General features: G+C 42.4%; 2 protein-coding genes across 7 annotated transcripts; both read left to right on the top strand.

Annotated features, from left to right (window-relative positions):
• Nucleotides 1-72,734: 72,734 nt before the first annotated feature.
• On the top strand, nt 72,735-207,188 carry brwd3 (bromodomain and WD repeat domain containing 3). Of its 6 annotated transcripts, none has more exons than XM_052021145.1 (40): nt 72,735-72,954; nt 73,100-73,158; nt 73,249-73,278; nt 73,375-73,434; nt 76,954-77,104; nt 82,068-82,166; nt 93,284-93,444; nt 94,406-94,627; nt 100,139-100,239; nt 100,937-101,007; nt 102,550-102,650; nt 105,810-105,850; nt 111,898-112,002; nt 112,909-113,062; nt 113,395-113,500; nt 114,389-114,468; nt 115,727-115,952; nt 117,586-117,771; nt 119,895-120,057; nt 122,993-123,086; nt 135,788-135,925; nt 138,564-138,643; nt 142,729-142,900; nt 144,159-144,275; nt 153,519-153,626; nt 154,574-154,698; nt 158,004-158,086; nt 160,488-160,599; nt 176,020-176,081; nt 179,532-179,687; nt 179,823-179,943; nt 182,512-182,637; nt 182,746-182,824; nt 185,509-185,556; nt 186,045-186,194; nt 190,653-190,805; nt 191,507-191,853; nt 192,964-193,055; nt 197,154-197,312; nt 204,102-207,188. In XM_052021145.1, the coding sequence occupies exons 1-40, from the start codon at nt 72,825-72,827 to the stop codon at nt 204,698-204,700; spliced, it is 5,367 nt and encodes a 1,788-aa protein (XP_051877105.1). In that variant the 5' UTR covers nt 72,735-72,824; the 3' UTR covers nt 204,701-207,188. The 6 variants fall into 6 exon arrangements, with proteins under 6 accessions (XP_051877105.1, XP_051877104.1, XP_051877103.1 ...); XM_052021144.1 differs by having other exon boundaries at nt 113,395-113,529; nt 114,340-114,468; nt 138,567-138,643; XM_052021143.1 differs by having other exon boundaries at nt 113,395-113,529; nt 114,340-114,468.
• Nucleotides 207,189-253,682: 46,494 nt separating this feature from the next.
• LOC127573549 (syntaxin-3-like) lies at nt 253,683-256,616 on the top strand. Its single transcript, XM_052021882.1, has one exon. It carries the CDS (start codon nt 253,719-253,721, stop codon nt 254,673-254,675), a length of 957 nt encoding a protein of 318 aa, XP_051877842.1. The 5' UTR covers nt 253,683-253,718; the 3' UTR covers nt 254,676-256,616.
• The last annotated feature ends 31,742 nt before the right edge of the window (nt 256,617-288,358 follow it).

Raw genomic sequence — 288,358 nt, 5'->3', positions numbered from 1 at the left:
CACACGTCACGCATGGACTTAACAGACAGCAGCTGATTCCAATCAACGCCCCTTAGCTCCTGTTTATCCTGTCATAATTTGCTCTCCCCCAATTTCCCGCAAGATCCAATTTTATCCTTACTCATAACTATCTTACAACATAATGAGTTGTGGTCACTTTTCCCAAAATGTTCACCCACTATCAGGTCTGTAACCTAGCCTGGCTCATTTCCCAAAACTGGTTCTCTCCTCTGCCTGGCTTCTCCACTGCTTCAAGAACCCCTCTTGGATGCACAGGAACATGAACATTTATTTATCCCATGAACAAATATTAAAATAAACACAGAGAAGTTCCAGAAGGAATACCAGAGGTTAAGGTCCATGACCACCAACAGTGTAGTGATGCACAGAAGGCCAGAATAACAGGAGAACAGATTTCAGCAGCTTATACAGCTCATAGAGATGAGGCAGAGGAAATTTTTGAAAACAATGTGAAGAAATTTAAAATTATTGTCTTACTGGATCAGGCTCCAATGTAGAACAATGAGCACAGATATGATTGATGAAAGGTGAAAATTCAGAAACAGGCAGTAGACTTTTGGATGCGCATAAAGTGGAAGATAGCCGGGAGGAGAGGATGTAATGTTACAAAGCATGTAGGCCACGTTTGTAATGGAGAGAACTAGAGATGGAAATTTAGCTTATTAACGTCCTTTGAAGCTAAGCAGAAATCCCAGATAGACTCATAAACAACATTCTGACATTAGCTCCTTCCTCCCTGTTGGGGTGTATTTGGGTTGGAGATTGAGCTGGCAAGATGCCTGATGTACTTGGTAAATTATTTTGTTATTGTCGTATTGGTAGTGGTATTGGTATTGGTTTATTATTGTCACTTGTACCGAGGTACAGTGAAAAATTGTCTTGCATACTGATCGTACAGGTCAATTCATTACACAGTGCAGTTACATTGAATTAGTACAGAGTGCATTGATACAGTACAGGTAAAAACAATAATAGTACAGAGTAAAGTGTCACAGCTACAGAGAAAGTGCAGTGCAATACGGTGCAAGGTCACAACAAGGTAGATCGTGAGGTCAGAGTCCATCTCATCGTATAAGGGAACCGTTCAATAGTCTTATCACAGTGGGATAGAAGCTGTCCTTAAGTCTGGTGGTATGTGCCCTCAGGCTCCTGTATCTTCTACCTGATGGAAGAGGAGAGAAGAGAGAATGACCCGGGTGGGTGAGGTCTTTGATTATGCTGGCTGCTTCACCAAGGCAGCGAGTCCAAGAAGGGGAGGCTGGTTTCCGTGATGCGCTGGTCTGTGTCCACAACTCTCTGCAGTTTCTTGCGGTCCTGGGCAGAGCAGTTGCCGTACCAAGCCGTGATGCATCCAGATAGGATACTTTCTATGGTGCATCGATAAAAGTTGGTGAGTGTCAAAGGGGACATACTGAATTTCTTTAGCCTCCTGAGGAAGTAGAGGTGCTGGTGAGCTTTCTTGGCCATGGCATCTACGTGATTTGACCAGGACAGGTTATTGGTGATGTTCACTCCCAGGAACTTGAAGCTCTCAACCCTCTTGACCTCAGCACTGTTGATGTAGATGGGTGCATGTACACCGCCCCCTTTCCTGAAGTCAATGACCAGCTCTTTTGTTGACATTGAGGGAAAGGTTGTTGTCATGACACCATGCCACTAAGCTCTCTATCTCCTTCTTGTACTCTGACTCATCGTTGCCTGAGATACGGGCTACAACGGTGGTATCATCTACAAATTTGTAGATGGAGTTAGAGCAGAATCTGGCCACACAGTCATGAGTGTATAGGGAGTAGAGTAGAGGGCTAAGGACACAGCCTTGTGGGGCACCAGTGTCAAGAATAATCGTGCCGGAGGCGTTGCTGCCTATCCTCACTGATTGCGGTCTGTTGGTCAGAAAGTCAAGGATCCAGTTACAGAGGGAGGTGTTGAGTCCCAGGTCTCAGAGTTTGGTGACAAGTTGGGTTGGGATTATAGTATTGAAGGCAGAGCTGTAGTCAATAAACAATAGTCTAACGTAGGTGTCTTTACTGTCCAGATGCTCCAGATCTGAGTGTAGGGCCAGGGAGATGGCGCCCGCTGTAGACCTGTTTCGGCAATAGGCGTATTACAGTGGGTCGAGGTTGTCTGGGGGGCTGGAGTTGATGCGTGCCATGACCAGCCTCTCAAAGCACTTCATGATGGTGGATGTCAGAGCCACTGGTCGGTAGTCATTGAGGTATGTTACCTTGCTTTTCTACGGTACTGGGATGATAGTGGTCTTCTTAAAACAGGTGGGAACCTGAGATTGAAGCAGGGAGAGGTTGAATATGTCTGAAAATACTTCAGCCAGCTGATCAGCACAAGATCTGAGCACATGGCCAGGGACACCATCTGGGTCAGATGCTTTCCTTATGTTCACTCTCTGGAAACTGACCTTACGTCCTCAATGGTGACCACGGGTTCAGTTGCATTGGAGGCTATCAGGGTGAGTGGTGACAATCCACTTCCCTTCTGTTCAGAGGTACACTGTATGTACTGAGGTACAGTGAAAAACTTTGTTTTGCTTGCCATTTATATTGATCATTTCATTACAACAGTGCATTGAGGTAGTACAAGGGAAAATAACAGAATGCAGAATACAGTGTTACAGTTACAGAGAAGGTGCGATGCAGGCAGACAATAAAGTGCAAGGCCATGATGAGGTAGATTGTGAGGTCAAGAGTCCATCTTATCGTAAGGACTTGGTAAGGAAGTGGCAACACTTAACACTCTAATTCCAGTGACCATGGTCCCCATGTTTCAGTAGGCACCCCTAACATGTGAAATATCTTCTTTGGTGGTGAAGAAGTAGCATGGAGTGCAAGGCATTGCTACTTTGCCTCCAATTTCACCTTTGAATATTGGTTTTCCTGTCTGCCTGCCATCTGCTTTCTGTAATATTTTCTTTTCCCGTGTCCTCTGCAATGAGTTACAACCAGTCTTCCCTTCATCATACGATGATGACAAGCAGATCTGTGTTCCCTCTTCAAATGAAATGTCCTTGCAGACCAGCTGCAGCTCTTGTGTCAGGCAAACTGAATGTGCAGCATGATTTGGAGTAACGAAGGTACTGGAGTGTTTGCAGACTTTCTGTCTTTAGAACTGAGCCCATTTGGCACCAGGTGTAGGGAAAGACTTTGAAAGTTAGTAAATTTTACTTAAACAGTGCAACATACATTTAGTAATTGTGGTTAGACTTAACTTGGCTACATATGGGTTATTGAACTGTCCTGTAATTCCTGAGGTTGGTTGTAATCCAGACTGTATCTGCCACCTTTGCATCAGTCTTTCTGTCCTAAGTGTACAACAGTCCTGTTCTTTTGTACCTGATGTCTGCCAAAGGTTATGAAGTTGTATCTGGGACCTCCTTCAATACCTGGCGTTCCCAGTGATACAGCTGCATGGGTCATTCCTTCAGCACCTTGTTGAAGACTACTCTGAGTTATATTTCCCACTCATATAGTGGCGGCATCCTTTACAGGAGCTATTTCAGCGTTCCAAGTTCCTACCTCCTCCACCTCCATTACCCCTTCCTTCTCTCCTACCTTTTCTCTCCCCAGCCATATCTCCAAGTCCCTTACCTTCCTTTCCCACTTCCTTTCCCTCTCTCACACATTTCCTCTTCCCTGCTCCTCCTCCATTCCCCACACCTTTCCTTCCACCTCCCTTCCCCCCTTCTCCCTCACCTCCCCTCCTCTCCTTGCTCCCTTTCCCCCTCACCTCCCTCCTCTTCTTGCCCCCTTTCTCTCCCTCCAGCCCATGGTTTCCCCTCAATTGCCCCCTCCATGGTTTCCTCCCTTCTCTGCAGGAGAAGTGCAGCATGCTTATACAACACACCCCTGAAAAATGTAGGAATGTAACCTGATGGGATAATAAGGGTGTCTGCTCAAACGTTCCTCCCCGGCTTCCTCCCCACTGCCATTGCATGGTGTCCCGTGCAGCCATTGCTGCTGTCTCTGCCCTTTCTCTCATTGAAAGGGTTCATGTTGTTGAGTTGCTGTTGAGTCTATCACATGCAAGTTGTCATATTTCAAATGCATTTTCTTGGCTTTTTTTAAAAGAAGGCGATGGCTGATTCAAGCTGATTTCCTTTAACCTGCGGCGAAGTATTCACAGGGAGTGCTGGTAAGGGTAATGTTCTCGAGGTTGTAGATATCAAGAGAGAGGAGGTGTTGAAGTTGTTAAAAAATATGAAGACAGATAAATCTCCGGGGCCTGACGGGATATTCCCCAGGCCGCTTCGAGAGGCGAGGGAGGAGATTGTTGAAACGCTGGTAAGGATCTTTGAGTCCTCGTTGTCCACGGGGATGGTGCCGGAGGATGGGAGGGTGGTGAATGTTGTCCCCTTGTTCAAAAAATGTAGTAGGGATAGTCCAGGGAATTACAGACCAGTGAGTCTCACGTCTGTGGTGGGTAAGCTGTTAGAAAGGATCTATGAACACCTAGAGAACCATGGACTGATTAAGGACAGCTAGCATGGCTTTGTGAAGGGAAGATCTTGCCTCACAAGCCTGATAGAGTTCTTTGAGGAAGTGACGAGGAAGATTGATGAGGGTATTGCAGTGGATGTAGTCTATATGGATTTTAGTAAGGCGTTTGATAAGGTTCCTCATGGTAGGCTTCTTCAGAAGGTCAGAGGCCAAGGGATCCAGGGAAGCTTGGCTGTGTGGATTAGGAATTGGCTTGCCTGTAGAAAGCAGAGGGTTGTGGTGGAGGGAGTGCCCTCGGATTGGAGGGCAGTGACTAGTGGTGTCCCGCAGGGATCGGTTCTGGGACCTCTACTTTTTGTGATATTTATAGATGACTTAGATGAGGGGGTGGAAGGCTGGGTTAGTAAGTTTGTGGACAACACTAAGATCAGCGGTGTTGTGGATAGTGTGGAGGGCTGTTGGAGCTTACAGAGGGATATTGATAGGATACAGAGTTGGGCTGACAAGTGGCAGATGGAGTTCAATCCGGAGAAGTGTGAGGTGGTACACTTTGGAAGGACAAACTCCAGGTCAGAGTACTGGGTAATTGGCAAGGTACTTGGCAGTGTGGAGGAGCAGAGGGATCTGGAGGTTCATATTCACAGTTCATTGAAAGTTGCCTCACAGGTGGATAGAGCAGTTAAGAAGGCCTATGGGATGTTAGCTTTCATAAATCACGGGATTGAGTTTAAGAGCCGCAAAGTGATGATGCAGCTTTACAAAACTCTAGTTAGACCACACTTAGAGTACTGTGTTCAGTTCTGGTCACCGCATTATAGGAAGGATGTGGAGGCGTTAGAGAGGGTGCAGAGGAGATTTACCAGGATGCTGCCTGGATTAGAGTGTATGGAATATGAGGAGAGGCTTAAGGTGCTAGGGCTTTATTCACTGGAAAGGAGGAGGATGAGAGGAGGCATGATAGAGGTATATAAAATATTGAGAGGAATAGATAGAGTAGACAGTCAGCGCCTCCTTCCCAGGGCACCAATGCTCAAGACGAGAGGGCATGGCTTTAAGGTTATGGGTGAGAGGTTCAGGGGAGATGTCAGGGGGAAGTTTTTCACCCAGAGAATGGTTGGTGCATGGAATGCACTGCCTGGGGTGGTGGTGGAGGCAGATACATTGGACAGATTCCAGAGCTTGTTGGATAGGCATATGGAGGAATGTGAGATAGAGGGATATGCGGGAGGAAAGGGTTAGATAGTGTGAGGGTGGTTTGATGGATGGCACAACATGGTGGGCCGAAGGGCCTGTTTTGTGCTGTATGGTTCTATGGTTCTCTTTAGTGACAATGTGAAATCAAACTTCATTATGGACCTGTAGCAGGTGACAAAATCTTCAAACGTGCATTTGTACTCATGAATCTCAGTCCTATACTTGTTTCACTGGGATACCCTGACACTACATAAATAAATGACTGCTCTTTAACTATTTCCTTCACAATTGAGGCCTGTCCCGTTATGGTACATGGCGTGTGTAAGGATCACTCTGGTACGTGACTGGTGGGGCCCAGCTACCTCAGGAAAATGAGAAATGGGAGCAGGGCTGGTTGGTCTGTGTTGAAAGTGAGGGTGATCAATAGGGATGATTGGGGGTGTAGTGAGAAAACACATGGCTGTCACGTGACAGTAACGACACTGACCCCCACTGGTCGGAGGACAGCATTGCTCCTTGGATCGGAAGTGATACCACTGTCAATCAAGGTGCGGCTCCACCCACCCCTCGGGTGTGGGGGCACCTTTTGTCTCTGAACTTGCCTGACCATTGGCTGTGGCAGGCACCTTTGTCCTTGACCCCCAAGCCACTGGCCCGTTTAAATCACTCAGTGAGGCTCCACCCAGCCTCCTAGCACCATAAAAAAGGTTGCAATCCCCTAGCCTCTTTGATGACCCCAGGAGTAGTGAGAAAATGCTGCAGAGATCACTGGTAAGAGTGTCACCACGTGGTTTGGGAGCATTTCACTCAGATTCCAGGCAGTGTTAGAGCCAATGCTAGTGTGGGTCAAGCACTGAAGTATTATATCCTGAAGTTGTACCTTGTTATTATGTGCTTGTGTGTATCAGTGTGTGTGTGTCCTAGTTGCGATTCCCCCTCACGTTCGTGGTCTCCTGCGTGTGTGTGAGTGTGTATCTGTTCCCATCCATTCTGTCCCTGTGTTTGCCTTTGTGACTAAACGGTCTTCCCATTAGCTGGTCCCATGAGGGGCAGGACTACTGATTAACCAGCGGCCGGGCGAGCACCTGGATACATGGCTGCTCTGACAGTGGGATGAGGGGGCTCCCAAAATAAGCCTCTCTCATCAGGAAGCGAGCACCCTAGGGAGTTTGTCTGACCAACAGAGCACTAACAATGCCCTGCGGGTGCCACATGGAGGGACTGGGAACAACATTCCCTGTGGGATCGGGTAGTGACCGCAGTGAGGGTCCGGTACCCTACCCTCCTCGAATGGGACTTATATGGGTGACCGCAGTAGAGCACGGTCAGTGAGGGCACCGGGTTCGTCAGGGAATAGGTGCTGGTGACTGGCATCTATGAGAGGCCTGGCGATCGCGGGTTGTTAGAAAACACCAGGGTGACCAGAGCGCTAACGGGATACCTGGTCACAACCGCGTGCCCCGATTTGAGGCCAGTGGTCCTGCCCCTCATGGGACCGGCTAATGGGAAGACTGTGCATGATGCCATCACCCTCCTGGAAGGGCTGAAGTTCTTACAGCGGGGAAAGCCCACCCAGGTCTGCAGATCGGAGATGAGGGCTGGGGACACGACCCCCACCATCCCACACGCAAGCAGCTATACCTAAACCTGTTGCGCGCAGGGGTGGACTGCGCCAGCATAGGCGGGGTCCTGACCTCTGCTGCCCACGCACGGTGGAAAGAGCTCTGTGGGAGGAAGCCTGGTTGCAGGAAGATCCACAGCCACCCTGGGTCCAAGCCAGACACAGAGGGCGCCCCCAACCGCCAGACCACGTGGGCTGCCCCTGCATATTGCCTCCGCCCCTCCCCCACCTGAAACAGTCTCCCTTGCACTCATGGCTCAGCTCCGGGACCTGCTGAAACAAGAAATAGCCCATCTCTGCCAGCAGGAACCTTCACCCGCAGGGTGGCAGGCCCCCGCCCCCACCTCCCTCCCACAGGATGAAGGCCAGGGGTCCCGGCACACTTGTTCCACCGCCCTCTCCTGCCTGGGAGACCTGAGGCCACATATACCCGTAGCGATACACTGGGGAAAGGGGAATGTGCAGAGGTGGATGGCACTCATCGATACAGGTGCCCAACACACCATCATCCCAGGTAACCCCACTGCATGGAAGGAACCACAGATGCAGATAGAGGGGTTGGGGGGTTCCCTTTTGCTCACGAGGGAAGTCAAGGTCCACATGGCTGTTGGGAACCAACCTCCTCCGACTGTAGCTGTCTTAATTGCAGATTTGCCTGAATGCAAACTGGGGATGAATGTCTTAAAGGGACAGTCCCTACACACCAACTGAGGCAAGTTCACTTTTGGAGTCGCCCGGGCTACGGTGGTGGTTGGTGCAGCCAAATGGGAACAGGTTGTTGTCCCCCCCTCCCTCTAAGTTTGTCTGCAGTCAGCAGTATGGGGTGCCTGGGGGACATCAAGATAGTACAGAGGCCATTCAAGCCTTGCTGCAGGAGGGAGTCATTAGGCACGCAGCCTCCCCTTTTAATAGCCCCATCTGGCCCGTTCACAAAAAGAACAGGACATGGCGCATGATGGTGGACTTGGACAAGGCTGCCCCCACCTTGCTTCATCTCCCCCTAGGGGTGGCAGCCACCCATTACATTAGACCCCCTCAGAAGGGAGAAGTTGTTGCGCACGGTCCTGGGGACACTCGTTGGGTTGCGATTCCAGGTCGAACTAACCTGTCCTGTCTTCGTACCCGACACCTGACCCGCTGGGAATGAGTTTGTTTCCCCCACAGCAGGATGATGGCCCTGCTCCGCCCCCCCTCTGTCTCCTCCTGCTGACTGCGATGATTGACGAGATGTCTGCTCAACCTTCCCTTGAAATTACTCACGGATCCGCCAGCACATCCAAAGACGGAACCATGGAGCATCTGGAATGGTTGAATCTACCCCTGAATCCCGGCACACGCCATTGAAGCCTTGCCATCGATGATGATTCCCTTGGCTAGTTGTCAGAATGGACTGTTTACATGGACTCTTTTTTTTCAGTTTTCCTTTTATCTCTGTTGCATCTGTTGGGTTCGGTCTCTCGGTGTTGAGCAGTTCGGTCTCCTTGTTGCGCCTGTCGGGCTCGTTATATCCATGCTCTGGGTGGCTGGATGGCAGTTCCTCATCATTTCCCCCACCACTGCACATTCCTTCCAGAGATTCCGAATGGGGTGGGTGTTTCAGGAGCTGGTATTTCCCTTCATACAATTTGACCTCCATGCGAGTCCCAACCCTCAGAGCATTCCACAGCTACTGAGCACGCCAAGAAAATGCTGCTGTAGACTCCAGGATGAGTACAGTTCCACCTTTTCAGTTGGCTGTTGTGAGTTTGAGTGAGCCTGGTGTCCAGGTGCCCCCAGGACCTCTGCTGACGGTGCCACTAAGCTGGGGCTCCCTAAACTCCGAATGGGACCCACTGGATCTCCGGCTCCAGTACCTACCCGTGGCTCCCCACGGGCTGGTACAGTTGCTGACTTTCAGTGTTTGACAGTGCCCTGAATCCACATTCGATGAACAGGGGGAGCACCCAGCACACAGTGGGTACAGGGACAGCAGGGCCATCGTGGAGGGGGAGATGCTCGAGAGGATAGCCTGCCCCCCGTATTGCATGGCCAGACTGTCCCATGAGAAACGACGATGGCAGCGGAGCTGACTGCAGTCAGTCTGGTAACTTGGTGGAATCAGATGGCCCTGGATGGTCCACTCGCTGCGGATGGTGGTACATGTGCGGTGGTTACAAAGCAGTGCTGCACCTTTATCTCTGATAAACCCAGCAACCCCTCCAACCTGGCTGCTCACTTCGGGGATTCGGTGGCCAAAACTCAGAACCAAGGGACCAGCTCCTCCAGCACAACACCTTATGGGAAACAAGTGGCCGTTTGTGTCACTGGGGGACGTTGGGCTACTGTCACCCACTGGCCATTGCCTCCTTTCGTTGATTATGGTTTCTGTGTACCCTGATAGCTCCCCCCTTGATAGACAAAAGTCGTCTAACTTCTGAGGAGTGGAATGTTGACAGAAAACACGTCTGTCATTTGACAGTAACGACACTGACCCCCGCTGACCGGAGGACAGCATTGCTCCTCGGATCAGAAGTGATACCACTGTCAATCAAGGTGCAGCTCCACCCACCCCTCAGGTGTGAGACTATCTTTTGTCTCTGAACTTGCCTGACCATTGGCTGTGGCAGGCACCTTTGTCCTTGACCCCCAAACCATTGGCCCATTTAAATCACTCAGTGAGGCTCCACTCAGCCTCCTAGCACCATAAAAAAGGTTGCAATCCCCTAGTCCTTCCTCTTTGATGACCCCAGGAGTAGTGAGACAATGCTGCAGAGATCACTGGTAAGAGTACGTCACCACGTGGTTTGGGAGCGTTTCACTCAGATTCCAGGCAGTGTTAGAGCCAATGCTAGTGTGGGTCAAGCACTGAAGTATTATATCCTGAAGTTGTACATTGTTATTACATGCTTGTGTGTATCTGTGTGTGTGTGTATGAGTGTATCTTATCCTAGTTGCGATTCCCCCCTCATGTTCATGGTCTCCTGTGTGTGTGTGAGTGTGTATCAGTTCCCATCCATTCTGTCCCCGCGTTTGCCTTTGTGATTAAACTAGTTTTGATATCCAAAGCTCATGTCCAGAGTCCTTCATCCTTAAGGCCGAAAAGAACCATTTCACACAACGGGGTCAGGGAGGATGGGTGGGTTGGGGGTAGTGGTCATGGTGGAAGGAAACAATTGTGATTTGAGGGAAGAGTAGCGATGGTCATCAGAGTAGGAAGGTAGACGATGAGTGCAGGACTAATTCTGATTGTGAGGGACAGGGAGTAGAGATCATCAAGTAATGAACACTGGCTCAGATCAGATCAGATCAGATTAGTTTATTGTCATATACACCAGGGTGCAATGAAATTCCTTGCTCGTGTGCAGTTCACAGAGTACACAGTATACATGGTAATAATAAATACAACAATACATGCAGCAATGAGCTCAACACATGCATGCAAAGGTTGGTACAAAGATTGTAGTGCAATCTGAAGTAGTGCAAAGAGAAATGCTAAAGTGACAATAAAGGAATAACTGAGAGAGGAAGAGTTAAGAGTCTGAGAACATGGCAGCACCACCAGGAAGGGGGTGTGAAAGAGGTGATTGGTTCAGAAGTCTGACAACAATGGGGAAGAAGCTGTTCTTAAGTCTGCTTGTCCTGGCTTTCACAATCCTGTATCTTCTCCCAGAAGATAGAAAAGGTAATGACCAGGGTGTTTCCTTTTTTGGCCTTTCCCAGTATGACTAACTCCTTCACCTCCATGTCAGAGTCTTTGGTTGTGCTGGGCCCAACAATAGATGCTACATTCCCACTTTGTAGGAAATATTACTTTATTAAAATGAAGGAATATTCTTTTCCAGGTGTGTTGCATCTGTCCTGTTAACTACTAACTGAAAAATTTCAGTTAAACATCTTATCTTCTTTTAATTGGATCCTTGTGAAGGTAACTCCACCAACAATATGAGAATACCGTAATTCGTATATCCAAAAAGTGCTGGAGAAACTCAGCAGGTCAGGCAGCAACTATGGAGGGAAATAAACAGTCGATGTTACGGGCCGAGACCCTTCATCAGGACTGGAAAGGAATAGGGCAGAAGCCAGGATAAGAAGGTGGGGGGAGGGGGAGTAGCACACGCAGGTGAGTTCAGGTGATAGGCGAGTCCAGGTGAGAGGGGGATGGTAGCTGGCTGTCCCCCTCTCACCTGGACTCACCTATCACCTGCCTGCTTGTGCTCCTCTTCCTCCCCCCACCTTCTTATTCTGGTTTCTGGCCTCTTCCTTTCCAGTCCCGCTGAAGGGTTTTGGCCCGTAACATCGACTGTCTATTTCCTTCCATGGATGCTGCCTGACCTGCTGAGTTCCTCCAGCACTTTTTGTGTATTGGTCCATATCTCAGCATCTGCAGAATTTTTTGTGCCTCTGTGATTCATATATCATGGTGTGCACAAATCTTGTCAAAATTAAGCCAGCTGTTTTTATCCTTAATCTGAGAATTCACTCACTGAACATATCTCCGATACCACACAGCTGCTTAAAGCCAGCTATATAGAAGACATGCTGTCAATGTTTGATTGCATCTTCCAGAATCCAAATAAATTAAATATCCTCTTATTTTTTCTGCTATTCAAAATTCCCTTTCTCCAAAAGTTCTGAATTGTAATAATTCTTTGTGCTTGTCTTTTGAGCATTTCTTTCATATTATGTCAGATTGGCAACCTTCTGAATTCTAAACAAAATGTGTGCCTGTCCATTGTGCAGATGTGAAAGCCTTGCTGCAGTGTTGTTTGGTGGGGGTGCAAAGGTTCTCTTTGCGTGATTTGCCTTCAACAAGCAGCTTCTGATTTCACAGACTTCATCATTGAGACTTTTTTCTGAATATAGAGATGGGGGTGATTTTCACTGAAGCGATCTCTACATGCAATTCTGAAAACCAAACCCTGGTAGAATCTGAGTTCTAATCTCCAAATATATAGAGCTAAACATTTGCACAAAGAACCAGTGACTCCGTTAGAGCTCGGCTGCAACAATCTGCCCTGCAGCCAACAGGTCTTCATAGGTGGTTCAAAATATGCTGGGGTCTGACGCAAAACCTCAGTCTTTATAAATATTCCCAGAATTTTGCACATTTTCAAAGAGGAGGGTTAGTTGAAGCAAAAACAATATAAAATATACCAACAGATGTGGAAGCTGCAGATAAATGGCAGAGATTCTTGCACCTTGTGATTACAGCTTTCCTGTACAAAGCCCTAAAATTCCCTTTTCATGCCTAGCCGTTGAAACTAGTGAGGCGTGAAGAGGAAGCATAGTGTGATGTTAATGGCAGGCAGTTCAGGGAAAGCAGGAAGATTCAGTCTATAGTGATGTTATTCATTTTTCGATGGGAAGAACCACCTGCCAAGGGAAGATCTAATTCGTAAATTGTTTGAACATGTACAAAGAATAGATAAGGCTAGAAAACACTTCTTTTTTGAGGAAGTAAGTGAGATGCATCTGAAATGAAATCTGAAGGCAGGAGCCCAAGGCAGTTGAGACATTGCTTACTGAAGCCTGATTAATGTTTTCCCAACAATAGTTCCCATGTGGTGCAGTCCAAAGGGTGCCTGTGATTTTTGTTAATAATGTGTTGACAATACTTGATGCTTAACTATGGAAAGCTATAATATTTAATCTGATGCCTGCTCCCTCAAATAAAAACCTTAAGCTTGTTTATTTTGTTTCTCTCCCGAGGCATGATACTGCAGAGCATGTCGAATGTTGTTGTCTGTTCTGTTATTTATGACAGCCTTCAGATGGAAGTTCTCCATGAAAGAGAATCAGCCTGTATGACACTGCCACATCCCCATTCAGCACTGTTTTATTAATGACGATCAAACATTAACAGAAAGTCTGTCAACTACATGGTTTTAATTTAACCACAAAAAAATCCCCCCACACCAAAATAAAAGAAGGCTTTTTGCCTGCAATGAACAGGTCATATAATATATTACATCATGCATTGCAACACTAATTAAAATAGTATTGTTTGTGTTTCCCTGTTGTGCTAATTATTTCCCCTTGATTCCAAACTCCATTCTCCAAATACTTACTTTATTTATTTCTTACTTACAAAGCAGAATTGAGATCTGCAAAAACAGGAGACACTGAGGCAGGGAAGTAATCTAATATCTGTGCCTAAATCACTGCAAGACAGTTCAGGTGAGGCAGCTGAACAAAATAAAATGCAAAATAGAAAATTCCCGTCAGAAGGATGGAAATGTATGTGTGAGAGTTGCATTCATCCTTGTTGTCAGATAGCATTGTGGTGGAATATGAATGCAGGCAGTCTGTAAGAGCAGCAATCAGTTTTAGAACATAAAACACAGAACAGTACAGTACAGGAACAGGGCCTTTGGCCCACAGTGTTGTGCTGAACTAATTAAAATAGTAATTAACTGCCTAACTAAACTAATCCCTTCTGCCTACACAATGTCCACATCCCTCCATTCCCTGCACATCCACGTGCCTATCTAAGAGACTCTTAAAAATCTCTTTCGTATTTGCTCCACTATCAACTCTGGCAAACAGCCCAAGTTTGTCTAACCTCTCCTTATAGCACATGCCCTCTAATCCAGGCAGTCTCCTGGTAAACCTCTTCTGCACCCTCTCCAAAGCCTTCACATCCTTCCCATAATGGGGCCACCAGAATTAAATGCAATACTCCAGATGTGGCCTAACTAGAGATTTATAAAGCTGCAACATAACTTCCTGACTCTTGAACTCAATGTCTCGACCAAGCATGCCATATGCCTTCTTTACCATCCTATCAACCTGTGCAGCCACTTCCAGGGATGTATGGACTTGGACCTCAAGATCCCTCTGTACATCAACACTGTTAAGGGTCTTGCCATTAACAATGTACTGTTCCTTTACATTTGATCTCCCAAAGTGCAACACCTCACATTTGGCCAGATTAAACTCCATCTGCCATTTTCCCGCACATATCTGCGACTGACCTATGTCCTGTTGTATCCTATTTTGTTCCTGAGATTGAGCTCCATGGAGCTTGGTATGAGACGGGATGTGGAGCGAGAGCAAAAAGGACAAAAATGCAAGCATAATATTTGTGATCAGGGAATCAGGAGGCATGAACTAATTTTCACTTTTTCGTTCTACTTGCTTTATTTGTTATGGTCAAAGCAAGAACAATCTAAATATATGAAAGTAATATGAGTTTTACAATTCTTTCTTTCGACTCCTTGCCCTCCATTTTGGTGCTCGTGTATTGTTCTTGAATCTCTTTAAAATAGATAAATCAAATAAATAATGCTGGAAATAACAATCAACTCTCTGTAATATAGAGCTCATTTAAAACATGTTGTAGTTGGTGTGACTTTGGTAAACACCAGAATTATCAACTGTTGAGACCCCCAAGTGATATCACGAGTGGGGCAGAAGGTGTGCGACAGGGTGGAGGCATGTGTAGTTAGGAGGTGTGTTCCTCTTGCTGTGTGTGCTCCTCTTGATGGGAATGGACTGGAGTTGAGTGCTCCTTTTCCATTTTCAGTAAGTAGGGATTCTCAGGAACGAGGGAAGATATTTCACTTTTTCAAGGAGGATTTGGGAATATCCTTTTCTCTTCTGTTCATCTGATAATCTCCTATCATGATGGAGGTAGGAAAAGGAATAATTTTGGGAGTCCACTGTTGGGATGGGGTCTTCCCAACAGAGTTGACTGAGTGTCATAGGGCCTCAGTGCTGGGGATGTTAACTTGTGAAAGCACTGGTTCACTTATCCTGCTTGTGAACTTGGAAGAGTCAGCACTGATGTTACCTCTCCAGTTCTTTGAGGCACCTGCTGTAGGCAGTCCATATCTGAAAAGTGTACAGGAGGGCAGAGATCACTGCCATCTGGTAGGAGGTTAAGGGGTTTATTTTTCCAAGACCTCGAAAATTATGAGGGGCATAGATAGGATAGATAGTCAGAGTCTCTTTCCTAGGGCAGGCGAGTGTAGAACTAGTGGACAAAGGTTTAAAGTGATTGAGGAGAAATTTAAAGGAGATGTGAGGGGGAAGTTTTACACACATGGGGTGGTGAATATCCAGAATGAGCTGCCAGAGGAGGTGGTGGAGGCAGATACAATTACAACATTTAAAAGACATTTGGACATATACTTGGATAGGAAAAGCATAGAGTGATACAGGTCTAATGCATGCAAATTGGATTAGCATAGATAAGCATCATGGTCAGCACAGATGATGTGGGCCAAAGGCCCATTTCTTTGTTGTAGGATTCTATGGTTCTATGCAAGTATATTTCTTTTAAAGTTGTGCTTTGCTACTTAACATTTGCCAATGGTGCATCTGGACTATTAGCTTGCTTTCTTAAAATGGTTTAAATCTGAATTATTTCCTCTGCTTTGCAGTCTGTTAGAATATTTTGGATTGATAGATCAGTCTGTCTGCCCTGTTACTGGAGGCCATCCACAAGTTCAAAATGATGTCAGGAAATCGACCCTCTGCCTCTTAGTGAACTTTGCTCGTGATGTTGTGTAATCTGGTCTATTGGGTTAATGTATTATTCTCTTTTTGTTGACACCTGAGATCAAACTGGATATCATTAATATCTCCTGTTGCTAACGGTGTAAAAATCATTTGAGAAATAATCTGAAGAATCTCAGTCCAGTTTCTCTTGAGCAAGCAAGCAACACTGTAATGTTGATGTTGTTAATAAATACTAAACTTGCATTTCAGTTAGCAAAACCACAAATGATAAGTAAAATAAATCATCCCAGTGCAAAAAAGAGGGGTGTCCTCTTAAGGACATAGAAGAAACCATTATATAAGTATTATTTTTGTTACCTTTCTTGAGCAAAGGTTGCAAAACAGTTCCAGTTTCCAACAGGGGTCCCTCAACAAGAAGGGTAACAAACTCAATATGCAACACTCCAAGTTGTTGCTATTATAATTAATCCTAACTGGGCTCAACTGACACCATGCAGAGTAAGTTGTACAATTATTGCCGTGGGACTGGCTAAGTGAGTATCTTGGTTCTGCAGGAAACTGCAATAGACAATGGTCCAACTTGATACTTAAAAGGAACCAGTTACTTCCCCTGTTTATGAGCTCAGGGAACCTTCACTGCATTGAAATGTTGAAGGCTTGTGACACATTCTTTGAGAAAAAAAATTAGCCTGGAATTTTGCAATCAATAGTGAAGCAACAGTGCTGACCTCTGACCTTGTGAAAACTTCCCACAGAGCCTCATGGGACCCTAGAGGTTCGATTTCCTGACATCAGTTTGAATTTGGCGCCTTCTCTATGACTTCCAGTGACAGGGCGGACAGCAAGCAGACTGATCTATCAATCTGAATCATTCTCACAGAATGCAAAGCAGAGGGTATAATTCATATTTAAACCATTTTATAGGAAACAAAGTAATAATTGAGATGTACCATGAGCATATGTTAAGTAGCAAAGCACAACTTTAAAAGAAATCTACTTTCTTTTTTTGTATTGCAAAATTTACACTTAATTTTTCAAGTTCAAACAGGTTGACCTAATACATCATGAAATAACTCATTTACACGTAAATGAACCATACTTAGTTTCTAAATCAGTCCATAGAGCAAGAATAGTGGGTATTGCAGATAATCAATGTACGTTTATAGTGCATCAGTGAGTTCTAAGTTGATTCCATTTGTGGATTTTGATATTAGTTCCCACATAGACACTAATAACGCCCACTACACATAACCACCATCCTGTCAGGCTGTTTATCATATCTCCAATGCCAAATAACTAGAAGTTTCCTCCAATTAAATATTGGGAAGACCAAAGCCATTGTCTTCAGACCCTGTCACAAATTCCATTCTCTGGTCATCAGGTCCATCCCTGATCCTGGTAATTGTCTGTCACTAAACCAGACATGGTTTTACATTTGACACAAGGTGGCGTTTCAAACAACATTTCCACGCTTTCCCTGGATATTTTCATCTCCATGGCATTACCTGACACCAATCCTACCTCGTCTTGTCTGCAGTTAAAACCGTCATTAATGCCCTAATGAGTATCTAGACTTGATTGATCAAACCCACCTGGCTGACATTCCTGTCCTGCTGTCAAGACTTGTGATCATTCTAAACTCTGTCCTACAATACACCATGCTCCAGTTATCTCTCCCGCTATGTTGACTGATGTAGATTGACTCTTAGTTTAGCAATGGCTTGATTTTAAAAGCCTCATTTTTTGTTGTTAAATGCATCAATTGTCTTGTCCCTCCATATTTCTGTAATCTCCTTCATAATCCTCTGAGATAACTGTATCCTCAAATTCCGGTCTCCAGATCCTCCTAGAATTAAACTGATCCACCTCTGGCACTTGTGACTTTAGCTGGCACAGCTCTTCAATTCTGGAATTCCATCTCCAACTCACAGAGTAATAGAATCAGGGAAATTGATGAGAGAGAAGGCATCCATTTGGCCCATTGTGTCTGTGGCAGCAAAAATGGGTTAATTAGATTAATACTATTTTCCAGCCAAGTTGTTTGGGCCATGGTTCTTCAAGAGGTCATCCTGGTACTTTTTATATGCAGTGAGGGACTCTGCCTCCACCATCCTTTCAGGCAGTGAGTTTGTACCCAATATATGTTGAGAGAAAAGAAAAAATACACAATTCCCCACAATTCCTTCTCTCAATTAGTTTAAACCCATGGCTATTGTCTTCCCTGCTAAGGGAAAAATGATCCTTCCTTTTCACCCTGACTGGACCTCCCATAACTTTGCATGTCTCAGTTAAATCTCCTTTCAATTTTCTTTGATCCAAAGAAAACAACCCCAGCAGACAATGAAAATTAAAAGTAAATTGTAGGTGCTGGAGATCTGAAATAAAAACAGAAAATGCAGTTAATGTTTTGAGCCATTTTCTCTCCTTCCCAGTTCTGATGAAGGGACATGAACATGAAATGTTAACAGTTTCTCTCTCCACAGATGCCTCCTGACCTGAAAATGTTTCCAGCATTTTCTGTTTTTATTCCAACCCGGACAATGTCTCTTATAATCACAATTCTCCAACCTCCCCACCTCTTTTTCCTCCTTCAGATCTACCTCTGTGATCATCTGCTTGATATCTCAGGTGTTCTGTGTCAAATTTTGTTCAGTAATGCTCCTGTGAAACATCATTGGACATATGGCTATGTTAAAGGCTCTAAATACATGGAGGTTGTTATTGTTGAGGTGGCTGGAAAAGGGCATCCTTGTGAAGGAGAAGTGTACCTTTTTTATTTATTCATGGGATGTAAACAACACTGGCAATGCTGGCATTTATTGTCCATCACTAATTGTGACTGACGTGAAGAGACACCTAAGAAGCAAAAGCTTACAGATTTCCATGTTTGGACCTCAGAAGATGCTGTGGTTGTTGCCAGTCTCATCATCATGACTACCATAAACCTTGGACAATTTAACCCGACTGACTCATCCGGAGCTGACAAGATCACATGCAATGCTGGATTTAGAACCTCTAAATTTTACTTCCCACTAAATACAAAGACACCATGTAAAATAAGCATTCCGCCTGATCCCTTGAGTTCCCCACTTTGAAGGTTAGCCTTAAGGACTGTGTTCATTCCACTGCCCTGTCATAGATTATCTCTATATGGCTGTGAAATTAATAGCAGGAAATCTTCTAACCAGGGGCAAAGCTTCAGCACCTCAGGAAATAATTTATGGAACATAATATTGTTGTAGGCCTCCATGAATATCATCAAATAGTCAGCAAAAATCAATTTTTGTGCATAAAAGAACTAAGCCATAGTTAGGCTAAAAAGTAACACTCATGCATCTGACAACCAGACCATGCTTGTGACCAGAGTGGATTGTGTGAGACCAGTAAATTAAAACTCTGAATTGAATATCTCTGAACAGTACCATTTTCTGGTGGGAGTAATGATAGAGGGGGTACACAACACAGACATTCTCATGAATCTTGTGGGATTAGTGGTTCATTGTTGATTACAAGGAGGCCCAGTCACCTGACCCTGCACCTAACCCTGGTGAGACCACTGTAAAACCAGCCCTATTTTTTCAGTGAATATATAAGCTTCAACATGGTTTTGTGAAGGGGAGGTCCTGTCTGACCAACCTATTGGAGTTTTTTGAAGAAATCACAGGTAGGGTGGATAAGGGAGAGGCGGTAGATGTTGTGTATTTAGACTTTCAAAAGGCCTTTGATAAGGTGCCTCACAAGAGACTGATTAATAAGATGAGAGGTCATGGAATTATGGGCAGGGTAGCAAAATGGGTGGAGAATTGGCTGGTTGGCAGGAAGCAAAGGGTGGAAATAAAAGGATCTCGTTCTGGTTGGTTACCGGTTACTAGTGGTGTGCCGCAAGGGTCGGTGTTGGGGCCTCTCCTTTTTACCTTGTACATCAATGATTTGGATGATGGAATAAATGGTTGTGTGGCTAAGTTTGCGGATGACACCAAGATAAGTGGAGGAGTAGGGAGCATAGAGGAAATAGAAAGAATGCAGAGGGACCTAGACAGTTTAGGAGAATGGGCAAGAAAATGGCAGATGAGATTCAATGTTGAGAAATGTGCAGTTGTACACTTTGGAAGTAGAAATAAGCGGGTAGATTATTATCTAGAAGGAGAGAAGATTGATAGTGCGGTAGTACAAAGGGACTTGGGGGTACTTATACAAGATACCTTAAAAGTTAACCACCAGGTTGGATCGGTGGTTAAGAAAGCGAATGCTATGTTGGCATTCATCTCGAGAGGTATAGTGTATAAAAGTAAGGAAGTGTTGATGAGGCTCTACGGGGCGCTAGTGAGGCCTCATTTGGAATACTGTGCGCAGTTTTGGGCCCCGCATCTTAGGAAGGATGTGCTGACGTTGGAGAGGGTTCAGAGGAGATTTACGAGAATGATTCCAGGAATGAAAGGGCTTAAGTACGATGAGCGTTTGTCGGCTCTTGGACTGTACTCGCTGGAGTACAGAAGGATGAGAGGGGACCTCGTAGCGACATTTAAAATGTTGACAGGTAAGGATAGAGTAGATGTGGCTAGGCTGTTTCCCTTGGTGGGCGTGTCCAGGACCAGAGGGCACAATCTTAGAATTAGAGGGTACAGTTTCAAGACAGAGATGAGGAGAAGTTTCTTTACCCAGAGGGTGGTGAAATTGTGGAACTCCTTGCCACGCACAGCAGTGGAGGCCAGATCAGTGGGGGTGTTCAAGGAGGAGATAGACAGATATCTAAATAGTCAGGGTATCAAGGGATATGGGGATAAGGCTGGCAAATGGGATTAGAATAGTTTTTTTTTTCTCTCTCTTTTTTTCCCACCCCATTTCTTTTTCCCTTTTCCTTGGAGCAGACTCGATGGGCCGAATGGCCTGCTTCTGCTCCCTTATCTTGTGATCTTGTGATCTTGTGAACAATGGAGTTTTGAGTCCATGCAAAAGCTGGTGGCTTGGTGCTAGGGCTTGTCTTCCTCTTATAGAAGATAATAAAGGCTGAGGTAAGGTTCTGTGTTATGGAAATGCACTGCATCAGGCTGGGATACAACTTCTGCCTGTGTATGATGGGAACAGTGAATGAATAAACAAAGAGATACAAGGAGACAAACAAGAGGACTCTAACCCTGAGCTTGGGTGCTGCTCTGATCTCACTCTTTCTCATCTGTCTATTGCCTCCAAGGGCAGAAACCCTTGGGCATTTATTTTCTAAGGGTGGATAGAAGTGATAGGACCTGTTTGTTCATTTAGCTGGTAAAGCAGAAGAGCGATGCTTGCACAGACTAGTTCAGGTGAATGCCTTGTCTCCATGTCATGAAAGACATCTGTGTCCATGAATCGATTGTCAATCTACCCCAGTACCCCACTGCCCATACATTCCTATATATCCTCCTATATTCCTATATTCCTATATATCTCTCCTGCTTCTAAAAATGGAAGAGATGAATATTGAGATGTGTGCTACTGACATGTCCAGCCACCAGAGAATGTGAGAGTGAAGCACTGAGGCCTTGGTGTGGAAATATGATTTGCACTTATTGTTGTCACATTTAATGGCCAGAATGGTTCTGTAAAGTAACACTGCACAGCACAGCACAGCACTCCTTCCTGCTTAGCCAATGAACAACTGGCAAAATTTTGTGCATTATGTCATGGTGATAATTCAAAGGTAAGATGCATTGTTAGCCAACATTTCAGAGTCATAGAATAATACAGCATGTAAATAGGCCCTTTGTCCCAACTCGTCCATGCCAACCAAGTTGCCCATCTAAGCTAATCCCATTTTGCCTGCATTTGGCTCATATCCCTCTAAACATTTCCTATCCATGTACCTGTCCAAATGACTTTTAAATATTGTTAATGTACCTGCCTCCACCAGTTCCTCTGGCAGCTCGTACCATATACATGAGCATGATTATGAGGACACGTTTTTTTGATACCTGACCTGAACCCAGTATGTACAGCCAGGGACACAAGAGACTGCAGGCACTGGAATCTGGAATGACAAACATTCTGCTGGAGGAAATCAGTGGATCAAGCAACATCTATGGAGGGAAAGGAATTGCCGATATGTTGGGGTTGAACCCCTGCATCAGGACATGTATGGTATGGTACAGATATGTACAGCCGGGTCTCACAGGGTTCAGTCTGGGTAGCTGGACTCTACTGTATCTTCTCCAAATCCTCAGGCAGTCCCTCGGGATTGAGGATGCTTTGCTTCCACTGCAGGTTTGTGAGTCCTGAGACAATGAATGATGCCAAATTGGGAAGTACAGACTCTTCCCCAGATGAAGCAGGGTTTGCCTGAGAGAGCAGGTTGGTTGTTTGTGAGGTGGTGCGCTCCTTATGCCATTTATACAGGGCTTTTGTGTGCATCTAATGCATGGACTTGAGGTTCCCAAGACCATTCCAAATGTTCCTTCTCCACTTTAGCAATTCTTATGTCAGATGTTCCAGTGTTAGAGATATTGGCACACACTAAGTTGGATAAATCCCCAGGGCTTGACACAATCTATTGCAGGATGCTATGGGAAGCAAGGGAGGAGGCTGCTGGACTCCACTGGAGGCTCAGATGAGGTATCAGAAGGCTGGAGGATAGCTAATGTTGTTCCGTTATTCCAAAACGGCAGTAGGGATCAATCTGGAAATGACAGACCAGTGAGCCTTCCATCAGTAGTAGAAGGGATTGATTGGAGGCTTCAATATAGTTTTGTTCAGGGAAAATACTGTCTCCCAAGTCTGACTGAGCTTTTTGAGGAGGTAACCAAGAAAATTGATGAAGGCAGCATGGTAGATGTGGTTTACTGGACTTCAGTATGGTAGGCTGGTCTAGAAAGTTAAAGCACAAGGGATCTAAGGTGTGTTGGCAAAGTGAATCCAAAATTGGCTTCGGTAGTAGAAGGAAGAAGTTAGCGGTGGAAGGTTACTTTTCTGACCAGAAAATTATAACCAGTGGTGTGTCGCAGGGAATGTGCAAGGAGCTTTATAATTTGTAAGATATACAAATGACTTGTAAGAGAATGTAAGGGGTATGATTAGAAAGTTTGCTGAAGATCACAAAAATTGGTGGAGTCGTAGATAGCAAAGAAGATTGTCTAAGGATACAGAGGGACAAAGATCAGCCGGAAAGTTGGGCGGAGCAGTGGCAAATGGAACTTAATCTGGACAAGTGTGAGGTAATGCATTTCAGGAGGTCAAAGGCTGGCAGGACATACACAGTAAATGGCAGGGACCTTGGGAGTGTTGATCTACAGAGAGACCTTGAGGTGCAAATTCAGAGTTCCCTAAAAATTGCGACACAGGTGAATAGGATAGTGGAGAAGGTATTTGGTATGTTTGCCTTCACAGTCTGAGGCATTGACTATAAGAGTTGGGATGGCATGTTGTAGATGTTGCAATGTTGGTTAGGCTGCACTTGGAGTATTGTGTTTGCCACATGACAGGAAGGATGTGGTAGCATTAGAGAGAGTGCAGAAGAAATTCACCAGGACATTGCCTGGAATTCAGGGGGCATTAGTGACAAGGAGAGATTGGATAGGCTGGGATTGATCTCACTGGAGCACAGGACACTGAGGGTATACTTATAAAGAATATGAGGCACATGGATTGGGTAGATAGAGTCTTTTTCCCAGGATAGGGGTCTAGGGTAGGAGATCTGAGGGGCATGTTTTTCACACAAATGGTGATAGTTATATGGAATAAGCTGCCAGAGGAGGTGGTAGAAGCAGAAACAATTATAATGTTTAAAAAGTATTTGAATAGGTAATTGGATAGGAAAAGACTAGAGAGATACAGGCCTAAAGCAGGCAGATGTGATTCGCATAGAAAGGCTTCACGGTCGGTATGGAGGAGTTGGGATGAAGGGTCCATTTCTGTGCTGTATGATTCTATGACTCAATGACACTATGAGTAAGTAGGAAGGCTTCAAAAAGGCTTTGAATACATTCCTGAATTATTTTCACTCACATCCTGATAATCTCTTCCTATGATTCCCCATTAAATTCTCCAGTATTGACTGGGCCACACCAAGTGTCAAGGGCCTGGACAAGGTGGAATTGGTGAAATGTGTCCAGGAATGTTTTCTGAGTCGATATATAGAGGGTCTTACTCAGGAGGGTGCAATACTGGACCTCTGCTTGGGGAATGAGGCAGGTAAGTAACTGAGGTGGCAGTCAGGGAACATTTTGGCTCTAGGGATGATAATTCTATTGGTTTCAAGATAGCGATGGAAAAAGATAGGACAGGTCCACAGGTTAGGGTCCTAAACTGGAACAGGGCTCATTTTGAGGGAATTAGGCAGGATCTAGCAGAGGTTGATTGGGTGAGCCTGTTTGAAGGGAAAGAAATGAATGGCAAGTGGGAGGCTTTTAAGAGTGTGATATCAAGAGCCCAGGAGCAGCAAGTTCCTGTTAGGGTGAAGGGTAAACCTGGCAAGTTTAGGGCACCCTGGCTAACGAGGGATATTGAGGCTCTGGTCAAGAAAAAGAAGGAAGCATACATTGGGTTTAGGAGGTTGGGGATGCGAGAATCCCTTGATGACCATAAAAAAAGATTAATACACTTAAGAGGGAAATCAGGAGGGCAAAGAGAGGGTAAGAGAGATTTTGTTTTACTCAGAGAGTGGTGAGTGTGTGGAATGGGCTGCCAGTGACGGTGGCGGAGGCAGATACAATAGGGTCTTTTAAGAGACTTTTGGATAGGTACATGGAGCTTAGAAAAATAGAGGGCTATGGATAAGCCTAGTAATTTCTAAGGTAGGGACATGTTCAGCACAGCTTTGTGGGTTGAAGGTCCTGAATTGTGCTGTAGGTTTTCTATGTTCTATTCAAAGAGAGGGTAAGAGATGGATCTGGCTGGTAAAGGAAAATTCCAAGAGGTCCTATAGCTATATTAAGAGTAAAAGTGTGACTAGGGAGAGAGTAGGTCCCCTTAGAGATCAGCAGAGCTGCCTCTGTCTTCAGCCGCAGGAGATGAATGAGATTTTTAATGAGCATTTCTCCTCGGTGTTCACTGAGGAGGAAATCATGGTTGTTCAAGAGACAAGGGAAACAAGTAGAGATGTTTTGGAAAACATTCACATTATGAGGGAGGAGGTATTTGCAGCCTTACAGCGTGTTAAGATGGATAAATCCCCAGGGCCTGACCAAGTGCATCCTTGGACATTGTGGGAGGTTAGCGAAGAAATTGCAGAGGCCCTTGCAGAGATATTTGCTTCATCATTAGCCACAGGTGAAGTTCCCAAAGACTGGAAGATGGCTAATGTTTTTCTGATGTTTAAGAAGGGCAGCAAGGACAAGCCAGGGAACTACAGGCTTGTCAACCTGACATCAGTGGTGGGGAAGTTACTGGAGGGAATTCTGAGGGACAGGATCTACCAGCATTTGGATAGACAGAATCTGATTAGGAGGAGTCAGCATGGCTTTGTGGATGGGATGTCATGTTTGACAAATCTTTTAGAGTTCTTTGAACTGGTAACCAAAAAGAGTAGATAATGGTAGGGGTAGTGGATGTTGTTTTATTTGGACTTTAGCAAAGCCTTCGACGTTGTCCCACATGGCAGGCTGGTCTGGAAGGTTAGGAAGCAGAGGGTGGTGGTTGAAGGTTTTTTTGCAGAATTGAGGCTGGTTACTAACAGTGTGCTGCAAGGGTTGGTGTTGGGACCCTTGTTATTCATTATTTATATAATTGATTTGGATGTGAATGCACAAGGCTTAATCATCAAGTTTGCAGATGACACGAAATTAGGAGGTGTTGTTGATAGTGAAGAAGGTTATCATAGATTACAGGGGGATCTTGATCAGTTGGGGAAGTGGGCCGAGGAATGGCAAATTGATTTCACTATGGAAAAGTGTGAGGTGATGCACTTTGGAAAGTCAAACCAGTGTAGACTTATATAATTAATGGTAGGGCACTAAGGAGTGCAATTGAACACAAGGACCTAGGAGTAGAAGTGCATAATTCGCTGAAAGTGGCATCATGGGTAGACAGGGTGCTGAAAAGGCATTTAGTACGCTGACCATCCTCAGTCAGGGCATTGCGTGTAGGAGTTGGGACATTATGTTGCAGTTGTATAAGTTGTTGGAGTCCAGGTACTCCCCACCTGGAGTACTGTGTACAGTTTTGGTCACCCTGTTATAGGAAAGACATGGCTAAACAGAAAAGAGCGTAAAAAAAATTTATGAGGATGTTGCCAGGACTAGAGTGCCTGAGTTATAGGGAGATGTTGGGCAGGCTAGGTTATTCCTTAGAATGTAGGAGCATGAGGGGTGATCTTATATAAGTGTTTAGAATTCTGTGAGGCATAGATAAGGTGGATAGTAGCAGTCGCTTCCACAGGGTAGGTCAGTCCAAAACTAGGCAGCATAGATTTAGGGTGAGAGGGCAGAGATTTAAAAAGGACCCGAGGGGGAACTTTTTCATGCAGAGGATGGTGAGTATACGAAATGAGCTGCCAGAGGAAGTGGTTGAGGCAGGTACAATATTATCATTTAAGAAGCACTTGGATAAATACATGGAGGGGAGGGGCCTGGAGGGATATGGACCAAACCTATGACATTAGAAATAGCTGGGTGGACAATGTAGTCGGCATGGACTTGTTGGGCCAAAGGGCCTGTGTCTGTGCTGTGTTGCTCTATGACTAAGACAAAGCTCAGATTAAAGAATATGCCTCTGGGGTCTAGTGACTTGGACTACCTATATCTCTTCATAAATTCCTCCAAATTTACTGTAATGGCAAAGAAACCAATGTCAGTGTGCTCTACTAAGCTCAATATTGAGGCCCTAGTTAGTTATATACTGTAGGCAACCTTGGGCAGCTCACATTGTTCGCACCTGCTGCTAGCTTTGATATTGGTCAAAGAAAGGTATCCTACGATGTACTTAGTTAAGGTGGCTGTCTTGTTGAAGCTGGTAGTGTGTGCTAGTGGCAAGAAGTCAGTGTGAAGCTTGTATCATATGTGAGGTTGCAATGGAGCTTATGTGAACCCTGATTTGTAGAGTTTGTTGTCAGTAGGTTTTAACACACTGTGGCAGTGAGAAGTTTGTGAAGCAGCTCATACAATCAAAGGAACACTCTCTGACCTCCACCACATGTATAATATGATTGAACTGGAGGAGGACCAATATTATTGTGGACAGGTTTGCTAGAACTATTGGGGAGGGTTTAAACTATTTTGGCAGGGGGATGGGAATCAGAGTGATAGGTCAGAGGTTGGTGCATTTAGTGTACAAGTAGATGCAGAGTGTAGAAAGACTGTGAGGAAGGATTTGCAGTTGAAAGGGCAAAATTGCAGTCAGTTGGATGGGCTGAATTGTGTCTACTTCAATACGGGAAGTATCGGGAACAAAGTTGATGAAATTAGAGCATGAGTAAGTACATGGAATTATGATGTGGTGGCCATTACAGAGACTTGGCTGACACAAGGGCAGGAATAGCTGCTGGATATTCCAGGGTTTAGATGTTTCAAAAGGGACAGGGATGGAGATAAAAAAGTGGGGGAGTGGCTTTGATGATCAGGGACAGTGTCACAGCTGTAGAAAGGGAGGACGTCCTGGAGGGATTGTCTACTGAGTCAGTGTGGGTGGAAGTTAGAAACAGGAAGGGAGTGATCACTCTATTGGGAGTATTCTACAGACCCCCCAAAAGCAGCAGAGACACTGAGGAGCAGATCAGGAGGCAGATTTGAGAGGTACAAAAATAACATGGTTGTTGTCATGGGTGATTTCAGCTTCCCTAATATTGATTGGCACCTCCTTAGTGTAAAGAGGATAGATGGGGCAGAGTTTGTTAGGTGTGTCCAGGAAGGATTCCTGACACAATATGTGGACAGGCCAACGAGAGGAGAGGCCATTCTGGACCTGGTACTAGGCAATGAGCCTGATCAGATTTCAGATCTCGGAGACTCTTTTGGGGGCGCTAGATGGAGTAAGTCGCATCTTGGCTCTGCTTCACTCACCTTTTAATTTCTTGTACACCACCCTTTAATAAGACTTTTATAACACTTTTACAAGACTGAATTTGACTTTTAATTGCCGGAAATGAGCATCAGAGCTAAAGCTGCAGCTGATGGTAAGGGTAATGGAGACCCTCAACTTACTTTGGAAGCTATTTCTAAATTGGATAAAAAGCTTGACCAGAGACTTGCTACTTTGGAAACATTGTTAAAGGACATTGAAGACAGACAAAATTTACTCATACAGGAGAATGCTCGACAACAGCAATTAATTGCTCAACTGGATGAAGCTGGCAAAGAGAGGGATCACGGACTGAGCTTACTGGAAAAAGATTTGACTGCAACTATCCAGAGGCTGGTACAGCAAAGACAGAGAATTACTGATTTAGAAAATTGCAATCAGAGGAATAATTTGAGGGTCGTTGGTTTTCCCAAAGACGCTGAAGCTGGTAATCCTACTGAATTCTTTTCTAAACTTCTGATGGATGTGTTTGGCTCTGAAGTTTTTTCTGTATGTCCCATACTTGATCGTGGTCATCGAGCATTAAGACCAAAACCCCCGGCAGAGTAAAAACCATGGGCAGTAATACTGAGATTTCACTATGTGAGTACCAAAGAGCATTTGATTTGAATCGCTCATCATCGAGGAATGATCCAATATAAAGATTGGAAGTTTCGTCTGGTTGAATATCAAAGCCCAGAAGTTATGAAAGAGAGACTGCATAATAAACTGATTATGTCGCGACTCTATCAAGGGAACTATCAACCTGCATTAGTGTTTCCTCCACGTTTGAGGATTGTACTCCCAGACAAATCACGCCGATGGTTTAATTCCCTCGAGGATGCCGAAGAATTCCTTCAACAATAACTCTTGGCTTCAGATGGTTAAGAAACATGCTATTCTTTGATTTTTATATCTATTTGGTTTATTAGGTAATAATTAACTCACAGACTTGAGAGCTTTTTAAGTTCGGAGATATTTTTCTTGCCTTCTGTTAACACTTTCGTGCTTGGTTCTGGAACATGGGCACTTATCATATCTCTGCTTAACATTTTTTTTTCTTTTTATTATTTTACTTTAATTTTTTTAATGGTTTGTTTTGGTAATAATTAAGAATCTGAGTGACTGATCGCTTTTTTTTACCTTTTGAAATAATAGTAAGATTGTATTCTTTAAATGTCGATTGTCGGTATTTTTGTTTGTGTAGAACTCTGTTAGCAGTCTGTTTACATTTCAAAATTTGTGTTTTGGGTACTTGTAATCTTTTGTTTTGATTAATGGTGGTGTTTGGCATTCCTTTTAACTTGGAGATTTGCCACCAAAAGAGGTGGGGTTAAATTACATAGTGGGTAGTATTCTGGCTGTCTATTGGCCAGTTTTCGGGCTTTTGTGGGTGGGAGGGGTGGGGCTGTTTTTAGTTAGTTGTTTTTTTCCTCTGGACTGATAAACTACAGATATGCCTGAATTGTCGCCATATCCAGCTCCCCTTTGAACTTTTTTTTTCCTCTTCCTGTTTAGGAGTCTCCTCAGCAATAAGGTTAACCCTTTACATGCCATATGTTTTTAGTCTGTTAAAATGGATAAGGTGATTAATTTTGTTTCATGGAATACGAACGGTTTAAATAATCCAATTAAGCATAAGAAGATCTTTAAAGTTTTTCATAGACTGAACGCTCAGATTATTTTTGTGCAGGAGACTCATATTAGGAGAGAGGATAATCAGCGCTTTTTTAGATTTTGGAGGGGTCAACAGTTTCATTCTAATTCATAAGCAAAGGTGAAAGGAGTCTCTATTTGTATAGACTCCTCAATTTCATTTGTTCATCATGAAACAATTTCAGACCCGAATGGTAGATTTTTATTGATTACTGGCTTACTTCATAATAAAGAAGTGTTTATGGTTAATGTCTATGCACCTAATGTTGATCATTTATTTGCATCTTTTCCTAATTTAAACGAATATACGTTGATTATGGGTGGAGATTTCAATTGCTGTTTAAACCCTTCGATGTCGAATCACGTACTTCCAAAGAAATCTGCTGTTTTTATTAATTCCTTCTTAATTGATTCTGGAATTTTAGAAGTTTGGAGATTTCTACACCCATATGATAAAGAGTTTTCATTCTTTTCTCATGTTTATCACAACTACTCTAAGATTGATTACTTTTTTTATTGACTCGCGATTAGCTCCATCTGTTATTGACTGTAAGTATGATGCAATTGCCATTTCTGATCATGCGCCATTGAAACTAACAATTAAATTAGCAGACGTACTTTCTGGTGTCAGACAATGGCGACTCAATTCTTCTCTATTGCAGGATTTAGACTTTGTTCTGTTTATTAAAGAACAGATTTCCTTTTTCTTTTCAACTAATTCTACGGAAGAAATTTGCCGTGGGATATTATGGGATACCTTTAAAGCTTATATCTGGGGTCAAATTATTTCATACTTTGCTGGATTGAAAAAACGAACTAATAATGAAAGACATGTATTGGCTGATAAGATCAAAGATATCAATAAAAAAATACTCTGAAGCTCCTAATTTGGAGCTTTATAAAAAGAGAACTGAACTTCAATTACAACATAGTTTATTATTAACATCTCCAATTGAAAATCTATTACTCAAAACTAGGAGTTAGTTTTATATACATGGTGATAAATCCGGTAAATTGTTGGCCAACCAACTAAAAGCTGCTTCAACTGAACGTCAGGTTATTAAAGTTCATAAACGGGATGGTAATTACACAGTGGACCATGATCAAATTAATAAATCTTTTCAAGAATTTTATTCTTCATTATATCAATCAGAATTTCCTGAGGACTTTACATCAATGCATGAATTTTTAAGGAATTTGAAGACTCCGAAATTATCACTTAATGAATGTTCTGTAGCGACTCACCTTCCGAGCAAGCGAACGGGCTCGGCGGTCGGGTTGTACGTCGTCGGAGCGGCGAGGCCCAAGATGGAATTGGGCCTTTGAATTCCCCGAGCAATGGGGAGAACCCGTGCGCGGGAAAAGTTTGATGACGTAGTGCATACGTCATTTCCGTTTTCAGTGGACGGGAACCGCTCCTCTTAAAAGGCCCGCGCAAGGCGGGAAAATAAATCAGTTTTGTTCTGCAACTCATCGACTAGTGTCTTACTTTCGCATCGCGGTAGCAGCCGCTACATTGGTGACCCCGATGGTCCAAACGGATTTTGGACCCACACAATGGACGACAACGTAGCAGCCAATGCAGTGGCACTCAAGCTGCCCACCTTTTGGATGCTTTGGCCTCGCATGTGGTTCGACCAGGCCGAAGCACAATTCAAACTTTGGTAGATCATCTCTAACTCCACATGGTACTACCACATGGTCAGCTCCCTGGAGCAGGAGACAGCCGCCCAGGTCGGAGACTTCATCCAGTCTCCTCCGGAGGAAGGCAAGTACCCGGCTTTCAAAGACCTTCTTATTCGGACCTTCGGTCTCTCCCGTCGCGAGCACACTGCCTGCCTGCTTCATCTCGACGGCCTGGGGGACAGATCCCCATTGGCCTTGATGAACGAGATGCTGGCCTTGGCTGAGGGACACAAGCCCTGCCTGATGTTCAAACAGGCCTTCCTTGAACAACTACCCGACGACATTCACCTGCTGTTGGCCGACGCCGATTTCAGCAACTCACGTGAGGTAGCCACCCGGGTGGATATCCTGTGGAAGGCCAATCACGAGAGTGGGTCATCCATCGGCCAAATTGCCAGACCGTGGGCCCAACACCTACCTAAAACCAGTCCCGGCAACTGAGCGACCACACCCCAGAAACACAGACGATGACACTGGCGACCAGCGATGTTTCTACCATCAGAGGTGGGGCGCGGAGGCCCGTGGATGCCGCCCACCTTGCAAGTTTCAGGGAAACACCAGGACCAGCCGCCACTGTTGACTATGGTGGCTGGCCACCAACACAGCCTCCTATTCGTTTGGGACAAGCAGTCCAGGCGTCGTTTCCTCGTCGATACTGGAGCAGAGGTCAGTGTTTTGCCTCCGACTGGCCACGACACTTGTAACAGGCAACAGGGTCCTGCACTCACAGCCGCAAACGACACAACGATACGGACTTTCGGTACCCGTACAGTTCAATTACAATTCAGCGACAGCTGTTTTACCTGGAACTTTACCCTTGCCACCGTCACCCAGCCACTCCGGGAGCCGATTTCCTTCAGGCCCACAGCCTGTTAGTTGGCCTGCTAGGGAAGCGGCTAGTGCACTCCAGAACTTTCCAAACCTACTCCCTGGGAGAAGCCAGCCTACCAGCCCTGCACCTGGACTCCGTTTCCCTGTCTGGCAATGAGTTCACGAAGCTCCTAGCCGAGTTCCCGTCAGTTTTGGCACCTCAGTTTACAAATTCGATGCCCAAACATGGGGTGCGACATCACATCGTTACCATAGGGCCACCCCTTCATGCCCGAGTATGACAACTACCTCCAGACAAGCTCCACCTGGCAAAGGAAGAGTTCCGCCGCATGGAGGAGCTGGGGATCGTTCACAGGTCAGACAGCCCCTGGGCCTCCCCCCTGCACATGGTCCCCAAAGCCACCGGCGGGTGGAGGCCCTGCAGCAACTACCGCAGGCTGAATGACGCCACCACCCCAGACTGCTACCCCATCCCTCACATCCAGGACTTGGCGGCAAACCTACACAGGGCCCACATCTTCTCAAAGGTGGACCTTGTCCGGGGATACCACCAAATCCTGGTCCACCCTGATGACGTCCCCAAAACTGTGCTCATCACTCCATTCAGCCTCTTCGAATTCCTTCGAATGCCAGACTTGGTAGGCCGCGACCTGGACTTCGTGTTCATTTATTTAGATAACATACTAATCGTCAGCCATGACCACCAAGAACACCTTTCCCACCTCCGCCAACTGTACTCCCGTCTCAGTGATTTTGCCCTCACTATCAACCCGGCCAAGTGCCAATTCAGACTCGACTATCAATTCCTCGGCCACAGAATCACCAGCGAAGGAACAACACCCCTACCCGCCAAGGTAGACGCTCTCCGCCATTTTGCCCATCCCAACACGGTCAAAGGCCTGCAAGAATTCTTGGGGATGGTCAACTTTCACCATCGGTTCATCCCTGCAGCAGCCTGTATCATGCGTCCTTTGTTCTCATTGATGTCTGGCAAGGGCAAGGACATCGCCTGGAACGACGAGGCCGCGGCTGCCTTCGTTAAGGCCAAGGATGCCTTGGCAGATGCCGCGATGCTGGTACACCCCAGGACAGACGTCCCAACCGCCCTTACGGTGGACGCATCCAACACCACGGTCAGTGGGGTACTGGAACAACTAATCGAAGGCCATTGGCAACCCTTGGCATTTTTCAGCAGGCACCTTAGACCATCCGAACTGAAATACAGCGCTTTTGATCGGGAACTTCTAGTGCCGGACCTGGCGGTCCGGCATTTCTGGTACTTCTTAGAAGGCAGGCCTTTCACCACTTTCACTGACCATAAGCCTTTGTCCTTTGCCTTCTCCAAGGTCTCCGATCCCTGGTCAGCTCGTCAACAGCGACATTTGTCCTACATTTCCGAATTCACAACAGATATCCAACATGTCTCCAGAAAGGACAATGTCGTTGCTGAGGCACTTTCCAGACCGACCATCCACAGCTTGTCCCTGGGTGTCGACTACACGGCCCTGGCTGATGCACAGCAAGCCAACAACGAGCTGCCCAGCTACAGAATCGCAGTCTCGGGCCTGCAGTTCCAAGATTTCTTAGTCGGTCCAGGTCAGCAGACCCTCCTTTGCGACGTCGCAATAGGTCAGCCCTGCCCTATAGTTCCTGCAGCCTGGCAGAAATGCGTTTTCGACTCAGTACACGGGTTGGTGCACCCGTCCATCAGATCAACTGTCCACCAGCAAGTTCATCTGGCACGGCCTGCGCAAACAGGCCAGTGAGTGGGCCAGGACTTGTCCGCACTGCCAGACATCAAAAATCTAATGACACACCAAGGTCCCACCACAGCAGTTCGAACCTACCCGTAGAAGGTTCGACCACATCCACGTCGACCTCATTGGTCCTCTGCCAGTTTCAACAGGAGCCCGGTACCTCCTTACCATCGTGGACCGGTTCACAAGGTGGCCAGAGGAATCACGACTGATTCCTGCACCCGGGTGCTGCTCACAGCTTAGGTCTCACGTTTTGGTGTTCCGGCCCACATCACTTCAGACAGGGACGCCCAGTTTACCTCCAGCCTCTGGTCTGCATTAGCGAACATGCTAGGGATGCAGCTGCACACCACCACGGCCTACCACCCTCAATCAAGCGGGTTGGTGGACGTTTCCACTGCCATCTGAAAGCAGCCCTGATGGCCCGCCTGAAAGGTCCTAACTGGGTCAATGAACTGCCTTGGGTCCTGCTCGGCATATGCACTGCCCCCTAGGAAGATATCCACGCTTTGTCAGCTGAACTCGTGTACGGTGCACCGTTGGTCGTCCCAGGGGAGTTCATACCCCCCCCAACCCCCTTCAGGGCCAAGAGGAACAACCCGCAGCAGTCCTGGAAAGACTGCGCGAGAGGCTCGGCAGCTTGGCACCGATTCCCACTTCGTGGCATGGTCAAGCGCCATCCTGTGAGCCCAAGGAACTACGAGACTGTAAGTTCATTTTTGTTCACAGGGGCACACCCCGGGCACTGTTGCAATGACCATACGAGGGGCCATTCCGGGTCGTCAGGAATAATGGGTCCACCTTTATTTTGGACATTGGGGGCAAGGAAGAGGTCTTCATGGCGGACCGCCTCAAACCGGCACATTTAGATCTACAACAACCGGTCAAGGTCCCAACACTGCAACGCAGAGGCCGACCTCCTAAGCAATGGCTAGCACAGCCCGCGAACCTTGGGAACCGCATCGCTGGTTCTGTGGGGGGGGTTGTGTAGCGACTCACCGTCCGAGCAAGAGAACCGGCTTGGCAGTCGGGTCGCGCGTCATCGGAGCAGCGAAGCCCAAGATGGCGCTGGGCCTTCGTCTTCCCTGAGTGACGGGGAGAACCCACGCGCAGGAAAAGTTTGATGACGTAACGCATATGTCATTTCCATTTTCAGTGGGCGGGAACCGTTCCTCTTAAAAGGCCCGCACGAGGCAGGAAAATAAATCAGTTTTGTTCTGCAACTCATCGACTAGTATCTTACTTTTGCATCGCGGTAGCAGCCGCTACAGTTCAATATTAGATGCACCCATTTCGGAGGAAGAAATAAAGAAAACAATTTTTTTCAATGAATTCGGGTAAAACACCTGGTCCCAATGGGTATACAGTTGAATTTTTAAAATCCTTTCCTGATCTTCTCTCTCCCTGGTTAGGTAAAATTTTTAAAGATGCCCTATTAGTAGGTAAATTACCACAATCCTTTTATGAAGCAACTCTCTCTTTAATTTTGAAAAAGGATAAAGAACCTATTGAATGTGCATCTTACAGACCTATTTCTTTATTGAATGTGGATTCCAAAATTTTTTCCAAAATATTAGCTTCTAGACTGGAAAAGGTACTCCCATAAATTATTTCTGATGACCAGACAGGATTTATTAAGAATTGTTATTTGCATTTTAATATTAGGAGATTAATGAATATTGTATATACCCCTTCATCAACATCCCAGAATGTGTTATCTCCCGAGATGCTGAGAAGGCGTTTGATAGAGTTGAATGGGAATATTTATTTAACACGCTTGAGAAATTTAATTTTAGTCCAAATTTTATATCTGCAATTAAATTGATATATCATACACCTTTGGCTTCAATACTTACTAATAATCAGAGATCCCCCTATTTTAGGCTTTGTCGAGGCAGTAGGCAGGGCTGCCCTTTAAGTCCTTTATTATTTGCCATTGCCTTTTGGGACTCCTCTAACATATTTGGTGTTACTCGTGGAAAGGGGATCCATAAGATATCACTATATGCAGATGACCTGTTACTCTATATCTCTAACCCGGAGAAATCTATCCCTGCAGCATTATCATTGCTTGCTCAGTTCAGTGTTTTCTCTGGTTATAGAGTAAATCTTGATAAGAGTGAACTTTTCCCATTAAATATGCAAGTCCCAATTTATAGGCAATTACCATTTAGATTAGTGACTGATTATTTTATGTATCTGGGTGTTAAAATTACCAAGAAGCATAAGGACTTATTCAAAGTTAACTTTTTACCTTTAATTGATCATGTTAAACAATTGTTTACTAAATGGCCCCATTGTCTCTATCATTGATTGGTCGAATTAACGCAGTTAAGACGAATATTTTACCAAAATTTTTGTATTTATTTCAGGCAGTTCCAACTTTCATTTCGAAATCCTTTTTCGATTCTATTGATTCTAAAATTCTTTCATATATATGGCAGAATAAAAATCCAAGGTTAAGTAAGAAATATTTACAAGAGTTAAAAAAGGATGGTGGTATGGCTTTGCCTAACTTTAGATTTTATTATTGGGCAATTAATATTAGATACTTAATTTTCTGGGCACAAGATTTAGATGTAATTCAATGTCCTCGATGGGTGTATCTTGAATATGAATCAGTGCAAGGATTTTCATTAGCTTCTATTTTAGGAGCCTCACTCCCTTTTGCACTTACTAAATTGACTAAAATGATTAACCCAATTGTTAAACATACAATATGAATATGGTTTCAATTTCATAAATTTTTTGGATTGAATAAATTCATTTTATCAAGTCCTATCCAATCTAATTTTTTCATTCAACCATCTAGAATTGACTTAGCTTTTCCTTTATGGAAAATGAAGGGAATCGCATGTTTTCATGATTTGTTCATTGATAACTGTTTTATGTCTTTTGAACAGTTGTCTAATAAATACAATTTGCCTAGATCACATTTTTTTCGATATTTACAGATTAGAAACTTTTTAAAAGTCACTTTACCTTCTTTTCCGATACTATATAAAACTGAAATTATGGGAAAAATCTTAGGTTTTAATCCTTATCAGAAGGGCTTGATAGCAATAATTTATGATCTGATTATGAAAATACGTCTAGAGACACTTGATAAAATTAGGAATGAATGGGAAAGAGAACTCCAGATATTCTTACCTGCAGAGACATGGAAGAAAATTCTCCAATTAGTTAATACTTCTTCAATGCGTGCCAGACGCTCTTTGATACAGTTCAAGGTGGTCCACAGGACCCATACGTCAAAGGACAAGTTAGCCCGTTTTTATCACCATATAAACCCTATATGTGACAGATGTAATTCGGAGGTGGCTACCCTGACACATATGTTTTGGTCCTGTCCTCTTTTGGAAAAATATTGGAAAGACATTTTTAATATTATTTCAACTGTATTGAATATTGATTTACAACCCCGTCCTATTACTGCAATTTTTGGGTTACCAATGATGGATTCTGGCCACTTATCTGCTTCTGCTTGTCGTATGATTGCTTTTGTTACGTTAATGGCCAAGAGATCCATTCTATTTAAATGGATGGACCCTATACCCCCTGCTACATTTCAATGGTTTTCTCAAACTATAACATGTTTAAACTTAGAAAAAATTAGGAGTGGTACTGTTGATCCTTCGCTTAAATTTGAGGAAATTTGGAATCCATTTATTCAATATTTCCATACAATATGAACAGACCTTTTTTGAATCCCCTTCAATAACCTTTGAATACAGAGGAGCGGAGCTGACGACATAAGAATATGCTTTTTTCCAATCGAAGAAATAGCAGTCCAGTTTTTTTTTCTTTGAAGTTTTTGGTTTGCTTTTGTTTAATATTATATATTTTTTTGATTTGGGGTTTTCTCTTCATATAATTAAATTTCTTCTCAATTATTTTTTTTCCCATCATGTACACTTAGCAAGAGTGCGGGAGGTCTAGATTACATATTTTACTCCTTGTGAGTATAAATATTAACTGTCATTATTGTTATCCCGATCTCTTTGTATCATATGTATAATTATTAATATTATGTACATCAATTTGAATTAATTTGAAATTCAATAAAAAGATTGAAAAAGAAAGATAGATTTCAGATCTCTCAGTGGGAGAGCATTTTGGAGATAGTGACCATAACTCCTTGACCTTTACCATAGCCTTGGAAAGGGATAGGAGCAGACGATATGGGAAATTATTTAATTTAATTGGGGAGGGGGAATTATGATGCTATTAGGCAGGAACTTGGGAGTGTAAATTGGGAACAGATGTTCTTGTGGAAGTGCACAGCAGAAATGTAGAGATTGTTTAGGGAGTACTTGCATGGATTTCTGGATAGGTTTGTCCCATTGAGGTAGGGTAAGGATGGCAGAGTGAAGGAACCATGGTTGACAAGAGATATAGAATATCTTGTCAAGAGGAAGAAAGAAGCTTACCTAAAGTTTAGAAAGCATGGATCAGACAGGGCCCTGGAGAGTTACAATTTAGCCAGGAGGGAGCTTGAGAATGGACTTCAGAGAGCTAGAAGGGGGCATAAGAAGGCGAGTAGGATTAAGGAAAACCCCAAGGCATTCTACACATATGCGAAGAATAGGAGGAAAACTACAGTGAGGGTAGGACCGATCAGGGATAAAAGCGGAAACATGTGCCTGGATTTGGAAGAGGTAGGGGAGGTCCTTAATGAATACTTTGCTTCAGTATTCACAAGTGAGAGAGACCTTAATGTTTGTGAGGATGGTGTATGGCAGGCTGATATGCTAGGTCATGTTGACGTGAGGAAAGAGGATGTGCTGGAACTACTGAAAAACATTAGGATGGATAAGTCACAGGGGCCGGATGGGATCTATCCAAGGTTATTACTGGAAACAAGGGAAGAGATTACTGCGCCGTTGGCGACGATCTTTGCATCTTCACTGGCCACAGAAGTAGTGCCAGATGATTGGAGGGTGGCAAATGTTGTTCCTTCGTTTAAGAAATGGAGTAGGGATAACCCTGGGAATTATAGACCAGCGAGTCTTACTTCAGTGGTGGGCAAATTACTGGAGAAGATTCTTAGAGACAGGATTTATGGGCATTTAGAGAAGCATAGGCTGATTAGGGACAGTCAGAATGGCTTTGTGAGGGGCAGATCATGCCTCACAAGCCTGATTGAATTCTTTGAGGATGTGACAAAGCACATTGATGAAGGTAGAGCAGTAGATGTAGTGTACATGGATTTTAGTAAGGCATTTGATGAAGTTCCTCATGGAAGGCTCATTCAGAAAGTCAGGAGGCATGGGATTCAAGGAAGCTTGGCTGTGTGGATTCAGAATTGGCTCACCCATAGAAGACAGAGGGTGGTGGTAGATAGAGCGTATTCTGCCTGGAGGTCACAGGGATCCACAGGGATCTGTTCTGGGACCCCTGCTTGTTGTGATTTTTATAAAGGACTTGGATGAGGATGTGGAAGGGGGGGGGGTTCGTAGGTTTTCTGATGACACAAAGGTTTGTGGTGTTGTGGGTAGTGTAGAAGGTTGCTGTAGATTACAACAGGACATTGATAGGATGCAGAGCTGGGCTGAGAAACGGCAGATGGAGTTCAAGCCGGAAAAGTGTGAAGTAATACTCTTTGGAAGATCGAATTTGAAGGCAGAATACAAGGTTAATGGCAGGACTCTTAGCAGTGTGGAGGAAGAGAGGGATCTTGGGGACCACATCCAAGATTGCTGTGCAGGTCGATAGGGTTGTTAGGAAGGCGTATGGAGTGTTGGCCTTCATTAGTTGGGGTACTGAGTTCAAGAGCTGCGAGATGATGTTGCAGCTCTATAGAACTCTGGTTAAACCACACTTAGAGTATTGTGTTCAGTTCTGGTCGCCTCATTATAGGAAGGATGTGGATGCTTTAGAGAGGGTGCAGAGATTTACCAGGATGCTTCTTGGATTGGAGAGCACATCTTTGAGGATAGGTTGAGCGAGCTCGGGCTTTCCCCTTTGGAGTGAAGGAGGAAGAGAGGTGACTTGATAGAGGTGTACAAGATGATAAGAGGCGTAGATTGAGTGGACAGTCAGAGACTTTTTTCCAAGGTGTCAATGGCTAACACAAAGGACCATAATTTTAAGGTGATTGGCAGAAGATATAAGGGGGATGTCAGAGGTAGGAGTTTTTTTTTTTTACACAGAGAGTGGTGGGTGCATGGAACACATTGCCGGCAAATGTTGTGGGGGCAGATACATTTGGGACATTTAAGAGACTCTTAGATAGCCACATGAATGATAGAGAAATGGGAGGGAAGGGTTAACATTTGGGAGGGAAGGATTAGGTACATATTAGAGCAGGAAAAAATGTTGGCACAACATTGTGGGCCAAAGGGCTTGTACTGTGTTGTAGTGTTCTATGAACATTTTGCAGCACCATTTGAAGATCCTCATAGCTTAGCTCCTGGCATTGTCCATTACAGCTCCCAAAGCCTCCAAAGCCTTTGTCTATCCTTTTGCTCTTAATAAAGCGATAGAAACCCTTGGGATTCTCTTTCATCCTGTCTGCCAGAGCAACCTCATATCCTCCTTTTGCCCTCCTGATTTCTGTCTCGTGTTCTTTTGCATTTCTTATACTCCTTAAGCATCTCATTTTAACCTAACTGCCTATACCTGATATGCGCTACATTCTTTTTCTTTACTAGGGCCTCAATAGCCCTCAATAACCAAGGTTCCTTAAACCTGACAGGAACATACAAATTCTGTACTCCCAGTATTTCACTTTTGAAAGCCTTCCACTTACCAAGCATCTCTTTGCCAGAAAACAGCCTATCCCAATCCACACCTGCTAGATCCCTTCTGATGCCATCAAAATTGGCCTTCCTCCAATTTAGAATCTCAACCCAAGGAATATGAAACTAATGGAATTATGATCACTAGATCCAGGGTGTTCCCCTACACACACTTTTGTCACCTGCCTTGTCTTGTTCCCAAAGAGGAGATCCAGTATCGCACTCTATCTAGTTGGGACATCTACATATTGATTGAGGAAACTTTCCTGAACACATTTGACAAACTCTATTCCATCCAATCCCTGTCTATCGTCTCTTCAGTTTCCCGAATGATCTGGAGATCATCCAGCTCCAGCTCCAGTTCCCCAATGCGATCAGTAAGGAACTGCAGCCAGATGCACTTCTCACAGGAGTAGTCATCAAGGACCCTGATTTCCCACATCCTACAAGAGGAGCATACCACTGCCCTGACTGCCATTTCACTGCTCTACCGTGGAATAAGAGAAAAACAAAGACATTACCTGAACCTCACCTTAACCTCTGCTCACTCTAGCCTCCTGAACCAAAGCCGAGTCAATGATAACAACAAAATAAAATAAAAACCTTACCTGTTCTTACCTATTCTGAAACTTGCATGCCGGCACCTGGTACCTTGGCACTTAAGAGGCTCACGTGTCAGATAATGCAGGCAGGAGTTATATGGTGCCAGCCTTGCATGACATTGGTCCCTTGCTGAGGAGCAGGCAATGAACAATGTGCAGTGCTTATGCAAATGATTTGGCAGCCCACATGCTGCCTGCAATGGAAGCAAATGGCACAGGAACAATTGCACATAATAATCTTCTTCCAATTTTTGGAGGCTCCCAACCGGGCCTTCAATATTTGTGTTCCAAATTCTAAATTATTCAAAAAAATTCCATATTACTGCTTAATGTTATTTAAGGATAATGACTGGACTGACGCCTATTAGCAGACCCCTGACTAAACGCAAAACACATACTGTGAACTGGATTTAAAATGTTTATTATAATCTTTGGAAAATTATATGCATTAATTCTGTAATGCAACTGTGATTTCAGCTGTAGCTTACCACTCTTTGTTATAGAATGACACCATGTGATGTGTAAGCCAATTCACTGGGCTTCAAGCAATCATTATTTGTAATTACAGAAGCTTCATTTACGAATTATTCCCAATGAGAGGCAGTTTAGTGCAAAGGAACATAGAAATATAGAAAACCTACAGCACAATACAGGACTTTCAGCCCACAAAGTTGTGCCGAACATGTCCCTACCTTAGAAATTACTAGGCTTACTCATAGCCCTCTATTTTTCTATGTACTTATCCAAAAATCTCTTAAACGACCCTAATGTATCCGCCTCCACCACCGTTGCCGGCGGCCCATTTCACACACTCACCACTCTCTGAGTAAAAAACTTACCCCTGACCTCTCCTCTGTACCTACTCACCAGCACCTTAAACCTGTGTCCTCTTGTGGCAACCATTTCAGCCCTGGGAAAAAGCCTCTAACTATCCACATGTTCAATGCCTCTTATCATCTTATACACCTCTATCAGGTCACCTCTCATCCTCTGTCACTCCAAAGAGAAAAGGCCGAGTTCACTCAACCCGTTTTCATAGGGCATGCTCCCCAATCCAGGCAACATCCTTGAGGATCTCCTCTGCATCCTTTCTATGGCTTCCACATCCTTCCTGTAGTGAGGCAACCAGAACTGAGCACAGTACTCCAAGTGGGATCTGACTAGGGTCCTATATAGCTGCAACATTACCTCTTGGCTCCTAAATTCAATCCCACAATTGATGAAGGACAATACACTGTATGCCTTCTGAACCACAGAGTCAACCTGTGCAGCTGCTTTGAGCGTCCTATGGACTCGGACCCCAGGATCCCTCTGATCCTCCATACTGCCAAGAGTCTTACCATTAATACTATACTCTGCCGTCATATTTAACCTACCAAAATGAACCACTTCACACTCATCTGGGTTGAACGCCATCTGTCACTTCTCAGCCCAGTTTTGCATCCTATCTATGTCCCACTGTAACCTCTGACTGCCCTCCAACTATCCACAACACCTCCAACCTTTGTGTCATCAGAAAACTTACTAACCCATTCCTCCACTTCCTCATCCAGGTCATTTATAAAAATCACGAGGAGTAAGGGTCCCAGAACAGATCCCTGAGGCACACCACTGGTCACCGACCTCCATGCAGAATATGACCCATCAACAACCACACTTTGCCTTCTGTGGGCAAGCCAGTTCTGGATCCACAAAACAATGTCCCCTTGGATCCCATGCCTCCTTACTTTCTCAATAAGCCTTGCATTGAGTACCTTATCAAATGCCTTGTTGAAATCCATATACACTACATCTACTGCAAAGAAGAAGGAATGATGTGACAGCTTCATGCATAATAGAAGAATTGAGATCATGGAGAGTCTTGATTGAGTTAAAAACAACCCCACAAGAGTGATGAAGAATTAATGGCCACCTCTTGCTGTGATCCTCCAGGATGAAGCATTGTCCTTTGACACTGTGATCTGTAGTACAAATAATGCTTAAATCTCACACTGTCATTACATGTCTTCTGACATAGTTAAATACATTGTTATCAAAGTTCCTCATAAGAGATCATGAGTTAAACTCAGTAACTTTAAGAATAAATAACTTTAAAAATAAATTATGACAATTGCGTATATGAAAAGAAAAATAGACATTTCTGAAGCAGAAATGTGATTGGTATTTTTGAAGAATTTTCCATTTGATTTGCTTCTCTATTTTGTCCCCAGGGCAATTACTTGGACATTTGTCTTCATTGTTGAAATATTTGCATAATGTGGAAAATACTGTTTAGAATTTTATCCCCAGTTGGTATTGCTAAACTTCCCAAAAGAACATAACAAATAGGAACCAGAATAAGCCATGTGTCCCATCAGTTCAGTCTTACCAAGACAGATTGATCATGGCCTCCATGTTATCTGCCTAATTCCCCTATATCTCAGCACCGAACACATTTAATGATTAAACATTCTGGCTTCTGCCCTCTTTCTTTCAAGTCCTGATGAAAGGGCTCAGCCTGAAATATCAACTGTTCATTTCCATCCATAGATGCTGCCTGGCCTGCTGAGTTCCTCCAGCAGTTTGAGTGTGTTGCTGATGACTAAACATCCACAGCTCTTTGGAGTGGAGAATTCCAAAGATTTACACCATGCTGAGAGAAGAAATTTGTCCTTGTATCGCTCATAAATGGGTAGCCCTCCATTCTGAGGCTATGTGGCTTACTTCTAGATTTGCCCTCTGGAGAAATATCCTCCTGGCATCCCCTCTGTCAAGCCCACTTATGTTTCAATGGATCATTTCTCTGAACTCCTAGACCTAGGACTTGGCACCCCGCTTTGCAACTGGATCCTTGACTTCCTGACCAACAGATAATAATCAGTAAGGATAGGCAGCAACACCTCCATGATTATCCTCAGCCCCTTACTTTCTCCCTATACACTTACAACTGTGTTGCCAGTTTCTGCTCTAATTCCATTTACAAATTTGTACATGACACCACCATAGTGGCTGAATCTCAAATAATGATGATTTGGAATATAGGAAGGAGATAGAGAGCCTAGTGACATGATGTCAAGACAACAACCTCTCCCCCAGTGTCAGCAAAACAAAAGGGCTGGTCATTGACTTCAGGAAGTGGGGTGGAGTACACATTCCTGTCTGTATCCATGGTGCTGAGGTGGAGATAGTTGACAGCTTCAAGTTCCTAGGTGTAAATATCACCAACAATTTGTCCTGCTCCAGCCACGTGGATGCTATGTCTAAGAAAGCACACCAACGCCTCTACTTCCTCAGGAGGCTAAGTTCGTTGACCCTCACCAGCTTTTACAGATGCACCATAGAAAGCATCCTATCTGAATGCATCTCAGCTTGGTATGGCAACTGCTCTGCCTAAGACTACAAGAAATTGCAGAAAGTTGCGAACACAGCCCAGTCTATCATGAAAACCGGCCTGCCCCTCCATAGACTCACTTCCCGCTGCCTTAGGAAAGTAGCCAACGTAATCAAAGACCCCACCCACCCCAGTCATTCCCTCTTCTCCCCCCTTCCAGTGGGCAGAAGATACAAAAGCTTGAGAATATGTACCACCAGGTTCAAGGACAGCTTTTATCCCACTGTTATCAGACTCTTAAACAGACCTCTTATACGATGAAGATAACCTCTCAATCTACCTTGTTGTGGCTCTTGTGCTTTATTTATCTACCTTCACTGCACTTTCTCTGTAACTGTAACACTATATTCTGCATTCTGTTTTCTTTTTGTACTACCTTGATGTACTTATGTGTGGTATGATCTGTCTGGATGGCATGCAAACAGAAGCTTTTCACTGTATCTCCATACTTGTGATAATAATGAACTAATTACCAATTAATTTATAAGGCAATTACATGATATTTCTGTTCCTATATTCTGCATTTTTGGATTTCATTTTAATGTTATTTAAAATGCTACATTTCCTGTAGAAATCAGCCAGTAGGGACTAGTAGAGCTTAAAGTAGCCTGTATTATGCTTGTGATATGATCATACTAGTAAGAAATTTACTTTTACCACTGTCTCTATCACATACTCTTGAACCCCAGAAGAGCAGGTGACATTCTCAGATGACTGGTAAGAACAATTGGCCTATTTGCTAAAAGATGCACAAAGGATCCAAATGTAACCAGTTAACCAGAAGTTCATTCTGTTGCAGTGTGGAAAATTCTAGCCTCTGTGTTTTGAACCTTCCATTTTCTTTCTTAAACAGTAGAAGAAATACAAGACAAGTTTTGAGTAAGAGTGCTACTCCAAAACACTCATGTTTCTATACCCACCACAGATACAACTTGAATCATTGAAAGTGTCCAGTACTTTTGCTATGTTTGTCTTATTGCATGAGGAATTGTGTAGATTTACCTCCATCCTTAAGTCAAATCACTGAGGTATATTAATAAAGGATATACAATTAGGAAGAACATGGCAAACGGGAAAAAACTCACAGATTTTCAGCTTGTGCCTGAGACAATGATCAGGCAACAACTGAAAATTGGGGAGATAGCCCAACTACCATTTGACCCACAATCCTCATGTGAACTTTGAAGTATAAAATATACACCCAAATGGGCAGATCTTCAATTGCGGAAGCTCCTTTTGGTTTAACTAGGTCCTCGGAGGGAGCGTTATTTCCAATGTTCCCTTTAAACTTCACTAGAAAATTTATTCTATTACCGAGTAACATCTAAAAAAAAAGTGGAAGTGTGTTCGGATATCAATAGATGTCATATCCAATAGTCTGGAAAATTTGCCAGTCCAACATCATGTCCCAAGGGTGTCAGATTATCAGAGTTTTATAAATAAAATCTCACCAGAGTTCTACATAAGTGGAGCAATATGTTCCTACTCCTGTATATAAATCATCTTGCTACAAAGGTTACCAAACTCTTTCCCTTCCTAATTGCTTGCCGAATCTGTATGTTAGCTTTCAGTCATTTGTGTACAGGGACACCTAGGTCACTCTGAACACCAAAACCTTTCAATCTATCACTATTTAAAAAAAAGTTGGCTTTTTGAACTTTTTTCTGCCACAATGGATTACCTCACATTTTCCACCTTCTATTTCATCTGCTATACCCTTGTCTATTCACTGGTCTACATAGCCCTGAGGTCTCTGCATTCTCCACAGAGGTGACATTGCCTCGAGTTTTGTATCATCTAAAACATCAATGTATTACTCCTGACCCCCTCTTGATATGGATTGTGAACAGCCGGAGCCCCAGCACAAATCCCTGTGACAGTCAACTGCAAACAGCCTCCCAAACAAAGGGAGACGCATTTATTCCTACTCTCGATTTTGTGTCCATTAATAAATGCTAGTATATTTCTCCCAATACTGTGTGGTCTAATTTTGTTCCATAACTTTGTATGTGACATCTTGTCAAAGGCTTTCTGAAATTCCAAATACACAGCATCAACTGTTTTACCCTCATCTATTCTGCTAGTCACAACCCCAAAAACTTTAACTAATTTGCTAAACGTATGATTTGCCTTTCATAAAAATATGTTGACTCCGCCCAATTCTATTTTTGTTTTTACAAGTGCTCTAATACTACTTCCTTAATAATAGATTCCATCATTTTCCATACTCCTAATGTTCAGCTCATTTCTCCGTAGTTCCCCATTTTCTACCACCCTTCCTTCTTAAATGGTGGTTACATTTGCTACCTTCCAATCGATGGGGAATGTTTTAGAATTGATGGAATTTTAGAAGATGACAACATCTACTATCGCCATAGCTGATACCTTCAAAATCCCAGGGTTACAGACCTGAGGGTCCTTGGTATTTAGTTATTAGATTTCAGGCTTATTACCTTCCCTGGAAGCATTCTGTAACTAATACCAATTTCCTTATTTGCAGTGGATCCTTGATTCTCCAGTATTTCTGGAAGTTTTTTGTGTCTTCTTCTAAGGAGACAGTCCCAAAGAATTTATTTAATACCTCTGCTACTTCCTTATTCTCCATTATAAATTCTCCCACTTTATTATGTAATCATTTCCTTTTTGCATATCTACAGAAGCTCTTATAATTATTTTCAATTTTCTCACTAGCCTGTTCTTGTATTCTACTTTCCCTTTTAAGTCTTCTCTGGTCTTAGTCGTCCTCCATTGGTTTCTTTTATGAAGTGGTAGAGGATAAAGTGGCCTACTCCTGCTCCTCACTTGTATGCTCATACTTTCAAACTGGCTTCAGTGTGCTCCTGATGAATATTCTCAAGTTTCTCAGAGCCACTCTAAATGCCTTTCTCCACTTTGAGCAGTCATAGGAAGGGATTCCCAAGAGTTAGCCTGACGTCAGTAGTGGGGAAGTTACTGGAGGGAATTCTGAGGGACAGGATCTACCAGCATTTGGATAAAAAGAATCTGATTAGGAGGAGTCAGCATGGCTTTGAGTGTAAAAAGTCGTGTTTGACAAATCTTTGAAGAAGTAACCAAAAGGGTAGATGAGGGTAGGGCAGTGGATGTTGTCTATTTGGACTTTAGCAAGGTCTTTGACAAGGTCTCACATGGCAGGCTGGTTTGAAAGGTTAGGTCCAATGGAATCCAGGGAGAGCTAGTTAGGTAGATTCAAAATTGGCTCAGAGGTAGGAAACAGAGGATGGTGGTTGAAGGTTGTTTTTCAGAATTGAGGTCGGTGACTAGGGGTCAGTGTTGGGACCCTTATTATTCATTATTTATATAAATTATTTGGATGTGAATGCACAAGGCTTGATCAGTAAGTTTGCAGATGACATGAAATTAGGAGGTGTTGTTGATAGTGAAGAAGGTTATCGTAGATTACAGGGGGATCTCGATCAGTTGGGAAAGTGGGCCGAAGAGTGGCAAATGGATTTCAATACAGGTAAGTGTAAGGTGATGCATTTTGGAAAGTCAAACCAGTATGGGACTTATACTATGAATGGTAGGGCACTAGGGAGTGTAATGGAACAGAGGAACCGAGGAGGACAAGAGCATAGTTCAATGAAAGTGGCATCATGGGTAGACAGGGTGGTGAAAAAGGCATTTAGCATTCTGGCCTTCATCAATCAGGACATTGAGTATAGGAGTTGGGATATTATGTTGCAGATGTATAAGTTGTTGGAGTGCTGTGTACGTATTTGGTCACCCCATTATAGGAAAGACCTGGTTAAACTGGAAAGAGATCAGAGATGATTTACAAGGATATTGCCAGGACTAGAGGGCCTGAGTTACAGGGAGAGGTTGACTAGGCTAGGTCTCTTTTCCTTGGAGTGTAGGAGAATGCAGGGTGATCTTACAGAAGTTCATAAAATCATGAGGGTCATAGGTAAGGTGGATGGTAGTAGTCTATTCTCCAAGGTAGGGGAGTCCAAAACTAGGGGGCATAGATTTAGGGTGAGGAGGAAAGATTTGAAAGGGAGTTGAGGGGCAATTTTTTCCACGTAGAGGGTGGAGAGTATATGGAATGAGCTGCCAGAGGAAGCGGTTGAGGCAAGTACAATTGTATCATTTAAGAAGCACTTGGATAGGCACATGCAGGGGCAGGGCTTAGAGGGATATGGGCCAAATGCAGAAAATTGGAACTAGCTGGGAGGGCACCATGGTCGGAATCAACTACTTGGGCTGAAGGGCCCATATCCATGCTGAATGACTCTAGTCAGAGGGGAATGGGATACTTTTTTCCTAAGACACTTAGAGAACATCCTTGAATCTTTTCCTCTGTCTACCTGGCACTCTCTTCTCTTACAGAGCTTGGAATAGTGTGTCAGTTTCCATGGACTGATGAAAAGGATGTGCCCATCAGTGCCAACTGAGTGTACTTAGGACATCAATACTGAGGATGTTGGCCTGGGAAAGAACATTGACATTGGTTTAATTATCCTTCCAGTGGATTCTGAGGATTTTGTGGAGACAGCCTTAAAGTCATGGAGCATAGAAACAGGCCCTTCAGCCCAACAATTCAATGCCAGCCATTAAGTACCCATCTATATTAATTCCATCTACCAACAATGGGTCCAGAGCTGTCTATGCCTTGGTGATTCAAGTGCTCATCAAGATAGATCTTAAATGTTGTGAGAGTACCTGCCTCCACCACCTTCTTAATCAGTGTGTTCCAGATTACAACTATCCTCCGGCTGAAAAAAAATCCACAGATCCCCTCTAAATCTTTTACTCTTCATCTTAACCTACGTCCTTTGTTGTGGACACATTGGTAGGATCATATCTTGAATACCATCCTGCAGCAAATGCAAGACGGAGATGAATTTCTGTGGATGATCAAATTCGAGAGAGTGCTCCATGGTGCCTCCAGGTAGATATTAAAAATGGCCACGTATAGGTGCTGCTGTCTACATTCCTCTTGAAATTGTTGCATGGTGATGTCCATTATGCTTTTAGATGGACAGAATCCACACTGAGATTCCAGGCAGCAGCTCCTCAGCTATTGTGATGAGAAGGGCCCTGGCAATGACACCCCCTGTGGCAGAGCAGGGAGATCCATCTGTAATCGCTTCTTCATACAGTATCATGAAATTTCCAGCCTGTTAAGACTTGGTCAAAGTTGCAGAACTGACATGGTAGACTTTCCTCCAGCAGTCTGTTTTAAGCTCAACTCACCGAGTTCCTCTAGCAGCTTGGTTTAAGCTTAGTCCACCTGTCACCTGCTGTCCCCATCTCACCCCTCCCCCTCTCTTTACACTGGCCACCTTCCTTCTCCACTCTCAGTCCTAGAACAGAATCTCGACCCAAAACATCGACAATTCCTTTCCTCCACACAAATGCTGCTGAACCCACCAAGTTTCTCCAGAAGTTTGTTTTAAGCTGATAGATTTTCATTAGTCAAGAGTCTTAAAGATTGCAGAATCAAGATACAGATCAAACATGATCCAACTGAGTGTGATGACTTAATCTAATTGGCACCTCATCCACAACCCCAAACATTCACTCCCCTCATCATCAGTGCACCACCTACAAAATACACAACTGGGACACTCTGACAGCTCCCAAACCTGCAACTTCTATCACCAAGCAGGGGCGTCACTTGTATGTTCCCCTAATGTTGAAACATTGTCATACCTATATTGTGGGAGTGTTATCACCAGAAGGTCTCTCTCACCAGGACCAAATGGGCGTAAGAAGTAAAAGTTGACTTTTGACAGTAACACCACATCTCATGAATGAATTTAAGTAATAGGCTTGAGAGGCAAAATGACTTGTTTCAATATACCCATATTCCCTTGGAAGTTACTCTCCGAGCCACACACCATCCTGACTTGGAAATATATTGCCGTTCTTTCACCATCACTGGGTCAAAATCTTAGAACTCCTCCCACCAGCATTGTGGGTGTACCCACACCTCCAAGAATTGCAGCGGTTCAAGGCAGCAGCGAACCACCAGCATCAGTGTTTTTCATCTAGATTCCAGCATCTGCAGTCCTTTGTTTATCTAATTAAAAAAAATGTCTGATAGGTAAAATATCAAACTAACTCAGGCCTGGTTGGTAGGAGATAGATGTAACTTAAGAGGTGGAGATGACCTGGTGATATGGTTTATCCGCAAGCTATAACTCTCAAAAATTCAAAGGGTATTGCCCAGGGACTGGCTGTTAAATGTTCTGCACAGTGCTATCAATGTCCTACACATGGCGACTGGTGGTCTTCAATGCTCAGCATTGTGGAAAATGAATACTTTATTGATAAGAGTTGCTTTGAAACTGATCAATTCTGCATCATGTAAAGTGATCTCCAGCCCCTGATCAGAGCATTCCACAGTGACCTGGAGGTGCTCATGACAGAGCAATTGATTGGAGTAGACAATCACATGGAGATTACCCACATACACACGAGAGCACCGAGTCCCTCCTCCCCTCCACTTACCCTCATCTTCATGGGAGCCCATTCTGCTGCTGGATTGTGACTGCCATGGAGCTATGAGCACCCCTCTCCCTTGTAACTCCTGACAAAACCAATATAGGTCCCATTTTGGTACATCATTCTGTGTGTACAAACACCATAGAAATGTGTAACTGGCAAAGATAAGGTAAAAACAATACTCAGGAGGAGAGTAGAGTGGATGTTAGTACTATAGGCAATTAATTCCAAATCCTGGCCATTCAACAGTACAAAATATATTGAGCTGAAAATCATAAACATTGATAAAGTGGATTAAATCTGCAAAAAAACTGGTGTTATATATAATAATACAAATATTCTCGTTTGTTGAAGGGTTATTATTATGCAACAGGATCTCCATTAATATCCTTGTGCAAAGGATTGTCTCAGTCTACAGTTGCCTTCCCTCTAACGGTTATTGATCTCATGTTCATAGTAAATTGAATATTTTCTTAGGTAGGTCCTTCAGATCAAGGATGATTTGAACATCTGAGTTCCTGAATGCAAAGCAGCATTCAGTTTTTCACTGCTGGGATTTTCCATGGCAGCTCTGACATTCCAGGCCCTGAACTTCACATTGAGGAATGAAAGTTGCCCGAGTGTGACTTGTTTTAGCGCCCAAACGCTTCTGCACACCAGTTACCACAGGAACTTATCAGAGCAGAAGCATTCATGTGTGCGTGCACACGTGCACGCATCGCCTCCTTCCTGACCCCCCTTCATCATCCAACCCCCTTAGACCCTCAACCTTACCCATCCCTGCTCCTCCTCTCCCATAAATCCTGCCCATCCCTGAACCTCTTCACAACCTTACTCCCACTGCCCTCTTTCTTTCATCCTACAATTCAGCATCCTCCTTCCTTCCCTTCTCCAGGCTCCTTTACCCTTTCTCCTTCCCTCTGATACACTGATCTCTATCCCCAGCATCTTCTTTCCCCTCACCCCACATACAACCACTGCAATATATAATTTGTATTAATCACAGTGTGTGTGTCTTTGTTCTTGTGCTGGGGTATTTCTGTGGCAAATGGGTAAGACCATAATGAGGGTATTTCCTGTAGCCCATCAGTGTCCACAGTGGACCAGTTCCATGACAAAGAATCAAAGTTTCCATTAAGTGCAGGAGACACATGGGATTTAGGGTGAGCTAGGCAATCAGATACAAAATAGCCTTGGTGGTAGTGGAGGGCTGTTCATTACACTGGAGGCCTGTGACCACAGGGATCAGTGCTGGGTCATAGATATTAATGAGTTAGATAAGAATGTAGTTGGCATGATTAGCAAGTTTGCAGATCACACCAAAATTGGTGTAGTGGACAGTGAAGAAGGTTGTCTGAGGTTACAATGGGGTTTAGATCAACAGGGAAAGTGGGAAAAGGAATGGCAGTGGAACTTAACAGACAAATGCAAAGTGATGCACTTTGGGAAGTTAACCCAGGCCAGGACATACACAGTGAATAGCAGGGCCCTGGCGAGTATTGTTGAACAGACCCGAAAGTAGCAGCGCAGATAGTCAAGGTTTGAAGAAGGCATTTGGCATGCTTGCCTTCATTGTGTACAAGAATTTGGATGTCATGTTACTGTTGTACAAAATGTTGGTTAGGCCACATTTAAGTAATGAGTGTAGTTCTGGTCACCACATTAAGGGAGAGTGTGATTCAGCTAGAGATGGTTGAGAAAAGATTCACAAGGACGTTGCCTGGACTGGAGGGCTTGAGTTATAAGGGGAGATTGGACAGGCTGGGACTGTTTTCCCTGGAGCAAAGGAGGCTGAGGGGTGACCTTATAGAGGTTTATAAAATCATGATGGGCACAGATATGGTGAATGGTCACAGTCTTTTTCCCCATGTAGTCTAAAACTAGAGGGCATAAGTTTAAGGTGAGAGGGGAAAGATTTCAAGGAGATAGATTTCAAGGGAATCTGAGAGACAAGTTTTTCCACACAGAGGTGGTGGTCAGAAGAAGTGGGTACAATTACATTGTTTAAACACAGACAAATATTACCAGCTTAGGTTGGCATATGGGTTGGTATGGATGAGTTGTGCTAAAAAGCCTGTTTTCATGCTGTATGACACAAAATCTGAATAATAATCAATTAATCATGGGATTATCTTGTTTCTATTGGAGCAAATTCAATGGAGGACTTGCAGATTTCTGCCTAAAAAAATCTATAACAGTGAGACACAACGAAGATCGTAAATTTTATCCTTTAACTGCTTAACCTGAGCTTGTGTTTGGCATGAGGGAAGGTATTTTTGAGATGTATGTTCACAAAGCAACTTGCATATCTGAGCTGTGTCTTAACATCACTGTGTGAAACATTACTCTACACAACAATAGGTTGCATCTGCTTCGGGCCTACTTTACAACTCATTGAATCGATCTAGAGCTACATGACCTATTTAAAAAATAGATTATGCACATTGGAGTGTATTCCAAGTTAAATGCATATCTAAACCCAGGAAATGGACCCATAAACATACTATTTATGAGCCAATTGTGCATTAAGGAGGTTTCTGATGACTAGGCCGTGCTAACGATTACTTCTGGCTTTCCATGTGCAATTTGTCTTCACACAGCTGACATTTGCTTAGTGTTCTGTCGCCACCTATTGATGTCATGGGTTGGCCGGTGCACGTCTCTCCCACTGCTGCCAGGGATTGGAGCTTTGTGGATTACTGACAACTTTCCTCGTCCACTTGCTAAAAACTAGAAGCACTTCACTCTGGGTTCAGAAATGCAATGGCAATTAAACTCTGACATCGAGGTATTGCATGCACTTTTAAAAGATCAGCATTACAGCAATTTTATTACTGTTTGTTCCTTCACAGCCTTTTTATACAATTCACCTCTCAGTTACATGTGGAGACCATTGCTCACTCCATCAGTGCACACCTCACAGTGACTTGGGGGTAGTCATAGCATTGTACTCACAGCCTTTTCTGTTGTTATACTGTGGCTGCCATGGGGAGAGCTCATTAACCACTGTCTTGTTTCCCAGTCGACAGTGCTAATGCTGCATTCAGCATACAACCCATATGAGCATACAAATTAGGAGAGGGCACTTGGACCCACAAGCCTGCTCTGTTATTAAGTGAAATAGTGGCTGACTCAATTATAACCTCAGTCCCAAATATTTAACCCCATGCTTATCAATAAGCAACTTACCTTAAAAATATTCAAGTCAAGTCATTGTAATGTGCACAGGTACAGTGAGGTACAGGTACAATGAAAAAACTTGCTTGCAGCAGCATCACAGGCACGTAGGTACAGACAACATACTGAACACAAGTTATACATAAATTATACAAGACAGTGAAGAGAAAAAAGACTGTGCAAAACAAGACATTGGTGCAAAAAGCAAAGACAAGTCCATGGCAGTGCAAGAGGTGGTCTGTAGTGTTCCATTGTTGAGGTAGGATTGGGGTTGTGTAGGTCAGTTAGAGAACCTGATGGTTGTAAGAAAGTAGCTGTTCTTGAACTTGGTGGTGTGGGACTTCAGGCTCCTGTACCTCCAGCCTGACATTAGCAGGGAGAAGAGAGCATGTCCCGGATGGTGGGGATCCTTGAAGACTCTGCTTCCATGCATTTTGAGGAAATCCAAAGATTCGCAACCCTCACAAAAAAAACTACCCCAACTCTATCTGAAACAGGAAACCCTTTTTGTTGAACTACTTCCAGATTCTTCCACAAAAAGGAAATGCCCTTTCCGTACCTACCCTATCAAGATCCCCGAGAATCTTATATATTTTAATAAAGACCCCATGCATTCTTCTAAATTCCAGCGAATACAAGCCTAGCCTGTCCAACACTTCCTCATATGACAACCTGTCCATTCCAGTCTTGTAAACCTTCTCTGAACTGCTTCCAACACATTAATATCCTTCCTTAAGGACATCAATACTAGTCACAGTACTCCAGATATAACCTGACCAGTGCTCTATATAGCTAACATCCCAGGTCCCAAAGTTCACACTGTGAGGTGGAAGATGTCTGTGCCCAGCTCCTTCTGATGTATGGTGGCTGTGGCATGGACTTTACAGAATGCAACCACAGTCTTGGCAGGGTGAGTCTTTCTACTGATGCATTGTGGTTGCTATGGGGATTGAGTGGAGTTCATTAAACCATGACTTGTATCCCAGCCATCAGAAAGACAATGTGGTGAATTCTACACATAGCTCCTGCCAGGAACTCCACAAATCCTGCTTTAGTGCATGGATGCACACTATATTCCATGATGCTGCCTTGCCTTGTACCGTGAATTTTTCTTTTGGAAAATACAAGTGGGCATGGCATTGTAGATGGCACATGTTTAACTCATTAAAAGGCTTTAGCACTTATCCACAGCAGGGGAGTAGGTTTGACATCAGGTAGATGGCAATAAATTAGCAGTCCATTTCACATCATTCCCTATTTTCATTTCTATTGAGTTCAAAGCTAGAAGTTATAAAAAGTATCAGTGACTATCCACCACCAGGGAGCAAGATTAACAGCTTGGACTTCAGTGGAGTTCCTTAGGGGTACTGACACCCCATTTGCTAAGAAACACAATGATCTGCTTATTAGAGTTATTGAACAACCAGGTGAGCTGAGCCATACACTAAAGAACAATTTTAACTGGAACTGGATTTGTTATCTGTGCTCCAATGTTATTATTTTATAAATATAGAGCATTTTATATTGGTACCTTAAATGTATAAAACAAAAGTGACAACACAACCTACTCTTTCAATATAATTAGTAATCACCATACTAACTGGTACAAAGCAACAGCCAAGTCCCCTTGAGAGCAGGTCCACCCAGATGATCTTTCTAGCTAGATGGTGCTTGTACTGTTAACGATTTCAAGTCAAGTTTATTGTCATGTGGACAAGTACAGCGAGGTACAGATGCAATAAAAAAAAACTTGCTTGCAGCAGCGTCATAGGTACGTAGTTCAGACAACACACAGAATGTAAATTATACAAGACGCTGAGTTCCTCTCCATTATGATGCTTTCAACCTATATAATGCAAGACTTTGCATTTACATTTATCTTAAAGCAAAAAATACAGTATTGAACAGGAAGTAATTTTTCTTTTTGTATTGATGCTCAACAAAACCAGTTAGAAAAAGAGCTTGCTGGTGTTTGTCTGCCCCCTGCAGGAAGAGCATGATTTCTGCACCTTGCACTTCCTACTTGAAGACAAATTGTGAGAGTGTGATTATCACTCAATTTTTCAAAGGAAAAAAAAATTCTTGGGGTAGCATTAACATTACTTTATAGATGTTGCTTCATTTGATTAAAAAAACCTGTATTCTGTATCAAATAATTGAAAAAGGTTTCAGTTGTTAAAGGGACATAGTGACTATAATTCTGCTGCAGTACAGTGGCACATGCAATGTTAAAATGCTACTGTGGAGGTTCAGGCAGATTTGTCATGTCCATATGTGATTTAGCTCTACTCCTAGAGGAAATGTCAAAGTATTGTTAGCCACAATTTTAAATGTGAGTAGGAATCCGATCAATGAGAAGAGACAAGGAGGAACCTTGTTCTCTGAATCTCCTGTCAATAACAGTGTGCATATTTAAAGCAGCACCTTCACTGGTTTCAAAGGTGCATTTTAAAATTAAAGGTGGTGGAATCCATGTGGGATGTCTGCAGGCAAGTCAACTGGATAATTTCAACTGAGAAAAAGAGGGTTAAAGTCATGGAAATCAAAAAAAAACTGCAGGTGCTGAAAATCCAAGACAAAAACATGAAATGCTGGAAATAACAAGTATTATTGACATTCCTAGCCTAGCCAGGGAATTCGTAATTTTTCTTACATTGACAGAACAAAGAATAAATCCTCTTGCATCGCTGCCCATTTTTGCATATTATTGTTTCTGATAAGCTTCCCCTGTGCACCCTAAACCAAAGATCAAAACACAGTTGGCATTGCCCAGAGGCTGGTTTCCAGAAGTTTGTGAATGCAGGTTGATAAATGTCAAGTAACACTGACAAATGAAAGACAATTAGGCACCAAGAGCATATTTGGCTGGTGGTGAGAAGGGTCTGCCTTGTCAGATCCTTAATTCACAGCTGGAGTCTCAATCCTACAGCACACTGCCCTTGAACTGGCTGTAGTGCAAGTCAGACCATCATCCCTATCCTTGTGGAATGCGAGTTTGCCAACATCAGGAAATGGATGCAGTGGTCATCTTGAGTAGCTGCACAGAAGGACTCTGTGCTTTATGTACTGTGCTGAGGGACACACACTGAGACAAACATCACCTGCTGCTACAAAATCATCAACTGGGAAAAAGATGCACTTTGGTCAGGCCAAAACCTCTTGGTTTTCCAGTGCGAGGAGTTGTCCACAACCAAATGCTGCTGCCAAGCACATTGCAAGGTGCAGAACTATGTGCTTGGTGCAGCTGCCACAAAGGCTGTATGGAGAAAGCCAAAACCATAGGGTTCTCCCACCACTGGACCCGATAGGACTGGGTACTGGGTTAATAGCCTCCCAGACTGAGTACTTGAAATGTTTGGTACTGAAAAATTGATGACATGTTCACGTTGAAAATATTGGATGTGAATGCAATGATATATGATACACTGAATGAAGGCAATGCAATGCCTCATGGAGTATGACTGTATATATTTTTGGATAAAATGTATTTATGAAAAACTCAATTAATGTAAATCATGGGAGAGGTATAACATTTCAATTTTTGTAGAGAGAAACATGACATTTCAGGTCCAAGACCCTTCATCAGAACTGGAGCAAGAGAGAAAGCAGTTATTTTCTAGCAGCACACATGATGGAAGAGGGATGGATGGAACAAATTGAGTATCTCTGATAGAGCGAGACCACAAGTAAAAGTAGCAGTTATGTAGCAGAAAGGATCAGAATATGCTTCTTTGTCCATGTAATGTATGCTAATAGCAAGGCCAGACTATACAAACTGAGCCAAAATGACAGCTGGCAGTAAAGGCCACATGTGATACAGATAGAAGGAAACAAAAAGGGAAAGGAGGGAGGGAAGGAATAATTACCTAATGCTTGGAAGCTGCGGTAGGAAGATCTCCCATGGAAATGAGGTCCACAACTGATTGGAAGACAATGGCCTGATGTTCGATGATGGGATTTTGGTCCAGCAGAATTATGAAGATGTGTCAAAGAGCCTAGGATTGGTGTCTGCGAGAACAGTTCACCAGGCTACATCCTGTAGGCAGGGTTTTTGTATTTTAGATCTCCATAATGTCCAGTATTTTGATTTTCAAATTTCCATTTTGCTCAATTTACACTATGACCATTTTGTAGCTCAGGGCCAATATAAAGCAATGATGTTTCATGCTGACAAGAAAAAAAGTTCCTTACACATTTCTCTGGTGTGAGAACTCCCCCTTTTCTGAAACCTGCTGTCAGGCATGAGCTTAAGGGATCCCTGGGATCCAGAGCTGTGATGTCATCAAGCTGGCTGAACAATGAAAGAATTTTCACAAACAGGATTTCTTTTGTAAAAACAACATGCGAATTGAAGATTGGAACACACACAAAATGCTGGAGGAACTCAGCACGTCAGGCAGTATCTATGGAGGGAAATGAATAGTCGATGTTTTGGGCGAAGACCCTTCATCAGGACTGGAAAGAAAGAGGGCAGAAGCCAGAATAAAAGAGTGGGGGACAAGGAGGAGAATGAGCAGGCGGGTGATAGGTGAATCTAGGTGAGAGGGTGAAGGGACTTGGGAATGATGTGAGAAGCTGGGAGTTGATAGGTGGAAGAGGCAAAGGGATGAACAAGATAGAATCCGATAGGAGAGGACAGTAGACCATGGAATAAAGGGAAGGAGGCGGTGAACCAGAGGGAGGAAGCTGTGGGTGATGGGCAGGTCAGGAGGGCAGGGGAGGTGAAAGAAGGGGTAAAGGGGTCAGAGGTATAAGGAAAAACCAAAGTTTGGTTGGGGGGGGGAAGAGACTGAGGATAGTGGTTACCCATAGTTAGAGAAATCGATGTTGATGCTGTCAGGTTGGAGGCTACCAAGACGGAATACGAGGTGTTGTTCTTCTAATCTGGGTTCAGCCTCAACTTGGCAGTACAGGAGGCCATGGACAGATATGTCAGTGTGAGAATAGCAAGTGGAATTAAAGTGGTTGGCCACCAGGAGATCCTGGCTGTTACGGCAGATGGAACAAAGGTGCTCGGTGAAGCAATCTCCCAGTCTGTGTCAGGTTTCATCAATGTCGAGGAGGCCACAGCGGGAGCACTGGATGCTACAAATGACACCCTCAGATCAACAGGTGAAGCACTGCCTCACCTGGAAGGACTGTCTAGGGTGCTGAATGGTGGTGAGGGAGGAGGTGTAGGGTCAGGTGCAACACTGAGCACAGTTGCAGGGATATGTGCCTGGAGGGGGATTGGTGGGGAAGGATGAGTGGACAAGGGAGTTGAAGAGAGATTTATTCCTGCAGAAAGTGGAGAGGGGAGGGGAAAACGTGCTTTGCGGTGGGATCCCGCTGGAGATGGTGGAAGTTGTGAAGAATGATATGTTGGATCTTGGAGGCTCATGGTGAGGAAAAGGGGAATCCTTTCCGTTATGTGGGGGGGGAGACATGCGGGAAATGGAGATGCAGGTGAGAGCTGCATTAATATCAGTGGAGGGGAAACCCTGTTTTCTGAAAAAGAAAAGAGGACATCTTGGATGTCCTGGAATGGAAAATCTCATTGTGAGAACACATGTGGCAGAGACAGAGGAACTGAGAGAAGCATCCTTACAAGTAACAGGGTGGGAGGAGGTGAATCCCACCACCAGGCACATCTTCCTCTTATTTTCCCTCATCACTCTGGCCCCTTTACCCCTTCTTTTCCCCCTACCCCACCATCACAACTTGCCCATCACCCACACCTTCCTCCCTCTGGTTCCCCACCTCCTTCCCTTTATTCCATGGTCTACTGTCCTCCTATCAGATTCCATCCTGTTCAGCCCTTTGCCTCTTTAGTGCTAGGGCTTTATTCACTGGAAAGGAGGAGGATGAGAGGAGACATGATAGAGGTATATAACATATTGAGAGGAATAGATAGAGTAGACAGCCAGCACCTTGTTCCCAGGGCACCAATGCTCAAGGCAAGAGGGCATGGCTTTAAGGTTATGGGTGGGAGGTTCAGGGGAGATGTCAGGGGGGAGGTTTTTCACCCAGAGAGTGGTTGGTGCATGGAATGCACTGCCTGGGGTGGTGGTGGAGGTAGATACATTGGACAGGTTCAAGAGTTTGTTGGATAGGCATATGGAGAAATGTGAGATAGAGGGATATGCGGGAGGAAAGGGTTAGATAGTGTGATAGTGGTTCGATGGACGCCACAACATGGTGGGCTGAAGGGCCTGTTTTGTGCTGTATGGTTCTATGGTTCTTCCACCTATCAACTCCCAGCTTCTCACATCATTTCTATCTCCCTTCCCCCTCTCACTTGGACTCATCTATCATCTGCCTGCTCATGCTCCTTCTCCTTCCCCCACCCTTTTATTCTGGCTTCTGCACTTTCTTTCCAGTCCTAATGAAGGGTCTCAGTCTGAAACATCGACTGTTCATTTCCTTCCATAGATGCTGAATTCCTCCAGCATTTTGTGTGTATTGCTCCGGATCTCCAGCATCTGCAGTCTCTCGTGTCTGAAGATTGGAACATATACACAAGATTGAAATAGAAGCTGCAATAACATTTATAAAATTCCATTATGTTTTGAAAAGTTTAAGTATGGAAATTACACTGCACACAAAGAGGTAGGTTTTGGATTCAGATAGTTTTTAAAAGTTAATTTTGCCTTAGCTGCCATTAAACACTTGACTTCACACAACCAAGTTTAACATTTTCAGGGCATTTTGCAGAGGAACTAGTTCATCAAAAGCCTAAATTCGCACTAATTTAGATGAAATATGAGGGTATTTTGTTTTAGCCAATAATATAAGACTCCAAAAGTTTTTTTTTAAAAATCAGATACATAAAGGGTAAGAGAAGCAAGAGTGGACATTGGACTGCTTGAAAATGATGTTGAAGTAGTAGTAATGGGGAACAGGGAAATGGCAGAGGAGGTAAATAAGTTCTTTGAATCAGTTTTCACAGTGAAAGACATCAGTAACATGCCAGAAATTCAAGAGAGTCAGAGGGCAGAGATGAGTATAGTGACCATTACTAAGGAGAAGGTGCTGAGGAAGCTGAAAGGCCTGAAGGTGGATAAATCGCTTGGACCAGATGGACTACACACCAGAGTTCTGAAAGAGGTAGCTGAAGAGATTGTGGCAGCATTAGTAGTGATCTTTCAAGAATCGCTGGAGTCAGAGAGGGTACCAGAAGACTGGAAAATTGCAAATGTGACACCGTTCTAAGGGAGGGAGGCAAAAGACAGGAAGTTATAGGATGGTTAGCCTAACCTTGGTGGTTGGTAAGATTTTATAGTCCATTATTAAGGATGAGATTTTGGAAGTATATGATAAAATAGGATGAAGTCAGCATGGTTTCATTAAGAGAAGATCTTGCCTGACAAATCAGTTAGAATTCTTTGAGAAGGTAACAACCAGGTTAGACAAAGGAAAGTCTGTGGATGTTATTTACTTGGATTTTCAGAAGGCCTTTGACAATGTGCCGCACACAAGGCTGCTAGAGACAAGGTACCAGCATGGCTAGAAGATTGGCTGACTGGCAGAAGTCATACACTGGGCATAAAGGGGCCCTTTACAGGATGGCTGCTGGTGACCAGTGGCATTCGCAGGGGTCAGTGTTGGGACTGCAAATTTTCACTTTATACGTTAATGATCTAGATGAAAGAACCGATGACATTGTGGTCAAGTTTGCAGACGATACCAAGATAGGTGGAGGAACAGATAGTGTTGCAGAGGCAGGGAGTCTGCAGAAGGACTTGGACTGGTTGGGAGGGTTGGCAAATAACTGACAGATGGAATACAGCGTAGGGAAGTGTGAGAATAAAGGTGTACACTATTTTCTAAATGGAGATAAAATTCAGAAATCAAAGATGCAAAGAGACTTGGGATCCTGGTTCACGATTGCTTTTAGTTTAACTTACAGGTTGAGTTGATAGTAAGGAAGGCAAATGCAATGTTAGCATTCATTTTGAGATGACTAGAATATAAAAGGACGTACCACTGAGGCTTTATAAGGCATTGGTCCGACTGCATTTGGAATATTGAGAGCAATTTTGGGCCCCATATCTAAGGATGGATGTGTGGCCCTAGTGAAGGTCCAGAGGAGGTTCACAAGAATGATCCCAGGAATGAAAGGCTTAACATCTTAAGATATGAGGAGCATTTGATGTTTCTGACCTGTACTCGATGGAGTTCAAAAGGGTGGGGGTGGGTGGGAATCTCATTGAAACCTACCAAATATTGAAAGGCCTGGATGGAGTGGACATGGAGAGGATGTTTCCATTAGTAGGAGAGCCTAGAATCAGAGGGCACGGGCTCAGAATAAAGGGACATCCCTTTAAAACTGACGTGAGGAGGAATTTCTTCAGCCAGAGGGTGGTGAATCTGTGGAATTCATTGTCAGAAAGGGCTGTGGAGGCTGTCATTAGGTGTATTTAAGGCAGAGATCGATAGGTTCTTGATTGGTAAAGGGGTTAAGGGTTACAGGGAAGTGGGACAATGGGGTTGAAAAATATCAGCTATGATTGAGTGGCAGAGCAGACTCAATGGGCTGAATAGCCTAATTCTGCTGCTATATCTTGTGGTTTTATGGATCCTTTCTCTGGTTTCTTTAGGATCCTAATTCTGCTGCTATATCTTGTGGTTTTATGGATTCTTTCTCTGGTTTCTTTAGGATCCCCCTTTCCTGCTTTCATGCAAATATTGTTGGAAAGAGAGAGAGCCTTAATTCCAGTAGATTTTACTCCCTTCCAAACTGCTGGTCGTCCTCACAATTTTTGGTGAAAGGTGGCAGTAGGCCCAGGGTAGTAATACATAACCTGTGCCAATATCACTTCCATTGTGTGGAAAGATCCCAGGCCCCAGTCTTTCTGAACAAGGTATTCTTAGACTGTAATAGATGGTTCTCCTGATAGAGAGAACCACAGCGGAGGGCTCATCTTCCTCTAAATGAGCTAAGAAAACAGGGCAATTTTCTTTTCTTCTTCATTAAAGATCTTCTGGTGTATTATTAACATTCAACTTCACAGCAAGTTCCCCCGCATTCAGTGGCTTCTCTGGAACTCCCACTGGGATCCAGCTCTGCATGCCCAGCAAAGGAAAATGGATCCAGACTACAACCACCATTGGAAAGGCCAGCAAAAATTCTGCCTCAATGAATGCCCCCCAAAATTTGACCTAGTTCACTTATATTAGCTGGGAAAACAAATTAATGTAGGGAGAAGAGTTTCTACAAATTGCACAGGCACTGTTAGTCACTGCCCAGAAGTCCAACAAGATTCCACTCTTGGGAGAATGAGAGATGCATCAGGTCTATGGCCTCACATGCTATTGAAACATGTAGGAGAAGCACACGATTGAAGACTGACAAGTCCAATCTGGGGCTGGGTCACCACATGGTAGGACAGATATCATATTAGCATGAATTTGAGCAGGTATAAGTTAGTAGGTGGGTCAGGAGGAGGGTAGTTGAGAGAAGCTAACAGCTGGTAGGGCATGTAGGATCAATGATTGGGTGAGGTGTTCTGGTAGATCAGCAGATTAAGGAAAAAGTTTGGGTGGGTGGATGAGCATGGTAGGGCAGCATTGTTATAATTGGGATAAAGCAACTGATCTGTGGGGTGGCCGACAAGTGAAAAGTCCAATCTAAATCAGATTTCCAACACCAGCTCAGGGATCTCTTTTAAGCTGCACACCAGTGGATGCCATAGGTATAGTGAAAACCTGCTTTTGCATATGTGGCCCAGAGAAAGCATGAACCATCCTGGGCATTTCAAGATCAAGTCTAATACAAACTGAATGATTACCAAGCTTTTTCTGCCCCAATAATGTATCAAAACTATGCTCAGACTTTTTCCTTGATATTCACTTGATATTTTTTCAGCAACACACAAAGCACTGAAGGAACTCAGGTCAGGCAGCACCTACGGAAGGAAATAAGACAGTGGACGTTTAGGGTCACGACCCTTCATCTGGATTGGATTTTTCTTCCCCAATTGCCAACAGCCTTCATTGCAGTAAGTCTTGATCAAAAGGACCTTCTAGAAGGTTGTGCTACAGCATGTCTTTTTAAATTATGTTCACTTTGCATGGGACTCATCTGGACATTTCAGTGATTTAGTCCTGATGCAGGGTTTCAATCCGAAACACTGACGACTCTTTTCCCCCAGAGATGCTGCTCAACCTTCTGAGTTCCTCCAGCAGATTGCTTTTTGCTTCAGAGATTTATCTGTTTCACCTAGACTATCTCAATCCCAGCTATTTGATAGGCCTTTAACTCAAGTACAAAATAGATCAACTGAACTATTTTTAATTCTTTTCATTCTTAACATTCTGGATCAAACATTGTTATGCTAATGAAACTCAATTTTGTTTCAATTACAGGCATTTTGATAATGATTTGAGTCTGTCAATATTTTATCATAATTTTCCTTCATTGGAATGCAATTAGCTCATGTTAATGCTAGTATAGTTTTGAATCTCAATAAGTAGATAGCATGGGAATCTAAGTAATAAGTTTAAAGAAATTCATTAATATAGCTAAAGGGATTTTGTACAAATAAACTGCATACAATTATGGTGACAAAGAGACTGTATATATTTAAAAGGAAACATGCATCATTTGTTAATTTAAATTTACAAAGATTCATTCAATTACTGTGGGTTTAGGTTGATTCAATGAATTCAAAGGCCATCATTGTGTGCCCTCTAATGGACAAACTCAGGTAAAAATCCAGCAATAATCTGCAACATATCTGGTGCATAAAAATCCTTGTTATGTGTAAGTTCTTGCAAGAAGGAAAGGCCCATACATTAGAACAAATTCTAAACTTGCACGTGATCCAAGTTTATTCTTCAGTAACAATTTTCAACGCGTCACTGGAATAAAATCAGAAAAACAGTGGGGCCTTGTTTATACAAATAGGCCAGTGTAGTTTCCGAATATATACCTGCACCCCAACATAGGCTGATCAAATTTTGCAACATTTCAGGAGGCATTTGCACACTCAGAGGAAGATATTCAGACACAGTGGGCAATGTTGGGAAAGGCCATGAAGCAGATCCCTTGAGATAAATGCAAAAGGTAAACCTGGCTTGACAAATCTGTTGGAACTTCAAGGTTATAACCAGCAGCACACATGGGATCAGGCTATTTAATGAATGGAGACAGGCCTTATCCCTGCAATCAATATTCAGTTTCAGATGTGCAATGCAATTTTGCACAGGTAATGTTGAAACATGCATTCAGATATGGTTGTTGCGAGTGGAGAAGACTCACAACATCAGAATTCATTTCCTTAAGAGCCAAAATTACTCCTGATGTCTTTGTAAATGTATTACAAAAAAAGTGTTGATTTTGATTTCATTTGCTAGTTTCTCACTGACGGCCTGACAGGATCCATCCCAAGATGCTATGGGAAGCAAGGGAGGAGATTGCTGAAGCCTTAATGGCAACTTCTGCATTTTCATTAGACACAGGAGAGGAACCAGAAGACTGAAGGATAGCTAACATTGTTCCCTCATTCAAAAATGGCAGTAGAGATAAGCCTGGAAACTACAGGCAAGTGAGCTTTACATCAACTGTAGAAAAATGATTGGAAAAAAATTCTAAGGGACAGGATTTATGTTCACTTGTAAAGGTAGGGACTGATTCAGAGTCAACATAGTTTTATGCAGGGGAAATCCTGTCTCATAAATCAGATTGAGTTTATTTTGAGAAGTTAACCAAGAAAGTAATGAAGACAGCATAGTAGATGTGGTTTACATAGGCTTCAGCAAGGCTTTGGACAAAGTCCCACACTACAGGCTGGTCCAGAAGGTCAGGGCACATGGGATTCAAGGTATGTTGGCAATCCAAATTCAAAAGTGGCTTGGTGATAAGAGAAGGTACTGGCAGAGGATTGCTTTTCTGACTGGAAGTCTGTAACCGACGGTGTAACACAGGGGTCAGTGCTGGGACCTTTGTTGTTTGTCATTTATTTAAGTGACTTGGACGAAAATATAGTTGGACTGATTAGTAAGTTTGCTGATGACATGAAAATTGAAGTTGTAGATTGTGAAGAGTTGTGAAAGCATATAGAGAAGCACAAATATGTTGGAAAGCTGGGTAGGGTGTGGCAGATAAAATTTAACACAGACAAGTGTGAGGTAATACACTTTGGGATGTCAAATACTAACAGGACATATAGAGTAAATGGCAGGGACCACAGTGATGATGTACAGATGGACATTGGGTGCAAGTTTATAGCTCCCTGAAAATGGTGACACAGGTGGGGAAGGCATTTGGGATGCTTGTCTTCATGAGCCAAGACATTAAGTATAAGAGTTGGGATGTTGTAGCTGTACAAAACATTAGTCAAGACACACTTGGACTATTGTGTACAATTCTGGTTGCCACACTACAGGAAGGATATGGTGGCATTAGAGAGCGCAGAAGAGATTCACCAGGTTGTTGCCTGGAATGAAGGGCTTTACTTTTAATCAGAGATTGGATAAAATGGGTTTATTCTCAATGGAACACAAGAGGCTAAGGGGTGACCTTGTAGATGTTTATAAAATTATGATGAGCATTCACAAGATAGATAATCAGAGTCTTTTCCCTACAGTGGGGGAGTCCAACACTAGAGGGGATAGTTTAAGATGAGAGGTAAGAAATTTAAAGGAGATCTAAGAAGCAAGTCTATCCCCCCCCCCCCCCAGAGGGTAACGGTTATATAGAACCAGTTGCTGGAGAAACTGGTAGAGGCAGATACAATTACATGTTTAAAATGCATAAGAAAGTACAGGGATAAAAGGCCTAATATGCAGGCAAATGGGATTAGAGTAGATAGGCATCACAGTCAACATGGATAAATTGGGCTGAAGGGCCCTTTTCTGTGCTATACAGCTCCATAACTTCTATTGTTACCTTTCAAAATGTAGAACACCTACTACCATAGAGTCAAATTTAAGGAAGTAACTTTCCCAGAGAGCAAAACATTCTTCTTCTGTGTCTAGCCAACGGAAACCCAACCATGACTCACAGCTCAGTTCTTTTACAGCTAAGCCCTTTGAGTGAGCAAAGATCTCTCAAATGGAGCATAATGTGGGAAAACGGTAAATTGTCCTTTACAGCAGGAAAAATAAAAAAACATTTATCTAGATGGTAAGAGATTGCAGAGCTCAGATGCAGAAGGATCTGGGTACCACTGCATGATTTAGTGGTATGCAGATGTAGCAAGCAATTAGAAAAGCTGACAGAACAATATCTTTTATGGCTAAGGGAAATCAAATTCAAAAGCAAGGAGGTATTTCTTAAGTTAGAAAATGGGTGAGCCCACATCTGGACTACCGTTTACAGTATTGGCTTCCTTGTTTAAAGGGTGTTAAGGATTGGAAACATTTCTCAGGTTTTCTAGGCTTAAACCTGGGAATGGGCAAGTTGTCTAATGAGGAAAGGTTGGACAGCTGAGGTTTGTATCCACTGGTCTTTAGAAATGTGAGAGGCAACATTTGAAACATTCAAGATCCTGTGTGGTCTTAAAAGGGTGGAAGTGCAGAGGATTCTCCTCATGAAAAAAAACATAATTTGTGCAAGGGCTAACTGAGACTAGTGGTAGAGTTAGCTGTTGATGCACAATGTCACTGAGTGACATCATGTAGATGAGAAATAGAAAGACAAATCTGGGGACAGTTCATGAAAATGTGGGGAGAATGGTTATCTAGGATTGGTGCAAGTGAGTAGCTAATGGTCAGCATAGAGCATCATGGTGGGCCAAAGGACCAGTTTCCCATGCTGTATCTCTGAGTTTACGGGATACAGCAAATGTTATGGGAACAGACAAAATGCCAGTAATGAAGATCCCTGCTCCAAAACTTGCTGCACTTCTAGTGAAGCTGTTCTAATACTGTTACAATATTCACATGCTTAATTGGTACCCCATCCATCATCCTTCACATTCATTTCATCCATTACCACGTTGCAGTGTATACCATCTACAAAATGTACTGCTGTTCCTTGCCAAGGCTGCTTGAACAGCACCTTCAAAGTGCAAACTTTGACCACCAACAGGAACAACAGATGCACAACACTACTACAGGTCTCTTCCAAATGGCACATGATCCCAACTTAGAAAAATATTACTGTTCTTTAATCGTTGCTGGCTCCAAGTGCTGAAATTCCCTACCCTACAGCATCATGGGAGTACCTTCACCAGAAGGACAAGAGTATCAAACCTGCACCTTCTCAAGAGCCTTGAAGATCTCCCCCACCCCAAAAATAAAGTGAATAAAAACAAATCAGCAAGTAAAACCAAACCATAGTGAAATGGTAACAAGTGGAAATACCAAAACAAGATACTTCCAGCATTTGCACTCTGAACAAAAGTGCTGCACATTTTCAAGTCAGACAATTGTAAAGCCAGAAACAAAGTTACAGGCCTAAAGCCAAGTTTTGAAGGGAACTGCCAGCATTCAAGCACTGGTCAGCCCTGTTGTACAATCAGAGACTATTGATCTCAACAGGGATTCCAGGTCTGCAGATTAGGAGGCATTTTTACTTAAATTTTTTTTTAAATGTTCAAAGACACTAGGGTATTTAAAAAAATGCTATACAATGCAAGAGTTGCCCAATTTAAAATTAACCAATATTCACATTGGGTTTCCTTGATATCAAACAGGAATCAAACAGTGCAAGTACCCTCAAACTGCAGAAGTCAAGATCCCATTCAGAGTCACACTACACAGCCAACATTTGCATAAATACATAGGAGACCAAGCTCCAAACCACCATCAATTCCTTCAATGAAATGTAGGAAAGAATGGGGCACAAACCATTATCTGCAAGACCAAGGTCCTTTAACCACTCCTGTCACACCTGGCCAACCCTCACAATCAAGGTCCCTGTTGGTTGGTTAAACAGCTGAATTACCCCCAGTGTGGATGGGTATCAGGGCAATTGTTGGGGTGGGGGAAAGGGGGAGAGAAGTGATGGGCATGTGACAGTTACAGGGAAATGAGTGGAGGGATGTTCCAAGAACCAGCACAGACTTGATAAGCCAAATGGCCCACTTCATAAGAGAACGAGAAAAGTCTGATCAGTATGGATCACTTCCCAAATCTCAAATGCTTCCTCTCAGCAAGGAGCAGAAACTTTAGAACACTTTTCTGTAGATGGTCAAGATCTGAAATGTAGCAACAAGCTCGTGGTCTACAGGCAGCAGTAATCTCTGCCCTCCAATATGCATCAGTGGCACAAGCAACTTGTAATTGGCAGTTCAAAGACTTAAGTATGAGAACATTACTTTTGCAAAATCCTACACACCTACTGGCAAGATTACTGAATGTCTGCACCCAGCCACAGGCCCACAGAGGACGTTCAGACTCTGTTTCAATAGGTGGATGACATTGCTCACATGCCTCCCAAAGCAAACTCCTTACCTAGAAAGCAAAAACATTTTAAGGACACCCTTAAAGCTTCCTAGAAAAATGTAACATTCTCACTTATAGGATTCTCTAGCCCAAAAAAACTTTTCAAAGTGGACGAGAAGCACCAAGGCAGGCCAGAAGCATTTCAGAGAAACAAAGGACTGCAGATGCTGGAATTTAGATGAAAAACATGATGATGCTGGAGGAACTCAGCAGGCCAGGCAGCATCTGTAGAGAAAAGCAGGCAGTCAACATGTTAGGTCAGGACCCTTCTTTAGGACTGAAGATAGGAAAAGGGGAAGCCCAATATATAGGAGGGGAAAAGCACAGCAGTGATTGGTGGACAAAGGAGGGGAGGCAGCGTGGGCACAGGGTAGTGATAGGTAGATGAAGGTAATTGGCAGGTGCAGGGGAGGAGGGAAGAGCAATGGGTAAAGAGCTGGGTTAAAGGTAATAAGAGGGGAAAAAAAAAGGAGGCTAGGAAAGGGAAGAAGAGAAGCATGGTGGGGGGAAGCATTTCAGTCTTTCCCAGTAAGATGTGGAAGCCCTGCAGGAGTGTGCAAGAAGCCAATTAAACCACCCACCTATTCCAACCTGTCCCTTCCAGGACAGCCCAGATATCCCACATAGAATTAAATCACCTCAGAACTGTAGTAGAAACAAGTAATTCTCGATACTAATTGGCTGAATTTTAGCCTGAAGTCTCAAAATAATGAAATTGTGCTTGCTAAAAGCTTTAAGTTACAAGGATTATTACAGAGAATGAGGAAATACAATTTCATCTGGTTGATGTCAGTGATAAGGAGCCATTAATTAGAAAATGCATACATTATGAATTTCTACTTAAATAACAATGTCCAAAAGCAGTTTAAGGCCAATGAAGTTTCTTTGAGCCATAGCATCATAGATGTTTGCTCAAACTTCCTTAATCAGAAATTACACCACAGAATAAATTTCTTTATGAAGCATGGATTTTTTTCTCTGCAGGGAATTGGAGGCACTTGTTTTAAAAGTGCTTTAAAACTTTATTTATACAGCACAGTAACAGGCCTTTCAAGGATTGTTTTCTATTTTGAAACAAATGCAGGGGGTGGTTTTAAAGATTGCTCCAATGGCAAGAACAATAATGGTCCAATTCTTCGCGTGTTCAGCCTATACAGTACATATAACTAGAGTGAACATAATCTTTAAAGAGGGTAGCTTAGCTTAATGGGATCCTGGACATGAAAGAGTTCTATAGTATTCATCTCAAGACTGAAATGTAGTGCAGAACACATACACTCTGCATTGTAACAAAGGGAAAATTAAGAACCAAGACAAGCAAATTTTAAATGCTTATTCTCTCATTAGGGTTTTGTATTTGAGCATAAAAGGATAGCAAAAGGTGGTTAAAAAAAAGTCAAGCACTAAAAAACAAGTAAAACCAGTTATAGGGACAAACAAAAATGTTGTAAGCGTTGAAGAGGATGTTGCCAATTTAAGGTCATAGTAGCAATAGTTTAGATATAAAAATAAAGAACTTATTAAAAAGCTGGCAGCTTCAAAATCAAAGTCACAGACAGGATGTGGTACATCTTTGGTTATTAAGGGCAATAATGGAAGAAATTGCAGAGCCTTTGGCCACAATCTTCCAATCATCCTTGGAAATAGGAGCTGATACCACAAAACTAGAAGACTGCAAATATTATACATTTAAAACAAAAACAGGCAAGGGGGATAGTTTCAACAGCTACAGGTCAACCAGGCTAATGATTCTGGGGAAATTCGAGGACAATGATGGATAAAGTTAATTGGTTGAAAATCAGATGACAGCAAAGCATTTACATTTAGGCTAGAGGCAAGTCTAAAGTGGTGTTTTTCTTGCTTTCTTGACAGATGTGATCTAGACATGTGTAAACAGGACATAATTTGAAAGATTGCACTGTAATAGGAATCAAGGAGGAAAAAGCCAGACTGGCAAGATAAGATATCTTTATTAGTCACATGTACATCAAAACACACAGTGAAACGCATCTTTTGCATAGAGTGTTCTGGGGGCAGCCTGCAAGTATCACCATGCTTCCAGCGTTAACATAGCACACGCTCAACTTCCTAACCCATATGTCTTTGGAATGTGGGAAAAGACCAGAGCACCCAGAAGAAACCCACGCAGACACGGGGAGAATGTACAAACTCCTTACAGGCAGTGGCCGGAATTGAACCCAGATCACTAGCGCTGTAATAGTGTTACGCTAACCACACTACCGTGCCTGAGAAAAGTCATGAACTGTTTTCATAGCAGCAGATAATGAACTTTTTCACCAGCAGAAGCATAACAAACATAGGACACAGATTTAAGCTGACTGAAAAAAAATTAAGTTTTTTTTAAATTGGGCGTTGCAATAATCTGGAATGTACTTCCTAGCAATGATGAAATCAAATTCAATAGTAGCTATCAAAAATGAATTGGACAAATAGTTGTTTAAAAACATGGTAACAGGTAATGGTGCGTTTCGATACCCTCTAAACAGTAATCACAAACATAAATCAAAATGATCACTTTATGCACGTTGTTTAATGATACAACCGAAATCTCAAATTTAAAACATTTGCCATTTAAAAAAATAAAATTAAAGCAAACTTGCTCTTATTAACTCATTAGATTAATTCATTTACAAACAAGCTTGTTTAAAAAAAATTACAACGATTAATCCTGCAGTATCTTTCTGGGAAGACGTTCATTAGTGAAATGGCTGACCGAGCTCAACCCACTCGGGATCTCTAACTGACGGTCGACCTCCAGGTTAGGTTAGATTAGATTTTGGAGATGCGGGCTCACGATGCGGGGAGTTGCCGGTGCGCACTGGCGGTCCTCAGGCCCCCACCACACAGACCCCCAGTCACCACACTCAAGGTGCACACTGGAGCAGGACCGCGGGGTTGCGGCAGGCCACAGCTCACGGCCACACCACGACACTCCTCATTTATCCGGCTGATAATGCCTCACATCTAATACTGAAATTATTACTGAATAACGGGATTAACTCGGTCACTACAACTCTAACTCAAAATACATTCTACCGTAACCGACCACTCGCCGGGTTCGATGGAGATACCGCGCCGCCATCTTGCACCAACACTCAAACCCCGCCCCCAGACTGGCTCTTTAAAACGGTTGAAAAACAGCTGCGACGCTCGCCATTGGTTGGTTCCAATGTCAATCAGTCAGCTGCTTCCGCCATCACGTTCCGTTGACTCAAGCCGTGTTATATAAAAAGAATGTATCCTTCCGCCAGCGAGTTCCTGTCCTTCTTTTCGAGAAGTAACGTCAGGTGTCAAGCCCCCTTTATTACGAATGTTACCCTACCGTGGCGACTGAGGCCAAGGAGGTTGAGCCCCTACCAATGGCGGGTTGAGGAGAGGGGGGGAGAGAGAGAGTGGGGAGGATTAGTTATGTGCGGCGGAGGACGGTGCGGCGGGCGGTGAGGCGGCCGTGCCCTGGATGGCGATTGAAGCGTGTGGCGTACGGGCCGCAGGCAGGGGAGCGAGTCAGCGTCAGCCCGGGTTCGGGCCCGGCCTCGACATGTCAGACAGGCGGCCCGACTGCAGCCGGGTGTCACAGCTGGAGTGCGGTGGGTGTCGGCTGCCGGTTGATATTTGGGGTGGGAGGGCGGCGGCGAGATAGAGGGCCATTTTCAGGCAGAGCCGGCTCCCTGTTGACTTGCTCCTTTCTTTCTTCCTTCCTCCACCCCCCCCCCCCCCCCCCTCACCCGGCAGAGCTCTACTACCTGATCGCCCGCTTCCTCCTTTCTGGACCCTGTCAGAAGTCAGCGCGGGTAAGTGCAGCCGGTCCCGGGGCGAGCCGCAGCCTTCCTTTTTGCCCTTGTGCCCGAAAGCCCTGACTCACTCTGCTTCCTTCCGCGCAGGTCCTGATCCAGGAGCTGGAGGAGTACCAGGTAAGAGCAACCGCTGCCCCCGCATCGGGCGCCAGTGTTCACTCTCTCCTCCCCGGTCTCTCTGCTTCATTCTCTCCCTTTCGTTTCCTCCCTCAGCTGATCCCCAGGCGTCTGGACTGGGAAGGGAAGGAGCATCGCAGGAGCTTCGACAGCCTGGTGAGAGTTTCCAAACCACTCGGCCTCATAAAATAAAACGAAAAATTTTGACTTTTTATTTTGGGAGTTGAATCTCCCGCAAAAAGTTGACCCGTTATATATATAAAATGTAATGTAATAACACCTCTTTAATCGCACGACTTCCGTTCTCATTAAAGTTGCTGTTTACTCCAAAACCCATTTTGACTCTGTCGCAGATGCACAAAAATGACGTGAAATCGTGGGTAAAGTGAAATGAAAGGAAGTGATTTTAATTTTTAAAAAAAATTGTGCGTTTATTGTGGGCGATAGTTTAGGGTAAGATAAGCGGTTACGTAGGGATACTGCGATTTCGCCCAATCGCAGAGCGCCTCTGATCTGCGGCCGCGGTTGGGTGAAATGTGACGTTTCCTCCCATTGGATGCTTGGCAAGTAGGCTCTGGTACAGGAAACTGATGTCGATCACGTCTGCCAATTCATTAGCATTGCCTTATACTGACTGCACATAATGGACAGCTGGAATATCTTAGAGCACTGACTAGTCCATTGTTTGCCATCTTTTTTCCCTATTGGTTACCTTTTGGAATTGTGTTCAATGATTTAAAATATTTACTAACTCTAATGAAGTGGTGTTTTGGTGATTACAAACCCTCCTCTCGTTATTTTGTAGTAAAATGAAGAAAACGATGGTTTAAAAATGGTGCAAATAAGAATGTAGAGCCACTTGGAAGTGAAAGAGATTATTTCTCTGCTCTGAATCTGCCCTATTTCTAATATTGAAATTTCTAGCTGAATATTTGTTTCTTGTTCTTGCATTAATTGTGTTCACATTCATTGGATTAAAAAGTAATTTTATTCAGTAATTATATGCTTGTATGTTTGGATTTTAATTCACATGTGCTTCAAGGAATATTTTGTATTGCCTTGTAGATTAATTCTTAAAAAGCCATTTAATTATTTATACAGAATCTTAAGGTATTATTTAAAAGTAATAGATTTTCTGAAAGAATTTGGACAAACTAGAAACGTTAAAGAATTTTTCAATGCCATAGTTGAATTTTTAGTAAGGTATAAAATTTAGATGCTGGTGGCAAGTATTAAATGATCAATTACATGCCACTACAGTTAATATTCTTAATTAGTAATATAAATATTTCAAAGATACAAGAAAATGTAACATTTTAATATATTACCGACCAAGTGTGAGCACCTACCGGAGATTTCTAGGTATTTCCTTAAATAGTGTATTATTGGTCATTTACTCCATTTTGGTGAATGGCCTTGCATCCCCCTTGAAGATATGATCCTGTAGTTTTTGAAACTATGTCCCCCTCCTTCCCCTAGTTAACAGCTGTTTCTGTTACTAGTCTGATTTAAGCAGCATTTCTTCAATTTGGATTTGTAGATCTGAGAGGGAATTGGGCCTTTATTGTGCCATGTCACGTGCCACAGCTAGATCCTGTCCTTGATGTGCCATTGTGGAGCTGGCTTTAAAATTTAAAGTTTGTTTAGTTGTTGTAAGTTAATTATATATTATCAAAGTTAAGCAAATGCTGTTTAATTCTGAGGCCCATTCCTGGCAATTTAAAACTTGATAAAATTGTTATTGTGCAAGTTTCAGTCTATAATTGGTGGAATATTTAAGATGAATTTTAGGCTAGCGTGATTTATTATTTATTTTTAAAATGTAGGCTAGCGGACAATGTGTTTGAATTGGATTCTTCTCAATTAATTTTATGACTTGTCTCAACTACAGCTGTGGAAATCCATGGTAGGTGATACTCTCTCTATGTATCAGCTCTAGAGAGAAATGCAGTAAGTAGCAAATGCTACATTTCCTTTTGTGGATTTGACCAGAGTGTTTAGTACTGTGAGTGGTACGCACTCTACCTGATACAGGTTGTTCCCCCAAATCTCTTTTGTATCTTTCATAGTGCACGTGACACTATACATTTGGTGGCTTTTGATAGTTTTGAGGTGAAGAATGGGGCAAATGGTCTCTGTTTTGGTCCCTACTCTGAGCGTCTCGTTTTGGCACTCCTTACTGTTCACCCATGTCCACAGGGAAAATGTACACAATCAGACGGAAAGCCTTTTGGTCTCTTTAGATTGAAAGTTCAGATGAATGTGCAGCAACCTCTGATTAGAGAACTCCTAAGCCAATATGCTGCATTCATTACTTAGGTAGAAGGTAAACCAAAGCTGCTCAGCTTTTATAATCAAGTTTTTCCATGTTTGCACAATGTACCACAATCCATGTAGGGTGATCAATAATTGTGCAAGGACACAATTATTGATCACCCTACATGGGTTGTGGTACATTTGGCTGTGTCAAGAAACTGCAGTAATGGGATAAGGCACTGTATCTTCACCTGCAATCAGACTCAACAACATTTTGCTGGAAATGGTCAAGGAATTTTTTGATCTTGGGTCCATTGAAGGCCTCAATATGTAGATGGGAAAAGCAGTCATCGCCTTTGGCTGGATCAACCAAACTGGTTTGTAAGATTAACAAAATCGCCGAACTCTCAGGACTGAGATGCTGATCTGTAAAATCTGCATTCTTAGCATATTGCTGTATGGCAGTTAAGTACGGACCATGTACAGCTGAAGAAAGAAGACTTCACAGCTTTTACTTAATGTCAGCAGTGTATTCTTGGTATCGCGGAGAAGGAAGAAAGGCTTTCGACATAATAGTCTTGTCAGGAGCAAAGATGCCATGCATCCCAGCATTCAGCAAGCAAGGAAGCCTTTGCTGGCAGGACATATACCTTTCATCCTGTGTATCTGCAACTCTAAGGACATACTATATGATGCAGTGATTCATGTCAAAAGATCACTGAAGTAGTGTGCCAAGCTCCATTTTAAAGATATAAAAGCGTTATGAAAGCTGCAAACGTGGATAATGATACGTGGGAAGTGGTAGCTGTTGACAGTGATTGTTGGTAAGGATGTGCTACCATGGAGCTGAGTAGTTTCAGCTCCATGGTAGATTCTAAAGCTATAAGCAAGGACACAATTATTGATCACCCTACATGGGTTGTGGTACATTTGGCAGACTTTCTTTCCAGAATTGACTTGGTTAGTCACCATTGGAAATGCAGCATTTTAAGGCTTCATCAGAGCTTGACAGCTGTATATCCATCCCTTACAGATGGGAGGATGCCAAGTTAGTGGATGTTCATAGTAAATTGGGAAATAAATATCTTTTGCCATGGCTTTTAATACATCTTGTAGTTATTCATGTGATTTCGTAATATAGTCGAACTTTAGCTTGTGAGCTCATACCAAATTATATTAGAGAAAAGAACAATAAAAGTAAGCTAATATATTGAGAACTAATTCTGAAAATGTTATGTAACAGGAGAGCTGCACATTATTTTTGTTTGTAGTTTGCATGTGTTTTAAATTTTTTAACCTAAATTTGTACTTGAATTATATGTTTATATATAGAATAGCACCTCTTGAACAATGTTATTGTGCAACTATTAGAAACCATTTAACAACCTAATGCAAAGATGTTTTCAATGTTGACTTTAGGTTTTAGCAAACAAACATGTGTCTTCAGATCACTTGCTGCAAATTTGTAAACGAATTGGCCCCCTTTTGGATAAGGAAATCCCACCCAGTGTTCCTGGAGTGCAAACCTTGCTGGGAGTTGGGCGGCAGTCATTGTTAAGGACTATGAAAGGTAAATAAAATGGATGATGCATTATTTGTTTCTATTATTTATTTTTGGCAATGCTGTTGGTGAAGAACTAAATAACTTGTTTAATTGCTTTGGTTATTTAATAGAAATATTTCCAGTCTGTTGTATTTTGAATATATTTTAGCTTTAGGAAATATATTGAAGGTATTACTAAAATGAGATTCTAATTGACAGAAGCGCTGCCTGCATATCATTATTGTACCCAATTTGGACAAATATTTGAGTACAAGTTAGTGATTTTTTTATAGAACTGGAAACTGGCATTGCTCCATATGGTGTTAGCATTATGTCAGATTTATAGTTCAAATTTTCTTTCCTGCATTTAAAGAAGCTGCAGATTATCCAGTCTTATCTGAACATTGGTACTGTATATTCATGTACTTCATGGGTTTGTCTTGGTCTTTTGCTGTAAGGTGTAGCCTCTGTTTTCTTAAAGTTGATGAACTGAAAAGCAACATGATCAAATTTGTACAAAATTGTTTTATATTGAAAAGATTTTATTGCAGTTCAATTTGGATTCATATTGGTTGATGCTATATTCAGAACATTGAACGGTACAGCACGGGAACAGGCCCTTCAGCTCACGATGTTGTTCTGAACTAATTAAACTAGTAACTAAACACCTAACTAAGCTAATTCCTGCCACTGACACAAGGTCCATATCCCTCCACTTTCTGCACATTCGTGTCCCTATTTAAGAGCCTCTTAAGTGCCTCTATTGTATTTGCCTCCACTACCACCCCTGGCAGTGCATTCCAGGCACCCACCACTCTGTGTTTATACAAAAAAAAACTTGCATGCTCTCTAGTATTGACCCTGGGGAATACTGGCTGTCTACTGTATCTATGTCTCTCAAGATTAAACTTCTATCAGGCCTCCCCTCAGCCTCTGCTGCTCCAGAGAAAGCAACCCAAGTTTGTCCAACCTCGCCTTATAGCACATGCCCTCTAATCTAGGCACCATTCTGATCAACCTCTTCTGCACCCTCTCCAAAGCCTCCACATACTTTGTATAATGGGGTGACCAGAATTGAATGTAGTGCAACCAGAGTTTTATAAAGCTGCAACATAACGTCTTGAACTCAATGCTTTGACGAATAAAAGCAAGCATACCATCTGCTTTCTTTATTACCATATCTAGCTATGGACTTTGACCCCAAGATCCTTCTGTATAGCAACACTGTTAAGGGTCCTGTCATTAACTGTGTACTTTCCCTTTACATTTGATCTTCCAAAGTGCAACACCTCACACTTCCCTGGACTACAGTCCATCTGCCATTTCTCTGCCCATATTTGCAAATGATCTGTATCCTGTTGTATCCTTTGGCAATTTTCTACACTATCCAGAATGTCACCAATTTTTGTATTGTCTGTGAACTTACTATTCCATCCATCCACGTTTACATTCCAAGTCGTTCATATATATCTCAAACACCAGAGGTCCCAGTACAGATCCCTGAGGAACCCCACCAATCATGGACGTCCAGCCTGAATAAGTCCTGTTGAGCACTACCCTCTATCTTCTATGGGCAAGCCAGTTCTGAATCCAAACGACCAAGTCACTGTGGATCCCATACATCTTAATCTTCTGGATGAGCCTACTATGAGGGACTTTGTCAAAAGACTTAGTAAAATCACTGTAGACAACATCCACAGCTGTACTTTCATTGATCACCTTCATCACTTCCTTGGAAAAACTCAATCAAATTAGCAAGATGTGAATTGCACCATACAAACCCACGCTGACTGTCTGTAAATAGGCCGTGGTTTTCCGAATGCTTATAAATCCCATCCCTAAGAATCCTCTTCAATAGCTTCTGTACGACTGATGTGAGACTCACTGGTCTACAGTTTCCAGGGTTATCCCTATTTCCCTCCTTGAACTGTGGAACAACATTAGCTACTCACCAGTCATTTGGGACCTTGCTTGTGGCTCGAGAGGATCTTAGTCAAGGCCCCAGCAATCTTCTCTCTTGCCTCTTTCGATAATCTGGGGTATATCCCATCAGGCTCTGGGGACTTTTCAGCATGCTTCAAGAGATCCAACACTGTCTCCTTCCTTACCTCGTCCTAGTTATCCTTTTGCTCTTGATGTGTATATATAGAATGCTTTGGGATTCTCTTTAATCCAACTTGCCAAGGTCTTTTCATGGTCCTCTTGGATCTCCTAATTCCCTTGTTCTTTTCTGGCTTCTTTATAATCCTCAAGGGCTCTGTTTGATTTTTAGCTTCCTAAACCTTACAAATGCTTTCTTCACTAACTTCACCACCTCACTCATAATCCAAGGTTCCCTAACTTTGCCATCCTTGGCCTTCATTCTTACTGGAACATGCATTTGGTCTTTAAGCACCCTCCACATGTCAGATGTGGATTTGCCCAAGAACAGCTGTTCACAATTAAGTCTCCCTAGCTCCTGCCTAATACACTCATAATTTGCCCTGTCCCAATTTAATACTCTCCTACAAGGTCCATACTTATCCTTATTCATAGCTATCTTAAAACTTAAGGAGTTGTGATCACCATTTCCTAAGTATTCACCCACTGAAATTTCAGTCACCCGGCCAGACTCATTTCCCAGCACGAAGTCCAGTATGGCCCCCTCCTCTAGTTGGACTATCTACGTACTGATTTAAGAAATGCTCTTGGATGCGTCTTAACAAATTATGCCCCATCTAATCTTAAAGAGGTCCCAGTTTATATTGGGGAGGTTGATGTTACCCACTCAACAGCCCTGTTTTTTGTACCTTTTCCTAATCTACCTGCACATCTGCTCCTCAATCTCCTGGTGGCTACAAGGGGGTCTGTAGTATAATCGCATTGGAGAGATTGTACCTTCCTTATTTTTGAGTTCTACCCATATAGACTCAGTGGATGAGCCCTCCATTTTGTCCCCTCTGAGTGTAGCTGTGATATTGTCCCTGATTAATAGTGCAACTACTCCCCCTCTCTGTCTTTTATAAAACATTGAAACACCGGAACATTAAGTATCCAGTTATGTCCTTCTCGCACCCAAGTCTCTGTAATGGCCACAGCTTCATAGTTCCATGTACTAAGACCATGGTCTAAGTTCATTCACCCTTGCCCTTGATATTCCTAGCATTAAAATGAACACACTTCAACCCATCCACCCCATCGTGATTGTGTCTATTACCTTGTTCCTGCCTGTCCTTTCTTACAGACTTGTCATGACATCACCTTCCCCTCAATCTCTCCACCCTCTAACCTGGTGGTCTGGTTCCCATTCCCCTGCCAAACTAGTTTAACCCCTCCCGAGTTGCACCAACAAACTGCTATTGGTTCCCCTCCAGTTAAGGTGCAACCTGTTCCTCTTGTTCAAGTTATCCCTGTCCCAGAAGAGGTTCCAATGATCTAAGAACCTGAAACCCTGCCCCCTGCACCAAATCCTCAGCCATGTATTCATCTCTTTTATCTTTCTATTCCTGTCCTGACAAGCACGGGGCACTGGGACTAGTTCAGAAATAACTATCTTTGAGGTCCTGCATTTCAGCCTCTATTCTAAATCTCGATACTCGCTATGCTGGACCTCATCTCTCTTAGAACCAGAGAACAATACAGGCAGAATATAGGCCCTTCGGCCCACCATGTTGTGCCAACCTTTAAACCACGCCTAAGACTATCTAGCCCCTTCCTCCCACATATCCCCCTATTTTAAATTCCTCTATATGCTTACCTAACCATCTCTTGAACTTGACCAACGTACCTGCCTCCACCACTACCCCAGGCAGCGCATTCCATGCACCCACCACTCTGGGTTAAAAAAACCTCCCTCTGATATCTCCCTTGAACTTCCCACCCATTACTTTAAAGCCATGCCCTCTTGTATTGAGCATTGGTGCCCTGGGAAAGAGGCACCGATTGTCTACTATATCTATTCCTCTTAATATTTTGTATACCTCTATCATGTCTCCGCTTATCATCCTTCTCTCCAAAGAGTAAAGCCCCAGCTCCTTTAGTCTCTCCTCATAATCCATACTCTCCAAACCAGGCAGCATCCTGGTAAATCTCCTCTGCACTCTTTCCAACGCTTCCACATCTTTCCTATAATGAGGTGACCAGAACTGGACACAGTACTCCAAGTGTGGTCTAACCAGAGTTTTGTAGAGCTGCATCGTTACCTCGCGGCTCTTAAACTAGATCACACGACTTATGAAAGCTAACATCCCATAAGCTTTCTTAACTACCCTATCCACCTGTGAGGCAACTTTCAGTGATCTGTGGATATGAACCCCCAGATCCCTCTGCTCCTCCACACTACCCAGAATCCTGCCATTAACCTTGTACTCTGCCTTGGAGTTTGTCCTTCCAAAGTGTACCACCTCACACTTCTCCAGATTGAACTCCATCTGTCACTTCTCAGCCCAGCTCTTCATCGTGTCAATATCCCTCTGCAATCTTTGGCAGTCCTCCACACTATCCACAACACTACCAACCGTTGTGTCATCTGCAAACTTGCTAACCCACCCTTCTACCTCCTCATCCAAGTCATTAATAAATTCTACCTACGTCGTTGGTGCCAATGTGCACCATGATGTCTGGCTGCTCTTCCTCCCCCTTGAGAATGTTCTGTAGCCACTCTGAGACCTTCTGGTGTTGTTGTTCTAGTAGTGGTATGCCAGTGTGGTTAAGAATTTGATTTGGCACTTTCCAATGATTTAGAATGCTGGTTTTACTATAGTTCAATTACTATGCAAGTTGCATAGCACGCTGATTTGAAAATGTACCAGTGTTCCTTGATTATTGCTTAGTAAAAATTCTGGAATTCTCAGTCTAACAGCACTGGGAGTACTTTGCTTGTACAGATTTTAGCAGTTTAAGAAATTTGCTCCCTATCATCTTCTCAAGTGCATAAGTGCAAGCCTTGTCATTAACACTTGCATATTAGTGATTGAATTAAAAACAATGTTTCTCTTTCTTTCACCAACAGATTGTAAACATGTAGTGTGGAAAGGTTCAGCCTTTGCTGCCCTTCATCGTGGAAGACCACCAGAACCTCCTATCAACTATGGAAAATGTCCAAATGTTGGTAAGTTGGAAAGATATTGAAAATTTGTTACAAAAACCTCTCTGTTTGGTACATCCATATCTATTTTTGTATTACAAAATTGAAAGTTGGGTGGAATAGAGTGCAAACGACAGTGAGGCTCATGATGGAATGAAGACTACAGTGTCTCCCATTCATAAGTCCTTACAAAGAAACAGTCAATGGGCATATGTGGCAAGACCTGTTCAACTGTTCAAGCATAGGCTCATAAGTGGAGAATAAAATTCATACCACAAGTACGAGGCAGTGACCAACTCCAGAAAGATAGTATATAATCACCTTCCTATGAAGCCTATGATATTAATTTACTTTGCTTTATTTCGTGAGGTGGGTGGAATTTAACTAGTCCTACTAGAGCAGGTCAGGGGATGGGCATTCCCTGGTGGGTGTTTGTGAATCCTTTAGTTCCAGACTCCCCCATGAAGAATCTACCTCATAATGTCCCTTTAGAATCTGATAGAATTGTACAGCACAGAAATTGGTCCTTCAGCCCACACCCATGCTGACCCTTTTGCCCATCTACATTAGTCCCATTTGCCCATATCCTTCCTTACTAATCATAACTCCTACATTCACATCCAAGCCATTAATATAGAAACATAGAACATAGAAAAACTACAGCACAATTCAGGCCCTTTAGCCCACAAAGCTGTGATGAACATGTCCCTACCCTAGAAATTACTAGGCTTACCCGTAGCCCTCTATTTTTCTCAGTTCCATGTATCTATCCAACAGTCTCTTAAAAGACCCTATTGTATCCGCCTCCACCACTGTTGCCGGCAGCCCATTCCACGCACTCACCACTCTCTGAGTAAAAAAACTTACCCCTGACATCTCCTCTCTATCTACTCCCCAGCACCTTAAACCTATGTCCTCTTGTGGCCACCAATGCAGCCCTGGGGAAAAGCCTCCGACTATCCACCCTATCAATACCTCTCATCATCTTATACACCTCTATCAGGTCCCCCCTCATCCTCTGTCGCTCCAAGGAGAAAAGGCCGAGTTCCCTCAACCTGCTTTCATAAGGCATGCTCTGCATTCCAGGCAGCATCCTTGTAAATCTGCTCTGCACCCTTTCTATGGCTTCCACATCCTTGTAGTGAAGTGACCAGAACTGAGCACAATACGCCTAGTGGGATCTGACCAGGGACCTATATAGCTGCAACAATACCTCTCGGCTCCTAAATTCAATTCCCCGACCTTAACACAGTCAACCTGCGCAGCCGCTTTGAGCGTCCTATGGACTCGGACCCCAAGATCCCTCTGATCCTCCACACTGCCAAGAGTCCTACCATTAAGACTATATTCTGCCATCATATCTGACCTGCCAAAATGAACCACTTTACACTTACCGGGGTTGAACTGCATCTGCCACTTCTCAGCCCAACTTTGCATCCTATCTATATCCCTCTGTAACCTCTGACAGCCCTCCAAACTATCCACAACACCCCCAACCTTTGTCATCCGCAAACTTACTCACCCATCCTTCCACTTCCTCATCCAGGTCGTTTATAAAAATCACACAGAGCAAGGGTCCCAGTACAGATCCCTCGGGTACATCACTGGTCACGGACCTCCACGCAGAATACAACCCTTCAACAACCACTCTTTGCCTTCTGTGGGCCAGCCAGTTCTGGATCCACACTGCAATGCCCCCTTGGATCCCATGCCTCCTTACTTTCTCAATAAGCCTTGCATGGGGTACCTTATCAAACGTTTTGCTAAAATCCATATACACTACATCTACTGCTCTCCCTTCATCGATGTGTTTATCACGTCCTCAAAAAATTCAATCAGGCTCGTAAGGCAGGACCTGCCCTTGACAAAGCCATGCTGACTATTCCTAATTATATTATACCTCTCCAAATGTTCATAAATCCTGCCTCTCAGGATCTTCTCCATTAGCTTACCAACCACTGAGGTAAGACTCACTGGTCTATAATTTCCTGGGCTATCCCTACTCCCTTTCTTGAATAAGGGAACAACATCCGCAACCCTTCAATCTTCCAGAACCTCTCCCGTCTCCATCGACGATGCAAAGATCATCGTCAGAGGCTTCGTAATCTCTTCCCTCACCTCCCATGGCAGCCTGGGGTACATCTCATCCAGTCCCGGCAACTTATCCAACTTGATGCTTTCCAAAAGTTTCAGCACCTCCTCTTTCCTAAAATCTACACGCTCAAGATTTTCAGCCCGCTGCAAGTCCCCACTACAATCCCCCAGCTCTTTTTCCGTAGTGAATACTGATGTAAAGTATTTATTAAGTACCTCTGCCATTTCTTCCAGATCCATACACACTTTCCCACTACTGCACTTGATAGGTCCTATTCTTTCGCATCTTATCCTCTTGCTCTTCACATACTTGTAGAATGCCTTGGGGTTTTCCTTAATCCTGCCCGCCAAGGCCTTCTCATGCCCCCTTCTGGCTCTCCTAATCTCCTCCTTAAACTCCTTCCTATTAGCCTTATACTCTTCCAGATCTCTAACATTACCTAGCTCTCTGTACCTTTTGTAAGCTTTTCTTTTCAAATAGATTTATTATAGCCTTTGTACACCACGGTTCCTGTATCCTCTCGTGACTCCCCTCTCTCATTGGAAAATGCCTATGCAGAACTCCACACAAATATCCCCTGAATATTTGCCACATTTCTTCTGTACTTTTCCCTGAGAACATCTGTTCCCATTTTAATCTTCCAATTTCCTGCCTGAGAGCCTCATAATTCCCTTTACTCCAAGTAAATGCCTTTCTAGTCTGTCTGTTCCTATCTCTCTCCAGTGCTAACGTAAAGGAGATAGAATTATGATTACTACCACCAAAATGTTCACCCACTGAGAGATCTGACACCTGACCAGGTTCATTTCCCAATACCAAATCAAGCACAGCCTCTCCTCTTGTAGGCCTATCTACATATTGTGCCAAGAATCCTTCCTGAACACACTTAACAAACTCCTCCCCATCTAAACCCCTCACTGTCTGGAGATGCCAGTCGATGTTTGGGAAAGTAAAATCCCCCATCACAACAACTCTGTTATTCTCACACCTTTCTAGGATCTGCTTCCCTATCTGCTGCTCAATATCTCTGTTACTATTGGGTGGCCTATAAAAAATACCCAGTAAAGTTATTGACCCCTTCCTGTTCCTAACCTCCACCCACAGAGACTCCGTAGACAGTCCCTCCACGACGTCCACCTTTTCCGCAAATATATATCACAAGTAATGAGTCTCAGCACTGATCCTTGTGGTATACCGTTGTTCAGATTTCCAATCAGAAAATCACATTACAATCACCAGCCTCTTCACCAAACCAGTTTTGGATCCACATTAGCCAGCTCATCTTGATTTTTCTATAGAAACATAGAAAACCTACAGCACGATTTAGGTTGAACATGTCCCTACCTTAGAGGCCCATAGCCCTCTATTTTTCTCAGCTCCATGTACCTATCCAAAAGTCTCTTAAAAGACCCTATCGTATCCTCCACCACCGTTGCCAGTAGCCCATTCCACGCACTCACCACTCTCTGAGTAAAAAAAACTTACCCCTGACATCTCCCCTATACCTACTCCCCAGTACCTTAAACCTATGTCCTCTTGTGGCAACCATTTCAGCCCTTGGGAAAAGCCTCTGACTATCTACCCGATCAATACCTCTCATCATCTTTATATACCTCCTATCAGGTCCTCCCTCATCCTCCGTCTCTCCAAGGAGAAAAGGCTGAGTTCCCTCAACCTGCTTTCATAAGGCATGCTCCGCATTCCAGGCAGCATCCTTGTAAATCTCCTCTGCACCCTTTCTATAGCTTCCACATCCTTCCTGTAGTACTCCAAGTGGGGTCTGACCAGGGACCTATATAGCTGCAACAATACCTCTCGGCTCCTAAATTCAATTCCACGGTTGATGAAGGACAATACACCCTATGCCTTCTTCACCACAGATTCAACCTGTGCAGCTGCTTTGAGTGTCCTATGGAGTCAGACCCCAAGATCCCTCTGATCCTCCATATTTTTCTATGAAGAGCATTTTTTAGTTTGTCTCTCTTTCTGTAAACAATATCTTCCTCTTCTAATTAAAGGCATCATTTTACATTTCCCCACATTGTATTTCATCTGTTAAATTTATCAATTTGTGGACTGATTGCAACCTTCTCACAGCTTGCATTCCCACCCTGTAATGAAAGTGAAAAATGCTGGAAACACTCAGCAGGTCAGACTGCATCTTTGAAAAGAGAAACAGAGTTAAAGTTTTAGATCAAAGACTCTTCATAAGAATTTTTTCCCCACAGATGCTGCCTGACCTGTTTAATATTCACAGTATTTTCTGTTTTTTATTTCTGATTTCTAGTATCTACAGTGATTTTTCTTTTAACACACAGTGTATTGTTTTGTACAGCTGGTACATTTGGCTATAATCCACTCAATTCCTTCACCTAATTCATTACATCATAATTAATCAGGGCCCAAGATTGGATATCTCTACTACCCCACGAGTTGCAGTTTAGCAGCTTGTTTCCTGTAGATTTGTCATTCCTCAATCCATGCTACTATGTTGCCATCAATGCAATGAACAGAATCTTAAGTGGCACCTTATCAAGTGCCTTTTGGACATTCAGATACACTACATCTAATAGCATTCCCTTATCCAAGCTGCTTATATTGTCAAAAAACTCAAATTTGTCGTGCACAATTTCGTTTTCATCAATTGAAGTAAAAGTGCTTTTCTGTATGTATTTTGATTTTCTGTATCTGCGTTTACTTAATGGATTCTAGCATTTTCTTTTCCCAATGGTAAATGTTAAGATAACTTGCCTGTAATTTTTTGTTTTCTGTCTCCCACCTTTCTGGAATTGGATTAGGGTCCAGATTGTTTTTATTGTGTCTTTCCTTGTAGTTTTAGCTTTTTTTTACACTCGCTTATCTGTTCGTGTGATCACCAGTTTGTCTGTAAACTTCTAGTAACTTATAGTACTTGGTTCTATACTTCTGTGGTTCCTTTGTCTGCAAAGCTAAGTGTGACTCAGTCAGTACCAGTAAACAGGTTTCTTATCAGAGGGGTTTGTAGTATAAAAGGAAAGCATGTACTCAAGTTCTTTGTTACTTCTCTACTTGCCTTGCCTGCTGGTACAGGCTGACCCTGTCTGACTTGTACTATGACGAACACCTAATAAAATGGCTGTAACCGTAAGGTTTTTGCCTCTTTCTGAACTTCTAAAGAGCCTTCTGGACAATATCATCTCCAGATGTAACAGGTGTTACATTTGCAGTTTTCTAATCGATGTAGACAGAATATAGATAATTCTACAAACATTCAACCAATGTATTCACTATCCACACAGCTACTTCTTTTAAGTCTGTGGAATAGAAGCCATCAAGTTCAGGGGACTTGTCAGCCTTTAACTGCAATAGTTTGCTTAAAGCAATTATAACTAAAGAAAGTGTTGTCCGCCTCTTCCATTTGCCCCTTGTCTTTATTGGGTTGTTTTATTGACCACTTTTATACTTGTTTAGTTTCAATTATTTTCTGGCTCATTTATTTTCCGTCATCCTTTGTTACTTTCTAAAATTTTCCCAATATTTTGGCTGATATTACAATATTATTTTCTTTAACTTTCAATTTGATACCACCCTTATTGAGTTCTCTGGGTGTTTTCTCTGCAGCAGTGGAGGCTGATAGAAGTTTATACAAGTTTGCGGGGCACAGATAGAGTTGATAGCTATTATTTTTTTCCCCAGGGTTGAAATGTCTAATACTATAAAGGGCATACGCTTAAGTTGAGAGGAAGTAAGTTCAAAGGAGCTGTGTGGGGCAACTTTTTTTTTAACAGAGTGATGGGTGCCTGGAATGTGCTGCCAGGAGTGGTAAGTGGAGGCAAATGCAATAGAGGCATTTAAGAAGATCTTGGATAGGCACATGAATATGCAGAGAATGGAGGGACATGGACTTGCATAGGCAGAAGAGGCTAGTTTAGTAGGATTTTAATTCCTAGTTTAATTAGTTTAGCACAACATCGTGGGCTGAGAGGCCTGCTCCTGTGCTGTACTGTTCTGTGTTAGAAACATAGAAAACCTACAGCACAATACAGGCCTTTTGGCCCACAAAGTTGTACCGAACATGTCCCTACCTTAGAAGTTACTAGGCTTACCCATAGCCCTCTATTTTTCTAAGCTCCATGTACCTATCCAAAAGTCTCTTAAAAGACCCTATCGTTTCTGCCTCCACCACCATTGCAGGCAGCCCATTCCACACACTCACCACTTTCTGAGTAAAAAAAAACTAACCCCTGATATCTCCTCTATACCTACTCCCCAGCACCTTGTGGCAACCATTTCAGCCCTGGGAAAAAGCCTCTGACTATCCACACGATCAATGCCGCTTATCATCTTATACACCTCTATCAGGTCACCTCTCATCCTCCGTCGCTCCAAGGAGAAAAGTCCGAGTTCACTCAACCTGTTTTCATAAGGCATGCTCCCCAATCCAAGCAACATCCTTGTAAATCTCTTCTGCACCCTTTCTATGGCTTCCACATTCTTCCTGTAGTGAGGTGACCAGAACTGAGCACAGTACTCCAAGTGGGGTCTGACCAAGGTCCTATGTAGCTGCAGCATTACTTCTCGGCTACTAAATTCAGTTCCACGATTGATGAAGGACAATACACCATATGCCGCCTTCACCACAGAGTCAACCTATGCAGCTGCTTTGAGCGTCCCATGGACTTGGACCCCAAGATCCCTCTGATCATCCACACTGCCAAGAGTCTTACTGTTAATACTATATTCTGCCATTATATTTGACCTACCAAGGTGAACCACTTCACACTTATCTGGGTTGAACTCCATCTGCCACTTCTCAGCCCAGTTTTGCATCCCGTGTCCAGCTGTAACCTCTGACAGCCTTCCACACTATCCACAACACCTCCAAGCTTTTGTGTTCTAGAGTTCCCATGGATAGATCACCCCTCTCACAGAATGTCTTAATAGCACATATTGTTTTTGGAACTGTGAAATATATCTGGAATTATCTGCTCCTGCTCATCTCCTGTCTTACCTCCTAATCTATTTTCTCAGTTAACTTTAGCCAGCTATACCTTCATTTTTGTGTTAATTATAGTCCCTACGTGCTAAGTAAGTGTTACATGAGCACCCAGATTCCTCTCTGCAGCAATATTCTTTAGTCTCTATTTAAACAATAAAATGTACTTTGACATTTAAGTTTCTCACACTCAAGCTAGTTGTGAAATTTCATACTCAAGTTTGTCGCTTTCAAAGTGAATGTGAAATTCTGCCATGTTAGCACTTTTTACTGAAAGATCATAAATTGTCTCATTTCACATGAACAAATCAAAAATAGCCCAGTGCCATATGGTTTCATAATGTATTGTTTGAAGAAATTCACAAATGCTCTTTGAACTTGTCCTCCAGAGTATCTTTACCAATTTGATTTGTCCAATGTACATGAAGATTAAAATCTCCCATGAATATACAGTACCTTCCCTATATTTTTTAAATTTGTACTTTGTACAGCATAGTCACCATTAGGAAGCTTGTAGTCTGTTCTCACCAACTTTTTGTTTTTTTTTTGAATCTATACAACCTGATTTTGCATCTTGATCTTCTAAGCTAACATCATTTCTGACTGTTATATGGACTCCATTAATAGGACTGTCCTAATTCCTTTTCCTTTCTGCCTATTGTTATCAGGTACCCTGAATTAATCAGTTCTCACCCTTGATCACTTTGCAAAAATGTCTCTCTTATTGCCATTGACTCATGTCCATTTATTTTCATTGGTCATCTTGTTACAAATGCTGAGTAGATTTGGGTCAAGAGCCTTTTTTGTATTTTTTCCATTTTTCTGACTCGGCACATTTATTTGTATGCACTGTCCCTTACTCTCACAATCTACATTTTTGTATATTGTAATTACCATACTATTGAAAGCATATGCTAATGAGGGTTCGGATTCACAAGGAATTTTAGCTCGAAGGAGTGATTGGCTAGGCTGGGGATTTCTTCCTTGGAAAATGGGAGATTTAATCAAGATGTGTAAAATTGGGAAACCTGGAAGGACCTGATTTTTTTTTTCCCCTGGTATCAATAACTGGGAGACATGTATTTTCAGGTAGTTGGTAGAAGGATTGTAGAAGAGCTGAGGAAATGTCCTTTCATGTAAGGAATGGATGGGGCCTGGAATGTGCTGACTAATAGTGTGGTGGAGGCAGAAATTCTCAATATAAACAAATCTGGTGAGCAATTTGGAACCAATATGAGGCTATGGTCTGAGCATTGGGAAAGGAAAATAACCTAAAGGCCATTCTGGAGCAGATGAGATGGGCCTATTGGCAGCCACTGGTGTTGTACATTTTTATGATTCTAAATCAGGAATGTGATGGAATACCCTCCGCTTGCTTTAATGAGTGCATGTGTAATAAAATGCTATGCTCGTTACCATTTGAAGCAACCGGCTTGATTGTTTCCACTTTTTAGGCTACTACCAGTGCACCATGGCTATCAATGTACAATCAACAAAATGTGCTCGTACAATTCATCAATGCAGTTTCAATGCCTTTACAACCTATATAACTTGGAAGGACAAGGGCAGTAGGAATAATTGAATGTTGCCACCTGCTATTTCCCCTCGAGTGATCATTGTGCTGGCTTGGAAATATTTCATTAATTTTTCTTCATTACTCAGTCAAAGTCCTGGATCTCTCAACTTAACAGCACTATTGAGAGTTCAATGGTTCAGAAAGTGTACATCTCCAGCCTTTCCAAAGCACTTGAGCTTGGTCACTAAATGACAACCTTGCCACCTTTGCCCATATCTATATTCCTTGAGAATTTAAGAATAAAGTAACAGTAAGCTTGCTGGATCTGATGGTGGTGAAGAGCAAATCTGTGCTGCCAGCAGTAAGAAAATTGAAACCAGATTATAAAATTCATATTGAAAATTAAAGGAAATTGATTGAGAGGCCACATTAGAAATAGCATAAATTAAAGCGTCAATTTTCTGTTCTCTTTGTTTATAATGTTTACTCATCAAAGTAAGTGTTTTTAAGTATTTAGGAATTTTGAAATGCCAATTCTTTCAAGCAGCTTCCAAACTGTATTTCAGATTTTTGGTCCAGGTTATTAAGTTCACACTTCTGGGTTAAAGGGCTGTAATAAATTATTTTTGAGCATGATTACTGGAGTTAGAGCTTGCTACTGGACCCAAGCACAACAGATTGGTGGGGGTTGGATGTATGTTCTGATGAAACATTTGAGTTTAGGTCAGGACTGTTTAGTCTAATATTACTGACACATGGACAGATGTTTGAGATGGTCAGCTATGGAAAAAAATTCGGAGTACTTGGGTTTTGTTCAGGTTTAATTTGTAAGTTGGAGCAGACCACAGTATGGCAACAGAAAAGATTGCAGGGACTCTGGCTGAGATTTTGAAATCTTTGCTGGACACAAGTGAGGTAGCAGATGACTGGAGGACAGCAAATATGGTTGCCCCCCTTTTTCAAGAAAGACAACGGGGGAAAGCCTGGTAACTGTAGATCTGTGAGTCTAACATCAGTGGTAGGAAAGATGCTGGAAAAACTCTGAAGGAGAGGATTAATGACCACTTGGTAAGGTAGGGACTAATCAGAGACAGCCAACGTGGCTTTGTCAAGGGTAGATCCTGTCTGACCAATTTGATTGAGTTCTTTGAAGGAGTAACAAAGTGTATTGATGAGGATGGGGTGGTAGATGTGATTTTTAATATACTTTAATAAAGCCTTTGACAAAGTCCCACATGGGAGACTGGTCCAAAAAGTCATGGCCTATGGGATCTAGGTCAAGTTGGCAAACTGGGTCCAAAATTGGCTTGGCAATAGCAGATAGAGTGATGGTAGAGGGTTATTTTTGCTATTGGATGCCTGTGACTAGTATTGTTCCACAGGATTGGTGCTTGGACCCTTGCTGTTTGTTATATACATGAATAATATGGATGTGGGGGGGCAAGATCAGCAAGTTTGCACATGACATGAAGATTGGCAGAGTTGATAATATGGAAGGTAGTCATCGGCTGCAGAGAGATATTGATGTTTTGGTGAAATGTGCTGAAAAATAGCAGATGGAACTTAATCCAGACAAATGTGAGGTGATACATTTTTGGAGCACCAACAAAGCTTGGATCTGTTGGAGTACTGAGGAACAGAGACCTTGGATACAAGTCCATAGATCCTTGACGGTGGCAGCGCAGGTAGACAGTGTGGTTAGGAAGGCATATAGGGTACTGGCCTTAGTTGGGGAATTGAATACAGAAGTAGGGGAGTTATGCTCCAACTTCATAAAACTTTGGTCAGACCTCAGCTGGACTACTACTTGCCATCTGGTCACCACACTACAGGAAGGATGTGATGGGACTAGAGAGGGTGCAGAAGAGATTCACTAGGATGTTGCCTAGGATGGAACAGTTCAGCTATGAGGAATGACTGGAGAAACTGGATCTTTTCTCCCTGAAGCAGAAGAGGTTAAGAGGAGATATCATCGAGTATATAAAATTGAGGATTATAGATAGGGTAGACTGCCAGAAAGATTTCCACATATCAGGGGTAGATAAAACTAGAGCACATAGGTTTAGGATAAGGGAAGAGAGATTCAGAGAGGATATGAGGGGGACTTCTTCATCCAGAGACAAGTAAGTACCTGGAATGCACTGCCTGAGAGAGTGGTTGAAGCTGGGTTGCAGACAGCATTGAAGAGTGTCTGGAGGAACACTTAATCTGCTTAGGCACAGAGGCCTCTGGACCAAGTGCTGGGTGATGGGGTTAATATGGAAAGGTGCCCACTGCTTGGCACAAGTTGGGCTGAATGGCCTGTTTCCGTGCTGTACATTTCTGATTCCATGAGAGGGTCCAGTGCAATAGAGAACAGTAACTTAGTTTTGATGCACGCGGAATGGGTAAGGCAAGTTAAGAGGTGTGTGCCATTTTACAGACTCATTATATATTTAAAAGAAAATAAATTGCATGCAGAGAATATTTAATTTTATCTTGCCTTTGTTATTAAGTTGACTTTGGTATTTTGATCACATGAGACTCAGTAGAATTTTGTCATTTATTGATTTCAGTGAATATCACCACTGCTAAACAACTAACAGGATGTGGACGACACAGCCAAGTTTTTCCTATTGTGGCTTATCAGCATGTGAAAATGTACAAGAGGATACTTGGGCATCTTTCCTCGGTGTACTGTATAGCTTTTGACCGTACAGGGAGGAGAATTTTCACGGTGAGAATACCATTGAGCATTCAGTGTGGGCAATTCCATGGTGAGAGGACCAATGAGGATACAGCAATAAAGAAAGAGCATTGAAAGTACATAAAAATAGATTTGGATGATAATCATGTTGCTTAGTGATGAGGTGAAATTATTCAATTTCAAGACCATTAAAACTGATAAATTATTAAAAGTATTCTTGGGAATTATCTTTCAATACAATATGCATTATGTGGTTTGTATATTATATAACAGTATCAGTCTGTTGCTAAATTTCATGTTCTTTTCAGAACTTAAGTTGTGATTTCCTGTGCCTTTACAATAGAGATAAATTTTGCAGATCTTCTGATCAAATTAGGATGTTTAAAATTTCAGTAATGCTTGTGTTGAACTTTAAATAATTTAGAACTAAAATGTGTACTTGTAGTGTGAGTGTGCGCTACATGGAAAGGTTGAGATGAATTGCACAGGTGCATTAAAATGGACTAGTGAGAGAAAGGGGCAAAAGGGTTGGTTCACATGGAGAGATGAAGTAAGAGGTTTTTGGAGTACAAAAGCTGATGTGTGTTTTTAGGTGTCAAGAGGTGTGTTTCTGTGCTATAAAATTCCATATACTTGCAAATTGCAACTCAACAGATGGATTTCTACCAATAATTTACTTAATGTTCCAACAAGTTTCACAAGGGAAGAAACTGGGACTTTGAAAATCTTACAGTATTTACTTAAGGAATGGCAGTTCCAATCGATCTTGGGTTTTAACATTTTACACTACCATAAACATAATGTGATTTGAAAGCATTTTGATATATGTGTGTGTTTTTAAATATATAATGTAATGTCTAATGAAAATTTAGTTTCATGGCATTTGTGTTATAACCGGGGATTGCATTATTGAAGCTGGAGTGATGTGATTAGCTAAATAATGGGTAATATGCTTAATTATAGGTATCTAAATTTATTGTCTTATTTCTAGGGTTCAGATGATTGCTTGGTGAAGATTTGGGCCACTGATGATGGACGACTTCTGTCTACTCTGCGTGGGCACTCAGCTGAGATTTCTGATATGGCTGTTAACTATGAGAACACATTGATTGCTGCAGGCAGCTGTGATAAAGTGATCCGTGTTTGGTGCTTACGGACATGTGCTCCTGTCGCAGTGTTGCAAGGACATACTGGATCTATAACTTCTTTACTGGTAAAGGAATTGTGCCTATTTGTGTCTTGTTGTTTTATGGAAATAATGCAAATTTTAAATTGCATTTAACCATTTCTCCATTTGTAAAATGAGTTTTAAATCGTCTTCAAATTATTGATGCAATCTTGAAACCATCGAGGCCATAAGAATCGGAGTACAGAAACAAGCCCTTGGTCTACCATCAAATACCCATCTACACTAACTCATTTACAAGCACTTGACCCATACCCTTCTATGCCTTAACATTAGGAGTGCTCGGCCAAATGTTTCTTAAATCTTAGAGAGTCTCCATCTCCACCGCCCACTCAAGCCATGCAATTTAGATTCCAACCACCCACTGGGTGAAAATGTTCTTCCTTAGATCCACTCTATGCCTTCTAGTTTTAGACACTGTGATGGGGAATAATTTCCTACTATCTAACCTATCTATGCCCCTCACAATGTTGCATATCTCAGCCTTGTCCACTCAAAGGAAAACCTGGCTTATCCAGTCTTGCATTCGTATCCAAATAGTTAATGTATGAAACAAACAGTAAGGGTCTCAGCACATTCCTGAGTTATACCACTGGTCACAGGCTTCCAATCACAAAAAACAACCCTCTGCCTGTTATTACCAAGACAATGTTGAATATATTTTGTCAACTTACCATGAATCCCATGGGCTGTAATTTTTTTCGTATTAGTTTCCCTTGTGGAATCTTATCAACAATTTTTCTGAAGTTGACGTAGATTACATCAACCACACTGCCCTTATTAACACATTTTGTTACTTTTTCGAAAAAGTCAATCAGATTGGCCAGACAGAATCTCTCCTTAAATATATGCTGACTATTTTTGATTAATCCCTGCCTTTCCAAGTATGCACTTTTCTTGTCGGGTTATATTTTTCCCTCAATAACTACTGCCACCAAAGTTAGACTCTAAGCCCTATAATTACCTTGGTTTATTTCTTGAATGAAGTTACTGCATCTGGCATCTCAGCTATGGCCACAAAGATTGAAAAATTTCTGACAGGGCCTTGGCAGTCTCCTCCTTAGCAACTGGGGATGCATCTCATTAGGATCTGGGGATTTATTCATCTTTAAGCCCATTAAGATGGCTAACACATTCTTTAATGATAAACTGTTTTAGAATTTCACTGTTTTTTATCCCCCCCACCCCTCATCAATTCTCCAACTTCAGTGTCTTTCTCCTTTAGAATATTCACTTCAGATCTCACCTGTGTCCTCGGGCTCTGTGCATAAAAAAAAATTGAGGGCAAAATAGCAATTGAAGTGCCCTTCCACACTTTCTGCATACATGGAAGGTCTTTCCCATTTCCATTTTCTATACTTGCCATATACTTTATCTACCCACTTTGCTATCCATAACTTTCACATTGGCCCTGATCTATCTATCATTCATTCATTTTAAATGATGTTGATGTACCTGCAAGTAGCTTCTCCTAGTTGAGTTTTGCTTGGGTTCTTAATTTAAAATTGGCCTTTAGCCGGTTCAGCTTAACTCCTGAACTATCCTTATTCCTTTCTATAGCTTCCTAGAAGTTTACAGAGTTATGATCACTCTCTCCAAAATGCTCTCTGAATGGCTCTCTGAATGACTCTCTAACCACTTGCCTGGCTACATTCCATAAGATTAGGTCCCGTTCTGCTCCTTTTCTAGTAGGACTATCTACATACTGACTCAACTCTCCTCCTGCACTTTAAAAATTCCACCCCTTCTAAGCCTTTCACATTATAACAATCCCAGATAATACTGCGAAAGTTGAAATTCCTTATTACTCTTGCCCCTCTGTGATTTGTCTATATATCTGCTCTTCTATCTCCTGCTGACTGTTAAGATACCTGTAATCACTATCCATAAGGTCTTATTCGAAGAACCTACTAGAATATCCTCCTTCATTACGAAATTAATGGACTCCATTAATATTGCAGTGCTACTTCTTCCTTTACATTCATTTGTCACATCTGAAGGTTCTATGTATTGGAATGTTGAGTTACCAGTCCTCCCCTTCTTTTAACCATGTCTATATGATACGTTCCCACCTGTTTGTTAATCAGTGTTTTGTTCATCTGTATTGCAGGTCAGAATCCTTGCATTAAAATAAATCAATTTAGCCTTGTATTCCTCCCATGTTCCTTTAAGCCCATGTCTGCTTTGCCTACTGGACTGACTTAAATTTTCTTACGATATTTGACTGCACCTCTCTCCATACCCCAACTGCTAGCTGTATATCTACTGTCTCATTGCCCTACAAAGTTGGTTTAAGCCCTCCTCAACAGCACAAGGAACCTTGCAAGGATATTGGACCCTTTCTGGTTTGGGTGCAATCTGTCTAGTTTATATTTGTCATCCTGTTCCTATGTTCATTAGCACGTGGCACTGGAAGTAATCCAGAGATTAGGAGATCCTGCTCTTTAATCTGTGACACAGGTCCCCAAATTCATATTGCAGAACCCCACCTCTCTTTTTACCTGTTATTAGAACCATCACCAATGGCTGTTTACCCTCTTCCTTTGCAATGCCTCAAAACCATTCAGTGATATCTCTCACCCAAGCACCAGGGAGGCAACACACCATTCATTTACATCCACAGAAGTACCTCTCTATTCACCTCGCTATCGAATCTTCTACCAATATTGCCCTTGAATTATTGCTCTTCTTTTGTGCAGCTGAGCCAAATATGGTGCCATGATCTTGGCTTTGACTGGATTCCTCAGAGATGCATTCACCTTCTTCTAGTGAGATGCACTCCTGAGGTTTTCCTGATGACCTGCTCACCTCCCTCCCTCTGCCTGCTGGTCACCTGTCCCTTCTCTGAATGCCCTTCTTTGAGCTGCAGGGTAACCACCTCTTGAAAAACATGCTATCCACATAACTTTCAGCCTTGCAGATGTACATAATGCTCCCAGTCAGCACTCAAGGTATAAAACCTGGCATTGAAGCTGACAAAACCAGAGGCACTTCCCACAGATGTCATCCAGACCACAAGGAGCATCTCAGAATTCGACTAAGCTCATCAAAATCCAATCTGGTCTCCTATATTACAGGAACTATTAAAAAAAAATTGAAAGTACTCACTAGTCACCAGCTGACTGGCACCATTGTTGCCCAACCAAGGCCATAGACCCTTCTCACCATTAGTGCAGCCTTGGTTAAAGAACCTGTTTCTGTGTTGTATTACTCTATGGATCTAACTTCTAACCTGTCATCCCACCATTGCCCACAATAGCATCCTGTCTGTATAACCTTTGTGTTGCCTACCTTTCAAATTCTGTCTCCTTTATCTATTTTATTACATGCAACCTTTGTACTGCCATCTCCTTTGGGTAGCATCCTCTTTAACAATTAAACTTGCAAAGTATTCTAAATGGTATCTCAACCATACTTAATGGTACCTTTTATTAGAAATTTTGTTATTATTCAATAGAAACCTGGTAATTGACTATTCATTGATTTTTGTTTTATAATATATATTATTATATATTTAAAATTCATGTGAGTGTTCCCTTTTATGTTAACTCTGTTATTGCACTTGGTTAACTGTTCAGTCTGATTTGCTACTAAATTATGAATCAACATTTATATAGGCTGACATTTTTCAATTGTACTTTTGTCATCAATGAACCTTAGCTTTGAATCTCCTTCTTTCCACAATCTTGTGGATTTGTCTAATGTATCCAAATTATTCACCTGGCACTTGCCTCTCTCCCCCACCCCATCTACCATTCATTGCTTTTCCTGTTGATGTGTGGTTCACAAATTCTTTTTCAGTTTACTAAATTGGCTTTTCTTTGGTTGAACTTCAGATGTTTTGTTTTTTTTTCCCTTTTCCAAGGTCAATTGAAACAAGCCTGAGCTGAATATTTATTGTTTTATCATTCCCAGCTGAACCTAACATGTAGTTGGGCTGAGGGTGGGTAGCCAAGCAGCACTTTAGGAACACATTCCAAAAGGGAAAAGACATATAATTTACTGCCTGTTTACATATTGTCCATGTTCACATCAGACCTTCTGCTGAATAGTTAGTCCTTTCTATCTCCCCTTGGCCTTCCCAACAAACAGATAACATTCCCATGTACTTTTAAAAGAAGAATTGTTGTTTCTGGTATCTAGGACAATATCAATAAGTATTGTTCAGGTTGATAGGTTATTTGGCCACTAAATTGCCCTGAGTGTGCAGGTGCCTGGTAGAATCTGTGGGGAATTGATGGGAATATAGGAAGGATTAAATAGGATTAGTGTCGGATTGGTTTAAAATAAGTTTTTGATAGTCAGGTGGGCCAAAGGGCCTGTATCCATGCTGTGTGACTCCATCCCTGTGACACCCACATTATAGATTGCAAGCCTGAAAGTGATTCATTCATCTGAAATGTCTTTGTTTTGTGTTAACCAATCCCCTACTTGTGCCAATATGCTAGCTCCAGTGTCATTAACTCTCAGCTTGTTAGTAACCCTCATTTTTATTTCCTTGAACTCAATAAATATGTTGTACTGTTTCCTTTAAAAACTTGTTTATTCAATTTGTTTGTACAAAAAGGATTCTGGCATTTTCTCATTTACAGATATTAGCTAACTAGCTAATGGTTTCCAGCTTTTTGTTTCCCTAGTTTCTTAAATGGTAGCTTTACAATTGTAGTTTTCTAATCATCTGGGATCTTTGTAGAATCAGAGTAATTTTGCAGGACCACAACCAATGCATCCATTATTTCTGCAGGCTTTTTCTTTTAACACACCATTTGGTCCAGGAGGCTTGTTGGACTTTAGTTCCATTATTGTGATTTGTACTTTATGCAGTGATAATTTTAAGTTCCTTCTTCTCCACAGTGTTTCTACTATTATTGGGATGCCTTTAAGATGGATACAAAAGATTTGTTCAGAGTGCCTGCCATTTTCTTACTTCCCATTATTAAAGACCCAGTCTCATTCTTGATGGACCAACACTTAGCTGCTCTTTATTTGGTGATTGTAGAAATAAGAGATTTTAAAATAGTGAGGAATTTAAACTGGATGTTGCATAACTAGAAGACGATGCAAATTGGCAAGTGCAATGATTATGTGTGAACACTGGGAGAAGAGCAGAAGAGTTTGGATTACCTTAAATTAAGGAAAGGTGGAATAAGAGAAGCTGGTCAAAAGCTATTTGAAATAGTGATATTAAGTGATAACAAAACCATAAATGAAGGTTTAAGCAGCAGGTGAGCTGAAGCAGGCACAGAGTCCAGGTGAACTTGCTGAATCATTGGGTAAAGGGCTGGCAACTTCAGTTAACTTTGCTGAATGAGATGGGTGATGTTGGTGCAACATGCATTCCTAATCTGTTTGGCTGAAGGTATAAAAATGAATGCTCATGAGCCATATTTGGCTGAACTTCCTAGTGCCTGCAGGAGGAGAAATTTGCAATCACTGAAACTCAATCCTGTCAATTTTAGAAATAAACTTTATAGATTAAAATAATTTTAAATCCAGTTTGTACTTTCCAATGTATTGATTCCATCTTCTGTACTTCAGTTTTGCCCTAGCACCAGGGGAAAAACACGATACTTGACGTCCACCGGTGCTGACGGGACTATCTGCTTTTGGCAATGGAATACGGAGACTATAAAATTTAAGTAAGTTATTTGAAAAATATTCAGTCCTGCTTTGTGGATGTGAGCCTCTTGACTTTCATTTACATTCCTATGGTTTCTAATAATGTTTTTGGTGAAGATGTGTGATCAATTTTATTCATACAATCTCTAAGCATTTCTTAGCAGAGTTGACTGTAAAAAGTGTTTGATTAAATATGATACTGCCAGAAAGGGTAGTGATTTCCTGTGGTCAGAAACAAATTTTCATTTAGTTTGTTGTTGAGCAGTAAAGTGATCTAAAGTATAAGCTTTCCCTGCCATGCCTTCCCCAGTTTGAGCTATACTTTGTGACAATTCCTGATGTTCAGTATTTATTTAATTTTTCATTGCAGGAAGTTGCTATATCTGAGCCTAGTAGATGTATCTTAGACACTCAGCTTCGCATTCAATAAACTTCATTTTGAGTTACTGTTATAAAGACAATACACAGCTGCTAATCTTGTGAAAGCTAAATTATACAAACAGCAAGTGGAATGAGGGAGGAATGTTGGTCAGGAAGATGGTGGAAAGGATTAGTTGCTGTCAATTAAGTAAACATGAATCTTTTATGTCCTCCAGTAAAGGCAATTGGAGATGTGGCATAATACCTATCTGGAAGAATGTACATTGGTAGTAATAGGAATTTAGTTTCCAATTCTTGTGGATGTTTTGTATTGAAACAAATGCTCCTATTTTACAGTGAATTTCCAATGAAATTTACAGATCGATCCAGGCCAGCAAGTCAGATCTCCTGCTGTTCTTTCAGTTCTGGTAAGTTTTTCTTCACAAAACAAAATATCTTTTTATTTGAGTGCCCCCTCTGCACCTTGACTCATCCCAAGATATCACATTTAATCCTCAGGATTTCCTTTGACAAGGGTGTTTTAGTACAGTAAGGAGGAAAATGCTCTTTTCTGAGCAAAAAGGGAAGAGGACCCATCTGACCAAATTAACAACAGCATTAATTAGCTACACATTCCAAGAAACAACCAGGCTCCCCATGACTTCAGTGGGAATGGTCAGGCCAAGAACTAGAATAACCACTTTTTAATTGAAGACAGGGTGGCACATTTTACATTAATATGAACTTTATTGGAGTCATAGAATCATGCAGCTGAGAAACAGACCCTTCCCATGTCCATGTCAACCATCAAATACCCATCTACAATAATCCCATTTACCAGCGTTCAGTCTGTAGCTTCTGTACCTTGGTGATTCAAGTGCTTGTCTCGATACTACTTAAATGTTATGAGAGTACCTGCTTCCACCCAGTTCAGTCCAACTCTCCCTTCACACTCCACACCCTTAAACATCCCACCATCTAATCCTAGTCTCTACTCACTCCCTGTGCCCATTAATACCTCCCCCAGTCTAATCCCATACCTCATTCATTCTCCACACCCTTAAAGTCATAGAGTTATTCAGCACAGAAAATGGCGTTTCAGTCCACCATTTCCTGCCGACCATCAATTATCCATCTGCATTAATGGCACTTCCCAGTACTTGGCTGTAGCCATCGATGCCTCACAATCCAATTCAAGTGTTAGTCTAAATATATATTAAATGTTGTGAGAGTACCAGCTTCCATTCACTCGGGCAGTGCACTCCAGATTCCAACCACAAAAAAAATTTTTCCTTTGCTTCCCTTTAAATCCCTTTCCCGTTATCCTAAACCTATTTTCTTGATTTTTGATATCTCTGCTCTGGGCAAAAGTTTCATGCCATCTGCTCTGTCTGTGTCCCTCATAATTTTGCACATCTCAATAAGGTCCTCCCTCTGCTCCAAGGAAAACTCAGCCATTCCAATCTCTCTCCACAACTATAGTCCTCCAATCCAGTTAATGTGCTGGTGAATCTCTTCTGCACTCTAACACAATCACATCCTTCCTACAAAGTGGCAAACAGAACTGCACACAGTATTCTAGCTGTGGCCCAACCAATGTTTTATAATGCTGTATTATAACTTTCCTGCTCTTATATTCTATACCCCTGCTAATGATGGCTGGTTTCCCATATGCTACCTTCACCATCTAATCTACCTGTGTTGCCGCCTTCAGGGATTTATGTACAGAGATCCCGATGTTTCTCAATATTCCCTGGGTTCTACCATTCATTATGCGTATCCTACTATTAATCCTGCCAAAGTGCATCACCTCACACTTTTCAGGATTAAATTCCATGCATCATTGCTGTCCCTGTTGTACTATCCTCCTTACTATCAACAACAACATTTATTATTGGATTTTAATGAGAATCTACTTGATTTTTAAGTACATTTCCTTTAGTTAAACTTATTTTAATTGTATTTCACAGGGGGAATGTTTATAGCAACCGGCAGTACAGATCATGTGATTAGGGTTTATTACTTGGGTTCTGGTTCACCAGAAAGAATTTCTGAGCTGGCATCACATACGGTAAGATGTAAATTTGTATATGTTAAGCTTGCATATCATGCATTATGTTAGTTTTCCTTTACCAAGGAGGGAATCTTACTTTTAATCATGATTCCCCCTTTTATTCAGAAACTGCATAAACTTTGATTTAGCAAGCATATTCCTTTAAAACATAATTTTGGAAATAATTTAACTCCTTTCCAAATAATATCACCTGTGAGTAATCTTCCTTATGGAGCTGGAAGAAAAGATTATTGCTTATTCCATTAGGTTCTTCCAAGGCTGAAATTGCATTACATCTCTGCTTTGTTGTCAAGCGTTAGCATTTACTTTTATTGTAAATACAGAAGGGATAGCTTAACTTTGAAGCAGAGTGCTTCCTGCTCGAAGGAGACTTGTCGTCTTCTGTATGGGCTGGAACCTGACTGATTCCCAAAAAAAGCTTCGACGCCATTTGAGAACGCTTCACTCAAATGCAGTGTAAACACAATCTTATTGGCACAAAGATGTTTTTGTTTACTTATGAATGTCACATTGTTAGAGAGGAAGTATTATATAAATTCTCCATTTCATTCTTAATTTGGGGGAGGGAAGGTTGATGCGTATTGCTAATTTTTTGAGTTCATTGACATTTTCAGATCTGTAAGTAAAACCAATTAAAGAATGAAAGTAATAACGTGATTATATGTCAAAAAGTAGCTCAGAAACATTAAAAAGAGACGTGAGATTCTGCAGATGCTGGAATCTGGAGCAATACACACAAAATGCTGGAGGAACTCAGCAGGTCAGGCAGCATCTATGGAGGGAAATAAACAGTTGACGTTTTGTGTTGAGACCCTTCATCAGGACTGGGAAGAAGCTGGAATAAGGTCAGGTGAGGGAATGGGAAGAGCACAGGCTGGCAGGTGAGTCCAGGTGGGTGGGGGAGCAGGGATGAAAGGGAGTGATGCAAGAATATGAGAGGTGATAGGTAGAAGAGGCAAAGGGCTGAAGAAGAAGGAATCCAGTAGGAGAAAGTAGTAGACCATTGGGGGGAGAAAAGGGAAGGTGAGGAATAGATGGGCAGGTCGTGAGGGCGGGGGAGGGGAAAGAGAAGGGTGAGGGGACCACAGGAATGAGGAAAGACGCAGGGTGGGGGAGAAATAAGGGAGGGGTTACTGAAAGTTAGAGAAATCAATGTTGAGGCCATCAAGTTGGAGACTACCAAGGTGGAAAATGAGGTGTTGCTCCTCCAACCCGCGTCCAGAAATCTGACACCTCTATCCCCTTTCTGGATCTGTTTCCATCTCCAGAGACAGATTAACCACCAACATCTTTTACAAATCCACTGACTCCCACAGTTACCGTGACTACTCCACTTCCCACCCTGTCACTTGCAAGGATGCTATCCCCTTCTCCCAGTTTCTCTGCATCTGTTCCCATGATGAGGCTTTCCATTCAGTAAACAGGATGCAGTCCATGCAGCCCTCACCTGCATCTCCTCCATTTCCCCTCACCTCATTCCGTGCACCTCACCACCTCCCCCCCCCCCCCCGACATAACAGGGACAGGGTTCCCCTTGTTCTCACCTACCTCCCACAAGTCTTCGCATCCAACTCATCATTCTTCGCAACTTCTGTCACCTCCAACGGGATCCCATCACCAGGCACATCTTCCCCTCCCTCCCTCTCTCCACTTTCCTCAGGGATTCCTCTCTCCACAACTCCCTTGTCCACTCGTCCCTCCCCACTGATGACCCTCCCGGCACTTATCCCTGCAACCGTGCAAGGTGTTATACCTGTCCCTACACCTCCTCCCTCTCCACCATTCAGAGCCCGAGATAGTCCTTCCAGGTGAGGCGGCGCATTACCTGTGAATCCGAGGGTGTAATGTATTGCATCCAGTGCTCCTGGTGTGGCCTCCTCTACATCGGTAAGACCCGACGCAAATTGGGTGACCGCTTTGTTGAGCACCTTTACTCTGTCCACCGAAAAGCAAGGATCTCCCGGTGGCCAGCCACTTCAATTCCATATCTCATTCCCATACTGACATGTCTATCCACAGCCTCCTCTACTGCCATGTTGAGACCAGATGCAGGTTGGAGAAACAACACCTCGTTCCATCTTGGTAGTCTCCAACCTGATGGCCTCAACATCGATTTCTCTAACTTCAGGTAAACCCACCCCCCTGACCCCCTCTTATTCCCCCTTTTCTTTTCTTCCCCCCCCCCCTTGTCTTCCCTCATTCCTGTGGCCCTTCCACCCCTTCTGTTTTCCTCCCCCACCCTCATGACCTGCCCATATATTCCCAATCTTCCCTTTTTTCCAATGGTCCACTGTTCACTCCTACTGGACTCCTCCTCCTTCAGCCCTTTACCTCTTCTACCTATCACTTCTCGGCTTCTTGCATCACTCCCTTTCATTTCACCCCTCCTCTACCTACTTGCCTTACCCCCTCACCTGGACTCACTTATCACCTGCCAGCCTGTACTCCTCCCCCGACCTTCTTATTCTTGTTCCTGCCCTCTTCCTTTCCAGTCCTGATGAAGGGTCTCGATCTGAAACGTCGACCGTTTATTTCCCTCCATAGATGCTGCCTGATCTGCTGAATTCCTCCAGCATTTTGTGTGTACAAAATCATTAAAGTTAGGTATACAATAATTGATTAATGAAATGTGTGGTGTAATTGTTTTGAAAACAATACAGTAGGAAAGTACTTATTTTGATATCTTTTCAGTTCTCATTTTTACCTTTTCAAAGTTGGTTCATACATCCTGCATTAAAACAAAGAAACTTGTGAATTAAAAACTGTGGTAATGACTGTAGTTGGCCATATTTGGGCCTGTGCTTTTGCATAGTATTTCATCATCTGCTCTCTTAACCTCCTGAGGTATTTTAAATGGATTAACACTTCTTATTAAAGTAAACAGAATATTAAGCATTTATCTGTGATTGTTGATACCTTTTAAATATGGTAGTATCTCTGATTTGACTTTTAACCACTGGGCTACCCTTGGCAGAAGCAAATATTGGAATGAATGCAAGTGTGTGTAATTGGTAAAAAGGCTGGGAATGCATAATTTCTAAATGTTTGGGGTAGCGGCACACAACCTACAAGATTTAGATTAGAGCTGACTGATGGATATTAATTCTTTGTCAAACCGGACCAGCGTCTTTTATGGTTTCTCTCATTCTTATTTAGGATAAAGTTGTCGCTATTCAATTCTGCAACAGTAGCCACAGGTAAGTTAATGCTTTAGTCCTTGTAGAGTGCACTTTTTACCACAGTTGATTATTTTGTGGAAATTAGAAATAAGATAACTTGAAAATGTTCTTCTGTATTAGTAAATGTTATCTAACATTGAACTAAATTGAAGCTTCCTGTATTTTTTATTTGTTGGTTCCCCTTTCCTCCCAGATTCCTCTTCTGTTGTTATGCATTCCTTCATTTGAACCCTATCTGGTTCTTGACGACTTGGGCCCCTACCCTGACCATTCCACGACCTTCTCGAACATAGAACACAAGATAAAGCAGAAGCAGGCCATTCTGTTCATTATTTCTGATCTTTAATCTCCATGCTACTTTCCTGGATTAACCCCATATCCCTTGATTCCCTTTGTATCTAAAAATCTGTCAATCTCGGTTTGGAATATATGGACTGACTAAGACTGACTTTGGTTGCAGAGATTCGCCACCCTTTGGATTCTGAAATTTCTCAACATCTCTAACCTGAAAGGCTGGTCTCTTATTTTGAGACTGTGACACTTGTTTTTGACTGAACTCTGCATCTGATTGAATGAGTGGGCTAGAAGTTGGCAGATAGAACATAATGTGGGAAAATTTGAGCTTATCCACTTTAGAAGGAAGAATGAAAAAGTAAATTATTGTTTAAATGTAGCGGCACGACAAAATGTTGCAGTAAAGAGAGACCTGAGGCTCCTTGTACTTGGAAAAACAAAGGGTTAACCTACAGGTACAGCAAGTAATTTGGAATGCTTATGGAATATTGGCCTTAGCTTCAAGGGATATGAAGCACAAAAATAGGGTAGTTCTAATGCAATTTTACAGGCAGCTGGTAAGCCTGCACCTGGAATACTGTGTACAGTTTGGCCTCCTATAGAGACCATACAGAAAAGATCCACTTGGTTGATTCTTGGGATGACATAGAGGTTGAGGAGGTTGGACCTGTGATCGTCAGACTTTGGATGAGTGAGAGATGATCCTTTTGAAACATAGAATTCTGAGGAGGATTGGTGGGGGTGGATGTGGAGAGGATCGCTTGTTAGTATCTAGAACTATAGTTCATAGCTTCAGAAAAGTGGATTACCCATTTGAGGGGGAATTTAAAATGGAGAGGGACTTCTTGATGAGCATCATGACTCTTTTGAATTCTCTGCAACAAAGAGCTTTGGACGTGGAGTCATTGAATATATTCAAAGCAGTGATTGACAGACATTGAACTATGAGTGAGTCAAGGGATCTTATTGAATGGTAGAGCAGACTCTGTCTGCCTAAGAAATTCTGCAGATGCTGGAATCTGGAGCAATACACAAAAAGGTGCTGGAGGAACACAGCAGGTCAGGCAGCATTCATGGAGGGAAATAAACAGTCGGCGTTTCGGACCAAGACCCTTCATCAGGACTGGACAGCAAGAGGGCAGAAGCCAGAATAAAAAGGTGGGGAGGAGCACACGCAAGCAGGTGATGGGTGAGTTCAGGTGATGGGCGAGTCCAGGTGAGAGGGGAAAGGTAGTGGGAGGGAGATGAGATGTAATAAGCTGAGAAGTGATAGGTAGAAGAGGCCCAAGGCTGAAGGAGGAGGAATCTGGTAAGAGAGGGCAGTGGACCATGGAATAAAGGATGGGGGAGGAGAGGAGATGGGCAGGTCATCAAGGCAGGGGAAGGGAGCCATATGAATAAGGGTGGACAAAGGAGTGGGTGGGGGGGGAAGAAAAAGAAGGGGTGGAGTTACTGGCAGTAGAAAAATCTATGTTAAGGCCATCAGGTTGGAGACTCTCAAGGCAGAATGTAAAGCGTTGTTCCTCCAACATGTGCCTGGCCTCAATGAAGCAGTAGAGGGGGCCATGGATAGATGTGTCAGTATGGGAATGGGATATGGAATTGAAGTGGCTGGCCATCAGGAGGTCCTGGCTCTTGCAGCGGACAAAGCCGACAAAGAGGCAGGCATAGCTGGGGCCCATGCAACTGCCCGTGGCTACACCTTTAGTTTGGAGAAAGTGGGTGGAGCCGAAAGAAAAGTTGTTGAGGGAAAAGTTAAAAGTTGTTTTCTTTCGGCTCCTCCCACTTTCTCCAAACTAAAGGTGTAGCCATGGGCACTTGCGTGAGCCCCAGCTATGCCTGCGTCTTTGTTGGCAATGTTGAACAGTCCACATTTCCAAGCCTACACCGTTAACGTCCCCCAACTCTTTCTCCGCTACACTGACGACTGCATCGGGGCTGCTTCCTGCAACTGTGCTGAGCTCGTCAATTCCATCAACTTTGCCTCCAGTTTCCATCCTGCTCTCAGATTCATTTGGTCCATCTTTGACACCTCTCTCCCCTTTCTGGATCTCTCTGTCTCCATCTCCAGAGACAGATTAACCACAAACATCTTCTACAAACCCACTGACTCCCATAGTTACCTTGACTACACCTCTTTCCACTCTGTCACTTGTAAGGATGCCATCCCCTTCTCCCAGTTCCTCTGCTGCATCTGTTCCCATGACGAGGCTTTCCATTCTAGGACATGAGAGATGTCCTTTTTCAGTAACCGGGGTTTCCCTTCCATCACCTTCAATGCTGCCCTTACCCTTATCTCCACTTCTCACACGTCTGCCCTCACCCCCTCCCCCCGCCAACATAACAGGGACAGGGGTCCCCTTGTCCTCACCTACCACCCAAGGAGCGTCCATATCCAATACGTCATTTTCTGCAACTTCCGCCATCTCCAACAGGATCCCATCACCAGGCCCATCTTCTCACCCCCTCTCCCCGCTCTCCAAAAGGACCGCTTGCTCCGTGACTCCCTTGTCCACTTGTGCTTTCCCACTGGTAACTACCCTGGCACTTATGCCTGCAACCACACCTAGTGCTACACCTGTCCCTACACCTCCTCCCTCACCACTATTCAGGGTTACAAACAATCCTTCCAGGTGAGGTGGTGCTTCACCTGTGAGTCTGAGGGTGTCATTTATTACATCTGGTGCTCCCGGTGTAGCCCCCTGTGCATAGGGGAGACCCGATGCAGATTGGGTGTCCACTTTGTCAAGCACCTTCGCTCCTTCTACTGCAACAGCCAGGACCTCCCGGTGGCCACCCACTTCAATTCTACATCCCACTCCCATACTGGCACGTCTATCCATGGCCTCCTCTACTGCCACGTTGAGGCCAGCTGCAGGTTGGAGGAACAGCACCTCTTATTCCGCCTTGGAAGTCTCCAACTTGATGGCTTTCTTCCCCCACCTTGACCTGCCCATCTCCTCTCTTCTCCTCCCCCATCCTTTATTCTATGATCTACTGCCCTCTCCTACTGGATTCCTCTTCCTTCAGCACTTGGCCTCTTCTACCTATCACCTCTTAGCTCATTACACCTTCTCCCCCTTCCCCCTCTCACTTGGACTCGCCAATCACCTGAAATCGCCTATCCCCTGCCTGCGTGTACTCCTCCACCTCTCCCTCTCCCACCTTCTTATTCTGGCTTCTGCCCTTTCCAGTCCTGATGAAGGATCTCAGCCTGAAACGTCGACTATTTATTTCCCTCCATGATGCTGCCTTACCTGCTGAGTTCCTCCAGCACTTTTCGTGTATTGCTCTGGTGCTATTCCTGTTTCTTGTGTTCTTATGAATGTAAAATTCACTCATATTTTGATTGCTGCTACCTGGAGTCACCCTCACTGTGTGGTCCTGATTTAATGCTATCTCATTGCACTTTAGCATTTCTAGTACAATCTACTGGTTGTTTGACTCCAGAAACATGTCATTCTCAGAGACTATCCTGAATACCGTCTACCATCTCCTCACCTTGATTTCCTTTTTTCTCTCCAATCTACAAGCAGATCCCCTATGGTTATGCCAATGTTTTCTAACAAGCTCCCAATTTTCCTTCCTTTTTACTCTCTCCTATAGTGTGGTTACTGTTAGAGTGGCTCTACCACTCCTGTAAGTGATTTCTTGAATATTGCCCATCTTCATCCAATTTCTACATCCAGGTTTCCTGAACTGGTGTCATCCCCTCTATGCCAAGACCATAAATAATTAACAGAGCCAATCTTCTACCTTTGCCTCGCTTCCTGCCCCTGCAAAATGTCATATGCCCTTCAAAATTCAGGTCCCAGTCTGGAACTATATCTCTGTAATCATTATTTATTTTTTCTATTTGCACTCTGTTCATCTATTTTGATTCAATTAGTCTCTTTATTTTTGTATACATCTGTTGATTTATATTAGATTTGTACTTTATTCCTTCCTTATTACAGTCTGTTTATCATTTCACATATTATTACCTTTGTCTTTAGCCTTATTGCCATTGTTTAATATACTGTGTCTTCCCAAATTTGATCCCTTGTCCCACTATTTAATTTAAAATCCTCTCCACTTCCCAGCTATGTGTTTTGCAAGAATACTGGGATGGGCCATCCCAAAGATTCAGCTCTTTCCCAGTACTGGTGCCAATGGACCATGGACCAGAACCCTCTTCGATCAGTCCTAGGGAAGTGCAGCACAGAGATGAACCCTTACAGCCATGCCAACCGTGATGCCCATCCACGCTAATCCCATTTGCCCTCATTAGGTGCATTACCCTCTAGTCTGTTCAATCCAAGTATCTATCCAAATGCCTTTTAGCCATGCTCTTTGAACCATGCATTAATTTCTCATACTTGCCCAATGCCAGGGGCCCAGGTAATAATCCAGAGATTATATTTGAGGTTCTGCTTAATTTGGTGCTTAGCTACTCATACTGACTATGCCAAACCTCTTTTTTTGTCCTGCCAACCTTCTTGTATCAGTCCCCCCTCACTTTGCCATTCCTTGCTACCTCAACCTCTCTTGTTTGCTCATCTGGCTTGAAATCAATTAGATTAATAGAGTTGTACAGCACTGAAACAGGCCCTTCAGCCCAACCAACTTGTCCATGTTGACCCAGATGTCCATCTAGACTAATACTATTTGCCTCTAAACCTTTTCTATCCATGTACCTGTCCAACTGTTTTTTAAACAATGTAATTGTTCCAGCCTCTATCACTTCCTCCAGCAGCTTGTTGTATATACCCACCACCCTCTGTGTGGGGAAAATCTTGCTCCTCAGATCCTCTTTAAATCTTTCCCCTCTCATTGTAAGCCTATTCTTCCCCCACATCCCATTCCACCCCCCCCCCCAAGTTTTAGACTCTCCTACTCCGGGGAAAACAACTGTGACTATGCCCATCATGATTTTATAAATCACTACAAGGTCACCCTTCAGCTTCCTTTGCTCCAGGGAAAACAGTCCCAGCCCATCCAACTCGATCTCTCCAGTCCAGTCCAGGCAACATCCTTGTGAATTTCTTCTGCACCCCTTCTAGCTTAATCATATCCTTCCTATAACGTCACAACCAGGACTGCACACAATATTCCATGTGTGATCTAACCAATATTTTGTAGTTGGTTGATCCACCTGTGGTTTCTAGTTCCATGCAGATAAGCTGACAGAATACCAAGCCTGTTGGACAATTACAAAGGCTAAAGTTCCTGCACTCCTGCTTTCTTGATCCCCTTACTTGCCTCACAAGCAGTCACAATTCCCCTGACCAATGACCTCCGCCTGGTTCAAAATATCCAGGTAGATTTCCCCTTCTCTAATGCATTGCAATGAATGTAGCTCGACTTGAAGCTACACTCCAGCAGGATGTTCATCACTATCTCCTATAAATCCAACTGTCCCTATTTGTATCTTTGTAGTTTGCTGCACCCCTCTAAGACCTCTGCATCTAACCAATTCTGGCAATTGGTTATCCCTGGATGTAATTGTTATACCTTGGGTGGTCTTAAGCTCTGGAATTATCCAATAAACACTCTGCCTTCCCTCCTCTTTTCTTTATAAAGATACCCCTTAAAATTTATCTCTTTGACCAGACCTTTGGTCATCTGGCATAATATTCTCTTAGATTGTATTTGGTGATGTTTCTATGAGGTACCATTGGGACATATTGCAGTATTAATTATTTTCTGTCAATGTGACATTGTTCACAATAGCTTAGCAATTTCAAATTTATTTAAAATATTTCTCTTCATTTTCTCCCAATTTTGGCTAGTTTAAGATTTCTTAGTGGTAGCCGTGATGGAACAGCTAGAATCTGGCAATATCAACACCAAGAGTGGAAGAGTATAGTCCTGGATATGTTTACAAAGTTACCAGGGTAAGTTGTTATAGCATCATTTTGCAGCATTTTATGCCAATAAATAATATACAGGTTTTCCCCAACCTATGCACATTGATGTTCTCTAAATTGCATTTCAAACACAGTAAGTTTCTCCAGTATGCGTTGTTCCAATAAATTTCCAGCATTTGCTGTTTGTGAATTACTGGTTTGAAAGGCTTATTTGTGTTTATCTCTTTGATAAATTACTGAAGGCAAATTTGTTGTAAATTAACTTTGGATCACCCTTGAAACATGCCTTAACTTGTCATTGTCATCTCAGGTTAGAAAATCATGTGCAGTACAAAGGAAGTACTACCTTCTAGGTGGTGATGATGCTTAGATAAGGAATGGGCTTTTTCGTTGAGTGTAAAAAGTCTCATTACAGTGTTTGAAGAAAAACTTGGGAGTTTTATTGGATTTCTGGCTCATGGTTATCCTTTGATCAATGCTATTATAAAAACAAAATTTTGTTGGACATGAGATATTTGTTGTGTAAGTATTCATTTACTGTTGATTTTGTCCTGAGGTTTTGTGAAATGCACTATACAAATGTAGATTTGTTCTTATTTCATCAGTGTTTTATCACACTTGATTTTTCACCTATGTGGTAAAAAGAAACTTGACAACAAGTTCATCTCGAAGATGTATTCATTTATGAAGCTTTAAACATGATCAAATTTAGGTAATATTGATTTGCCAATTCTTCTAAATAGCAGATCAAAAGGTCCTTTATTCAGAAATGTCTGTTCATAGATCATAACATTGAGATCAATTCTGCAGTATAAAGTAGATTTTAAAATGTATACAATACAAAACATCAGATCTTTGCCATTTGTTTAGAACAAATGTGCACAAGAGGAAAAAGTACAATTATTTGTGACTGATCATTGCTTTTATTCACAGGAACAATTCAGTTCCCGTGGAAGACAAAGTCAGTAAGTTGAAAGTAACCATGGTAGCCTGGGATCGTTGTGATAGCACAGTAATCACAGCAGTGAATAATTTTCATTTGAAAGTGTGGAACTCCTACACTGGCCAGCTGCTTCATGTCCTCTCGGTAGGTAAACCAGGTTAATACAGTGAATTCACTGGATTTTGGTTGAATTAAATGTAAATTATGTTGGTTGTAAGTTTTTGCTGTTGGGGGGGCTGTTGTACTCTGTCCAATGCTGAGTTTTGCACCAGACGCTTTGATGCCCAAAGAGAAGAGGGCAAAATAAAACGTAGGAGAGTGCTTAGGTTGTCTACAAATATAAGGCTGAAAGTTCTAGTTAACTTTAGTATGGTGCTTGTGGCTATTAGAGCCATATTTTGGCTGTATGTATAACAAAATCAGTTTAAATAAAGTGATTTATAAGAATAATAATGTTTATGAAACTAATTTTACAGGGTCATGATGATGAAGTTTTTGTACTGGAGGCTCATCCATTTGACTCCAGGATTATGTTGTCTGCAGGGCACGATGGCAACATATTCATCTGGGACCTTTCAAAAGGTACCAAACTCCGGAACTTTTTTAACATGGTGAGCATTTTCTGTAGTCAGTGGGCTAAACATAATCTAAATATCTTCAATTGTGCTGTTCTGTACATGGGCATCAAGTGACCTGAGAAAATTAAAAATTCATAACTGGCTTCTTGTAGCCAATGAGCAAAACTTAAGTCAAATTGCAGTTGAAAAACCAGTGTCGCATCGTCAAAGTCGAGTTTATTTTCATGCACAAGTACATGTATGCACAGGTGCAATGGAAAAACTTGCAGCACTATCACAGGCACATGGCATCATATAAGCAGCATTCACAAGGAAAACATAAACATAAAATATACACAATTAGAATGAAAAAAAAATGAAGTCTATTTTAGTGTAAAGTGGTCATAGTGTTGCTAAACTGTAGCGATTAGGGTTTTGTTGGTTGGTGTAAGAACCAAATGGTTGAAGGGAAATAGCTGTTCTTGAACCTGGTGATGTGGGACTTCAGGCTTCTGTACCTCCTGCCTAATAGTAGCTGCAAGAAAGTGGCATGGCCTGGATGGTGGAGATCTTTGATAGATGTTGCCTTGTTGAGGCAGTGCCTCATGTAGGTACTACTAATGATGGGGGCGGATGAGTCCACTATTCTCTGCAGCTTCTTGCACTCCTGCACATTAGAATTGGAACCTTTATTTTAATATTTAATACTTATTTTTTACAATTTTACTATCTGTTTCATTGTTGTATAATTCTGCTAATTTGAATAGATAATCTGGGATTGTTTACCCTAAGTGGGTATTTAAAATGCAAAGCATTGTTCAATCCATCAATATAACCAAAAGAGATTTTATTTATTTTCTACAGATTGAAGGTCAGGGTCATGGTGCTGTGTTTGATTGTAAATTCTCTGCAGATGGACAGCATTTTGCATGCACAGACTCTCATGGACATTTACTGATCTTTGGATTTGGCTGCAGTAAACCATATGAAAAGGTAGGTTGTGAAGTGCTTGCATTCTGGAAATGCCATAGTGATCACAATTCATAGCTCGGCTGCTGTGTGGAAGTAAGCTGTCCACAGCATGCTTGTTCGACTCGTGTGTGTTGCAGGAATAAATATGGACATTGAAGTAATCAGCCTACTGCACTGTTGGAAATATTTTTATACTTATCACATTTTAACTTTTAATTTAGAAAAAAAAAATGTTGGAACTATTTTCCGCTAAACTTTAAAGTACATCGTTACTCTATCTTTGCCCTGCAAGTCTCTCTCCATTTTATCTTTGTCCTATCTTGCTTTTTTAAATCTGAAACTCTTGCCTGATGGAAATGTTGAAATCTTTTTTTCTTAACCACTTTGTCCTTGTCAGCTTCTATATAACTTTCTTGGATGGGAAACAAGCCTGATTTTGCTCCGTTAAATATTTTGCATGTGATGGACCAGATTGGAAAAACTAAATGGTGCACAAGAAACAGAAGAATATGACTTTTAATTCTCATTTCTATTCCCTTTCTGGGTTAAGTGGTAACATTATTAGGTTTAGTATGGTAAGGAAGTGTTAAATCGTGTGTGGAGAAGGCAGAACTGGTACTGTGTAGAACTTAATTGGCATTGTTATGTTTGGAAACTGATTCAAGTGTATCACATTGAGAACCAAGACAACTATTTTAAATGAAGTGATGCTGGGAGAAGATTCTTCTCCTATTTTTACACAATACTGTAAACATTTTCAAATGGTGTAACAGTAGAGCATGACTCCCTTAAGGTCTTAATGGATAAGACTAAATATTGGTATCACATAGGCGAAGAAGTACTGAGGCTATTATTAGCTGATCTGAGCTGGACATGGGACGTAAATTTCTGATCTTGATCTCTCAAAGTAATCAGGATTTGTGTTTTTAATCACAATTCATTTGGAATTTGGAATCACAATAGGAAATGTGTGAAGTGAGGATATGATCAGGTTTCACCCCTTGCAGATTAAACCTGTGGATGAGCACACTAGTTTTTGTTGAAATGGATCTTGTCACTGTGGTGTGGCTATGTGACTGGGCATTAAAACTGCGCTCCTGTAACACACCTGTGCTTTCAGGAAAGGAAGACATGGAAAACACAAAAGGAAAGAGTAGAATAAAACTGCAAACTGTTGTTTCTGTGATCTTTTTCAGAGAAGCAAAAGCTTAATTTATGAATTGGTCCTTGTGTTGCTAATTGTTGAATTCAAATGTAAACTTTTTTCTCCTTGCAATAGATTCCAGATCAAATGTTTTTTCACACTGATTACCGTCCTCTTATCCGTGATTCAAATAATTATGTCCTGGATGAGCAGACACAGCAGGCACCCCATCTCATGCCTCCCCCATTTCTGGTTGATGTGGATGGAAACCCCCACCCAACACAATATCAACGGCTGGTGCCCGGTCGGGAAAATTGCATGGATGAACAGCTTGTTCCACAGTTGGGGTACATGGCAAATGGTGAGCATGGACTTTTGGCCACCTGATGACTTTTTAGAAGAGAGTTTGTGTGGATGATAGGTTTTAAATGGATTTTCCTAAATAAAATAGAATAGTTCCCTATTGAGTACTTGACATATACTCTCACTCTTAGAAATGATATTAGTAATATTTGTGAATGCTGGATATACTCATGAGTGAAAGATCCCCTTTGCCTCTGAATTATCATTATATGAGTAGTATAGTTTCTCATCCTGGTGTATGTTGTCATAATGCAAGACCATATGAGATATTTGAGATTATTGAAGTTAGATGAGGTCCAGTGTCATTGGGGACAAGTGCAGTAAGGTTATCCACTTGGGGGCAAGAAGTAAGTATTACACCTTCCCTGTGTGTATAGGATTTGTAGGTCTTGTCCATTTGTAAATTCTGTATTTTGCAGACACTATTGCTTTTTAAAGGCGAAAGGAATTAAAGATTCTAAGCCAATTTTGTTTAATATAAATGTATTATTGTTAAAAATAAGAGTTAGACATTTAGCTCCTCAAGCCTGTTCTGCCATTCAGTTAGGTTATGGCTGATTGACACTACTTTTCTACTTTTGGTCCATGTCCTTAACACCAATAACTTTCAATTTCAGTCGTGAAAGCTCCAAATATCTGAATATCCAGTTCAATGAAAAGAATTGTAAATTTCCATGATACTCTGTTTGATAAAAATGAAATCTTCTCCTGGATGGTCTAGCTTTTCATAAAATAGTTTTTTGGTATCTTTTCAGTATTTTAAATGCTTTGACCCATCAGCCTTCTATACTCAGGTAATACGTGCTGAGTTTTAGAGGCAGTTTAGTGAATCTGTGCAGGAATCCTTCCAGTAAAGGTTTCTGACATATATGGACCAAAATTGATTGTGCCTCACTCCAGTTGTGTACATCTAAAGCATAGTTTCCTCCCCTTAGTCATCAGGGCCCCTTGAGATTGATTACAGTATTTGCTTGTATATCTGTTTGCTAGCTTTTGATGTTGTATAAACTTAGATTTCCAAATATCTTCGCTACTCTGCAATCTTTTGTTTTCCCATATTTATTAAATATTCCTGTTTATCTCTTTGCATTCAAAGGAGGTGACTTTGTACTTTTCCCATGTAAATAAAAAAAAGACCAACATTTCCCATATGCCCATAATTTTGCCTGCTCATTGACAGCCTGTCCTATTGTAACTTCCTGTTCCCATCTGCATTCCTGAACCTTCCAAATGAATGTCATCTTACAAACTTTTTGTTGAAACAATTGAGTTATTAGTAAATATGGTGAACTTCAGGCCCAGAACAGAACCTTGGGAAATGCCACTCATTGCTTCTTGATGATAAGAGTAAACCATTTTCCTCTTCTCTCACTCGTAACGCCTAACCAGTTTCCAGCCCGAGTCAGAAGGCTACCTACGATGTGTGCTTTCACCTTTGCTAAAAATTCTGAGATCACTGAAAATATCTAAAATCTCATTTATCTTTTTTCCAGTTCTAGTGTTGAATATTTTGTATCTTCAGTAAACTATTACCTTGTTGATTCTTTAGTAACTAAATATTTGGAGGAAAGAGGATATTTACTTGTATCTGAAATGTAAATGAAATTGATAAAGACCAATTTCTCTTTCAGGTAACGGTGAAGTAGTGGAACAGGTCATAAGCCAACAGACAGATAATCAGTACGAAAATGACCAGGAAACCAGTGTTCTAGATGATGCTATTAGAGAACTCCAGCGAGAACATGACATGAGGCAGAGAAGTGAAGGAATATCTGTATCAGATGGTCCTTACAGTAGATCAAATTCACTAAGCAGTGGTGAGTAACAGTATATATCAAAACTAGCAGTCTCATAATATCATCCTCATTCATTAAAAGCAGATGCCTTATAACATTGTACTTGTTTAATGCAGTACATCTTAGTATTCCTTTATGAAAAGATTAATACAATTTACAAACCAAACAGATGCACAAGTGGCAGTATACTATAGCTGAATCCTCCCTAAAATAATCTCATAATTTAATATACTTGCACCATTGTTGCTTCATTGCAAATTGCGGCAGCCTGCTTTTGAAAAAAGGATAAAAATATATTTCCTAAAGTTTTATTTTGCATTGAATCATTGTGACAATTATTATTTGAGGATTGAGGATAATTTGACATGACCCACCCAATGGGGAATGTTTGGATCAACTGTAATTGGGTGGAATATGAAATGGGTGCATACTTCCTGCATTAAGAACAGAAGGAGGTTTACCTAAGAGGCCCCTCAAGTCTAAATGAGCTGATCATGACCTCAAATCTACTTTTCTACCTGTTGCTCATAATACTTGACTCCCCTGCAGACCAAAAATTCTCTCTCTCTCCCCCACTCTCGCTCTCCCCCACCCTCTCTCACTTTCTCCACGCAACCCCCTCTCCCCCCCCCCCCCCCCCCCCCCCCCCGGAGATATATAAAATCGAGGGGCATGGATACCTTTTCCCAATAGCAAAGGTGTCCATAACCAGAGGGCATAGGTTTAAGGTGAGTGGTAGGAGATTAGAGGGGAATTTGAATACTTATCCCACCCAGATGGTGTTTGAAATCTTGAATGCACTTCCTGTGGGGTGGTGAAGGCAGATAATCTCACAAGATTAAAGATTTATTTAAATGACCACTTGACCTTTTATGGCCTTTCAAGTGTCATAGAGCATGAATACAGGCCCTTTGGCCCAACTGGTCCATGCTGACTGTTACCCAATGAGCTAGTCCCATCTGTCCACTGGGCAACACAGTGCTGGAAAATGGGGTGAGTATAGATAGGTACTTGAATACCAGCACTGTAGTGGGCTAATTTCCATGAGATATGACTCGTAGTCGTGTCTTCATGTCCTCTGATCATCTCTATAGTACTTAACCTAAACAGGGTGACTGTCTTCTCGAAGTGTTCCTGATGTTCAGCCTGCAGTTCATGAGGTCTGAGCTAATGTTTCCCAAACTGCAAACACTAACATCAGCTGCTGCGGTTATTTCTTATTAATTCAACAGTGATGTTTCCTCAAAATACTAACCCAGTACTTACTTTCTTTCCCTTCACCTAATTCCTTCACTCACTGAAATCCCACATTTCATGTATTGGCTGATATAAATGCAAGATGTTTTTGCTAAAATTGCAGAGACCTGAGTCAGTTCCTGCTGATAGTGATTACAGACAACTTAATGAAGTGTGCAACTGCCAATAGCAGTTTTTATTGATGAAAAGTACAAAAGAAACTACTGGTTAAATAGAATGCTAAATGCAGACTTAACTAAATCTTAAGTCTGGCAACAGGTGCTTCAGGTGAAACTGAAAATGAACATTGATAAGCAAGTGATTCTTGAAACAACTGTTATTGACTCCTCCTATCAGTTTGCTGTGCATTGAAATAGCCTGAATGGGATGATGATTGGTTGTATTGGGTGCAGATGCTGGAAATCTGAAATAAAAACAGAACAGAATATTCAAGTCAGGCATAATCTGAGAAAAAGAAGTAAAATTAGTGAAGGGTCTTCAACCTGTAATGTTCTGATTTTCTTTCCACAGATGTTGTTTGACCTGCTGAATATTCCCAGCAGTTTTCATTGTCATTGTTTTGGCATGTGTGCCCCAATGATGGGAAGTTTAGAAGGAGATTGAATGGATAATTTTTATCTGTAATTGTTTTGTGAATACTTCTACCTTGTCTTCTTCACTCCTCTGTTGGGCTATGTCATCATTGAGAATGTGGCTGTTCAAGGCTGTGCATGGCAGGACTGTGGATCAGTGGTCTGATCTGTTAGTTGTGAGTGCTGCAACAGTCTAAATCCCTTTTGTGGACATTTTGAAATAAACCTTGGGTTATTTATCTGTAATTGCTCTAACCATGCTGCATATTTTAAACACGCTTCCTACAAATAGTAAGGAACTGTTCTATATTACAGCCTTGCTGTCTTCACCGAATATTGGACTTCGACGGAGTGGTCAAATTGAAGGTGTCCGACAAATGCATAATAATGCTCCTAGGAGTCAAATTGCTACAGAGAGAGACCTGATGGCATGGAGCAGGAGGGTTGTAGTTATGGAGCTTCCACCTGGAATTAGCAGGTAAGAATACTGTTCCACAAATGAATACAAATGGGTGTGTCTGTCCAATGAAAGCACTTTAAACTATTTCTTAATTCTTGTGTACAGTTTGAGTGACACAAATTCACCCTTGCAGAATTCACAGATTACAGCCAAGAAATTTGAGATATGGAATTAAAATTCACCCTTATAAAAACTTATGGTGAAAAAGAAATAAACTAGTTCAATTCTCTGTATACTTTTTCTGTTTATCGAGGACAACAATCACAGGTTGCTGGTTCACAGCAGGAGGCCACTTAAGGGATTTTCTTTGGAAATTGATGACAATCTCTTCCAATTATACTTTATCAAACAATGTAACATCCATTTCTAGTTAATTAAAACAACAAAGCTCTCAGTCTGTCCACATTATAATCAGAATTCCCTTGCTTACAGACTGTGCAGCTGTGGGGTCATTGCAGTTGAAAGAAAAGCTTCGATCAGGAAGGCATCTTCACTTGTAACATTTGAATTCAATGGGCGGGGTGGGGGGGGTAACTCACAACACAGAACACAACTCCTCTAACACGAGTACACTGTACCTGAGGAAGACACATAATTGCAATTCTTTTATTCTTTTTAATAAGTTACATGCATATTGCTATTTAACTTTCTTCTTGTTAGAAGAGATGCTTGCTTTATTTCATTGGCTACTGCAAATTATGCATGTTGTAATGTTTGATTCTAGTATTAAAGGTTGTATCTATTTTGTTGCTGGAGTATGAGTACAGTACAGGCCCTTTGGCCCACAATGTTGTGCCGACATTTTATCCTGCTCTAAGATCTATCTAACCCTTCCCTCCCACATAGCCCCCTATTTTTCTATCTAAGAGTCTCTTAAATGCCCCTAATGTATCTTCCCCCACAGCCTCTGCAGGGGTTCCACGCATCCACCACTCTCGTGTAATAAAAAAAATTTACCCCTGACATCCCCCTTATACCTTCCTCCAATCACTTTAAAGTTATGTCCCCTCGTGTTAGCCATTGTCGCACTGGGAAAAAGTCAACTGTCCACTCTATCTATGCCTCTTATCATCTTGTACACCTCTATCAAGTCACCTCTCATCCTCCTCTCCAAAGAGAAAAGCCCTAGCTTGCTCAACCTATCCTCATAAGACATGCTCTCCAATCCGGGCAACATCCTGGTAAGTCTCCTCTGCACCCTCTCTAAAGCTTCCACATCCTTCCAATAGAGTCGACCAGCACTGAACACAATACTCCGAGTGTGGTCTGATCAGAGATCTATCAGAGTTGCAACATCACCTCTCAGCTCTTGAACTCAATACCCCGACTAATGAAGGCCAACACTCCATTTGCTTTCTTAACAACCTTATTGATCTGCATGGAAACCTTGAGGGATCTATGGACATGGACCCCAATATCCCTCTGTTCCTCCACACTGCTAAGAGTCCTGCCATTAACCTTGTATTCTGCCTTCAAATACAATCTCCTGAAGTGCATCACTTCACACTTATCCGGGTTGAACTCCATCTGCCACTTCTCAGCCCAGCTCTGCATTCTATCAATATCCTGTTGCAATCTACAGCAACCTTCTACACTATCCACAACACCATCAACGTTTGTATCATCAGCAAACTTACTAACCCACCCTTCCACATCCTCATCCAAGTCATTTATAAAAATCACAAAGAGCAGGGGTCCCAGAACAGATCCCTGCGGAACACCACTGGTCACCAACCTCTAGGCAGAATATGCTCCATCTACCACCACCCTGTGTCTTCTGTGGGTGAGCCAATTCTGAATCCACACAGCCAAGATTCCCTAGATCCCATGCCTCCTGACTTTCTGAATAAGCCTTCTATGAGGAACCTTATCAAATGCCTTACTAAAATCCATGTACAGCACATCCACTGCTCTACCTTCAATATGCTTTGTCACATTCTCAAAGAATTCAATCAAGCTCATGAGGCATGACTTGCCCCTCACAAAGCCATGCTGACTGTCCCCAATCAGCCTACGCTTCTCTAAATGCCCATAAATCCTGTCTCTGAGAATCTTCTCCAGTAATTTGCCCACCACTTAAGTAAGACTCACTGGTCTGTAATTCCCAGAATTACCCCTACTCCCTTTCGTAAACAAAGTAACAACATTTGCCACCCTCCAATCATCTGGCACTACTCCTGTGGCCCGTGAGGACACAAATATCATTGCCAAAGGGGCAGCAATCTCTTCCCCAGCTTCCCGTAATTATATCCCATCTGGCCCCGGTGACTTATCTATCCTAATTTTTTTCTATAGTTCCAGCACATCCTATTTCCTCATGTCGAAATGCCCCAGCATATCAGCCTGTCGTACGCCATCATATAAATATTTAGATTACAATATTCGTTAAATATTAATATTTTGGGATCATTTTTTAGATGCAGGGTACACATTATCTGACTTCAGTGCTACATGTTTCACGATCATCTTTATTTTTGAAATGGATAATATCCTCCATAGGTTCATGCCTTTGCATTTCAAATTAAAATTATGTTCTGCTGTATAAGTCTTTGAACTGTGTAAATCTTTGGGAATCATTAAATTCCCAAAATGAATGAGCCATTGCACAGTTTGCAGAATAGTGGAACCACACATTAACACTTGATATCATATTTTTTTATGAACTCCTTCAAATTATCTTTGTTGTCCTGAAGTTACTTAAATGGAGAATGTGCCCGATTTCACAGATGCAGTTGTTATTTGGTTGATTTCATCAGATAATCTATATAACATGACCAGTTTTGAATTCAGATTTGAAAGGTAGCTATTGGCAAACATATTCTGCTTTTACAAGGATTCATTGTTTTCTTCCTTGACATATGACTTACAGAAATTTGGGAGAGCATATTAAATATGTAAATAACTTCATTAAAAAAATGAATGTTGTCCACTTAGAAGAATTGACTGATTTCAGATTTCAGGAGGAATTGCGCCTTTGCAAAGGAGATGGAGAAATTAATCTGTACACAACTGAGAAAAAACGTAAACCATTGCAACCAACACAGAAGGTAAATACCAAAAATATGTTCATTTGGCAGAGCTTTACACAGTGTTTGGTTATATTAATGTTCTCTTGTTTAGGTCATCTTATTTCTGTTGTCTTTGGACTTGACATTGAGATTTCAACCTGTAACCAGAACTTTGTAATATACCTTAACCAACAACTGAACACAAAATCAACATACATTGTACCCTAGTGAAAAATGTTCCACTGAAAAATGGAACATTGAAAAATTTGATTCTTTATTAAAGAACTAAATTGCAATTTTTGAAACAACATTCAGCAGAGGGGTGATCTTTTAGAGGTTTATAAAATTGAGCGGCATGGATAGGTTAGATGGTCAGTGTCTTTTTTTTTCCAGGTCAGGGGAGTCTAGAACAAGAGGGCAGATTTAAGGTGAGAGGGCAGAAATGTAAAGATCTGACGGGTAAGTTTTTAAAGACAGTGTGAATATCTGAAACAATCTGCCAGAGAAGATCGTGAAGGCGCATACAATTATAATGTTTAAATGTCATTTGGACATGTCCTCTATGCCTTTCCAATCAAAGTACATGGGCCTAATGCAAGGGGAAATGGGATTAGCATAGATAGGCATCATGGTCAGCGTGGGCAACGTGGGCCAAAGGGGCCATTTCTGTGCTGTACAGTTGTGTGGTTCTGTGAAGGGAGTGTAGAACTAGAGGCCACGGGTATAAATTTAAAGGAGATCTGAGGGTAGGTTTCTCCCACAGAAGGTAGTCATAATCTGGAATGATTTGCAAGAGGAGGAGATAAAAGCAGACACAATTAGTGTTAAGGCATTTAGACAAGTACATGGATAGGAAGGGCATGAAGGAATATGGGCCTAATGGAGGCAAATGGGATTGGTGTAAATGGGCATCACAGTCAGCATGGACAAGGTGGGCAGATTGGGACTGTTTCAGGGTTGTACGATTCTGTGATTCTCTGAAAGTGAATAAGTGGTTAGCACCCTTTAGTAAGACAGACCAAACATGAAATCTTGTTTTCTGTAATTTCTGGTGTTAAGAATGGGTGGTTCTGTAGGGAACTAATTTTAGATGATGTATTAGTCAGGATTTGGTGTCAAAATAACAATGGGCTAGACACAGATTGGTGGAGTTGTGAACAGTGTAGAGAGCTGTTAATTGATACAGCAGAATATAGATCAGTTACAGATATGGGTGGAGAAATGGAAGATGGAGCTTAATCCGAGCACATGAGATGTTGCATTTTGGGAGGTCATATGTAAGAGGAAATTATACAATTAATGGCAGGACCCTTAACAGCATTGATGTACAGAGAGATCTTGGGGTCCAAGTCCATAGCTCCCTGAAAGTGGCCACACAAATATATAGAGTGGGAAAGAGTGGCACGCTCGTCTTCATTGGTCAGGGCACTGAGTACAAGAGTAAGGAAGTCGTGTTACAGCTATATAAGACTTCGGTTAGGCTGTACCTGGAGTGTCGTGTGCCGTTCTGGTCGCCCCATTACAGGAAGGATATGGAGGCTTTGGAAAGGGTGCAGAAGAGATTTATCAGCATGCTGCCTGGATTAGAGGGTATGAGCTATCGGGAGAGGTTGGATAAACTTGGGTTGTTGTTTTTCTGGAGTGTTGATGGCTGAGGGGAGACCTAATAGAAATTTATAAAATTATGAGAGGCATATATAGGGTAGACAATTAAAGTCTTTTTCCCAAATGTCAAATACTAGGAGATGTGCTTTCAAGGTGAGAGGGGGAAAGTTTTTTTTCCAGAGTGGTAGGTGCTTAGAATGGCTGCTAGGGATAGTGGTGGAAGCAGATACTATAGTGGTGTTTAAGAGGCTTTTAGACAGACGTGAATATGCAGGTAATAGAGGGATATAGATCACGTACAGGTGGAAGAGATTTGGTTTAATTTGGCATCGTATTCAGTGCAGACATTGTGGGCTGAAGGGCTGTTCTTGTGTCGTATTGTTCTATGTTCTAGTAGCTGTCATTATTATTTATTCTCAAATGGTAGAACAACCTGTTATCCTACTCCAGCAGTTTGGAAAATTCTGTTTAGCCTAAAATTCTGTTAATTAGGTTTGGAATTTGTACAAAATGCTACTATCAATAATTGCTAACTGTGTCACCGCATTTTTTGTAAAAAAAAGATTTGGTTCATTAATGTTCTTCACCAGTGTTCGAGCTTCTGTATGACTCCAAACAGCAACATGTTTCATTCTTAACTGCTGTCTGAAATGACCAAGGAATCCACTCACTTGTATTAAACTTGTACGTCAAAAGACAATCAGAATAAAACCATAGTTTCCCTGGCATTGATCTAGGTGCTAGATTTAGGAAAAAAAACAAAAGACGCATACAGCCCAGTTGACCCTGCAGGATCCTCCTCTCAAATACTGTCCCATTAGTCTGACGTGGTCACAGAATCATGTTATGCCAGTGTCTTTTGACTTCTCAGTGTCAACCTCTGGTTACGTCCTGGCCCATTGGCAGGATAGAGCCACAAGAGGTGGTTCACCATAAGGAGGGATTATTGTAGGGACTCTTCGTTGTTGGTACCGCACTCCTGAAGTTTCAAGGTATGAGGTTATATGTGGCCATGGAAAATTGCACCTTCAATCCCCCTTCAGGTATATAATAGCTGCCCGATCCTCAAACTTGCACCAAACATTACCAGTCAGAGAGTTTCAATCTGGATTGTATCAAATTCTTCTTGGAGTCATTGAGTATTACAGCACAGAAACAGGTCCTTCGGTCCATCTCGTCCATGCCACCTGACCGTCTGCCTAGTCCCATCTACCTGTACCAGGACCATATCCCTCCAAACCCCTCCCATCTATGTACCTATCCAAACCTCTCTTAAATGTTACAGTTAAACCTGCATCTACCACTTCCGCTGGCAGCTCGTTCCACACTCACACCACCCTCTGAGTGAAGACGTTTCCCCTTAAGTATTTCATCTTTCACCCTAAACCTATGTCCTCCAGTTCTAGTCTCACCTAACCTTAGAGGAAAAAGCCTGCATGCATTCACCCTATCTATACCCCTCATAATTTTGTATACCTCTGTAAGATCTCCCCTCACTCTTCTGCACTCCAGGGAATAAAGTCCTAACCTAACCTAATCTCAGGATTGCTGTCAGTGCCACATGATAGTGAAGGTAAGCATAGGAGGAGATGGCAGATGAATGTGTGGTTGAGGAGTTGGTGCAGGGGGCAAGGTTTTAGATTTTTGGATCACTGGGATCTCTTCTGGAGAAGGTGGGACCTGTACAGAGAGGACGGGTTACACCTGAACCCGAGGGGGACCAACATCCTTGCAGGCAGGTTTGCTACTGTGGTTCAGGAGGGTTTAAACTAGTTTGCGAGGGGGATGGGGACCAGAGGGTTAGGTCAGAGGAAGAAGTGGATGTGGAATGTCAGATCTAACATGTAGAGAGGCTTTGCGGAAGGAGAAGCAAAGCACAGGCTATAAAAGTAGAAAGGTGGATGGGCTAAAGTGCATTTACTTAAATGCAAGAAGTATCAGGAATAAGGGTGATGAACTGAGAGCTTGGATAAGTACATGGGACATGATGTTGTGGCTCTTGCAGAGACTTGGCTGTCACCAGGACAGGAATGGATATTGAATATTCCTGGATGTCAGTGTTTTAAAAGGGATTGGGGGGCGGGGAGAAGAGGAGGAGGGATGGCATTACTGGTCAGGGATACTATTACAGCTGCAGAAAGGGTGGATAATGTAGAAGGATCCTCTCTAGAGTCAATATTGGTAGAGTTTAAGAACAAGAAAGGAGCAGTTACTCTACTGGGAGTATTCTATAGGCCCCTTGGTAGCAGCAGGGATACTGAGGAGAAGATTGGGAGGCAGATTTTGAAAAGGTGGAAGAATAACAGGGTTGTTATCATGGGAGACTTCAACTTCCCAAATATTGATTGGCACCTGTTTAGTACCAAAGGTTTAGACGGGGCAGAGTTTAAGTGTGTCCAGGACAGATTTCTGTCACAGTATGTTGACAGGCCGACTAGAGGGAATGCCGTATTAGATCTAGTATTAGGTAATGAACCGAGTCAGGTGACAGATCTCTCAGTAGGTGAGCATTTGGGAGACAGTGACCACCACTCCCTAACCTTTAGCATTGTCATGGACAAGGATAGGAGCAAAGAGGACAGGAAGATATTTAAGTGGGGAAGGGCAAATTGAAGCTCTAAGGCTAGAACTCGTGAGAGTAAATTGGGATGATATTTTTGAAGGGAAGTGTACTATGGGGATGTGGTTGTTGTTCAGGGATCTCTTGCAGGATGTTAGGGATAAATTTGTCCCAGTGAGGCAGAGAGAGAATGGCAGGGTGAAGGAACCATGGGTGATTTGAGAGGTGGAACAACTAGTTAGGAAGAAGAAGGCAGCATACATGAGGTGTAGGCAGCAAGGATCAGATAGGGCTCATGAGGAATATAGGGTAGCAAGGAGGGAACTTAAGATGGGGCTGAGGAGAGCAAGAAGGGGACATGAAAAGGCCTTGGCGAGTAGGGTTGAGGAAAATCCCAAGGCTTTTTTCACTTATGTGAAGAGCATAGAACCGATTAGAGACAAAGGTGGGAGGATGTGCCTGGAAGCTGTGGAAGTGGGTGAGGTTCTCAATGAATACTTCTCCTCTATTCACCAAGGAGAGGGGCCTTGATGACACTGAGGACAGTGTTAGTAAGGTTAATGTTCTGGAGCATGTAGATATCAAGAGAGAGGATGTGTTGGAGCTGTTAGAAAATATTAGGACAGATAAGTCCCCGGGGCCTGACAGAATATTCCCCAGGCTGCTCCGTGAGGCGAGGGAGGAGATTGCTGAACTGTTGGCTAGGATCTTTGAGTCCTCGTTGTCCACGGGAATGGTACCGGAGGACTGGAGGGTGGCAAGTGTTGTCCCCTTATTCAAAAAAGGTAGTAGGGATAGTCCAGGGAATTACAGACCAGTGAGCCTTATGTCTGTGGTGGGCACGTTGTTGGAAAGGACTCTTAGGGATAGGATCTATGAGCATTTAGAGAATCATGGACTGATTAGGGACAGCCAGCGTGGCTTTGTGAAGGGCAGATCATGTCTCACAAGCCTGATGGGGTTCTTTGAGGAGGTGACCAAGAAGATTGATGAGGGTAGTGCAGTAGATCTGGTCTACATGGATTTTAGTAAGGCGTTTGACAATGTTCCACATGGTAGGCTTCTTCAGAAGGTCAGAGGACATGGGATCCAGGGAGGCTTGGCCGAGTGGATTCAAAATTGGCTTGCCTGTAGAAAGCAGAGGGTTGTGGTGGAGGGATTGCATTCATATTGGAGGGCTGTGACTAGTGGTGTCCCACAAGGATCAGTTCTGGGACCTCTACTTTTCATGATATTTATTAATGACTTGGATGAGGGGGTAGAAGGGTGGGTTAGCAAGTTTGCAGACTACACAATGATTGAAGATTGCAGAGGGATATTGATAGGATGCAGAGCTGGGCTGAGAAGTGACAGATGGAGTTCAATCCAGAGAAGTGTGAGGTGGTACACTTTGGAAGGACAAACTCCAAGGCAGAGTACAAAGTTAATGGCAGGATACTGGGTAGTGTGGAGGAGCAGAGGGATCTGGGGGTTCATATCCACAGATCCCTGAAAGTTGCCACACAGGTGGATAGGGTAGTTAAGAAAGCTCATGGGATGTTTGCTTTCATAACTCGTGGGATCGAGTTTAAGAGCCACTAGGTAATGATGCAGCTCTACAAAACTCTGTTGCCTCATTATAGGAAGGATGTGGAAGCGTTGGAAAGGGTGCAGAAGAGATTTACCAGGATGCTGCCTGGATGAGAGAGTATGGCTTATGAGGAGAGACTAAGGGAGCTGGGGCTTTACTCTTTGGAGAGAAGGAGGATGAGGGGAGACATGGTAGAGGTATACAAAATATTAAGAAGAATAGATAGAGTAGACAGCCAGCACCTCTTTCCCAGGGCACCAATGCTCAATACAAGAGGGCATGGCTTTAAAGTAATGGGTGGGAAGTTCAAGGGAGATATCAGAGGGAGGTTTTTTACCCGGAGAGTGGTTGGTGCATGGAATGTGCTGCCTGGGGTGGTGGTGGAGGCAGGTACATTGGTCAAATTCAAGAGATTCTTTGATAAGCATATGGAGGAATTTAGAATAGGGGGATATGTGGGAGGAAGGGGTTAGATAGTCTTAGGTGAGGTTTAAAGGTCGGTGCAACATGGTGGGCGGAAGGGCCTATATTGTGCTGTATTGTTCTAGACTATTCAACCTTTCTCTGTAACTCAGGTGCTCAAGTCCTGGCAACATCTTTGTAAATTTTCTCTGCACTCTTTCAGGCTTATTGATATCTTTCCTGTAGGTAGGTGACCAGAACTATGCACAATACTCCAAATACAGCCTCACCAACGTCTTGTACAACTTCAACATAATATCCCAACTTCTGTACTCAGTGCCCTTATTTATGAAGGCCAAAGTGCTAAAAGCTCTCTTTACAACTCTTATTTATTTGTGGCACCACTTTCACGGAACTATGGATCTGTATTCCCAGGTCCCTTTGTTCTACCTCACACCTTAGAGCCCTACCATTCACTGTGGTACCCTGGTTTGTCCTTCCAAAGTGCAACACCTCACATTTGTCTGCATTAAATTCCATCTGCTATTCTTCAGCTCATTTACCTCGCTGGTCAAGATCATGCTGCAAGCTTTGATAGCCTTCTTCGCTGTCCATTATACCCTCAATCTTGGTGTCATCTGCAAATCTGCTGATCCAGTTTACCACATCATCAAAATCATTAATATAGATGATGAACAACAATGGGCCCAGCACTGATCTCTGCGACATACAACCAGATACAGGCCTCCAGTCAGAGAGACAACTATCTACTACCACTCTCTGGCTTCTCCTGCTGAGCCAATGTTGAATCCAATTGACTACTTCATCCTGAATGCCAAGCTTCCCATGTGGGACTTTGTCAAAGGCTTTGCTAAAGTCCACGTAGACAATGTCCACTGCCTTTCCCTCATCGACCTTCTTGGTGACCTCCTCAAAAAAACTCTACAAGGTTGGTTAGACGTGACCTACCACTCTCAAAGCCATGCTGATGATCCCTAATCAGGCCCTGTCTATCCAAATACTTGTATATCCTATTCCTAAGAATACCTTCCAATAATTTACACACTGCTGACTTCAGGCTCACCGGCCTATAATTTCCCGGCTTATTCTTAGAGCCTTTTTTGAGCAATGGAACAATATTAGCTATCGTCCAGTCACTTAATGTTACTTTCCTGTGTTGAATCTAGTGTGTATTCATATCGCTGGTTTTCAAACTTCTTTGTACAGTGTTCTTCTGCAAAAATTTGCACAATCCATGACTCCTCCTGAAACCCACACCTGAAGACAATTTGTGCTAACTTTTGGAAAGACAAGTGTTAACAACCTGAATAAAATAGTATTTTTCCAAAAAAAACCTTACCTTTTCATACATCTGCTGAAGTCAGCATTTCTGTGAAGTGGAGACCCAAGAGACTGCAGACCTGAAAGGGCCGTTTAGGGCCCAGGTGAGGCAGACATTTACATGTATCTCCCCTGGCCTTGTTTAGTGCAGCCGGTGCTCCTGATGTGGCCTCCCCACATTGATGTGACTAGGCGACCATTTTGCCGAACACCTTCACTCTGTCCACCATGGCCTTTTGAACTCCTGGTTGCTAGCCATCTTAATTCTCCACCACAATCCCTCAACGATATGACTGTCCTTGGCCTGCTCCACTGCTGGGGTGAGGCTAAATGCAAGCTAGAGGAATAGCACCTTGTATTCCACCTGGGTAATCTGTCAGCCTGTGACATGAACATTGAGTTTTACAATTTCAGGTAAACTGCTCCCCCTCTGTTCCTTTTTTTCTCTCCTCCCAATCTACCCAGATCCTCCTGCATCCATCATAGCATCCCCCCCATCTCTCTGTTTCTTTCCCCTCTGCCACCCACTCCATCTGTGTTCACATCTGCCCTGCCCACCTCCCTTATTTGATTCCATGCTTCACCTTCTCCTATCAGATTCCATAATCTGCAGCCCTTTGTTGCCTCTACCTATCACCTCCCAGCCTCTGTCATTATTTCCACTCTTCCCTCCTTCATCTGCTTATCACCCCTCCTCACCTGGATCCTCCTCTTGCTCCATCCCTTCCCTTCACCTTTTTATATCTACTATCTTTCAGACAAGATATAGGGTCTTGACTTGAAACATCAACGCTCCATTTCCCTCCACAGATGCTGTCTGACTCAGTTTCTCCAGTAACTGTTTGTACATCCTGTGGAGTGTCTCTGATTAATTCATAAACTTGGAAAAATCCCTGGGTCAGGATATTTATGTATTTAATTAGGGGCTCACATCAGCTCAAGTTGAACAAAAGGGTTGCCCTCAGCAATGGAATAGGTAGCCTGTGCAAGGCTTGATCAGTGAAAGTAAAAAAAAATTAGAAACAAGTAAATATTAAATGCATAATAACATGGCTGTAATATTCAAATGTGGAAACACACTAAAAATCTTAAAAAATTGTAGCCACTCTTAATAATTTTATCCAACTTCCTTATAGCTAAAAAGTAAATGCATCCTTGTGCTTTTGTGAAGTTTATGTCAAGAACAAAAAAAACTGATGGAAGGACAAGGTGACATTTTACAAAGGGGCAAGTCACAGAGTGGGAATGAGGAAATCCACATGATTTAAATATTTCCAGTATGACATCAAGTTCTTCATGTGGTTAAAAGATTCTTTTGCATGTAGATACTGAATAAATGGGGAAAAATAGAAGCTCTTTATTTAGATCAATTGTTGTGTACTCTCAGCTCACTGGTCTTTTGTTGTCCAATCAGCACATTGCTAGAGTTGTGTGGCATCAAGGAGTCATACAGCATGAAATAGCTCCTTCAGCCCACTGTCTGTACCAATCACAAGTAGCCAATTACCCCAACCATATCTTTTTTTTTCCCTCTTGCATCCCCATCACTACCCCCAGCCCCTCCCCTCCCATCCACCCACCTATGCTAAAGGGCAACTTACAGGAGCCAATTAACTTGCCAACTAGCGCAGCTTTGGCATGTGTGAGGAAACCTGGGGAAACCCAAGTAGTCCCAAGGAGAATGTGCATATCCACACAGTCAACACCTAGAACATGAACAGGCCCTTCGGCCCATGATTTCTATGCCAAGCAAGATGCTAATTTAAACTAAATCTCTTCTGCCTGTACATGTTCCATATTCCTCCATTCCCTGCATATTTTATTTGTCTATCTAGCATGCCCTAGAATATCAGCATACCCCTCCCTGATTTCTCTATCCTCCATTTTCTCCTTGGTGAATACCAATGCAAAGTACCTGTTTAATGCTTGGGCCACTTCCTTTGACTCCAGACATAAATTCCCTGATTTGTCCTCGAGTGATTCTATCCTCTCCTTAGTTACCCTCTTGTTTTTCATATATGTGCAAAATGCCTTGGGATTTTCCTTGATCCTGGTCACTAAGGACATTTCATGCCCCCCTTTCAGCCCTCTTGATTCCCTGGTTAAGTTCTTTCCTACTTCCTTTATATTCCTCAAGAGCCCTGTCTGATTTCAGCTTCCTAAATATTGCATACATTTCCTTTTACTTTTTGACTAAATTTGCCACATCTCTCATCATCCAAGGATCCCAAACCTTGCCGTCCTTGTCTTTCTTCCCTACGGGAATATGTTGGTCCTGAATTCTGATCAGTTGGCGTTTAAATGGCACCAATTGGCAGATATGAACTTGCCCAGTAACATTTGCTCACAATAGACTCTCCCCAGCACCTACCTAATACTTTCCCCAATTTTGCTTAAGGTCAGAATCAAACCTGGGTCTCTGGAATTGAGATAGCATCACCAACTGGCTGTGCTCTGTTTTTTTTGTTGTGTGGATGCAGCCATGTGACACACTGAGAACTACAAATATAAGATAAGGTATCCTTATTAGTCACATGTACCTGAAACACGAAGTGAAGTGCATCTTTTGCATAGTGTTCTGGGGGCAGCCCGCAAGTGTCGCCACGCTTCTGGCACCAACATAGCATGCCCACAACTTCCTAACCTGTAAGTCTTTGGAATGTGGGAGGAAATCGGAGCACCCGGAGGGAATCCACACAGTCACGGGGAGAACGTACAAACTCCTTACAGACTGGCTGGAATTGAACCTGGGTCGCTGGTGCTGCAATAGTGTTACGCTAACCGCTACACTACTGTGCCTGCCCACTATGTGGCCTACTATGTTAAACCAGATGCTGATAAGTGTATAAATTGGAGGCAGAAAATAAAGGGACATGCTGTGATGTGCAGATTAAAGTATAAGAACAGGCCAGAGGATGAGCATGGGCTGAAAACCACATGCTAGGTGGCATTTGGGGCAGACTTGTGGAGGAACGGTGTTGGTTGGGTCAGAACTTGAAGAGAAGAAATTATTGCAAGGCCCACAAATATTTGTAACCTCCTCAGGGGAGCAAAATATATTTAGGGTCCATAGGTTTTTGATTTGTGGAGCCTTTCATTTTTGTATTTGCTTGAATTAGGAAAGAAAAAAAAGGATCCGAATTGTGAGGCTCTAGTGTTGACTCAGGACTTTGGATTGCAAGTGAGTCATGCAGAAAAAAGTACTCAATGTTACAGAAACTTTTAATTACTCTTCTATATGTAGAATTTGTATGTGGTTGCATAAAGGTATATTTAGGTTGGCATAATGGTCAGCACAGACATCGTGGGCTGAAGGTCCTTTTCCCAGGCTGTACTGTTCTGTGTTCTATTTAGTACCTCACCACATCTGATTTCAAGTATAAATTCCCTCCGTTATCCTTGAGTAGTCCTACCCTCTCCCTAGTGTTTTTAATGCAAGTATACAATGTCTTGTGATTCCTACTACCTCTTTTTTATGCCTTTCATACCTTTGCATACCTCAGTTAGGTCCCCCTCAACTTTCTCTGCTCCATGGAAAATAAAGCTGGCATAATCTACCCTCTGATCATAACTACAATACTGCATTCCCAGGCAACTGCCTGGTAAATCTCCTTTGCATGCACTCAGTGCAATTATGTCCTTCCTATAGTGTGTACTCCAGCTGTGGCCTTTTAATGTTTTATAAAAGTTGCACCATAACCTCCATGTACTTGTATTTTATGATTTGGCTAATGAAGACAAGTATCCCATATGCTGTCTTGACCAGTTCATCTACCTGTGCTGCAGCTTTTGGGGATCCTTGTCCTTGTGTACCAAGGAGCCTCTGTACCTGAATGCTCCAGGATTCTCCCATTCATTGTGTATGTCTAAGTGTTATTGTTCTGTCAGTCTTATTAACTCATCAATATTATCCTGTTGCCTAAAACTACCCTCTCCAATACCACCACCAATTTTGTATCATCTGCAAACTTATTTTACCTTCTGCATTTGCTTCCATATTATTAATACAGTATATGTTACAAACAGCAAGGGTGTCAGCACTGATCCTTGGTACATCACTGGTCACAGGCTTCCAATCTCAAAAATAGCCCTCCACCATCACCCTCAGCCTCTTATGACAATTTTGCCAACTTGTCCTGGATCCTCTGGGCTTTAATCTTTTGGACCAGTGATCCATGTGATACCTTGTCAAAGGCCTTATTGAAGTCCATGTATGTACATCATACTGCCCTCAGTAATGCACTCTAACTGTCCCTGAGATTTTTTCCAATAATTTCCCTACCACTGCTGTAGGTAAATGGGCCTGTAATTGTATGGCTTATCCCTGTTGTCCTCCTTGAATAAAGGTACCACATTTCCTGTTCTTCAGTTATCTGGCACCTCACCTGTGGCCAGTGTAGGTTTAATGATCTCTGTCAGGGCTTCAGCAATCTTCTCCCTTGCCTCCCAGAGCAGCCTGGAATACATCTCAAGAAGCCTAGTGGATTTATCCACTTTTAAGTCCACTTAATGATAACTTGTTAATGTCATCTTCCCCCTCTCTGAATTCTTCAGCTACAATTTCCATGTATGTTCTCTGGCTGCATGTACAGATCCCTGCATTGATCCCCAATTAGCCCTATTCTTTCCCTGGTTGCCCTTATGCCCTTAATTAACTTATAAAAATGCTTTGGAATTTTATGTAATCTTGTGTGCCAATGATATTTATCACCCTGAACTCCAAAACAATGCAGACTCATTTGGAGTTTAGGTGCAGATTGCAGAGCCACTTGGGTAGACCATATGGTTTTGGATAGTTATGAGACTTGTGTTGTTGGACATGCATTCACCCAGGAATTGGAGTAAGTTGCTTGCCACAGAGTATCCTAATTTACTGATGTGCTGATGACATTTAATTGGAAAGCCCAGATATAATTTTGGTCAATGGTGCACCTCTGTTGATGAGGGATTTGGTTTTGAGGAATTACGAATAGCATATCATTTTCTAAATGTATATTTAAAAAAAAAATTAGTAATCTAAATATCTTGTGAATCCCTGTCATGTCTGCTGTTCAGCTATCATTATTGACCCTTTTCCTACAGTCTTTCAACTTTCCTGGAATTTGCACAGCATCAATTTTGCATAAGCCAGAGCAGTAATACTACTCAGCAATTAACAACAACTTGTGATAATAACTAGAAAATAATTTTTCAAGGTGACCTTGGATAGTGGGGCCAGGTTGAAATAATGTTACAATGTGAGCCTTGCTCCTTATGTTGTAGAGCGACGGTCAGGATTATTTTCCACATTCAGGGAGGCGGATTCAACGCCGAAATCAACATTTTTATCAAACGCGTTCAACTGTGGAACGTCGTACTCGCAGTGTTCGTCACGTGGAAGAACCTAATAATTCTTCAGAGGTTAGTAACTTTGAATTCAAACTGGGCTATTATGAATCCTGTGGCAAATATTTATAGAATCATTAAATTTTACGGCACGGGGGAAACCACATAGCCCCTTGCATTAGTTACCAGCTTTTTGAAAGACCAAACTAATTAGTCCCATTACAGTGCTTTTTTCCTCATCGCCCATCAAAACCCTTTTTTCACATTTATGAGAAAATAAGAATTAGGAATAGGAGCTGGAACTTAAAGCATGTTCCAACATTCATCAAGGTCTACTTCAGTCCATTTCCCTGCACTTTTCCCACATCCCTTTTAATATCCAGAAATCCCTAGGTCTCTGATTAAATGAACTCAGTGACTGAGCTTACACAGGCTTCTGAGGTAGAGAATTCCAAAGATTTACTTCCCTCTGCAGAAATTTCTCAGTTGTCCAGTAGTCTCTTATTACCATTGATTCACTCTGTCAAACAGCACATCCTGTATGTGTTTCCTCATTTCCCCCACCCTCTCTTACTAGCAGTGGAAACATTTTCTCCTAGCTCTTCTTTTAAAACTGCTTTTCAGCAAGCAACTCCTTTTGCAGCTCTGTATAACTGAAAACCTTTGCTTTCTTCCTTAAGTCCTGTCCAGAATTGGACACAACAGTGATTTATGAAAACAATAGCATAAATACCTTGCTATGCGGCTTTCGTACTCTGCTCCGATTACCAAAAGCCCAGACTGCAGATGTTTTATTTTTAACAAGCTTATCAATTTGTCCTACAATGTTCAAAATTTGTATTTGCATGCCCCCAGTTCTCTCTTTTGAACATTCTTTTTAAGATTGCTTATTTTAATTTGTATTGCTGTTTTTTATCCTTCAAAATGAATCACTTTGCATATCACTGTATTAAATTTCATCCGTTAGGCTTGACTGTTTCACAATTCTGCCTTTCTGAAGTTTGCAAATATCATCATCGCTGCTAATTATGTTTCAAGTTTTAAACCATCTGTAAAGTGTAAAAATTATGGCCTGGAGCCTAGACTAAATTATAAATACATATCAAAAAGAAGCATGGGTGTTAGGGGCACAACTTTACATTCCTTCCGATCTGATAAACAGCTATTCATCTTTACTTTCTGACTCTTCAGACAGTTTGTGTCAATGGTGACACTGTCCCTTTAAAGCCATTTCGGTAGGCTTCAACTTTACCAACAGCTTATTATGTAATGTTCTGAATATCCTCCTGCTGAGTGACAATTAAATTGCCTTGGAGTAGGAAACTAAATTTCAGCACCCAATGGATCAGGTCAGGTGTTAAAATTTGAATGCAAAACCTGCCTCCCATCTATCCATTTCAAGGTTTAATGGAGGGAGCACCTGAGCAGCCACCCAGTTCCCAGGAGGCAAATTAACAATTTAAGGATCTTAAGCAGACTGGCTGTCTTTGCTTTACAAATTTTTCATTAGTCAATTGGGCTTCCCTGGCTTCAGGAAGCTAAAGGGACATGAGGACAGTTTTGTGCAGAGCTGCTTTTGGGCCAGTAGGATCTGGATGCATTCAGTTAGTCCATCCAACTGATCTAACTGAACCATAACCCAATATGGATCCCCCCCTTGTGACTGAGGCCAAGTCCAACAATCAAGCTGATTTCCAGTGTGAAGCCATCAAGCATGAAAGCTTTGTGACTGAATGGGACTTCTGGGTTTCCATCTGTAAGCAACCACCCAATTACCACCACCTTCCCCAATGTTCCTCCCCCCCCCCCCCAGAACTTCCCAATCCCACAGCACTTCTGATCATTTGCCTTAGCTATACAATCCAGAAATGGGCCCTTCAGCCCACGTCCATACTGACCTTTTTAACCATGTACACTAATCCCTTTTGCCCTCATTAGGATAGTATCTTTCTATGCCTTACCTATTTGTGTCTGTTTTAATGTCTCTTAAATGTAGTGATTGTATCAGGTTTCACCACCACCTCCTCTGGCATAGTGTTCCGTTCACTTTCTATGTAAAAACCTTACCCCTTAGATCCCCTTTAAAACTCCTTCTTTTCACCTTAAAACTATGGCCTCTTTCTGATACCTCTACCATCGGGAAAAGACTTTGACTGTTTTACCCTATCTATGCGTCTTATAATCTTATACACTTCTATCAGGTCACCCTTCGGTTTCCTTAGCTCCAGGGAAAACAACCCAACCTATCCAATAACTAAATCGCCCCGTAACTAAAGTCCTCCAATCCAGTTATCGTCCTGATGAATCTCTTCTTCACACTCCAGCACAATCACATCCTTTCTACAGTATGACAACCAGAACTGCACACAGTACTCCAAGTACAGCCTAACCAGTGTTTTGTAAAGTTGTAACACAACATTCCAACTCTTATTCTGTATCCTGACCAATGAAAGCAAGCATGCCTTCACCACCATACTGGCTTGTGTTGCTACTTTCAGGAAATAATGGATTGTGGTCCTTTATCCAATTAACATTTATAACCCTGTTCCAAAGTTGTTTTCATTACCGCATTATTAAACTTGCGACGTGAACACATCTCATCTTGGGAATTTACATTTCCTGTCACTTAAATTCTACAGAAGAGTGATGCAACATCTGATGAGATGACAAGCTACAAATTCTCTCTTTTTAATACTACACTTCTGGTATCAAGCAGGAAATGGAGACAATAGATGGAAGTGATGGAACATCTGAAGAGGCTGAAGAAGAGTGGCAGAGTGAAAGCAGTTCCAGGTAGGCAGCTTTAGCACAATTCTCTCACCCATTTGTCGCTCTCCCAATCTTCAGAAGTACTGAATCCTGCTTGGGAGTTCAACGAGCTCTAATCCTTTTGTACTTAATTAAAGTGACTAATTCTTCCCTAAATTGTCTCATGAGTATTGGTAGCAAGGCAGTCATTTGATGCCTATTCCAGATTCCCCAATCCTAGGGTAGTCTTGGACTGCTGTAAGTGGTCAGTTGAGAATTCAGGAAAGTCCTGTGGAGGGGAAAAAAAAACAGTCCCAAGAATTTGACCTGGAGATTATGAAAGGTGTGTTTCACATTTAAAGAAGCTTGCAGGTGCTGGCATTCCTGTGCTGCTTTTGCCTTTGAAGTTGGTGTATAGGACACAAGTTTGTGAGGTGTTGTGGAAGAAACCTGGTGAGATGCTGCAATGCATTTTGTCAGTGATGTGCACTGCAGCCCTGGTGGTGAATGAAGTGCTCATCATGAAGGAAGTTGATTTGTGTTGTGCTGCTTTTGTTTTATTGGAGTTGTACCTTTCCAGACAAGTGGGGAGTATTCAATTACACCCCTGACTTGCTCTGTGTTAACTGCTGGAAAAGCTTGAGGGAGTTGTGAAGTAAATCTTACTATGGACATGTGCATTTTTTTGTGATTTTTGATGACCATTGGTGAAGAAGGGTGTCACAGCTGAGTTCAGTCTAGTTTATTTCCAGTGCTCAATGCATGGTTCATGGGTTCACTTGAGTTGTCTATATTGCTATTCTTGCTGTTGTTCCAGACTTAAACTATAGTCTCATTTCATCTCTGTGGATAATGCAAAAATATGAATGATGGAAGGGAGCCAAATGAATAGTGTCCATGGGCTACACCTACATCCATTGCAACCGCCAAGCCTGAGCAGGTGCACAACTGCCAACACTTTCAAAGCCTAGCTACCCACCTATGAGCAGTGTTATGTCCAGGAATTGGAGTAGGAGTCATTGGTAGCACCTGGATTTCCCACCATGGTTTACTATGCTCTATGGTACCCAATGTTCTCAACAGTGGTTAACATAATGCAATTACAGTGCCAGTGATTGGGGTTCAATTCCTGCCGCTCTCTGTAAGGAGTTTATACGTTCTCCCTGTGACTGCGTGGGTTTCCTCTGGGTTCTCCGTACGGGTTAGTAGGTTAACGTGGGTGTAATTGGGCGACGCGGCCTTGTTGGGCCAGAAGGGCCTGTTACTGTGCTGTATAAATAAAGTTTTAGCCTTTGGGAGCATACCTAAATCCAATAACTTCTTATTGGGCTGGGGGGCTGTGGTAGGTGGGGTGCCAAGGACACTCCACCTTCTATTTGCATTGTCTGATGAGATGAGTGGTTTCTTTAAGAATTTCACATGTTCCATAATGTCCCATGTGAAGTTCGAGACTGAAAACAAATTGCAGTGCCACAGGCAGATGGTTCATCCTGATCTGGCCACCAAAAGCATCAGCCACCTGAGGAATCCCCAGGTGCTGCCCATGCCCAAAGTCAACTCATTGCAACCAAGAGAGTTGATGATCCAGTTGTGCTTGTGCTGACTTGAAGCTTGGGTTCTTTTCTTCTCACACAGTTAACACTCAGAAGGTAAGTCAGCTATTGGTTATTGGAGAGCTAACTGTACATAATAAAGGCCATTTCCTCCTTTGTTCAGTAAAGTGAACTATTCCACTTAATTATCATTTAAAAGGATTCCTGAAAGAATGTGTGCTACCAATTGATGGCATTTTTTTTGATTTTTGTTTTTGATTTTTTTTTATTTACAGCGTGGTAACAGGCCCTTCCGGCCCAATGAGTCCACGCCGCCCATTTTTTTTAAACCCAAATTAACCTACCCATACGTCTTTGGAACATGGGAGGAAACCGGAGCACCCGGAGGAAACCCACGCAGACATGGGAGAACATACAGCGACGGGAATCGAACCCCGATTGCTGGCGCTGTAATAGCGTCACGCTAACCGCTACGCTACCGTGCTACGTTACTGAAGCTTGCTTAAGATTGTTTTAAGTACCTAGGAGATATAGAGAGAACAATTATAGCTGCAGGAAATTAGTGTTAAATCCAATTAAGATATGATAGATGAGTCAGCTTCAATAGAATGTGTCCACTTTTCTTGCAAAGTTGCTTGTTCAGAGGTTCTTAAAACGTATATTTTAGATAGTGTACATTGCTAGGACAGAGACAATAAACCTGTGTTCTGTTTAGAGGGAAATGTTGTAGCGTTCACAGCCTGCAGCATTGCTTCTGTTCTGAGGGAGGAGAATTGACTAGAAATGTTAACTCTGCTTCTTTGTCCACTGGTGCCACTTGATCTGCTGAATATTTTCTGTTTTTATTTCTTGTTCTGTAATGGCTTTTGCTGAGTGTGAAAATAGCATGTTTAACATTTTTCTGGTGTGCTGATTTCCACAATTATAAGAGCTGTTTCAGGAAGTTAGAACAATTTCATATTTCCACTAATAAAAATGTAAACTGCATAAATACTCAGCAGATCAGGCAGCATTCTGTAGAGAGAGAATGAGTCAACATTTCAGGTCAATCATCCTTCGAGAACTGGAAAAATGATTGAGACCGAATGGGATGTCTGTGATGGGGTGGAGACCAAGGATGTCCAGATAAGACAATTGTTTACAGTGCCATCTAGTTAATAGGTGAATGAGGGCAGTTAGTGAGAAAGAAAGAAACAAAAGAGCATGTTGAAACTGCAAGATGCAATTGCTGGAAATTGGAAACAAAAGGGAATGCTGGAAATGCCGAACAGATCAGCAGTACTTATGAAGAGAGAAAACCAGAGTCATCTACAAAGGTGGATAACCCTACATCTGAACTCACCACTTCTAATACACTAGTTACCTGAAATCATCAAATTCATTTTTGAGTTCCATTCCCAGGTGGTTGCTGTTCTTCAAGCTTTGTGTTGGGCAATATTGAAGGAGGTCAGGGTGGGGTGGGTAATGTGATGAGCAATTGGAAGTTCAGAATTGCCCTTGAGGACTTAACAGAGACCTTCCACAAAACAGTCACCCAATCTTTGGTTTCTCCAATGTAGAGGACTCAACATTGAAGTCAAAATTTTCAGACAACTAGCCTTTCTTGTTTGTTTAAAAACTGGCCATTTATGATGTAGAACCATCCACCTGTAATGTTAACTGAATTTTTCTCTCTCCTTGGGAGCTGCCTGATTCACTTGGAATTTTCAGCGTTTAATGTTGCTTCATATTTCCAGAAACTTGTGTTCTGCATCTTATAATTCTAGCAGGTTGTTTCATTTCTTTCTTTCTTCCTCTCTAAAACAATGGGATCTTGATTAACTGGGGTTGTGGGCCAAAGAATGGCAGATGGAGTTTAATTCAGAGAAATGTGAAGTGTGACATTTAGATAAACCAAACCAGGGCAGGGCTTGCACTATAAATGGTAGGACCCTAGGGAGTGTTATAGAACAGACCTAGGACTGCAAATCCATAGTCCCTCTCAAATGCCAACAAAGGTAGTCAGGGTGGTGAAGAAGGTGCTTGGCACACTTGCCTTCATCAGTCAGAATGTAGAGTACAGCAGCTGGGATGTCACTTATAGCTGTACAAGACATTGGTAAGGTCGCATTTGGAGTACCATGATGCCACCTGGACAAACTTGGTCTTCATCCTATCACAGACATTTTCTTAGTTTTCACCACTCCTCCCCACCCTGAAGTTTGGGGTGGGGAGAAGTGGAGAAAACTCTAAAATGCATGTATTTCTCATTTCTCCAGTTCTGAGAAGGGTCAATTAAACAAACGGGAAAGGCTGTTACTTGAAAATCTTGAATTCATTACTGAGGCCTCCACTGGAGAAACCAAACAAAGATTGGGTGACTGATTTGTGGGACTCGCCCTAACCTTCTATTTGACTCAATTTTTCTCTCTCCATGTATATTGTGGAGTGGTTCCAGCAGTTTCTGTGTTTTGTTTCAGGTTTGCAGCGCTTCTAAATTTTGCTTTAATTTTAGTTTTCCGTAATCTATTAATGAAGCCAATTTGTGAAAGTTGGTCTTAAAGTCTTATTTTGCTTTTCTCAACATTCAAAATTTAGTGATTCCTCAAGTGAGTACTCAGATTGGACGGCAGATGCAGGCATTAACTTGCAGCCACCCAAGCGACTGGTAAGACGAATAGTAAGGCGTAACAGTAGCAGCTCTGAAGATGAAAAGATGGGTGAAAGATTGGCCGTAAAACGTAAGAAATCCAAACTGTCCAAGCAAAAGGTAAATTTTCTTGGGATTTTCACCTGGTTGACTCTGAAGGATATTTGTATTGATGTTGTATTACTGATATAAAGTAAACTCCAGACTACAACAGTTAACTCCTGTGATTCAGCATACATTTTGAAATGTTGATTAACCCACTTGCAAATTATATTGGGTTGAAATCAAATTGTTAATGGAAAGTTCCAGATACAATGTTTATAATTGAATAGTTTGTATTCAATAGGTCTGACATAATCATTGCTGAATATCTTTAAGATGGTTGTAAATGTCATGCCAGAGAATTGATATTTTGCTTGAGGTGTTATTTTTGATTTGACAGCTCAGTGGATCAATTGTCAGTATGTAGAGTTTAGAGCAGGGTTATTTTTTTCTATATATCCTCCTGCTACATGGAGACCCAGATCTTTAAATGAAGGTGTGCATTCTGTTGTGGTGCAGTGAATTAGCATGAATACTGTATTTCATCGGAAAGCTGTCAATTTAATGTATTCTGCATGAAATGCACAAGTTGAAAATGCCAAAGAAGTCATAAATCCCTTGTCCCATTGGAGTACACCTATGAAAAAACAGGAGGGCAGCAAAATAGTAATTTTAATAAGGAAGCTTTGGGCGAAATTATTATTTAACCAAATGATACATTAAACTTATTGTTAAAAAAAATTTGGTCTAATGTACTGAACATGAGCAACTATGGATTCATAACTTTACCTCTTGACTTTATATAGCTTCTGAAGCATTTATTTAGAGATTATATTAACCTGTATCTTTATCTTTTCCCTGTTGCCGGAGGTAGAATATTTTATTTCAAGCTGGTAAATAGCATAAATATAAATATTTACACAACTAAATGAGACTTTCATTTATTAGTGTATATGGGTGGATTTTACAACTCGGCAAAAGCTACCTGGCTTACAAGTATTAGTCTTTCTTTGCTTTCCTTTTAAGTTAACATTTTTAGCTTGAAGTTTACATTACCACTTCTTACCTCTTGCAAGGCTGAAGCTGCTCTTCTATCATGTTAATCTTATCAATATTTTGTATTGAATGAGCAGATTTACATTAAGGTGTGTGCTTATAAATAGTAAGTATATTTTCCTTTTACTTGCATGTGATGAACTGTTAAATGAACCTTGCATTTCCTGCTTCCATTTTATGTATAGCATTGATTCCTTCACATCCAGTCCTATTTCACAAGTGTTTCACTTTTCACTTGCATAATAGAGGTAAACTTCCACATAGTTTTTTCCTTTTCTAGAGGCCCAGTGAACTCCTGGCATTGGAAGGTGTGCCCACTGAAGAATGGATTCCTCCAGCTTGGATCAGAGATACAGTTCCACGCAGGTCACCATTTGTACCACAAATGGGCGATGAGGTAATTGTTTGTGTCCTTTTCAAATGTGCAAAGCATGTCTATGAGTTGGAGTTGAGCTTTTGTATTTATCTTGCAATGTGCTGTTCCTGCATTAAATTATTAGATATATCTATTATAAAATCATATCTTAATCACTTTCTAGTCTTCATTCCTTGCTTTAAAAATGTTATATCTTTACCACTGCATATAGAATGCGGTCATATATCTTTTGGTAATTGGTGATTAAAATAAATTTGGAAAATTGAGATCAAAGAGAATCATCATACCAGTTTTGTTCGGACACATTCACACATTTCTGTGTGAAATACTCTGCCAATGTCACATGGAGAGAAGAGCAATTGTGATTTCTGCACCAGTCCAATATATACAGCTGGCTGCATAGTTGACTTCAGTACTTGAATGACATGTCCATAGTTCAGACTTTGAATGCCGTTTAGTGCTGGATTGAAGGAATATCTCTGTTTTCCAGTTATCTAGTTGTCTTCCTTTTGCCTATTACCTTGAGCTGTACTGTTGACTTTGCTTAGAGTTTGCCTAACAGATTTAACCTTTGGGCATGACCTCTAAACCTATAATACAAATTCTTGAAAGTATCCTCCCCTCGGAGCTGGAGAATGTTGTGACACCTTTGAGCACTGAAGGACTGCAGTTCTTTCACATATGCCCTTAAGTTGAGCCTTCATACCAAAGCCCCAGGGTTGGCACAGGTGGTTAAACATAGCTAAAAATATGTAAAGCAACCAAGGGATATTTCTCTGAGCTCTGAACAATATTTTTCCTTCAATCAGAGTCATCAGATGCAGACTAATTGATTATTCATTTATGATGAAAAATACTGTGATGCTGGAGGAACAGTTAATTGCTTTTTGTTTTGCTAATGATTATTGCTATTTGCAGTATTAAGTTGAACAATATTTTTCCTTCAATCAGAGTCATCAGATGCAGACTAATTGATTATTCATTTATGATGAAAAATACTGTGATGCTGGAGGAACAGTTAATTGCTTTTTGTTTTGCTAATGATTATTGCTATTTGCAGTATTAAGTTGATAAGTTTCAAATTTGTGAGTATCAATGTTTTGGAGATAAGGCAAGTGATTGAAATGTCTGTGGAGGAACCCTTTGGAAATGGTGACTATAGTTTGGTAACATAGAAAACGTGCAGCACAATTCAGGCCCTTCGGCCCACAAAGCTGTGCTGAACATATCCCTACCTTAGAAATTACTAGGCTTACCCATAGCCCTCTATTTTTCTAAGCTCCATGTACCTATCCAAAAGTCTCTTAAAAGACCCTATCGTATACACCTCCACCACCGTTACCGGCAGCCCATTCCACGCACTCACCACTCTCTGAGTAAAAAAAATTTATCCCTGACAACTCCTCCATACCTACTCCCCAGCACCTTAAACCTATGTCCTCTTGTGGCAACCATTTCAGCCCTGGGAAAAAGCCTCTGATTATCTCCACAATCAATGCCTCTCATCTTATACACTTCTATCAGGTCCCCCTTCATCCTCCGTCGCTTCAAGGAGAAAAGGCCAAGTTCCCTCAACCTGATGGAAGGCATGCTCCCCAATCCAGGCAGCATCCTTGTAAATCTCCTCTGCACCCTGTCTATGGCTTCCACATCCTTCCTGTAGTGAGACGACCAGAACTGAGCACAGTATTCCAAGTGGAGTCTGACCGGGGTCCTATGTAGCTGCAACATTACCTCTTGGCTCCTAAATTCAATTCCATGATTGATGAAGGACAATATATCATATGCCTTCTTAACCACAGAGTCAACCTGTGCAGCTGCTTTAAGCGTTCTATGGACTCGGACCCCAAGATCCCTCTGATCCTCCACACTGCCAAAAGTCCTACCATTAATACTATGCTCTGCCATCATATTTGACCTACCAAAATGAACCACTTCACACTTATCTGGGTTGAACTCCATCTGCCACTTCTCAGCCCAGTTTTGCATCCTACTTATGTTCCGCTGTAATCTTAGACAGCCCTCCATACTATCCACAACACCTCCAACCTTTGTGTCATCCGCAAACTAACTAATCCATCCCTCCACCTCCTCATCCAGGTCGTTTATAAAAATCACGAAGAGTAAGGGTCCCATGAAAACCCCAAAGAATGCCTTGGGGTTTCCCTTAATCCTGCCTGCCAAGGCGTTCTCATGTCCCCTTCTGGCTCTCCTAATTTCCTTCTTAAGCTCCTTCCTTTTAGCCTTGGATCTCTAACATTACCTAGCTCTCTGTATCTTTTGTAAGCTCTTCTTTTGCTTTTGGCTAGATTTATTACAGCCTTTGTACACCACAGTTCCTGTATCCTATCGTAACTTCCCTGTCTCATTGGAACATGCCTATGCAGAACTCCACACAAACAGCCCCTGGATATTTGCCACATTTCTTCTGTACTTTTCCCTGAGAACATCTGTTCCCAATTTAAGCTTCCAATTTCCTACCTGAGAGCCTCATAATTCCCTTTACTCCAACTAAACTCCTTTCTAGTCTGTCTGTTCCTATCTCTCTCCAATGCTATTGTAAAGAAGAGAGAATTATGATCACTATCTCCAAAATGCTCTCCCACTGAGAGATCTGACACCTGACCAGTTTCATTTCCCAGTACCAAATCAAGCACAGCCTCTCCTCTTGTCGGCTTATCTACTTATTGTGTCAAGAATCCTTCCTGAACACACTTAACAAACTCCACCCCATCTAAACCCCTTGCTGTATGGAGATGCCAGTCGATATTTGGGAAATTAAAATCTCCTATCACAACAACTCTGTTATTCTCGCACCTTTCTAGGATCTGTTTCCCTATCTGCTTCTCGATATCCCTGTTACTATTGGGCGGCCTATAAAAAACACCCAGTAAATTTATTGACCCCTTCCTGTTCCTAACCTCCACCCACAGAGACTCCATAGACAGTCCCTCCATGAGGTCCACCTTTTCTGCAGCCGCGACACTATCTCTGATCAACAGTGCCATTCCCCCACCTCTTTTGCCTCCCTCCCTGTCCTTTCTGAAACATCTAAAACCCAGCACTTGAAGTAACCGTTCCTGTCCTTGATCCATCCAAGTCTCTGTAATGGCCAACACATCATAGCTGCAAGTATTTATCCAAGCTTTAAGCTCATCTGCCTTGTTTACAATACTCCTTGCGTTAAAATAGACACATCTCAAACTGTCGGTCTGAGCACGTCCCTTCTCTATCACTTGCCTATCCTCCCTCTCATGCTGTCTACAAGCTTTCTCTATTTGAGAGCCAAACGCGTCTTCCCCAGTCTCTCCAGTTTGGATCCCACCCCCCAACAATTCTAGATTAAATTCTCCCCAGTAGCCTTAGCAAACCTCCCTGCCAGGATATTGGTCCCCCTGGGATTCAAGTGCAACCCGTCCTTTTTATACAGGTCATACCTGCCCCAAAAGAGGCCTTCAAGGTAGTCAATGGAAACAGATAAAGTTGGTCTTTAAGTTGGGGCCCTAAAGTGGGGAAGTCAGCTTTCAGTAGTATGAGATGGGACCTGAGAGGGGTAGATTGGGAGCAGCTGCTGGAGGAGGGGAATCAATGTCTGATAAGTGAGTGGCATTTAAAAGTGAGATAGTGAGAGCTAAAAGTTAGCATGTCCCTGTAAGAGCAAAAGACAAAGTTTGTAAGTTTAGGGAACCTTGGTCCACGGGGGACGAGGGAAAAGGAGGGAAGAGTATGTCAGGTTTAGGAAATTTGTCATTTGAACGAGTCATGAGGTTTATAGGGGAAATAGGAGGAAAGAAAGGAGGAGGTAAAAAGGTGCCATGAAATGACTTTGGCAAATAGAATTAAGGAGAATCCGAAAACTTTTTTTCTAAGTATATTAGAAGCAAGAGGGTAGCTGAGGAACGAATAGGTCCCAGAGCCAGGCGATATGAGTGAGATCCTAAATGAATACTTCTCAGCGGTATTACATATGATGAGCGTTTGTCGGCTCTTGGACTGTACTCACTGGAGTACAGAAGAATGAGAGGGGACCTCATAGAAACATTTAAAATGTTGAAAGGACTGGACAGAGTAGATGTGGCCAAGCTGTTTCCTTTGGTGGGTGAGTCCAGGACCAGAGGGCACAATCTTAGAATTAGAGGGTACAGGTTTAAAACAGATGAGGAGAAATTTCTTTAGCCAGAGGGTAGAAAATTCATGGAAATCCTTGCCATGTACAGCAGTGGAGGCCAGGTCATTGGAGGTGTTTAAGGGGGAGATAGATAGATATCTATTTAGTCAAGGTATCAAGGGATATGGGAATAAGGCCGGAAATTGAGGTTAGAATAGTTTCTTTTTCTGCTCATGAAGCAGACTCTCTTCTCCCCCCCATTTGTCATTCTTTTTTCTTTTTCCCCTTTTCTTTGGAGCAGACTCGATGGGCCGAATGGCCTACTTCTGCTCCCTTGTCTTGTGATCTTGTATTAACCAGGGAAAAGGTTGAGAGGGGTATGCTGATATTCCAGAGCATGTCTGTATCAGGAAGGAGGAAGTCCTAGAAATATTGGAGCACATTAGGGTGGTTAAATTCTTAGGGCCTGATGAGATCTATCCCAGGATCATAGGGAAGCGAGGAAGGAAATTGCTGGGGCTCTGATGGAGATTTCTGTATCTTCATTTGCCATGAGTGAGGTTCAAGAAAACTGGAGGATAGCTAACATTGCCTTCTTGATCAAAAGGGCGGTAGGGAGAAGCCTGGAAACCACAGGCCGAGAGCCTTGTGTGTCAATGATAGGAAAGTTTTTGGAGAAGATTCTGCAGGACATTTTATGTTCACTTGGAAAGGCAGGGATTGATTCTGAAGAGTCAATGTGGTTTTGTGCAGAGGATTGTCTCTCAAATCCGATCTTTTTTTGATGAAGGCAGAGCAGTAGACTTGATTTACGTGGACTTTATTAAGGCTTTTGACAGGATCCTGCTGGGTAGGCTGGTTCAGAAGGTTAAAGCTCATGGGATCCAAAATGTGTTTGCGAACTGGATCCAAAATTGTCTTGATGGGAGGCAGAGGATAGTGGTGGATGGGTGTTTTTCTGATAGGAAATCTGTACTGCAGGGATCAGTGCTGGGACCTTTGTTGTTTGTATGACTTGGATATGAATGTAGGGAGTATGACTAGTAACAAAAACTGGTGGAATCATAGATAGCGAAAAAGGTTGTCTAAGAACACAGCAGGACATTGATTGTGCTGGAAATTTGGGTGGAGCAGTGGTAGATGGAATTTGATTCAGATGGGTGTGAGGTGATGCACTTTGGGAGATCAAATTCTTTTAGGGCATATAAAGTAGACAACAGGAACCTGAGGATTATTGACCTTGGAGTGCAAGCCCATAGCCCCCTGAAAGGAGTGATATGATTGGATAAAGGCACTGAAAGAGAATGCTTGCCTTCATAGGCAGAAGCATTGAGCATAAGAGTTGGGGTGTCATTTGCAGCTGCATTAAACATAGAGTAGACTGCTCTTGGAGTATTGTGTACACTTTTGGTTGCCACACTACAGGAAGGATATGATGACAATAGAGAATGCAGAAGAGATTCACCTGGAATGAAGGGCTGTAGTTATAAGAGATTAGAAAGGCTGCGTTTATTCATACTGGAATATAGAAGGCTGAGGGGTGACATTATAGAGGTTTATGAAATTATGAGGTGCATAGATGGTCACAATCTATTTCCTAGGGTAGGGGAGTCAAGAACTAGAGGACACAGGTTTAAGATGAGTGGAGAGAAATTTGAAGCAGATCTGAGGGGCAAATTTTTCACACAGGGCAGTCAATATCTGGAATGAGCTAACAGATGAGCTGGTGAGGGCATATACAATTATGGGTACTTGAACAGGTACGTAGATAGGAAAGGCATAAAGAGATGTGCCCAATATGGGTGAATGGGATTAATATTTAAAATTTGGCAGTATACTTGGAACAGTTCTGTGTTCCAGATTGGCATCATGTTGGCATAGAATAGTTTCTTGTGCTGTACAGATCTTTGTTTCTATTTCTGATTCTGTGATGAGATCACTTAAATGTCTCTTGTTTTCTCTTTCTTGTTCTAGATAGACAATACTTTGATAAAAGTACATAGATTAAAAAATAATGTGGCAAAGCAATTTAATAAAATTTACAGTCACATGGATATCTTAGCAACGATAGCAAACAAAAAATCAGAATTTGAGTTGACACTGGTCAGAGCATACTTAAAATGTGACATGTTATCCAGATTTGGTTGTGTCAGGCTTACGTCTTTTGTCCCACACCCTGAGAATGTTAGTGGGTCTGATATTGTATAGTGAAATGTCATGCTCCTAAGTAGTTGAAGATCACAAGACAAAGGGAGCAGAAGCAGGCCATTCGGCCCATCGAGTCTGCTCCAAGGAAAGGGAAAAAAGAAATGAGAAATGGGGAATGGGGGAAGAAAAAAAACCTATTCTAATCCCAATTTCCGGCCTTATCCCCATATCCCTTGATATCCTGACTATTTAGATATCTATCTATCTCCTCCTTGAACGCCCCCACTGATCTGGCCTCCACTGCTGTACGTGGCAAGGAGTTCCACAAATTCACCACCCTCTGGCTAAAGAAATTTTTCCTCATCTCTGTTTTGAAACTGTACCCTCTAATTCTAAGATTGTGCCCTCTGGTCCTGGACTCACCCACCAAGGGAAACAGCCTAGCCACATGTACTCTGTCCTTTCCTATCAATATTTTAAATGTCGCTATGAGGTCCCCTCTCATTCTTGTGTACTCTAGTGAGTACAGTCCAAGAGCCGACAAACGCTCCTCATACGTAAGCCCTTTCATTTCTGGAATCATCCTCGTAAATCTCCTCTGAACCCTCTCCAACGTCAGATTATCCTTCCTAAGATGTGGGGCCCAAAACTGCACACAATACTCCAAATGAGGCCTCACTAGTGCCCCGTACAGCCTCATCAACACTTACTTACTTTTATACACTATACTTCTCGAAATGATTGCCAACATAGCATTCACTTTCTTTACCACCAATCCGACCTGGTGGTTAACCTTTAAGGTATCCTGCACGAGTACCCCCAAGTCCCTTTGTACTTCTGTACTTTGAATTTTCTCTCCTCCTAGATAATAATTTGCCCACTTATTTCTGCTTCCAAAGTGTACAACTGCACATTTCTCAACATTGAATCTCATCTGCCATTTCCTTGCCCATTCTCCTAAACTGTCTAGGTCCCTCTGCAACCTTCCTATCTCTTCAATACTCCCTACTCCTCCCCCTATCTTGGTGTCTTCCGCAAACTTAGCCACGAAACCATTTATTCCATTATCCAGAGGAAAATTGACCTGAGAAAACATTTGGTCTATAGCTTCAAGTATACAGAATTATTTAACATGAGGTTTTCCTAAATATTAATATACTGATTCAGTGGTCTTTGGAGAGAAACAATCCCATCCCTCCAGTCCTTGTGTAGGCTACGGCTGGATTTCTTATAAATGTAGCCTCACGAAGATCAAGAAGATCTGCATTAACAAATTATTAATATCCACTAAAAATATAATTAATGATACAAACTCAACTTGATTTGCTATTCAATTCTAATGATAGGAAGTGAATGCTGAACCCCTTAAAAGTGAGTAAAATAAATCCATTATGTTGAATTTCTCAATAAAGCCTTGCTAGGAAGATGCTTGAAATTTGAAATTTAAAAAATGGAAAATAGTGGAACGTAGAGGGCAGATGTCAACTGTTTGTCTCTCCAACAGATGCTCTTTCATTTGGGTGATGATCAATAATTCAGTGAAGAATTTGGGCAACACTTGGACAATGCATAGGAGCAGAAGTAGGCCATACAGAGCTTTGGGTTGGCTCTACCGTTGAATAGATCATAGCTGATCTGATCTTGAGGTCAGCTCTACTTTCCTGCCCATTCCCCTTTATCTTTGATTCCCTCACATTACAAAAGTCAGCTCTGAATATATTCAGTGATGTGGCCTCTTCAACACTCTCGAGGTTCACAACCTACGGAGCGAAGAAATTCCTGCTTATCTCTGTTTTAAATGGGCAGTGCATGAGGATAAACTTCCTCGCCATGTCTTCCCTGTCAAGCCTTCAGAATCTTGAACATTTCAATGAAATCATCTCTCGTACTTCTAAACAGACTACCCCAGACTACTCAACCTTTCCTTGTTAGACAACCACTTCATCTTGGGAATCAAACTGGTGAACCTTCTCTGATCTGCCTCCAAAGCAAGTATATCCCTCCTTAGCTCAGGAGTCTGAAACTGTACTTAACACTCCAATTGTCGCAAGGCTTCTCTACCTTTGGCAATAAAAGTTAACATTCCACTTGTTGGACCTGTATGCATGCTTTGTATGTGAACTCTGGAAAGTTTTGTTTCCCACAATGTGGAACTTGCTATACAGGAAGTAGGTGAAGCAAATGGGGAAATTAGGTAAACGTGAGAGAGAGAGAATGGAATAGATAATGGAGATGCACAATACTGCTTCCTGGCAGGGCCAAATTTACAATTCAAACCACTTCCTATAAGGACTCAAAGTGCATTTATTTAAATGTACATAAACTTGCGTTGTTGGTCATGTTAAAAATGCTATGGTTGTTGCTTCCCCTCGTCCCCTCACTGCTCCATTCATCTGTCTCTGTTGCTCTTTTCTACCTTGCCAATGATCTCAGCAACTTTTATACTTTTTTTTAAAAGCATGACCCTCCATGAGGAGAAAGGGTTTGTCGTTGAATAGGCTAATCAAAAATGAATAACATCTAGACCCTGTGGAGCCCTCAGGACAGGCCATGTAATGTGCACCACAGTCTTGCATACAGTACTGGAGTCATCACCTTGTCCGGCTGTAAGGTTGACAAAAATGATAATTGTGATAAGTGCAGGTAGATTTAATGGATCCATCGTGTTAGTTGTGCACCACAGGAACAGAAGGATTTTTTTTTTGATAGAGTTGGATGAAACGGAGTGGACCTCTTGGGCTGAGTGGCTCATTTCTGTTCTGTAAATATGAAGTATCTTAATTGTCAAAATAACTTGCTGGCGTTGGATCTGTTGGTCCAATAGAGCAGAACAAAGGAAAATGAGCTTTTCAGAAGATCCAATGGAATAGACTGTTTTCTGTGTGTTGAAAGTTAAACTGACATTTGGTCTGGATGAGTGTGGAAAGAGAATTGTCCATTGAACAGAAAATCATCTTCTAATTTTAATTCCTTATGATTTTAGTTAAGAGTTTTGTGTATCCTTCCAGGCTATATATTTTCGTCAAGGACATGAAGCGTATGTGAAAGCTGTTAAGAAAGCAAAAATATACAATGTAAACCTTCAGAAGCAACCATGGATCAAATTAGAACTCAGGGTGAGTGCGGCTTATAAGGATAACTACCATAAACGTGGCAATTGTCTTCCTTCCCGCCCAATTACAAATTATTTATTAATAAAAGAGCTCGTGCCAAATTATACAGCTATTATTCCCTTTATATTTTCTGTAAATAAAATTTCCATGTTCTGTTTGTAATTTTAATTGCTACATCTTATTAATGGTATGATGGTCACTGAAGGAAGCTGTATAGCTTTCAGATGGATTCATTGGTATTTATCAACTTGTATTTTTTTTCAAATCAGTTATCATATCCCAGAGGATTTAAAATCCCACTCAAAGGTACATTTGAACAAATCATACACCATTTGAATTTAATCATTAGAGATGTACAGCATGGAAACAAGGCCCTTCAGCCCATTATGTGCCAACCATCAAACATCCACTTGCACTAATTCAATTTTTATCCTCCCCACATTCCCATCAGCTCCCCCTAGATTCTTACATTTACCTACCTAGGAGCAATTTTGCATAGCAATACAGACTAAAAACAGACCATGCTGGAAACACTCAGCAGATCTGGCTGCATATGTGGAAAGAGAAACAGGATTAATGTTTCAGGTTGAAGATTCTTCATCAAAGAGAAAGTTGGTTAACACTAAGCTACAGGGAGGATGGGTAGGACTGATCAGTACAAAGACAATATCCCTGATAGGGTCAGGCCGTAGGCGTAAGTTGCAGATAAAGTCATCTGGTTGATAGGTTAATTGGAGTCCATAGTAGCAGTTGTAATATTTTGCTTTAGCCCATCATGTTGCTGTTAGAGAATTGTTTTTAGAACTAGATTGTTTTTTCGTGTCAATAAGATCTATAGCCCATGCTGTGGTAGTAAAAAGAAAATGGGAGCTTATGAACTGCTGTTTTTCACAAATATATATTGTCTATTTTATAATGAAACAATTTTGTATTATTTTACTAAAAAATAGGAACAAGAGATTGTAAAGGTCATTGGGATCAAGTATGAAGTTGGACCACCTACATTGTGCTGTCTGAAGCTTTCTCTGTTAGATCCTATAACTGGCAAAATGACTGGAGAATCTTTCTCTATTAAGTAAGTAACTGAAATTTCATGTAGCAAAACATACATATATGCTGTTTCATGTATTAAACAGACATCCTGATCACTTAAAGTACATAAACTTAAGTAGTTTGCTTGCAAAGTAAACTTTCAGTTAAGTTTTCTATATCAATACAGTGTATTGAAGAAGTGAAGTTTATGAAATTGTTATTTTTACCATATGCATATACCTTGAGGTGCTTGGCATAAAAGGAATGGCATGTCAGCGACTGAAAATGCTCAATATATTTCCCTGCTGAAGTTGTAGAATGTTGGTTTTCAAACATATTCTCCACATGATGGCAGGAGTTGGTAATCGAGATATGTTGCACATTTTCAATATAAAATTGTATTCATGTTGTGTTATTTAGATGTTTCATTTCTAAATTTCCTACATCTTTGACCATTTTTTCTCATTCAAACACAATCTTCTAGGATGTGGATCATGAACATTTTACTTATAATATTGTATGCCTTTTACATTATTATATAACTTCCTCTGTATCCGTTTTAATTCAATATGTGAAATTATGATTTAAAGATTAGCTGCGTCTTTTGACCTCCACAGAACAACAGAACTCTCGTCCTCTTGCTGCTAAAATTGCAAACTGACCAAAGGAATCAGAAGGTCTATTTTCATCTCCATTTTCATCTTACTGGAGTTTGCAATTTTAGCATTAAGAGGAAGAGAGTTCTGTTATTTTGTGGAGGTCAAAAGATGCAACTAATTTTTAAATCATAATTTCACATATCACTGGGTGTTTAAAAAATGTTATCTGAAATACTAAGCTGCTCGTGATCTGAATTGAGAGCAGCTGGAATTTAATCAGAACCTCTTCAAATTCCTAAGAACAAGTTTTAAAAAAAACTTGAATTTTGTCCTGAAGGTTCTGTATATCAAATACTCTGTACTATGTTATATGTGTTCCTGTGTAGCCACAGGGGGGAAGACAAAAGAAAGCAAGAACTTCGGATGCAAAGCAAGAGTAATTCCAGTCTGTTTCGGATGTCTCCTGCCTTGTACTTGCATAAGAACATAAGAAATAGGAGCAGGAGTTCAGCCATCTGGCCCATAGAGCTGATCTGGCTGTGGACTCGGATCCACCTACCTGCCTTTTCCCCCATAACCCTTAATTCCCTACTATGCAAAAATCTATCTAACTGTGTCTTAAATATATTTAATGAGGTAGCCTCTACTGCTTCCCTGGACAGAGAATTCCACAGATTCACTACTCTCTGGGAAAAGCAGTTTCTCCTTATCTCTGTCCTAAATCTATTCACCTGAATCTTGAGGCTATGACTCCTAGTTCTTGTCTCACCTACCAGTGGAAACAACCTTCCTACCTCTGTCTCAACTATCCCTTTCATAATTTTATATGTTTCTATAAGATCGCCTCTCATTCTTTTGAATTCCAGCAAGTATAGTTCCAGGTGACTCAATCTCTCCTCATAGGCTAGCCCCCTCATCTCTGGAATCAACCTGGTGAACCGCCTCCAAAGCCAGTATATCATTCCTCAAGTAAGGAGACCAGAACTGCACGCAGTACTCCAGGTGCAGCCTCACCAGTACCCTGTACGGTTTCAGCATGACCTCCCTGCTCTTAAATGTAATCCCTCTAGCAATGAAGGTCAACATTCCATTTCCCTTGATAACCTATTGTACCTGCAATCCAACCTTCTGGGATTCATTGCACAATAGCATGCTGCAATCTTTCAGCATTTAAATAATAATCTGATCTTCTATTTTTCCTTCCAAAGTGGATGACCTTGCATTTACCAACATTGTACTCCATCTGAACCATAGAACCATACAGCACAAAACAGGCCCTTCGGCCCACCATGTTGTGCCGTCCATCAAACCACCCTCACACTATCTAACCCTTTCCTCCTGCATATCCCTCTATCTCACATTCCTCCATGTGCCTATCCAACAAACTCTTGAACCTGTCCAATGTATCTGCCTCCACCACCACCCCAGGTAGTGCATTCCATGCACCAACCACTCTCTGGGTGAAAAACCTCCCCCTGACATCTCCCATGAACCTCCCACCCATAACCTTAAAGCCATGCTCTCTCGTCTTGAGCATTGGTGCCCTGGGAAGGAGGCACTGGCTGTCTGCTCTATCTATTCCTCTCAATATTTTATATACCTCTATCATGTCTCCTCTCATCCTCCTCCTTTCCAGTGAATAAAGCCCTAGCACCTTAAGCCTCTCCTCATATTCCATACACTCTAATCCAGGCAGCATCCTGGTAAATCTCCTCTGCACCCTCTCCAACGCCTCCACAGTGGGCCAGACCCTTGCCTACTCACTTAACCTGTCTACATCTCTCTGCATCCTCTGCACAATTTGCTTTTCCACTCAATTTAGTGTCATCAGCAAACTTGTGCTACACTCAGTTCCCTCTTCTAAATTGTTCATGTATATCGTGAACAGTTGCAGGCCCAGCACTGACCCCCGCAATACCCCGCTCACCACTGATTGCTAACCAGAGAAACACCCATTTATTCCAACTCTCTGCCTTCTATTGGTTAACCAATCCTCTATCCATGCTAATACATTACCCCCAACTCCATGCATCCTTATCTTATGGATCAGTCTTTTATGTGGCACCTTATCGAACGCCTTCTGGAAATACAAGTGTACAACATTCACCTGTTCCATTCTATCCATTGTGCTTATTATATCCTCAAAGAAGTGTGGTAAGTTTGTCAAATAGGATTTGCCCTTCCTGAATCCATGCTGCATCTGCCTGATGGAGCTATTTCTATCCAGATGTCTTGCAATTCCTTCCTTAATGATAGTTTCAAGGATTTTCCCAACTACAGACGTTAAGCTAACTGGCCTATAGTTACTTGCCTTTTGCCTACATTCTTTTTTAAACAGTGGCATGACATTTGCTGTCTTCCAATCTGCTGGGACCTATCCAGAGAATTTTGGTAAATTATCACAAGTGCCTCTACTATAACTTCCACTGTTTATTTCAGTACCCTGGGATGCATTCCATCAGGACCAGGGGACTCATTTACCTTTGGGCCCACTTGTTTGCTCAGCAGTACCTCTTTAGTAATAGCGATTGTATCAAGGTCCTCACCTCCCATCGCATCCATTAACATGCTTTTTTTCACATGTGGACAGTTGCGCTGCACCCATTCAATTTCTCTCTTCAATATTGTTGGATATAAGAATATATATTCTTGGATTCAATTATGATCTTTTATAAAATAAATGTAAAATATATTGCTGTTAACTTTTAAATATCTAGTTGCATTGACCCTCTACATGTTTTTTTTTCAGGTACCATGATATGCCAGACGTCATTGACTTTTTAGTGTTGCGGCAATTATATGATGAAGCTAAAAAGAGAAACTGGAAAGTTGGTGAGTTGAGTTTTTCTTCATTTTGGGGTAGCCAGCAAAAACAAACTTTCATTTAATCAGTTGTTCAATATTGGCCAGAACCTTTCATTTGAAAACAACTTTTTCTTCAACAATATACTACTTTTTCCAATATGGGAAGTGGGTATTGATGCCTTTATAAGAACCAGTGTAAAGTTGAATAATCTCATGTCTTAAAGATGAGGAAGATGCCATCTTTGGTATGGTTAGAAGAAAGTATGTTGGCACTTTTGAATAATAGTACTATTTATGCCATGGGGAAAGAACAGGTTAGTGTTACTCACTTCGAAGCTATGTAGTGCAAATTTCATTTATTGTTAAGTGATCTGTTTGTGGTGCATATTGAATCCCACAACTGCCAATTTCCTAATCAAGACAGTAAATTGCAAAGAAGGATCATAACTGCTATTAACTAGTGTTAGTGTCTGATCCTTAATGTTACTGCACTAGAGTAAAGTCTTTAAAATAAGCTCAGTAGAAATTTGTTCTTCTACTTCCGTTACCTCCCAAAACAAAATAATTTAGTATATTTTTGTTATACTAAGCAATCAAACATTTACATAACTGAATGGCTTTTATGTACCATTCTGGAAAATTGTAGGACTTCCATTCAGCTGTGGGTGAAGATAATTATAAACCCAAACTTTAGGAACGAGTGAAGTGTGAGCATTCTAGAATTTGAATTTTAGGAGCATAGAAAGATTAGACAACCAAACTTTAAAGAAAAAAAAGGAGGATCATGGGTCTTGGTAGAATAACAATGTTCATCCACTGGTGATGTCTAATTTTAGCACTGAGGGAAGGTGGAGGGCAGGAGTGGACTGATGAAAGGAGGTAACCAGGTTTGGTCTGGTAATTCACAACTTTCCAAGGCATATCTGAGGATACTAAATTTGTTTTGTACAATAGGTTCCAGGAAGCATCTGACCTGCACACTTGAGCTCTTAATCTCTCTGATGTTAGGAAAGACACTACGGTTATACATCTTTAAGATGAGCTCTCAATATAAGTTCAGTCTTTTACTTTAAAAATCTCCATAAAAACAATTTAATAAAGTCTGTTAAACGAAGCAATCAAATGTTTGCCTAGCTGAAATGGTACAGATGCCCTCCAGAAAAATTCTGGAATCTCCATTGAATTAAAACCCCTGATTTTTGGAAGAAACTGGTTCCTTCAGGTAAAATGCAAAAAAAAAGGAAGCTTGTGACAGGCACCGTTCAAAGGCTAGATGAGTGTTGAAAGTGCAGGGGGTGACATTAAAAAGGAAGTGGTGAAGACTATTGAAGGATGTACAAACTGAGAAAAATTCAAAACCTATCTTGTAAGTATAAAAAGAGCAAGAGAATAATAAAGGAATGAGTAAGGCCCTCTCGAGACAGGTTTAATTTAAATGTGGAAGTAGAAGACGTGGTGCCCCCAGAACACTCTACGCAAAAGATGTATTTCACTGTGTGTTTCGATGAACAGTACATGTGACTAATAAAAGATATCTTAAAAATGAATACTTTGAGCTTGCCCTTGCAAAAGTGAACAAAGTAGAGGAAGTGCGTGAAATATTAATATTTACTCTGTTTATTATTTCTTGTAGGTTTATTGTTTAAGGATTGTTTTCCCTTTTTAAAACAAAAAGGGAAATGCATACATTGAAATATTAGAGGTTGGTCAGTGTAGCAGCTAGTGAGCATATAATTTGGGGAAAAAGTTGAGGGATGGTATAAATCATGTTGAAATTCAAAGTCGGCATGGATTTTTAAAGGTTTCTCAGACATTTCTCAATAATGACATTTTTTGAAGAGATAATGAGGATCTATTGACCCTTCAGATAGATGAAGATCTACCCTGGATCAGCATAATATGTGCAACACATTAATTTTTGACTTTGCAGACACAGCCATTTGACATAATAAAAGAGTCGAAGTATTCTACAGCATGGAAATGGGCCCTTTTGACCCACCATGCCCATGCCAGTTATCAAGTACCTATCTATACTAATCCCATTTTCCAGCACTTGTAGCCTTCAGTGCCATGGCAGGGAATAATTCAGTTCATCCATCACATCTGTGACTGTTGACTTACACGGCCCTGATTAAGCAAAATCTCACTTTTAAATTTTTCACTTTTATTTTCAGCTGTCTTCATGGCCTCACTCCTGTCTTCACTGCACTTTCTATTTTGTAACTTTCTTTATCCTACAATTCAAGATATCTGTGATCCTTCAATTCTGGCTACTTATGCATGCCTGATTTTAATTGTTCTACCATTGGTTAATTTAAAATAATGGAAAAGAGAATTAATGAAAATTCATGTGGATGTTAGGTTATAATTGCTATTAATGAAGTACTTTCTAAGGGATATTTATATTTTTCTGTTACTGATTTACCAGGAGACAGATTTCGCAGTATAATAGACGATGCCTGGTGGTTTGGATCTGTGGAGAGTCAGCATCCTTTTCAGCCCGAGTATCCTGACAGTTTATTTCAGTGTTACAATGTATGGTGAGGAAATGTTTTCTTCTGGATATTGTTAGAAGCTTGAATGAGTATATTATACCTGATTTGAACATCGTCAAATTTACCATTTTATCAAACCAAAAAGCCGTATACTCCAGTTGCCCAACATTTTAAATCAGTTGAAGTGCTCCTCTGATATCCTGGCCTGCAAACAGCTAGCCCCATGCTGCTGGCCTCTGCCCTTCTCCAGTTTTAATGAAATGAATATTTTATTACTCTTTTAAACGGTTGTATTATTTAAGCAGTAAATGGTTTGCAAGAAACTTGTGTTCCTGTGACGAGTTTAATGTTTTTTGCTGTTACATAGAACAGCATATGGCATATTTGCAAAATAGCTCATAGGGATTGAAACTACAGGGCACCTGACAGGATTCAAATAATTTCATTTGTTATTCACCAGTTTTGCTTCAAAATAAATGTGGTAGTTTCCATCAAATTTCTCATTTAAGATTTTGACAGGGTATTTAATTACAGGCAAATTAAATTTAAAATTAAAGCTTTAAAATCCTGTTTTCTTTTTTCAATCAGGGATTTAAGGTGTGTATATACACACAAAACAAACAAGGTTTAATATCCATGAGTCACCAGGTGCAAGGCTGGGAATAGGGGGTTTAATAACAAACTCAGCTGTTCCTTATCCATCCCTTTATCTCTTTTTAACTAGCTGTGTCCGGTGAAATTATTTTTGTGACCATCTGTTCCTGAAGCTGTGGTTGTGTTCACACTATCTGGACACACATCCATGACCTTTATGTGACAACTCTAGTTTGTTTTTGCTGGATAGTATTTGGTCTGCTGGAGGTGCAGTGTGAGGGAACTGCTGTCGCTCATTGTGACCCAGCACAAGCTGAGTGGACACAAGCTCTGTATTTTTGGTGGCATTTAGCTTTTCACCTGTTCTCTAGGACTAAACAAATTGTCATAGAGTTGTACGCCATGTTCATGCTGATCTTTTGCCCACCTATACTAATCTTATTTACCTTCATTAAGACTGTATACTTTTTATGTGTCTTTCTAAATGCCTCTTAAATGTAATAATTGTATCTGATTCCATCACTTCCTCTGGTAGCAAGTTCCAGATAGAAAATCACTCTGTGGGGGGTGGAATTTACCCCTAGGATCCCCCTTAAAACTCCTCCCTCCCACTTCAAATCAGTGTTTTGTAAAGTTGCAACATGATGTCCTGAATTTTATATGCTATGCCCTGACCTATGAAGGCAAATATGCCCTATGCCACCTTTACCATGCCATGCACCTGTGTTGCCACTTTCAGGGAACTATGGACATGAACTCCAAGGTGTCTCTGTTCATCAACATAGTGTCCTACCATTTACTGTAGATGTCCTACTCATTCTTGATTTCCCAAAATGCATCACCTCTTAGTTGTCAGGATTAAATTCCATCTGACAAAGCTCTGACCAACTTTCCTTCTGATCTATATCCTGTTGTGGAAAAAAAAAACTACTGGAGGAACTCAGTGGGTCAGGCAGCATCTGTAAAGGGAAATGGACAGTGAATGTCGAGACCCTTTATCTGAACTGAAAGAGGAGAATGGAGATGGCCAGTATAAAGGTGTGAAGGGAACATGTAGGGCGAGAGCTGGCAAGCAGTAGGTGGATCTAAGTGAAGAGGGGTGATAGACAGATGGAGAAGATAAGAGTGGAAATACCACTAGAGGCTGGCAGGTGGATTGGTGGATCGACAGTTCATTTCCCTCCACAGATGCTGCCTGACCCACTGAGTTCCTTGAGCAGTTTGTCTTTTGCTCCACATTCCAGTACTTGCAGCCTCTTATGTCTGTCTCTTCTGCTTTAGCCTTGAACAATGTTCCTTGCCAACAATTTTCATGTCATTGGCAGACTTGTTAATCATAACTTCTACATTCATATCCAAGTTGGTAGAGAAACAATGCCCTGTACTCCAGTGTCATAATCCTGAGTATGTTTTGTCCTGGCAGAGACTGGAGCTGGGCATCCTCATCTCGAAACCCTTGAAGCTACAGGACTTTAGATTAATGCTGGTCAAAGAGTGTCTATTGATATCTGTGTACCACCCTCCGTTTGATGACTAAGTACTACTCTATGTTGAATGCCATTTCGAAGAACCACAGAGTAGCAAGGGCAGAGAATGTAATTTGGATGAGAGACTTCAATGTCCATCAAATTAGCTCAGAAACGCCATCACTGGTAAAGCAGTAACAGAAAATCCTGAATGAGGTGGCAACAAGATTGGATCTGAGACAAGTCAAGATAAATGAACATACAGTAAGAGATTACTCTATGTGACCTAATCAGTGATCTTGTTGCTTCATCTCTTCGTGATAGTGTTGGTAGAAGTTGCCACTGTACAGTGTTTATGAAAACATTGGATTGCTTTCATTGGAAACACTGGAAAACAATGAAGTCCTTCCATTGACTACATCCTTTATCATGTTTTGTGGCATTGCTACAGATTAAAAACTGTTCCAACAAATCAACTGCTCATTCATGCGATCCTGTGAGCTATCAGCAGTAGCAACTTTATTTTTTAACAATCTGTGAGCTTGTGGCATACCCTTTGGCTTGCTCTTTTGTTTCCATCAAACCAGGAAATTGGAGCAACACCAGAGTGTTCGTAAAAATGAGATGCCGACATGGTGTAGTTAAACATTGGAAGCTGCATGCTATGTGCAGACCTACAGTGGCATGCAAGAGTTTTGGCACCCATGGTCAAAATTTCTGTTACTGTGAATAGTTAAGTGAGTAGAGGATGAACTGATCTCCAAAAGTCATAAAGTTAAAGGTGAAACATTCTTTTCAAAATTTTAAGCAAGATTAGTGTATTATTTTTGTTTTGTACAGTTTTAGAGTGAAAAAAGGAAAGGAGCACCATGCAAAGGTTTGGGCACCCCAAGAGATTTGAGATCTCAGATCTATGACATGGAGCTATGATATTGTGGCTCTTGCAGAGACTTGGCTGTCACTAGGGCAGGAATGGATACTGAATATTCCTGAATTTCAGTGTTTTAAGAGGGAAGGGGAGAGAAGAGGCGGAGGGGTGGTGTTACTGGTCAGGGATACTATTACAGCTGCAGAAAGGGTGGATAATGTAGAAGGATCCTCTCTAGAGTCAGTATGGGTGGAAGTTAGGAACAAGAAAGAAGCAGTTACTCTACTGGGAGTATTCTATAGGCCCCCTGGTAGCAGCAGGGATGCTGAGGAGCAGATTGGGAGGCAGATTTTGGAAAGGTGCAAGAATAACAGGCTTGTTATCATGGGAGACTTCAACTCCCCAAATATTGATTGGCACCTACTTAGTACTAAAGGTTCAGACGGGGCAGAGTTTAAGTGTGTCCAGGACGGATTCCTGTCACAGTATGTTGACAGGCCGATGAGAGAGAACGCCATATTAGATCTAATATTAGGTAATGAACCGGGTCGGGTGACAGATCTCTGTGGGTGAGCTTTTGGGGGACAGTGACCACTGCTCCCTAACCTTTAGCGTTGTCATGGACAAGGGTAGGAGCGAAGAGGACAGGAAGGTTTAATTGGGGAAGGGCAAATTATGAGGCTATAAGGCTAGAACTTGCGAGTGTGAATTGGGATGACATTTTTGAAGGGAAATATAGGGATGTAGTCGTTGTTCAGGGATCTCTTGCAGGATGTTAGGGATAAATTTGTCCCGGTGAGGCAGAGGGTGAAGGAACTATGGGTGACAGGAGAGGTGGAACAACTATTTAGGAGGAAGAAGGCAGCATACATAAGGTTTAGGAAGCAAGGATCAGATAGGTGTCTTGAGGAATATAGGGTAGCAAGGAAGGAACTTAAGAAGGGGCTGAGGAAAGCAAGAAGGGGACATGAAAAGGCCTTGGCGATTAGGGTTAAGGAAAATCCCAAGGCTTTTTTCACTTATGTGAAGAGCAGAAGGATGACGAGAGTAAAGGTAGGACCGATTAGAGACAAAGATGGGAAGATGTACCTGGAAGCTGTGGAAGTGGGTGAGGTCCTCAATGAATACTTCTCTTCAGTATTCACCAAGGAGAAGGGCCTTGATGACGCTGAGGACAGTGTTGGTAAGGTTAATGTTCTGGGGCATGTAGATATCGAGAGAGGATGTGTTGGAGCTGTTAGAGAATATTAGGATAGATAAGTCCCCGGGGCCTGACGGAATATTCCCCAGGCTGCTTCATGAGGTGAGGGAGGCGATTTCTGAACCGTTGGCTAGGATCTTTGAGTCTTTGTTGTCCATGGGAACGGTACCAGACGACTGGAGGGTGGCAAATGTTGTCCCTTATTCAAAAAAGGTAGTGGGGTTAGTCCAGGGAATTACAGACCAGTGAGCCTTGCATCTGTGGTGGGCAAGCTGTTGGAAAGGATTCTTAAAGATGGGATCTATGGGCATTCAGAGAATCATGGTCTGATCAGGGACAGCCAGCATGGCTTTGTGAAGGGCAGATCATGTCTCACAAGCCTGATAGGATTCTTTGAGGAGGTGACCAAGAAGATTGATGAGGCTAGTGCAGTAGATGTGGTCTACATGGATTTTAGTAAGGCATTTGACAATGTTCCACATGGTAGGCTTCTTCAGAAGTCAGAGGGCATGGGATCCAGGGAGGCATGGCCGTGTGGATTCAGAATTTGCTTGCCTGTAGAAAGCAGAGGGTTGTGGTGGAGGGAGTGCATTCATATTGGAGGGCTGTGACTGGTGGTGTCCCACAAGGATCGGTTCTGGGACCTCTACTTTTCGTGATATTTATTAATGACTTGGATGAGGGGGTAGAAGGGTGGGTTGGCAAGTTTACAGATGACACAAAGGTTGGTGATGTTGTGGATAGTGTGGAGGACTGCTGAAAATTGCAGAGGGATATTGATAGGATGCAGAGCTGGGCTGAGAAGTGGCAGATGGAGTTCAATCCGGAGAAGTGTGAGGTGGTACCCTTTAGAAGGACAAACTCCAAGGCAGAGTACAAAGTTAATGGCAGGGTTCTGGGTAGTGTGGAGGAGCAGAGGGATCTGGGGGTTCATATCCACAGATCCTTGAAAGTTGCCTCACAGGTGGATAGGGTAGTTAATAAAGCTTATGGGATGTTAGCTTTCATAAGTCATGGGATCGAGTTTAAGAACCGCGAGGTAATGATGCAGGTCTACAAACCTCTGGTTAGACCACACTTGGAGTACTGTGTCAAGTTCTGGTCACCTCATTATAGGAAAGATGTGGAAGCGTTGGAAAGGGTGCTGAGGAAAGTTATCAGGATGCTGCCTGAATTAGAGAGTATGGATTATGAGGAGAGACTAAAGGAGCTAGGGCTTTACTCTTTGGAGAGAAGGAGGATGAGAGGAGGAATGATAGAGGTATACAAAATATTGAGAGGAATAGATAGAGTGGACAGCCAGTGCCTCTTTCCCAGGGCACCAATGCTCAATACAAGAGGGCATGGCTTTAAAGTAATAGGTGGGAAGTTCAAGGGAGATATCAGAGGGAGTTTTTTTTTACTCAGAGAGTGGTTGGTGCATGGAGTGCACTGCCTGGGGTGGTGGTGGAGGCAGGTACGTTGGTCAAATTCAAGAGATTGCTGGATAAGCATATGGAGGAATTTAAAATAGGGGGATATGTTGGAGGAAGGGGTTAGATAGTCTTAGGTGAGGTTTAAAGGTTGGCGCAACATGGTGGGCTGAAAGGCCTGTATTGTGTTGTACTGTTCTATGATTCTATGATTCAGATAACTTTTAGCAAGGTCTCAGACCTTCATTAGCTTGTTAGGGCTATGGCTTGTTCACAGTCATTGTTAGGAAAGGCCAGGTGATGCAAATTTCAAAGCTTTATAAATACCCTGACTCCTCAAACCTTGTCTTAACAATCAGCAGCCATGGGCTCCTCCTAGCAGCTCCTAGCACTCTGAAAATTAAAATAAATGATGCACACTAGGCAGGAGAAGGCCATAAGAAGATAGCAAAGTGTTTTCAGGTAGCCGTTTCCTCAGTTCGTAATGTAATTAAGAAATGGTAGTTAACAGGAATGGTGGAGGTCAAGTTGAGGTCTGGAAGACCAAGAAAACTTACCAAGAGAACTGCTCATAGGATTGCTAGAAAGGCAAATCAAAACCCCCCCTTGGGCTGCAAAAGCCCTTCAGGAAGATTTAGCAGACTCTGGAGTGGTGGTGCACTGTTTTACTGTGCAGCGACACCTGAAGAAAACCTTTCCTGCGTCCTCACCACAAAATTCAATGTCAGAAGTTTGCAAAGGAACATCTAAACAAGCCTGATGTGTTTTGGAAACAAGTCCTGTGGACTGATGAAGTTAAAATAGAACTTTTTGACCACAATGAGCAAAGGTATGTTTGGAGAAAAAAAAGAGGGTAGAATTTCATCAAAAGAACACCTCTCCAACTGTTAAGCACGGGGGTGGATCGATCATGCTTTGGGCTTGTGTTGCAGCCAGTGGCATGGGCAACATTTCACTGGTAGAGGGAAGAATGAATTCAGTTAAATACCATCAAATTCTGGAAGCAAACATCACACCATCTGTTTAAAAAAAAAAGCTGAAGATGAAAAGAGGATGGCTTCTACAACAGGATAATGATCCTAAACACACCTCAAAATCCACAATGGACTACCTCTCAAGGCACAAGCTGAAGGTTTTGCCATGGCCCTCACGGTCCCTGACCTAAACATCATCGAAAATCTGTGGATAGACCTCAAAAGAGTAATGCATGCAAGACAGCCCAAGAATCTCACAGAACTAGAAGCCTTTTGCAAGGAAGAATAAGCGTAAATCCCCCAAACAAGAATTGAAAGACTTAGCTGGCTACAGAAAGTGTTTACAAGCTGTGATGCTTGCCAAAGAGGGTTCTGACTCTGACACTTAAAAATCATGGCTAGAATAGCAAGTCATAGAGTGGGTTTCTTATGACCTCCTTAACAGGCACAATCGATCTACAAGGCACACACCAGGACCATTTTACTAGATGAGTGCAGCTCCGATAATATTTGAAGCTTGAATCATTCAGGGAAAAATAGCTCATTTGATTGGCACCCCATGAGTCCTGAACGTGCCATTTACAAACTGCACTCAAGCTACTTGCCAAAGCTACCAGTTTGCCAAGCAACCACAGCGCACCTCCTTACTCCTCCACCCACAAGCTTTTCCTAAGTATGATTCTAGGTCTGATGCAGCCACCCCTTCTCATAAATTCACAGAATTCTACAGCACAAAAACAGGCCCTTTGGCCCAGTTCATCCATGCTGATCAAAATGCCAACCTATACAGTTGGCCCGTATCCCTCTAAACCTTTCTTATCCATATACCTGTCCAAATGTCCTTCAAACACTGTAATTGTACCCAACTCCGCAACTTCCTCTGGCAGCTTGTTCCATATACCTACCATCTTCTGTGTGTGGTGGGGGGGGGGGGGGGGCGGGGGGAGGGGGGATAATCTTCCCCTCAGATCCCTTTTTAAATCTTTCCCCTCTCTCCTTAAACCTGTGCCCTCTGGTTTTTTAGACTCCCCTACCCTGGGAAAACACTACCATCCACCTTATCTATGCCCCTCATAATCTTATAAGCCTCTATGGTCACCCCTTGGCCTCTCTTGTTCCAGGGAAAACAGTCCCAGTCCATCTAATCTCTGTTTATAACTCAAGCCCTCCAGTCCAGGTACCATCCTTGTGAAATCTTTTCTGCACCCTCTAGCTTAATCACGTCCTTCTTGCAGTGTGTCTACTAGCCACACTATACCACAACCACTACAGTACTCCAGTCTAACCAATGTTTTGTCCAACTGTTACATGATGCCATAACTCCTGTATTCAATGTTATCACCAATGAAGGCTAGCACACCATACGCCTTTTTACCACCTTGACTATCTGTGTTGTCACTTCGAGGGAATTATGTACTTCTACCCCTCGGATCTTCAACAACACTGTCTAGTGCCCGGCTGTTCACTGTGCATGTCCTATCCTGGTTTAACTTTGCAAAATGCATCACTTCACGAATTCCATCTGCCATAAGTTACTCATTTTCACAGTTGATCCTGTTGTAACCTTAGACAACTCTCTTCACTGATCATCACACCACCAATTTTGGTGTCATCTGCAAACTTATTAATCATGCCACCTGCATTCTCATTCAAATCATTAATATGTATGACAAACAACAGTGGCCCCAGCATAGATCCTTGCAGTGCACTACTGGACACAGCCCTCCATTACCACCCTCTGCCTCCTACCAGGATAGCTCATCCTGGGTGCCCCAGTATTCTAATCTTCTGGACCATCCTACCATATAGGACCTTCTCAAAGGTTTTGGTAAAGTCCAAGTAGACAAGATCTACTACCCTTCCCTCATCAATCCTCTTGATCACTTCTTCAAATAAACTCAATCAAATTTGTGAGATATGATTTCCCATGCACAAAGCCATGCTAACTGTACCTAATCAGTTTTTGCCTTTCCAAGTGCAAATAAATCCTGTCTCTCAATTCCTTACATCTATGGTGGGAAAGTTACTGTAAGGCTCACTGGTATGTTCCCTGGCTTGTCCTTGTAGCCCTTCTTAAACAAAGGCACAACATTAGCCACCCTCCAGTCTTCTGGTACCTCACCCATGACTAACGAAGATGCAAAAATCCTGGCCAGGGCCCCAGCAATTTCTTCCCTTGCTTCCCACAATGTCCCAGGATACACTTGCTCAAGTCCTGGATTTAGCCACCTTTTATGTGCTTCAGGACTGCCACCATCTCTTTTGTAATGTCAGTATGTTTCAGGATGTCATCGTTCCCTTCTCTGGACTCACTAGCTTCCACGTCCTTCTTCACAGTAAACACAGACGAGGAATATTAATTTAAGACCTCGCCCATCTTCCGTGGCTCCACACACAGATGACCATGCTGAACCTTAACAGGACTTGTTCTCTTCCTAGTTACCCTTTTGCTTTTAATGTACTTGTTGAATCTTTCAGGATTCTCCTTTATCTTATCTGCCAGCGATATCTCATGCCCTGTTTTTAACCATCCTAATTTCCTCAACTGTATTCCTACATGTCTTGTAGTCCTCCAAGGGGCTTGCTTGATCCCAGCAGCCTATATGACACGCCTGTTTCCTGATCAGAGCTTTGATATCCCTCATCAACCAGAGTTCTCTGATCCTGCCAGCCTTGTTCCTGTTGGAGTGAAGGGCATGCTGACCCTGAACTCTTTTTATCTCAACTTTAGAAGCCTCCCACTTGGTAGACATCCCTTTACCTGCTAACATCCTCTCTCAGCTTTCCACCTTTCTTATGGGACTATGTTCCCAAGTTCCAAACTGTCACAAGGAAACAGCTTCTCAACATTTATCCTCTCAATTCCCCTCAGAATCGTGTGTTTGTTTGGAATAATTTTCTTCACTCCAGCATATACAGATCATTGTACTGAATTTGTCCTCAGGAGGTAACCTTGCACCCCTCCTATTGGTTCCTAATCCACTGATCAAGTTCAAGAGATTGTTAGATAAGCATATGGAGGAATTTAAAATAGGGGGATATGTGGGAGGAAGGGGTTAGATAGTTTTAGGTGTGGTTTAAAGGTCAGCACAACATGGTGGGCCGACGGGCCTGTATTGTGCTGTATGGTTCTATGATACAACCTGCTGAGTGTTTCCAGCACAATATTTTTGCATCAGATTTGCAGTATCTGCAGCTTTGCATCCATTCAGGTTACAGAAATGTGCTCTTACAGGATTCACAAATCACTACCCTGAAATCTGAGAAACAGAACGGAATTCACTCTCACAGAATCTGTGTGGGGGATAAAAGTATTGATATTGGTTTATTATTGTCACTTGTACCGAAGTACAGTGAAAAACTTGTCTTGCATACAGTTCGTACAGACCAATTCATTACACAGTGCAGATACATTGAGTTAGTACACTGTGCATTGAGGTAGTACGAGTTTTAAAAAAAACTATAACACAGCTACAAGGTAGTGCATTGCAGGTAGACAATAAGGTGCAAGGTCACAACAAGGTAGATTGTGAAGTCAAGAGTCCATCTCAACATATAAGGGAACCGTTCAGTAGTCTTTATCACAGTGGGATAGAACCTGTCCTTGAGCCTGTTGGTATGTGCCCTCAGGCTCCCGTATCTTCTGCCTATGGAGAGGGGAGAAGAGAGAATGACCCGGGTGGGTAGGGTCTTTGATTATGCTGGCTACTTCACCAAGGCAGCAAGAGGTATAGACAAGAGTCCATGGAGGGGAGGCTGGTTTCCGTGATGCACTGGGCTGTATCCACAACTCTCTGTAGATTCTTGAGGTCCTGGGCAGAGCAGTTGCCATACCAAGCCATGATGCATCCAGATAGAATGCTTTATATGGTGCATTGATAAAAGTTGGTGAGTGTCAAAGGGGACATGCGAAATTTCTTTAGTCTCCTGAGGAAGTAGAGGCACTGGTGAGCTTTCTTGGCTATAGCGTCTATGTGGTTGGACCAGGACAGGCTGTTGGTAATGTTCACTCCCAGGAACTTGAAACTATCAACCCTCTCGACCTCAGCACCGTTGATGTAGACAAGTGCCTTTACAACACCCCCTTTCCTGAAGTCAATGACCAGCTCTTTTGTTTTGCTGACATTGGGGGAAAGGTTGTTGTCATAACTCCTTCCTGTACTCCGACTCATCGTTATTTGAGATACGGACTACTACAGTAGTCTCATCTGCAAACTTGCAGATGGAGTTAGAGCAGAATCTGGCCATGCAGTCATGAGTATAATAGGGAGTAGAGGGCTGAGGATGCAGCCTTGTAGGGCACCAGTGTTGAGAGTAATTGTGCTGGAGGTATTGCTGCCTATCCTCACTAATTGCGGTCTGTTGGTCAGAAAGTCAAGGATCCAGTTACGGAGGGGCGTGTTGAGTCCCAGGTCTCGGAGTTTGCTGATGAGTTTGCTTGGAATGATGGTATTGAAGGCAGAGCTGTAGTCAATAAACGATAGTCTAATGTAGGTGTTGTTACTGTCCAGATGCTTCGGAGCTCCGTTTAGGACCAGGGAGATGGCATCTGCTGTAGACCTGTTTCGGCAGTAGGGAAATTGCAGTGGGTCGAGGTTGTCTGGGAGGCTGGAGTTGATGCATGCCAGGACCAGCCTCTCAAAGCACTTCATGATGGTGGATGTCAGAGCCACTGGTCGGTAGTCACTGAGGCATGTTACCTTGCTTTTCTTCGGTACTGGGATAATGGTGGTCTTCTTAAAACAGGATAGATCTGTGTCGAATCACGTACTTCCAAACAAATCCGCTGTCTTTATTAGTTCCTTCTTAGTTGTTTCTGGAATTTTAGAAGTTTGGAGATTTCTACACCCATACGATAAAGAGTTTTCATTCTTTTCTCATGTTTATCAGAACGAGTTTAGAATTGATTACTACTTTATCAACTCTCGATTAGCTCCATCTGTTTTTGACTGTAAGTGTGATGCAATTGCCGTTTCTGATCACACGCCATTGAAACTATCAATCAAATTAGTGGACCTAGCCTCTGGTGCCAGACAATAGTGATTTAATTCTTCTCTACTTCAGGATTTAAACTTTGTTAATTTTATTAAAGAACAGACTTCCTTTTTCTTCTCAACTAATTCTATGGAAGAAATTTCCAGTGGGATATTATGGGATATCTTTAAAGCTTATACCCGTGGTCAAATTATTTCATACTCTACTGGATTGAAAAAACGAACTAATAATGAATTACGTTTATTGGTTGATAAGATTAAAGAAATCAATAAAAAAATACTCTGCTCCCAATTTGGAGCTTTATAAAAAGAAAATTGAACTTCAATTGCAACACAATTTATTATTAACATCTCCAATTGAAAATCAACTACTCAAAACTAGGAGTCAGCTTTATATACATGGTGATAAATCTGGTAGATTATTGGCCAACCAACTGAAAGCTGCTTCGACTAAACGTCAGATTATTAAAGTTCGTAAACGAGATGGTAATTGCACCATGATCAAATTAATAAATCATTTCAAGAATTTTATACTTCTTTATATCAGTCAGAATTTTCCAAGGATTCTACATTAATGCATGAATTTTTAAGGAAATTGAAGATCGTGAAATTATCGTTTAATGAACGTTTAATATTAGATGCACCCATTTCAGAGGAAGAAATAAAGCAATTTCTTCAATGAATTCGGGTAAAACACCTGGTCCCGACGGGTATACAGTTGAATTTTTAAAATCTTTTTCTGATCTTTTTTCTCCTTGGTTAGGTAAAATGTTTAGAGATGCCCTATCAATAGGTAAATTACCACAATCCTTTTATGAGGCATCTATCTCTTTAATTCTGAAAAAGGATAAAGATCCTACTGAATGTGCATCTTACAGACCTATCTCTTTATTGAATGTGGACTCCAAAATTTTTTCCAAAATATTGGCTTCTAGACTGGAAAAGGTACTTCCACAAATTATTTCTGACGACCAGACAGGATTTATTAAAAATCAGTATTTGCATTTTAATATTAGGAGGTTAATGAACACTGTATATACCCCTTCATCTACAATTCCAGAATGTGGTATCTCTGATGCTGAGAAGGCGTTTGATAGAGTTGAATGGGAATATTTATTTAACACGCTTGAGAAATTTAATTTTAGCCCAAATTTAATATCTGCGATTTAATTGATATATCATACACCTTTGGCTTCAATACTTCCTAATAATCAGAGATCCCTTTTTTCAGGCTTTTTTGAGGCACTAAACAGGGCTGCCTTGGAAGTCCTTTATTATTTGATATTGCCTTGGAACCCTTGGCAATTGCCTTTCGGGACTCTTCTAACATATTTGGTATTACTCGTGGAAAGGGGATGCATAAGATATCACTATATGCAGGTGACCTGTTACTTTATATCTCTAACCCTGAGAAATCCATTCCTGCAGCATTATCACTGCCTGCTCAGTTTAGTGTTTTTTCTGGTTATCGATTAAATCTTAAGAGTGAGCTTTTCTCATTAAATATGCAAGTCCCAATCTATAGGCAATTACCATTTAGATTACTGACTGATTATTTTACTTATTTGGGTGTTAAAATTACCAGGAAACATAAGGACTTATTCAAAGTTAATTTTTTACCCTTAATCAGTCATGTTAAACAATTGCTTACTAAATGGTCCCCATTGTCTCTATTATTGATTGGCGGAATTAATCCGCATGAATATTTTACCAAAATTTTTGTATTTATTCCAGGTGGTTCCAGCCATCATCTTTAAATCCCTTTTTGATACTATTGATTCTAAAATTCTTTCATATATATGGCAGAAAAAAAACCCAAGGTTAAGTAAGAAATCTTTACAGAAATTAAAAAAGGATGGCAGTATGGCTTTGCCTAACTTTAGATTTTACTATTGGGCAATTAATATTAGATATTTAATTCCTTGGACACAAGATTTAGATGTAATTCAATGTCCCCGATGGGTGTATCTTGAGCATGAGTCCGTGCAAGGGTTTTCATTAGCTTCTATTTTAGGAGACTTGCTCCCTTTTGCACTGACTAAATTGAGTAAATAAATGATTAACCCAATAACTAAACATACAATACAAATATGGTTTCAATTTTGTAAATTTTTTGGATTGAATAAATTCATTTTATCAAGTCCTATCCAATCCAATTTTTTCATTCAACCATCCAGAATTGATTTAGCTTTCCCTTTGTGTAAAATGAAGGGAATAACATGCTTTCGTGATCTATTCATTGATAATTGTCTTTTGTCTTTTGAACAGTTGTCTAATAAATACAATTTGCCTAGATCACATTTTTTTTCGATATTTACAGATTAGAAATTTTTTAAAAGTTATTTTACCTACTTTTCCGATACCACAAAATTGAAATTACAGAAAAAATTTTAGTTTTTAATCCTTATCAGAAGAGCTTGATAGCAATAATTTATGATCTGATTATGAAAATACGTCTAGAGACACGATAAAATTAAGAATGAATGGGAAGGAGAACTTCAGATACTTTTACCTATAGAGACATGGAAGAAAATTCTCCATTTAGTTAATACATCTTCAATGTGCGCTAGACATCCTTTGATACAGTTTAAGGTGGTTCTCAGGACCCATATGTCTAAGGATAAGTTAGCCTGTTTTTATCACCATATGTAATTCGGAGGTGGCTTCCCTGACACATATGTTTTGGTCCTGCCCTCTTTTGGAAAAATATTGGAAAGACATTTTTAATATTATTTCAACTGTATTGAATATTGATTTACAACCTCATCCTATTACTGCAATCTTAGGGTTACCAATGATGGATTCCGGCCATCTATCCGCTTCAGCTTGTCATATGATTGCATTTGTTACACTAATGGCCAAGAGATCCATTCTATTTAGATGGAAGGATCCTATATCTCCTACCACATTTCAATGGTTGTCTCAAACTATAAACATGTTATAGTTTGAGACAACCATTGAAATGTGGTTAGAAACTTAGAAAAAATTAGGAGTGGTACTGTTGATCCTTCGCTTAAATTTGAGGAAATTTGAAGTCCATTTATTCAGTATTCCCATATGATGTAAGGAGACCTTTTTCGAATCCCTTTCAATAACCTTTTATTTGAATATAGAGGAGCGGAGCTAACGACATAATAATTTTTTTTTAACCAAAGAAATAACAGTCCAGCACTTTTTTTTGAAGTTTTCGGTTTGCCTTTGTTTATTACTATTTTTTAATTTTGGGGTTCTCTTTTCATATAATCAAATTTCTTTTCAAATTCTTTTGTATCATGTTCACTTCGTAAGAGATTGGGAGGTTCAGATCATATATTTTACTCCCTGTGTTTGTATATGTCAACTGTTGTTATTGTAATCCTGATTTCTTCGCACCATGTATATAATCACTATTGCTATGTGTATTAATTTGAAATTTAATAAAAAGATTGAGAAAGAAAGAAAGGAAGATTGATCTTACAACCTCGACAGTGACCACGGATTCAGTTGCATTGGAGGCTGTCAGGGTGGGTGGTGACAATCCACTTCCCTTCTGTTAAAAACACACATCGAAAGTGTTAAGCTCATCAGGAAGGAATGCGCTGTTGTTAACTATGCAGCCCGTCTTCGTTTTGTAGCCCATTATAGCATGTAAGCTCGGCCATAACTGGCGACTTGTCTGGGACTCTATTTTGAACTCTTGATGAATCAGCACAAAATTTTTTTTCAACTCAATGATGCAGCTTCACGTTAGAGAAAATTGCGATAGAGACCATTTTCTAGGAACACGACCCACACCCTTGTAAAGGTTTTGCACCTTGAAATAAGTTCATTGTTACTTCTTTGTCTTTTGATAATGCAAGTTTTTAACTTAGTTTTCAAATGAATTTATTGTGACACAGTTGTGGTAGAACCTTATGTCCAATTAAAAGTTTGATAAAGCATTTTAATTTTTTTTAATTGATGTTTGATTTTTCTAGCTGGGATAATAATGAGTTGGAGAAGATGAGCCCATGGGACATGGAACAAATACCCGAAAATGGTAGGGCCCTTTTAGTAGTACAATATTGAAAAATGCATTTCTAGTTATTAAACTTAATACCTCTGCTGTTTGCATAATCTGATGACCACAAATATATTTTAACTAGGGTTGTCAATTGAGCTTACTTAATGTGTAACTAATAGAAATCAGTGGGCTAGGGGTTGTTTCTGCATACTTTGATTTCTTTGAGCTGTGAACAATAAGAAGTAGCAGCTTCAGCTTAGTTAATGTGGCATATAAGCAATATTGTTGACAGGTGAGTCTTCAGACTGCATCCTTTGTGCCGTGTGTCTTTGGAAAAGGGCCTCTGTCTACTGAGGTCCCAGGGAAAAGAACTTATTCTGGATGGAATAATCACAGTCGTGTTTGTTCATAATTGGAACATAATTACATCAGTGGTAGGAAAACTATTGGAGAAGATCTTTCAGGACAGAATTTACTTGCATTTGGAAAAGTGGACTTAATAGGGATCATCAGCATGTCTTTGTGTGGGCGAGGTCCTGTCTCACAAAATTGATAGTTTTCTTTTGAGGAAGTGACAAAGATAATTGACAAGGTTAGGGTAGTGGTTCTTATGTACATGGACTTTAGTGAGTCATTTGACAAAAGTTTCTCATGGTAGCCGGGTCTAGCAGATTAAGTCACATGGGATCTATGGTGAGTTGATAAGTTGGATACAAAATTGGCTTGGTTATAGAAGACAGAGGGTAGTGGTGGAGGGGTGTTTCTCTGACTGCAGGTGTGTTACCAATGGTGTTCCACAAGGATTAGCGCTGGGACCTCTTGTTTGTAATTTGTATATTGTATATAAAATGATGTGGATGAAAATGTAGGTGGTCTGATTAATAAGTGTGACACAGAAAATGGTGTTGTGAATAGTGAGATTGTGAAAAGGTACAGCAAGATATAGATTGCTGGAAATTTGGATGGAGAAACAGCAGATGGAGTTTAATCTGGACAAGTGTGAGGTGATGCATTTTGGGAGCTCAAATGTAAGAAAAGAGTATACAGTAAATGGCAGGGCCCTTAGGAGCATTGGCATAAAGAGGGATCTTGAGGTGCAAGTCCATGGCTCCCTGAAAGTAGCAGCACAAGTGGATAGGATGGTAAAGAAGACACATGCATATTTGCCTTCCTCAGTCAGGGCATTGAGTATTAAATTTGGAAAGTTGTGTTGTAGCTGTATAAAACTTGGTTTGGTCACATTGGGAGTATTGTGTGCTGTTCTGGTCACTGCGTTAGAGGAAGATGTGGAGGCTTGGAGAGGGTGCAGAAGAGGGTCACTGAGATCTTGCCTAGATTGGAGAATTTTAGCTATAAGGAGAGGGTGGACAAACCTGGATTGTTTGCTCTGGAGCATCAGAGGCTGACGGCTGACCTGATGATATGAGAGGGTAGGTAGTCAGTCTTTCTCCCTGGAGTCAAATACTCAAGACCATTGCTTAAAGGTGAGGGGGAAAGTTCAAAGGAGATGTGCGAGGCAAGTTTTTTTTTCCCCCACAGAGAGTAGTAGGTGCCTGGAACAGGCTGCCAGGGAAGAGGGTGGAAGCAGATATGATAGCAAAGTTTAGGAGGCATTTAGACAGGCACATGAGCAGACAGGGATTTGAGGCATGAGGACCATGTAGGCAGATGAGGTTAGTTTGATTGCCATAATGGTTGGTGCATAGATGGTTGGCTGAAGGCTCTGTTCCTGTGGTCTACTGTTCTATAGATGCCCTCCAGCTTTGTAACTGGTTTCCCTCTTTTATCTACTCCCAACACTACATTGACCCCCTCCACCCTCTCCCCATTACCTCCAAACTCTGCCTCTCTAGCCTGTGCCCAATATTGGAATTTATTTGAAAATTAGCCTGACAAAGAAATTGGGAGAGAGACAGCACAATTTTTCAGTCTTTGGTCCTGCACCAACCAAGAATATTCAGCTTCACATTACAACCTACTGCAACAACCCATATTTCAATAGGTGGAATATCCACGAAGTGTCAGCTTTGCTTGGTAACTGAACAAATAAGTTTTAATTGCATGAAGAGTGAAGGAGGGGAAGAGAGGGAGATAATTCAGTAGAAGTCTGCTTGGTATTTAAATTGGGACCCACCCAAACTAGTCTCAGCCATGTCAATCTGGACCAAGCAGAGCCCAAATACTTGTATGCCATTTGTAGCAGTTTTGGCAGGCTGTTCACAGTGATGCTGGGCAGATTGTTCGGACCTGCATGGGTTGTTGTGCAAGGCCATTGACCTGACCCAAACATTTTGTTGACCATAACTCAACACATAGTTAAGTCCCATTAAGCTTGCATTGGGTAGCCGGACTGTAACACAGAGGGAAGAGAATGTGCAGTGAAGGCCTGACCTCTACTATGTATGGAGTCTGGATCAAACACCTAGATTTTCACTAAAATCCAGAAAACTGGCTCAGGGCAGCACTCTGGTTTAATTCCTCCAGCACTGAGATAGACAGTAACTATGTCACTCTATATATTTAGATATTTATTTATTAGTCACATGTATATCAAAACACACAGTGAACTGCGTCTTTTTGCGTTACTGAGAAGTTGCTGGAGGCAGCCCGTAAGTGTCACCACTCTTCTGGCACCAACATAGCATGCTGAGATCTGAATCCCACCCTAGATTGAATCAAATCCTTTATTTTTAGTATAAACTGATTCTGGATAAGTCACCCAGAGCAATGGGAAAGTGATGAATAGTCAAATACAGACCCATCTACCTAGACTCCTGGCTGCTTTTCCCACAGCTCCTCTCAGTTGTTTCCCCTTTCTCCCAAACTCTACCCCCCCCCACCCTGTGGGTAATTGAGACTTGTCGGGCTAGGAGAGGTTACTTTGAGAGGGTGAGGCAAGCCCATATAGTAATGTGAACATGAAAATTTAAATTCTGTCATCAGAAATTATACAGGCAAATTTATATAAGGCATTCAATTTTAAAAGTAAGGCATTTGCTTATGGAATTTTCAAGAATGTTAGCATTGTATTATTTAATGGTGCAATTAAAATTGCAAGTAACATGATTTCTTTTAATTTCATTGAACCTTTTTAGTACCCAATTATCCTCAATTTAGTACATTTGTAATTTTTTCCTGTAATTCTCATCTTGGGGTTTAATAAAAAGAATAACAGTTCTAGGAGTAATTGTGGAATGTGTCCCATTTAACTAGTCTTCAATATTCTTGGCTCTCCAAATTATATCGGTGATCATTTAATTATAATACTGCTGCAATTGGTCTGTTCAGAAGTTTATGCCTCACAAGTGTGTGCAGCTACAAAGTAGTTTCAAATTTGCAGTTTAGTTCATTCTTGCTACAGTTTACTGTTAATTTAATACAATATAAAGCAAGTACATTGGAGTCTAAGTGAATTGATTTTTTTTAACTTTAATATACAAAGCTACTATATTTTTTTTATAAGCAACCTTGTGTATACTTCTGCAGCTACCTACCCTGAAGAAATTGGTGCTAGTGTTCCTGTCACTCCAGAAGAGCTTAAAGACTTGTTATATAAACCCCAAGAAGGTGATTGGGGATCCCATTCTGCAGATGAAGAATGTGAACGCATCATTCAGGGAATTGATCAACTCCTTACACTTGGTACTAACTTTAATTTCCAGTCATCAATTCCATTGGTGTGCAGGACCTTGTAAAATTATGGTTCCATTGTGGTTTACTTCAGATGTTTGGAAAGGTTTTTCTGAGAAATTGACCACATTTTAATTGCTTTAACAGAAATAGCTGCACCATTCTGTGCTCCGGTGGATCTCCATGCCTACCCGTTGTACTGTACTGTGGTTGCATATCCAACAGACCTGAGCACCATCAAGAAGAAATTGGAAAACAGGTTTTATAGGTAAGTGTTTCTTTTTATTTATGAAGGTTTAGTTTGTTTCTTAACTAGATTTAGTAGAAATATTATTGCTCTAATGAGCCCCTTCAGCGTAGGTGATAAGGGATTACTGACCAGAATGGAGAGGGTGACCCATGCTTTTAACCACACACTAGGACATGATTACTTTTAGACTGCCATGAATGTTTGACTGTGGAGAAGTTAGCCACTCGAAAATTAATCCAAGAGGAAGTTTTTGCATGGATTCTGGCTTTTGTTTTACCTTAATTTGAATTTTTTAGGTTTGACAACAGCCTCTTTTTCCTTCATCACTTTTCTCCTTCATAAGCAAGAAAAAGTAATTGGCAGTTGGATAATGTGTTAATTTAAATTCCTATCAGTTTCATGGGGCAGACTTTCTAATGACCCGTAGCTGCTTGATCTTGCTGGTCACTACTGTCAAGCATACATGTTTCTTACATCTTCCTCAGTCCATCTTGCTGACAGTCAGATAAACTTTCACCCTGCTGGGCTTCAGCAGAAAGCCACTCCAGATTGTTCCTAAATATCTTTCAAATAGCAGCTTGTTAAATTCATCAGTGGGAATCCATTCCAATATCAGTTTACTCATCACCCCGTTTTGCTCTCTCTTCAACAGACTGGAAAGTCTGTCAAATATAACATCTAAACCTCTCAATTCTACTTCGAGCACCTTTGCTCCATTTGCTGTAACTGCCAGGATCTCCTGGTGGCCAGCCATTTTAATTCCACTTCGCATTCCCACACTGACGTGTCTGTCCACGGCCTCCTATGCTACCAAGTTGAGGCAAGATGCAGATTAGAGGAACAACACCTCGTATCTTCAACCTGACGGCATCAACATCAATTTCTCTAACTTTCGGTAACCTTTGTTTTCCCTTATCCCTCTGGCCCCCTTTACCCCTTCTCTTTCCCCTACCCCATCCTCATGATCTGCCTGTCACCCACACCTCCCTCCCTCTGGTTCCCCACCTCCTTCCCTTTATTCCATGGTCTACTGTCCTCGCCAGTCAGATTCCATCTTGTTTAGCCCTTTGCCTCTTCCACCTGTCACCTTCCAGCTTTTCTCATCATTCCTACTCCACCCCCCCCCCCTCCCCCTGCCCCCCAACTCCCCACCCTTTTGTTCTGGCTTCTGCCCTTTTTCTTTCCTGTCTGGATACTGATGGAGAGTCTCAGCCTGAAACATCAACTGCTTATTTCCCTCCATAGATGTTGCCTGACCCACTGAGTTCCTCCAGCATTTTGTATGTGTTGCTTTCAATTCCACTTGCTGGTACAAACACGCTCTGTTCCGAAGTTCTGCAATGACCCTATAACATTGCCTGAGCCTCGGCCTCTGTTCTCTTCCTAGCGCTGTTGCCTCATTGCTGGACATTGGCTGCTCCTTGCCCAGCAGCCCAGGGAGTCAGGAGCTGAGGGCAGCAGCCAGACTGTGGTGACAAAGAGATACTGTTGTTGAGCTGCCCTCCTGGCCCTGCCTTAAGTTTTGCCTTCGCATCAGCAGGTTCTGGGGTTCAGGCTGGTCTTATTTTGTTCCTCTGCCTGGATGGCAAAGGGACCCTTTCATACCCAGACATCCTCTACGCTTATTCCAACCTGTGTGGTCTCTTTGCCACACATCCCTGCCAGGGAGAGGCTGTGAACATGGACCCAGCACATTCAGCCTTTCTCGGTGCAAGCCAGAACCATTTGCTTTATTGCCACAAGGAAACATAGCCTTAAAAATACAATTTTGCTGCAAAACTTCAGCACAAATGTGCTTCGCTATAAGGTAGTCCAAGTATGCTGGCTTGTATTGATGCTGCCTGGATTGCTAGTACCAGAAGGCGTTTGTCAGTCCAAGGCGTTTGTCAGTCCAAGGCTAGAAGATTCCACGGGGACATTTAGCTCTGTGGAGAGCTCAGTGTTACAGTGGAGACCCTTCTAGATTGACATTATGCCTACTGCAACATAGGCAATTGGTTGCCAAACCTGTTCATTGATTTCCTAGTAAGAAAAGAGAGTAATTGCTAAAAATTAGTACTGTAACTGCCAGTGGTGCAATGGATGATCCAACCCTATGTTGTGTATGAACACACTTTTTTAAGAAAAGGAGGCGAAAGGTTGTTCATATAGAGTAGATACAGAGAGAATGTTTCCACTTTCAATGAAGAGCATCAATATAGGATTGTCACCAAGAAATCCAACAGGGAATCCGGAAGAAACTCTCTTGCTCTGAGTGGTGAGAATGTGTCTCTCACTACCGCAAGGAATGGTTGAAATGAATAGCAAGGATATATTTAAGAGGAGTATGAATAAGCAAATGTGAGAGAAGGGAATGGAAGGTTACCCTGATCGATTTAAAATGAAGAAAGGCTATAGGAGGTCCTTATGGAGCATAAACACTGCCATGGATATGTTGAGGCAAATTATTCAATTTTGTACAATATATAAAATATAATCCTTTGATTATACAACGTTATTGTGGCAAGTTCTTTGTTCATTTGGCAGTTAAATTGTAAGTGCTTGGATTAATTGTAAATATACTACTAACTTGAATTTGAATTGTAGGACAATATCTGGCCTCATGTGGGAAGTAAGGTACATTGAACATAATGCTGGAACTTTCAATGAGCTTGGCAGTCCTATTGTCAAGTCTGCCAAGTTAATTACAGATGTCTTACTACAATTTATTGGGTGAGTTGATGGGTTTTTATGCTTAAGAAAATATACCAAACATTGCTATTATATATAATGTTTCATATATGCTTTGGTTTAGCACCTACTTTCTGTTTTTATTTGTAGAGACCAGAGCTGCACCAATATCTTAGAGCTGTATGAAAAAACTAAGACAGAGGAATTTAGTGGTGATGAAAATGACAAGGTAAAAATGCTTACCAAGTGTATGGATCATCCATCATCAAAAACTGACTGTCATCAAAACTGACTGTTGGTCTAATTTGCTTCCTCTAAAAAGGTTAATACTTGAGTTCTCAAATGCTAAATACAGCAAAAAGAAATTGTGGAATACAGTGATTCCTTCTTTACATGGGTATAATTGGGTGGCGCTGGCTTGTTGGGCCAGAAGGGCCTGTTACCATGTTGTATAAATAAAGTTTTAGATCCTACAGATGATTATTTAATATGAACATTAGAAAATGGGAGCACAAGTAAGCCATTTGACCCCTCGCATCTGCCCTGTCATTCAGTTTGATCATGGTTTCTTCCCCAGGCCTTGTCTCCTTTTCTGCGCAAGTTTTCCATAGCTCTCAATTCCCTTGATATCTCAAAAGCATATCTATTTCCTCTTTAAATGCCTGCAATAATCTAATCTCCACAACCCTCCACAGCTGAGAATTCCAGAGATTCAGTACAGAGAAGTTCCAATACACCCATGTTTAGAATGACCGCCCCCTTGTGACTTTGTCCCCTCTTTAAAATTCTATTGCTTAGTCGAAGCATCTCAACATCTACCTTGTTGATTTGTAAACCACTTGCTGTACCAGTCTGTAAACTTTTTTGTGATTTGTGCACCTCTAATGGAGAACAAATAAAACTGCAGGTGCTGGAATCTGATCAAAAGCAGAAATGTTGGAAGAACTCAGCCAGTCAAGCAGCTTCTGTGAAAAGAGAAATCAGTCAACATTTTGGGTCAGTGACCCTTTCTCGGAACTGAGGGACAAGTGGAGGGTTTACAGTTTTTAAAGCAGAGCTGGGGTAGGAGTGAGGTGTAAGGCAAAAGACCATATGGAGATTGATTAAGACAGATCAGGTGATAAGGAGCATTAGTACTGACCGTTAGTGAGGCATTTCAAAGAAACAGGATGAGAAAGGGACATAGGAATGATAATGGGAAGTGACGAGAGCAGCTTATCTGAAGTTGGGGAATTCAATGTTCACTCCAGAAGGTTGTAAAGTGTGCAGATGGAAGAAAAACTGTTGTCTAATCACTTTCTAAAAGTTTACTTTGGAGGAGGAGGCTGCAGACAAACAGGTTGGAAAGGGAGTGGGATTGAGAATTAAAGTGGCATGTAACAGGAAGCTCAAGATCACCCCTGCGGACTGAGCATAGGTGCTCGGTGAAGCGATTAGGCAATCTGCATTTGGTTTCTCCAGTGTAGAGGAGGCCACGTTATGAGCACTGAATGCAGTGGACCAGATTGGAAGAAGTGGAAGTGAATTGCTGCTTCACCTGACATTATTGTTTGGGTCCCTGGATGGTGGAAAGGAAAGAGGTATTCATTCATTTAAGCTCTTTCTTTTAATCATATCTATTATACTTGACCAAATCCATGATAGTCTGTTCCTGGGTAGGTTCTGTAATGTACTGCTCAAAGGAACAATCCTGACACCCTCCACGGGTCCCTCCTCTAGAGTACCAATGTCAGTTTCAATCAGTTTAGTCAATGCACATTTGGTAGTTGGTAACTAGAATGAGCTCCCAGAGGAGGTGGTGGAGGCAGGAACAGTAACAACATCTACAAGGCGTTAGGACAGGAACTTGAATGAGCAAGGCACAGAGGGATATGGAATTAATACAAGTGTGGGGTTAGTGTAGATGGGCATGATGGTTGGCATAGATGCAGTGGGCCGAAGGGCCTGTCTCTATTGCTGTACGACTCTATTAAGATAACCCATGATAATTGCAGATACTTTTTTACCTGCCATTAATATTTCCCCATTTATGTTTAGGCCTATTTAGAAGCAACATTTTGGGGGCCTATAGACTCTTCCCATTCATGTCTTCTTCCCCTGCTATTTATTATTTCCACACAATTCGATTCCATGTCACTATTCACTGCATCTATATCACTAAGCAGTACTGCATTGATACCGTCCTTGGTTAATGAAGCTACTTAGTTAAGAAAAGAGGTTAAAAAAAGGCTGTGCTTTCATAGGAACAGAGAAAGTTGAGAGCTTATAAAAAAAAATCTTGAAGTTTTTAAAATAAACTATTCCATCTGTTGATCAATAACCAAACAGCATAGATTTTAAGTCCTTGGTAAAAGATTTGGAGGGGAGATGAGGTGAAATCCTTTTCCTTTCATGGACTGTCATAATGTGGGGAAAATCTTGGGGTCAACGAAGGCTGATGTATTTTTCTGAAGTTTGAGCTAATTACCATCGTATTGAATTATGCTAAAGTGTCAATTATTATTTATCTCCTGTAGCAAGACTATAAGCTGTTAACTAAAGCTGTGCTTGATAGCTCTTCCAGACACTATTCATCTCTGTCAGTATTCAGAATCCTTCTCGGAACAAGTTGAAATTGCTTCATAATCAGAGAATTTACAATTGACTTTGACTAGATATGGTGCTGTTGCTGTTTTTTGCAGGCAAGTTAAGTTAGGGGCACTACAAGTTTTAAGTCAGTTTTGACAATAAGAAATTCCTTGCCTATATCTGTGACTAGACATGCACAATATTTGCCATTACATGACAGCAGCAAATGAATTTACAGCTATTTGCGGTTTGCAGTTAAGTGATCAATGTAATTTTCAAAAAATGCCTGAATGAATTTTACCTTAGATTTACTTAGATTGTTGATTTATTTTTAAATAAAATTAGGCTTCAGAGATGGATTCTGATGCTCCTGGGACGTCCTCAGACACAATAGTGAGTACACAAATGCGAGTTATTAAAAGTACTTTCTGGCATTATTTTGCTGCTTTATTGGATTGACTTTCCTTTGTTTAAGTTTGTCTATTTATTATCTATGTATATTCTTAAACTCTGCTGTGAATTACTGCTTGTGGGAATGGTTGGGTGTTTGAGAGTAGCATTGTGGCATTATTCTTGGATTGATGAAGAAGACTAACAAATTCAATGTTTCCCTGAACACTTTCTAAAACTTGTGTTTTGATACCGCTGTTTTTCCCTCACCCTAAGAGGGACTTATCCATATTCTGCACCCTTCTCTGAAGATTTGTCATTTTAAGTTACAATTAATAAAGAGACCATGAGGCAATTTTCTGCATCATTTTCCTAAGACTATACATATTCAAATACAATAACTTGCATCCTGTTTTAATATAATAATTAAATGCCAGCATTTTCCCTGCTCAAAATAATTGCTTTTAATTGAATGCATTTTTTTTTAACAGCGTCGCCTCCCAAGACAACTGAACAGAAGACCAACATTAAACATTGACGTGAATGCTTGGAAGGAACAGTGCAGGGAGTTTCTGAATCTTATGTTTCAATGTGAAGATTCTGAACCTTTTAGACAGCCAGTGGATCTCTTCGCTTATCCTGTACGTTGTACACTGTTTTCAAAAAAGCAGATGTTTCTCTTAAGCTTCTTATTTGGGATTACAGTGATTCATCAATCAGCAGGATAACTACTTATTCATGATGTGATAACCCTTTCCTTTGCAAAGCAGTGCACTTTTTAACCTGCCTGTTTTGGCTTGTGAGGACTTGTTAATGTGGTTTTAATTTTTACTATTAAATTTAATTTTTAAAATATTATTGGCAGAATTCTGATTAGTTAATCTCTTAGCCAAATAAATAAGTCAAATACAATAGCAGATAAAATGTAGTAATGCAGATTGAAGTAAAACATATTCATGACAGCTGATGTTGACTAACAATTGTTTTCTTTTGGATGGATACATTGGCATTTGTGTGAAGTATTCAGTCTAATTCACATCAATGTTAAACTTGTTTTGGCTAAGCTGAGCATAGAGACCGAAAGTGATTTCCAAAGCAAAGTGGAATGAGATTCGACTCTTTGAAATCTTTCTTCACTACCAATAGGGTTGTTGTCATGGGGGACTTCAACTTCCCTAAGATAAACTGGGACCTCCTTAGTCCAAGAGGTTTGGCTGGAGCAAAATTTGTTAGGTGTATCCAGGAGGGTTTCTTAAATTAATATGTAGATAGTCCAATGAGAGGAGGGGCCATACTGGACCTGGTGTTGGGTAATGAGCCTGGCCAGGTGATTGATCCTTCAGTGGGAGAAAATTTAGGGAACAGTGATCACAACTCCATAAGTTTTAAATTAGCTATAGATAAGGATAAGTATGGAGCTTACAGGAGAGTATTAAATTGGAGCAGGGCAGATTACGAGAGCATTAGGCAGGAACTGGGGAGAGTTAGTTGGGAACAGCTGTTTTTGGGCAAGTCTACATCTGACATGAGGGTGTTTAAAGACCTACTGCGCAGAGTACAGGACAGGTATGTTCCAGTAAGAAGGAAGGACAAGGATGGCAGGGTAAGGGAACCTTGGATGTCAAGAGAGGTGGTGAATTTACCAAACAGAACCCTTCAGGATTATAAGAAGCCAGAAAAGAACTCAAGATGGGAATTAGGAAAGCCAGGAGGGGCCATGAAAAGTCCTTGGCAAGTAGGGTTAAAGAGAATCCCAAGGCATTCTATACATACATCAAGAGCAAGGAGATAACTAGGAAGAGGGTAGGACCGCTCAAGGATGAAGGAGGGAACATGTGCTTGGAAGCAGAGGATGTGGGCAAGGTCCTAAATGAGTACTTTGTCAGTATTTACCAAGGAGAAGGATGTGGAGGATAAGGAGATCAGTGTGGAGCATGCTAATATGCTAGGGCACTTCAAGGTAAAGGAGGAGGTAGTATTGGGTCTCTTAAAGAGCATTAAGGTGAATAAGTCCCCAGGCCTGATGGGATATACTCCAGGTTATTGAGAGAGGCAAGAGATGAGGTTTTTGGGTCCTTCACCAAGATCTTCATGTCCTCTCTAGCCACAGGTGAGGTACCAGAGTAGCTAATGTTGTCCCATTATTCAAGAGGGAAACAGGGATAATCCTGGAAAATATAGACCGGTGAGTCTCACGTCAGTGGTAGGGAAGTTACTAGAGAGGATTCTTCAGGATAGGATTTATGAGCATTTGGAAACCCATGGCCTAATTAGGTACAGTCAGCATGGCTTTGTGCAGGGCAAGTTGTGTCTTACTAGCTTGATTGAGTTTTTTGAGGAGGTGGTGGGCGTGATTGATGACGGTGGAGCTGTGTATGTTGTTTACATGGATTTTAGTAAGGTGTTTGACAAGGTCCCTCGTGGGAGGCTCAACAGGGAGATTAAGATGCAAGGGATCTACAATGAGTTGGCCATTTGGATTCAGAATTGGCTTGCCCATAGATGAGAGGGTACTGGTCGACGGGACTTATTCTAGCTGGAGGTCTGTGATTAGTAGTGTTCCGCAGGGATTCGTACTGGGACCTGTGTTGTTTATGATGTATATAAATGACCTGGATGAAAATGTGGATGAGTGAGTTAGTAAGTTTGCAAATGATACAAAGATTGGTGGTGTTGTGGATAGCATAGAAGATTGGCAAAGGATACAGCGGGATATAGATCAGTTGCAGATATGGATGGAAAAATGGCAGATGGAGTTTAACCCGGCCAAATGTGAAGTGTTGCACTTTGGGAGATCAAATGCAAAGAGACAATACACTGTTAGTGGCAAGACCCTTAACAGTCTTGATGAGTAGAGGGATCTTAAGGTCCCAAGTTCATAGCTCCCTGAAGGTGGCTGCACAGGTTGATAGGGTGGCAAAGAAAGCATATGGCATGCTTGCCTTTATTATTCGAGGCACTGAGTTCAAGAGTATGCTGCAGCTTTATGAAACACTGGTTAAGCCGCATCTGGAGTATTGCATTCAGCTCTGGTTGCCCCATTACAGCAAGGATGTGGAGGCTTTGGAGGGGGTCCAGAAGACATTTACCAGGATGCTGCCTGGATTAGAGGGCATGTGCTATAAGGAGAGATTGGACAAACTTGGGTTGTTTTCTCTGGAGTGGCGAAGGCTGAGCGGAGATCTGATAGAGGTTGATAAGATTGAGAGGCACAGAGTAGACAGCCAGTATCTTATTTGCAGGGTCGAAATGTCTAATACCAGAGGACATGCATTTAAGGTGAGAGGGGGTAAGTTCAAAGGCGACATGCGGGGTGAGTTTTTTTTTACATAGAGTGGCGGGTGCCTGGAATGCGCTGCCTGGAATGCGCTGCCTGGGGTGGTGGTGAAGGAAAGTACGATGGAGCATTCAAGAATGTGCGGGAAATGCATGGATATTTAGGTGGAAGGGATTAGTTTAGTTGGGCGTTTGATTTCTAATTTAATTAGATCAGCACAACATTGTGGGCCAAAGGGCTTGTTCTGTGCTGTACTGTTCCATGTTCTAATTTTGACTAGAGTTTGACTCCAGATTCAGATTATATTTATGCCAATTCTGCAGCTGGAGCAAAGAACATAGAACAGTACAGGACAGGAATAGGCCCTTCAGCCCATGATGTCTGTGCTGACCATGATGCCAATCCAAACTGATCCCATCTGCCTGCACATGACCTATAGTCCTATATCCCTCCATTCCCTGCTTGTTCACATGTCTGTCTTAATGCCTCTTAAACATTGCTATAGTATCTGCTTCCACCAGCTCCCCTGGCAGCACGTTCCAGGCATCCATCATTCTCTGTGTAAAATAAAAACTTGCCTCAAATATCTTTTAGGCTATTCCCCTTTCACCTCAAATCTATGCCCTCTAGTATTTGATATTTCCACCCTGGGGAAAAAGACTCTGATCCACCTTGTCTATTCCCCTCATAGTTTTATGTACTTCCATCAGGTTGCCTTTCAGTCTCCAATGCTCCAGCGAAAGCAGTCCAAGCTTGTCCAACCTCTCCTTATAGTAAATATTCTCTAATCCAAGTAACATCCTGGTGAACCTCTTCTGCATCTTCTTCAAAGCCACCATGTCCTTCCTGTAGTGTGATGTCCAGAACTGCACACAATATTCCAGATGTGGCCTAACCAAAGTTTTACACAGATGCAACATGACTTTCTGACTTTTATACTCAACATCCCAACTGATGGAAGGCTTCTATGCCTTGTGCTGCCTTTACCACCATTTAAGGTGCTATGGAATGGCACCTCAAGGTTCCCCTGAACATCAGTGTTCCTAAAGGTCCTGCCATTTGCTGCATATTTTCTTTTTACATTTTACCTTCCAATGTGTGACCCCTCACACTTGCCTAGATTAAACACATCTGGACAAGATGTCCACATTTGCCCACGTTGTGGTCCAGATTGCCCACATTTCCAATTGGTCTCCACCCTGCTGGATCCTTTAACAATCGTTCTCACTATCCACAACTCTGCCAGTTTTTATGTCATCTGTAAATTTAATCAGCTCACCTACATTTTCATCAAAATCATTTCCATATATATATATACAGGGTCTCAGCACTGATCTTTGAGCACTACTGGTCACAGACCTCCAGTCAGAACAACACCCCTCCACCATAACTCTGCCTTCAATAGCCGAGCCAATTTTGAATCCAATCTACCAAGTCTCCATGGACCCTATGTGCTTTAATCTTCTGGATCAGCCTACTGTGAAGAACCTTGTTGAAAGCCTTACTAAAGTCCATGTAGACATCTACTGCCCTACCTCCTTTTTTAAAAAAAATCTCAATTAAGTTTGTAGCACATGACCTTCTGTGCACAAAGCCATGCTAACTATCCCTAAATCAATGCTTTTCCAATGTGCAAATTTATAAGAATTGAAGTAAGTGGGTTCCTGAAATCCAATTATCCTTCGAGTGAAAGAACATGAATAACACATGGAGCTCTACAGGTTCAAAGGAAAGTATTAGTAATTGGAGCATATTTTTATTTGATGCCAATCTAGCATACTCCAGTTGCCATATGTGCTTACACTTCCAATTTCCTTTGTAGGACTACAGGGATATCATAGACACACCAATGGACTTCAACACAGTGAAAGAAACCCTTGAAGAGGAAAATTATGAAACTCCTCTGGAGTTTTGCAAGGATGTTCGATTAATATTCAGCAATGCCAAAGCTTACACACCGAACAAAAGATCAAGGGTAAAAATAATACTTTGTTTTGGAAAAGTTTGTAAGCGATTTGCTGTTTGTTGACCTACCAACTGAGGAACTCAGCGGCCTGAGCAGCATCTGTGGGGGAGAAGTAATTGTTGTGGTTTCAGGTTGAAATCCTGCATCAGGACCTACTGTTGACCTGTTCCTCATTGGGAGATCAGTTATCAAAAAACTAGTGCACAATTTTTAAGGTTATATTTTTGTGGTGAAAATAAACAGTTAAAGCTCATATTTTCATATTGAACACAATTATTCTATTTAAGTTATAAAGAGATAATATCACCTTATGCTAATATAATTTATTGACTATATTGTAATGAACTACTGCTCCGAAAGCTTCTTTCAGATATTCCACATCTTATAAATCAAGTGTGAGCTTTCATTGGTTTTGAATAACTCAATCAAACAGAATTTATTTTTGATCCTAGTTTTTTTAAATTGAAAGATCTGACATTATATTATGGTCTTTAATATATCCACGAACTTGACCTAATGCAGCAGTGACAGAGAAAATGTAATATCAGTCCTAGTGCACTAATGAAACTTCTTGAATGTTTGAAAATAATGGAACAAATTGCATTTAGCATAAATGCTGCCAGGATCTAACCTACAGATTTTTGACTTTGGTGTGAATGAATTATCAGTTGCACATGCTTACTTACTTGGTGCAATTGTTGTGGTTGCAGATATACAGCATGACACTCAGGTTATCTGCCTTATTTGAAACACAAATTAAAAAAATAATCTCTGACTACAAGCTCGCCTTGAAGTGCCAAAAGAAGAACAAACCAAGACAGAAGTATCGGAAAAGATTCAAAAGCAGCAGCAGCAGCAGCAGCAGCAGTTCTCAGTCCAGCAGCAAAAGTAGTTCTCGGTCCAGCAGTAAGGGCAGTTCTCGGTCTAGCAGCAAGACATCTTCCCGGTCCAGCAGTAGAAGCAGTTCTCAGTCCAGAAGTAGCTCTCGGTCCAGAAGCAGGAGCAGTTCTCGGTCCAGAAGTAAGAGCAGTTCTCGGTCCAGCAGCCATGCATCCAGGTAAAACAGTGAAAGCATTTATCTTTAATTTTTGTTGGAAAAGCTTTGTGTGGCATGTATCTATGCTGCTGAAGAAACAGCAAAATATTTGTATAGTTGATGTGACAAATACAGTAAAAGTACATATGTTTGGTTGATGACTGTTTTTCACAGCAGAGTGGTATTTTTAAATTTGGCTATTGAGAGAAGGAAATCAGTGAGGTAGAAATGGAATTGAATTTTGGAAACAGAAAATAACACACAGCCGTTACTATATTGTTTGCTTCATGCCAACATTTGAAGAAAACTATTTACCCAGCTATCTGTGATATACAGATTCCTCCTCGTCCTGCCCAATGAATGTTCTCTTAGTCTTTTGCAGTGCCAATGCCCTTGGGCCTTGACTTGTGTTAAAGTGGTGTGGACTCCATGCTTGCTTCTCAGATATTGGGTTGACTTTGTTGTGAATCTGTCAGAAGAAAAAAAAAGTTGGCTTTCAAATATGTTTATTGGGATGAACATCCTTTGAATGTAAATGTTTATTGGAGAAAAATATTTTGTCTTGAAGCAAAAGAGGTAATGGGCATGGGTTGATTGAGCATCATTTGTATGTTTCCCATCTTTAGTATTTTAATATTGGAAAGGCTACTTCTGAGATGCTCTGAATTTGCATCGGGGATTTTTTTTTAAAATTGAAGATAATTTAAGATTGGATCATCTAGATTTTATTTTAATAAAATTCAAAGCCCTTGATTGCTGATTTTTCCAGGACAGCAGTTGAAAGCTGTGGCTAAAATGTGAATGTTTTGGTTGCAGCCCATGGGCTGTTTGTAAATGTATGTAAAGGCTTACAGGTTTTAGATGTGGTATATCACTGAAAAGTATCAATAATGTCATCAGTAAAGTTCGCTTGTGGGACAATTTTAGTTTTGGCGAAGTGAAGAAGAGTCCAGGTATGTTAATTGCAAATTTCTCATTTTATTCTGCTGGATTGAACCATTAGGGTGCAAAAACACTCAATATACTTAACAAGCTTTGTCATTCCATCATATACCTCATGGAGGACAAAATAATTTTGGAAGTTTTTATTTTTGCTGGAATTTACAAACTTTTTTTGTTGTTGTCTTTTAGCCCAGAACACAAACCAGCAAACACTCCTAAAACAGTCCTGACTTCTTCACCATCTTGTTTAATAAGAACTATTTCATCAAGATCATCTCCAGGTGAGAGTGGCAGTTGTTCAGATGTATAGATTACTACAGTCAGAGGATGATTAGTTTGTAACTTTCTGAAGAAGGAAGTTTGCCTAATCTAAAACCTCATTTTATCAGTGCTAGTTAAACAATTAGGAGGTTTAATATTGAAAATACTTTATTACCCTCCCACTTTTAATTCCTTGAAGTAAAACTGTAGGTGCTTGATGGTTGTGGACTCAGTCGGCCAAAGGGCCTGTTTCCATGCTGTATGACTGTTGTCTTAAAGATGGAGGACTCTGGACACAATCTTTGGATTTTAAGAATAGTTTAATCTCAAAGGCAAACGTGGGGACAGAATGAATGGGAACGGATGCTCTCCCTCTCTCCCTCTCTCCCTCTCTCCCTCTCTCCCTCTCTCCCTCTCTCCCTCTCTCCCTCTCTCCCTCTCTCCCTCTCTCCCTCTCTCCCTCTCTCCCTCTCTCCCTCTCTCCCTCTCTCCCTCTCTCCCTCTCTCCCTCTCTCCCTCTCTCCCTCTCTCCCTCTCTCCCTCTCTCCCTCTCTCCCTCTCTCCCTCTCTCCCTCTCAGACTCACACACACACACACACACACACACACACAGGCAGGAGACCGCAAACGTGAGGGGGAATCGCAACAAGGATGAGATACTGTCACACTAAACAAGGTACACCTCATCAAGGGATAAACACTTCAATGCCTGAACTCCTTAACCCAGACAAGCATTGGCCCAAACACTCCCTGGAATCTGACTAAGACGCTCCCAAACCAAGTGGTGGTGCACACTCTTACCAGTGGTCTCTGCAGCGTTGTCTCATTATTCCTGGGGAAGTCGAAAGAGGAAGGGCCAGGAATGTGCAACACCCTTTATAGTGCTGGAAGGCTGGGTGGAGCCCGGCCAGGTAATTTAGACAGGGCAATGGCTTGGAGGTCAAGGACAAAGGTGTTTACCAGGGCCATTGGTCAGACAGGTTCAGGAACAAAGGTGCTCTCCAAGGCCAATCCCTATGCCCACACCTGATGGGTGAGGTGGAACCAAACCTTGATTGACAGTGGTGTCACTTCCGATCCGATAAGCAATGCTGTCCTCTGACCAGAGGGGTCAGTGTTGTTACTGTCACGTGACAGCCATGTGCTTTCATACTACAATGACTCTGTTTATTTCCTTTTATCTTATTCAAGGGATGTGGGCTTCACAGGCTGAGCCAGCATTTAATTGTCTATCTCTAATTGCCCTTAAGAAGGTGGTGGTGACCTCCTTTCTTGAACCGCTACAGTCCTTGAGGTCTGGGTATTCTCACAATGCTATTATGGAAAAATTTTGACCCAGTGACAGTGAAGGAACTGTGATATATTTCCAAGCCAGGATGGTGTGTGGCTTGGAGGGCAACTTCCAGGTGGGGGTGTTCCCATGCTTCTGCTGTCCTTGTCCTTTTAACTGGTAGAGGTGGTGGGTTTGAAAGGTGCTATCTAAGGAGTCTTGGTGAGTTGCTGCAGTGCATCTGTCCATGGCACAAACTGCTGCTACTGTGCATTGGTGGTGGAGTAAGTGGTTTAAAAAGGAAGTGCAGGATAATAGTAGAAATGGGTCTCAAAAGATGTTAAAGAGACTAAAACTCCAAAGAATTATTTAAAGAGGGGAAAGCTTGGGAAGTGATATATTGTAAATGAAAACCAATGGAAATGAATTCCATGCTGAATGAATTTAATAAGCACTTGTGTATAAATATTACAGGGAGCTACACTTCAAAAGCTCGAAAGTGGAGCTGCCACTGTACATATTATTCCTTTGCTGATATGGATCAAATGCACGCAAATGGAACTAGCTCAGGAAGACACCTTGTTCGGCATGGACAAGTTGGGCCAAAGTGCATGTTTTCATGCTGTATAACTCCAAAGCTCTATGATTCATTGTGTTTGACTTTCAACTACCCTCTGACTTGCTCTGAAATAACAAGCCACTCAGTTATTTCTAACTACAACAAAGAGTGCAATAAGAATAAAATTACGCACACTACTTGGCATGGATCCAGGTATCATATTCGGACATAATCAAGGAAAGTATGGAGCCATTGACTCTGGCTGAGGAAATTGTAGCTGGAGGAACATGATCCTGCTTGGCCTTTTCCTGAGGTTCTTGATTTCACACATATCAGCTTTTAGACAACTTGATTTACTCCATGTGCTATCAATAAAAAAGCTGAGTATATTGAACATAACATCCGTGGGCCCTGACATCATGTTTTCACTGCTAAAGACCTAGGCTGTAGAACTAGTTGCTCCTGTAGGAAACTTGCAATGCAGCTACAGTTCATCCAACAATGTGGAAAATTGCCCACAAAAAGGTGGGTAATTGCTGCTTCTTCAGTTGTCTATCAATTGTCAGCAGTGTCACGAAGGACGGGTCTCTTTCTATGCTGTATGACTCTGAATTGCGGAAAGTTGGGCCAGAAAGGCGTGCTTTTTCATTACTAGTGAGTTTGGGCTCAAACAATACAAAACAGTTATAAAGCTATTCGTGTTTGGACTTGGCTGCAGTTTCAGCCCAAGCCTGAATAAGGAAGTTGAGTTCCAAAACAAGGTAAGATTGACTCTCATTTTGGGTTAAAGCTATATTAAAACCAATTTTGGCATTAGGGAGCCAGAACACTGCCGACCCTCCACCACAAGGCCAGAAGTGTTCAGATTCCATTCTCAGTTCCTAGATAATAAAGCATTAACTGCATTGCAGCAAATCTGGACAACATCCAAACTTCGGTAGTAACTGGTGTAACATTTACCACCATCAATATCTTGGAGGTCACTATTCATCAGAAAGCTAATCGTGGCTACAAGAGCAGGGCATTCTATGGTAAGTGACTTCCAACAAGAGCAGGGCATTCTATGGTAAGCGACTTTCTACAAGAGCAAGACTTTCTATAGTAAGTGACTTTGTACTAGAGCAAGGGATTCCATGCTAAGTGACTTCCAACCTGCCACACCAAAGTCTTTCCACCAACTTCAAAGTAAAAGTCAGGAATTACCCTCCACTGCCTAAATGAGTCCAGAAATGTGTTTCAAATCCGAGCACAGGAATGTCAAGGGCAGCAAGCACATTGGAACACTTCCACTTCCATAATACTCAGTTCCTTGATCTAAAAAAGTATTGCTGCTCCTCCATCATTCAGCCAAAATCCTAGAACTCTGATATCCAGTAGAATTGTGGGAGACTGCAGAGATGCTTTGATCCATCAGCAGAATAAAGAAGTGAGTGCTACGATAGATGTTCCATTCTACCCAGCTCCAGATTGCTTTCTTACAGTGAGGAAAAGCAGAAGAGATCGGCTCTATTGGTGAGAAAAAGACATCACCCCAGAAATCACAGGGTTCTGTTTGCCTACTGAAAATCCAAAACTAGCACTTTTTTTCACCACAAAAAGTTCTCAGACATTCATAGTTAGAGAGCACAAAACGAGCCCTTTGACCCAACTCATCCATACTGACCAAGATGCCTTTCTAAGATAAACCCGCTTGACTGCATTTGGCCCATATCTCTCAAAACCTTTCCTATCCATGTAATTGTCCAAATGTTTTTTAAAAGTTGTAGTTGCATTTACCTCTACCACCACCTCTGGCAGCTCATTCCATATACCCACTACCCTCTCTGTGGAAAAACTTGCCCCTCAGATACATTTTAAATCTTTCCCCCTCTCACCTTAAACCTATGCCCCAGTAGAGATTTTGTTAGCCACAGGTTTGGTAGTTACTGGAAGGAATTCAGAGAGTGTATTTAGTGTATTCTGGCACTGGAGGTCTGGCACTGCGGGAGGCTGCAGAACCTTCTTGTCCCGCCAGCGCTTGCTGGCGGGAGCTGCTGTTCTTTGACCCTGCCATGCCCTTGACTCCGGTGACTTAAATACAGGGTGTATTTGCATTTAGAAAGGCATAGACTGATGAGGGATCGGCAGCATGGGAAATCGCATCTCATGAATTTGAATCTCTTTGAAGAGCTGACAGAGGATTAACATGGACAGGGCTGTAGACATTATTTTTGTTCCTCTCTTTAGCATTGAAGCCTGATAGCTGCACATGCAAATATATAGCCTCTCTGATCTGTTTTAATTTTTCAGCTTTGGAAACAGATGAACTTTCAGGACAATTGAATATTGAGATTAAGCATCCACAGGCATTACCACTTCCTGAGTGGGATTCGCAGAATAGGATTGAAAGTGATTCAGAGCCTGAAAGTATAAGCATAACGAGGAACACAGCTACACCAATAAAGCAAGGTAATGGAAAATAAATCTGTCTTAAAGTTGAAGCACTTCTATTGTGCAGGCATGTCTTGTGAATGAAAGAAGGAAATTAGAAGCATCTAATGCTCTCTACCTCAAAACAGCACATGTTGCCATTTATTGCAGGAATCCCAGTCCCTTTCTCCAATATGCTCCTAGCCAAGAGTCACTATGTAATGCAGGAAAATAGGCACAGCATGAGCTAAAATGGAACCATCTTCACTGTGTGTCACTGTACTTTTGTATAATTTGATAAGAATTTTTTAAAAATTACATTTGTCTTTGGGGCCTATATTTTGTTGGTTGTTGCTCTGCTCCACAAAATAATTCTTTTGTGATTGACTTGTCCTTTCTATTTTAAAGAATACCTAGTTTAAAGGATTACATGCATCTAAATGTTGAATAGAGGTTGAACTGGACATTGTTCTAAGATTGTAGCCTTGATTTAGGTGCGATCCACTCTTGGCCCTCAACATTGTCTTCTCAGTGGTATGAGAGCAGATCTCTAGTCAGCAGTTAAGTTTGTAACTTTGCTTTAGGACTCTGTCCACTCACTCAACATGCTCAAGCCAGATAAGAAATAATTTTCAAGATTGGAAAGGGTGCAGAGGAGATTTACCAGGATGCTGCCTGGATTGGAGAGTATGGATTATGAGGAGAGACTAAGGGAGCTAGGGCTTTACTCTTTGGAGAGGAGGAGGATGAGAGGAGACTTGATAGAGGTATACAAAATATTAAGAGGAATAGATAAAGTAGACAGCCAGCACCTCTTTCCCAGGGCACCAGTGCTCAATACAAGAGGGCATGGCTTTAAAGTAATGGGTGGGAAGTTCAAGGGAGATATCAGAGGAAGGTTTTTCACCCAGAGAGTGGTTGGTGCATGGAATGCGATGCCTGGGGTAGTGGTGGAGGCAGATACATTGGTCAAGTTCAAGATAAGCATATGGAGGAATTTAGAATAGGGGGATATGTAGGAGGAAGGCGTTAGATAGTATTAGGCATGGTTTAAAGGTCAGCACAACATGGTGGGCCGAAGGGCCTGTATTGTGCTGTATTGTTCTATGGTTCTAAGATTGAGACTCAGTCTTCACAGCAGCAGTTGAGTAAATATTATACTTGAGGCACTGGCACACAAGGGGCTTGAGCAATTCTCTGTAACTGATGGACATCTGTGGAAAAGGAATGGATTCTTATACGTAAAGAATCATCCACAGAGTCACTAGAGTCTCTGCAGAGTAGCCTGCAAAATCTTGTGGATGATCATGCACATGTACAATTTATTTTGTTAGCAGGCCTTTGAAGTTAAACTCTGCATGTCTTGTAACAAGAATGAAATATGCTGATGCTTGTAATATAAAATCTGTCATACCAAACGGGTCGATAGCTCTACAGCCCAACTGTTAATTAAGTGCTATGTACTTTTTCTTACCTTGTTTCATCCAACCTTATCAATATATCCTTTTGCAACACACACAAAATGCTAGAGGAACTCAGCAGGTCAGGCAGCATCTGTGGAGAGAAATAGAGTCGAAGTTTCAGGTTGAGACCCTTCATCAGGACTGGAAAGGAAGAGGGCAGAAGCCAGAAGGCTGGTGTGTGGCTCCACATTCCAGCATCTGCTGAATCGCTTGTGTCTCAATATATCCTTTTGCCTTTCTCTTTCATGTACATATTTCACTTCTTTTCAGATGTATTGATGACATTTGCCTCTTTTTCCCTGTTGATATTATTAGTCACAATTTTGAATTTACCCCCACTTTTGGATTTTGATATTTTTTTTATATATCTTCTAGACAGCCTCCCTGCACCCTCTTTTAAATTTAACTTAAATTTTGATATCTATATCCTATTCTTTTCCAAATCAGTATCTTACAACCATTTTTGGCTCCTAGTTCTCAGTGTCTCAAATTTAAAACGAAGCATGCTTGTTTTTGTATTCTTTCTTGAATTATAAAACCATAGAACAATACAGCACAATACAGGCCCTTCAGCCCACCATGTTGTGCCGTGCTTCAAACCACACCTAAGACTATCTAACCCCTTCCTTCCACATATCCCTCTATCTTAAATCCCTCCATATGCTTATCTAACAATCTCTTGAACTTGTCCAATGTATCAGCCTCCACCACCAACCCAGGCAGCGCATTCCGTGCACCAACCACTCTCTGGGTGAACAACCTCCCTCTGACATCTCCCTTGAACTTCCCACCCATTACTTTAAAGCCATGTCCTCTTGTTTTGAGCATTGGTGCCCTGGGAAAGAGGCGCTGGCTGTCCACTCTATCTATTCCTCTTAATATCTTGTATACCTCTATCATGTCTCCCCTCATCCTCCTTCCCTCCAATGAGTAAAGCCCTAGCTCCTTTAGTCTCTCCTCATAATCCATAATCTCTAATCCAGGCAGCATCCTGATAAATCTCCTCTGCACCCTTTTCAACACCTCCACATCCTTCCCATAATGAGGCGACCAGAACTGGACACAGTACTCCAAGTGTAGTCTAACCAGAGTTTTGTAAAGCTGCAACATTACTTCGCGGCTCTTAAACTCGATCCCACAATTTATGAAAGCTTTCTTAACTACCCTATCTACCTGTGAGGTGACTTTCAGTGATCTGTGGATATGAACCCCCAGATCCCTCTGCTCCTCTACACTGCCCAGAATCCTGCCATTTACGTTGTACTCCACCTTGGAGTTTGTCCTTCCAAAGTGTACCACCTCACACTTCTCTGGATTGAACTCCATCTGCCACTTGTCAACCCAGCTCTGCATCCTATCAATATCCTTGTGTAAGCTTCGACAGCCCTCCACACTATCCACAACACCACCGATCTTTGTGTCATCTGAAAACTTGCTAACCCACCCTTCCACCCCCTCATCTAAGTCATTAATAAATATCACAAAGCGTAGAGGTCCCAGGACTGATCCCTGTGGGACACCACTAGTTGCAACCCTCTGATCTGAATGTACTCCCTCCACAGCCCTCTGCTTTTTACAGGCAAGCTAATTCTGAATCCACACTGCCAAGCCTCCCGAGATCCCTTGGCCTCTGACCTTCTGAAGAAGCCTACCATGCGGAACCTTATCAAACGCCTTACTAAAATCCATATAGACCACAACCACTGCACTACCCTCATCAATCTTCCTGGTCACCTCCTCAAAGAACCCTATCAGGCTTGTGAGGCAAGATCTTTCATCCTTTCCTCTAGTCCATCCATTCTTCCAGTCTCTGCAAAGCTTTGTCCCTCTCTGACTTGGGTTTCTCCATCCCATTTGAAAGGTTTTTCTTTCATAGTCATACAGCATGAAAACAGGCCATTCAGCCCATCACGTCAACATCAACCAGTGGGCACCCATCCATATTAATCCCATCTTCCAGCATTTGGCCCATAGCCTTCAATGCCTAGGAGATTCAAGAAGTCATCTAGACTTAATATTGTTAGCAACTCTGCTTCCACCATTCACTCTGGCAGTGCAACCCAAGTACTCACTGCTCCCTGGATCCCCTTTTCACCTCTCACCCCTTACCCTAAATCTATGCCCTCTAGTTTTATTCACCTCTGATAGAGGAAAAGATTACTGCAATCTACCCTATCTATACCCTCAATTTTGTATACCTCAATCACGTCCCCATAACCTCATCACTCCAGCGGAAACAGACTTAGCTTCTCCAGTCCAAATGTATTTGGATTTCATAGAATCATACAGCAGATTTCTGTGGACTCTTTCCTGAACTCTTCTACCTCTCTATCTTCCTCTTCTTCTGTAAGACATATTCTTTAAAATGTGAAGGGAATGTATTGCACAAACCTGTCAACCCTTGTGCATGCTAGTAATGCCAGCCAAGTAGCAAACCCCAACAAAGTTTTTTCCAACTTTGCATGCAACACCTGGCACAATGAATTCCCTTTTATTATTTCCAAGGCAGTAGCATTAAATGTGATTGTACATGACAAATTTAAAACTATACCAAAATATAATAAAAAGTAAGAAATCACCTTTAAATCAACAAATACAGTATTCTGTTCTGAAATCTTTTCTACTTTCAAGATTGGCTTTTCCACAAGTGTGCAATTACTTGAAGGTCTCTAACTCCAAAAGGATATGTTGGAAAGTGATTTTTGCAGGAACAGGGAGCTGGGGAGAGGAGTAGAGTAGAACATTCAAAAATTGCAGTTGCATTCAATGGGGTGCCTTCAAACTCTGTATGTAAAATGCTGCTAACTATGACAAATCAAGCAACACACCAAAAAGCTGTAGGAACTCAGTGGGACAGGCAGCATCAATGGAGGAAATTGGACAGTTGATGTTTTGGGTTGAGACCCTTCTTCTGGACCTGAAATGTCAACTGTCCGTTTCCCTCCATAGATGCTGCCTGACCTGATGAGCTCCTCCAGCTTTTTGTGTGTTGCTCCAGATTTCAGCATCTGCAGTCTTTTGTCTCCATATGACAATGCAAGGACTGACATCCAGAGGTTTTTGCCATATCTGCCTCTGATAGCTAGCACGTGCTCCAAATTTGACTTTTGTCAACAGCCACCAACGTTCCTTATCAATGACTTCACAGTTATCCAATAAAATTAGGACCTGCAGATATAAATAGAAAGAAGTGAAGCGTTAGTGTAAAATAAGAGTCAAATTACTTGATTTCCACACATTCTACTTTTATGACAGACCTCTGGGTGACCAGAGCTTTGGCTGGAAACAAGTAATGTCTGATGTATCTTTACAATATTATGTTAACCATGATCTGCCACATAATTTAACTGTTCAACCACTCAAGCAGCAGTCAACATTAAAAGAAGTATCACCACAAGGTTCTCAACTCCACAATCACTTTTTATCAGTTGGGTTGACTAGTCTTTCCTTTTTTTTCCCGATCTGTCTTTCTGTCCCATGTTGATACATCATGTACCTACCTGCTGCCTATCTACCATTGCAACAGCCATGATATCCTCAGGCAAAACACTTTCATTTTAAGTAGAAATAGTTTAGCAATGCTAAATGCTCATGTCCCTTCTTCACTTACCTCTCACTTCTAAGTCTCTACCTAAGCCAGAGACCCTTCCCCTTCCCAGGGTCCATCTCAGCCAGAGGCCTTCTACCATTCAATGGTCCAGGTATGCTGAAGGATCTCAGCAGAGCCTCCACTGCTGGAACCAAAAGTTGTCTGCTGAGGTTCTGGCTCCCTGCTGCTCAGCAAGGGACCAGCTTCACCAGTGAGCAGATGGTTGGAAGGTCAGTGATTGGCGTGAACCTTTGCTGAGCGGCCCACCCTCTGATCTGAAGCACTGGCAGTCACTGTTGCTGATGGTGGGCACTGCCACTGATAGTTCAGACGAACTGGCTCTTTGTCAGCTGTAAATCAGCCATTCATCTGAAGATATCTGTACAGATTGTAAATGCTTGTGTGCTAGAAAGCTTGTACACTCCACTGGTAACAGTCTCCCAATCTGAAAGTGACCCCACTTATTCCTACCCTATTTGTCCTTTGTTAATAGTAATTCTAGCTGCATTCTCAAAAAAAAGTTATCTTGGATTAGCCAAACATGATTTTCCTTTCATAAAACCACATTGACTCTGCCCAATCATAATTTAATTTTCCAATTGCTTGTTAGCAATTACTAAATAAAACCCAAATTTTCTCTGCTTTATCTCTTCTGGCTCAGCTTGTTTAAGTGCATCCATCTGATGCACTGTGGGCTACTTTTCCCATACTAATACTCAATAAATGGGAGGATATCTATATCCATAGATACTTAAAGGTAGCTGGAAGGTAGGTATGTGGTTAAAAAGGCAAAAGGGATGCTTCCATTATTAGCCAAGGCATAAACCTTAAGAGCAGGAAGGTTGAACTGGAATTGTTAGACCATGGCATGAATATTATGTGCAGTTATTGTCATCACACTCCATGAAAGACTCGATTACATTGGACAGGAAGCAGAAGAGATTTATGAAGATGTTGCCAGGACAGGAAAGTTTTAGCCATGAGGAAAAATCAGATTGGTTGGTAATTTTGAAGCATAGGTGGCGGAGGGGAGATTTAATCAAGATGTAGAAAATTGAGAAGCCTAGATAGAGTAAATAGGAGGAATCTATTTCCCTTAACTATTTGATAAAAGGAATAGAGGGGAGGTTGTAGAGGTCTGCAACACATTGCTTAAAAGGGTGGTATTCACCACGTTTAGTAAGTGCCTGGATGTGACTTGCAGGCTGTGGACCTACTGCTGGTAGGTGGGATGAGGTTGGGTAGTTTTGTGCATGGTGTGGACACAAGGCTAAAGGGGGTTCCGTTATCTTAAATTTTCTATAATTAAAGACACTATCACCTCTGCTTAATCATTCGGTTTTAATCAGCAAGAATGACAGATCTCTGTTCACTTACAAGCTCTTTTCCAAAGATGTTCCAAGTTTCAAAGTACTTTTGAAAATAGTTTAAATTACTAGTTTAAAAATTAGGACATCCTCCGAACTGTTTTCTTCAGTTCAATCTTAATAAAATTGTCTTATGGGCTATATTTCTCAGTCAATAATCTATCAGAGAATTGTCTGAGAATCAGAGAATGGCAGTCTACTAAGATTGCAAAGCATTAGGGCATTCATATTATTTGAATTAAGCTTCATGGATTTATTTATCCAAGGGACATGACACCCTATATCACATCAATTTGCATGAAAAGTAGTGCTTTAACATCAGAGCTAGTCTTTTGTAGAGGTTAAAGGCATGGAAAACATTAAAGTTGAGTAGCTATACTAGTTTACAATTACTTTGTTTCCTTTTCAGATCAATCATCCAATGGTCCTTTAGTTAATGGTCATGAAATACGTACTTCTACTAAAAGAAAGTTGATGAGTGACTCGGAAGAAAGTGATTTGGAGAATACAAACCAAGAGGAGATGGATGATGCTGCACAACTAGACAATGATGCATCAGCCAAATCTGGCCCAGAATCTGAATGTGGACCAGAATCCATTTCAGGGGCTGATAAAGATCATGTTGAAGGAGATCACGATTACAGCAAGGTTGTGAGAAGAAAGGCGACAGGGAAAGGCAATATAAAAAGCAGAGTAGGAGTAAGAAGAAAAAGGAGGAGGAGGAGGAGGAAAGGCTTCAAATTTACCACACCAACAAACAAATATAAACGGGCACGACTGCTGGACGATTGGTTTGATGAAGATGAATTGTGTGTTGATCGATTAAATAAATGTTCCACAATTAGAACTAGAAACCAAGGCAGAAGGACTGTTTTATATAATGACGATTCTGATGATGGGTTTGTACCAACTGATGAGCCCCTAAATCTTGGCACATCAAGATCAGGAAGAATGCGGCGAATGACAGAAAAGGCTAAGGCAAGTCACCTGATGGGATGGAGTCACTGATTGTTAAACGAGAGAACGTTTTAAGATGAAATTTATTTATACTGCAGGGATTTGATATGCACATTATTTTTACTAATTTATGTGGGGTGGGGTTTGTTGGGTGGGTGGTGAGGGTAATGTTCACACTATTTTTTTTTTGTAATGGTGCTTATCCAGTCATCAAAATGCACTTCGGTCTTCCAAAACCGATGCTTACTGACTGCTCAATCCAACCTCAGATACAGTATATCCTTAATGCATTGGAAATTATCACTGTGCATCAGGGTCCTAAAGTCAACAACAGTTACACTTCTGCCTATCTACCATTGCAACTTTTAGCAAACCTGGACAGTGTTTCTGAATCCTATTTATCAACCAAACACATGGCAGAGTTTAGTTAAATTCTGGCCATAACTTCTCCACATACAATAATAAGCATGTACTAATTTTTGCACAATTCTTCCAGTGTCAATGGCAGCTATTAAAAGTTTACAATATGACTTATCCCTTTCACTAATTAAGATTACAGCTTATTTGATCTGCACTGGCTTTGTTTTATTTTGATTTGTTAATGAATTGTAATATATATTGTGTGCTAACCTGTTTTTAGTTTGAAGATTACTTTTGCATTCCCTTTTGTATTTTGTCTTCCAGTGATAGAGATAATGAGCAAATAATGAGTGGTGCCTTTGTAAATGTGTTTAATTTATGTATGAGTGATATTTCATAGCATTTTGCATTAATTTTGGACAAGTTGAGGAATATGAACTTCAAAGCTGTTTGATTTGATTTTCAAATGTTTACACCCACAAAGAACTGAGACATTTAAAATTGATCCTTTTTCATTTTTGTTTTGGTTTTTAAAATCTTTCCATTTTAATGGTCATTTCTACTAAACAGTACTATATTGCCTTCCTTCATCAAAGAAATTTAAGATAATCATGTTTTGCAGATGATTTTGTTGCTGCAAACAATGCCTCTCCTTGATCATTTCTTGTTTGGAAAAGAGACACCTAGCTTAATATAACTAGTTAATTAGAGTATCTGCATTATTGAGTTAATCCAACTAGAAGCTGGAACCACCAAAAGGTATTAGACGATAGCCAATAACATTGCTCTGGGACAGTTTCTTGTATCAAGTCAGAATTTGTCAAGTTGCTATACATTTTGTTTGCAGGTTAACTATAGGCATAAGATAATTTGGGGTGCCGCTTTAATGCCTCTGTTACTCTTTTTGGGTCTTTTGCTGTCTAGTTCCCTTTCACTCCCCTCTAATCCTTCCTAGGGAGATGATGCCATTTAGCAAATCCGAAATTTAAATGAGAATTTAATTTCAGACTGTTGGAATTACATGACAAATTAGACTTTGATTTTGCGTAGTGTCTTGAAAATGACATTTTATTCACGCTGCAGGAATCCTAACATGAAAGAAAATGAGATGCTGCCCCTTTTTCAACGACAAAGCTATATACTCTTTAAACCATTATTTTATGGATGGCTTCTGTCCACATTTAATTCACAACTTTCTGTTCACATGCATTTACTTACTCAGTGATCGATATATGAAACACTAGGTGGTTTATATACAAGGAGATCTGGTACACAGTGTTCAGTGGGGTGGGGGGAGGGGGAGAGTATGATTATAAGATTTTCTGAGAAAATCAGTATTATTAATGTATATTAATTAATTTTTAACCAACTTATACTATTTAAGTTTCCTCCAAACTTGACCCCCACTCTGCCCTCCAACACCACCATTTCTCCCCTACACTCCCCAGGTATGAGATTAGCATTATGGAGGTGCTATAAAACTACTTCTGATTTAAAGTGTTTCACTAAAGTTGCTTGAGGAATGAGGACATCTATACTTGGAGTTGTACAGGAAAATCTGGAGTCCTGTTTATTTTTCTACAGAAAATGTACATTGAACTCATTGTTTCTGTTATTTTATATAGATTATGCAAATCTTTGTAAACCAATCTGGGTGTTTTGTAAATGCTCTAATCATGGCTGCACAATCAAACTTTGAATTGTATTGAAATGCATTTAAAAAGAATATATTCTTACTCAGCAAATACTGAAGTGCAACTCTAGTGAAATGCCTTATTAATTCTTGTCCAAAGATTTCATGGTAGGAAGGTACTGTGTGCTTCATCTTCCCTCCATTAAATCATGCAGTTACAATTACTGAAGAAACAATGTACGATCCACTTTCAGTTGTTGCTGTCGACTTAAACCAAAATCTTCCAGGTATGTGGCTTAAAAAATGGACCAGATTGTATCAATAAATTGACTTTAAATAGACAACATTTCACCAAATCCTTAACCTTGGTGGCAGTCCTTTTTTTATATATGTAAGCATAAATCTATTTTAAGAAGTCAGCATTTCAGGGATTTTTCTTGCCACTTAGGCAGACCAAATGTAATGTTGATATGCAAAGATATACTGTGAGTTACATTTGACAATTTTTGTACTGTAAAAAGTGTACATATGTAAGCTTTTTGTTTATAAAATAGTTACTACACCTGTTTTATAATGGTGTGTTCTTTGTGAAATGCTTTTCCCTAAAGTGACTTAATTTATTAATTTTTTTCTAGCGACTTTGAGGACATCTTATTAGTCTCAGTTGTTGATTAGTTTTGCTCTCGTGCTCCGTGAACTAATTTCATACTCTTAGTCTGGATGGTAGGAGGGCACATTATGTAGACTGGAAGGAGGTGGAGTTTTGGGTGGAAAATATAGAACTCCAGAAAATGGGAATCTGATTGAGGAACTGACCAGGGAACAGGATGCTTTAGATCTCATACTCCACAATGAGAAAGGAAAGGTCACGATATCTAATAATACATTTGCTTCATTAACTTTAAAAGTGAAGTAGTTCAATCTGGAACACTGGGTTTTTAATCTTAACAAAGGGAATTGTGAACAAGTGAAGGTAGGTTGGCAGTGGTAGACCCGTAAAAGTAATGACATTGGACAGAGGGTATGGCTGGTATCTAAATAAGTAATACATGATTTGCAACATATATACATTCCTTTAAGGTGTACACAGGAAAAGTGGTTCAACAATGCATTAGTACTAATTAAATCAAAGGAAAGGTCTAAAATTTCTAGAAAAAGCATTTGGCCTGAGGAATGAGATCTTGGCATGACCAAGATATTGGTAAAGAAAGGGAAAATAGACTGAGACCAAACTAGTGTACAGACTTAGTTCAGACTCAACAGACTTAAGAGCTTTGATAAGATTTTAAAACGAAAACCAGTGAAGACAAATATGGGTCACTCACAGGCAGAAATGGGAAAATTTATAATGGAGAATAAGGAAATGGCAGAAGAATTAAATAATTTGTCTGTCTTCATGGTAGAAAACAACAATCACCCAGAAATACAGGAGAACCAGTGGGAATAAGGAAAGAAAATAAATTGTATTAGTTTAAAAATAAATTACTAGAGACTGAAGTCTTATAAATCCCAAGAATCTGATGATCCACATCCCAGGGTTTGGACTATAGAGAATGGCCTGTCAGCTTCCAAAACTGGACAGATTCTGGACTTGTTCCTACAGACTGAAGGTAGAGAATGAGATGCCTTTATTTAAAGGGAGAGCTAAAACCTGACAGTGGTATTTGGGGAAAGCACAGAAATCTATTTAAAAAAAAAAGTGGTGTCCAGACATTTAGAAAATAATACAATAAAACTCCAGTAATGTGCTGTCCGACAATTGGGAAAACCCAGTGGTTCGGCATCAGGCTCATCAGATGATGTTTTCTGCACTTCCTTTCTGCATTCCAGGCCCCAGTTCCACTCTCCCACTTGCTAGGGCCTTGGTTCCATTCATGGGGCCCTGATACTACCTTCCCTCCCCATTTGCTGGGCCCCTTGTTCCTGTACACACTCTGAAGCCACTTAGTTCTGTTGGCTGAGCTCCCTTGAAGCTTACCTGAGACATGAGATTCTGCAGATGCTGGAATCTGGAGCAACAGACACAAACTGCTGGAGGATCTCAGCAGGTCAGGCAGCATATATGGAGAGAAACAAACAGTCGATGTTTTGGGTCGAGACCCTTAATCAGGACTGGAGAGGAAGAGGGCAGAAGCTGGAATAAGAAGGGAGGGGGAGGAGTACATGCAGGCAGGTGATAGGCAAGTCCAGGTGGGAGGGGGGGCAAAGCAAGAAGACCCCCCACAGTCACCATGACTACACCTCTTCCCACCCAGTCACTTGCAAGGATGCCATCCCCTTCTCACAGTGCCTCTGCTACATCTGTTCCCATGATGAGGCTTTCCATTTCAGGATATCAGAGATGTCCTCTGTTTTCAGTAAACGGGGTTTTCCTTCCACCACCATCAATGCTGCCCTCACCCACACCTCGTCCATTTCTGCCTTCACCCTATTTCCCCCCACCCCTGACATAACAGGGACAGGGTTCCCCTTGTCCTCACCTACCACCCCATGAGCTTGTGCATCCAACACATTATTCTCTGCAACTTCCGCCACCTCCAATGGGATCCTACCGCTAGGCACATCCTCCCCTTCCCCCCTCTGCTTTCCGCAGGCATTGCTCTCTCCGCGACTCCCTTCTCCATTTGTCTCTCCCAGCAGATGACCCTCCTGGCACTTATCCCTGCAACCACACCAAGTGCGATACACTTGTCCCTACACCTCCTCCTTCGCCACCATTCAGGGCCCTAGACAGTCCTTCCAGGTGAGGCAGTGCTTCACCTGTGAATCCGAGGATATCATTGCATCCGGCACTCCAGGTGAGACCCGATGCAGATTGAGTTCCATCCACCACAAAAGCAAGGATCTCCCGGTGGCTATCCACTTCAATTCCACATCCCACTCCCACACCGACACGTCTATCCATGGCCTCTTCTACTGCCAGTTGAGGCCAGACACAGGTTGGAGGAACAACACTTCATATTTCACCTTGGTAGTGTCCAACCTGATGGCCTCAACATCGATTTATCTAATTTCCGGTAACCCCTCCCCTTTTCTACCCCACCCCCCTTTTTTTTTTCTCCTTTGTCTTCCCTCATTCCTGAGGCTCCCTTTCCTCTCCCTGCCCTCATGACCTGCCCATCCCTTCCCCCGCCCTTATGACCTGCCTATCTATTCCCCACCTCCTTACCTTTATTCCATGTTCCACTGCCCTGTCCTATTGGATTTATCCTCCTTCAGCCCTTTTCCTCTTCTACCTATCACCTCTCAGCTTCTTGCTTCTTCTCCCCCACCCTCCTACCTTCCTGCTCTCACCTGGACTTGCCTATCACCTGAACTCACCTAATACCTGTCAGCATGTACTCCTCCCCTGACCCCCTTATTCTGGCTTCTGCCCTCTTTCCAGTCCTTATGAAGGGTCTCGGCCTGAAATGTCAACTGTTTATTTCTCTCAATAGATGCTGCCTGACCTGCTGAGTTCCTCCAGGATTTTGTGTATGTTGAAAATTGCCTGGTTGTGTTTCCCATGCTCCTTTTAAACTTACCAAGGTTTACACTAAAGGGAGCTGCATTCCCTTTAAACTGGGAATGCAGCTCCCATTCCCACTCCCATTCCATCCTAGAATGATAAGTAGAATTTATCATTCTACTGTGTAATATTTAAAGAAATAATGAATTAAATGTAGGTTTAATGGAGCATTAATATAATAAAATCTGATTGGAAAATCAGCACCCTCAATATCCCGAGCATGTGAGATTAACAATTTTATTGTAGTATGATTGAGCAGAATTGAGGTGGATTTGTGAAAATAATTTTCAATTTCAGATTTCTTTCAGGATTAACCTGGGAGAATAGATGAAGTAGAGGTAGTGAACATTTGAATTATCAGGAGATTTTCAAAGAATCCCACATTGTTAGTGCACATGGATTATAGATAGTATAGATTAGGAGCTGGTTCACAGATAGAAAACGAAGAATAGGAATGAACAAGTCCTTCTCTGGTTAGCCAGTTGTGAACTAGTGATGTACTGCAGAGATCTATGATGTAAATTTACAAGTTTACTGATGACACAAAACTAGGAAGGAATATGAGTAATGATGAGGATGCTAAAAAGTTTCAAAGGGATAATGGACAAGCTGAGTGAGTGGTCAACAATGTAGCAGATGGAAATGAGGAAAATGTTAAAGTAGAAAAATCAGAACTGCTGAGGTTTTTTTTGAATGGTGAGAGATTGGGAAATGACATTGTTCAAATGAACCTGGATATCCTTGTGTACAAGTCACAGGAAGCTAATATGCAAGTACACCAGGCAATTAGGCCGCTTGGCCTTCTACAAGAGGATTTGAATCCAAAAGAAAAGATGTCTTAATACAATTCCAGAAGTCTTTAGTGGGACATATTGTGGATAATTTTGGTCACATTATCTCATAAAGTATATATTTACTGTAGAGGAATTGCAGCAAAGATTTGGAATAGTGGATCTGTCATAAGAAAACATTGAGTAGGCTAGGCCTCTAATCTCAAGAGTTTAGAAGAATGAAAACTGATCTCACTAAAGTGTAAAATTCTTGAGAGAGCAGAAATAGATGTTCCCCATTTATGACTGAAATGAGAAGGAATTTCTTCACTTGGGCTGGCAAAGTCTCTACTTTGGAAGCCTGTGGTGGCTTGGTCAGTAATTGTATTCACAACTGAGATGGATATACTCATGGATATCAAAGGAATCGAGGGATAGGGCAGCGAAATGGTGTTTCAGGCAGGTAATCCTAATTTGTTGAGTGGTAGAGTGGGCTTGAGGGGCCAAATAACCTACTACTTATGTTCTGAGTATGTGTGTCCATGCCATGGCCTAGAAAATTGATTGCATAGCACTGCCTTTTTCAGCACTCCATCATATGTTTCTTGAAGTGAAATGAGAGCATGATCATTTTTGGGTTGTTTTGCATCACTTGAATATTGCTGCTCCCTTTACTGTGTGAGTGGAGCCTGTGGGGCTTTTATGTCAAATGAGCATCAAACGAAGTTGTTCACTTTGTGGCACTCCATTTCAGAATATTGCAGAGTTTGTCACTAGGTTTTAATAGCATTGCATTGGAATAGACCTAACTGAGATCAGTTACATCACCAGTCCTTTAGGACCTTCTGACCTTCAATGACCATTAGCCCTGATTACCTCTCCCTCCACCCCTTTAACACAAGGTACTTGATCTCCAACCTTCACAGTCCCCTTGCAAACTAGGAATCAATTGTTAAGAGGCCCCTACCAAACCCTCAGACCCTCTCTCCAGGGGCCACACTTGCACCTTCAGTGGCTGACTCATACTTCCCCAGCCAGACTGCCATTAAGCCCTCATGTCACTGGCTTTCCCCACTCTTCTGGGACTCTGCCTCAGCCTTTGGTGGTGAATTTTACTTGATGTACTCCACAGGGAGTAAAGGAAAAAATGTAACACCTTGGGCACTAAAGTTTGGTTTGACAGGACCATAGTTAATGGCACAGTGCACAGCATCTTAAGTGCACGTAATAGTGCATTAAAATTTCTGGGCCCATATCTTTATATATAGCATTCAAATATTTCCCTCTGTAATGTATTCCTATTTAAAATAAATTGGCATTCATCACATTTTATAACAAAATATATTCAAAAGTAGAGTTGTATCATTTTGTTCCCGCATCATCTGAAGTGAAAGTAGATCAATATTTGTTTTCTTAGTTCTGGAGGATTACTTCTTAAACAAAACACAGGCAGACCTGCTTTGCAACGTAATGACGTGAAATACGTTTTCCCGCATGTTTCTACATTGAAGAAAATGGTCCAACTTAAATTTTTGTGACTTTGTAAAGTTTGGTATGATATTAACAAGAAAATACTAGAAGGAATCCTATTTTACTTGAAGTATTGGCAAAGTTAGTAATTTTAAATTTGTTACAAGTTAGCCATCTTTATCATACAACAGTTAAATTGAGTAAAAATAACAGTTGAACCTCAATTTCAGAAGATGGCACTGCCAAGTACTCAAAATGTATAATTAGAACTCATCATTTAAATCAGTTTTTAAATTTCCCTAACTGAAATTTTGTTTAATTTCAATCTATATTATAACAATTCAACAGTGATTCTGTATATCTTTTTTATCTTGTGTACTTTCAAGTTTGTTTTACTGTAAGTCTTCAAGTGTGTAAATTGATGGGATTGTTAATTTTGAGTATGAGCAGACTTGTTGCTGGCCTTGCTTGCCTCTCTTGAGATCCAAACTAAAAGCAGCAAGGGCCACAGGTAATCCTCCTCTCCTTCCAGGCATTGTCCTAAGGTTTTGCAAAAACAGACCTGAACATGTTACAGTGTGCAGCATGCAGTCTTATGCATTGCATGAAGCACCATGTCTTTCAGTCTTTGAAGCATGAGATTGTACATTGTATAGAAAGCTTTAGTCAGGCACCTTCAGCGAATGGCTGTCAGTTTCATACACTGCCACACAGGAAGGATGTTTAGGCTTTGGAACGGGTACATCAAATTCATAATGAGTCCCAACATGAATAAGTGTGGATGATTATGGGGTAATGTAATCAAGGATTTTAAAATATTACAAGGATTTGATAGAAGATACACAAGTATTATACAATTTAGGAAAGACGTCAGAAACCATTTACACAACAGTTAGTGGGAATGTAATCTTATTCTTAATGGTGTGACTCCTAAGAAGGTTAAGCTATTGAAACTGCAGTAAGGAAAAGTGTCAAGGGATATGGAATGACAAGTACAGATGTGATATTAATTGGGCATAACTACCATTGGGGAGGAGATACAGGAGCCTGACACTCAACGATTCAGAAACGGCTTCTTACCCTCTGCCATCAGATTTCTGAACAGTCCATGAACCCCTCGTTATTTTTTTTGCACTATGTATTTACTTTTGTAATTTATAGTAATTTATTGTCTTTGCATTGTACTACTGCTGCAAAACAATACACTTCACGCCTCCTTTGCTCCAGGGAAATCCCACCCATTTCTTTTCCTTTGAATAAAGGTGGAACTTCCACTCCAAGAATGCCTTATCTTTGAGGCTGATTGGGTCATCAATTCCTTCGTCATATCATTAAACTGTTGCTGGTTTTTGGTAAAGAAGCCAGGAGTTTCTTCACAGGAGCTAATCATGGCAACCTTCAGGACAGTCCATAAGGTATGGATACTCTGCAGCTCCTGTCATCTGGGACTCTGAGGCGCTGTTTAAGAAGACCTGCCTTTGTCCAGTCCTTGAGAGCCTCATCATTGATTTTCATGCAGCAAAGTCCCTGGATGCTGATACTTTGGGGCCAGTTTCATGGAGATAAGGGATAGGACTGAGTGATGGTTAGTCCAGCAGTCACCAGTGTCAATCATAGCACAGCTGTTGTCATCATCCTTGTAGTCCTTCCTTTGGATAATGACATCATCTAACAAGTGCCAGTGCTTGGGCTGGAGTGATGCCATGGTTGGGGGTGTTGTTCCAACACCAGGACCCTGTTAGAGTTGGTCTTCTTTCCTCCTCCCTTGCTAATTACATCTTGCCATAGGTTTTTGTCCCATCCCACCCTGGCATTCAAATCGCCAGGAGGACAGTTTGCCTCCCTTTGGTTCAGACTGGGGTTTCCCAAGCTTGGAGTAGAAATCTCCCTTGGCCTCATGTGAAGCTTCCAGGGTTGAAGTGTGTGCACTGATAAGTGTTAGTTTGTGTTAGGGTGAGCGGCCAGGTCATAAGACATGCACTAATACTGTAGAGTGAATCGCTGAGATGCTGGACCAGCTCAATCCCAATGGTGAAGCTCACACCATGAAGACAGTATTCCTCTTCTGGTTTGTCCCTTTGGAAGAAGTTGCACCCACTGCCTTGTTCTTTAAACTGGCCGTCTCCTGTTCAGCGTGAGTCTGAGTGAGGCATACTGGACAGGAGACAGTCCAGTATATCTCACTCACTGAGTGAGTTCCCAAGTTACGATAGCAGAGGGTGTTCTGGTCTCTCCCTGCTGGGAGTGTCCATGAGGGTCCTGACATTCCAGGTCCCAACCTTCCTATTGTGGAGTGGTTACCTGTGTGTGGTTTCTTTAATGGGGAGTAGCTGTTGTGCACTGACCGCCACGTGAAATTCACAAAGCAAGGTCTTAGTCCAATGGGAAGGAGGACCAAGCTGGCCAGAGACCAGGTTCTGCTGCATGAGTACTAATGTTCACATATGAAAATGGGACTTGACATAAGTGCCCCAGACTCCATCCTACAGCTACCTATTCAGGCCACCTTTAGTGACTGACAAGCAGTTGAGAGGACCTCAGAGATGCTGTAATCCTTACTAGCTTTAAGAAAGCTGGACTTGCCTCCTGTGGTAACTAATGTGCTGTCTGCCACAGGGAAAGGCAGACAGCACATTCACTCCTACGAGCCCCGCTTTTCTTATCACTTCACTTCCCCTGAGCCTTCCACCCCACTACCCTCCTCTGACCCCCAGCCCCAATCACTGCCATGACCTCCCCCTCTCTGACGCGGAACCTTCGTCCGCCTGAGCCTGTACGTCAACGAGTTCCGCACCCACCACGACGCTCAGCTCTTCTTCTGTTGCCTCCACTCCCCCGCCTACTTCTTCGACAAGGATCCCCCACCCCCATTGATGACCCCATCTCCCGTCTTAAGCCCTCCTCCTCTTGGACACCCCACTCTGGCCTTTTGCCCACTCTGGATCTTTTCATTTCTAACTGCCAATGGGACATTAACTTCACCACTTTTCTCACCTATTCCAACCTCACCCCCTCTGAACGCACCACTCTCCACTCTCTCCACACCAATCACAACCTCACCACCAAACCCGCAGACAAGGGCCATGCTGTTGTAGTCTGGCAGACTGATCTCTATCTCGGAGAGGCCAGACGGCAGCTCTCGGACATCTCTTACTTACCCCTGAACCAGGACCCCACTGAGAAGCATCAGGCCACTGTCTCAAGCACCATCACCGACCTCATCACCTCCAGAGATCTCCCCTCTACAGCCTCCAACCTCATTGTTCCCCAACCCCGCACTGCCTGTTTCCACCTCCTACCCAAGATTTACAAACCAAACTGCCCCAGTAGGCCCATTGTTTTGACCTGCTTCTGCCCTACCGAAGTCATCTCCTCAGATCTTGACTCCATCTTGTCCCCTTTGGCTCAGTCCCTTCCCATCTACATCGTGATGCCTCGCATGCTCTCCAGCACTTCAACAACTTTCAGTTCCCTGGCCCCACCTGACACCTCATTTTTACCATGTGGAGTTCCTATTCAGGAAGGCCTCAAGGCTCTCCATTTCTTTCTGGATAACAGACCCAACCAGTTCCCCTCCACCGCCACCCTCCTCCATCTGGCAGAACTGGTAGTCACCCTCAACAACTTCTCTTTCGGCTCCTCCCACTTTCTCCAAGCCGAAGGTGTAGCCATGGGCATGCGTGTGAGCCCCAGTTATGCCTGCCTTTTCATTGGCTACATGGAGCAATCCATGTTCCAAACCTATGCCGGCAGCGCTCCCCAACTCTTTCTCTACATTGCCATCTGCCTCAGTGCCTCTTCCTGCACCCATGCAGAGCTCATCGACTTCGCCACCAATGTCCACCCTGCCCTCAGATTCACTTCATCCATCTCTGACACCTCTCTCCCCTTTCTTGATCTCTTTGTCTCTCCATCTTGGCAGACAGATTATCCACCGACATCTACTACAAACCCACTGACTCCCACAGTTACCTTGACTACACCACTTCCCACCCTGTAACTTGCAAGGATGCTATTCCCTTCTCTCAGTTCCTCCATCTCTCCCGCATCTGTTCTCATGATGAGGCTTTCCATTCCAGGATACCTGAGATGTCCTCCTTTTTCAGAAAACAGTTCCCCCCACCCCTCGCTGCTATTGATGGAGCCCTCAGCCGCATCTCTTCTATTTCCTGCACTTCTGCCCTCACCCCATCCCCCACAGGCAGAACAGAGATAGAGTTCCCCTGGTCCTCACCCACCAGCCTATGCATCACAAATTCTGCTATCTACAAGAGGATATCACCACCAGGCACGTCTTCCCTTCCGCTCTCCACTTTCCTCAGGGATCACTCTCTGTGTGACTCCCTAGCCTGCTCATTCCTCCCCACCCATCTTTCTGCCTCTCTCCACTTTCCCCTGTGACTGTAGGAGGTGTAACACCTCTCCCTACACGTTTCCCTCACCACCATCCAGGGCCCTAAGGAGTCCTTCCAGGTGAGGCAGCCCTTCACATGCAAATCCTCCAGCCTTATTTCCTGCACCTAGTGTTCTCGTTGCAGCCTCCTCTGCATCAGTGAGACCAGATGCAGACTGGACGACCGCTTTGCTGTGCACCTTCGCTCCAGCCGCTGCGGCCATCTGGATCTTCCGGTTGCTGGCCATTTTAATTCTCCTCCCCATTCCTGCATCAACATGTCTGTCCTCAGACTCCTCCACTGCCAGGGTGAGGCTAAACACAAACAAGGAGAACAGCACCTTGTATTCCATCTGGGTAGTCTACAACCCAATGACATGAACATTGAATTCTCCAACTTCCACTTGCTCCACTTCTGTCCTTTTTCTTTCCCCTCCTGATCTACCCAATTCTTCCTACATTCATCCCAGCTCCCATCACCCTATCTCTTTCCTCCACCCACTCCATCCACCCATCACCCCCACACTCCTCCCACTAGTTCCCCTCCCCTACTGTTCCCACCTGCCCTTCCACCTCCCTCACTTGATTCCATGCTCCACCTTCCTCTCCTATCAGATCCCAACATCTTCAGCCCTTTGTCACCTCCACCTATCACCTCCCAGCTTCTGTCGCTATTCCACTCCCCCCTCCTCCATCTGTGTGTCACCCACCTCATCTGGACCAATCTATCACCTGCCAGCTCTTGCTCTACCCCTTCCCTCCACCACGTTATACTGACTATCTCCCCTCTATCTTTGATACCAGATGACTGGTCTCAACCCAAAATGTTGACCGTCCATTTCCCTCCACAGATGCTGCCCGACCTGCTGAGATCCTACAGTGCCTTTCCATGTTGTCCCAAAGCAATCAATTCCAACCCCACCCCCCACCCCCAACCCCACTCAGAGCTCAGAACAATCAGGTGGTTAGAGAAGAAGATTTGAGGATGCAGTTGTTGAAGCTTCCTTGAAGAAACAACTTCCCCATTACTCTGGAGAACTTCTGGTCCACAATAACTCACAGTGGAGCAGGACCATCCAGGATGGTATCGAGAGAGCATAGCTCTTCACAAACTATCCACCCACCTGCCCCATCGGACACCTCCTGTCACATGTGGAAGAGTCCAAAGTTCTTAACTTGTCCTCATTATCCACCTTGGGATCTGACAGTCCTCCTTGATTGCAAGTCACTGCCCTGCTGTCATGACAACAACCTTTCCCTTAATCTCAACAAAATAAAAGAGCTGGTCATTGACTTCAGGAAAGAGGGCAGTGGACATGCTCCTGTCTTCATCAATGGTGCTGAGGTTAAGAGCTTCAAGTTCCTAGGAGTGAACATCACCAATAGCCTGTCCTGGTTCAACCATGTAGGCACTAAGAAAGTTCACCAGCCTATGCATCTACTTCCTCAGGAGGCTAAAGAAATTTGACATATCCCCTTTGACACTCACCATCTTTTACCAATGCACCATAGAAAGCATCCTATCTGGATGCATCATGACTTGGTATGGCAACTGCTCTGCCCAGGACCTCAAGAAACTGCAGAGAGTTGTGGATACAGCTCAGCACATCACGACAACCAGCCTCCCCTCCATGGACTCTGTCTATACTTCTCGCTACCTCAGTAAAGCAGCCAGCATGATCAAAGACCCCACCCACCCGGGACATTCTCTCTTCTACCCTCTCCCATCCGGCAGAAGATACAAAAGCCTGAAAGCATGTAGCACCAGGCTCAAAGACAGCTTCTATTCCACTGTTATAAGACTATTGAACAGTTCCCTAGTATAAAAATGACTCTTGACCTCACAATCTACCTCGTTATGACCTTGCACCTTATTGCCTACCTGCACTGCAGTTTCTCTGTAGCTATGACACTTTACTCTGCATCCTGTATTGTTTTACCTTGTACTATGTCAAACCACTGTGTAATGAATTTATCTGTATGAATGGTATGCAAGATAAGTATTTGAATGTCCTTCGGTATAGTGACCATAATAAACCAGTTCCATTTCCAATAAACTCAATTCCAAAATCAGTGTTAAATCTCAAGATGCTGCTCTCTTTCTACTCACAGGGTGGCAGTATGTTCCTTGAGAAATGGCTGCAGACATTTCGTCTGATTAAGAATATGCTGTTAATTTAATTAATTTTTGTTCCTTTGTGAAATTTATGTGCAATTAATGTATTTATACTTTGTGTGTGCTCACTGCTTTGAAAGTGATTGCCTGTCCATGATACAAATCCTCCACTGAAATTTGTCTTTCCAAAACCACATTACCTGCTCATTTTCACTCTATCTCAGTTTTCCAAAGTAGTTTTCCTTTTTTCTATTTTAAACTCATAGTGACGAACTGTTGACATGTTACAGCTAGTTAAAGGAAACATTTACATTTAAGCAGGTCTGTTGGGTTTTTGCATGGGATGCAGTTAATGAGTAAATGAGATCCAATGACTGTTTAACACAGAACTACATGTTATTTTAATTGTCATTCCCTGGGGATTGAGGACGTGCTGCTTCCACTCTGGTTTTGTGGGTTCTGAGGTGACTGATGAGGCTGACGAGGACCACAAATTCTTCTACAGACGCAGCACAGTCTGGCGGTTAGTTTGTGAGGTGCTGAATTATTCTCTCACTCACTCTGTGCTCCTGTTGCATGGACTCTCGCTTCTCAACACCATCCTGAATATTCCTTCTCCACTCTGAGAGGTTGTTGGCCAGCATCTCCCAGACTCTGTTGGGAAGTTGTATTGTTTCCAAAAGTCTTTGAGCACATCCTTGATTCTTTTTCCTCTGTCCTCTTGTTAATCTCTTGCCAAGACAAAACAAAAAAATGCAAATGACATGACCTGCCCAATGTAGTCTGTGAACTAATGAGGGCTTCAATCTAGGGATGTTCGCCTTTGGGAGGGGACTGATGTTGGTCCCAATATACTCCCAGTGAATAGGGAGGATTTTGTAGAGACTATGTCATATATTTCAATTGTGTTGAGGTGCTTGCTGTAGGTAGTCCAGGTCTCACAGACAGATGAACAGCATAGCCAGGGATCATTGCTGCTCATAAATACCATGACTGAGGTCTTGATCTTCAAACACCCTTTTCTTCAATCAATCAAAGTTTGTGCTGGTTCACTGAAAGTGATGTAAAAATTTGTCTGCCTCAGAGATGGCTCTCAAGTTGTGCAGTGGAAATGGGTTGGTGGAGGATTTTTGTGGATTTTTGTGGATGTCGAACATAATGCTTTTCCTCTCATGTATTAGAAAATGAGAAAACACTACTTAGGCTGCATCTGGAGTATTGCCTTCAATTCTGGTTGCCCCATTATGGGAAGGATGTGGAGGCTTTGGAAAGGGTGCAGAAGAGGTTTGCCAAGATGCTGCCTGGATTAGGTGGTGTGTGCTATAAGGAGAAGTTGGACAAACTTGACTTGTTTTCTCTGGAGCGTCGGAGGCTGAGGGGAGACCTGATAGAAGTTTATAAGATTATGAGAGGCATAGATAGAATAGATAGCCAGTATCTTTTTCCCAAGGTCAAAATGTCTAACATAGAGGACATGCATTTAAGGTAAGTTCAAAGGAGACGTGTGGGGAAATTTTTACACACAGAGGGCGATGGGTGCCTGGAATGTGCTGCCAAGGGTGGCGGTGGAGGCAGATACGACAGAGGCATTTAAGAGGCTCTTAGATAGGCACAAATGTGCAGAGAACGGAGGGACAGGGGCATTGTGTAGGCAGAAGGGATTAGTTTAGTTTGGCATTTCATTACTAGTTTAATTAGTGTGGCACAACATCGTGGGCCAAAGGGCCTGTTCTGTGTTCTATGAGTCAACAATAGCCTGGAGATTAATGCATATTGCAGCCCGACTACTGAAGTTCAGTTAACCTGGAGTGTTGTCACCACAGGTTGAACAGAATATTTATCCAGCATACAGCTCAGAAATAGGCCCATCAGCTCAATCAGTCCAAGTCAATATTTTTGTGTTCTCCAACTCTCTTTCCACATCTCGAACAATCAGCATGATCCTCTGAGCTTATCCATCATCTCCTTTTAATTTACAGTTCACTTCAACTGCTACTAACGAGTTCCACATTCTCAACACTTGGAGGAAATTAGTTTCTGCTGCATCCAGTAAGTTACACAAGTGTCCCTTATTTTGACATGGCCCACAAGTGGAAATATGCATTTCATTCGCCAACTCCTTTCATAATTCCAAAAACCATTATCCTATCCCTCAACCTTTACTTTTCAGGGGAATGGTGACCCAGACTGAACGTTCTTGCAGTTACAGCCAACTCATCACCTGGCATCGTCCTTATGAATGTGCTTGCTCCCTATCATGGGTGTGTGGTCTCTGTTTGTATCTGGCCACCAGAAGTGCACACAGTTACCCGAGTGTTTTTCCATCAAGATTTGAGGTGTCAGCATAATTTATCAATTCCACCCACAAGAAATAAAGCCCATTTGGTTTACAAATGTGACCTTGTTGCCTTGGTTCATTGCACTCTGCAATTGCTTTGCTTCAGATTTGGATTCTCATTCACCTTATCTTGTTATACTAAAAAATCTTCACACTACTCTCTGGTGAAATTCATTTGCCAATTCTATAAATGTCAGTATAGTTCACTGTAATCCTACTTTTGCTCTCAATTTAGTGTCACCAACAAATTCAGAAGTTAACTTGCTGTGTTGGTTACTCTATTCACAATCATCTGCCAGAGTCTTCCACAGCCGTGCTTACCCACACTGGATGTAGCAGGTCAGACACTCTCCCTGTGGCCTTAGTGGTGACGCATCCTTCAGCAGAGGTTTGCCACCAAAATACCTTGGGACCATTGGACCTGAGATAAAAGCTAGCTATGAAACTGGGAGTTATTTAATCTGTTTTGAATGCCTGACAGACCCACTTAAAAAGCTACAAAGCTGAAGGAAATCATTTTCAAATAATTTCAAAAGGTGGTATTAAGCATGTAAATAATCAAAAGTAATAATCTAAATTGAACCAATCCTGAAAAAAGGGAACTTCTCTTCAGCTTTGCCACTACCTGGCTTCCCTGTGCTCCCTGTTGCAATCCGTGGAGACTCAGGACCTGTGTGATGTTCCACAGAGGTGGTTTCCCAGCATAGCTGAGAATCCAACAAAAAAGGAACATGATGGATTTGGTCTATTGGTAGGAACTGAACCTACACAGTGACAGAACTTCACACCAAAGGAGAGTGCATTGATTGAGTTCTGGACATTTTTAGGGATGTGTGTATGGCTGGCTCAGCCAACATTTATGGGCCACCTCCAATGAGTGGTTAGGTGCCTTCATGAACTGCTGTGTCCTTCTGCTCAAGGTACTTCCACAATGCTGTCAGGTAGGGGAGATCCAGGTTTCAGACCTGACTTGGACGTATCCAAGTCAGGGTGTTATGCAACTTGGAATGCAGCCTGGTGTTCCTATATGCCTGCTGTATTTGTCCTTGATGGGAAAGTCATAGAGTTATACAGCCTGGAGACAGGCCCTTCATTTGGTCCATGCAGCCCACGCTTCCTGTCTAAGCAAGTTCCATTTGCCCATGTTTGGCCCATATCCCTCTAAACCTTCCCTATCCATGTACCTGTCCAAGTGCCTTTTAAATGTCGTTAATGTACCTGCCCCAACCACTTCCTCTGACATCTCAGTCCATATACTGGTCTGGGTGAAAAAGTTGCCCCTCTCACCTTAAACCTATGCATTCTAGTTCTTGATTCTCCAATCCTGGGAAAAACATTGTATGCATTCATCCCATCTATGGCCCTCAGAATTTTATACATAAGATCACCCCTCATTTTTTTATGCTCCAATCAAAAAGGTAATTGGGGTATACATTGGGTTCAGGAGGCCGGGGACAAAGGAATCCCTTGATGACCAATAAAAAGATGAAGAATACTCTCAAGAGGGAAATCAGGATGGGAAACAAGTGGAATAAGGTGGATCTGGCAGGGAAGGTTAAGGAAAATCCCAAGAGGTTCTATAGCTATATAAACAGTAAAAGGGTGGCTAGGGAGAGAGATCAGCAGGGCCGCCTCTGTCTCAAGCTGCAGGAGATGGGTGGGATTTTTAATGAATATTTTTCCTCAGTTTTTGCTGAGGAGAAAATCATGGTTGGTCAAGAGATAAGGTAAACTAGTGGAGATATTTTGGAGGAAATTCATATTACCAGGGAGGAGGTATTTGCAGCCCTACAGCACATTAAGGTGAATAAATCCCCAGGGCCTGACCAAGTGTATCCTTGAACTTTGTGGGAGGTTAGAGAAGAAATTATGGAGGCCCTTGCAGAGATATTTGTTTCACTGGTAGCCACCAGTGGAGTTCCCGAAGACTGGAAGGTGGCTAATGGGTAGCAAGGACAAGCCAGGGAACTACAGGCCGGTCAACCTGACATCAGTGGTGGGGAAGTTACTGCAGAGAATTTTGAGGGACAGGATACCAGCATTTGGATAGACAGAGTCTGATTAGGAGGAGTCAGCCTGGCTTTGTGCGGGGAAAGTCGTACCTGATGAACTTCTTAGAGTTTTTTGAAGAGGAAACCAAAAAGGTAGATGAGGGTAGGGCAGTGCATGTTGTCTATTTGGACTCTAGCAAGGCCTTCAACAAGGTCCCACATGGTAGGCTGGTCTGGAAGGTTAAGTCTCGTGGAATCCAGGGAAAGCTAGTTAGATGGATTCAAAATTGGCTCAGAGTTAGGAAGCAGAAATGGTGGTTGAAGGTTGTTTCTTGGAATGGAGACCGGTGATGAGTGGTGTGCTGCAGGGATCGATGTTGGGACTCCTGATATTCATTACTTATATAAATGATTTGGATGCGAATGCTCAAGGCTTGGTCAGTAAATTTGCAGATGACATGAAATTAGGAGGTGTTGTTGATAGTGAAGAAGGTTATCGTAGATTACAGGGGGATCTTGATCAATCAGAGAAGTGGGCTGAGGAGTGGCAAATGGATTTCAATACAGATAAGTGTGAAGTGATGCATTTTGGAAAGTCGAACCAGTGTAGGACTTATACTATGAATGGTAGGGCACTAGAGAGTGTAATGGAACAGAGGGACCTGAGAGTACGAGTGTATAGTTCATTGAAAACGGTGTCACAGGTAGACAAGGTGGTGAAAAAGGCATTTAGTACACTGGCCTTCATCAGTCAGGGCATTGAGTATAGGAGTTGGGACATTATGTTGCAGTTGTATAAGTTTTGGTGAGGCTGCACTTAGAGTACCGTATACAGTTTTGGTCACCTTGTTATAGGAAAGACGTGGTTAAACTGGAAAGAGTGCAGAAAAGATTTACGAGGATATTGCCAGAATTAGAGGGCCTGAGTTATATGGAGAAGTTGGCCAGGCTAGGTCTTTATTCCTTGATATGTAGGAGGATGAGGGGCAATCTTATAGAAGTCTTTAAAACTATGAGAGGCATAGATAAGGTGGACGGTAACAGTCTTTTCCCCAGGGTAGGGGAGTCCAAAACCTAGGGGGCATAGACTTAGGGTGAGAGGGGAAAGATTTAAAAGGGGCCTGAGGGGCAACATTTTCATGCAGAGGGTGGTGAATACATGGAATGAGCTGCCAGAGGAAGTGATTGAGGCAGGAACAATAGTATCATTTAAGAAGCACTTGGATAGGTACATGGAGGGACTACACTTAGAGGGATATGAATGCAGGAAATTGGAAATAGCTGGGTGGGCACTGTGATCGGCATGAACTTGTTGGGCTGAAGGGCCTGTATCCGTGCTGTATTGTTCTATGACTTTATGACTCTAAGTCCCAACCTGCTTAACCTCTCTCCATAACTCAATCCCTCAAGTCCTGGCAGCATCCTCATAAATCTCCTCTGCACTCTTTCCAGTTTAAGATATGTCCAGGTTTGAAGAGTGGCCTGACAACAGAGAGTGTTACACACCAACAGGGAGCAGCAAAGAGCTACAGATAAACAGAGAGAAAGATTTACACATCACCAATAGAGGGAATAGAGTTGCTCGCCAGCGGAGAGTGAGGGAGAGTGACACCAGCAGAGGGAGACCAATGAAATGTACACCAACAAATCAGTATTGGACAGGTACATGGATAAGAAAGGTTTAGACGGATATTAGCCAAATGCAGGCAAGTGGGAGTAGCTCAGGAAGATACCTTGGTCGACATGGCATTGGGTAGAAGGGTTTATTTCTGTGTTGTATAACTCTATGACTTAATGACATCAACAGCAGAAGGTAGTGAGAGCACTGCACACCAACAGATCAAACATGGCATGGACGTGCAGGGTTGAGATAAACACCAGTAGAACGAGAGGGTTGCACACCAGTGGAGAACACAATAGATCACCAGCGAGACTGCTACATCCTACGGAAAGTGAGAGGGATAACAATCCAGTGGGGAGCGAGAGTCGGGTGTACAATAATAGTCTGAGGGAGAGGTACACACCAACATAGTGGCATTATCTATGTAACTCCAGAGAATGAGTATGATCAGTGAGGGTTACACATTGAGGGTGAGCAAATGAGAGCTACACACCAACAGAGAATGAGAGAGAGAGAGAGGGAGAGCTACACACCAACAGTGAGAGAGAAATAGAGAGAGCTACACAGAAACAGAGAGTGATAAAGAGGGAGCTGCACACCAACAGAGAGTGAGAGAGAGGGACCTACACACCAACAGAGTCATAGAGTCATAGAGTCATACAGCACAGAAACAGGCCCTTTGGCCCAACTGGTCCATGCCGACCAAGATGCCTCATTTAAGCTAGTCCCATTTGCCCGCTTGGCCCATAACCTTCTAAACCTTTCCAATCAATATACCTGTCCAACTGTCTTTTAAAACTGTTATTGTACGTCCCTCAAGCACCTCCTCTGGCAGCTCATTCCACATAGATACCACCCTTTCTGTAAAAGGTTGCCCTCAAGTTCCTCTAAAATCTTTCCCCTCTCATTTTAAACCTCTGCCTCTATTTCTTGATTCCCCATCTCTGGGAAAAAGACTAAGTGCATTCACCCTAACTATGACCCTCATGATTTTATACACCTCTATAAGATCACCTCTCAGTCTTCTACGCTCCAAGGAATAAAGTCCTAGTCTGTTCAACCTCTCCCTATAACTCAGTCCCTCAAGTCCTGGCAACAACCTTGTAAATCTTTTCTGCACTCTTTCCAGTTTAATAACACCTTTACTATAGCAGAGCGACAAAAACTAAACACAATACTCCAAGTGCGGCCTCACCAGCATCCTGTACAACTATGCATTGACCTCCCAACTTTTATACTCAACGCCCTGACTTATGAAGGCCAGCATGCCAAAAGCCTTCTTCACCACCTCGTCTAACTGTAACTTCACTTTCAGGGATCCATGTACCTGTACTCCTAGGTCCCTCTGTTCCACAACACTTTCCAGGGCCCTGCCGTTCACTGTGAAAGTCCTACCTTGATTTGACTTTCCAAAATGCAACACCTTTCATTAATCCGAATTAAACTTCATTTGCCATTCCACGGCCCACTTACTCAGCTGGATGAAGCAAACTATAAAGGTGTAAGGAACAGATTGGCTGCTGTTGACCAGTAACCAAATGAAGGGAATGATTATGACTGAAAAAAGGATATGGCAGCTGACTGATGATAGTGAGCATTTAAATAGGTAACATATGGCTTGAAACGAAAGCACAACAGGAAAGGTGTTCCAACCTTGGATTGCAGAAGAAATTAAAGATGGTGTTAAATCAAAGAAAAAAACCTCTATAGATGTCTGAAATTGCAGTGTCCCTGATGATTGGGTGAGTTTTTGACACAATTGTCTCTCAAGAACACAGGCTGCCAGTTTCACTGCAGGAGACCATTGGAAATGGAAAACAATCCCTTCAATTGGTTTAATGTTGTTATGTACTGAGGTACAGTGAAAAACTTGTCTTGCATACTGTCCATACAGATCAATTCATTACAACAGTGCATTGAGGTAGTACAAGGTAAAAACAATAGCTGAGTGCAGAGTAAAGTGTTACAATACAGAGAAAGTGCCATACAGGCAGACAGTAAGGTGCAAAGTCACAACGAATTAGATTGTGAGGTCAAGAGTCCATCTTATCGTACTAGAGGACCATTCAATAGTCTTATAACAGCAGGATAGAAGCTGTCCTTGAGCCTGTTGGTACATACTTTCAGGTGTTTGTATCTTTTGCCCGATGGGTGGGGGGAGATGAGAGAATAAGATAAGATAAGATCTTTATTAGTCACACGTACATTGAAACACACAGTGAAATACATCTTTCGCGTAGTGATTTTGGGGGACAGCCTGCAAGTGTCACCATGCTTCCGGTGCCAACATAGCATGCCCATAGCTTCCTAACCTGTACGTCTTTGGAAAGTGGAAGGAAACCGGAGCACCCTGAGGAAACCCACACAGACACGGGGAGAACGTACAAACTCCTTACAGACAGTGGCCAGATTTGACCCCGGGTCGCTGGCGCTGTAAAGCATTATGCTAACCACTATGCTACCGTGCCGTCCGGAATGTCCGGAATGGTGGGGTCTTTGATTATGCCGGCTGCTTAACTGATGTAGCGAGAAGTGTAGACTGAGTCCACAGAGGGGAGGCTGGTTTCCATAATGTCTGAGCTGTGTCCACAACTCTCTGTAGTTTCTTTCGGTTATGGGCAGAGCAGTTGCCATACTAGGTCATATTCATCTGGATAGGATGCTTTCTTTCATGCTTCAATAAAAATTGGTGAGGCTCAAAGGTAACATGCCAAATGTCCTTAGCCTTCTGAGGAAGTAGAGGTGCTAATCAACTTTCTTAGTCGTGGCATTACGTGGTTGTACCAGGACAGGCTATTGGTGATATTCACACCAAGGAATTTGAAACACTGAACCCTCTTGACCTCAGCACCGTTGATGTAAACAGAAGCAGGTGCACCCACCTCCCCCTTCCTGAAGCCAATGACCAGCTCTTTTGTTTTGCTGACACTGAAGGAAAGGTTGTTGTCCTGACACCATGTCACCGAGCTCTCTATCTCCTTCCTGTACTCCACTCATTGTTATTTGAGATAGGGCCCACTACGGTGGTATCATCTCCAAACTTGTAGATGGAGTTAGAGCAGAATCTGGCCACGCAGCCATGAGTATATAGGGAGTAGAGTAGGGGGCTGAAGATGCAGCTTTGTGGGGCACCAGTGTTGAGGATGATCGTGCCAGAAGTGTTGCTGCCTATCCTCACTGATAGTGGTCTGTTGGTCAGGAAGTCAAGGATCCATTTGCAAAAGGGGGTGTCGTGTCCCAGGTCTCAGAGTTTGGAAATGAGTTTGCTTGGAATGATAATATTGAAGGCAGAGCTGTAGTCAATAAACAATAGTCTAACGTAGATGCCTTTACTGTCCAGATGCTCCAGAGATGAGTGTAGAGCCAGGGAGATGGTGTCCGCTGTAGACCTGTTTCAGTGGTAGGCAAATTGCATTGGGTCAAGGTTGTCTGGGAGGCTGGAGTTGACGCGTGCCATGACCAGCCTCTCAAAGCACTTCATGATGGTAGATGTCAGGACCACTGGGCGGCATGTTACCTTGTTTTTCTTAGGTACAGCGAAGACAGTGGTTTCCTTAAAGCAGGCGGGAACCTCACATTGAAGTAGGCAGAGGTTAAAAATGTCTGCAAGTACCTGTGCCAGTTGATCTATACTGGATATAAGGACACAGCCAGGGACACCACCTGGGCCAGATGCTTTCCGTGGGTTCACTCTCCGGAAGACAATTGATATTTGTACAATGATGCTCTATTAAACAATGTATCATTGAATTATAGAGTCATATAGCACAGAAACAAGCCCTTTGGCCCAAGTGGTCCATACCGACCAAGATTCCCACTTAAGCTAGTCCCATTTCCCAATGTTTGGTCCATATCCCTCTAAACCTTTCCTATCCATGTACCTGTCCAGGTGACTTTTAAATGTTGTTAATGTACCTGCCTCAACCACTTCCTCTGGCAGTTCGTTCCAAATATTGACCACCCTCTGGTTGAAAAAGTGGTCCCTCAGTTTCCTATTAAATCTCTCCCCTCTTATGCCCTCTAGTTCTTGATTCCCAAACTTTGGGAAAAAAACTGGGCGCATTCACCCTATCTATGCCCTTCATAATTTTATACACCTTTATAAAATCACCCCTCATTCTCCTATGTTCCAACGAAAAACATCCTAACTTACTCAACCTCTCTCCATAACTCAGTCCCTCAAGTCCCAGCAGCATCCTCGTAAATCTCCTCTGCACTCTTTCCAGCTTAATGTTATAGAGTCATAGAGCTAAACAACATGGAAACAAGCCCCTCATGATTTTATAAGCTCTATAAAGACACCCCTCAGCCTCCTTTGCTCTAGGGAAAACAGTCCCAGCCTATCCTGTCTCTCCTTATAACTCGAGCCTTTCAGTACTAGTAGCATCCTTGTAAGTCTTTGCTGCACTCTTTCCAGCTCAATGACATCTTTTCTATAGCAGGGCAACCAGAATGGTACGCAACACTCCCAAGTGTGGTCTCACCAACATCTTGTACAACTGCAACATAACATTCCAGCTCCTATACTCAGTGCCCTGACCGATTGTCAAATGCCTTCTTCACCACCCTGTCTGCCTGTGTCGCCACTTTCAGGGAACTGTGTACATGTACCCCTGGGTCTCTCTGTTCTACAACACTGCCCAGGGCCCTGCCATTTACTGTGTAAGTCCTGCAATGGTTAAACTTCCCAAAATGCAACACTTTGCACGTCTGAGTTTACAAACACCCGTCCACTGCAGTTTCTTTGCTGTTGGTACAAGTGTGTTTTTTAAAAAATCATTATGCCAAATTGGTAGAAATATGCTGACAGATTGTAAACTTTGCTGATGACCAGAGGATTCACTCGGAGATGCTGATCCAGAAAGGATCTTTTGACAGATTGCAAAAATAATAGGAGAACTGATGTGAATAATACCATTTGGTCACTGGAATACGATTCTTGGATCCAGTGGGTCAGTGATTACTCTTCTGGGTGGGGTGGTTCTGAACTGAAATGATCAACCAAGATAACACCAGGTTTCTCCCCATCTCTGTAAGTTCACCAAGTTCAGTTTATTCACAGCATTAACATAATAATTCGCCTTGGTCTGACCAAACCAGAAAGAGGAGGACAATCAGCCAGTATCTGCGGTCCTCACTGGAATCCACAATATTTGCCTGGAATACTCCCATCCACTTAGTCTTGGTGAAAAGTCACCTCTCAAATTCAGGGTCATCTTTGAAGAGCCCTCTCTTGATGAAATTTTAGATCTGTCTGCCCAAGCAATCAACTGAGGAATACCATCAGTGAGGTAACTACTCTTTTAATCATCTGAGCATTGAGTTTGTGTCAAAGAGAAATTCTATTCAAGAACGATACAGCGAATGGGTTAATGCATGATTTTTCTTTCTTTAATTTCAATGTGAATGAAATGAATCTTGGAGGGTCATAGAGAGATACAGGATGGAAACAGGCCCTTCAGCCCATTTAGTTCAAGTTGGCCAACAACCACCCATTTACATTAATGCTACATCAATTCCATTCTCCCTACTTTCTCTCAACTGCCCCCAGGTTCTACCACTCACCTAGGCACTGGGGGAAATTTACAGTGGCTAATTAACATATACCAACTCGCACATCTTTGGGATGTGGGAGGAAACCAGAATACCTTCAAAACTGTGAACTTAACATTGATTTTGGACTATAGGTCATTCCTGAGTTACGAACACCTAACTTATGGTCACGTCTTACAAATGAACAAACATTCAGGAAACTGGCAGGATGGATGGAGATGGATTTGCTGGAGACACCTTCTGCCTGGTGGGAATGGGGCATTTCCACACGTCATCTCCCCCCACCATTTCCCCCTCTCTGAGCCACAACAATTGGAGCTGGGTGGAACCGAGCAGAGCGGGGAGCACTGAGCAGATTCACTCGCTCACTCACTGAGTCAGTGGGGCCCGCTGGCGGCAGCTCTTCCCGTGCCTACTTGGTCTCCCATCACAGCTGTTTCGGTGATCCTTTCCCACACACTGTTGCTCATTTCCGACTTATAAACAGTTCTGGGGAACAGAAGGAAATAGACAGCCAATGTTTTAGGTCTCGACCCGAAACATTGACGTCCATCTCCCTCCAAAGATGCTGACTGACTCGTTGAGTTCCTCTAGCAGTTTGCTTTTTGCTCCATATTCCAGCATCTGCAGTCCCTTGTGTCTCTGAGGAACAGAACCCTGTCGTAAGCTGGGGACTGCCTGTATCCAATGACAGAGTAGACACGAGGGTTGTATGTAGTATTTGGTCATTATCAGTGTCTCTCTTACTCATAACATAGAAACATAGAAAAATAGCAGCAGGGGTAGGCTATTCGGCCCTTCAATCCTGTTTTGCAATTCAATATCATGGCTGAATATCTATGTCATATTCATATTCCTGCTCCCTCTCCAAATCCCTCAATGCCTTTTGCAACAACTCAGCCTCCACAGTCTTCTGTGGGGAGAATTTCACCGGTTCATCACTTTCTTGGTGAAGAAATCTCTCTTCATCTCGTTCCCAAATGACTTACCACGTACGCTGACACTGTGAGCCCAGTTCTAGAATGCCAAGCCAGGGAAATACCCAACCTGCATCCAACCTGTCAAGCCCTGTCAGAATATTGTTTGATTTACTGATTGTACCTTCACTAGTGATCAGGTATTGCTCATCAAAAGAGCTTCTGTCACATTTTGCCATGTTGTTAAAGTGAAAAAAGAACCTGTTACAATTCCAGGATAATTGAAAATTCAATCTAATGATTCATTATTTATTTTTAAGTCTATAACTGCACTTTGCATACGTAGCTCCTCCAGAGTGTTCCCTTCTCCACCCTTTGTTACTGTTTTACCATTGCTAGTCTTTGACTTTAACATTGTTCATTGGTGAGAACACAGTTCTGGGAGCTCAGGATGGTTAAAAAGAAGCAAATATATTTCAAAGGATATTTCTTTATCCCAGTTTTTGATTTTTAAACTGGTGTGAAGTCTTTCCAGCTTGCTACATAGACACCTTTCATCCAAACACGAAAGATTTATCACCACATTAGGTATCAGACCATGCTGTCACTTTGCAGAGGTGTGAGACCTAGTGCAATGTCTTGTCATTGTGCTCAGGGGAGGCCCGGGCAGAATCCTTACTTTTCTATCAATACATTTCAGACGCAGCATCAGAACCACTGTCTTGATCTGACACTCACTCACACTACCATGCAGCTGCATTAACACAGCTCTTTATAACTCTTAAGGGATTTTCCTCCTAGTAATTCCCATCATTGTGCTGGTGCAGATAGAAACAACCATAAATATCAATAATGATAGTTTCTGCTACTGAGGAGAAGGCAAACTGGGATAAAGAAATATCCTTTGAAATATATTTTCTTCTTTCCAAGAAACAGGTGGTGAGGAGATTCCAATGGAGATCCCAGGTGCCCTTCTCTGAAGGACTGCAATAACTTTTTGGACTAATCCCATTTTACCTATGAAAGTCAAGGCAGAACTTCCCTTATATATCTCACAGGTCTATTCCTGAGAAACACCAGAAGAATGCTATGGTCAGGGAGCATGTGTTGTGCTGCAGTAGGACCTTCCAGTTCTGACCCACAATCAATGGAAGTGCAGAATATAGGACTGGCTTAGGTCATTCTTCACAAAACGCAAACCTCCTTCCACCACCCAGACAAAGTGAAAATCTATCCTAAGAACCTCTCGTTGGACATTATTAGTGACAGAAATACTAGAGGATCAATAAGGATGTGATTGCACCACTGCACTGGAGAAGGTGCAGAGCAGGTTCAGAGGATGTTTTCTTGGATGGGATGTTTCAGTTATGAGGGGTCATTGGGTAGGCTGGGTTTGTTTTCCTCAGAGCAGAGGAGGCTGAGGGAGGGACCTGATAGAGTTGCAGAAAATTATGAGGCCTATAAATAGGGTATGCCATTGCAAAGGTGACTAAAACCTGTGGCCAACTCGTGCCCCCAATTCATATGAACATAGAACATCGGACAGTACAGCACAGGAACAGGCTTTTTGGCCCATGATGTCTGTGCCATCTACAATGTCAATTTAAAATGCACATCTGGTTGCACATAATCTGTATTCCTACATTCCCTGCCTGTTCATGTGCCTGTCTAAATGCCTCTTAACCACCAATATCATACCTGCTTCCACCTCCCCTGGCAGTCCATTCCAGACACCTACCACTCTCTGTGTAAAACACCTTGCCTTGTAAATCTCCTTTAAACTTTCCCCCTCTCACATTAAAGCTATGCTGCCTGGTATTTGACATTTCCACCCTGTGTTCCTATGTATGTTTATTTACGGGTTATTCACCCACATGGTCCTGCCCTGCCCCTTTACCTGGGCTTGATGGAGCCAAATGTCTAGACTACTGAGGACCAACCCCCGAAACACACTGAGAGCCTTTAACAGGAGGCAGGCTGGGGTGTCTGATGCTGGAAAGAGTCATTAACAGTGTAAGGTTATTGACACATCTGTCAGACTGGTAGAGCTGGGGTTTGTAGTATTGTAGCAGCTGGAATTACAATAATTTGTATGATTATTTTAAAAAAAGCAGTCAAAACTAATATTTGAGAGCCACTGTTACATGGTGAGATAGTCTGAGCTGGTGTGAAAGCTTCTCACTGGCTGCAATAAACCAACTAAACATGTTGTGAAGGAGGGACATTTGGTGTGTCTGGACAGAGAGAATGCTTCTCAGCTTCAATGAAGGGTGAAAAATAACACCATCTCCACGCCTCCTACTGGTGGCTTCACACAATTAGAGGCAAAGGACTGAAAGAGCGATATCACAGATCCTGTTGATCAATGACTGAGGAACTTGTGAATAGAACACAAGTGCTGGGGAGCTCCTGAATTATCCTGGCTGTGTGTCCCAGTTTCAGAATGGGAGATCGGCCAGAAATTAAGAGAAATTTCTTCACCCAGAGAGTGACGAGATCTTTGCAATTCTCTGCCCAAGAGGGCAGTGATGCCTCAGTCACGAGTAGATTCAAAACAGAGGTTGATGAGTAATTAGATAGTCACTGCATCAAGAGAATGGGAAAGTGGCTCTGAGATAAAAGATCAGCCACAATCTTACTCAGTTAAGAGCTGCATATTCCACTCTGCTGTTTTGTCTTCTATTTGGGACTGGCTTCGACAACCATCATTAGAATGGGTTGCTTTTAAAACTGAGATTGATGGATTTGTGTGGGTTATGTGAAAAAGAGCTGTGTATAGTTACGTAAAAGATCAGCATGATCCCAAGGGAGGATGAAAAGGCTTAGCAAGTAGTTACCTGGTATTCTTATCTCCTTATTGTATTTGAGTCCATTTTATATTAAACATTTGTCTGCTCCCCCACCACCTTTGTTCTACTTATGAATTCCTCTGTCATTGATCAACAGGATCTGTGATATCGCTCTTTCAGTCCTTTGCCTCTAACTGTGTGAAGCCACCAGTAGGAGGCGTGGAGATGATGTTAATTTTCACCCTTCATTGAAGATGAGAAGTGTTCTCTCTGTCCGGATACACCAATGTCCCTCCTTCACAGAACGTTTAGTTGGTTTATTGCAGCCAGTGATTGCTTATGACTGAGCTTTCTCACCAGCTCAACCTATCTCACCATGTAACAGTAGCACTCAAATATTGGTTTTGACTGCTTTGACTGTGGTCATCAAGACTGAATTGAATTAATGCAGAGTGAGGAAAAATTTAAAAGGTGACATTGGAGGAGCCAGGCCTTGGAACTAGTGAGTTGGTTCGGTGGAGAGCTGGCATGGACATGGTGTGCTGAATGCCTCCTCCTGTGCTGTACCCATTACATGATCCTGTGCCTATGATGTTTTGCTCACAGATCTTGGAGTTCTGAGATCGTGGCCCTTTCCAAACTTGCTGACTTCAAAAACTCGAAATGGGACAAACCAACAATTAAAATTGAGAACAAGTTGCCTGGGCTATAGTGAGCTGGATTTATTGACTGATCCCTGTGGCAACACATTGTTGAGTGTGTGGAGCTGACTGGTTCACATGGATCTGATGAATGCCGAACATGGAATTAATTAGTTGCAGGGTTTTCATCTAGCAAGTGATGGTGGAGAATTTCACCAGTCTGTGGGCCATACTGTGTCATAGGCACAGGGGAGGTCAATACAAGACTCCTGTCATCAGACCACCCTGGAATCCAGTCTCAGTGTGGGCAGTCAGTAACAGCACCTGCTCACAGCAGCTACCCCTTATTGAGTGGGCATTGTTGTTCCAGAGTTGGGCTTCAGATACGCAATTGTCCTGCACTTATCTGCATCTGGAAGGATAAACTTGATGGTCAAGAGCAACTACATCCAATTTGAAGGTTAATTTGCCGTAATAAATAGTGGAAATAGGAAAAGTTAAATGGGATGGATCTGATAGCTGGCATCAACTCGACAGTCTAAATGGCCTCCTTTCTTGTCATCAGGAAATATGGACAGCTGTTGTGTTTTTTCAACACTTCTTAATGTCCATAATATTCAGAAGCATTCAAAATTGTTAAAAGTTAAGCAAGTAATTCAACAGTTTAAGATAAAGGCAATTATAAAACCCTTACAGGAAGCACTTCAATTAATTAAAACACAAGTAATTAAATAAATGTAACTAACCTTGTTGTTGCCTTTCTCCCACACAGTAGTGTAAGAGGTAAGGGAATTCCTGCAAGTTTGAGGTCCATTACTGACCCCCATTCAGCAGCTGGAAGCCCGGTGGCAGAGCTCAGCCAGTGAGCTCAGAACTTCCTCACAGAACTGCTGGGATTTCTCTGTGAGTTCTGGCTGTATGTTGTTTAAGTTCCATACTTCTGTTTTTGGAGCTCATTTTGCGGATTGAAGATGCCCTTGTGCACATTGCTGCTAACAAATTTCCACTTTTTGGAGGAAGAACCAAGAGGTAATGTGATTAGGTGACCTTATTGTTATAGCCATGTAACTGGAAAGGATGGAGAAAGAGTTGTTCAAAACCTGAAACATTGTTGTTTCTTTATGCATTCCTGTTCATGGAGCCAGTCCCAAGGGTGGCAAAGTCTCATACCCTCTTTAATCATAAAATAACAAATGTTTCTTGTGGAAACAAAAGAGACTTCAGACGCTGGGAGCTGGAGCAAAAATCTTTACTGTGTGCGTGGTAATCTGCTGCAAATATTCACCCCATCCCCAGCACACATCCAAATTTTATTCATTTACTACAGGACTCACTGAGAAATAACTGCTGCAATTGTTCAGACTGTAGCATCCATCCTTAATAAATTTAATTTCGAGTGTATAAGTTAAGGTCACCAAGCCCTTGTACCTGGGCAATAAGAAGAGGCCAAGTAAATCGCTATGCTTCTTTTCACCCATTCCTTCCCTGTGCTCCCAACTGACATTATCTACATTAACTGACAATACCACAATCCCATCCTTGCTTTAAAATCTGAGAGTAACCTAGAGACCACCCCACTCCCTGTAACCACCTCAGCCCTCCAACACACTGGAATTTGTTAAATCGTAGAACATAGAACAGTACAGCACAGGAACAGGCCCTTCAGCCCAAAACATTTATGCCTACCATGATGCCAATTAAAACTGCATTTCTGCATGCACATGGTCCATATCCCTCCATCCCCTGCCTGTTCATCTGTCTGTCTAAATGATTCTTAAACATTGCTATCTTATTTGCAGACATTTTTAACTTCTCCCTGTTTCAATCTGAGGTGCTTTAAGAACCTACTTTAAGAAGAGCACTATCATCCTGGTACCGAAGAAAAATAAGGTAATGTGCCTTAATGACTACCGCCCAGTGGCTCTGACATCCACCATCATGAAGTGCTTTGAGAGGCTGGTCATGGCGCACATCAACCCCAGCCTTCCAGGCAAACTCAATCCACTGCAATTCGCCTCCTGCTGAAACAGTGGACGCCATCTCCCTGGCCCTACACTCAACTCTGGAGCATCTGAACAGTAAAGACCCCTACATTAGACTATTGTTTATTGACTGCAGCTCTGCCTTCAAAACTAGAATTCTAAGCAAACTTATCTCCAAACTCTTAGACCTGGGACTCAACACCTCCCTTTGCAACTGGATCCTTGACTTGCTGACCAACAGACCACAATCAGTAAGGATAGGCAGCAACAACTCTGCCATGATTATTCTCAACACTGGTGCCCTACAAGGCTGCATCCTCAGCCCCCTACTCTGCACCCTATACACTCACAACTGTGTGGCCAGATTCTACTCTAACTCCATCTACAAGTTTGCAGATGATACCACCATAGTGGACCAAATCTCAAATAACGATGAGTCAGAGTGTCAGAGTGCAGGAAGGAGATAGAGAACTTAGTGACATGGTGTCATGACAACAACCTTTCCCTCAATGTTAACACAGCAACAGAGCTGGTCATTGACTTCAGGAAGGTGGGGGGTGGGGGGGGGGTCAGTGCACACGTTCCTGTTTACATCAGCAGTGCTGAGGTCTAGAGGGTTGAGAGCTTCAAGTTCCTAGGAGTGAACATCACCAATAGCCTATCCTGGCCCAACCACGTAGACATCATGGCCAAGAAAGCTCACTAGCACCTCTACTTCCTCAGGTGGCTAAAGAAATTTAGCATCTCCCCACTGACCCTCACCATTTTTTATCGATGCACCAAAGAAAGCATCTTATCCAGATGCATCCCAGCTTGGTATGGCAACTGCCCTTCCCGGGATCACAAAAAACTGCAGAGAATTGTGGACACAGCTCAGCACATCACGGAGACCAACCTCCTATCCATGGACTGTCAACTCTTCTTGCTGCCTCAGTAAAGCATAATCAAAGACCCCATGCATCCTGGACTTTCTCTCTCCTCCCCCCTCCCATTGGGCAGAAGATGCAGGAGCCTGAGGACACAGTCCACCAGGCTCAAGGACAACTTTTATCCCGCTGTTATAAGACTATTGAACAGTCCCCAAGTATGATAAGATGGACTCTTGACCTCACAATCTAACTCGTTATGGCCTTTCACCTTGTCTAACTGCACTTTCTCCGTAACTGTAACACTTTATTCTGCATTGTGTTATTGTTTTCGCTTGCACTATTTCAATGCACTGTTGTAATAACATGCAATACAAGTTCTTCACTGTACATTGGTACATGTGACAATTATAAACCAATTTATATTGTACCTACTTCCACCGCCTCCTCTGGCAGCATGTTCAAAGCAGCTACCACACTCTGCATAAAAAACTTGCATTGCTCATTGCCTTTAAACTTTCCCCCTCTCACCTCAAATTTATACACACTAGTATTTGATGTTTCCACCCTGGGAAAAAGACTCTATCTATCCTATCTATGCCTCTCATAGTTTTATATACTTTTATCAGGTCTCCCCTCAGCCTCTGACGCTCCAGAGAAAACAACCCAAGTTTGTCCAACCTGTCCTTATAGTGAATATTCTCAAATCCTGGCAACATCCTGGTGAACCTCTCCTGCACCCTCTCCAAAGTCCTTCACATCATTCCTGTAATGTGGTGACCAGAACTGCACACAATACTTCAAATGTGGCTGAACCAAAGTTTTATACAGCTGTAACATGAATACCTGACTTTTATACTCAATGTCCCAACTGATAAGGCAAATATGCCTTACACCTTCTTTACTGCTCTATCTACTTGCGTTGCCACTTTCAGGGAGCTATGGACTTGCACCTCAAGATCCCTCTGAACATCAGTGCTCCTACATTTCACCTTCAAAACTGAAAAACCTCATACTTATCTGGACTAATCTCTATCTGCTGTTTCTCTGCCCACATTTCCAGCTGGTTTATAACCTGCTGAATCCTTTGACAACCCTCCTCACTATTCACAACTCCACCAGTTTGTGTGTTGTCTGCAAACCTCATTCCACCTACAGTTTTATCTAACTCATTTAGGATGCATGTATGTATGTATGTATGTATGTATATATGTATATATACATATATATGAGATCCCTGCAGAACACTGCTGGTCACAGACCTCAAGTCAGAATAACACTCCTCCACCACTACTCTCTGTCTTTTGTAGCCAAACCAATTTTGAGTCCATTGTATTAAGTCTCCACAGATCCCATGTACCTTAATCTTCTGGATCAGCTTACCATGAGGGACCTTGCCAAAAGTTTTACTAGAGTCTACATATACAACATCCACCACCCTACCCTCATCAATCATCCTCATCACTTACTCAAAAAATTTAATCAAGTTTGTAAGCCATGACCTCCCCCACACAAACCCATGCTGACTGTTCCTAATAAGTCAATGCTTGTCCAGATGTGAGTAGATCCTATCCCTGAGAACCTTCTCCAATAATTTCCCTACCACCGGTGTAAGCTCACCGGCTTATAATTTCCTGGTTTTTCCCTATTGCCCTTTTTAAACAGTGGAACAACATTAGCTATTCTCCAGTCCTTTGGGACCTTGCTGATAGTTAAAAAGGATACAAAGATCTCTGTCAAGATCCCGGCAATCTCTTCTCTTGCCTCTCTCAATAATGGGATAAATCCCATCAGACCCTGGGGACTTATCCACCTTAATGCTCTTCTAGAGACCCAACACCACCTCCTACTTGATATCAACATATCTGAGAATATCAGCCCACCCTTTTAAGTCACATTAAAATCTCTCTCTTTGCTTGACCTTTTGGTCACTCGCCCTACTATATGGGTGGTTGCCACACTTTGTTCACTAATATCATAGAACATAGAACAATTACAGCACAATTCAGGCCCTTCAGCCCACAAAGCAGTGCCAAACATGTCCCTACCCTAGAAATTACTAGGCTTACCTATAGCCTTCTATTTTACTCAGCTCCATTTACCTATCTAACAGTCTCTTGAAAGACCCTATCATATCAGCCTCCACCATGGTTGCCGGCAGCCCATTCCACGCAATCACCACCCTCTGAGTAAAAAACTTACCCCTGACATCTACTCTATATCTACTCCCCAGCACCTTAAACCTATGTCCTCTTGTGGCCACCATTTCAGCCCTGGGGAAAAGCCTCTATCTACCCTATCAATACCTCTCATCATCTTATACACCTCAATCAGGTCCCCCCTCATCCTCTGTCTCTCCAAGGAGAAAAGGCCGAGTTCCCTCAACCTGCTTTCATAAGGCATGCTCCGCATTTAGGCAGCATCCTTGTAAATCTCCTCTGCACCCTCTCTATGGCTTCCACATCTTTCCTGTAGTGAGGCGACCAGAACTGAGCACAATACTCCAAGTGGGGTCTAACCAGGGACCTATATAGCTGCAACAATACCTCATGGCTCCTAAATTCAATTCCCCGCTTGATGAAGGACAATACACCATATGCCTTCTTAACTACAGAGTCAACCTGCGCAGCCGCTTTGAGCGTCCTATGGACTCGGACCCCAAGATCCCTCTGATCCTCCACACTGCCAAGAGTCCTACCATTAATACGATATTCCGCCAACATATTTAACCTACCAAAATGAACCACTTCACATTTATCTGGGTTGAACTCCATCTGCCACTTCTCAGCCCAACTCTGCATCCTATCTATGTCCCTCTGTAACCTCTGACAGCCCTCCAAAATATCCACAACACCCCCAACCTTCGTGTCATCCACAAACTTACTAACCCACCCCTCCACTTCTTCATCCAGGTTGTTTATAAAAATCACAAATAGTAAGGGTCCCAGTACAGATCCCTGAGGTACACAACTGGTCACCGACCTCCACTTAGAATACGACCCTTCAACAACTAAATACAACCCTTCAACAGCCAGGAAAACAACTTGGTTGTTTATCCCTGCAAAACAACTTAGGATATTTTGCTAGTTCGGAATCAAAGGTTCTGAAGCAGCTGCACATGTCAGCATGTCTGTTGCTGTTATTTCTAGAGGTCAACCATCACATGCCAGCAAAGGTAAAGGTGATCACTCTCTTGCTGTAATTATTACAACAATAATGTTTTCAAAATACTATTCATACAAAATAAGCATTCTGTTCAAAAGCAAAGACTCACTGCCTCCACTTTTGACTTAACAGAATTACCCGGTGTTTGTATATGCAGAACCATTGTGGTTAAGTTCTTTTTGCTTATCACTACTACTGAAACCTCAGGTCCTCTTGCTCTAATGGCTTAGTTTTGAAGCAACTGTTGATGTCAGCACCTTTCTTCAATGCCTCATGTTTGAGGTTGGCTCCATTGCCAACCAATTTTTTTGATGCAGCAGGTTCATTTGTTATAAGGGATACTTGTTCTGTGCTTGTTTAGGTGGATCAAGTGACTCATCCATAGAGAAATCGATTTTCCATTGTTGTTTCATCTTTGGTAATCCTTGTTTATTCAAGGTCTGAGGAGAACTTCCAATGGCCAGTATAATCTGTTGGTTTCATAATTTTTTCTGAGGATAAACTATGGCTGTTCATTCTCATGGCCACAACATAAAATCACACTGAAAGCTGAGCTACCTTTGCCAGTTTTAGAAAACATTTAATTATCCTTCTGATCTTATCACAATAATTAGGAAGTTTTGCCTACCGGTAGACCAAGCAGTACCAGAAATAGTTTAGAAAGACAGGGTCCAGGTAAGAGAGTGAGTCATTTCTAACCTATATAGCTTATACAAGGGAGGCAAGCTCGAGGGGGAGTGGCCGTTTTGGAGCAGCGATGTTGAGAAGGGCTGTCTTGAGCTGGAAGTACTGCAGTGATGTCAAATTGAGAGCATTGATGAGCATCGAGCTTGGGTGAGTTTTTTTTCTGTCTTATGGTCTTAATCGAAGGCAGTAGTCACAAAGGTTATGGAGGCTAGGGCTGTGGAAGATTCCTCGTGTAGGATGTGAAAGCTCAGGGAGATTAGATGACTGCACGTTCAGGAAATACGTCCAGTTGTAGACCACCTAGAGCAGTTGGAGCTGTGGACAGACTCACTGTGTAACACTCTGGATGTGGAGAATGCTGTAGACAATATGTTTAGTGAGCTGGTCACTCTGCAGGTGGAGAAAGAGAGTAGATAGGTGACCACCAGTTGGGGCAGTCAGGGCAGGGAGACAGTGCAGGTGACCCCTGGAATCATTCCCCTCTCTAACAAGTGTATGTGTTGGATACCGTTGGCGAGATGGTCAATGGTTGCCCCGGGGAGAACTGCAGCAATGGCCCAGTCTGTGGCACCACGGTGGGTCCTGCTGTACAGAAATGCTGGGTTGGGGAACAGGCCTGGGAGAGAGATAGTGGGAGGGATTCTATCATCAGGAGGCAGCTGGGTATTTCTCCAGCCACAAAAGGGATTCAGGTTGGTACGTTGCCTCCCTGGTGCTGGGGTCGAGAATGTCTCGGAGCGGCTGCAGGACATTCTAAAGAGGGAGGGTGAACATGTAGATACCAATGACATACCTCGGAGATGGGATGAGGTCCTGCAACCTGAGTTTAGGAAGTTAGGTAGTTGTTTAAACTCAGGACCTCAAAGGTTGTAATCTCTGAATTGCTTCCATTGCCACAAGCTAGTGAGTGTAGGAACAGAAGGATGGATTAGATGAATGTGTGGCTGAAGGGATGGTGCAGGAGGATGGGCTTTAGGTTCCTGGATCATTTGGACTGTTTTTGGGGAAGGTGGGACCTATACAAGAGGGTCAGGATGCCCCTAAACCAGAACAGGACCAGCATCGTCATGGCGAGGTTTGCTAGTGTAGTTGGAGAAGGTTTAAGCTGAGTTGTCAGGGGAAGGGGGCTCAGAGCAGATGTTCAGATGGAGGAGAAATATTCAGTAGATCCAGTTGGCAGAACCTCAGTGCACATCAAGGGAATTCAAAGCTAAATTGCAACTATTTTAATGCAAGGAGTACAACTGGTAAAGTAGATGAACTCAAAGCTTTAACACAGGATCTACGACACTGTTGCCATTGTTGAGACATGGTTGAAGGACAGGAATGACTGGGAACTTGATATCCCAGGGTATAGAATTTTCAGGTGAGTCAGAGGTGGGAGTAAAGGGGGGAGAGATATTGCACCATTCGTCAAAGATTGTGTCACTTCCATGTTGAGCGAGGATATCCAAGAAGAGTACTCACACAAAGCGACATGGGTAGAGGTTAGCTGTGAGGTAGAAGCTCTTCTAGCTGCATCAGGTGCCTATGTAACTCTTTAGAGATTAATACTGAACGCGATGCAAAACTGTCATGGCATACAAATTGGTAGGATTCGCCAATGGTGAGGTTAACATTAATCCCACTGTGCTCTGTTTTCTTGTCACCTGCAAATGGTTTTTGTCTTACCAATATTTAATTGAAGGAATTTTCTTTTTATCTTCTACGGAATGTTGCTTGTGTAGACTGAGAATTCAAAGACAGTGACATGGTCCAGAAAACATGTAGTGTGATCTTGACCAGCTAGGAAATGGGCTGAAAAATGGCAGATGGAATTAAACGCAGACACATACCACCAGACTTAAGGACAGCGTCTACCCCACTGTGATAAGACTATTGAACGTTTCTCTTATACAATGAATGGACTCTGACCTCACGATCGACTTTGTTGTGACCTTGCACCTTATTGCACTGCACTTTCTCTGTAGCTGTGGCACTTTACTCTGTACTGTAATTGTTTTTACCTGTACTACATCTATGCACTCTGTACTAACTCAACGTAACTGCACTGTGTAATGAATTGACCTGTACGATTGGTTTGCAAGACAAGTTTTTCACTGTACCTCAGTACAAGTGACAATAATAAACCAATACCAATACCAATACAAGTATGAGGTGATGCACTTTGAGAGGACAAAAAAACAGGGTAAGACTTCCACAGTGAATGGTAGGGCTCTGAGGTGTGAGGTAGAACAACGGGACCTGGGAATACAGATCCATAGTTCCTTGAATGTGGCATCACAGGTAGATAGGGTAGTAAAGAGAGCTTTTGGCACTTTGGCCTTCATAAATCAGGGCATTGTGTACAGGAGTTGGGATGTTATGTTGAAGATGTTGGTGAGGCCGAATTTGGAGTATTGTATACAGTCCTGGTCACCTACCTACAGGAAAGATATCAATAAGCTTGAAAGGATGCAGAGAAAATTTACAGGGATGTTGCCGGGACTTGAAGACTTGAGTTATAGGGAAAGGTTGACTAGGTTAGGACTTTATCTCCTGGAGCGTGGGAGAATGAAGGAAGATCTCATTCAAAATTATGAGGGGTATAGATAGAGTGAATGCATGCAGGCTTTTTCCCATAAGGTTGGGTGAGACGCGAACTAGAGGACATAGGTTTATGGTGAAAGGTGAAGTATATGAGGGGAAACTTCTTCACCCAAGATGGTGCGAGTGTGGAATGAGGTGCCAGTGGAAGTGGTAGATGTGGATTCAATTGTAACATTTAAGAGAAGTTTGGATATGTACATGGATGGGAGGGGTTTGGAGGAATATGGTCCAGGTGCAGGTAGATGGGACTAGGCAGAAGATCAAATCAGAATTGACTGGATGGGACGAAGGGCCTGTTTCTGCGCTGTGGTACTCTATGACTCACTGTGACTCTAAGAACTGTGGAAAAGGAACACTAGTATACACTCAGGACTGGAGGTGATGACAATTCCTTTACATCAATGTGACAGGTACAGATCTGTGAGGCTTCCACAATACAGGCCCTTCGGCCCACCATGTTGTGCCAATCTTTAAACCACACCTAAGACTATCTAACCCCGTCCTCCCACATATTGCCCTATTTTAAGTTCCTCCATATGCTTATCTAACAACCTCATGAACTCGATCAACGTATCTGCCTCCACCACTAACCCAGGCAGCACATTCCATGCACCGACCGCTCTCTGGGTGAAAAACCTCCCTCTGATATCTCCCTTGAACTTCCCACCCATTACTTTAAAGCCATGCCCTTTTGTGTTGAGCATTGATGCCCTGGGAAAGAGGCGCTGGCTGTCTACTCTATCTATTCCTCTTAATGCTTTGTATACCTCTATCATGTCTCCCCTCATTCTCCTTCTCTGCAAAGAGTAAAGCCCTAGCTCCCTTAGTCTCTCCTCCAAAGAAGTCTTGACAAGTTGCCGCAAAGCATGCTTGAGAAAGTATACACTGCAGCCAATCTACATTGATATTGGATAGAATGGATATTTAAGACAGTAAATGGAATATTGATCAAGTGAAAAGTTAATGGCATTAAGCTGTGCTGATCTTATCAGAACTGCAACAATCCTGTCACATGATATTCTTTCACACCATGGATCTGTGCCCTGTAGATAAAAGAGAGGGAAGCCATTCATTGTAGAATACTGAACTTACAATCATAGTGATGGCATTTGGATACCTGGTCCTTTCGATCAGCTGGTCTAGTATGACCCGATGTTTAGAGATTTGGGGAAGATAACACCACTGGATGTCAGATGGGATCTGTTGGACTCCCTTGTTGACTGTGATTGAAAGATTAATTTCTTCCTTAATTCTCCAATGTCTGGCAAATATAAACTTCCATAATCTATTTTTTGTTCCCATAATGATTAATCTGAAGTTGATAGGGCAGTATTCCCCTAACCTTATATTAAGAGAAATAGAACAGTGCACCACTTTGAGTTTGTGCAAGTCATTGACTCAAACTGGAAGTATACATTAGAGTTTGAAAAGTAGTAAAGGACAGAACAAATTGGAAAAGATTAGTTTTTATTTAGCATTACATTTATTAGAATTTTGCTTTTGTACAGGGCTAATTTATCACTCAGGAAAGTATAACCAAAGAAACAAAAGCACTTCAGATTTAACCACTGATAAAAGAAATAGGGACTTGTAATAACTTGTGATTCGTATTTGCTTCAGTTCTTTCTTATTAACCAAATAGCGCCATTACTGCAGACACAGGATTAAACTTCAATTGCTTCTGTTACATCAGAGACTTCACTTTGAATGGACTTTCTCATTAATCGATAAGCATTAATTACAGTGGGAATAAGAGGTGGATTTCCAGAGTTTCCATTTGTCAGAACATGAAGGTCTTTAAGGTAGGGAGCAAAATCTTGCACTCGTTAGAAGTTGTATTGTGAAATAAGGCACTCTATTTGCTTGTAAATTGATACTGGTATAAGTTGTGACTGTGTTTTCAATGAGTGCAGCTGCTTTACAATATCATCTCGGATCTTTCGTCCAATGTGTATTTGAATATTCACCTTTAGTGTTGGGCATTTATAGCTGTTATTTTAAATCTATGAGTGTTTGAATATATACATGTTAGTTGTTTAAAAATTTGCTTATGGTGGTTAGATTGTTGGATAGTGTTGTTATTTAAATGATTGTTTAGCTTTTAACACATGCTAATTGAATTTTAGAAATGGTTATTTAAATATTTAAGTGAATATTTACAGGAATGCTTGTATTTTTATATGGGCCTATGTGCTTATGTGGAATTCTGTGCATAAGGATTTTACAAATGTGTGCTTGATTTGTCTTTTGAATTTATATTTATATTAGTGGGTTTTTAGGTTTCTTTACACAGGTTTATGGATCTTTATAAATAAATTGAATTTCTACACAAATGTTTAAATCTTTACTGATTGAGTTCAATTTTTTTAGAAAGGTTATTTGCATTTAACTTTTGTTTAAATTTTATGTGCCTTTTTCAATTTTCTATTTTTTTATATAGTTATTTGATTATTTGCATACATGAAATGTTTCAAATTTTATCTATGGGCAAGTGAATGGTTTACTAGTCTGAATGTTTGCATAAGGGTCATGGAGAATCAGAGCACAAAAACAGGCCCTTCGGCTCACCATGTCTATGTCAGCCACCAAGTACCTAGCTATACTTACCTCATTTCCAGCACTTGCCCCACAGCCTTCTATGCCATGATGTTGCAAGTGCTCACCTTTGTACTTAAATGTTGTGAGAGTCTCCACCTCCACCACCCACTGAGGCAGTGAGTTCCAGATTCCAACCACTCTCTGGATTGGAAATTCTTCCTTTAAATCTCCTATCCTTACTTTAAATCCGACCATTTGGATTTGGATATGTTGCTAGGTTCTCCCTCTGTCTCCTCCATGCCAAGGGAAACAAACCCAGTCTCTCCCCACAACTGAACTGCCCCACTCTATCTATGCCCCTCATGATTTTATGCACCTCTATAAGATCACCCCTCATTCTCCTACACCCCAGTGAAAGAAGTCCCAACCCGCTCAACCTCTCTCCATAACTCAGTCCCTCGAGTTTCACCAACATCAACATAAATCTCCTCTACATTCTTTCTAGCTCAATGGCATCTTTCCTACAACAGGGTGGCCAAAACTGAACACAGTATTTCAAATGCAGCCTCACCAACGTCTTTTACAACTGCAACATAGCATCCCAACTTCTATACTCAATGGCCTGACTGATGAAGGCCAGTGTGCCAAAAGCCTTCTTCACCACCCTGTCTACCTGCAATGCCACTTTCAGGGAACCATGTATTTGTTCTCCGAGGTCCCTCTGTTCTACAACACTCCCCAGGGCCCTATTGTTCACTGTGAAAGTCCTACCCTCAGTTGTCTTCCCAAAATGCAACACCTCGCATTATCCAATTTTAAATTCCATTTGCCATTCTTTGGCCCACTTACTCAGCCGATCAACATCCCTCTATAAATCCTGACAACCATCTTCACTGTCAATGACGCCACCTATTTTAGTGTCATCTGCAAACTTACAAACCATGCCTTGTACACTCTCATCCAAATCATTGATATAGATGACAAATATCAATGGGCCCAGCACCGAGCCCTGGGCAACACCACTGGGGTCACGGGCCTCCAGTCTGAAAAACAACCTTCCACCGTCGCCCTCTGCTTCCTACCATCAAGCCAATTCTGTATCTAATTAGCTAGCTCTCCCTGGATCCCATGCAATCTAACTTTCCATGCAGATCCTTATCAAAAGCCTTACTGAAGTCCACATAGACCATGTCTACCACCCTGCCCTTATCAACCTTCTTACTTACTTCTTCAAAAAACTCAGTCAAATTCGTAAGACATGATCTCCCATGCACAAAGCCATGCTGATTATCCTTAATCAACCCTGTCTTATCCCTCAGAATCCCCTCTAGTAACTTACCTACCATAGATGTTAGGCTTATTAGTCTATAGTTCCTAGGTTTTTCTTTGCCGCCCTTCTTAAATAAAGGCACAACATTAGCCACCCTCAAGACTTCTGGCACTTCACCCGTCACTAATGTTGATGCGTATATATCTCAGCCAGGGCTCCCACAATTTCTTTTCTAGCTTCACAGAGGGCTCTTAGATATATCTGATCAGGTCTTGGAGATTTATCTACCTTCATAGGTTTTAAGACATCCAATACCTCCTCTGCGTGTAATGCAGACTATCTCTAAGACCTCGACGTTAACTATTTCAAGGTCCGAAGGACATCTAACTTTCTGCCTTCATAGATGCTGCCTGACTCAATGAGTGTCCCCAGCAGTTTTTTGCAAGGAGATAGTTTGCTTGAATTGACATATTTTTTGAGTTATTAACTTGTGTGCTGCAAGTTCTACAACTTCTCAAAACTCGTTGGCTAACACAATAGTTTCAATGGACACTCTGGCAATGAATAGCAGAAAGTGTTGAGGTAAACTGGTAATTTCACCTGTCTGTTACTGTGGGAGTGGTATGTAGGGATCTAACTACAATGTGAGAGATTACCTCGACAATTTTTGATATAATTGTAGGGCCAACAAATTATTACGTATTGAATGAAGTATTTCATATGTGTGTTTGGATTATTAGAAATGCTTGATTGAATTTGAACAAGCAATTATCATCTGTGGTGTTTGAATTTTGATATGTGGCACAGTGGCCTGAAATTTTAGATGTGTTAGTTTTTCTTTCACAGTTGAATACTTGCATCTTGGAATGAATAGGGAACCTGTGTTATCTTTAAATTGTGGGCACAGTGATGTGTGGAACTTTGTGAATGTGGGTTTGCATTTGTCAGTGTAAATGAACGCATGTCTGTCTGCCAACTGGCTACAGTCAATGATGGACAGGTTCCTCAAAATGTCACTCCTCTGATTTTTTTTTGTGTAACTATCACCCTTTTGACAGGATTTTGCTTTTATTGGGAAGTGTTGTGATTTCAGTTTACATCCCTGCTGTTCCCCCACGCTCATACTGAAAAAAATATCTTCATCCAAACGTTGAGAGGGTTACCTTCAATGTAGCAGTGAAATGCTGACTGACTCTAGGCAAGGCACTTTACCATGGGGAACCTAGTGATAAATGTGTGCACAGCAAGAGCTAATGTTGTGTAATCTATTCACTCTTTTTTTACCATAACTACCATAGCTATAAATTATATTGTGATGTGCTGTTGTGTTTTTTAAATTTATCCACTCTCAACTTGGGTAGGTATGCCAGTCTTCTTTAGACTCTGTCTTTTGGCTGGTAAATTGGAACGGTTCCCTTATACGATGAGATGGACTCCTGACCTCATAATCTACCTTGTTATGACCTTGCATCTTATTGTCCACCCGCACTGCACTTCCTCTGCAGCTGTGACTCTTTACTCTTTATTCTGATATTGTCTTTACCCTGTATTACCTCAATGCACTGTGTAATGAATTGATCTGTACAAACGGTATGCAAGACAAGTTTTTACTGTACCTCGGTACAAGTGACAATAATAAAGCAATAATAATGCCAGATTGATTTATTATTGACGTGTGTACCAAGGTACAGTGACACACATTGTTTTGCACGGCATCCATACAGATCATTTCATCACATCAGTGCATTGAGGTAATATAAGGGAAAACAATAACAGAATGCAGAATATAGTGTTACAATGACAGAAAAAGTGCAGTGCAGGCAGACAATAAGGTGCAAGGCCATAATGAGGTAGATTGTGAGGTCAAGAGCCCATCTTATCATACTAGGGAACCGTTCAATGCTTTTATAACAGCGGGAAAGAAGCTGTCCATGAGCCTGGTGGTACATACTTTCAGCCTTTTATATCTTCTGCCCAATGGGAGGGGGAAGGAGAGGGAATATCCAGGGTGGGTGGGGTCTTTGGTTATGTTGGCTGTTTTACTGAGACAGCAAGAAGTGTAGACAGAGTCCATGCAGGGGAGGCTGGTTTCTGTGATGTGCTGAGCTATGTCTACAACTCTCTGCAGTTTGTTGTAGTCCGGGCAGAGCAGTTGCCATACCAAGCCGTGATGCATCCAGATAGAATGCTTTCTATGGTGCATCGATTAAAAATTGTTGAGGGTCAAAAAGGACATGCCAAATCAACATCTTGCTTCTTCCCTGATCTAATTTGCCTCAATTGTATTTATAGTCTTGCATCACAGCTATCTAGGATCGTAGCCTGGTTGTAGCACAAAAGAAGGCAAATCAGCTAATTGTGTCCATGCCTGCACTCTACCAGAGCACCTTTCTAGTTCCACCCCTGCCCTTTCTCTGTAGGCTTGGAAATTCTTCTCCACCATATATTTATCCATTTTCTCCTTGATGGCCACAGTGGAAGCTGTCTCCATCTGCACACAGTGCATTCCTGATTCCAACCACACACTACATAGAAAGGACTTTCCTCATGTCAATCAGGTTTATTATTGTCACACATACTGAGATATGGTGAAAAGCTTTTGCATGCATGCCATCCAGACAGACCATTCCATACATAAGTACATCGAGGTAGTTCAAAAGGGAAAAATAAACAATGCAGGATATAGTGTTACAGTTACAGATAAATTGCAGTGCAGATAGACAAAGTACAAGGGCCTCCTCGAGGTAAATTGAGAGATCAAGAGTTCATCTTTATTGTATAAGAGATCCATTCAAGAGTCTTATAACAGCAGGATAGAAGCTGTCCTTAAGCCTGGTGGTGTGTGTTCTCAAGTTTTTGTATCTTCTGCCCAAGAGAAGTGGGGAGGAGAGAGAATGACCAGGGTGGGAGGAGGTCCTTGATTATGTAGGCTGCTTTCCGAAGGCAGTGGGAAATGTAGACAGAGACAATGGAGGTGAGGCTGGTTTGCGTGATGGACTGAGCTGTGATCAAAACTCTCTACAATTTCTTGCAGTACAGTTTGACCACAGAAAGAATGCTTTCTATGGTGCATCTGTAAACATTGGTGAGGGTCATTGGGGACATTCCGAATTTCCTTAGCTTTCTGAGGAAGTAGGGGCGTTGGTGTGCTTTCTTGACCATAGTGTCTACGTAACTGGACCAGGACAAATTGTTGGTGATATTTACACCTCAGAACTTGAAGCTCTCAACCATCTCCACCTCAGCACCAGTGATACAGTTGGCTGTGTACTCCTAATATCTTAATTCTCTTCCGCTTTATTTTATACCTGTGATCTCTACCCCTTCACCAAACAGTATAGTTTGCAACTATCCACTCTGATCAAACCTTTCATTATTGGATACACTTCCACCAGTTCTCCCCACACCCCCTGCCTTTCTAATCTACCCTTGTAACTGTGGTCCCTCATCCCAGGAATCTATATTCTTCCTAGACCCTCTCCAACACCCTCACATCTTTCCTATAATATGGTGATTGAACATTGTTAAGGCTAGTCCGGTATGTTATAAAGGGTCAGCATAACTTCCCTGCTTTTATACTCTTTGCCTCTATTGATAAATGCCAGAATGATAGAACAGAGAGACCTGGGGGTACAAGAAAATAGTTCCCTGAAAGTGGCGACACAGTTAGACAGGCATTGAGTACAAGAATTGGGATGTCATATTATAAAACGTCGATTAGGCCACATTTGAATTATTGCTTGCAGTTCTGGTCACCACACTAGAGGGAGGATGTGAGTAAACTAGAGAGGGTAAAGAAGGGATTCACAAGTAAGAGTCCTGACCTGAAACATTGACCGCCTGCTTTACTTCACGGATGCTGCCTGGCCTGCTGAGTTCCTCCAGCATCATCGTGTGTTTCATCTAGATTACAGCATCTGCAGTCCTTTGTTTCTCTGGATTCACAAGGACGTTGCCAGGACTGGAAGGCTTGAGTTATGAAGAGAGACTGGATGGGCCAGAAACATTTTCCCTGGAGCAAAGGGGGCTGAGGGGTGATTTTTATAAAATCATGAGGGCATTGATAAGATGGATGGCAATAGTCTTTTTCCCAGGGTAGGGGAGTCAAAAACTAGAGGGTATAGGTTTATGGTGAGAGAGGAAGGAATTAAAGGAGACCTGAAGGGCAACTTTTTCACACAGAGGGTGGTGAGTATATGGAACGAGCTGCCAGAGGAAGCTGTAGAAGTGGATACAACTGCAGCACCTTAAAGACATTTGGAAATATACATGAATAGGAAAGGTTTCAAGGGATCAGGCAAATGGGATTAGCTCAGGAAGCCACCTTGGTCAACGTGGTTGTTTATACTGTTATTTATTGACTACAGCTCTGCCTTCAATACTATCATTCCAAGCAAACTCATCAGCAAACTCCGAGACCTGGGACTCAACACCTCCCTCTGTAACTGGATCCTTGACTTTCTAACAAACAGACCGCAATCAGTGAGGATAGGCAGCAATACCTCCAGCATGATTATTCTCAACACTGGTGCCCCGCAAGGCTGCGTCCTCAGCCCTCTACTCTACTCCCTATACACTCATGACTGTGTGGCCAGATTCTGCTTTAACTCCATCTACAAGTTTGCAGATGATATCACCGTTGTAGGCCGTATCTCAAACAGCGATGAGTTGGAGTACAGGAAGGAGATAGAGAGCTTAGTGGAATGGTGTCATGACAACAACCTTTCCCTCAATGTCAACAAAACAAAAGAGCTGGTCATTGACTTCAGGAAAGGGGGTGGTGTACATGCACCTGTCTACATCAATGGTGCTGAGGTCGAGAAGGTTGAGTGTTTCAAGTTCCTGGGAGTGAACATCACCAACAGCCTGTCCTGGTCAAATCACATAGAAGCCACGGCCAAGAAAGCTCACCAGTGCCTCTACTTCCTCAGGAGGCTAAAGAAATTTGGTTTGTCCCCTTTGACTCTCACCAACTTTTACAGATGCACCATAGGAAGCATCCTATCTGGATGTATCACGGCTTGGTACGGCAACTGCTCTGCCCAGGACCACAAGAAACTGCAGAGAGTTGTGGACACAGCCCAGTGCATTATGGACACCAGCTTCCCCTCCTTGAACTCTGTCTTTACCTCTCACTGTCTTGGTGAAGCAGCCAGCATAATCAAAGACCCCACCCACCCCGGACATTCTCTCTTCTCTCCTCTTCCATTGGGTAGAAGATACAGGAGCCTGAAGGCACGTACCACCAGACTTAAGGACAGTTTCTACCCCACTGTGATAAGACTATTGAATAGTTCCCTTAATACAATGAGATGGACTATGACCTCACGATCTACCTTGTTGCGACCTCGCACCTTACATCAATGCACTCTGTACTGACTCAATGTAACTGCACTGTGTAATGAATTGACCTGTACGATCAGTTTGTAAGACAAGCTTTTCACTGTACCTCAGTACAAGTGACAATTATAAACCAATACCAATACCATGGACTAGTTGAGCTGATGGGCCTGTTTCCATGCTGTATAACTCTGACATTGCACCATGAGAAAGAGTATCCATCCCATAGGAGTTACAGCCCAGAAACTATTGGTCTGTTCTCCTATTGTTGCTCCTCCTATCAGTTCCAACACTGTCCGTCTATCTTTCAAGGGATACCACCTTGTTATTCAGAATACTGCAACAACTGAGAGGTGAAGCTAGGACAGGATTTTCACCCCTTCAAGCTCAGGAGGTCCCAAACACGTGGCCTTCCTTTACTGAGTGTAAGGTTCAACCCACCGAGTATTTATATAAGGGCATCATGTGACAAAGGAAAACAATGGGTGTTGGCTCAACCACACATTTGGCACCGACGCGGAAAGAATTGGCTATGAAAAGCATAGGCTTCGTTTCAGGGAGTTTATTAATTGATCGGAAACGGTTGGAGAAGTTTCAAGCACCTACAATGAAGGACAGACTGCAGGAGTTAAAGAAAGCGGCAGAGGACGACTTCACGGAGGGTATTGTTGGGGGAATCGACAACCCAACGTTTGCAGGGACAGAATCCAACAAGTTGGATGGTTTCTTTGAAGACATTTCAGCCATTTTCTCAAACCTCAACAAATTGGAAAATCTAGTTCATGATATTCAAAAGAAGCAAGAAGAGGTGCTATGTGGAACTGCAAATGAGAGCATCTACAATAAAAAGAAAACTCTAAAAGAAGCCAAATGCGAGTTGATTTATGAGGCCAAGGTCATTCAGTCGCAGCTGGACAGGATGAAGGATGTACTCTTTAGGAAAAGGCGAGAGGCGCCGTTTTCGGTTGAGTACAGGATTCGCCAGTACCAGTACAATGCATTGGTAACTCGTTATCAGCAGATCCTAACTTCGCACTATACAAAAGAGACTGAATACGTCGCCAAGTTGAAACAGCAAATTCTTCGGCAGACTGAGCTGGCTGGCTTGCAACTGCAGGACGAGGACGTTGACCGTTTTGTGGAGAACCTTTCTGCTCCACAAATCGTTGGCCAGGATCTGGAGATCCTCAAAGCCAAGGAGCACTTGGCTCTAGCCCAGGAGCGCCACAAGCAGCTGCTGGACCTCGAGTCGCAGATAGCTGAACTTCACGAACTTTTCCTGCACTTCGAGGTACTGGTAACTGAGCAACAAGAAATTGTAAACAGCATTGAATACAATGTACATCATACTGTTGACTATATTACACAGTCTTCAGACTATGTTAAAAAAGCAATAAAGTACCAGAAGAAATCTCGTGTCTCTGCTGCTGCAGCAGCCTTACTGGGACTGTGTGTCTGCATTCCTTGTATTGCAAAGATGTCTTCTTAAAAACAATAGCACCGCACATGGCTTTTCTAAGAACCTGGAAAGTCCTAAGGAACGGATTGTATTCCACTCCAGGACTATCCGGATCGGTTGTCACATTTCTGTAGATTTATTGACTTGTCTGTGCATTATTTCTGCGGCTGGACTTGCTGAAGACAGGAATGTGGGCACCTGGGAGTGCGTGTTCGGGAGGTATGAATCAGGGAGTCTGTTATCTTCCATTCCGTGGCCCTGAGGACTTTCCAGTGTTTACAGGGGTGTGCTGACATTAACCAAGGGATTAGTAGTAATCGCAAAATTTTAAAGGAAGTAGGTGAGAATATTGCAGATTACTTCATCAAAATCTTTCAAAATTCTCTCAGCTCAGGCACCCATTTCTTCAGAGCGAATAATTGCAGACAGCTCTGCTATCTCAGAAAGTTCAGAGGAGAAAACCAGTGAAAAGTTGGCCTAGCATCTGTTAGAAAATTACTGGTCTAAGGACAGTTTTCAGTTGATCAGAGAGAACTAGCAAAGATTTGTAAAGAGTAGGTAATGTTGAAGAAACCTGAATGATTTGAATAAGTGCCTAATGTAATGGTTGCTATTTAAATTGATGTCTTGAAAGTATTTAATAAGGTTCTTCATAATGGACTGTTACACATAGTTGAAACTGGTGGCAGAACAACAGGAGATGGAGAGCACCAGTAATTGGTAATGCATATTTGTCTTCAGCTCCTCACTGTTTATGATCAACCTAGGAAAATGGAATAGTGAGTTGCAAATCTAAGTTGAGAATTCCTCCAGCAGATTGTTTGTTGCTGCATATCTAAGTTTGTTGGTGACACAGAAGTGGACAGCATTGTGAGTGGTGTAAGCAGACATATTAAGTATAAAGAGTTTCTGATATATTAGGCAAATGGGGACAAAACCATGGCACACGGATTTCAATGCAGGTGAATGTGGGTTTGTCCAGCTTTAACACAAAGAACAATGAGAACATTTCTCGATGGTGAAACATCGGGGGTGAGGGATGCCCAAAGGTTCTCCAAGGTTTGGAGAGTGATTATATTCCATGGAGTTTTGAAGATTAAGGGGAGACCTGATTGAATTTTTAAGTTATTTTGAAGTTTGATTTAGGAAGAATAAATAGGTTAGATAGAACACTCACCAATCAGTTTCAATTGTCTTAATGACAGGTCACCCAAGATTAATTTAAAATCAAGATTAATTAAGGAATATTTAAGTTAATGTATTAAGGAATATCAGGAAAAGACTTGTGTATGGAGTTAAATTATAGAATGACAATGATTTCAGTGAATGGTGGGACGGGGTCAGTAGCCTGCTCTTGTTCCTGTGAGTTTACTGGAAAAACTGGGCAGACCTCTTTACCTGTATTGTCACCTTTGTATAACAGCTACAGTTTCCTGGAATTAATTGACTTTTATCCTGTTTTGTATATGATTTCTGTATTTTTCTTGTGCTTTTTTTTCCTCTGAATTTCTAATTTACTCGGAAGTTGTGAGAATCAAGGCCATTGGAATGCCTGCTAACTGGACAAAGCTCCTGTTGTGAAAGAACAATTATATGTTAACACACTGAAACACCTTTCTGAAGCTTGGTAATGTGGTTTATTTTTAAATCATTCTTGGTTTATGGCTGTTAGCAAAATTTATTGTCCATTTCAAGCTACATTGGAAGAAGTAGTGATGGTTGCCTTCCTGAACACTGAAGTCCAGAGGTGAGCATGGCCCAGAAATGCTGTTCGCCAGGATATGAAGATAGCAGAAAGCAAGGACTGGCTATTTATACAGCCAAAACAGGATTGTGGTGATCTAGAACAGAATATGTCCCTGAGATCTGCTGCCTTTGTGTTTTAGACGCAGAGGGAGAGTGGTGGGATAAAATGAATTAAAAACTGAAGCTGTATGCATTGACCATACTATGTCCAATGAAATATCTCAAATAAAAATCTTGCAACTGTGCAGATTTCAAGTCAACAGTTTTGTCTACAAAAAATTAAGAAAATTGCAGGTGTAAACTTCCCAGTTTAGAGATGTTATTGCATAGGTCAATGTACCCGTCTGCTTTGTGAGTAATTTAAAAAAGACTTTGAGTTTGTCTGTCAGAAGAACGATTCTGAATGTTTGACCCAAGTGTACTGTGTGTACGACGTGCACAGAGAGGCATGTAGTTCTGTCAAACAGTTTACAGCCTTCATTTTGACATCACTGTTGTAAAATTGAACTGCACAAATGAGTTCCACAAAAGCCTTGGCTCTTGCACACCAAGGTAGGCTTTAATTACAAGAACTGTCTATGTTAACTAAAGGGGCTGAGGGGCTGGCTTTACAGGCTGGCTGAGGAACTGCTGCCAGGAATCCAGGTTTTCCATCTGCTTCCATGTATTATAGAATTGTACAGGATGGAAACAGGCCATTCGGCCCAACTCATCCACACCAACCAGTGGGCACCTTTCCATATTAACCACATCTCCCAGCACTTGGTTCATAGCCCTCTATGCCTAGGCGATTCAAGTGTTCATTTAGACACTTCTCAAATGCTGTCAGCAACCCAGTTTCTACTACTCTTTCAAGCAGTGCATTCCAGGTACTCTCTGGGTGAAGATGGTCCTCCTCATATCATCTCTGAATCTCTTCCCCCTTACCCTAAACCTATGTCCTGTAGTTTTATCTACCTCTGATAAGGAGATAGGTTTCATACAGTCTATCCTATCTATACCATTCGTAATTTTAGAAAAAGCTCATTCACGTCCCTTCTGCACCTCCCCTGCTCCAGGGAGAACAGACCCAGCCTCTCCAGTCTCTCCTCATAATTAAAATGCTCCATCCAATGCTGCAACCCCTCCAGCACTATCTCATCCTTCCTATACTGTGGTGGCCAGAACTGCATGCAGGACTCCAGCTGAGGTCTAACCAACGTTTTATAAAGTTGGAGCATAACTTCCTTGTAGATGCCTTTTGACAGTGGTCACTCTCACCTATCCTTACAACAGCTGCAAAATGATATTTTATTTACTGATGTTCTTGGTTCCTAACCTGTCACCACCATCCATCCTGCCCACCCCACCTTATCCCCAACATCCTCTCTTAACTGTGTCACATTGGAATCCTTTCCCATATCCACCATCTTTCCTCCCATTCTTATCTTACCCCCACCCCACCCTCCACAAATCTGTTGTCCAACTCTACTATTCACAATGGCAGAAGTTCGTGAGGAAAGGCCTCAGTGTCAATGTAAGGCCTTTTCTTGTCAGGTGTTTTACAGTTTCTAGGTTACTACGAGAACTATAATTACTGGCATGTTTATAATGACAACGTCAGACAAAAGAATTTAAACTGAAAATTAGGAAAGAAATGCCTGGTTTTAAAATGTAAGTGAACCCACAGAACCATAGAGCTTGACCCATGCTTTGTCCATTTATTCAGCACGCTCTAAGCTCTCTGCATGTGAACAGCATATTTTAATTCTCTGTGCATGAGGAGTCAATGGACTGTTTGAGCAACTTTTCCTGCTCCAGTTTTTTCTAGAGCTGTTGAGGAGCTGGAACAGTAAATGTGGTTCAGACTACTTTTGTCAGAGTGCATGGATCCTTTCTGTCTCTGTGTGTTCACTGAAAATGCAAAACATATAACCTGAATGTGACATTTGTGTGTCAAACCATCCCTCGACTCAGCAGAGTTCCTGGAAGCCACATCCTCCTGTAATGCGTCCACAGACAGAGGGTTAGGGTTAGGGATTCTGGTGTTGCTACTGTGGAAGTTTATTTTTTATATTGTAAACATCCCAACAAATTTGATTCCAGAACTTATTTCTATGTAGTAAAAATAGAATTTGATCACTTTTGACCAAAGAACGGTTAGAATTTATTTGAAAGCATGGGATCCCATAATGTGAAGAAAGTTCCTGCAATGTTGCACCAGCTGTGTGTCATAGAGTAATACAGCACGGAAACAGGCCCTTCAGCTCAACTCTTCCATGCTGACCAATATGCCCATCTAAGTTAGTCCTATTTGCCTGCATTTGGCCCAATATATTCCCCTATGTAGTATATTCCCCTTCTAAAACTCATCGACTCCCGATAGAACCAAATTTTGGAAGAGGATTCTTTATCCTGCCATGGGTTTAGAATATGTGACAGAGGGCAAGTTTCTGCAGTCTGACTATCCTTTGTAACAGAAACAGAATTTAGTCGTCTGTGTAGCATGTGTAAATTTGGGCCTTCTGTATGTCAATGGGCATGAGAAATAAAGGACTGTGGATGCTGGAATCTAGATAAAAAACACGATGATGCTGGAGGAACTCAGCAGTCCTGAAGAAGGGTCCTGACCCGAAACGTTGACCACCTGCTTTTCTCCACGGATGCTGCCTGGCCTGTTGAGTTCCTCCAGCATCATCATGTTTTTCATGTCAATGGGCATGAGCTGTGCAAATAAGCATAAATACCAATAAAGATCCAAATGTTTTTCAGTGTTGAAATCTAGCAGAAACATTTGTAGTTTATGGAGCGTTCCAAGTAGTACAGTAGAGGACAGTTAGTTTGGGCTCACTCATGAGGAAGTGAGATCATGTGATGGGTTATTTGTGTGATTTATTTTGAACCATGAGATTGAGCTGAAGGTCAGCTGTATGCAGCACGTGCATTTTCTGCTTTCTTTGTGGCACTAAAGGATGTGTTATTAAAGAGTGGATACTGGCAATATGAACACAACATACTAAAATCAACCCACTTAACTCTGGACAAAATATAATAAACTTTGTAATAACTCCCATTACTTATTGTCAGTGGATTGAAATCCTGGAACTACTTACAGTTCTCAGTAGCACTGTTCAGCATATAGACTGTAGCAGTTTGAAAAGGCACCTCAAAATCCACCTCCTAAGGGCAATTGGGAATGGGCAATAAATGTCACCCTGCCAGAAATGCCCACAGCTTGTGAATAAATAAAAATCTTAATAAAAATACTTCTGCTCCATTAGCCTTTATGACATTTTCCTGCTGTTATCCACAGCTCACTTACTATGGAAGAACATAGTCTTCAATATTAATAACATGAGTTAGCTTTTGCTTGTTGTGTCAGCAAGTAATTTCAGTGACTACTAATATGTAGCCAATGGCAGTAAGCTCCTGTAGCTCTACATATTATAAAAAATGTTGAGGGAAGACATCTAAAATGAAATAATAATTGAGTAAAGTAAAAATGTAATAATCAAAGATGAATCAGACTTGTCCTGGGCCTGTATACAAGGTTGTGTTTTCACAGTTCATCTTTGAAGCCTTTATGAATAATGAATCACTAATGCAAATTATAAATTGTAGCTAAGCTCTTCTGTTACAATTAAACAGCATTCTGCAGTCCCTTCTTTAAAACTGAACTCAACCAAACAAAAAGGCACTTGAGATGGTAGTGAGCCTTTCTCCTGAAGCACCGATGGCAGCTCGAAACATTTGAATGGCATGCAAAGCCAGTTCACATTGAGGCACTTAATTTACACTAACACCCAGAGTGGATAAGTAAGGTAGGTTTCCTTCTCAAACAAGTTTACAACAGCACAATGTCTTCCTGATCGCTTTTATTTAATCCCAGATTTCTACAATGGCCCAATGAGTTACTGGACTGGTAGCCAGAGTTCTGGGCCATTGAACCAAAAGCGTGAGTTCACTTTTGCAGCTTGAAAATTTAAATTTAAACAACTAAGGGTCATAGAGAAATTCACCATGGAAACAGGCCCTTCACCCATCGAGTCTACACTGTCCATCAAACACTGGTTTATACAAATCCCACATTAATTCCCTAAATGGACTTTCTTTTACAAAGTTGCTTCCAGTAACAGTTCCATGAAACTACAGCATTGTAAAAATTCATCAGGGAATCTGCCATCTTTACTGTGTAACTCCAGACCTGAACTCTTAACTCAAAGATCAACTCTTATCTGGCACTTCAGAGGCAGTTAGAAAAGGATAATAAATGCTGGTGTCATTTTGACAATGAATAAAAAACAAAAGCTATTTCTCTTTAGATTTCCTGATTCCCAATTATTTATGTTTGGTCTCTCCTAATACAAGTAAAACTTGAGCAAAGTTTACAAGGGAATACTAATGAGGTTTATTTTCTGATAATACAAAGTCAATATTTGTTATAGTGGCACTTCCTTGAAACTTTCAGATTTCTTTGTTGCTCTGTTATATTTTAATCTAAGACATACACCTTAATCACTAATTACAATGGCTACCTACGTTTACCTCCAGAAAGCAAATAGAGTCATGGAGCGTGGAAACTGGCCTTGTGGCCCAGCTCATCCATGCTGACCAAAGTGCCTACCTAAGCTAGTACCATTTGCCTGCAATTGGCCCATAGCCCTCTAAACCTTTCCTATCCATGTACATGTCCAAATGCCTTTTAAGCGTTGTAATTGTACCCTCCTCTACCAGTTCTTGTGGCAGCTCATTCCATGTACTTTCCATGTGTGGAAAAACTTGCCCCTTGGATCCCCTCTAAATCTTTCCTCTCTCACCTTAAACCTATGCCCTCTAGTTTTAGACTGCTCTGCCCTGGGAAGAAGACTATAACCATCCACTTTATTTATGCCCTCATGATTTTATAAACCTCTATAAGGTCACCCGTCAGCCCCTTATGCCCCAGGGAAAAAGGTCTCAGCCTATCCAGTCTCTATCGCAAGCCCCCCAGACCCAGGAACATCCTTGTGAATCTTTTCTGCACCCTCTCTTGCTGAATTACATCCTTCATGTAGTGTAGTGACCAGAAATGCACACAAGAATCCAAGTGCGGCCGCATCAACATTTTCTACAACTGTAGCATAATGTCCCAATTCTTCTTCTCAATGTCTCAGCTGATGAAGGCAAGCATGCCATACACCGTCCTCGCCACCCTGTCTATCTGTGCTCCCATTTTCAGGGAATTATGTACTTGTACCCCTTGTTCTCTCTGTTCTACAATGCTCACCAGGCCCCTACCATTCACTGTGGGCGTCCTGCCCTGGTTCAACTTCCGAAAATGCATCACTTCACACTTGTCTGAGTTAAATTCCATCCTGCTATTCCTTTGCCAACTTCCCCAGTTGATCGAGATCCTGTTGTAACCTTAAGCAACCTTCTTCACTGTCTACCACACCACCAAGTTTGGTGTCATCCACAAACTTTCTATTCATCCCACCTACATTCTCACTCAAATCGTTAATATATATGACCCTTCTTAAATGAAGGCACAACTCAGCTATCCTCCGGTTGTCCGGTAACTCACCCGTGGCTAATAATGATGAAAATATCTCCAGCAAGTCCCTAGGAATTTCTTCACTGTCTTCCCACAATGTGCTAGGATACACTTGGTCAGGCCTTGGGGATTTATCCACCTTTATCCACCAATACGACCAACGCTTGCTCTTTTGTAATGTTGATATGTTTCAGGACATTGCCGTTCTCTTCCCTGAGCTCACTAGCTTCCATGTCCTTCTCCATGGTGAATAATGGTGAGAAGTATTCATTTAAGACCTCACCCATCTTGTATTCAACAAGAATATTTTCAGCTACACTTAAAAATTTCTGAAAATTTTATTCTACATATACTTAATGCCCTCAACTAAAACTATTATGCTATTTTGACGATAGTTTATTTCTTTTAGATGGGATATTGGATTAATTAATATTAAAGAACATTTCGACCAATATATATTGGGCATTTGTACATTGACGTAACTTCACAATGGTCACGTGCAAGTTCAAAATTTCATAACATAGCTCTGAACGAGGAGTGCTACCTTAATTTAACTATTTTGAAAGATCTTGCAATCCCTACTAGATAGGGAACAAAATGGGATGGTTTGTTATATCCGCTAGATGCACAATACAATAACATTGCACATTCTATCCCAATTCTAAAATTAGGCTCCAGTGACTTCACTGGATGTAGTTTCCAGGCTCAGAGTACAACATAGACACTACCGTTTCATGTATTTAGTGCCTGTAGTTTCGGATAAACTTCAACCCTATATTATTCCACTGCAATTACAGTGTCAATTCCAAATGCTGATCACTGTAACATCAGTCCTAATTTACCACTTATGACATAGGGAACTAAATGGGGTAGAAATTCTCCTTTGGTTGTATCTGTTAACTTTTTCTTGCGCAGTTCCTTGGGATTGAGCCTTCCCCTCCAGCTTGGTGATTAAGAGGTGACTGATGAGGCCACTGTGGGGACCACAGATTCTCCCACAATAGATGGTGAGTTGGTGGATAATTTATGAGGTGGTGCCCTCCACTGGCCATTGCACAGGGCTATCTATGTATGCTTATGATGCATGGACTAGACTGCCCCTCCTCCACTGAGTGACCATGGGCCAGGGATTCGCAGTGGGGATGTTGCATTTTTTCAAGGAGTCTTTGGCTATATCCTTAAACCTGTTCTGCTGTTCACCCAGTAATCTCCTTCTGGGTCAGAGCTTGGAATAGAGTTTTAATTTTGTGAGCCCTATGTTGGGCACGCAAGTGACGAGACCTGAATGTGATTAGGTCCTCGATGTATACTTGTGGAAGAACATCCCTCAGGCTCCTCATTATTTTCCAGTTTCAATAGTTCAAGTTGTTCCAACTTTTTCTCGGCCCTCAGAAGCCTAAGGTATCAAAAACAAGAAGGCAAAGGTTTAAGGTGAGAGAAAGGAGTTTTAAAGAGGGTCTGAGGAGGAAGTTTTTTAGAGAGTGCTTGATATCTGGAATGTGCTGCCAGAGGAGGTGGTGGAATCAGATACAATCACTATGTTGAAGAGGCATTTAGACAGACACTTGAATAAGGAAGGTGTAGAAGGATATTGTCCTAGTGGGATTAGTGTAGAAGAGCAATAAGGTTGGCACGGACGTGCTGAGTGAAGGATCTGTTTCTATGCTGTGCAACTCTATGACTCTGGTGTTCCTGTACATCAGCACATCTGAATACCTGTCTCGTTGCTCAGCAACCAGAGCTAGGTGCAGTTAAATCCGGCTGGAGTTTCAGCCTCCGATTCAGATTCAGATTGTTTTACTGTCATATACACCAGGGTGAAATGAAATTCCTTGCTCACATGAAGCTGTCATAGTAAACAGTGTACATGGTGATAATAAATACAATAAATACAACAACGAACACAAAACAACAGAATGGTGCAAAGATATCAGGCAAACTGGAAACTGACCAGAGCATTGCCCAGTTTAATCCTCTTTCACTTATCAAACTACTTACTTGGTTCAACTTTCTGTCTTCCCTGTTAATTAAACATGCAGAACAATACGCCTGTTAAGCCTGTGGAGGAAGAGAGGGATCTTGGGGTCCACATTCATAGATCCCTCAAGGTTGCCACGCAGGTTGATAGGGTTGTTAAGAAGGTGTATGGAGTTTTGGCCTTCATTAATCGCTCCCTAAACTTTAGCATTGTCATGGAAAAGGATAGGAGCAGAGAGGACAGGAAGATATTTGGTTGGGGAAGGGCAAATTATGAAGCTATAAGGCTAGAACCTGCAAGAGTAAATTGGGATGACAGTTTTGAAGGGAAATGTACTATGGGGATGTGGTCGTTGTTCAGGGATCTCTTGCAGGATGTTAGGGATAAATTTGTCCCGGTGAGGCAGAGAAAGAATGGCAGGGTGAAGGAACCATGGGTGACAAGAGAGGTGGAACAACTAGTTAGAAGGAAGAAGACAGCATACATAAGGTGTAGGTAGCAAGGATCAGATAGGGCTCATAAGGAATATAGAGTAGCAAGGAAGGAACTTAAGAAGGGGCTGAGGAGAGAAAGAAGGGGACATGAAAAGGCCTTGGCGAGTAGGGTTAAGGAAAATCCCAAGGCTTTTTTCACTTATGTGAAGAGCAGAAGGATGACGAGAGTAAAGGTAGGACCGATTAGAGACAAATGTGGGAAGATGTGCCTGGAAGCTGTGGAAGTGGGTGAGGTTCTCAATGAATACTTCTCTTCAGTATTCACCAAGGAGAGGGGCCTAGGTGACGCTGAGAACAGTGTTGGTAAGGTTAATGTTCTGGAGCATGTAGATATCAAGAGAGAAGTTGTGTTGGAGCTGTTAGAAAATATTAAGACAGATAAGTCCCCGGGGTCTGATGGAATATTCCCCAGGCTGCTCTGCGAGGTGAGGGAGGAGATTGCTGAACCATTGGCTAGGATCTTTGAGTCCTCCTTGTCCACGGGAATGGTACTGGAGGATTGGCGGATGGCAAATGTTGTCCCCTTATTCAGAAGAGGTAGTAGGGATAGTCCAGGGAATTACAGACCAGTGAGCCTTGTGGGCAAGCTGTTGGAAAGGATTCTTAGAGATAGGATCTATGAGCATTTGGAGAATCATGGACTGATTACGGACAGCCAGAATGGCTTTGTGAAGGGCAGATCATGTCTCACAAGCCTGATAGGATTCTTTGAGGAGGTGACCAGGAATATTGATGAGTGTAGTGCAGTAGATGTGGTCTACATGGATTTTAGTAAGGCGTTTGACAAGGTACCATCTGTAGGCATCTTCAGAAGGTCAGAGGGCGTGGGATCGAGGGAGGCTTGGCCGTGTGGATTCAAAATTGGCTTGCTTGTTGAAAGCAGAAGGTTGTGGTGGAGGGATTGCATTCAGAATAGAGGGCTGTGACTAGTGGTGTCCCACAAGGATCGGTTCTGGGACCTCTACTTTTCGTGATATTTATTAATGACTTGGATGAGGAGGTAGAAGGGTGGGTTAGCAAGTTTGCAAACGACACAACGGTCAGTGGTGTTGTGGATAGTGTGGAGGACTGTCAAAGATTGAAGAGGGATATTGATAGGATGCAGAGCTGGGCTGACAAGTGGCAGATGGAGTTCAATCTGGAGAAGTGTGAGGTGGTACACTTTGGAAGGACAAACTCCAAGGCAGAGTACAAGGTTAATGGCAGGATTCTGGGTAGTGTGGAGGAGCAGAGGGATCTGGGGGTTCATATCCACAGATCACTGAAAGTTGCCTCACAGGCGGATAGAGTAATTAAGAAAGCTTATGGGATGTTAGCTTTCATAAGTTGTGGGATTTAGTTTAAGAGCCGCAAGGTAATGATGCAGCTCTACAAAACTCTGGTTAGACCACACTTGGAGTACTGTGTCCAGTTCTGGTTGCCTCATTATAGGAAGGATGTGGAAGCATTGGAAAGGGTGCAGAGGAGATTTACCAGGATGCTGCCTGGATTAGTGAGTATGGATTATGAGGAGAGACTAAGGGAGCTAGGGCTTACTCTTTGGAGAGAAGGAGGGTGAAGGGAGACATGATAGAGGTATACAAAATATTAAGAGGAATAGATAGAGTGGACAGCCAGCGCCTCTTTCCCAGGGCACCAATGTTCAAAAAAGAGGGCATGGCTTTAAGGTAAGGGGTGGGAAGTTCAAGGGAGATATCAGAGGAAGATTTTTTACCCAGAGAGTGGTTGGTGCGTGGAATGCACTGCCTGGAGTAGTGGTGAAGGCAGGTACATTGGTTAAGTTCAAGAGATTGTTAGATAAGCATATGGAGGAATTTAAAATATTGTGGGAGGAATATGTGGGAGGAAGGGGTTAAATAGTTTTAGGCATGGTTTAAAGGTCAGCACAACATGGTGGGCCGAAGGGCCTGTATTGTGCTGTATTCTATGGTTCAATGGTATTGAGTTCAAGAGCCGTGAGGTGATGTTGCAGCTCTATGGAACTCCGGTCAGACCACACTTGGAGTATTGTATTTAGTTCTGGTTGCCTCATTAATGGAAGGATGTGGAAGCTTTAGAGAGGGTGCAGAGGAGATTTACCAGGATGTTGCCTGGATTGGACAGCATGTCTTATGAGGTTAGGTTGAGTAAGCGAGGGCTTTTCTCTCTGGAGTGAAGGAGGATGAGAGGTGACTTAATAGAGTTGTACAAGGTGATAAGAGGCATAGGTCGAGTGGACAGTGAGAATCTTTTTCCCAGGGCAAAAATGACTAACACGAGGTGGCATAATTATAAGGAGATTGGAGGAAGGTATAAGGGGGATATCAGAGATAAGTTTTTTACACAGAGAGTGGTGGATGCGTGGAACGCACTGCCGGCAGAGGTTGTGGGGGCAGATACATTAGGGACATTTAAGAGACTCTTAGATAGACACATGAATGATAGAAACAATGGAGGGCTATGTGGGAGGGAAGGGTTAGATAGATGTTAGAGCAGGATAAAATGTCGGCACAACATCCTGGACCAAAGGGCCTGTACTGTGCTGTAATGTTCCATGTTCCATGTAAGACTCCTGTTGGAACAATTTCATTAACATTGCTCACTATTATGCTCTACACATTTCATCTGCCATAGTTGTGCATATTCAGGTATAATAGATCCAATTTTCCTCCTCTTTTTTCATTTTCTCTGCCACTCCTGGCTAACTGTGATGTAAATGGAAATGCCATTTCTTCCAACATCACAACCAGGCCACCCTCTCCATAATTCACCTCTATCCTAAGCATCCACATGGGCATCAGTTATTTACTATCTTTCAGCCAAGTTACAGTTTCAAGTTTTAACCTACATTCTTACAACATTAATCCATTTTTTTTGTGTGTGTCCTTATCAAATACCATTCAGAATTCCAGATATGAGTACGTTCTGGATTTAGTACTGGTGACCCCATGTGTTACAGCAGTTCGGGTAATGGAAATTTGCCCTTATAAAATTCACAAATCATTACCAAAAATCTGGGATATGGTATAAAAATTCGCTCTTCCAAAAATGTATGTGAATAAAAGTAAATAAATAAACACACAATATTTTTTTCAGCTCATATTTCTTGACACGTGCAGATGATGCAGCCTCAGAAAATCGCAGTATGGACCATTTTCTTGGAATGCAATCTCCGTCCCCTATAACGCGGGGGTCACTTGTACACACAACTTAATCTGTCACTTTCTTCAAGGCAATACCAATAGCCAGAAAAAGATTTTCTGAAGCCCTGTTATCTGCTATTTACCAGGTTATCCTGTCAATATATAATTTTTGCTAGCAACAAACAATCTGCTGGCGGAACTCGGTGGGTTGAGCAGCATTTGTGGGAGAGAAAGGAATTGCCGATGTTTCGGGTCAAAACCCTGCATCAGGACTGTGACCATCCCACCTTATCTGTGCCCCTCATGATTTTATAAACCTCGAAGGTATCCCCTCAGCCTCCTATACTCCAGGGGAAAGAAGTCCCAGTCTGTGCGGTCTCTCCTTTTAAAGCATAAAACTGTTTAAGATGGAAAGTGAGCATTTGAGAGCATCATGGCTCTTCATCAGGGTCACACAGAAGCCCAGCATAAGGAGTGCATCACTCCACAAATGTCCCACCCCATCAAGCAGCCTTGTGGCAGACACAAAGATTCTGCAGATACTAGAATATGCAGCAACACACACAAAATGCTGGAGGAACTCAACGGGTCAGGCAGCATCTAAGGAGGGAAATAAACAGTTGACATTTTGACAGTGATAGTCCTGATGAAGGGTCTCGATGCGAAACGTCGACTGTTTATTTCCCTCCATAGGTGCTGCCTGACCTGCTGAGTTCCTCCAACGTATTGTATGTTGCTCTATATTCCAGCATCTGCAGTCTCTTGTGAAGCCATTCTTTGAGTTGTATTGAAGTGTCATCCCATACCAAATATACAATTCCTGATGTAAAAATACATAAATTTTAACTATGAGATGAATGTTCACAACTTGGCTAAGCTGACAATCCTTTTCTGTTCCTGATATCTTGGAGAAATGGGTAGGGGAATAAGTTGGCTCTGGAATGGTTAATGCATCTCCTGATGCCCACTGCCTACACTTACATATGGACTGGTAACCATGGACTCAGACCTCAGCAAGAGTTGGTTCAGGAGGAAGGAAAAGAAGCAAATATTTTTTCTTCTCCACATGCTTCATCAATGAGATTGGTTGAATGATATCAAGTTGTATTTTTACCACCACTTATAGAACCTAGAACCTAGAACATGGAACAGTACAGCAAAGGAACAGGCTCTTTGGCCCACGATGTTGTGCTGAGCTAATTAAACTAGTAATTAAATGCCTAACTAAACTAATCCCTTCTGCCTACGCAATGTCCATATTCCTCCATTCCCTGCACATTCATGTGTCTGTCTCATAATTCTATAAACTTCCCTCAGCCTCTGCTTCTCCAGAGAAAACAACCCCAATTTGTCCAACCTCTCGTTATAGCACATATCCTCTAATCCATGCAGAACCCTGGTAAACCTCTTCTGCACCCCCTCCAAAGCGTCAACATCCTTCCTATAATGGGACCACCAGAAATGAATTCAATACTGACACAGCCTAACCAGAGTTTTAAAGAGCTGCAATATAACTTCCCGACTCTTGACCACAGTGCTTTGACTAATAAAGGCAAGCATACCATAAACCTTCTTTACCATCCTATCAACCTGTACAGCCACTTCCAGGGAGCTATTGACTCGGACCCCAAGATCCCTCTGTATATCAACACTGTTAAGGGTCTTGCCACTACTGTGTACTGTCCCTTAACATTTGATCTCCCAAAGTGCAACACCTCATATCTGGCCTAGAGCCTTGTATTGGCAATATCAATGGAGGAGTAGCAAGCCCTCTGACAATTCTTGGTTTAAGTTTGTGGTAGATGGTAGATAGAAACATATAGCACAGAAAGGGATACTTATGGCACACATTGTTCTTGCTGACTGTGATGTCCATCTATGCTAATCCTATTGCCTGTATCCCTTTACTCCTTTCCTATTCAAGTACCTGTCCAAAGGCCTCTTAAACGTTGTAATTGCACCTGCCTCCACCAACTGCTCTGGCAGCTTGTTCAGTACAGCAGCAGCACAATACAGCACAATACAGGCTCTCTGGCCCACCATGTTGTGCTGACCTTTAAATCACGCCTAAGACTATCTAACCCCTTCCTCCCACATATCCCCCTATTTTAAATTCGTCCATATGCTTATCTAACAACCTCTTGAACTTGACCAAAATACCTGCCTCCACCACTAACCCAGGCAGCACATTCCATGCACCAACCACTTTTTGGGTGAAAAACCTCCCTCTGATATCTCCCTTGAACTTCCCATCCATTACTTTAAAGCCATACCCTCTTGTATTGAGCATTGGTGCCCTGAAAAAGAAGTGCTGGCTGTCTATCTATTCCTCTTAATATTTTGTATACCTCCATCATGTCTCCCCTCATCCTCCTTCTCTCGGAAGAGTAAAGCCCTAGCTCCCTTAGTCTCTCCTCATAATCCATACTCTCCAAACCAGGCAGCATCCTGGTAAATCTGCTCTGCACCACTTCCAACGCTTCCACATCCTTTCTATAATGAGGCAACCAGAACTGGACACAGAACTCCAAGTGTGGTCTAACCAGAGTTTTGTAGAGCTGCATCATTACCTAGTGGCTCTTAAACTCGATCCCACGACTTATGAAAGCTAACATCCCATAAGCTTTCTTAACTACCCTATCCACCTTGAGGCAACTTTCAGTGATCTGTGGATATGAACCCCCAGATCCCTCTGCTCCTCCACACTACCCAGAATCCTGCCATTACTCTTGTACTCTACCTTGGAGTTTGTCCTTCCAAAGTGTACCACCTCACACTTCTCCAGATTGAACTCCATCTGCCACTTGTCAGCCCAGCTCTGCATCCTATCAATATCCCTCTTCAATCTTCGACAGTCCTCCACACTATCCACAACACCACTGACTGTTGTGTCGTTTACAAACTTGCTAACCCACCCTTCTGCCCCCTCATCCAAGTCATTAATAAATATCATGAAAAGTAAAGGTCCCAGAACCGATCCCTGTGGGACACCACTAGTCACAGCCCTCCAATCTGAATGCACTCCCTCCACCACAACTCTCTGCTTTCTACAGGCAAGCCAATTCTGAATCCACATGGCCAAGCCTCTCTGGATCCCACGCCCTCTGACCTTCTGAAGAAGCCTACCATGTGGAACCTTGTCAAACGCCTTATTAAAATCCATGTAGAGCAGATCTACTGCACTACGCTCATCAATCTTCCTGGTCACTTCCTCAAAGAATCCTATCAGGTTTGTGAGACATGATCTTCCCTTTACAAAGCCAATCTTGCTGTCCCTAATCAGTCCATGATTCTCTAAATGCTCATAGATCCGATCTCTAAGAATCCTTTCCAACTGCTTGCCCACCATAGACGTAAGTGCTCACTGGTCTGTAATTCCCTGGACTATCCCTACTACCTTTTGCCACCCGCCAATCCTCCGGTACCATTCCTGTGGACAACAAGGACTCAAAGATCCTAGCCAACAGTTCAGCAATCTCCTCCCTTGCCTCGCGGAGCAGCCTGGGCACCTTATGTATGTTGCCTTCTTCTTCCTAACTAGTTGTTCCACCTATCTTTTCACCCATGGTTCCTTCACCCTGCCATTCTTTCTCTGCCTCACCAGGACAAATTTATCCCTAACATTCTGCAAGGGATCCCTGAACAACGATTACATCTCCATAGTACATTTCCCTTCAAAAATGTCATCCCAATTTACACTCTCAAGTTCTAGCCTTATAGCCTCATAATTTGCCCTTCCCCAATTAAATATCTTCCTGTCCTCTTTGGTCCTATCCTTTTTCATGACAATGCTAAAGGTTAGGGAGCGGTGGTCACTGTCCCCTTTAATGCTCACCCACTGAGAGATCTGTCACCTGACCTGGTTAAGTACCTAATGCTAGATCTAATATGGCATTCCCTCTAGTCAGCCTGTCAACATACTGTGACAAGAATCCATCCTGGACACACTTAACAAACTCTGCCCCATCTAAATCTTTGGTACTAAGAGGTGCCAATCAATATTTGGGAAGTTGAAGTCTCCCATGATAACAACTCTGTTATTCTTGCACCTTTCCAAAATCTGCCTCCCAATCCACTCCTCAGTATCCCTGCTGCTACCGTGGGGCCTATAGAATACTCCCAGTAGAGTAACTGCTCCTTTCTTGTTCCTAACTTCCACTCATACTGACTCTAGAGAGGATTCTTCTACATTATCCACCCTTTCTGCAGCTATAATAGTATCCCTGACCAGTAACGCCACCCCTCCTCCTCTTCTCCCCCCTTCCCTATCCCTTCTAAAACACTGAAATCCAGGAATATTCAATATCCATTCCTGTCCTGGTGACAGTCAAGTCTCTGTAAGAGCCACAATATCGTAGTCCCATGTACTTATCCAAGCCCTCAGTTCATCTCCCTTATTCCTGATACTTCTTGCATTTAAGTAAATGCACTTTAGCCTATCCAACTTTCTACTTTTATAGCCTGTACTCTGCTTCTCCTTCCTCAAAGGCTCTCTACATGTTAGATCTGACTTTTCCACATCCACTTCTTCCTCTGACCTACCCCCCTCGTTCCCATCCCCTTCGCAAATTAGTTTAAACCCTCCCGAGCCACCCTAGCAAACCTGCCTGCAAAGATATTGGCCCCCCTCGGGTTCAGGTGTAACCCGTCCTCTCTGTACAGGTCCCACCTTCCCCAGAAGAGATCCCAATGATCCAAAAATCTAAAACCTTCCCTCCTGCACCAACTCCTCAGCCACGCATTCGTCTGCAATCTCCTATTCTTACCTTCACTATCACGTGGCACTGGCAGCAATCCTGAGATTGCTACCCTTGAGGTCCTGTTCTTCAGCCTTCTGCCTAGCTCCCTAAACTCACTTTTCAGGACCTCATCCCTCTTCCTACCTATGTCGTTGGTACCAGCATGTACCACGACTTCTGGCTGTTCTCCCTCCCGCTCAAGAATACTGTGGACCCGTTCCTGATATTCACCTTACTCTGCATGGAAAAACTTATCCCTCAGATCTCCTTTAAATTTCTCCCCTCTCACCCTTGCATCATAGAAGAATTTCAGAGCAGTTTTCAGCTCTTCATCTGCAAATATCATCAAAAGATAATATCCAGATTAATGCCTAAATAACTCTGTGGAGGAAAATGAAGGCACACCACGAAATGTGAACACAGAAAAGTCTTAATGAGATCCAGACAAAAGAATCTACATCTTATGAGCAATATGGGTTAAATTTATTTTTAATTGATTTTATTTGATTAACTTCCAAGATTTTTTATTTGCAGTTGAAATAATCAAAAACCAATTTCCTCCCAGAGCTGTGACTAACTTTAATCTCCAACTGTCTTCACGCCAGATACGGCAGCATGGATCTATAAACATCTGCTTTCTTCATGTGCAAATAATGCATAGAAGAATGAAAGCACACAAATTTAAGGGATTGCACAAAAAATGCAATTAAAAGTTGTGCCCGTCATAAAACTGGCCCAGGTAATTCTGTGTGTTATTTCCCTGTGCACAAGAGATGGCTTCTGGTCGCGATCTGGGCAGGTAATGACATCACTGTGTGCCATTCCCTTTCCTAGTTTTAAAGTTGTATTTATTGAGTGCAACATATCACCTTTACAATTCACTCAATGTTCAACTGCAAATGCATCATGCTGTTTTGCAGCAGCTTTCAGGACTTAGTCTGATTTCTGAAAAATCATCTGACTGGCCACTCACAGATGTTAGATGAAGCTGCTGTAACACCATCCAAAGTCCATTAACCCTGCTGGAACCTACAGTACGTGATGTTTGCTGCATTTAACAGCAGAAGTACTCATGCAATGGGGGCCTCAGTAGTCACAATAATGATACCATCTTTTACTGGAGGAATCCGCGTGGTGATAAATGATCATGCAGGGTGTGTGGAGGCCTGACTTCAAGGAGTATTTGCAGACTCTATTCTCTGATCGTCTTCATAATTACTATTGTCTACCTAGAGCTCACCTTGCAAGCTCAGGTTTTCAAAGGAAGTCATATCAGAGATATGGTCAGGGAAGACCTCCCTGATGTAAGGTCTCATCTGTTCATTGAGGTCAATGTCATCATGGCTGTCATTTTTTCAAAGAGCATAAACATTAGGAGCAGGAGTAGGTAATCCAGCCCTTTGACCTTCTACTCCTGTGCCATTTTCCAACAGTCTTTTTCCCAGGGTTAGGGAACAAAAAGCTAGAGGGCATAGGTTTTAGGTGAGAGGGGAAAGATTTAAAAGGGACCTGAGGGGCCACTTCTTCACGCAGAGGATGGTGCGTGTATGGAACGAACTGTCAGAGGAAGTGATTGAAACAGGTACAATAAAGACATTTAAAAGATACTTAGACAGGTATATGGATAGGAAGGGTTTAGAGGCATATGGGCCAAACCTGGGCAAATGGAACTAGCTTAGATGGGCATCTTGGTCGGCATGGACGAGTTGGGCCGAAGGGCCTGTTTCTGTGCTGTATGACTCTATGACACTATTCTCGCATCCCTTTGCCATTCCAAGAATCTGCAGCAGATCACTGCCATGTCTCCCAATTTATTGTTTGCCACCTCTTCAGAAAGGATACTTCACTCAGGGAAGGATGAATTTATCCACTTTGATTTCAGTGAAGGAGAAATCACTTCTGGGGCAGTAATTCTTAACACCATCCTGTATGCTCCTTCACACTTTGAGTGTTCATGGACCAGAGGTTCCCAGGAATGAGTGGAGATATGGCATTTCTTCAAGGAAACCTTGAGCATGTCTCTCTCCCCTTTCCCCTGTTGGCCCATGTAATCTCTTCCCACCACTGTAATTAGAATAGATGCCTACTTCAGAAGCCTGGTGCTGGGCATGAGATAAAGATGGCCTGACAATGGAGCCAACTTTAGAGGTTCACACTGCTGGGATGTTGTCCAGGAGACAACACTGTGTTTGGTTCTCTTATCTTTGCAATGAACTTGAAGGGTTTTGTGGAGGCAGTGTTGGTGGTATTTTTGTCATGCCTTAGGTGCTGTATAGACAATATTCCAGGCATTAGAAGCCCATAAGAGGGCAGGTGTCACTATTGCCCAATAGACCATGAGTTTTGTGTCAGGTCTGAGGTCATTATCCTCAAAGAACATTTTCCTCAGTTGACCAAAGGCCATGCTGGTGCTTTGAAGGCAGTGGTGAATTCTATCACTGATGTCTGCCTTCATTGAGAAATGGTATGGGAAGTGGTTTACATTTTTTAGAGTTGCAAAGCTTTGTTCCATGGGTGCATATTGGAAGAGGGCCTTTGTCTTGTGGCTGTTCATTGTAAGGCCCATCTTCTCATTCCATTTGGTGCACAAGTCAACAATGTCTTGGAGCTCAGCCTCAGAGCATGTGCAAGCACAGGCCTGCATACCACAGCTCAACTGGTGAGGTTTAGGTGATCTTGGTCCTGGAGCTAGTGGCTGTAGTTTGAATAGTTTTCCTTTACTTCTGAGGATTAGATCTACTCCCTTGGGAGGTTTGTTACAGCAATATGGTAAGAAAGATTAGGGGAGAAAAAACAACTCAGTCTTATTTGATTCCTCTTCACTGAGATTGGTTCTGTAGTAGACCTATTGTTTGGTAGCATGGCTTGCATACTGGTATTGGCAATTGGTTTATTATTATCACATATACCGAGATATATTGAAAAGCTTTGTTTGCATGCTATCCAGACAGATCATTCCATACATGAGTACTTTGAGGAAAGGAAAACAGAATGCAGAATGCAGTGTTACAATTACAGAGAAAGTGCAGTGCAGGTAGACAAATAAGGTGCAAGGGCTATGTTGAGGTAGATTGAGAGATCAAGTGTTCATCTTTATTGTACGTTCAATAGTCTTAGAAGAGTGGGATAGAAGCTGTCCTTGATCCTGGTTAGTATGTGTTCTCAAGCTTTTGTATCTTCTGCCCAATGGAATAGGGGAGAGGGGAGAATGAATGGGGTGGGAGGGGTCCTCCATTATGTAGGCTGCTTTCCCAAAGCAGTGGGAAGTATAGATGGAGTCCATGAGGGGAGGCTAGTTTGCATTATGGACTGGTCTGTGTTCATAACTCTCTGCAACTCCTTGCAGTCTTGGGCAGAGTAGTTGCCATACCAAGCTGTGATGCATCTGGATAGGATGCTTTCTATGATGCATCTGTAAAAATTGGTGAGGGTCATTGGGGATGTACTGAATTTACTTAGCCTTCTGAGGAAGTAGAGGTGTTGGTGTGCTTTCTTGGCCATAATGTTCACGTGGCTGGACCAGGACAAATTGTTGGTGATCTTGAAGATCTCAACAATCTCCACATCTGCATCATTGATACAGACAGGGGCGTGTACTGCACCCCACCTTCTGAAGTCAATGACCAGCTCCCTCATTTTGCTGCCATTGCAATCCAGTGATGTGAGGCACCAGCATGTTCCAGAAGAAGGAATACTGAAGTCTGACATCCATAGAGAGGAGAGAAGAGTCAAAGGAATGAGCACAGGAGGACTGATTCCCAGTATCAGCAGTCAGTAGAAAGAAGGCCACCACTGCGTGCCTGAAGAATTATTCCCCTACAGGGAGACACTTCTCATATCCCCTCTGCATAGACAGAGTTCCCTATTGGGTGATCCATCATGTAAAACCACCTTTTTAGCAATGCATTTCTCCAACATGTAGCTGATAAATCATACAAAATACTTACCTTCCTGGTACACTTGATCTCCTCAGTGCACACCAGTAAAGGTATGCATGACCTACCTTACTCAATAGCTTGCTGCAGAATCTGTGTCACCTGTAGACAGGAACCTATTAAATAAGTCAAGGTACTTCAGAAACAAAGGCACTTTGCCCTTGCCTCTGTTTGTCTTGACGTGTAATCATTGTTTCAACATTTGAGTCCTTTCAATTCTTGATCACTATAGATGTTCTGTAGTCACAGCAGCTGAATGTATTGTACATAGCAACATTACAATCTGATTGGCATTCAGAAGTAATGGAGGTGTTTAGAGAAGTTGATATTTCCAGTCACTCAAATCACACCTCAGTCACCATTGAGGACAACTTTATAAGAACCCACTTGAGGGACATCTAAATCAGAGGTTTTCAAAGTTTTATATCAGCTAACGGAACCCACATTATCTGAATGGTTCACCCACATGACCCAGTAATAATAACGAGCTAACTACAACTCTGAAAGGCAGTGTTGTAAGAAAATGGTGCTTCATGTGTCACTGTTGCATATTGCTGGTGTGGGAGGGTTTAGAGTGATTGGGACAGTCAGAACATGCATTCTTCAGTCTGTAGACCAGCATTTATTTAAAGAGAGGAGACAGTGGCTGTTCAAATGAAATAAAAATCTTCAATGATTACCCCTCACGGGTGTCCCACATTCTCATATTTTCTGCCTCCTCCATGCAAGATTGAACTCCAAGCTTCTCTCCCCATGTGTGTGTCACATTCACTTACTTAATGTGACTGGTGATCTGCTTGACCTCACTCCAATCAGGTTGCCAGGATGAGAGGGGACAACGTGCTTATCAGGCTCTGTTCATTTGGGCAGCACTGTGGTACAGCTGATAGATCAGTGCTTCACAGTGCCAGGGACATGAATTCAATCCTGACCACCATTGCTGTCTGTGTGGAGTTTGCACATTCTTCCTGTGACTCCATGGGTTTCTTTTGCGTGGTCTGCTTTTCTCCCTCCATCCCAAAGACGTGCAGGTTGTAGGTTAATTGGCCACTGTAAATTGTCACTAGTATATAGGTGAGCATGGAATATAGAGGGAAGTTAATGGGAATGTGGGGAGAATAAAAAAATGGGATTAATACAGAACTAGATAAAATGGGTGGTTGATGGTCAGCAGGGATTCAGTGGGCTGGAGGGCTTGTTATTGTGCTGTATTTCACTATGAATCTATGGTTCCAAGAATCCACTTTGTATATTTTGTTTATTTTTAACCCAGTCAAGTCCCACCTTACACATGCTTGGCTATTTAAATCTGTGTGCCAGTCACACCAGTTGGTGATATCAAGTAGCACAACAAATTTTGAATAAATTCATTGTATTAAACATACCCAACGTAAACTAACAAGGTTGTGCAATCTGTAATATCTGTACTTTCATCCAGTTGTATTGAGAAATTCATCCCTAATTTAAATCCAGAAATAAGCTACACCTCCGAATTCTTTGCGACATCACAAGTTCAACAAGTATTATCACAGGATGCATTTTAATTTTTCAGCTGACTTGTCTCATGGTGCAAGGAGAATTACGTTCTCTACAACAGTCACGGTAAGTTCCCGTTTAAGTGGCTGGAGACAAAAGAGACTGCAGATGCTGGAATCTAGAGCAATACACAATATGCTGGAGCTATAAGAAGGTAAATATGCTTTGTTACATTTCTGCTGAGAACTTGAGTTGATGATTTCAGTTCGTGCTGCTTCCTTTGACAAAAGTCCAAAGGTTTATTCTCCAGATCACTACATTCAGTCTTTAAATATCACAAGATCACAAGATCACAAGACAAGGGAGCAGAAGTAGGCCATTCAGTCCATCGAGTCTACTCCAAAGGAAAGGGAAAAAAGAAAAAGAAATGAGAAATTAGGCTGGGGGGGGGGAAACGACAAAAAAAAACACATTCTAACCCCAATTTCTGGCCTTATCCCCATATCCCTTGATACCCCAACTATTTAGATATCTATCTATCTCTTCCTTAAACTCCTCCAATGATCTGGCCTCCACTGCTGTACATGGCAAGGAATTCCACAAATTCACCACCCTCTGGCTAAAGAAATTTCTCCTCATCTCTTTTTTAAACCTGTACCCTCTAATTCTAAGATTGTGCCCTCTGGTCCTTGACTCACCCACCAAAGGAAATTGCTTGACCACATCTACTCTGTCCAGTCCTTTCAACATTTTAAATGTCTCTATGAAGTCCCCTCTCATTCTTCTGTACTCCAGTGAGTACAGTCCAAGAGCCGACAATGCTCATCCAGGAATCATCCTCGTAAATCTCCTCTGAACCCTCTCCAACATCAGCACATTTTTCCTAAGATATGGGGCCCAAAACTGTGCACAGTATTCCAAATGAGGCCTCACTAGTGCCCTGTAGAGCCTCATCAACACTTCCTTACTTTTGTACACTATGCCTCTCAAAATGAATGCCAACATAGTATTCGCTTTCTTTACCACCAATCCGACCTGGTGGTTAACCTTTAAGGTATCCTGCACGAGTACCCCCAAGTCCCTTTGTACTTCTGTAGAGTTTTCTCTCCTTCTAGATAATAATCTGCCCGCTTATTTCTTTTTCCAAAGTGTACAATGGCACATTTCTCAACATTGAATCTCATCTGCCATTTCTTTACCCATTCTCCTAAACTATCTAGGTCTCTCTGCAACCTTCCTGTCTCCTCAATATTCTCTACTCCTCCACCAATCTTGGTGTCATCCGCAAGCTTAGCCACAAAACTACTTACTCCATCATCCAAATCGTTAATGTACAGGGTAAAAAAAAGCGGCCCCAACACCGACCCCTGCGGAACACCACTAGTAACCGGTAGCCAACCAGAACAAGAACCTTTTATTTCCGCCCTTTGCTTCCTGCCAACCAGCCAATGCTCCACCCATTCTGTTATCCTACCTGTCATTCCATGACCTCTCACCTTATTAATCAGGTTCTTATGTGGCACCTTGTCGAAGGCCTTTTGAAAGTCTAAATACACAACATCTACCGTCTCTCCCTTATCCACCCTACCTGTGATTTCTTCAAAAAACTCCAATAGGTTGGTCAGGCAGGATCTTCCCTTCACAAAACCATGTTGGCTAGGACCTATCTTGCCTTGCACCTCTTGGTATTCCATAACCCCATCCTTGAGGATCGATTCCAATAACTTTCCCACCACTGACGTCAGACTAATAGGTCTGTAATTTCCTTTATGCTGCCTCCCACCTTTTTTATACAGCGGAACTACATTTGCGACCCTCCAGTCCTCTGGAACCATGCCAGAGTCTATTGATTCCTGGAAAATTATCAATAATGCCTCCGCTATCTCTAAAGCCACTTCCTTCAGAACCCAGGGATGCACCTCATCCGGTCCAGGAGACTTATCAGTCTTTAGCCCATTTAGTTTTCCTAGCACCTTCTCTCTCATAATCTTAACTGAACTCAGTTCCATTCCGTGACACCACTGGTATATTGCTGATGTCCTCCACAGTGAAGACCGATGCAAAATACTCATTTAGTTCTTCTGCCATCTCTTTATCATCCATTATAATCTCTCCCACATTGTTATCGATTGGTCCTATATGAACCCATGTCTCTCTTTTACTCCTTATATATTTAAAAAAACTCGTAGTATCCTTTCGAATGTTATCTGCCAACTTCCTTTCATAATTCATCTTTTCTTTCCTAATGACCTTCTTAGTTTCGTTCTGCAGGTTTTTAAAAGTTTCCCAGTCTTCTGTTTTCCCACTAATTTTTGCTTCCTTGTATGCCCTCCCTTTTGCTTTTATTTTAGCCTTCACTTCTCTCGTTATCCACATTTGTGCCTTTTTTCCATTCAAAACCTTTTTTCTTGGAATACATCTATCCTGCATTTTCCTTATTACTTGTAGAAATTCCTTCCATTTCTGCTCCGCCGTCCCTCCAGCTAGCTTACTCTTCCAATCAATTTGGGCCAACTCCTCTCTCATACCACTGTAATTTCCTTTGTTCCACTGAAATATCGATACACCAGTTATCAGCTTCTCCTTCTCAAATTTGAAACTGAACTCAATCATATTGTGATCACTAGTTCCCAATGGTTCCTTTACCTTTAGTTCCCTAATCACTTCCGGTTCATTACACAGCACCCAATCCAAAACAGCCGATCCCCTGGTGGGTTCATCAACAAGTTGCTCCAAAAAACCATCCCGTAGACATTCCACAAACTCACTCTCTTGAGATCTACTGCCTTGCTGGATTTCCCAGTCCACCTTCATGTTAAAATCCCCCATAATTATCTTCACGTTGTCACTCTGGCACGCTTTTTCTATTTCAAACTGCAACTTATGGTCCACTTCCTGACTGCTGTTAGGAGGCCTATGTATAACTGCTACTATTGTCCTTTTACCCTTGCTATTTCTTAGCTCCACCCATAAGGATTCCGCTTCTTCTGATCCAATGTCCTTTCTTTCTATTGATTTTATATCATTACTAACCATCATGGCCACACCTTCCCCTCCGCCTACCCGCCTATCCTTCCTATACACTGTGTACCCCCGGACATTCAGTTCCCAATCACATCCGTCATAAAGCCATGACTCAGTGATTGCCACAATGTCATATTTATTAACCTGTAGTTGTGCCACTAGGTCATCTACTTTATTCCTAATGCTACGTGCATTTAAATATAGTACATCTAGTCTAGTATCTGCTATTGATTTTGTTGTACTTCTATTGTTCAGCAAATTATCCTGACTTTTCACCTGCCTGTCCTTTTTACCATCCTCACTACATACTATCTTAGACATGTTTCTATATACCTCATCCTCTATCCTAACATCCTGTATCCTAACATCCTGATTTGTTGTACTTCTATTGTTCAGCAAATTATCCTGACTTCTCACCTGCCTGTCCTTCTTGCCATTCTCACTCCACACTGTCTTGGACTTGTTTCCATAAACCTCCTCCCTTACCCTAACATCTTGTATCCTAACATCCTGGTTTCCATCCCCCTGCCAGATTAGTTTAAACCCTCCCCAACAGCTAAACTAAACATTCCCGCCAGAATATTGGACCCTTTGGAGTTTAGATGTAACTCATCCTTAGTGAATAGCTCATGCCTCCCCCAGAAAAGGTCCCAATGATCCAGACATCTGAAGCCCTGCCCCCTGCACCAGTCACTCAGCCACGCATTCATCTGCCAGAGCTTTCTATTCTTTCTACCATTGGCACGTGGCACAGGTAGTAATCCTGAAATTACCACCCTTGAGGTCCTACTTCTCAATTTTCTCCCTAACTCCTTGTATTCCTCCTTCAGGACCTCTTCTCTTTTTCTACCTATGTCATTGGTACCTACATGTATCAAGACTTCTGGCTGATCACCCTCTCCCCTCAGAATATTCTGGACCCGGTCCGTGACATCCCGTACCCTGGCACCAGGGAGGCAACACACCATCCGAGATTCATTGTCAGTTTCGCAGAATCTGTTATCCGTACCCCTCACTATAGAACCCCCAATAACCACTGCATTTCTCTTTCCCCTCTGGACAACAGTACCAGGCACGGTGCCAAGGTCCTGGTTGCTGTGGTCTTCCTCTGTCAGGTCATCCTCTCCAACGGAATCTAAAATGAGATACTGATTTTTGAGGGGAACCGTCACAAAGGTACTCTCTCAAATATCTTTGCACTTTTGTGCATTTTAAGCTCTCATTTGCCAGGGCTTCTCTGCAGGCAACACACACGGGCTTTGCATCCTGATTTGGTTGTTGCAATTGACAAAACTATACCTAAAGGACCATCTGTGTACTGCCTGTTGTTGATTTTTGTTTTATCTTTGCTGTTAACTGGAGGTCCTGGCACCTGATCAGAGCCAGCATTAGTGCTGCTCAGTCCTGTTGTTAAGTTGACAGAACAGTTAATGTTGTCTCTGGTGTGATCCTGAAGGTTTATTGGCTATTGGTGTCTCTGACCCAGGCGACAAAACCATCCATGGTCAATACACGTGTAGTGTTGAACGAGTGTGAATCAGAAAGAAAGCTGGTGCCAATTAGACGAAAAATGTACAGGCGACTTCTGTGTTATGGAAATTTGCCCTTATGGAATTCACAAATCACTACCAAAGAATCAGGAATATAGAATAAAAATTCACTCTTATGAAATGTATGTATTGGAATTGGTATTGGTTTATTATTGTCACTTGTACCAAGGTACAGTGAAAAACTTGTCTTGCATACTGATTGTACAGGTCAATTCATTACACAGTGCAGTTACATTGAGTTGGTACAGAATGCATTGAAGTAGTACAGGTAAAAACAATAACAGTACAGAGTAAAGTGTCGCAGCTACAGAGAAAGTTCAGTGCAGGTAGACAAAATAAAAGTAAGTAACTAATCACGATTTTTGTTTCAATTAGCATTTCTTGACGCATGTGCAGATGAAGTGGCTTTGTGTTATGGAAAATCACGAATATAGACTGTTATCTAGGAACACAGCCCCTTCCCCTCTCTATAACATGGGGGTTGCCTGTACATGGAACCATGCGTGTTCATGTTCTTACTTCTCAATGGAGGATGACTTGCTTCTACTGAGGTGTGGAGGGTGTCTGTGTGTGATTTCTTTTAATCACACATCACACACCAGCTACCATACACAGCTGAGAGAGCAAGGTCTGGGTCTAATGGCAAGACAATTGGAGACTAGGAAGAACAAACAATCTGCTGGAAGAACTCAGCGGGTTGAGCAGCATCTGTGGGAGGAAATCAATTGTTGACAGTTCAGGTTGAAAGCCTGCATCAGGACTGAGGTTGACGAGGGAGATGGCCAATATAAAGAGGGGAAAGGGAGTGGTGCAACAGGAGTCCAAGGCGATTGGTGGACTAAGGAGTGGTGTAAGATCAGGCAGATAGTGCCAGGTAGGGGAGGGGAGCGGGGGTGGAGTTGGAAGACTATGGCAGGTGAATGATAGATTGAGGAAGACAAAGAGAGAGAGAGAGGAGAAAGGGAAAAATAAACAGATGGAGCAAGGTGAGGGAGGGGAATGTAAAGATAGAACACAGCTGCTGGAGGGGGATAAGCAGGAATACAAAGGGCTACCACTGCTGGACTCTGATAAGTAAAGGAGGTGAGAATGGGAACGATTGGGGGAGAGGTGAACGGCAGGTGGAACCAGATGGGGGGAGGGGGGGACCTGTGTGTGGTGGGTGGATGGAGCCAGGAGGGGGAAGGGGACAAAATGGGTGAAGGGGGGCTGGGGGGAGGGTGGGAAAGGGGACAAAAATGGGAGGACTGGAGGATCAGAAGGGGAGTGGGGGGAAAGGAGTGGGAGGAGATGGGAAAATAAAAGGGGGGATGACCTAAAATTGAAAAACTCAATATCCATGCCATTAGGTTGTCGACTACCAAGGCAGAATATAAGGTGTTTTTCCTCCAGTTTGTGTTGGGCTTCATCCTGGCAGTAGCAAAGGCCAAGGTCAGTGTGGAAATGGGAAAGGGAGTTGAAATGATCTGCCACTAGGAGCTTGGGATGGCCATTGTGGATTGAATGTAGGTGTTCTGTGAAACGGTCACTCAGTCTGTGCTTGGTCTCACTGATGTACAGGAGGCCACATCGGGAGCACTAACTGTAGTTGATGAAGTTGGGGAAGATACATGTGAACCTTTTTCCTCAGCTGGAAGGACTGTTTAGGTCCCCGGATGGTGGTGAGGGAGGATGTGTATGGACAAGTGTCGCACCTCCTGTAACTGCAGGGGAAAGTGCCAGGGGTCGGGGAGAGATGGGTGTGGAGGGATGAGCGGACCAGGGAATCATGAAAGGAGTGGTCCCTGCGGAAGCTGGAAAGGGGTGGGGAGGAGATGATGTGGCTGGTGGTGGGATCATGTTGCAGCCGGCAGAAATGACGAAGGATGATGTGCTGGATGTGGAGGCTCATAGGGTGAAAGGTGAGGACTAGGGGACCTCTATCTCTGTTCTGTCTGGGAGGAGTGGGGGTGAGAGCAGAAATACGAGAAACAGAGGAGATGCGAGATCGGGCTCCATCAACCACAGCAGAAGGGAAGCCATACTTCCTGAACAAGGAGGACATTTCAGATGTCCTGGAACAGAAGGCCTCAGCTTGAGAGCAGATGCGGCGGAGACGGAGAAACTGGGAGAAAGGAATGGCATCCTTACAAGAGACAGGGTGGGAAGAGGTGCAATCTAAGTGGCTGTGGGAGTCAGTGGCTTTATAGTAAATGTCACTGGATAGTTTGTCTCCTGAGATAGAGACAGAGCAATCTAGAAGAGAGAGAAATGTCAGAAATGGTCCATGTGAATTTGAGAACAGAGTGGAAGTTGGAGGCGAAGGTGGTAGGTTGATGAGTTCCACACAGGTGCAGGAAGCAGCACCAATTCAGGAGTCAATGTAATGGAGAAAAAGTTGGGGAGTGGTACTGGAGAAGGTTTGGAACAGGACTGTTCCACGTAGCCAACAAAAAGACAGACATGGCTGAGCTCCCAAGCAAAACTCATCAATTTTATTGGCAACACCATTCAGGGACCCAAACAGATCTTCCAGGTGAAGCAAAGGTTCACATGCATCTCCTCCAACCTTGTCTACTGCATTCGGTGCTCCCGATGTGGCCTCTTCTACCTCAGTGAGACCCAGCACAGGCTGAGTGACCATTTCACAGAACATCTACACTCAGTCATACCGAGTTCCCAGCTGCAGACCATTTCAACTCCCCTTCCCATTCCTTCACTGAACTGTCCATCCTTGGCCTTCTCTACTGCCAGGATGAAGCCCAACGCAAACAGGAGGAGCAAAACCTTATATTCCACCTGGGTAGTCTACAGCCCAATGGCATGAATATTGAGTGTTCCAGTTTTAGATAACCTTCCCCTCTTTTCCCCCTCTCCTTCCCCCCTTCTGATCCTCCAGTCCTCCCATTTTTGTCACCATTCTCACCCTCCTCCCAGTCCCCCTTCATCCACCTTTATCTCCTTCCCCCTCCTGGTTCCATCCACCCACACACACAGGTTTCCCTTCACCCCCCCGCCCCCCATCTGGTTCTACCTTCCATTCACCTCTTCCCTAATGGTTCCCATTCTCACCTCCTTTAGTTATCAGAGTCCAGCACTGGTAGCCCTTTGTGTTCCTGCTTATCTCCTCCAACAGCTGTGTCCTTCCTTCACACTTCCCTCCCCCACTTTGCTCTATCTGTTTTTTCCTTTCTCCTCTCTCTCTCCCTCTCTCTGTCTGCCTCCATCTATCATTCACCTGCCTCTGTCCTCCAACTCCGCCCCCACTCCCCTCCCCTACCTGGAACTACCTGTCTGTCACTTTACTCCCCTCCTCAGTCACCAATCACCTTGGAATCCTCACTCATCAATCCCCTTCGCCTCTTTATACCAGCCATCTCCCCCCCCTCCACTCTCAGTCCTGATGCAGGATTTTGACCCTAAACGTCAACAATTCCTTTTCCCCCACCGATGCTGCTCAACCTGCTGAGTTCCTCCAGCAGGTTGTTTGTTATTCCAGATTCCAGCATCTGCAGTCTCTGGTGTCTCAATTGGAGACAAGGCTCTGATGCATAGATTTGGCACCACACTCTCTCCATGCTCCTTGTTCCACAGTCCACACTCACTCATTCCTCACTCCACACTCCTCCCTCTCTCCAAGCACTCAGTCAACATGAACATAACCTTTTACACACTATCCTCATCTCCCCTTCTTCACCACCCAGCCACCACACACTGATTCCCTCCCTAAACAGTCTCCCCACTCCATTGGTTCTTATCCCTCTCAACTCCCTCCTCCTCCTTTCACAGTTAGCTACTGTAACTCGCCCTCCTCAGGACTCGCTCCCCAGTTTTCCGCCCCCCTCCTCCCACCCACACCTGGTCCCAGCAGCCGCAACACCCGAGGCCTGCAGCCTAGAACCCTGGGACCTCCTCCTGAAAAGCTCAGGGGAATTGTCGGCTGCCCTCCTGGTGCTCCCCATCCCCTGATGAAGGCAGGCTGCACTCTCCTGCTGGATCCCAATGGATGGGGGATGGATTCATCCAGTAAAAACAGCCATCTGCTTAAAAACGGCATCTCAGTGAGAACAGCAATCTTGTCCCATTTGGTGCTTCAGGTGGTTTTACAGTCCTACTTTTACACCTCTGTTCAACCACGAAGCACCAGGGCTTGGGGATCATCACGGCAGCCAGGCCCCTACTCCCCACCACCTTCTGCCATCCTTCCTAACTGGGCACCTGCAGGATCTCTGCTTGTAGTTCTGGCGATCTTCCAGTCCCCGAAGCAACTGATCTACCGTCCTGACTCCCGGCTTGATCTCTCAGTCTACCTCGGTATGGCCCTTGCAACCTATTGTCTACCTGCACTGCACTTTCTCTGTAACTGTAACACTATATTCTGCTTTCTGTTATTGCTTTTCCCTTTGTACTACCTCAATGTACTGATGTTTTGAAATGATCTGCATGGATGGCATGCAAAACAAAGTTTTTCACTGTATCTCGTTACTTGTTAACAACATTTAAAAGCCATCTAGATAAGTACATGGATAGGAAAGGTTTAGAGGGCTATGGGCCAAATGCAAGAAGACGGGACTAGCTCACTGGGCAACACATGGATGAGTTGGGCTGAAGGGCCTGTTTCCATGCTGTGGTTCTATGACTCTGTGTGACAATAATAAATCAATTACCTCTGCCCAACTTCACTACACCACAGAAATGTCCCACCATACACCCACGGATTTCTAGGAACTGTGCCTTTAAGGACTGATGACATGTGAGATTGATGTGCAGCAGAGTGTTTGCCTTGCAGCTAAATTGGCTTATGTCCTTTATAGATCTCATTTTATGACAAAATTTTCAGAGAAGAATGCCCTCATGATTTTTAATGGGATTTTTTTTGCCATTTTAGTGAAAAGTACTATCAGCTGTTAACAGGACCCACTTACCACAGAAATGAATGCCCAGAACCACTCAGACATACTGCTGACATCACAGATCCCTTCCATCAGGTGATCACCTGTTTCCATTTCCCCAGACGCTGCCTGTCCTGCTGGTTAGCTCTGGCATTCTCGGCTTCTCATTCAGATTTACCGGGATGTTGCTGGTGTGGAACAATTGTAGTTGGCTAGGGTGGGGTGGTTTATTTTCAGAATAAAGAAGGTTGAGAGGAGAATTAATTTAGATGTACAAAATGAATGACGGACGTTCACCGGATGAACAGGATGAACCTGTTTTCTTTGGCAGAGAGGTTGACAACAAGTGGATGTAGAGTTAGAATCAGAATCAGATTATTATCACTGACTTATATGACGTGAAATTTGTTGTTTTGCAGCAGCAGTACAGTGCAGAGGCATAAAATGACCATAAATTTACAAAAAATAATAGTGCAGAAAAAAGGAATAATGAGGTAGTGTTCATTGGTTCGTGGGCCGTTCAGAAATCTGATGGCGGAGGTGAAGAAGCTGTTTCTGAATCATTGACTGTGGGTCTTCAGGCTCCTGTACCTCCTCCTTGATGGTAGTAACGAGAATGTCCTGGGTGATGAGGACCTTAACGATGGATGCCACCTTCTTGAGGCACTGCCTCTTGAAGATGTCCTCAATGATGGAGAAGGTTGTGCCCATGATGGAGCTGGCTGAGTCTACAACCCTCTGCAGCCTCTTGCGATCCTGTGCATTGGAGGCTCCATACCTGGCTGTGAAGCAACCATAGAACCATAGAACCGTAGAACACTACAGCACAGAAAACAGGCCATTCGGCCCTTCTAGTCTGTGCCAAAACGGTATTCAGCTAGTCCCATTTACCTGCACCCAGTCCATAACCCTTCAGACCTCTCCCGTCCATGTATCTATCCAATTTATTCTTAAAACTCAAGAGTGAGCCCGCATTCACTACATCAGATGGCAGCCCGTTCCACACTTCCACCACTCTTTGAGTGAAGAAGTTCCCCCTAATGTTCCCCCTAAACTTTTCCCCTTTCACCCTAAAGCCATGTCCTCTCGTACTTATCTTTCCTAATCTAGGTGGAAAGCGCTTACTCACATTTACTCTGTCTATACCCATCATAATTTTGTAAACCTCTATCAAATCTCCCCTCATTCTTCTGTGCTCCAAGGAATAAAGTCCTAACCTGTTCAGTCTTTCTCTGTAACTCAACTCCTGAAGACCCAGCAACGTTC

This window comes from Pristis pectinata, chromosome 8, assembly GCF_009764475.1.
Source record: "Pristis pectinata isolate sPriPec2 chromosome 8, sPriPec2.1.pri, whole genome shotgun sequence".
Lineage (NCBI taxonomy): Eukaryota > Metazoa > Chordata > Chondrichthyes > Rhinopristiformes > Pristidae > Pristis > Pristis pectinata.
Note: the sequence above shows the minus strand (reverse complement) of the source record. Positions and strands in the feature narration are given on the sequence as shown.

Bases quoted from the DNA above. Each gene is read 5' to 3' on its own strand.
- brwd3 (XM_052021143.1), top strand. From the start codon at position 72,825: ATGGCGATTGAAGCGTGTGGCGTACGGGCCGCAGGCAGGGGAGCGAGT. The intron at 105,851-111,897 runs GTAAGTTAATGC...AATTTTGGCTAG, and splicing joins TTCTGCAACAGTAGCCACAG to TTTAAGATTTCTTAGTGGTA. The intron at 193,056-197,153 runs GTGAGAGTGGCA...TTAATTTTTCAG, and splicing joins TTCATCAAGATCATCTCCAG to CTTTGGAAACAGATGAACTT.
- LOC127573549 (XM_052021882.1), top strand. From the start codon at position 253,719: ATGAAAAGCATAGGCTTCGTTTCAGGGAGTTTATTAATTGATCGGAAA.